This window comes from Megalobrama amblycephala, linkage group LG7 (genome assembly GCF_018812025.1).
Source record: "Megalobrama amblycephala isolate DHTTF-2021 linkage group LG7, ASM1881202v1, whole genome shotgun sequence".
Lineage (NCBI taxonomy): Eukaryota > Metazoa > Chordata > Actinopteri > Cypriniformes > Xenocyprididae > Megalobrama > Megalobrama amblycephala.
In genome coordinates, this window is record NC_063050.1 from 5,509,826 (window position 1) to 5,798,183 (window position 288,358).

Consider the following 288,358-nt stretch of genomic DNA (forward strand, 5'->3'; position numbering starts at 1 on the left):
TTGTTGTTTTTAACAGATTAAAGTCCCAGTGCCACTGCTGTTAGTTTTAAACAAAAATACTGTCTGTATATGAGGCTTAATGTCATGATATTGATTACAGCACAAAAGTGTAGCTTAATTTGACAGTTTTGTTCATTTATTTATTGTTATTATTTTAATTAGTATTATTAATTCACATTTAAGTCCCAGTGCAATGCACTTAAAAATTGTTTGAGTAATTACACATCAAATATAAACATTGTTATAAATCAAAATACAACCATGCACCATTTAGAAAAAAAGAGAAAGCTTAAATATCTAAATGCCAAACACTTGTGTGAACTTCCTGTTCCTGATTATTTTCAGACTGAACCCTGTCAGAGAGCTCGAAGAAGGAAACGTCTTTCAAACCGAAAGTAGACTGCGGTCAAGTGGGCCGCGCGTCGAAAATACACGGTCAAGCCAGCCGCACTTTTTTTTAGTTTGCGCGTCTATTCCTGCACTTACGGTATGGGTGCTGGAAACGGTCTAAATGCATTTAAAGACGGCAGTTTCCTTTATACTCTTGCAGTTAACCGTAAAAAGGGCAAGAACATAAAGAGACATCAGATAAGTTATGTATTGCTTTTTCCCCATCTTATTATGACTCAAATAATTTTTTATATAAAAAAAGTCTTTTATTTTCGAATATGTTCTTTGTATATTTGCTATACATCATATGTTAATGTTAATATTAATGGTAATTATTATGAATCATTTATTAATTTGATTTTTTAAATTATTTTTTATTATTTTAATGTTTTATATATATTATACATTAATTATTATACATTATGAATATTAATTAATGTTAATGAGTTTTATGCATAATTTGTTAATTTTATTACATTTTTGTTGGATTGTAATGTTTAATATTCGTTTATTGTTCTACATTATTAATGTAATCATTAATCTTAATAGTAATGGTAATTAATATTGATCATTAATTTTACTATTAAATTACAATTTTTGATTTTAATGTTTTATATATACAATAATTATTAAACATTATTTATGAATTTTAATGTTAATTATGATACAGGGTTAATGTAAATTGTTTTATTTTTATATATAAAACATACATACATACATCAAAAATAAAAATTGTAAAAAGTACCTTTATAGGTTTGCTCATTCTGTCAACTGATATTTTTTCAGGGTCACCCTAGATATTACTGTACTCATTGTCAAATCATTTTACTGTACAGTTTGGGAGAAAATTAGTCAAACTAACCCACAATATCCATATAAAAAACACACTCATAAAAATATTTTCTTTACAGGTTTGCTCATTCTGTCAACTGATATTTATTCAGGGTTAACCTGGCTATTACTGTACTCATTTTCATATCATTTTACTGTACAGTTTGGGAGAAAATTAAAGTCAAACTCACTCATAATATCAAAGTGCATTCAAGCACTTGCACTGTGGCCCATATTCAAACACTCATAAAAATATTTTCTTTATAGGTTAGCTAACTCCTTCAACTGGTTTTTATTCAGGGTTAACCTGACTGTTACTGTATTAATTTTCAAGTCATTTTACTGTACAGTTTGGGAGAAATTTAAAGTTAAACTCACATACAATATCAAAGTGCATTCAAGCACTTGCACTGTGGCTCATTTTCAAACACTCATAAAAATCTTTCCTTTATAGGTTTGCTCATTCTGTCAACTGATATTTATTAAGGGGCACCCTGGATATTACTGTACTCATTGTTGTATCATTTTACTGTACAGTTTGGGAGAAAATTAAAGTCAAACTCACCCATAATATCAAAGTGTATTCAAGCACTTGCACTGTGGCTCATTTTCAAACACTCATAAAAATCTTTTCTTTATAGGTTTGCTCATTCTGTCAACTGATATTTATTAAGGGGCACCCTGGATATTACTGTACTCATTGTCATATCATTTTACTGTACAGTTTGGGAGAAAATTGAAGTCAAACTCACCCACAATATCAAAGTGCATTCAAGCACTTGCACTGTGGCTCATTTTCAAACACTCATAAAAATCTTTCCTTTATAGGTTTGCTCATTCTGTCAACAGATATTTGTTCAGATTTACCCTGACTATTACTGTACTCATTGTCATATCATTTTACTGTACAGTTTGGGAGAAAATTAAAGGCAAACTCACCTTCAAACATCAAAGGTCATTCTAGCACTTACATCATGTCTTATTTTCAAACACTCATAAAAATCTTTTCTTTATAGGTTTGCTCATTCTGTCAACTGATATTTCTTCAGGGTCAACCTGACTATTACTGTACTTATTGTCATATATTTTTACTGTACAGTATGGGAGAAAACTAAAGGCAAATTCACCCTAAATATCAAAGTGCCATCTAGTACATCTAGTGCCAACGTATCCCATCAGATGGTTGATGTGCCAATTCATCAAGGGAGTCGCCCATGAGCTGAAGGCTATTCTGCAGTCACACAGGGCCCCAAACCCATCTTGGAGATGTCTGTCATGACCACTTTCCTTCTGGAAACAGAGCCCAGCATTATCCTGTTCTAATAAAAATGGGACGATTTCAAGGGGACCAAGAACACAGTGGTGGCGAACTCTAAGAAGGTGCAGGCCTGTGTGCCACTCACGAGGTGGAACATGTCTTTCAACCAATGCTGTAGTGGTTGCAAATGGCCTAGCAGCTTCTGAAATCTATTGAGGGGAAGAATAGACCCCAACTTGAAGGAGGCTGCCATGCTCCCGATTTTCTGTTCTGTTGCAGAAAAGAGAGGGCCGCATCTACACACTTCATAAAGTTATGCAGAGCTAGAGAGAGTCTGAATGGAAGGAATTTATATTCGTATATCACTCCCTCAAAGGCAAATCTCAAGAATGGCCTTTTGTGGGGGACTTTCTAGATATGAAAGTCACAGTCTTTCAGATAGACCAATATAAATTAATCTCATGAGGATCCGGTTCAGACGTCACAGATCAAGAATGGGCCTGAGACCGCCATCATTCTTGGGAACGAGGAAGTAGCAGCTGTAAAAGCCTGACTCTCTGGATTCTGAGGGAACTACCTCCGCATCGCCTTTTTCTAGCAGATACTGCACTTTGGATTGGAGTACATGAGACCTGTTGCCTGAGACTGAGGAGTAAATCATGCCCAAGAGGTGTGGTGGTCTGTGAGCGAAATGGAGCTAGTAGACTCGTTCTATTATTTCCAATATCCAGCTCGACAGCATGGGGATGGCCTGCCATGCCTGGAGTCGAGTGGTGAATTATTGAAGTGCTACTGGCTGTGTTTTGCACTGAAGAAAGTAAGAGGCACCTGTCACAGCATTGAGAGGAGGGGAATGCTATTTTCGTGAGAATGCAAAAATTTTGCTTGATGTGTTACAGGCTGCATCTCACGCTGGAGTGGGAGAGCGGCATCTGTTATAGCATTGAGAGAAGGAGGAATGTTCTTTTCAATGACATTTGTCTTTTTTGATGAACACAATCAGAGTTATATTAAAGGGTTAGTTCACCCAAAAATCACATTTGTTTCATGTCAAATTATGATATTTATGCAAAATCCAAGATGTTTTTTCATCCTCCATTGAAAGCAACAAAGTTGCAACATTCAAGGTCCAGAGAAGTAGTAATAGCATCAATTAAACTGTCAACATGACTACAGTGTTACATATCTGCTGTGTTGTGTTTCTTAGTTTGACTTAGTTTCTGTCAGTCTGTTAATTATGTAATTAGTTTCCTCCTGTGTTCATTTACTCCCTTATTAGTTCCTTTGTTTGACTTCACCACCAGTCCCACTCCAGTGCCAGAGGCCAGCCAACCACCACCAACGATGAACGATGTGACGGAGATGCTGTTTGAGCCCACCGCAGACAGTGGAGACCGGGCCCATACCAATGATAAGGACAGAGTGTTTTGTAGCCCAGACCACCTACAGAGTCTGACCAGGTGCGCAAGCTGGCAACACCATTCATCACTAAGTTAGTGATTGTGGAGTTTGAGGGCTGGGAAAAAAACCCCACTGCTGTGGAAATGTGTATGTCAAACTCTGGCAAATATTTTGATGAACTGAAGGATTTGTTGAAGTGATCTTGATAGACTTTTTCGGAGAGGTGATTCTACCCTGTATTTCCAGCGGGGCGCTATTCTGCCTCCCACCTGCAACTCCACCCTGGGGTCTCTTCCTCTCTGGTCTCTGGTGTACCATCTGGCTATATCTCCAGAGTCTCCTGTATCTCCAGCACCTGTATCTCCAGTGTCCCTTGTATTTCCTGAATTCCCGCCCAGCCTCCCTCTCACACCTCTTCATTCAGCCAGTTCCTCAGCCCCACCATCGTTGCTGTCCTGCAGCCTTCCACATCCTCCACGTGCCAGCAAGAGATGCCAAGTGTCTTCAGGCCACCAGCTCCTTCTTGCACAGAGGATCCCGTTTCCACCTCCAGCCTCTGTGCCCCATGCTCCACCTCGGTCCTTCGACACTTCAGATCCACCATCGGCCATACAGCTTCTCTGGGTTCCCTCATCCCTCAGGCTCCCCCTTGGTCAAGCATTGGTTCTACCTTCCCCCCAGCTCTGCCTCCATCCTCAGTCCCACCAGCTCAGACTCTGTCCTCAGGATTCCCGGCCACCTCGGTCACCAGGACAATCGGCTGCACGTGAGCTCATCAGCTCCATCTGGGTCTCCATCTTCGGTTGCATCTCTGTTGGTTGTCCTCAGGGTGTTGTCTGCCACCAAGTCGACTCCAACATGACTTTTCCAACTTGCGACTCCTGCAGGGGCTGCAAGAGTTAGAATGCACTTTGATATTGGAGTTTTGCCTTTAATTTGATCCAAAAATGTACAGTAAAATGACATGAAAATAATTACAGTAATAGCCATTGCTATTTTGAGCAAATATCTATTGACAGAATGAGAAAACCTCTAAAGAAAAGATTTTTATGAGTGTTTGAAATCAGGACATGATATGTGCTAGAATGAACTTTGATGTTTGGGGGTGAATTTAACTTTAATTTTCTCCCAAACTGTACAGTAAATTGATAAGACAATGAGTACAGTAATAGTCAGGTTAACCCTGAATAAAAATCAATTGAAGGAATTAGCTAACCTATAAAGAAAAGATTTTTATGAGTGTTTGAAAATGGGCCACAATGCAAGGGCTTGAATGCACTTTAATAGTGGAGGTGAGTTTGACTTTAATTTTCTCCCAAACTGTACAGTAAATTGATACAATAATGAGTACAGTAATAGCCAGTGTGACCCTGAATGAATATCAGTTGGCAGAATGAGCAAACCTATAAAGAAAAGATTTTCATGAGTGATGGAAAATGGGACATGGTGCAAGTAATAAAATGTACTTTGATATTGTGGGTGAGTTTGACTTTAATTTTTTCCCAAACTGTACAGTAAATTGATAAGACAATGAGTACAGTAATAGTCAGGTTCACCCTGAATAAAAATCAATTGAAGGAATTAGCAAACCTATAAAGGAAAGATTTTTATGAGTGTTTAAAAATGAGCCACAGTGCAAGTGCTTGAATGCACTTTGATATTGTGGGTGAGTTTGACTTTAATTTTCTCACAAACTGTACAGTAAAATGATATGAAAATGAGTACAGTAATATCCAGGGTGCCCCTTAATAAATATCAGTTGACAGAATGAGCTAACCTATAAAGAAAATATCTTTATGAGTGTTTGAATATGGGCCACAGTGCAAGTGCTTGAATGCACTTTGATATTATGAGTGAGTTTGACTTTAATTTTCTCCCAAACTGTACAGTAAAATGATATGAAAATGAGTACAGTAATATCCAGGGTGCCCCTTAATAAATATCAGTTGACAGAATGAGCAAACCTATAAAGGAAAGATTTTTATGAGTGTTTGAAAATGAGCCACAGTGCAAGTGCTTGAATGCACTTTGATATTATGAGTGAGTTTGACTTTAATTTTCTCCCAAACTGTACAGTAAAATGATACAACAATGAGTACAGTAATATCCAGGGTGCCCCTTAATAAATATCAGTTGACAGAATGAGCTAACCTATAAATAAAATATTTTTATGAGTGTTTGAATATGGGCCACAGTGCAAGTGCTTGAATGCACTTTGATATTATGAGTGAGTTTGACTTTAATTTTCTCCCAAACTGTACAGTAAAATGATATGAAAATGAGTACAGTAATATCCAGGGTGACCCTGAGTAAATATCAGTTGACAGAATAAGATAACCTATAAAGAAAAGATTTTTATGAGTGTTTGAAAATGAGCCACAGTGCAAGTGCTTGAATGGACTTTGATATTGTATGTGAGTTTAACTTTAAATTTCTCCCAAACTGTACAGTAAAATGACTTGAAAATGAGTACAGTAATAGCCAGGTTAACCCTGAATAAATATCAGTTGACAGAATGAGGAAACCTGTAAAGAAAATATTTTTATGAGTGTTTTTTTATATGGATATTGTGGGTTAGTTTGACTAATTTTCTCCCAAACTGTACAGTAAAATGATTTGATATCTAGGGTGACCCTGAAAAAAATATCAGTTGACAGAATGAGCAAACCTATAAAGGTACTTTTTACAATTTTTATTTTTGATGTATGTATGTATGTTTTATATATAAAAATAAAACAATTTACATTAACCCTGTATCATAATTAACATTAAAACTAATAAATAATGTTTAATAATTATTGTATATATAAAAACATTAAAATCAAAAATTTTTATTTAATAGTAAAATTAATGATCAATATTAATTACCATTACTATTAAGATTAATGATTACATTAATAATGTAGAACAATAAACGAATATTAAACATTACAATCCAACAAAAATGTAATAAAATTAACAAATTATGCATAAAACTCATTAACATTAATTAATATTCATAATGTATAATAATTAATGTATAATATATATAAAACATTAAAATAATAAAAAATAATTTAAAAAATCAAATTAATAAATGATTCATAATAATTACCATTAATATTAACATTAACATATGATGTATAGCAAATATACAAAGAACATATTCGAAAATAAAATACTTTTTTTATATAAAAAATTATTTGAGTCATAATAAGATGGGGAAAAAGCAATACATAACTTATCTGATGTCTCTTTATGTTCTTGCCCTTTTTACGGTTAACTGCAAGAGTATAAAGGAAACTGCCGTCTTTAAATGCATTTAGACCGTTTCCAGCACCCATACCGTAAGTGCAGGAATAGACGCGCAAACTAAAAAAAAGTGCGGCTGGCTTGACCGTGTATTTTCGACGCGCGGCCCACTTGACCGCAGTGAAAGACGACTCGATTCCGACGAGAAGAACATTTATACATTTCGAATTAAAACTGTAATCTGTCTTAAAAACCGGTCACAACCTTCACATCACGGTAAGTGCATTAATGGGCTTCTGATGTCATATTATTGTACAGTTTTCGTGTCGCTATCATGTTAAAACTCGATCTTTAAACTTCAGCGGACATTTTATGGAGTTGTGACACACTTAAAATTGAACAAAACAAAGTTCATCTTCAGGATTATAACAATATCGAGCTCCAAGGATTCTGCTTTTAGTTGAGATTAATGTAAGGATTCTTTACACTCTGAAGTTTACAGAGGTCCCAGCGAACAGAATTTTGTTATAAGAACGTTCTCTAAATATTCAGTGTTGGTTCTGGGAACGTTAAAAACGTCCAGTTTTCTTGACGTTATAGGAATGTTTTTATAAGGTATAACGTTCCTCAAACGTTCTTTCAACTTAATTTTGATCTAAAATTCAACATTGTAGGAATGTTGATTTGTAACATTCCAAGAACATGAAAATGTCCAGTTTCCGAAACTATACAAAAAGATTTGACAAAATGGGCAACACTAGTCATGGATTTAAGCTCAAGGATAGAGGTGATAAAAATGAATGTGTTACCTATTGCTTTATTTATTCATTTCACTGCCAGTTTGTATACCAAATACTCAATTTGATAAATGGGATAAAGTGAGTAGATTTATTTGGAAGGGGGCAAGACCAAGGGTTAAGCTCAAAACTCTACAACTAGAAAAAAAAAAAAAAGAGGAGGACTTGCTCTTCCAAATTTTAAAGAATATTTCCTAGCTGCCCAGCTGAGATATATAATTTTCTGGTGCTCATCAGAATATTACTCCAAATGGAAACACATTGAGCTTAACTACGGATCATGTCAGCCACAAGCAAGGTTGGGTGAGAAAACATTTAACCAACTTATAGAACCAAATCCTATACAACAATTAAGATCTGGTGGGATGTAATGAATAAATACAAAATGGAGGAGGATTGTAAATTGTTGATCTGGCCATTGTACTCTCCAAAATTCAGATGTGGTCAGATGGATAGCACATATACAAGATGGATTGACAAGGGAATCACTGCAGTGTGTACATTAACGGATGGAAAAAAGTTTAAATCTTTTGAAAACTTGAAAAGGGAATTTGACTTGGAAAACTCTGATTTATTTAGGTATTTCCAACTAAGACATGTTTACAAAATTGCAATAGGTTTGACTCACTATACATAAAACAGAAATGGGAAGCAGAACTGCAGCTTAAACTGTCAGAGAATGATTGCCATTCAATCTGTCTTTTACAACAAACTTCTACTAGCTCCAGACAATGGAGAGAATTTGGCTGGAAGAACTTGATGAGATACTTTATTACACCCCTCATTAAAAGCAAACAGTTAAAAAACCCCAACAGTGTTGGAGACTCTGCAGGGATGTCAATGTCAATCATTCTCATATATTTTGGTCATGTATAAAAATTCGCCCCTACTGGGAATCTGTATTTTATTAAAAACTTAAAAAAACAAAATCCCTCATAAAAAAATGGTAATTTTCTGGCAGCAGGGGCGCCAGAAAAATACCTTAAATTAACGGAAAATAAATGTCTTATTAAATGTCTTAAAATAACAGTTATTTTCCATTATTTTATGGTATTTTTCTGGCGCCCCTGCTGCCAGAAAATAATCTTTTTTTAACAGGATTTTCTTACTTAATTTTTAATAAAATACAGTTTATAACCATAATTTTACATTAAAAAGCTAAAGAAAATACAGAAGATTTTATGTAACAGTGTACAAAATATCGAATGACCCACAGACTCTGTATTTAGGCCTGTTAACTAAAGATGTTGTTAGAGGGGAAGACATTTATCTATTCAAAGTGATGCTGAAATCAAGTAAGAAAGTTATAATGAGGAATTGGTTGAAAAGTGAGCCTTTGAGTCTGGACCAATGGAAGAATATCATGGCGGAAATATTTGCAATGGAAAAAATGACCCACGACCTGAGATTGGAAGCACATAAATGTAAATAACGATGGTGGAAATGGACCAGCTATGTAACCCACTCAAATATATGAAACAAATGGAAGATCTGTATTTGTAGCACCCTACCAGTTGTTATCTTGTTCATTGTGAAAATTAAAAAATGCAAAAAAAAAAAAGTAAAAAAAAAAAGAAAAAAAGTCCAGTTTCCTTAATGTTAGTAGAATGTTATTTAAAGGTTAGTATGATGTTCCAGAAGCATTCTTTCAATCATTCAAACACCTGCTGTGAACAAACACTGAAAGAAAGAGAAATAAGAACACAAACTGCGTCTTTCTTCAGCCACAGCCTTAGAGCTCAAGAGCTCAACTAAAGCAAACACTGATCTCCATGATGGTGACCTCAAACTAAACATCTAAACCTCTGTTAATTCTCAATAAGAGCTTCTGTAGACGTATGACAGAAATAAAGTCAGTCTGGTTAGTAATAAGTGAAGCAGGTAATGCTGTTTGTGGAGTTGTTTAATCAGATCTTCAGAGATTTAATGTCTTTTATCTTCAGTTCATCTAAGGCTGTGGCTGAAGAAAGTTGTAGTTTGTGTTCTTATTTCTCTTTCTTTCAGTGTTTGTTCACAGCAGGTGTTTAAATGATTGAAAGAATGTTTCAGGAACATCATACTAACCTTTAAATAACATTCTACTAACATTAAGGAAACTGAACATTTTTATGTTCTTTGAATGTTACAAATCAACGTTCCTACGATGTTGAATTTTAGATCAAAATTAAGTTGAAAGAACGTTTGAGGAACATTATACCTTATAAAAACATTCCTGTAACGTCAAGAAAACTGGATGATTTTAATGTTCCCAGAACCAACACTGAATATTTAGAGAACGTTCTTATAACAAAATTCTGTTAGCTGGGGTGAAATGTAAACATTTAAAGTAGATACTTTAGATACTTCCGCGGTTCTGTAGGCGTCGATTCACAGACGATCAGCTTCAATGAGAAGATCGATTATGACACAGAGATGTATTTTTGATGGCTACAAAAACTCTATACACTCCTGTCAAAGTTTGTGATATTTAAAGGATGAAGCCTTTAATAATACCTCATGTGAAAAAATACTAATGTTTTTGACCCATAGTAAAGTATTTGAACTAATTTGTTGTGGTAATTGTATAGTTGCTGTAATACACTGTTAAACCTTGCTGTAAAAAAAGACCAAATTCTGACAGTAAACAATTTTCCATTAAAACACTAATGTAGAAAACAATGTATTCTTGGGAATATTTGACGTTTTCGAGAAAATAGCCTACAGGAATATACTGTGAGTTAACATCGCTCAAAGTCGACACTCAGAGGCTGTGTTCTAAATCACACCCTATACCCTCATTCACTATTCCCTACATTAGTTCACTAATAGAGTGAATGAAAACACGTGTGAATTCAGACACTGATGAACATCCCATAGAATATTGAATATATTATAGACTGATTAATAAAATAATTAGTCTATAATATTATTACAATAATCAGAGGAGCACCTGCACCTTTTTCACTTAAAAAAAAAAAGAAGAAAGAATGAATGTGTTTGAATAATATGATTAGGGGACTTTCTGTTTGTGTAAATCTAATTAGGGTTCAGAGAATTTATTTTGTTCCACATTAATTTCACACAAATATGTGGCTTTGTTTTATTAATATAGTGTATACTTTTTTCTTTATTTACCCTGAAAGAAGGGAAGTGAAATGTGACAACATGCCCCATAGGTAATAAAATATTTTGTCAATAAAAGACAATTATTATTTTTTTATTAAAATATTAGCATTTTTTAGAAATTCAAATTTAAATAACTTTGTAGTTTGACAATCACACAGCCTAGGTCAAAACAAACAGATGAAGAAACACATTCAGACATTTAGAAAAATACAGAGCTGAAGAAAACACTCCCACACATTTCTTGAAATATTTTGTAAATGTTCAGTCTTTATTGCCCTATTTTTCCTCCACATTTGTGGCTGTTAATTTTGTGGGGGTTATAACAGGTGCTTGCTATAGACCTTTGTCAGGATAGACACTATATTGTACTGTATGTGGATGAAAACAAAGCTGTGAGGGACAGACCGACAGTCTTTACAATGACGTGTGTGTATAATGGTCATAGATCGCATGTAAGTTTCAAAACTGTTTTATGGAGTTTTTGTCTACTGAAAGTTTTTTGGTTTTATGTATGATTTGTTTTGTTTGTCTGTTTCCATATGCAGGTTTAAAGTGATTTTCTCATTATGGGGAATGTAGGGAGCAGTGAGAGAGCTGTAGAACCTGACCATGTGTCTCTGAAGAGTGATCAATCCATAACTCCTCCTCCTAATTTCAATGATGATGTCAGGTGAGGATAAACATGTAGTGGGTAATTTAACATTGGGAGTCAAAAACACATTGAGTGCACACAGAGAGATAAGCTAGATGTTGTTTTTTTTTTTTAAATTTCTCATATCTGCGAACAAAAGAAAATTAACATTGACTTTTTTTACTTTTTGAGGCGGGAATCAAGATGGTGGGATCATTGTCCAGCTTAAGTAAATTCAGTATTGATTCATTCTGTTGTAAAAATCAAGAATTAGTTAATTTATCTATATATCAGCACTGGAGTGAACGGCGATGTCATCATCCAGCTCAGTTCTGTTCTCATTCAATAGTGTCAATGCAGACAGATCAAAACACTGCTGAATATCAAGTGTCCCCGACTAAGCAAGCCAGAGGCGACAGCAGCAAGAAGCCAAACTCCTTCAGGTGACAGAATGGAGCTCAGTCAGGGGCCAGTTCTCCTCTGGCCAACAACGAACAGTGCATGATTATGATTCAGGTCATAACCCATGTAGAAAGCAACGTTCTTGTGAACCTGAGCAATGTTCCCTAAAAGTCCTCTAAAGGTGATGAAAATTCAGAACCTTTACAGAACATTCAGGATAAAGTGCTGCAGTTTAAGGTTCCTTTAGGGGAACTTTCCATTTTGGTTATTTTATGGTCACATAAGAACATTACAAAGAGGACATTTGGGAAGTTAACAGAACGTCCTATAGTGATAGTCCCCTAAACATTCCCAGAACATCCTGAATGTTCCCTGAAGGTCCACCAAATAACGTCCCCCAACCCTTAAAAGAACTCCACATCGTGACCGTCTCTGATGTCAGGTGACATCCTTGACTCCATGCCCTTGTCAAACAATCCTAAAGGATTCCAGAAAGAAAGTTGTACAGGATTCTAATTAGAATTTCTATAATATTTTGGAACCATTCCTATATTATTCCTACTCAGGACTCATCTTATAGACATAAATATAATTTGTAGTGTTCAAAGGATTTGGTTCTTTTTCTGTTCATTTTCTTTGCTATATTTTTACTGACACAATGTACACTGTAAAAAATAAACTTTAAAAAAAGAGTGAAATGCATGACATTAAAGATCATTCAAAACATTAAAAAATGATAAATGACTGGGAAAAGGGGAAACCGAATATAAACTGTAAACTATGCTGATTCTTGATGTCTGTGTGTGCCTAAAAGAGAGATATTTTAATTATTATTTTTTTTTTATTCAGAACAACTTTTGCAAAATCCTTTGGATAGTATTGATAAAGCTGATCTTGTGCTGTAGAATCACAGTGCTGCTGTAATCAATAATGTAAATCTAACTCAGAGATTGGGCTCTAAATGAGTTCAGTGATTCAGATCAAATAATGATTATGTGAAAACATAACCATCAGCTGATCATCTTTTCTCTTCGCTTGACTGGCTGTTATAACTCAGTTACAGCAGCCAAACAAAATCTAATATTAAATAGTCAAGGGTCAAGAGCTCAACTAAAGCAAACCCTGATCTCCATGATGGTGACTTAAATTGTGATTTTCTCCTTTGGTGATTCTGCTTGTTATCATCAGGTGTCTTCAATAATGGTCAATCATCACTCAATTTATCACTTAATTATCTCATTAACTTTAACACTGCTTCAGTGGGTGGAATAAAAATTATGGCAGAACTTTTACTTTCTGAGCTCTGGACTTTATACCTCTGCCTGTAGGATATTTTTTTTATATGTAGGCACATCAGGAAACATTAAAAATGATAAAGTTAACGTCAGCCTGTAATGAGATTATTTGTATTTCAGTTGGTTTATCATCAGAATATGTAATGTAACTTCTCTGTTTCCACCTGTAGGTCCAACTTGATAAAAAATCCCAGAGCCAAAGGTGATTCACATAATTAAGTTTGTTCATTAAGTGTCACTATTTAATAAATGAATTTTTGCTTCAGCTAATGTCTCTTTTCTGATGTTATTATTAGATGGACTCCAAGGATGGGAGATTGTAAAGAATGGAGGTGACGGCTGGGTGACAGGAACCAATAATAAACCACATCCAGACGACACGGTCACCAACTGTTTTATAACATCTTACTGGTATGTTTAGATGCTTCAAGAAAGTTTTGAGCCCGTTTCTTTTCATGTAAAAATATGAAACTAAATCGGTCATCAAGCCAATCCACACATAAATCACACATTTGTCCTCAGTTTATGTTTGAAGCGACAGCTGATTGATTTGAAGAAAGAAGGCTACAGTGATGCTTTCATGGATCTTCGGCAACCTCGTATCAGAATATCAGACTGGTGAGTGTTCGCTGAAACTTCATTGCATCCTACAGTATCTTAGGTGGTGAACTTTTATAGTGCTGCACGATATTGGAAAAAGAAAATTATTGTGATATTTAGTTTTTCTGTGAAGAATGTTGCAATTATTAAAAACACAGGAATGTTCACCAGGTAATTTGAATATCATAGAATGATTGGGTGGTTTTGTAGGGGGTGTTACGAACTCTCCTGTTTAGGGTAGAGAAGAAAGTTCTAATATGAAAGCACACTGATCTGAAGTCTTATCTGCAGGTATGCTCCACGAGCTGATTGTGGGAGTGAGTATCAGATCTGTGTAGAGCTGCTTGATCAAAATAAAAAACCCATCAGATCCTTTAAGCCTAAGAAGATTGTGTTTCAGCAGTGGAATGATGAGCCGTGGCGTCGAGTGAGTCGAATAATACACACCGTCAAATTCTTCTTCTGCAATCAAACTTAGTCAAATCGCTGTTGTCCCTGTGTATGTTCTGCTTTATTTCAGGTGACCCATGTCTTCAAGGATTATGGTCCTGGTGTCCGGTTCATCCGTTTCACTCACGGTGGGAAGGATATGCAGTTCTGGAAGGGCTGGTATGGAGTACGGATCACTAACAGTAGTGTGAAGATCTGCAGAGAGGTAGAGTTTTCCAGCATGATTTTCTGATCAAAACAACAAAAATAAAATCTTTCTTTTAGGCACACACAGACATCAAGAATCAGTGTATGAATCTGAATAAATCAGCCGTATCCTGGTCATTCTGAGAGATTTGATGTTGTTCCTCAGGTTCTGTGTGGAGTTTGATGAGGTCATAGAGTTTGATGAGTGACATATAAAGGAATCAGCAGGAAAGAAGGGAGAAACTGTGTTTGGATCTACTGGAGTCTGTACTACACTGATAACAGATTCACTCTCTCTCACAATAAGAAACAAACTGTTATACCTGTCCCTTCAGCCCGCTGTAATAGAGTAGGAGTGTATGTGGACGTGTCGGCCGGCACTCTGTCCTTCTTCAGCGTCTCTGACACACACACACTCACACACTTACACACATTCAACACCACATTCACTGAACCCCTCTATTCTGGATTTAGACTTTAAATCCAGCATAAATGTAAATTTAAAACAAACTTTAAAACAAACTCCAAAAACAAATCAATTTTTCCTGTTTTGTTTTGTTTCTTTTAAAAAAGAATTGAAAATGTATGTTAACACTTTTTCATCCTCTGTAAATAGGAAAGCAAGAAAAACAACCTCAATTTGTAATGACTTTAATTTGTACACTCTAATTGATGTATAAATCAATGTCTTACCCTAATGTTCTTTTTTCTGTTTTATATCCTATTTTTCTTTTATCATCTTTCTTTTTTAACAAATAATTGTTAATTTTTTCTCCTATATGTTCAGATGATATTGAACATACTTATTGATACATTTTGTGTGTTGTATATAAAGTTGTATACCATTAATGTCATCTTTGTACTTTTTGAAATAATAATAATAAAAGACATAATAAAGCTCTCGTTCACTGATTCGCTCCCTTCTGTCTGCTCACATGCTCTGATAATAATAGCTTTTGTAGCACTATATTTTGATAATTGGTCAAAAATAAATCTGTTACATCAGATTGTGTTGCTTAGAACTGAATAAAAAATAATACAATATTTAACATTACTTTCATACAGGCCTATTTTCTGTCCAATTTTTCTGAGTTACTTTAAAAAAAAAAAGTGGTTATTTTATTTTATTGGCTTGTATTTTTAAATTCAGATTCAGAAAAATAGTATTTAATTAACAAGCCTAATAATAATACAACTATACAAAAAAGTAATTGTCGGTTTTCAGCCAAGCATATCCAGAATTTTTATTTCTGTTTCCAAGAGCAACTGTAAAGTGAGTATCAGTAGTGGCTCCTGGTCATACATTTAGGTAGGGCAGATTCTGGGTCTTGGTGCTAGTTTATGATAACCATTTTGTAAGCTTTATCCACCTGTTTCCGAGGGGCGCTAGTGTACACGTCCTGACCCTGTGTAACGGAGGCCAGCTAGTAGTTGTTGTTCGAGTAAACCTCACTCCTCTGATCTCAAAAGATGCTCTAGCAACTGACGGAAGAGGTTGCAACATTTAGCTTCGTTGTTAAAGTGTCTGAATCCTACGCCAGAGATCCAGGTTTGAGGCCCGTGCAGAGCGGTGCGAGTAGAATGCTTGAACATGTTGAAATTGCAGCTTTTCTTTTTGAAAAACAACTTAATCGTGCAGCATAGTTGTGTATCACGGCTACTTGCGCAAGTTATCAAGGTTGAGACCACAATCGAGCTGTTCAGTTATAAAGGTTTTACTGACACCAATAACGATTTTATGACAACTAATCTTTTGTCTAAATTACAATCTTTGTGGATGTGGTTGTAGTTATGGCTAATAACAAGAAGCTGTGAGTGAGACCTAGTAGTTACAGTTTAGCTGCTACCAGCAATTTTACATGAGTGGGAGAGGCAGAATTGCTCTTTCTTTTCAATATAACTTAAGTTGCACATGATTTCCAATCGGTTTGGTTTGTTAAAAACATCTTACATTATGATACAGGAATTTGCTGGCTTTATAGGAGAAGATGCCAGACTTTTGTGCAGCCTAGTAACATGTAATAATTCAAATTATTTTATAATAATAGTAATATTCATATTATAAAAGTGTGTATATATATATATATATATATATATATATATATATATATATATATATATATATATATATAATCATGTTGCCATTCTGTACACTGAGTTTTTAGATTTATTGATTTAACATAAATACCTTGTGCGTGTGTATGTTCATTGCACTTATCTGTTCTGTTCAATGTTATTTTTTATATGTAAGTCCATGGTTATAATTATTTATAAGTATGCAGTGTCATACGTACATCTCTGACGTTTATAACAAACCAAACAGTTTGACAATCGGTAGAAAACTGAGCAAGTTATGGTTATTTAAAAAGTACATGCACCATTAAAACACAATGTTACGAGTGAGCGAGCTGACTGTGACAAGATGGCCGCCAGGTGCGGACGTCGACCTCCATTGGCCAGCAGCGCGGACGAGACATCTAGCCTTTATCATGTATACCTATGAGTAATACACTTAGCAGCGTCTACACTGCTGGAATTTTAATAGAGAAGAAGAAGAGAGCTAGTTCAAGATGAGCATTTATGGTTAAAACTCATTTTAATTTTGTTTTAGAAAATTAGTGATGGTTTCTCTAGATAAGACTCTTATTCCTCGTCTGGTATCGTTTAAAGCTCTTTGAAGCTGCACTGAAACTGACATTTGGACCTTCAACCTGTTGAACCCCAGTGAAGTCCACTATATGGAGAATAATCCTGGAATGTTTCCATCAAAAACCTTCATTTCTTTTCGACTGAAGAAAGAAAGACATGAACATCTTGGATGACATGGAGGAGAGTAAATTATCAGGAAAATTTAATTTGAAAGTGAACTAATCCTTTAACGTTATCTCATTTCTGCTCGCCTTCAGCAAAATATATTTGATACAGATAGATGTAAGCAAGTGCCGTTAGTATTGAAGCCTTGGAAACAAAACAACTGTTCAAAAACAAAATTATAAAAGTGAGGAGAGCAATGAGCTAAACATCTGCTGGTTTGATGACGCAAACGAACCGCGGGTCGGACCCAAATAATATAATGTGAACACAGTCCAGTGGGGGAGCAATCGAACTCGGGTTCGGTCCAGGCAATCGAACCAAGTGTGAAAGCACCCTAAAAGTTGCATTATATCAAACTTCTTGGGCCCTATTTTAACGATCTAAACGCAAAGTGTAAAGCGCATGGCGCAGGTGCACTCAGGGCGTGTCCAAATCCACTTTTGCTATTTTAACGACGGAAAAACGGTCCGTGCGCCGGGGCGCATTTTTGAAATGGGTTGTCCCTATTCTCTTAATGAGTAATGGGCGTAACGTTCAATAAACCAATCAGAGTGTCATCTCCCATTCCCTTTAAGAGCGAGATGCGCTCGCGCCATGGCGGATTGCTATTTACATGGCGGAATTTGTTGGCGTAAAAGCTGAACGCTTTTCAAGCAGAGAAACCGATCTGCTCGTGCGCGAAGTTAAAGCGCGCGAGCAGATCATCTACGGGACAAGCAGGATATAACATTATATATATTATATAATTATATATTATATAACATATAACATTATAAAATACACTGACTTATTAAACACACCGATTCAACTGAGGAGTTCAACGAGTGATGTTTTGCTGAAATTAGGCTACCTGTTAAGTGGCCAGTCAATCTTTCAGTCGTCTGCGTTGGATGTAGGCTTTCAAATAGCTCAGCACGATGAGTCAGTTAATATGTGTGTGTATTGGCACGATTGTTCAATTAATTAGCCATCATTATAAGTAGTAATAGGCTGAATTGAAAATAGGTAGCCTAATTCTAATACACGCAATGACTATTCATCATTACATTTTTATATTTATGTAGCCTACACAATAATATTCTTTTACACTGTAATCCTTTTGTTTTTAATATTTGGCATGTTTGTGTGATGCGCATCCCTGTGTGTAATAAGGAAAGTCAACGCGCACTGTGGACGCGCCCAGAGGCGCAGTTTCTACCAACGCGCTCTAACAAAAAAATATTGCGCCATTGACTTTAGACTTTAGACCAGGTTTGAGTTGGTCTATGGCGCAGTCTATTTTCAGCTCCTTAAAATAGCAATGCGCCTGAACACACCTCTTTTTTAGACCAGCACGCCCATGGGCGCACTAACTGGCGCAAATGCATTTACTAATTTAAGGACGTGGCGCTGAACGGGAAAACGCGAACGGCGCCGGACGCAAACTAGCAAACACACTTGCGCTGCGCCTTGCGTCGCATTGCGCCGGGTGTATTATAGGGCCCATTATGTTTAAAGTGGTAAACTTTGGTTCCCCTGAATTATGATTTAATAATTTTAATACTTTAATCAATTTTCTTAACTAATCCAGTTTTATTTTCAAAGTTTTACAGTGAAACATTATTGCATTAGTCCTTTTATTAATGTTTTAGTAACTTTTTAAACACCAACTGGCATTTTAGAAAAATGAAATTAAAAAAAAAAATCTTGAACATTTAAAAAACTAAATCACAATTTTCCCTGAACAGATAACTAAACAAAATAACACGTAATTTAATAGCCTAGAGATACTGACAAAATAAATTGCTGCAGAGTATTTAAAAATGTTTAATTAATTTGAATGAATTATTTTTTTTTTTAAAAACAGTTTGAAAGAATGATTCAATGACTCATAAAGACTTCAGTTGTTTCATTAATAGATGAATCAGCGTTTTTGAACGAATCTCATGAATGAATGATTCAATGGCAAGTGCATTTTTAACATTGTCGCCACCTGGTGCCATAACGATGTCATTGATACAATCTTTATTTTTTAAAAGGTGATTTGCACTTTTGATGGCCACAGTAGTTTATATGCGAACTATAAATGTTTATCCCAGTACTTCTGTGATAATTTGAATATTTGTAAGGCAGAAATAACAATATGTGTGGCTAAAGGTTTAATACAGAGTTGTCATTAGAAATAAGATTGCGTGTGTGTTTGAATCGAGATCGCAATCTTTAAATGATTAATCAGAAATTAAACTGATCAGAAATTCAAACTTGGCAGGACGATTTTTCATAATTTAACTTGCATTTGTTTCCTCGGCCCTAGTTTTGGCGCTCAAATCTCCTCAGATCGCGATCATCGCATAATTTCGAGAAAAAAATTGTTTTAACAAAGTTTTTTTAATCTAAATTTAAAATATCATGCTCACTTTACGATTTAAAATAGTCTAGAAAATCAGAAAATATTTGTTGCAACATAATTTATTATGATTCTGTTTGGATGAATATTTTGGTTTGGTTCGGCTCCGGCTGGACAGAATTCCTTTATAACTCACCAGCATCTTTATTTATGCTATTTATATAATATATAACACAAAATATAATGTTATAATTGTACATTACAGTAAAAAAAAGAAGATTTTTTACCTTGTGAGACGAAGCGATGATGACGAGCGCGTCCTCCCGCCAGAAAGGGCGCCAGAGTGCTGCGCGCCGCCGCGGTCGGTGATGACGTGTATGCGCTCACGCGTCCCGGAAGTGAAGGTGTAGCTGGAAAGAGTTTGGAAACAAACTAGCGATCTTATGAGTTCATGTCAATCCTTTGACGGACAGGCTAATAGTTGACAGCGCAGTGATTGACAGACAGTGTGTGATGATGTATCGCTCCGTCGCCGCGTGCGCGCTGATGCTGTTGATCCTGACAGTGTCTGAGAGCGGCGCGAGGATCCACCAGCTCAAACTCAAGGTCTGTTTATCTGTTTAAATCACATTTCTGATGTGTCAGCCCGTGTAATCATGTGTTATTCATAGTCGTTTAATATTTGACCTCATTTATGTAGCTCATTTTACACATATTTGATGATTTGTCTTATTTACTTGACATATGTAAAGATTTATTCATTAAATTATCATTTATTTCACTTATTTCACTGATAGCACAAGTACATCTCGGAGACGTCTATTTGATGTGTGTGTTTACGTCTGGAAGACGTATTTTTTAGAGTGTTAGCTCATCTGCAATACGTCTATAGGAAGTTTCCTGTCAGATGTCAAATAGACGTTTAGAAGATGTCTTTAAGATGTTTATGACTTATGATGATGTATGTAAAATTGACATCTTAAAGATGCTTGTGAACAGCAGATGCTTTCCAGATGAAGTGATCTTTAACAGACGTCTTGCAGACGTACGTGTGCTATCTGGGTGTCACTTACTACTTTTAAACTCTCTTGTTCTCTCTCCCTCAGAATGAGACGCGGTTCGTCGTCCATTTGAACACGTTCGGTTATTTCGCTAACGGCACTCTGGACGTCCACCTGGTGTCTCTGACTCTTCCGCAGGTGAAGGGCAATCTCCCGGTAAGTGTCCGTCCGTCCGTCGGTCTCTGGTGTGTGTGTGTGTGTCACTCATCAGGGTTTCTCTGTGTTTCAGGTGGGCTTCAGTTTGGCTCGGTCTCGAGTGAACGGGATCCTGTCCTTCACCGTGAGTGTCTTCTCTCTTCTCTTTCTCTGTCTGACGGCCGGATCGTCCTTATGTTTGTGTGTTTGTCGTTCTTCAGGCTGAGGAGATGGAGGAGTGCCTGCTGATGAAGACCAAGAGTGAAGATGAACTCATCCTCTTCCTCATCGACACTGAGAAGCACAGGTGAGTCAGATCCGCTGATGAGGAGAAACTCTGGCTTGAGAATCGAACCCATGATCTCAGCATTGCTCTGCTGTTTGAGCAATTTTCCCTCTTGAATATTCAGCATGAGAAATTATTTTACTGTCCAGTTGGTTTAAATGTTGTTTTTCCAACACTGTCTGAATTATATGGAGCCCGTTTCTGCCACATGACGAAAAAACACCATGCTTTGGTAAATAATTATGACAAAAATTCAAAATTGACATACTAAATAGGTCAAAATTATCAGATAAAAACAAATAAAAAATTAAGACAAATTCAAAATGATGACATTCATAATTATTAGATTAAAAAGGCCAAATTAGGACATTTACTTTGTCATAACTGTACACATAATTTCGACTTTTTTGTCAAATTTCGACTTATCTCATAGTTTTGACTGTCATAATTTTAACTTTTTATGTCAGTTTTGACTTTAAATCATAATTTTGACTTTCATGTCATAATTTTCACTGTCATTTTATTTTTTTGTCATGATTTTGACTTTAAATCATAATTTTGACATTATCATAACTTAAATTTTTTTATGTCATAATTTCGGCCTTTCATCTTATTAGTATGACTTAGTATTTTGACTTTGTCAAAATTTTGACTTTTTGTGATAATTGTTACTTTTTAAGTCACAAATGTTGCCTTTTTGTCATAATTTCAACTTTTGTCATAATTAGTATTTAGTGTGTTATAATTTTGACTGTCACAATCTTGACTTTTTGTCACAATTATTACTTCTTAAATCACAATTTAAATGTCAATTTAAACTTTTTATGTTGTAATTTTAACTTTTCGTCTCATAATTATGACTTTTTTTGTCATTATGATTTGCAATAATGCGATTTTTCGTTTAATGCGTTGGAAATAGGCGTCTGTAGAATTAAGCGTGACACTTCCTGTGACATCTGTGATTGTGTGTGCAGTGTGCAGGTGAAGCACATGGGCTCTTCTGACCTTGTGCTGGTGTCCAGACTGAAGCTGGAGAAGAACACGGATGAAGTCAAAGGTAAAACAACCACGTGTCTGAAGTGTGTGTGTGTGTGTGTGTGTGTGTGTGTGTGTGTGTGTGTGTGACGGATGTTGATGATGTCTGTGTTGCTCAGCGAGGAGGAAAAGGGAAGAAGCACCAGTCGACGGAAAGCCAAAAGATGATGGGACAGAAAAACAGAAAGAAAATTCACAAGTTCAGGCCAAAGTGACGGCTCCTGTCAGCAGCGCCGTTAGCAAGCCGGTACGTCCCTGACAGTAGTGTCATCATTCTGCTCATTTTTCATACTTTCCATACAAGTTTGTTCTGTTCAGACAGACGGTATTGTTTGTATTTGTGCAGGTCTCAAAAAGTCTGGCATTTTATTTCTAAAATCTTGTTTTTGTCATTGATTCCTGAATCAGGTGGAGAGTTTGAACGGAAAGACGCTGGAGCTGGAGCAACAGGGAGAATCCTACAACTTCAGCGTGAGAAACCGCTCTCAACATCCTTTCAAGTACACAGGTCTGATATCAGGCAGCTCACGGTCTGCTTTCTCTCCCGCTCTCAGTTTCGTCTCGTCATGAGCGCGCGCTCACAGGGCCTGTACAATCTGGACTTCCAGAACTGCAACAACATGAGACAGAGGACGCCGAATCCATACTCTCTCCATGTAAGTACTGCAGTCCTGACAGAGCCGTGCGTCTGACGATCAGGATCAAACTGTGTGTGTGTGTGTTAGGTGGAGATCACGGAGAAGAATCCCAACGGTTATCTGTCTGCGTCTGATATTCCCCTGCCGCGCCTCTACATCTGCATGGCGGCAATCTTCTTCACCGCCGCTGTGGTGTGGACGTACACACTGCTCAAGTACAGGTACACACACACACTCACACACACAGTGGTATATTTATCTTGTTTAAAGGGTTAGTTCACCCAAAAATGAAAATAATGTCATTAATTACTCTCCCTCATGTCGTTCCACACCTGTAAGATCTTCAGAACACAAATTAAGATATTTTTGATGAAATCCGATGGCTCCGTGAGGCCTGAGCAATGACATTTCCTCTCTCAAGATCCATTAATGTACTAAAAACATATTTAAATCAGTTCATGTGAGTACAGTGGTTCAATATTAATATTATAAAGCGACGGGAATATTTTTGGAGCGCCAAAAAAACAAAATAACGACTTATTTAGTGATGGCCGATTTCAAAACACTGCTTCAGGAAGATTCGGAGCGTTATGAATCTTTTGTGTCGAATCATGATTCGGATCGCGTGTCAAACTGCTGAAATCACGTGACTTTGGCGCTCCGAACCGCTGATTCGACACACTTATTCATAACGCTCCGAAGCTTCCTGAAGCAGTGTTTTGAAATCGGCCATCACTAAATAAGTCGTCACATGAGAGCGGTTAATCAGGCGCGCCGGCGCCATCATGAGGTCGTATCATTTTCTTCTCCTAATAAGGTTATCATTGCTGTATTGTCAACATGTCTAATTGTAACGCTTGCTAACATTTTATTGTTCAAAATCGCGATTTCTCGATTTAAAAAATAATAAAATCGAGGCAAACATAAATTCGAATTAATTGAAAAAATCCGAAAAATCGCCCAGCCCTACGCTATATTGACTTTGTCAGCTAAATTGACTGTTAGATTGGATCGATTACACTAGCTATTCACTCCAAACATAGCATGCTGAGGACATCTGCTGGTTAAAGCTGTGTAAATGCAACAAACACTTTGAGATTAGAATAAAAAGACCGTTATCGGTCGATGGTGTGAACGTAAATATAGTTATCTTTATAGTTGAACGGGCCTTTTAGAATAGGGTTACTTGTGCTATTGTAGATACTTCTGACTAAGATCATCTGTGTGACGTAAATGACATTAATTACGTAATTGCTTAATGTGTGTGTGTGTGTGTGTGTGTGTTTGACAGGTACAGTGTGTTTAAGATCCACTGGCTGATGGCGGCGCTGGCCTACACTAAAGCCGTGTCTCTGCTGTTTCACAGTGTGAGTACAAACACTCAATCAGTCTTACTCTAGTGTCGCTGATATACTATCATAGTTTTTATTATTTTGAATTAAATTTTTAGATTTTCAGATCTGTTTTCAATTTATTTTTGTTGTTTTTGTTTTCTTTATAAGTTTTAGTTTTTAGTGTATATATATATATATAAACCTGCCTTATTTACTTTGTATTTAGAAATAAATATAAAATGGCAATATTTGATATTTTTGATATTGGATACACTGTATTTGTGTTGATGTTCTTGATTCTGAGTGTTCGCTTGTCTTCCTCTCAGATCAACTATCACTTCATCAACTCTGAGGGTCATCCTATCGAAGGCTGGGCCGTCATGTACTACATCACACACCTGTGCGTATCACACCTTACTTTCCTTTAGAAACACTGTATCAAAGCACATGATCTCAGAGTCGCAGTGTTGATCATCATGTGATGTTTGTGTCAGGCTGAAGGGGGCTCTTCTGTTCATCACGCTGGCTCTCATTGGCACCGGTTTTGCCTTTGTTAAATACATCCTGTCGGACAAAGAGAAGAAGATCTTCATGATTGTCATTCCTCTGCAGGTGTGTGTGTGTTTGAAGATGTTTTCCGCGTGTTTATGATTTGATGTCAGTGACTGATGTTGATTTTATTGATGGGTTGGTGCAGGTTCTGGCTAACGTGTCCTATATAATCATCGAGGAGACGGAGGAGGGAGCGAGTGAATACACTCTCTGGAGGGAGATCCTGTTCCTGGTGGATCTCATCTGCTGTGGAGCCGTCCTGTTCCCTGTCGTCTGGTGCGTATTTGTGCACGAGATTCGTGACGTGTTGCTATTTTGTGAAATTTGACGTGTTTTTATGATTCTGTGTCTAACAGGTCCATCCGGCATCTGCAGGAGGCTTCTAACACGGATGGAAAAGGTGTGTATGACAGGAACTGTGTGTGTGTGTTTGAACCCAAAACATAGTGTGTGTGATGGTCTGTTGACAACAAAAATGATAACTATAACTATATGAAGTTTCCACACCACAACTATAATGATAACGGTATCATTGGAAACACTGAACATTGACAGCCAATCAGAATCCATCTGAGTTCAAACATTTAAAGCAGCAGGTGACAAAACTGCAGTGCGCGCTTATGATAAACAGAATGTTATCGTTCACTGGAATGGATGCTAATAGTTATTGCTATAGTTATTATTATATTACAGTTATCTAAATAGTTAACATTATAGTTAATATAGTTATCAGTACAATTAACTTTTACAGTTATCGGTATAATTATCAGTATAGTTATTGCTAGTGTTATCTTTGTTACAGTTAACGCTACAGTTGTCAGTATAATTATCTGTACAGTATCAGTATATTTATATTTATAGTTATCAGTATAGTTATCGGTACGGTTATCAATGTAGTTAATGGTACATTTATTGGTATAGTTATCAGTACAGTTATTATTATCGGTACAGTTATCATTATTGGTGCAGTTATCCATATAGTTATCAATTTAGTTATCAGTATAGTTACCTGTACAGTTATCAATATAGTTATTGGTACAGTTATCAGTATAGTTATTGGTACAGTTATTATTATCGGTACAGTTATCCTAAATCTAAATTGATATAGTTATCAATTTAGTTATCAGTACAGTTATCTGTACAGTTATCAATATAGTTATCGGTACAGTTATCATTATTGGTGCAGTTATCAGTATAGTTATTGGTACAGTTATCATTATCGGTATAGTTATTGGTAAAGTTATTATTATCGGTACAGTTATTATTATTGGTGTAGTTATCCATATAGTTATCAATTTAGTTATCGGTACAGTTATTATCGGTAGTTATTATTATCAGTACAGTTATCAGTATAGTTATTGGTAAAGTTATTATTATCGGTACAGTTATTATTATCAGTACAGTTATCCATATAGTTATCAATTTAGTTATCGGTACAGTTATTATCGGTACAGTTATTATTATCAGTACAGTTATCAGTATAGTTATTTGTACAGTTATCATTATCGGTATAGTTATTGGTAAAGTTATTATTATCGGTACAGTTATTATTATTGGTGTAGTTATCCATATAGTTATCAATTTAGTTATCGGTACAGTTATTATCGGTAGTTATTATTATCAGTACAGTTATCAGTATAGTTATTGGTAAAGTTATTATTATCGGTACAGTTATTATTATCAGTACAGTTATCCATATAGTTATCAATTTAGTTATCGGTACAGTTATTATCGGTACAGTTATTATTATCAGTACAGTTATCAGTATAGTTATTTGTACAGTTATCATTATCGGTATAGTTATTGGTAAAGTTATTATTATCGGTACAGTTATTATTATTGGTGTAGTTATCCATATAGTTATCAATTTAGTTATCGGTACAGTTATTATCGGTACAGTTATTATTATCAGTACAGTTATCATTATCGGTACAGTTATCAGTATAGTTATTGGTACAGTTATTATTATCAGTATAGTTATCAATTTAGTTATCAGTATAGTTACCTGTACAGTTATCAATATAGTTATCGGTACATTTTAGTATCGGTACAGTTATTATTATCAGTACAGTTATCATTATTGGTGCAGTTATCAGTATAGTTATTGGTACAGTTATCATTATCGGCATAGTTATTGGTACTGTTATCGGTACAGTTATTATTATCGGTATAGTTAGCATTATCTGTACAGTTATCAGTATAGATATTGGTACAGTTATTATCGGTACAGTTATTCATATAGTTATCAGTTCAGTTATCGGTATAGTTATTATTATCGGTACAGTTATCAATATAGTTATCAGTACAGCTATCATTATCGGTAGTTATCAGTACAGTTATTGGCACAGTTTTCATTATCGGTACAGTTATCGGTATAGTTATCAATATAGTTATAATTATCGGTAGAGTTATCATTATCGGTACAGCTATCAGTATAGTTATTGGTACAGTTATCCATATAGTTATCGGTACAGTTATCATTATGGGTACAGTTATCAAGATAGCTATCATTATCGGTACAGTTATCGGTATAGTTACTGGTACAGTTATCATTATTGGTACAGTTATCTGTATAGTTTTTGGTACAGTTATCAGTATAGTTAGTATAGTTATTGGTACAGTCATCATTACGGTTATGATTATCGTAATCAGTATAGTTATCGGTATAGTAATCGGTATAGTTATCGGTATAATTATCGGTACAGTTATCATCATCTGTACAGTTATCAGTATAGATATGAGTATACTTAAAGTTCTAGTTATTGGTAAAGTTATTAATTATTATTGGGGTAGTCATCAGTATAATTATCTTTAAAGTTATCGGTGTAGTTATTGTTAATTGTTGTTGTTATAGTTATTATCGGTATCGGTTTTTAGTTAAAGTTGTTTGTATGCTATTTCTAAATACTCAGTGCTTGTGTGTGTATGTTCTCTTGTAGCTGCCATGAACCTGGAGAAGTTGAAGCTCTTTAGACATTATTATGTGATGGTGAGGCATTTCATCTGTACTCACATTTACTAACATTTATTCAGATCATTTAGCTAAAACCGGTTTCTGTCTGTCCTCAGATCGTGTGTTATATCTACTTCACGCGGATCATCGCTATACTGCTGAAGGTCACTGTGCCGTTCCAGTGGCAGTGGTGCCAAGAGGTAATCACGCTCAGGAATATTAATGTGAGCATTTGTGGCTCAAAAATAATTTTGACTCCTCCCTAACCAGAAGTTGATCCATCAAGGGCTGTTGAACCAGCACAAAAATGATGATTTGGGCCATTTTACAGCTCAGATAACATGGAGAATAGAAGAGTTAAAGTGCATTAGCAAAAGCGCAGGCTTCGCTTTTCTGCGTTTAAACTCTCTGAAGTGCATGGCCGCATTTAATGGAAGCTCGTTTCCTCAAGGGAATGACAAATTAAAAATATTTGCTTTTTTTAAGTAGAAAATATTCTGTGGAAATTCATTTATTGAACACTCCTTTAAACCTGATGTCATTTCATCTTGTGTTTGCAGTTTTTAGTGGAGGTTTCTACTCTGATCTTCTTTGTCTTGACGGGATTCAAGTTCCGTCCAGCATCAAATAACCCGTACCTCCAGCTGCCTCAGGACGAGGAGGACCTGGAGATGGATGAAGTGTAGGTCTCTTTCTCTTTCTCTGTCTCTGTGAGTTCAGTTCAGTGTTCAGTGTGTGATATTTCTTCTCTCCGCACACAGTGTAACAGAATCGGGAGCGCTGGAAGGCATCCACAAGGTGAAGAAAACGTCTAACGGCCGAGAGAGACAAAGAGAGGTTGCGTTGTGAGTTTCATATCGAAGAGGGTGGAGCCTGGACTTTAAACTCCTCCCCTTTCAAAGGTTGCTACCATGGTAACCACAGACTCGCTATGCAAGTGAAATAAGGACGGAATGGGGAAAAAAAAAAAACGTGTGAGGATAAAGTGCACCTGACGCGATTTCCGTCAGATCTCCATGAGAGAACGAGCTGATTTTCCCATACGGACTCTGGGACGGCGGTGATAGACCGGATCTTTTGCTTTGGTTTACAGTAATGATATGGTCACTCTGCTCTATCCGTTAATTTGTTCGCTAATTTTTTTCTTTCATTCCAAAGATTTACAATCATTATACTGGATGTGCTCAATTAATTTGATTTTAGCCTTCTTTTATTTCCTATTATTATTATTTAACCAATGCTGTTTTTTTTCTGAATTGATGCTAATGTTTGTATATCATGGTTTTGTGTAAAATATTTTATTAGACTGCTGGAGATTGTTGTTGTTGTTCATAAAACAGACACCATCAGTTATGCTGAAGATTTGGAGAAAGTTTTGCCTCAGATAGATGGAATAGGAGGATTTTCTGCCGTTAGACTGCAAAAAATGCAGTTCTTACTTAGAATTTTTTTCTTGTTTCCAGTCCAAATGTCTGAAAATTCTTAGATCAAGAAGCATTTTCTTGTTTTCAGGAAAAATAAGTCAAAATTAAGTGAGTTTTTCCTTAAAACAATCCAAACTGAAAACAATATTATTTATCTTATTTTTGGTTTGAAATGAGATTATTTTGCTTACCCCATTGGGAGATTATTTTGCTTGTTTTAAGGAAAAACTCACTTAATTTTGACTTATTTTTCCTGAAAACAAGAAAATAATTTTTACTTGTCAAGAAAATGCTTCTTGATTTAAGAACTTTAGGATATTTTGACTAGAAACAAGACAAAAACTCTAAATAAGAACAGCATTTTTTGCGTATTTCACCAGGTTCTGCGACTGTCAACATTTATATTCTATCCTTGATGAAGCCGAATGTTTCTGAGATGTGAAACAATTTTATCAGTCATGCGATAACGATTCGTACCAATAACGATTTGTCTTTTGCGTCTTTGGAGTAGGTTGTTTCCTAATATTTTTCTGATGGCTCCATCTATCCCATTTATATTACAGCTTGAAATGTATACTGTTATAAATGAAGGACTAACCACTGTTACACCGCGTATATACTGCGTGTGCGCATGTGCAACGGTCTACACTGAAAGCGCGCAAAGCTTCAGTTATTGTAATACCAGTCGCAGTATAGACGCGGTTAAAGGATTAGTTCACTTTCAAATTAAAATTTCCTGATTATTTACTCACCCCCATGTCATCCAAGATGTTCATGTCTTTCTTTCTTCAGTCAAAAAGAAATTAAGGTTTTTGAGGAAAACATTACAGGATTTTTCTCCATATAGTGGACTTCAATGGGCACCAAACTGTTGAAGGTCCAAATGTCAGTTTCAGTGCAGCTTCAAAGAGCTCTACATGATCCCAGACGAGGAATAAGAGTCTCATCTAGAGAAAACATCGGACATTTTCTAAAAAATTTTTTTTTTTTAAATTATACATTTTAATCATAAATGCTCATCTTGAACTAGCTCTCTTCTTCTTCTCTATTTGCATTCCAGCAGTGTAGACACTGCTAAGTGTATTACTGCCCTCCACAGGTCAAAGTTTGAACTAAATTGTCATATATAATATGCTAGTGCAAGTATATAACAATTAGTTCAAACTTTGACCTGTGGAGGGCAGTAATACACTTAGCAGTGTCTACACTGCTGGAATTCAAATAGAGAAGAAGAAGAGAGCTAGTTCAAGATGATCATTTATGGTTAAAATGTATAAAATTTTAATTATTTTTTTTAGTAAATGTCCGATGGTTTCTCTAGATTAGACTCTTATTCCTCGTCTGGGATCATGTAGAGCTCTTTGAAGCTGCACTGAAACTGACATTTGGACCTTCAACCGTTTGGGCTCCAGTGAAGTCCACTATATGGAGAAAAATCCTGGAATGTTTTCATCATAAACCTTCATTTCTTTTCGACTGAAGAAAGAAAGACATGAACATCTTGGATGGCATAGGGGTGAGTAAATTATCAGGAAATTTTAATTTGAAAGTGAACTAATCCTTTAAGACTTGAGAACTTCTCCAGAGCGTCACTTCAGATTTTAGCCAGTTTTTCCCTCCTCCTTCTTCAATGCTTTTAGTCTGGCTAATATTTCCATAAACTGTCAGAGAAATAAACTTCTCCTGCTTGATTTTGCTGGTTTATCATGTGAATTGTGTTCGAGTTTAAAATAAATCAAATAACTTAAACCTCGACTCGTTTCTTTGGCTTGTAAACATGTGAGGTAAAAGTTTACTTACCACTTCAGCGCGCGCCTCTCTCGTCCCGTGCACGAGCTCACGCACGCGCGCAGAGGTTCGTGAACGCGCTCCGGTGCTGATGTGATCCGCCCAGTTTCATCTCCGCCTCTGCTTCAGATAAGACACAATGTAAGTATAACATTGTTTGGTTTTGTAACACGTTAATGTTAAGCTTAGAGGATTGTTGTAATTCACTGAGTTTGAATGAGCAATTCTGCGATAAATGCCTGAAATCTGCCTTGATTTGGGCTGTGAGGGAGTAATCTGGACTTGATGATGTTTGAGATGAATAATAATATTTTATAAAAGATTTTTCACATCGCTAAAACGTGCATTTATAAACAGCTCAAATAAATGTTTAATGACAGGGATGTTGATGATTGATGAAGGTGTTTCGGGTTTAAGTTTCTCCGCAGTGCGGCAAGAAGAAACTTTCGTGTGTGTGTGTGTGTGTGAAAGTTTCTATTCTTGGCTTTTCTCAGGGACAATAAATGATACAGCAGAATTTTCTTTCTCTCACAATTCAATTAGTTTAATTATTAACAATGAATACTTTTTAGTGTTTCTTAATAATTTAGTTGAAAATGTCAATGAACTTTCTAGAAGCCCATTTCTGGACAAAAATAAATAAATTATGCTTTTGTAAATCATAATTATGAGATGAAAGGTCAACATGATTTTTAACAAAATCTTTATTAATATTATCCTTTTTACTCAGGCAAGGAAGCCATTCTTGTTCCACCCCGTCACGGACAATATGTAGGCCATTGGAGTAGTAAAAAACAAGAAATAGATTTTTAAAATCTAATGTTTTCCTAATGTCCCTTTTTTGGAAACCATCAATAGGAAGTCTGTAATTTAATATATATATTTTTTTTATTCATAGATTTTTAATCTTGAAATATGAATTTGACCTTTCAATGGCCTCATTGTTTGTACTGAAAAAATTAATTTACTTAAAAAATACAAATAAAGTTACATTTATCTGATCAGTCCACACAACAAGAACATCATTCAACATTCATTTATATTAATAAAAACTAATAAAATTAATAAAAAAAACAGTATCTATTTTGCGTGACGGGGTGGTAGGTTTGAGCCCTGCCTAACATGAAAAAGCAACAATGTAAAAAACAAAAATGTAGGTAGTTTCCTGCTTTTGTTGTTGGTGGCTATAAGGCTCAAATGATGTCACTTCGGCTTTGTGATGTCATTTAAAGCAACAGTGCATTATTTATAGATAAAACAAGTTAGTGTGACGGAAACTGAGGGGCGCGCACAAATCATAAAATTTTTAGAAAAAAATAAGGTTTATTGTGAATAAATATATCTTGTGTAAACAGGGACACATATAATCCTGAAAATAGTATATGTTATGTTAACTTATTTGGTAATATTTTAGATGCAAATGTCATGTTGGTTAACACAGATGTGAAATTGGCTATGTAATAATGAAAAATGATTAAAAATAGTATGTTTATCTTCAAAATCATATATCATGTTAAAAAGAACACTTGAATTAATAACTTTAAAGGTGCCCTAGATTAAAAAATTGAATTTATCTTGGCATAGTTAAATAATTAGAGTGCTGTACATGGAAATGACATACAGTGAGTCTCAAACTCCATTGTTTCCTCTTTCTTATGTAAATCTCATTTGTTTAAAAGACAGAAAGAATCTCAACATAACACCGACTGTTACGTAACAGTTGGGATCATTAATATGTACGCCCCCAATATTTGCATATGCCCGCCCATGTTCAAGGCATTAGACAAGGGCAGCCAGTATTAACGTCTGGATCTGTGCACAGCTGAATCATCAGACTAGGTAAGCAAGCAAGAACAATAGTGAAAAATGGCAGATGGAGCAATAATAACTGACATGATCCATGATAACATGATATTTTTAGTGATATTTGTAAATTGTCTTTCTAAATGTTTCGTTAGCATGTTGCTAATGTACTGTTAAATGTGGTTAAAGTTACCATCGTTTCTTACTGTATTCACGGAGACAAGAGCCGTCGCTATTTTCATTTTTAAACACTTGCAGTCTGTATAATTCATAAACACAACTTCATTCTTTATAAATCTCTCCAACAGTGTGTAATGTTAGCTTTAGCCACAGAGCACTATCAAACTCATTCAAAATCAAATGTAAACATCCAAATAAATGCAAAACTTACGCGATTAGACATGCTGCATGACGAACACTTTGTAAAGATCCATTTTGAGGGTTATATTAGCTGTGTGAACTTTGTTTATGCACTGTTTAAGACAAGCGCGAACTCTTGGGGGCGGGGAGCACAAGAATTAAAGGGGCCGCAGCCTGAATCGGTGCATAGTTAATGATGCCCCAAAATAGGCAGTAAAAAAAATTAATAAAAAAAATCTATGGGGTATTTTGAGCTGAAACTTCACAGACACATTCAGGGGACACCTTAGACTTATATTACATCTTTTAAAAACATGTTCTTTGGCACCTTTAAGCTTTGGAAACAGACTTTGGGAGATTTTTTGTGCCTTATGCATCTGATCAAACGTTGCGGCACCCGTTTCGTAGAATGACTGAAAAATTTGTAGTTTCAGCACATCGATACAGTAAACGCCTCACAGATGCACATTCTGCTGAAATCAGTCCATTTCAGTTATTTTTGTAATCTCGCATTATAAGACATACTTCTAACCTGTGATTTTTCTTTGAAAAAATGTTTGTTTCTGTTACAGTCACATGATTCGGCTAATTATTGATGAAATATTGAGCTTGACGAGGCGATATACTGATAGAGATCAGAAACTTTTGACAGAACGTCTATTCACTAATATTCAGATGGGAGACGCATTTCTAAATTGTTTTGTGTACATATTTAAAAGGACAGTTCACCTAAAAATGATCATCCAGTCATTTACGTGCAAAACCTGCATGACTTTCTTTCTTCTACACAAAAGAAGATTTATTCACAGAAAGTCTTCAAAATACCATCTTGTGTTCCACAGAAGAAAGTCATACAGGTGAGCGATATTAATGCACTATCAGACCGGGAACACCCACAAGAGCTGCAGTTCTGGAGATGCTCTGACCCAGTCGTCTAGCATCACAATCTGGACCTAGCATCAAATCCTTACGCTTGCCCATTTTTCCTGCTTCTAACATCAACTTTGAGAACAAAATGCTGCCTAATATATCTGTATGTCTGTGTGACAGAATGTTGTGTTTTTCCAGGGGTCTGTACGGTTTGGCGCTGCTGTCGCTGCTGTCGCTGGAGTCTCTGGCCGTCAGCAGCGTCGGGTCAGATATTTCACATCATTATTAACCCCTCTGTGGACGGCAGCGGTGCATTAACCTGTGTTTGTGTCTCTCTCAGCCCCAGTAACTCGTCCAGCAGTTTCTGCACCGAGTCTAGAGAGTGTCTTCAGTTTGATCTGATCTGCAGGACACGCGAGTACGAGGTCAGACGCTCTGATCCGTTACGTTACGAATCCATACGTGAGCTGAATCTGAACGCGTGTGTTTGTGCAGGTACGTCACTACTCGTCCTCGCGCTGGGTCTCTACGGACGCTGAGGCGTATTTCCTCGGTGTTGGCGCCGCCATGGCCTTCAGACGCCTCTATCATTACATATCTGGAGCCAATGAAGAGGGTTTGTGAGCGTTCATGTCATAACCGCGCTGACAGACGACGGCAGCGACTGACACAGCTCTGTGTATGTGTGTAGGTGTGAAGTTTGAGATGACGGCTCCGGTTCTTGTCGAAGTTCCGGAGGAAGTGAAGATGTGGGAACCGGCGATCTACACACTCAGCTTCCTGCTCCCGTCAGCCTATCAGGAGCATCCGCCCACTCCCACCAACGACAAGGTGACTCGCGCTGAGCAGAGCCGTGGGGGGAGCGTGAGGTCCGGCCCCCTTCTGGATGTGATGGGTGGAGCTAGAATGTCTGACCACACCCATAACCCCACAGAGGTCAAGCTCCACCCATGACGTCCAGACAAGGGGAACTGGGCGTCATTTGGCTCATCATGTGCTCACATGGTTATTTTCCACTGCAATATTTATTACAATAAAACATTTAGTTAAAAACTGCTGATTTCTAGTTCTATTGGTGGCATTTAGAACTGCGTAAGACTGAGTTCATTTGAACAAACTGATTAAGAGCAAACTTCTTTTGTGCCTTTTTATTTATATTTTAGTATTTATATTAATATTTACTGTTTTATGTTAGTATTTACTGTCAAATATTTTTATTTTAATATTTATGTTAGTATTTATAATAATATCTAAAATATTTGTTAGTACTTATTTTAATATGTAAAATATTTGTATTTTATTTAAAATAATATTAATATTTATGTTAACATTTCTATTGTAGTATTATATTCATATTTAATATTTTCATGTTAGTACTTATTTTAATATCTACAATATTTTTTAATATGTATAATAAGATTTAATATATTTACGTTAGTATTTATTTTAATGTTCAAAAATATTTATATCTTTGAACATTAAAATACAATATAAAAAAATTTTAAAAAACATTCATATTGTAATATTTATTTATCATATATCTTAAATATATATTTAATATTTTATAATAATTTATTGTATTATTTGTTAATATTTTTAATTTAGTATTACTGTTAGTATTTATTTCAATGTTTAAAGTACTTTTATGTTAATATGTAAAATATTTGTATTTTTTATTTAAAGAATATTTTAATATTTGTCAACCTTTTATTTTAGTATTTATATTAATATGTAATATTTTTATGCTAGTATTTATTTTAATATTTAAAACACTTTATTTCATATTTACATTAATATTTGTAACAGTATTTATAACAATAATTAATATATGTGTTAGTATTTATTTCAATGTTTAAAATATTTCTATTTTAATATGTAACGTATTTGTATCTTATTTACAAATATTCATTGTATTTTAGTATTTATATTAATGTTTAATATATGTTAGTGTTTCGTATTTTTATTTTAATATTTTATATTAATATGTAATATTTTTCATTTGAAACAAATGTATGTATAATATAAAATGTGTGTGTCAGCATGATTTGAGATCTTCCAGAGAGCATCTTGAGCTTCAGTTTGGGCGTCACATGATCAGTGACACTTATTTCATTACATTTGATTAATCACATAGAAAAAGAGCAAAACCTGAAAGACTTTATTTTGATTGTTCACATTTGTTTTTAATCCTAAAACATTATTTAAACTTTTAAACATTAGTTTCCAATAAAAAGCAGCAGATTTTCGGCGTGCTTTCAGGCGTTTGTAAGTCATGTGATAGTGATGCGTTCAGTGAGGTCATCAGTGTGTGTGTTTGTTTCAGCTGTATTTCACGGACATGCCGGACATGGATGTGTACGTGAGGAGTTACGGCGGCTGGATGCTGTCGATCACGTCTCGACTCCACGCTCACCTGCTGAACAGAGCGCTGACCAGAGCCGGCGCGCGCTACAACCACACATACCACTACGCCGTGGGCTACGACAGGTGTTCACACACACACACACACACACACACTGTCCTAAAGTCATCATGAAAGGGTCTTTTCTCCTCTATTGTGTCGTATATCGAGTGAAACGCTTCTCAAACAAGAACAAATGTAGGGCGGGGCTTGATTTTGTCAGTGGGGAATTGATTGGATGGTTGTGGTTTGCTATTGGTGGATCTCATGTGAGTGACAGGTTGCCCCGCCCTCATCATCAGAGAAGAGAAGAGATGCTGCAAGTGGAAGATTAGCAAGAACATGAATTTGACGCAATAATGATGTGCACTGATAAATCAATTACAATAAACACAGTACAAGCAATATTTCATCCATGATGATTTCATGGTGACTTTAATTCATGTTCCTGGTCTTGTTCTAAGTTTTTCTTAATAATTTTCTGGAATTTTTCAGTTCATCTCACAAGCCCAATAATTTCCATGTTGAATATGCCGTTTGTCTCAAAAATATATCAGATTACTGAAGTAAAATGTGTTTCATGACAACTTTTTCTTAGACTTACATTGTCAGCTTTATTTCTACAGCGCTTTATACAACACCGACTGATTCACAGCAGCTACGCAGTGATAAACAGAATCAATGATGCAAACTTCATCAAATATGAGACTAATTCTGCTGAAATCTGTTAACTTTTTTTTACCTACACAGCAACATACTGTCAGTCCAGATCTGGCCCACATCTGGGCCACGTGGAAGCCACATGTACCAGATCTGGGCCAACACTGTTGCTGTCTGGATATTTATTAAGATTTTTGACATATTAACCTACATGGTGCTATTTAATTTAACTGTGTGTGTGTGTGTGTGTGTGTGTGTGTGTGTGTGTGTGTGTGTGTGTGTGTGTCAGTCCTCTGAAGTTGTTGAACAGGCATAATGAGGTGTGGTACGTGGCTGAAGGAGAGCCGGTCTGCGGATCAGACCCGACCGACGCACCCTAAACAGGTGACACAAACACACACTCAGTGTGAAACTCCAGCCGGATGTGTCTCAATACTCTAACTGAATGTCCTTCTGTTTCTCTCACAGGAAGCAGATGAGCGTTCTCTGTATGAGTGTGAGAGTTTGTGACACAGATCTGCTGTAATATTATAATCCCATGAAACATCCAGACTGACCCTGCAATAATCTGCTTCAGCTCAATAACTCAGATGTTAGTGTCGTGTGCTCATAATAAACTTTTGCTGACTGCTTGTGTTTGTCTCTTTTTATTGGTCTGTAAAAATATTATTATCTGACTCAAGAATGTGATCAAAGAAACACTCAGAGTGGTTTGAGGGTTTGAGTTTATTGACGCAGACAGAAAACACACATCAGATTGTGATTGGTTGAGCGTCAATGACATGACTTGGCCCTCGAAGACCCTCCAGAGGACTTCATTTCTGCAAAAGACCAAACAGAGATCTCATCAGTCAAATCACACACAGTTCTTTCTCTTGTCTGTCGTGTGAACGTACAACCTTACAGCTTTCAGCCTCGTTCTCACCATACGACACTGACATCACATCAGTCACGTTATTTCATCATAATAATGCAATAAATGAGAAAACAAAGTAACTTAAGTTACTCATTTAAAAAAAATAACTCAGTTGTAAATTTAAAAGTAATGCATTACTTGTTACTTTAAAAAAGTAATCCAATTACATGACTCACATTACTTGTAATGTCTTACCCCCAAACACTGTCTGCAGGGTTATTATTATAATATATGCATACTACAAAATATTAAACTTATTTTATTTTAGCTAGTGGCCAAGGTTTCGTTTCTCATTTTCTTTTAGTTTAACTTTAAAAGATAAACTTTAAATATTTAACTTCAGAGAACTAAAAATAGAATAAAATTAAGAACTATATAGACTTAAAAAAAAAAACTAAAATGACAAAAACAAGAAAATTACTACATTTTTAACTAAACTAAAATGAAAGTCGAAAATATTAAAATAAAAAGCAAATTCAAAATATCACTAAAGCTATAACAGTATATGAGCGATAGTAAAACACCACTGGTCTGTAGTAACTGCAGCTCTTTGTACTTGATCTTCATTGACAGATCAGCTGAAGACCTCAAATCTACTTTAATTAGCAGCAGACAAACGTAAAATTACATCAGCGTTGTGAATATGATTTCATTCCGCAGTAACTTTCAACACATTTATAAGACATTTTCAGACACGAATGATCCAGATCTGATATAAACAGATGATGACGGGCAGATCGTACCTCATCTGCTGCATCTGCTATAGCCCCGCCCACTGCATCCACTGCATCTGCTGCTGCCCCGTCCACTGACACTTCTGACGTCACACTCGCGCTGGACTGCACGTCAGAAGAGATGAGGGCGGCGATTCCACCGACGGGACCTCAACCAATGACAGAACAAGGAAATGAGCCAATACTTCAGAGGCGGCATGTGATGTAACACATTTTCATATCAAGATAATCGCAAAAAAAATTTTATTTCGGTATTGAATTGAACTTTGAACTTTTGAATGCAATAAAACAATACACAAAGTAAACAACTGTTTTAAAAAGACTGAAGTGCAAATAAAAACAGATCTTTAAGTATTTGGCGTTTTCATCTCATTTATGACTTTAATTTGACTTTTTATCAAAATATGACTGAAAAAAAGTCAAATTGTTGAAAATTGACAATTCATAATTGATATGTCAATTTCTACTTTTCATCTCATAATTATGATTTAGCATGTCTAAATTTTTACTCATTTATTTTTTGTCAATTTCAACTGTTGAAGTCATAATTTTGACAGTGCAGTAGTCAACATTCGAAGAGGATCAAAACAGTTCATCAAAGTTTTCCAAAGAAGGTTTTGATCCTACTGTATATTCTATTTCAAACTTTTACACACAATTATGACTTTTTAGGTCACTATTTCTATTTTTTTCATCATTCTCAACTATTCATTTCATGATTATGACAGTAAATAATAATTTTGACTTTTTAAGTCATAATTTAGAAGTTTTTTGTCAGAACTTTTCATCTCATAATTATGACTTAGTATGTCATAATTTTCACTTTTTAAGTCATAATTTAGAAGTTTTTTGTCAGAACTTTTCATCTCATAATTATGACTTAGTATGTCATAATTTTCACTTTTTAAGTCATAATTTAGAAGTTTTTTGTCAGAACTTTTCATCTCATAATTATGACTTATATTGTCATAATTTTAAAAAAGTGAAAATTATGACATACTAAGTCAGAAATTCACAGTTTTTTGTCATTATTCCAAATTTTCTTATAATTATGACTGTCAGAATTTCTAAATTTTTTGTCAAGTTCAACTTTTCATCTCCTAATTATGACTTTGCATGTCAATTTCAACTTTTTGTCCATTTTAACTTGGAGTCAAAAGTTCGACCTTTTACGTCAATATTTTGACCTCATAATTATGACTTAAAAATTATGACTTTCAAAAGAACTACAATTTCCAATTTTAATTCCAACTTTTCATCTCATAATTTCGACTTTTTAATAAGTCATTATTTTGACTTACTTTTTATGTCAATGACTTGTCATAATTTTGAATTTTTTTGTCAAAATTCATCTAATAATTATGACTTAGTATGTCATAATTTGACTTTTTAAGTCATTTAAATTCTTTATCATAATTTCCACTTTTCATCTCATAATTATGACTTGGTATGTCAGAATTTTGACTTAACTCAGAATTTAACTTCTATCATAATTTCAACTTTTTAATGTCGTAATTATGACTTAGTGTGTGTCATAATTTTGACTTTTTAAAATGATGACATTTCAAGTCCGAATTTCAAAATTTTTTGTCAGTTTCAACTTCTCATCTGATAATTACGACTGTATGTCATAATTTTGACTTTTTAATCTCATAATTTTGATTTATAATTGAATTTAAGTCGTTATTTCAACTTGTCATAATTTCTACATTTTATGTCAATGACTTATAATTACATGTCATAAATCTCATAATTATGACTTAGTATATCATAATTTTGACTTTTTAAGTCATTTATTTTTTTTTTGTAACAATTCCAACTTTTCATCTCATAATTACTATTACTTTGTATGTCATCATTTTGACTTTGTTATTTTCAACTTGGTATGTCATAACTTCGACTTAAGTCATTTAAGTTTTTTTGTCATAATTCCAACATCTCATCTCATCTCATAATTATGACACAGTATATCATAACACTGCTCACCTGCAGGGGCCGACTTGAGCATGGGTGCGATAACGGTGATGCCGCTGAACTCTCCGGCGCCCTCCAGCAGAGCTTTATAGGTGCTGATCTCGCGCTCCAGCTGCACTTTGGTGCTCAGCAGCAGCTGGTAGTCGCGGCTCTGCTGCATTGCGTTCTCGCGCACCGACATCAGCTCTCCCTCCAGACTGCCGGCCAGCTGACTCAGAGAGAAGATCTGAGCCTGATACTGAGCCTGAACCTCCACCAAACGCTGCTCCACATTTGCTTTCTGCATTGGCACAAGCAGCAGCATTCAAACTCATGGCACAATCCAGATATCAGTGTGATACTTTAATAACTACAAAGAAGTTACTTTACATGACAATACTGTATAAGTTAAAGAAGTCTCTTCTGCTCATCAAAGCTGCATTTATTTGCATTTACAAATGCAAATGCATTGTTTTCTATGTGAATATATAGTAAAATATAATTTATTCCTGTGATCAAAGCTGAATTTCAGCATCATTCCTCCAGTCTTCAGTGTCACATGATCCTTCAGAAATCATTCTCCAAGAAAAATGTTTTCAAAAAATAGGACATTTTTAACATTCAGAAACAAAATTTTCATAACTTAAATGGAACGTATGGAAATCATCTCTAGAACATATTTTTTGTAAGCTGTGAAGGCAGTGCTGTTTTGAACGTTAGTTTCACAAACAAATGTTTTAATATTTTATTAAATATGTCAATTTTGACTTGTCATAATTTCAATTTCAACTTTTTATGTCAATTTAAACGTATAAACTTAACTTATTTAAACAGTATATCTAAATTTAGGCTTTTTAAGTCAATATTCCAACTTTTTAAGTTAATTTTTAAGTTTAAGACTTTTAAAGTTTAAGTTAATTTCCAAAGCATGTCTGAATTTCAACTTGTCAGTTTCGACGGCATGTGTGAACATTTTATTTTTTACAATTTCGAGTATGTCTGAATTTTGACTTGTGATGTCAATGTGTATGTCAATTTGAACTTTTTAAGCCAGAATTTTGGTGTTTTATGTCAATTTCCACTTCTAAGTCATATTTTGATTTAATATGTCAATTTCAAATTTTAAGTTGATTTCGATTTATCATGTCAGAATTTTGACTTAAAAGGAACATAAGCAAAACGTTGAACGTATTTTTGCTGAACATTTTTTTAACATTTTCTTACAAATAAATAAAATAACTAATTTTTTGTCATAGTTTTGACTTAATTTCATGTCTTAATTTTGGCTTAGTATATCACTAGGTTTTGAGTGTTTCACAAGCAAACGTTGGAACTATTCAAATGTGTCTACATTGCAGCATATTCTGGTAAAGTTGAACATGTTAACACACATAACATTAACTGGTGTGTGTGTGTGTGTGTGTGTGTGTCGCGTCTGCACCTTCATCAGTATGGAGTCCAGCTGTGTCTGCAGGCTCAGGCTCTGTTTGCGGTTTTCTGTGATTTCCGAGCTGCCACTGATAGTTATCTCTGTGATCTCAGTTCTCTCCTTCTGCTTCTTCTGCAACTGAACCACAGCATCAGCGTCAGTAAAACACGCTGGAGCTCCATGTGAGCATCTCACCTCACTGTGTTTGTACCTGTTTGGTGTACCAGCTCTCCAGCTCTCTGCGGTTCCTCTCGATGACCATCTCGTACTCCGAGCGGATCTCAGCCAGCACTCGGGACAGATCCGTGCTCTCGATCTCCTTAATATCCACCGTCACGGTGCCGGCCATGTGCCCGCGCAGGGAGATCATCTCCTGAACCCGAGGGCAAAGGTCACAGCACTCAGTCAGTTGACTTCACTTTACACATCCACAGAACTAGACAAATGCTTGTGGATGAAACTGTGTGTTTGCACTGAAGCGTGTCCTCACCTCCTGGTGAAGTTTTTTGAGAGCGGTGCACTCCTTGTCCAGGGCCGTGAGCTCCTGCTGTAACATAATGTTGGTGGATTCATACTCTTTCTTCAGTGTCTTCAGACCTGCGATATCACTCTCCACAGACTGACGCATGGCCAACTCTGTCTCAAACCTGCACGACACGGTCAAATGAAAATAAACCTGAGCTTATAGTAGCTTATAATAAACCTGTGTTTTACACTGACTGAAAACGGCTTTGAACGTGGCTCATCCAGTCAGAATCTAAATTGAGCAGCTGATGCTGCACAAACAACTCAAACTTACTTCATTCTGAAATCATCTGCAGTCAGTTTGGCGTTGTCCACGGCTAAAGAGATGCGCGTGTGCTCCTGAATGAGAAACAGAAGCTGGAGGAGAGAATGAGAAGATAATGATCAGATACTTAGCAGCTTATTTTAACCCTATTTTATCACTATTTGCTATTGTTATACTGTATATTTCTTTGTATTGCCATTACTTTGTGTTGCTATAGTTCTTTGGCAATATTGTGTGTAAGCCAACAATGTATTTTTAAAACTGAAATTGAAAGAAACATATGCTGAGCACCTTCTCCCGCAGCGGCTTTATCTGGATCTCGTAGGGCTCCAGGTTGAAGCTGGTCTGGACTCGATTGGCAGTGAACGCACGGAGCTTCTCGTTGAGCTCATGGTTTGTGGTCTCCAGGCGCTTGACCTTCTCCAGGTAGGTCGCGAGACGATCATTCAGAACCTGAAGCAGCTGTTTCTCATTGATAATGTTGGACATGGCTTCAGAGAATGAACCCGAGCCCGCCTTGAAACTTGCCCTGAAACCTCCACCTGCGGCTGAGAGAGCGCCCCCAACCGTCCTCAAACCACCCGAGAGAGAACCTCCACCCACCCCAAATCCAGACCCTAAACCTGCCCCAAAACCAGACCCCAAGCCCAACCCAGCGCCGGACCCCAAGCCCAACCCAACGCTGGATCCGAGGCCCAAACCAGCGCTGGATACGAAGCCTAACCCAGCCCCGCCCTGCAGGCCCCCGGCCGACTGACTTCCGAAGCTGGAGAAAGTAACAGGAGCCATTGAGTAACTGCTGGATGTGGAGTGAGACCTGCCGGAGAAGCGCTGAGCTCTGGTGAACGACATGTCAACGGTGAAGAGACGGTGATGATGTCAACAGAGGTGCTGGTGTGTGCAGTGCAGGACGGTGGTGAAGCCCGTGGTTTATATCTGCTCTTCATGTGCGCCACTCCCTCAGTGACGGGCCCCTGGGGACAGAACGGTTTCTAGAAATAATGACATGCAAATGTTAAAAGAGCTCTTTGATGAGGGACCATGAGAAAAGTGAGGAAACATCTCTGAGGAAGAGCTGAATTCATGTGTGCTCATCTAGGCCTGCTACATTTAGACACACAAAAACTACACAACAAAACTGTGCAAGAAAACACAGCAGATCCAGTGAAGTCACACTCACTGGTGCAGTGGCACACATTTCATTGATTTTTGAAAAGCTAGAAGACAAAAATTTCCATTGCAACTAAATTTAAGGTGCACTTACATTTACCACGCTGTGTGGCAAAATTTTGTGGGTGAAATCTAGTCATGTTAATAGGAATCCTTGTCTCTGTGTTTGGGACTTTCATGTGAGGACAAAAAAGTTACCAAATTCCCGGCGTTCACCAACAGAAATCTGCTTGTTTTGAAAGTGACATCGCTACACTACTGACAATCAACCTATTTTGGCAGCAAAATTTTGCTAAAATATCGCTACTGACCGAGTTATCTTTATAAAAGCTGAAATAATATCTCAATGTCTGAGAGAGTCTCATCACAGGCCATTCCACTGAACAGGTGATATTTTCTTGTTGTAACTCTTCAAAATTAAACTTTATTTTTTATCTTTTTTCAACACTGAATCCAATAATACACATATTCTAAGCAGAAGATGGATGCATGTTTTTTCAGTCCTGTTAACTAAACTAATGTGCCATTTAAAAAGCATGTTTAAAAGCATGTCAGTTAATTCCTTTGTTTTCCCCTCAACAAAGTGCTTATTTAAATAATAAAAAAAAAAGGTTGGTTATGTGTTTAAATAATTGGTATTTGTGACTAAAGAAATCACTATATATAAAGACATGGTGTATTTTAATAAAAAACACCCAGAAAGCCATTTGTTCACTTTAAAGAAGACCGAAGCCTCAATTTTATATATTTTTTTATAATTTAAACAATTGTATAAATGATGGACCAAACAAAACTGATAAAAATGGTGGTTTCACTTTATTTAAAAAAAATAGTAACAGGAACGAACACTGGGTAACTGGGATTAACATTTGGTAACAGGAACAAACACCAGGTAACGGGGATGAACACTTGGTAACAGGAACGAACACCGGGTAACGGGGATGAACACTTGGTAACAGGAATGAACACTGGGTAACGGGGATGAACACTGGGTAACAGGAATGAACACTGAGTAACTGGGATTAACATTTGGTAACAGGAACGAATACTGGGTAACAGGAATGAACACTGGATAACTGGGATTAACATTTGGTAACAGGAACGAACACTGGGTAGCGGGGATGAACACTTGGTAACAGGAACGAACACTGGGTAACGGGGATGAACACTTGGTAACAGGAACGAACACTGGGTAACGGGGATGAACACTTGGTAACAGGAACGAACACTGGGTAACGGGGATGAACACTTGTTACCCAGTGTTCGTTCCTGTTACCAAGTGTTCATCCCCGTTACCCAGTGTTCATTCCTGTTACCAGGAATGAACACTGAGTAACTGGGATTAACATTTGGTAACAGGAATGAACACTGGTTAGCGGGGATGAACACTTGGTATCAGGAACGAACACTGGTATCAGGAACGAACACTGGTATCAGGATGAACACTTGGTATCAGGAACGAACACCGGGTAACGGGGATGAACACTTGGTAACAGGAACGAACACTGGTTAGCGGGGATGAACACTTGGTAACAGGAACGAACACTGGGTAACAGGAACGAACACTGGGTAACGGGGATGAACACTTGGTAACAGGAACAAACACTGGGTGACAGGAATGAACACTGGGAAACAGGAATGATTGTGTGTGCATGTGTGTGAGATTTCTGTGTTGAAGGGATGTGCTGTGTGCTAGTAGCGAAGGAAGTGGAAAAAGAAAAGAGGAGAGAGAGGAGAAGAGAGAGGGAGGGAGAGAGAGAGATGTTGCGGGTGTGTTTCACTCAATCCCTTGCAGCATGCCGTGGGTGGTGTTTCTGTCAACTGCATAGTATAGGTTCACTCCATTCTTCTACAAAAGATAAGAAAGAAAAAGACAAAAAGATTAAGTCACTTCGTTGTGGACTAGCTCCCTGCAAGTATGGCATTCACACTGTAAAACAGGACTGAGAGTAAACCTGGGGACACAACTAAAATGTGTATTTTCATATAACATTTTTATATAACATATTATGGATTTCTTCCATATTATGGAAAAAAATAAAGTACAGATGGTATCATACCAAGTCACACGACAATGTAATAAAATAAGATTTCTGAAAGTGATTAATGATTAATAATTATATTACATGATAAAGTTTAGGTTTAGATAGCGGGGACATGTAACACTTTTTTTTTTTTGACTTAGATTTCAGATATATATTTATACATACAATGTCACCCATTGGGTGGAATGGACTCACAAAGCCTCGAGCACAAATGCTGGAGGTTCTTCTGTCTCATCTGTCTCACCTGTCTTCACAATGCTCATTAAACAAGCAAATTAATCATCGCTGTGAGGATTAAACAAAACTATGTAAACGCAAAGTGTGTGGGAACCACATCTGTCAGGATTCTCATCAGCATTGGGTACATTTTATATATATATATATATATATATATATATATATATATATATATATACTGTAAATAAACATATTTAATACTGTAATTATAAAAACACACTAATACCAAATATTAGACTTTAGGCCTATTGCATTCCTTATGCACAGCATTGTGGACATCTAGTCGAGATAAGTTGGTTCAGACACAACTGAACATTTACATTAAACATTATTTATAAGCAACATTCAGGAATTATACCTTTGTTGTCAGCCAGTTACAGGAACAGGAGTTGAAATGTTAGAAATGATTTTATTGATCTAAATGTTCATCACCACATAAAATCATCATCATCATCATCATGGATCAGGAAAACACACACAAACATGATGTCAAAACTCATATTAGAAAACATTCCAGCAGCCCTTCACACACACACACACACACACACACACACACACACACACACACACACACACACACACACACACACACACACACACCCGAAGGGAATCTCTACACACACAGCACACAAGCCACCAATGCTGTATGATTATGATGGAGGTTCAATGGCTTTTTAATACTGATCCAGGATCAGGTTCTCAGAGATGTGATCCACTGATCCATACTCAGCTCACAAACTCTGTGCAACAGAGTCCAGACACCAACTCCTATGGTGCCTCACAGTCTTTGGACGGCTGGACGTCTCTGGAGGACAGCGAGAGTCATTTACTCCACACAGATTCAGCACATGAGGAACGGAAAGGCTGATGCAATAATGTAAAAGAGAACAAGCAGCAGGAGATCTCTAAAATCATCTAGCCAGTCAGATGATTGACAGTGAAACTGATTCTCACTAAAACTACAGTAGACAGAGATTCAAAAATTTGTATCTATAAGAGCAGAGAATATAGAGCATAAAAATGGGAGACAAATGCTGCAAGTGCTTAGTTGGTGTGACTGTCAAGAGATATGTGGACTGAACCGAACATTCACATGCAGAAAGGATGTATGGTTTCTTCAGTCTTTAGTTGCGTGAAAACCTCAGGGCTTGTCTACGTCTTCATGCAGAGTCAGAAAACATGAGAAGGTCTTTCGGTGATCATAAAATTCATTACACAGATTGTTGTGTCATGTGTTTAGTGCTGGTAAGATGTTTATTTTTAGAGGAATGGCACTTATAGTAGGTGTGTCTGGGCCGGAGAGGTTTAAGGTTCGTTCACACCAACAACAATAACTATAACTATGATAACCATAATTCCAAAGTTTTTAATAATCGCTGTAACTCTATGAGAATAACAATGTCCACACCACAACTATAATGATAACTGCAGAGAGGAAAGATATCACCGGAATCACTTTCAGAGTGAATGTTTCCAGCTGATGAACAAAGAAAGATTGACAGCCAATCAGAATCCATCCTGCTTTAAAGAGACAGACGACAAAACTGCAGCGCGCTTATATAAAGAGAACGATATTGTCCGTTGGTGTGGACGTTAATATAGTTATCATTATAATTATCATTTTAGCTATTGTACATTCAAGTAGGTGCTTATATTGTTAAAATTATTGTTCTTGGTGCAAACAAGTCTTTATAATGGTGGGAGTGGCCTATTTGGGTGTGGCTACTTTTTTGGGCGTGCCGTGTTTCTTAGTGTGCCAGAGATGGGCGGGGATAGTGAAAGCGTCAACACTCATACTCAGGGTACGAGATGGAAGTGTATTGAACTGTTTCCTGTCAGAGCTGTATTTATAAATGGCCTCCACGGCCGACGAGGAAATGACACGCGGGCCGACGCCGCACAGTCGATGCAGCTCCTCCGACTGGCCGTCTAGGGTGTAGATGGCACGGAACTGACAGTTGGAATCACGCAGGAGAATAAGGAAGTGGCTGGCGGAGCTCTTCTCCATCTCCTAGAGAGAAAATGAACTGTCAGAATGTGAAAGGGCACGACTGAGTCAAGACTGTGGACAAAAAAAGATGAACAGTGACGCACCTCTACAATCTTGTTTTTCTGGGATTCGTTGACCTTGCCAGCGAGGCAGCAGCGTGAGAGCGCGTTGTGAATGATGAACTTGTTGGATTTAAAACTGGGTTCCTTAAATAATTTAGGACCTGAAACAGAAGATAAAACTGTGACTGTGAGTGAAAACCACACATATAAAGTTAGGAGCTGATTACAGCCTGCAGGTGGTGCTGTTTCTCAAATCAGGTCAAATCACGTGGTTTGTCTTCATGCTTACCTGTTCTACACAGTGCAGTTAAACCACTATGACTTCATATGATTATTAATTGGCTTGACAAAATCAACATACTTTAAACAGTACATAAAAACATTACTAGACCACATCTAGACTACATTCAGATTGCTCTGATGGTGTGTTCTACATCTTTCAACTGACCAGACTATAGAAACTACTAGGCAATCATTCAGGACAGCCTAAATACCTTCTAGAAACCATTCAGAAAACCTCAGCTAAGTCCCAGTAACCACCCAGAACATCCTAATCATCTAGGGTGTAGATGGCACAGAACTGAGGCTACGTTTACACGTGGGCGGCTATTTACATAAACTGACATTTCAACCTCTCCGGTTTCAAAAATAACATCGTGCACACATGTCAGTTTTCAGAAAAGTGTTCATTTACACGTACCCGTGCCGTGTATATATGACGTCAAGAGTGTAACGAGCAGCTCAAGCCCACGTAAGCCAATCAGAATCCCGAAAAAGAATCCCGAATTCCTCTTGAAGTGATTCGAAGTTGTTGCAAAATTGCTGATCTCCGAGCACTCATTCGTCTCTGCTCCTCGACATAATGGAGCAGCTGTATTTGCAAATGCAAACACACGAGAAGAGTTTGCACCAACATAAATGCGACTGCCACTCTGAACGCTTCCATGATCACATGTAAACATAGGTCGCAATTTGACATATGTGCGAGCTCTGGCGCATACTGTGACGTTGGCTGCCTAAACACCTGTTTGTTTCAGTTTACATGCAAACGTGCAAACGAAGATTTTCAAAATCTCCACTCTGGCCGGAGTTTTTAGAAAGACTCGTTTTCAGAGGCGAATTCTCCGTTTGCATGTAAACGAAGGGCGCAAACGAAGGGAAATGTCTCCGTTTTTCAAAATAACCATGTAAGTGTAAACGGGGCCTGACAGTAGGAATCACTCAGGAGAATAAGGAAGTGGCTGATCATCCTAATCATCCAATGCTTTGCAAGCATTCAGAACAACCTAGCAATCAGCTAGCAACACTCCCACAAACACTTTAGCAACCACTCAAAAAGCATTATTAACCACACAGCTACATCCCAGAAACCCCTCTGAACATCCTAGGAGGTTCTTAGCAATCATTCAAAACACCATAGCTACCATCTAGCAAGGTGCCCACATGCACTCAGAGCACTTTAGTAACAGCCTAGCACCACACAAAACATCCTAGCAACTTTGCAACAGCAACCACCTACAGAGCTGCAGATGACTTAAATTGCCTTCATATTTCAAACAGGTTCTTGTCAAGTATCAGCTCTTTACCTGTGTATTCTGGGAGTGAGGCTGGAGAGGAGGCATTGGAGGCTTGCTCCCAGTCTTTCTCTCCATTCTGATTTGCCAGTTTCCCTGATGACATCACCTTTGAGGGTGACTCTGAACGACTGAGTTGTTGGGTGAGAGAGAAAAGTGTGTAAGTAAGGACAGAGATGAATGGAAAGCAGAAGATAAGAACATGGCTAAGCAGCAGGGTACAGTACCTTGCTGGTTTTTCAGTTGGTAGAGATCTGCCATCTTTCTGGATAGCTACAGCTGTGTGAGAAAACACAACTTGTTTTAGGGAATGCTAGTGAAATCTTTAAAGCGGCACTGTGTGTAATTTCTGCACCACTAGCACTACCAAACAACTGCAAAAAATATTTTCAAACAACTTTCAAAGGCTACTCCCATCTGACTTTGCTCGGAAAACAGGTCAAAAGTCTTGCCCTAAACTCCATCCAATGGTTGAGCACATGTTGCAGTTTCATTCATTCAGGCAGATAGCAATTATGTTAGGTGACAAGATGCTTGTGATGTGTGTGGTTACCTGTTTTGTTCTTCCCTGGCGAGCGTGTGTGAGTGAGCTCATGGTTGTTGTGCGGTTTGTGTGTGTGCTGTTTTTTGCCACTGTGCTTTGCTGGTTTCTGTTTTAGAACCTTCTCTAGATCAGACATTATCTTCAGCTGCTGGCGCCTTTCATACTCTGCCCGTGTGAATGCGCCCCGACGCAAGGGTGTGCCTGGGGGCGTGGCCTTTGAAGGAGGGGGTGGGGTGTACGAGGTGGGTAGTGACTGTGAAAGCAGTGGAGTTTGAGAGGCTTGCAGGTCATCCACAGAAGCCTGTTGACTGTAGGAGAAAGGAGAGATCAGTGAGTCCTGAGTGCAGGTCCCAAATGAGAGGGTTTGGATATTTGGGTGTTCTTACCTGTTCTCAGGTTCTTGCCCGTATCTTGCCCGTTTCTTGATCTCTTGTGCACGTCTTTGCTGCCTCTCCAACAGCAGAGCCCTTTTCTGGGCCATCTCCTCCTCTGATAGACCCTCCTCCTGAACACCCACAAATACACACGTTACAAACACCTCAGACATGTATCATCGACAAATGCACATGCAGTTCTTCACACACCTTAAAGAACACATCAAGTCCCAGCCTGCTCTCATTCTCTGTTTGGTCACTCATGGAATCTGATGAGAATATTTCTGCACCCTGTTCCAGATCTGTGTCGTCTCCCACCGTCCCCGCACCCTCGGTTTCATCTTTCACCAGGGCGCTGCTGAGGAGCATGTCGCTTTCAAACGAGCACTCTGACGGGGCTCCCGAACTGCTCCCACCTCCTAACAGTTCAGCTGGGAGCGCAGACGGAGGTCCAGCCTCCAGCTCCAGGGTGAAGATTGGAGTGTTATGATCGCTGGACCCTGATTCTGATGTGCTCTCTTGAGGCTGAGCAGGTTGCAGTGGAGAGTCCTGAGGTGTACGTGGACCTCCAAATCGCAGTGAGGAGCAAGTCTGCACCTGACACTGGCTTGGAGAGACTCGCCGCAGATGAGGAAGCGTGTCCACATTCTGTGGGGGCGTTAGGACACGTGTGAGAGGCTGGAAGCCGAGGTCCGTGGGGCGGGAGGGACGTTGACGTTTGGGGCTCTTAGGAGCAGCTCCACGGGATCTGCGTGGGGCAGATGATGCTGAGCTTTTAGGGGATCTGGGTGTGTCCGAAGGTTGTCCGGAACGTGATGGAGATCCAGAGGGTGAAATGATACGGGTGGAGTCTCTAGAAAGATGAGGGGGTGTAGCAGGGGATTTAGGACCAGCTGGGATGACCCAGGCCTTACCGGAGGCTGGTGTTTTATTTGAGTTGTTTTTCGGAGAACTCAGAGTTTTCTTTCCCATGAGCCTTTGCTGCTGATCTGTAAGGCGCTGCATGTCTCTTTGTAGGGTCTGTAGGGTGGAGCTTAGCTTAGCTACTGCCTCATTATATTCCACCAACGGTGGCTCTTTCTCTACCTCTTTCTTTGTTTCAACAGAGAAGGTCACCTGTTTCTCCAGTTTAGGTGGGGATACATCATTGGTGCTCTTCTTCTGTTCCCCATCCTTTTCTTTCTTCTTTTCCTCCTCCAGTTTCTTCTTCTCCTCCTCCTTCTCTCTTTCCTCCTCTTGTTGAAGTTGCTGCTCCATTTGTGTCAGTCGTTCATCCAGGGTGAGGGACTGTCCGTCGTCTTCCACCTCTTCCCCCTGTTTCTTCTGGAGCTGAAGGAAGGCAGTTTTGCCCAGCCTTTGCCTGTGCTTGGTAAAGATGGCCTCAATCCGCCTCTTTTGAGCTTCAATTGATCTGCGTTTCTCCTCCAGACGTGCACCCAGCTCCTGCGCCTCCACTGCCCCAACAGGGCTCATCTCTGCAGGGCTGCACAATGACGCTACGTCCTGGGACCTGGAATTACTTGGGGATTCTGGTATCATCTTCCTGCGTTCAGCAAAGTTTGTCATGCGACCAGTCTTGGGTCCGTTGGCTGGACTGGAGGAGGTTTTGGGGGAGTTTTCTGGTGTGTCACACTCTACACTTCCATTGTGTTCTTGTGAACCTACCGGTTGCCGTTTTCGGTTCCCACTGCTATTAATCCCTCCTCCTATTGGTCGGTACATCATCCCTGTTCGGCAGGGGGCGGAGCTGCTTAGTCTGGCTCCACCCTCTTCAGGCGAGTGGAGGTAAAAGCCAGACGGCGCCCCCTCTGGCCGCATACGAGGCTCGTTGTGTACTGGACGGCCGGTATGAATGATCTGTAAAGCTTCTTCTATGGTAGGCAACTCTCCTAGAGGAGCCTGACCAATGAGCTTACTCAGATCCTCTGGGGGCGTGTAAGAGCCAGGGTTGGTCACCATGGTGAGGCTGTCCGTGCTGACAGAACGGAAGAGAGGGTTGCCCATAACAACATCAACATCACTGTCCAGTGGGAATGGGATGCTGAAGGTCACAGCTGAGAGCGGACGGCTGAGACAGAGAAAGTGAAAATTACTGAAGATTCCTAGTGCTTGATGAAGGGGCTCATGCCCAAATTTTTCAGAGTTAAATAAATTAAAAATATATAAATTATTTAGACTAATAAATCACAGAATTAGTATCATAAAAATTAAATTAGTTGTACTTTCTTGAACTGAAGGACAGACATACCTAATTTGCTTTTTGCTCCAGCCCCGTCCTTCTGCACAACAACAAATGTAAAAGTAATAATTCACTTACACAATGCTCATACACAATGAGCAACATTTCAAACATCAAACTACAAATCCCACAGAAAACATAGCCTGTAGTGTAAAACCCAAACTGAGAATTTAAAGTCCACATGCAAAACTTCACTTAAAACAAGACATTGGCACACACAAATTCACAGCAAGACCTACAAGTACCACAGATCTCACAGATTGGACAACACATCCCAGCATGCAGAAAGCTCTCACCGGACACAGAGGGGGACTGAGGCAGGAGCGACTGCTTCAGAAGGAAAGACGGGGAGCCACTGCGAGAAAAACATCAGATCCCATTATGCTTTTCAACATCTGCTAACATAATGTGAGTGTTTTGATAGAAGCGCTTACCTGTTGCCACTGATCGGACTCGTGCAGTCGACCAGATCAGATGCATCTGTAAGACAAGAGAGAGCTCAACTAGGATCTGAATGCACTGTGTGTTTTTGTGTTCACTCGTATATTTATGTATGTTTATTTCTACCTGTTAGGTCCAGTGTGTGCATGGGTTTGACGAAATCTGGTTTCTGCACTTCGAAGGTGGCAAACAGCTCCGAAAGGAAGCACATAATGTTCACCTTTGGGGTCAAAAGACAAAACTCTTATGTATTGCTTTTTTATTATAATTACATAATATATTTCATAATTCTCAATAACAAGAAGATGCACCTGCAAAGTAGGTGGGGCATATCTCACCTGTAAAGTGGGTGGGGCATTTCTCACCTGTAAAACGGGCGGGGCATACAGTAAATCCTCCAGCTGTAGGGGGCAGCAGATCTTCAGGTGACTTTCACAAAACTCTCTGATCAGCTGGAGGTTGTACATACTGTCTGCCGGGGACATGGTGTCCTTCAAACACACATCTACAGACAGAAGCAGAGACAAGTAAATTACATTTCTAAAAATGTGGGTAGTTTTACTTTATGGTTTCCGTTAGTCTTCTCCGTCGTGTTTTACCCTCCAGAGGCAGAATCTGAGGGCAGTAGAAGTGAAGCGCAGCAGCGATGGCGCAGCCGTTAGACAGATCCTTCACTCCCGACACCACCACGAACACCGGAGTCTGTTTAGACTGAACCTTATCTTTCCTGTAACGGATCTGAGACAGACAGACACACACACACACACAGAAAGCAGGAAAACAGTTCAGATGTGTTCAAAAGATAAAAGAAAGAAGATAAAAGAAAAAAAGAAAGACTGTTCAAGAAAACCAGGAAGGTAAACAGCAACACAAACAAACTGAATCAGATTCACTTTTATTCTGACTCATAGAATCAGTGATTCATTCACTGTTCATTTCATCACTATCAGTGAATGTGCAGCTGATTGAAAAGTGCATCAGAACTCACAGTCCTTCAGTGACTCAGATCATTGAGTGAATGTCAGCGTGCAGGAGTGTTCAGATCCACACACACACACACACACACACACACACATACACACACAAATATATATACATAATCACATGAAACATGTCTGGGTCACATTAAAAAAAATGATGTTGTATATTAAGGAAATGAAACCTATTTTTACTAGTAATAAAATGGTTTGCATTGTAATATTTTCACAACATAAGCACATTTTCCTCAAATTCCTGTTACTCTAAATGCAATAAATCTCATTATCATAATGTATCTGCATATTTGCAATTGTCATTTTTCTTAATAGTCAAGTCAGCTTTATTTCTACAGCACTTACAGTACAGATTGTTTCAAAGCAGCATCACAGTAATAAAGAGGAAAATAACAGAATCAATGATGCAAACTTCATCAAATGTGAGACAAATTCATTATTCAGCTCAGTTCAGTGCAATAGTGTCGATGTTGCAAAATTTGCCAATTATGAAACGAATTCAAATCAGCTTTAAAGCGTAAATTTAATTTGATATTGATTCTCATTAATGTAATATTGCACTTTTAATTATGGTATTGCATGTATAGTTTATTAATAAATGAAAGGTTGTACAACAAACACTTCTCACAGTTTTGGGGAGTTAACTGCCATAAAAACATCATTATGCAAATTTAAATTCTCCAAAAGTAGGTTAAAATATAGTTTTTTTACCATATGATTTTGGGATGAAATATGGGAAATGTTGACAGGTTTCATGAGATTCACACAGGCTCACAGGTGAAGGGGAAGAACAAAACACTGATGTGAGTGTGAATATATGTGGGTTTTGCTGGCTTCAGCGTGTTGCAGCGCCATCCAGAGTCCAGCCATGGAAATACAGCAGGTGACAGTGAGAAAACAAACCGTGTAAAACTGGAAGAAAAACTGAATTATATGCAAAAGAAAAGCGATAATACACTACAAAAAGCATGTGTTTCCTGCAGAGATCTGAGACAGGACAGTGATGACGTCATGCAGATGTGTGTGTGTGTGTGATGGAGACAGGAGGCGGGCGGATACGTTACCACAGGAGGCTTATTCCCCGACTCCTTCAAACAAAATGCGATGGCATGCTGGGTGCAGTATGGCAGAGAGAGCACACGGGTAAATGCCCAGGGGTCGTCGCTACAGCAACCAGATTCACACACAGTCACATGACAAACAGAAGTAAAAGGGGGCGGGGACAATGCTGAATCCCCACCCCCTGATTCCTATTGGCTGGACCTATATGAGCACACATGTCATTTAATGGAGAGAGTCGAAGGAGAAAGTGGATAAAAGGCCAAATATTGGTAAATATACACTACCGTTCAAAAGTCTGGGGTCAATATGATTTTTATTAAAAGAAATTAATACTTTAAATCAGCAAACTGATCAAAGGAGACAGTAAAAGCATATATAATGTTATAAAACATTTCTACCTCTAATAAATACTGTTCTTTTGAACTCTCTATTCATCATAGACTGTTTTCAGCATTGATGATGATCAGAAATGTTTCTCGAGCAGCAAATCAGCATAATAGAATCACGTGACACTAATGATATTCACATAGAAAACAGCTATTTTACATTGTAATGATATTTCACTGTTTTTACTGTATTTTTACCAACCCCAAACATTTGAATGCTACTGTACCCATCAGTCAAAACAATCGATCAGTCAGAATAAGGCACTTCTGTCGGGTACATCGGCATACAGACAGACACACTTGATAAATGGCTCCAACTCTGATTTAATATCCATGATCACATTCACAATGAGGAGTCACACGTCACTAAATGAGGCTCAGGCATCAGAGGTGTAATACTCACTGGAACCAGCTTCCAGTACCAGCGCTGTGGGCACTGCAGCAGAGAAACACACCGGAGAGAGAGAGACGGCCGTCAGCGTCAGTGTGTGTGTCAGTGAGTGTGTGTGTGTGTGTGTTCACTCACAGATGGCTGAGCCGGCTGCAGGTCAGTGCAGGGGTTTGACTTCGGATTATCTTCAACATTAGCACTTTCCCGCAACTTCTGATTCACCTGCACAAGAAATGTGAACAGAGCAGTGCTCTGATGTCACTGGATGTTTAGGAATCACATAGCGTTACTGACATTCATTGTGACATCAACACATCTAGACCTTCCGGTTACAAGTCCAACTCTAACCATTAGGCCACAACTGGATATTTTTACACAATATACCCAAAATTCACAATAAAATAGGTGGATGGAAACCCAGTTTAACCATGAACGCATCTATTCAGATCCTATCTGCCGCGTTCACACTGCAGTTGAATACGGTTTCACTCCACTTCTGACTGCAGTGTGTTTGTGGCCTGGTGCTTCTGCTGAGATCTAGGCCCTGTTTACACCTGGTGTTAAAGGATTAGTTCATTCAAATTATTATCACTCAAACTACTACGCAGTAAACACAGTGCAGCACTTCCGGGTTCTAAGTCAGAACACCAGCTCAGTATTCCTGGTCACGTGATCAGCACGATTCACGCGTGTGAAACTGACGCAGGAGCCGGCCAATAATGAGCCGGCGTTCTGACGAACAACATGGAAGCTCTGCACTGCGTTCACTGCATCAACAGTGTAGGAGACTGACAGGAGAGAGAAGAAATTGTTGAATAAAGTCGGCATTTTTGTTTTGTTTTTGCGCACAAAAAGTATTCTCGTCTCTTCATAACATTAAGGTTGAACCACTGCAGTCACATGACTGTTTTAACGATGTATTTAGTACCTTTCTGGACATTATGTTTGCAGTCTATCGGAGGTCAGAAAGCTCACGGATTTCATCAAAAATATCTTAATTTGTCTTCTGAATATGAACGAAGGTCTTACAGGTTTGGAGCGTACAGAAAAGTAATTAATGGCAGAATTTTTGGGTGAACTAACCCTTTAAGATGCCTTTTGGTCGATCGGATCACAAGTGGACGAAGGAGACACATACTCGTTTACACCTGGTGTATTAATCCGTCACTTTTGTCCACTTTCAACCACTTCTGTCCTGATTTCTTCAAAGGGAGGGTTCATACGCTGTGGCCGGACACTGTGAGTGTGTGTAAGAAAAATCAGGAATGGTGAGAGAACATTGTGCTTGTGTAACCTCTCCCGTTCGAACCGTCCGCTCTAAGCGGGACTCGAACCCGGGTCTGCCGGCATGGGAGTCGGGCGCTCTAACGAGGAGGCTAAAGACCGTATCATCTAACGTCAGTCCCTAGAGCGCTTCTTGAGATCAGAGGAGTGAGGTTTACATGCACAGCTCTCACCAGCCTATGACAGTTACATTCACCCCCCCCTTAACCTCACTTCCGTCCGGGTCACGGCACCAATGTAACCCCTAATGTTCGAACCGCCTGCTCTAAGCAGGACTCGAACCCGTGTCCGCCGGCATGGGAGTCGGGCGCTCTAATGAGGAGGCTAAAGTCCTCAGTAGGTGGAGAGTCTTTAGTGGCTGTTCGAATGAATTCGACCACATGAGCTTTTACACTATGAAAACAATCCGGTCAAATGCGTTTTCAACTACCTCTGGAAGTGGTCAAAAGTGGACAAACTCAAAACATTTTAGACCCCGTTTACACCTGTATTTAGTGTCGTCTACTTGTGATCCAATCGACCATAACGCATCTTAATACCAGGTGGAAACAGGGCCCTAGATTGGGCTCTCGCTTTAGGGTTCTAGATGGAGGAACCTTGTTGATCCAGAAGAGCAGAGCGTTCTCCCAGCTCCTGCCGGGCCCGAACTGATCCGTCTCCTTCGACATCTTGACCCGACCCACCGTTTCCATGGTGCTCAGCGACATCAGCGAATCAATCACGGCCAGATGGGCCCCCTGCGAACCAATCAGAGAAGAGCCAATCGAATCACATAACTGCCCGCAGTGTGAGTCTGTGTATCGTTCACTCACCATATCGATTGGTTTCTGGCTCAGCTGTGTCTCGTCGACCGGCTTCTGCAGGTCCGTGTGAAGCGGGATCAGGTCGTACCGGCCGAGGAGCTGCAGTAGGGAGCCGTGGTCTCTAGGAGGCGCTGTGATGCCGGCCAGAGCGTGTGAGGAAAAGACCCTGCAGTACAGATCTGCGGACAGCAGGAGGCGCTCTAGAGCGGGACAGATCCCTCCGTCCTGATTCAGCCCAGCAGGATCACTCTCTACAGGCACAGCATCAAACGCATGAGAATAAGGACTGAACGATCAGATGAACACACTGTACCGCAAATAACAACAACGGCAGGACTTATTAATATTATGAAATTGGTCGAACAGTAGAGCGTGGCACTAACAACACCAAGGTCCTGCGTTTGATTGTTGTATACGAGCCATTCTACAGATCTGTCTCAAAGTCAGTTGGAAACGTCTTGAAAAAAATGCCTTTTTCAACAAATTTTGTATCTATGCAAATTGTATAATATCAAAGCTACACATTTCTAGCAATTGTGCAGTTAACTCTCATATTGTATTTTCAGAAAGTTTTGGAATATTTTTCATCTCCCCAAATTTGTCACTACCGAAACACAATAATAAATCATTTAATAAGAAGAGTTACATTGACCTATTGAGATTTTGTTTACGTCTAGCTTGTAAATATATATTTTGCTATTTTTAAAAAAAAAAAGTTTTACTCATACTGATGAAGGATTCATTAGTTTGAATAAACATTGATCCAAACACTATAATAACATCTTAGTTGATCATTCAATATACTTTATTTTTGACCAATCATCCCATGTTTCGGTCGTGACAGTAATGTGTTGGTAGTGACCACATCACATGACACAATTTATCTCACATAAAACTCTAATGATTTGCATAACTGTACTAAAATTGTGTTTATTTCTCCCAAATAAATGATTATGTGTTTCCTTTTGTCACTACCAGAACAATGGTGACATGTTTCGGTAGTGACAATTTTCGACTCTTGAGCCACTCAAAGATGACGATCAGCACATGGTTAAGTTTTCTTAATTGCAGAAAAAGGTGTTTGTTAGTGACGTTCCTGAAAGCTCCACACAGATTTTCAGACTTCTGAACACATTTAACTCAGAATGATGATCTGCTGTGAAAGAGAGGCTGTGAGAGGAGGAACACAGGAATATTTCCTAAAGTGTGTTAAAATCAGTCTCATTCTTCAAAAACAACAATGGAAATTGCAAAAAATTATTTCAATATCATTTTCACAAGTTGAATTTAGGGGTCAGGGTTCAGGACAGACACCTCCCAATTGAAACTACCCAATAAATGATGATTTATATATATATTAATCTTACTGATATTTTAAATTATTGTGGGATTCAATAGATAATAGAAGGATCTTAGTAAACATGTAAGATTTGAATACTTAAATGCTTTTTAAATGTGTTTTTGGTTGTGGAACAGCAGTTAGAACGGCCCATATACATTTACATTTATTGGCATCAGAGGACAAATCACTGGACGTCCACTCAGAAACATCGATGCTGTATGTGTTCAACAGCACAACAAAGAACGGACTTGATCTGCACGAGTCTGACACAGGATCAGAGAGAGACAGAGTCATTCACAAGAGACACTTCATGATGAGCGTTTCTCTCACGCAAACCCTGACCCACATCCAGAGTCTGAACTGATCTGAGGTCAGCTCTCACTGAAACACAGCAGCTCACGCCAGCGCTTTCACTGATCTCAGCGCATTTACTGTCAGTCAAAGACAGATTTCTGGGTCATTCTGGGAAACGGTGACTTTACGTCATTATTACCACAAAACAAACCCTGACGAGAGATCGTTATCCTCCTGAAGGGGTTATCAGTGATGATGACTGTCTGAATGGACATTATCACACGGCTAGTTATTGAATAAATACATATATGGACATAAATATTGATCTGAGTCTAAATTATTTGAGAGAAGAAAGGGAGTGTGGAGCGAAACAAGACTGAATGCTGTGATTGACCAATGTATAATAATACATAAGCTATATTAATATTAACTATATATATATACACACACACATATATATATATATATATATATATATATATATATAAATATATTTCATTTTTAGGTGATATAATGAGTGTATTATAGAAATTGGCTTTAAAACTGTTTTTGGACACGCAGAAGGCACCGGCCCGCTTCAGACAATGAGTCTTGATCTCAAACTCCCGTGTCCTGTTATCATCGCGCGCGCACGTGCCCGTGAAAAACAAAGACATTCCCCCGTGTGTGTGTGTGTGTGTGTGTGTGTGTGTGTGTGTGTGCATTCATATTTTGGGTTCGTGGTGATTGTGTGATATTGAAGTGTGTAAAAGCTGCTGTTTCATCACTGTTATATGATCAGCCGCTGAATCAACGGATAGCCGCGGTGACGCCCTGCGCTCCGGGACACACACACACACACAGGGACACACACACACACACACACACACACACACACACACACACACACACACACACACACACACACACACACACACACACACACACACACACACACACTCGGGCCCTCTGTCTCTATTAAACCAGCTGCGGGAGCGCGCGCGCGGATGCTGAATGATGGTGCTGGTGCTGATGCTGCAGACACACACACACACACACACACACACACACACACGCAGGTGGTGGTTTACCTTCAGGTCCGCGGCTCCGGCTCAGCAGCCAGCTCACACTGGCTCGGGTCTTAGCTCGGGTGGAGTCGTACCGGTCCAGCGGGCAGATGTCCGGCACCGGCGCGCTTTTCTTCACCGCAGATGTGTCCATCGTGCGCGCGCGAGGACGCCGTTAGTGGAGACAAAATACGACGACGAACGAAAACGCGAATCTTACAGTGTCATCCTGCCGTTTGATGTCCGTCACCGAACGAACCGCATCCCGCTGCCGCGGAGCCGCCCATCCCCGTGTCCCCCGCGCGCATGGGCCTCCAGCACCGACCGTCAGGTGTCCTGCTGGAGCTGTCAATCAACCCACGGCCGTCCAATCACACGCGAGGATGGGCGGAGCGAAAGAAAGAAAGAAAGAACGAAAGAACGAAAGAAAGAAAGAAAGAAAGAAAGAAAGAAAGAAAGAAAGAAAGAAAGAAAGAGCGCAGTTTTTCTGGGCGATCACAGCACCACACACACTGCAGAACACGCACGAGCATCAGAGCAGTGAAACACTGACCCTCATTCCACACCTGCACTAACACGATTTATCCTGTAGAGGGCGCTACACACTAGAAAGCTACATTCCAGGGATCCAGTGGAGTATATATATATATATATATATATATATATATATATATATATATATATATATATATATATATACACACACTGAATGGTCAGAAATAATTAAGTTAATTTTGATTATTTTATTCATGTTTTAACACCTAAAAATAATAAAACAATAAAAGTGAGTTTATATATATAGATATATATAGATAGATAGATTTCTATGCATCTTGACTTCAGCTACTTACTTAAGTTTATACAAATAAATGTGAATTAAAATGACTGAAAATTAAATTTGAATTAAAAAATTCAAGGTTATGCATCCATCATTGAAAGTGTGTAGAAAAATATACAGTCAACTAATATATTCCAGATAATATAATTTTATTTATCTTCAGTAAAGACAAAATAGACAAAAAGGAGATTATTTAATTTAGCAAACAACATAATGAATACACTATTTATCTTTGGACATGAAAATCTACAGCTGTCTATATTCCTATATGTTCCTCACACATTTAGGGCCTTCGGCATCAAGAAATGTGAAAATCCTGATCTAGAATAAACTGTTATCTAGAGTTGACAATAACAGCAGGACTGTGAGCTCATGTTCAAGAGTTTACAGTGAACGTTCACAATCACACAAACTCACTGAAGAGACGCGAGAATTCAGCTGTAAAATGCAGCATAACCTGTTTCAGATTAAGTGAAACACACACAGTTCATCCCAGCTAACAGAGTTTTGTTATAAGAACGTTCTCTAAATATTCAATGTTGGTTCTGGGAACATTAAAAACATCCAGTTTTCTTGACGTTAGAGGAACGTTTTTATAAGGTATAATGTTCCTCAAACGTTCTTTCAACTTAATTTTAAGTTAATGCAGGAAACACATTCTGGTTGGTTAGTACAGCATGTGCTGATCTAGTAACTCAACTGAAACCACCTGTGTGTGTGTGTGTGTGTGTGTGTGTGTGTGTGTGTGTGTGTGTGTGTTCGCGTGTTCGCGTGCGCCACACTGACACATGCAAATATCTTCATGATTAACACACACACGCCTGCAGCAGTGAACGCTGCACATCTGTTAGCCAGAAACACAACCGCAACATTACAAAGACGTTAGATGAACATTCACAAATGTGTGCGTCATTCACACACACACACACACACACACACACACAGGATCGTTTAGTGAAAAGATAAAAACAGTGATGAACCAGCTCAGTGACTGTGCAGAAACTAGTGATGCAAAGTCCGATTCATTTCCTCAAACCGGATCTTTTCGGACAGTTCGGCTCAATGAATCGGTTCAAAAAGCAGATTTATAGGTTCCTGACGTCATCATGCTATGATGTCACTATGCATTTCTTTTCTAATGCACAAACGCAGATATGTTCTACATGTCTAAAGTATAGAACGAATAAACTCATTGATTTCACTTCACAACTTAAAATATAATCTGCATGTATAATAAGCCATAGTTAAATTTATTTACATCTCTTGATGTAATCTCTTGAGGTTTTTGCAGGGTTTAATGAAATGTTATTTAATAACAGTGGTCATAATAAGCACATTTCCAGTACGAGTCTCAGGCTTGCATGGTATCATCGACTCACTCATCAGACTCCTCGGTAATCCTCGACAGACTTCAACGGTCGGTTGTGCGTTTCACGTCATCAACCCGGAACTAAAGTTTGATTCAGTTCGATTAGTGAACCGGCTTGATCGGTTACTTCCTATGAACAAGTTTCAACCAGCCCAAAAGAAAGATTTGTTCAAAAACCGAACATCACTAGCAGAAAGGGCGACGCATGTAAAAACACTCTGAATCACATGATCTGCCACCCATACGAGCGGTTAGTGAGCGTTAGTGATGCACGGATCGGCTCAAACGTCACCCGAATCCACTTCTAAAAATTAGTCATCCGCCCGCCACCCACCCGCAACTATGATTTTCTCTGATTTAGATATTCGCACCCGATCGTCATATTACAGTAATTCAAATTTTCAGTGTTCAGCGTGAAGATTATGGTATTGCGCTGAACTCGGCTGCTTTTAAATGAACATTTAGCTATAAAAGTCTTCTTTGGCAACATTACATGTCTTTAATAGAGGGTTACTCCCTTAAAACTTCAACTGGAATGTCATTGTCAGTTGCGACTTTTTATCTTGCAATTCTGACTTTTATCACAAATGCACATTTATATTCCACAATTCTGACTTTTTTCCTGCAATTACGACTTTTTCTAACAATAGCGAGTTTATATCTGACAATTTTGAGTTTCTCGCAATTACGACTTTTTCTATCAATTCTGAGTTTCTCGCAATTATGACTTTTTCTAACAATTCTGAGTTTCTCGCAATTACGACTTTTTCTATCAATTCTGAGTTTCTCACAATTATGACTTTTTCTAACAATTCTGAGTTTCTCGCAATTACGTCTTTTTTTAACAATTCTGAGTTTCTCGCAATTACGACTTTTTCTATCAATTCTGAGTTTCTCGCAATTATGACTTTTTCTAACAATTCTGAGTTTCTCACAATTACGTCTTTTTTTAACAATTCTGAGTTTCTCGCAATTACGACTTTTTCTATCAATTCTGAGTTTCTCGCAATTACGACTTTTTCTAACAATTCTGAGTTTCTCGCAATTACGTCTTTTTTAACAATTTTGAGTTTCTCGCAATTACGACTTTTTTTAACAATTCTGAGTTTCTCGCAATTACGACTTTTTCTATCAATTCTGAGTTTCTCGCAATTACGACTTTTTCTAACAATTCTGAGTTTCTTGCAATTACGACTTTTTCTATCAATTCTGAGTTTCTCGCAATTATGACTTTTTCTAACAATTCTGAGTTTCTCGCAATTACGTCTTTTTTTAACAATTCTGAGTTTCTCGCAATTACGACTTTTTCTATCAATTCTGAGTTTCTCGCAATTACGACTTTTTCTAACAATTCTGAGTTTCTCGCAATTACGTCTTTTTTAAACAATTCTGAGTTTCTCGCAATTACGACTTTTTCTATCAATTCTGAGTTTCTCGCAATTCCGACTTTTTCTATCAATTCTGAGTTTCTCGCAATTATGACTTTTTCTAACAATTCTGAGTTTCTCGCAATTACGTCTTTTTTTAACAATTCTGAGTTTCTCGCAATTACGACTTTTTCTAACAATTCTGAGTTTCTCGCAATTACGTCTTTTTTTAACAATTCTGAGTTTCTCGCAATTACGACTTTTTCTATCAATTCTGAGTTTCTCGCAATTACGACTTTTTCTATCAATTCTGAGTTTCTCGCAATTACGACTTTTTCTAACAATTCTGAGTTTCTCGCAATTACGACATTTTCTATCAATTCTGAGTTTCTCGCAATTACGACTTTTTCTAACAATTCTGAGTTTCTCGCAATTACGACTTTTTCTATCAATTCTGAGTTTCTCGCAATTACGACTTTTTCTAACAATTCTGAGTTTCTTGCAATTACGACTTTTTTCTCACAATTGCAAGTTTATATCTCACAATTCTGACTTGTTTAGCAATTGCAACATTTTTCTAGCAAGTGCGAGGAAAAAAGTCAGAATTGCGATTATTTATTATTATTTTTTAATTTGTGGTGGAAACAAGTTTCCCTAGATATTTCTGTTTTAAGCACAAACTCACTTCATTTTAATACATTTTTCAGAAACATCCCAAGTCATTTTGCTTCTCCAGTAAATGAATCTTGATATAAGAATGTTTAGATATTTGTATTGGAAAACGAGAAAACGACTGCAGAAGAACTCTTTTTGGCGTGTTTATAGCGTCACATGAAAGCGTGTCTGTCGGACATGAGTTCTTGTGCTAAAATGGAGATTTGAGGGTGGGTTGTGGGTCCCGTCGCTCTCAGAGAGTACCTCTTGCTCGAGGGTATTAAAGCGGATGCCCGAGTATTCACCCTGTTGGGACCTCAGGCACGGGTAACAGAGGATGCGTTTGAAGGAGTCACACATGTCCTTCTCACGGTAGGAGTAGATGATGGGGTTCATGAAGGAGTTGCACTCGGCCAGCACCAGGAAGAACTTCTCGTACGTCAGGACGTTGCAGGTTTCACAGAGACCGTCCAGCAGAAGCAGAACCAGACCCGGCGTCCAACACACCACAAAACAATCTGCCAGAGAGAGCACAAGAGCGATGAACACACACTATAGAAAAAATTACATATTATGTGTAACACTCTAGTTTACACATTTTGTGTCAATATTGCATAAAAATGTGTTGGAAGAATTCAATTGTTTTACACATATTATGTGTAGTTTTAAAATGAACACAACCTGTGTATTTGTTCACAGCATCAACACAATCTGTGCAGCCAACAACACCTGTAATGTGTTAATATTACACATTTACACAACTTTGTGTTCATTTCAGAGGTGAAGATCAGACCTCCAAAACCAAGACCATTCAAGACCAGAGGTGTGGACGAGACCAGACCTTCCAAGACCAAAACAAGATCATTCAATGAATATTGAACATTAATTATGAGCACCTGCTGTTAACAAGCAGAATCACCAAAGGAGAAAACCACAATTTTAAGTTACCATCATAGAGATCAGGGTTTGTTTTAGTTGAGCTCTTGACACTTGACTTTATACTATTAAATTTAGTTTGGCTGCTGTAACTAAGTTATAACATCCAGACAAACAAAGTGAAAAGATGATCAGGTGGTGTTGGTTATGTTTTCACATAATCATTATTTGATCTGAATCACTGAACTCATTTAGAGCCCAATCTCTGAGTTAGATTTACATTATTGATTACAGCAGCACTGTGATTCTACAGCAGAAGATCTGCTTTATACAACAATATAATCTGAAGGATTTCACAAAAGTTGTTATGAATAAAAGAATCTTTGTTTTAGGCACACACAGACATCAAGAATCATCCTGTGAATCTCAACAGTGGTGACCATCATAAAGCATGTTGCAGTGCATTCTGGGAGCCACCAATCAAAATTCATCCATGGCTCCCATCATGCATTGCTGCATCAATAAATTATGAGCTGAATTGTCTTAGTAATTTCCTTTATTCTCACTATTTTATTTTGTTCTGTTTTATGTGACTTTTTAGTAGCTTGTTTTCTAATGTTCAGAGTTGATCTGTTGATCAGAATATGTTGCTTGTCACCGTCATTGAGATTCACAGGCTGATTCTTGATGTCTGTGTGTGCCTAAAATAAAGATTTTTATTTTTTTTTTTAAATCAGAACAGCTTTTGAGAAATCCTTCAGATTATATTGATAAAGCTGATCTTCTGCTGTAGAATCACAGTGCTGCTGTAATCAATAATGTAAATCTAACTCAGAGATTGGGCTCTAAATGAGTTCAGTGATTCAGGTCAAATAATGATTATGTGAAAACATAACCAACATCACCTGATCGTCTTTTCTCTTTGCTTGTCTGGCTCTTATAACTCAGTTACAGCAGCCCAAACACAATCTAATATTAAAAAGTCAAGGGTGAAGTGCTCAACTAAAGCAAACACTGATCTCCATTAAAAATTGTGATTTTCTTTGGTTCTGCTTGTTATCATCAGATCACCTTTCTGACACATTTACTGTGTTAAAATCATTACACAATAAATGTGTCAGAATTAACACAACAAGCGTTGTCCCTAAACTCACACACTGATGTGTAAGACTTTTCTTTTCTTTTCTTTTTTTCTTTCTTTGACTGGACTTGATAAAGAGATCATTGCAAATTTGGTCTTCATGTTCAGAAGTAGCACAGGTGTTTTATTTTGTTGTTGTTTTCCTCTTTCCTTCAGTGATTCTGTCTGTTAACAGCAGGTGTTCATCACTACTGCTTGAATTACTTAATTATCTCATTATCTCATTAATTATCTCATTATCATACCTCCATACATGGAGGGTCTGGTCTTGATTACACATCTGGTTAACCTTCCTAACACATTCACTGTGTTAAAATCATTGACTCAATGAATGTGTCAGAATTAACACAAGCGTTGTCCCTAAACTCACCCATTGATGTGTAAGAATTTAACACAGTTTGAGTCAGTTTTAACACATCTAACCATCTAAGAGTGCATAATCTGAAACATACAGTAGCTATGTTTGCATCCACCTATTTTTACGTGCATTTTGGGATATTGCATTTAAAAAAAAAAAAAAATCACTGAATGGAAATGCCAAGATGTGCATAAATTCTAAAAATGCACATGAAAATGTTGCACTCAACTGAGTCAGAGAAATTGCTTATGCAATATGAAAACATGCGCATATACGATGGAAACACTTTTACTGAATAAATTCCTTGATGCGCATCAAAAAAGATGGGATGACAGAACTGAAGCGATCTCGTTGCACAGCATCTGAAATGCTGTTTTTGGTCTTTCTGTAATGCCTGAGCAAAGTGTGTTTTATTCACAAACACCAGCATCTGAATGCAAGATAACATGACAGCTTTTATTGTGCTTCATCTGCAAGCTTTGAGGCACAAGCAAATGATTATACAGTGGCTTCTACAGCAGCACATTTTTCTTAATGATATTTAGCGCAGGTTTATCAGAAGTGATGATTTTGTTCTCTTCGACTTAATGGATGGAAACAGTGCTTTATTATTTAAATGTTTTATGTGATATTCCAAATTTACACACAAGTTAAATTCGCAAACTTTGGATGGCAACACAGCTATTGACTTGCAAAATAAATGTTTAGAATTTTGGCAAAATCTTCCAGGAATGTCCCATGTTTGTTGGGAGCGACAAAACATGAAAAGAAACGAGGCTGGGATCGTGAAAACATGCAGGTCCGGTTGGACAAGCCCGGACATTCCTTCCTCCCCCAGATCCTGTTTATGAATGTTGACTGTGCTGCTGTGTGTTTTTCTCCAGAAGGGGTGTTACCTGAACACATTCAGACTGTTCGCTCTTAGAGTTTAACTTCAGAGTAATTCTGAGGACTGTCTTCAGAGGAGCTCTGGATCTACAAAACAAACCTTGTGGTTTGTTTTGGACAGCGTTTCTTACCCAGACAGCGTTTCTAACCCGAGGCCTTCAAGACTCAATAACTATATAATTACAATGAAAACCATAAAGGATAACTATAATGATAACCATAACCATATAACTACAATTATAACCATAAATAATAATGATAACCATAATCATAACTATATAACAACAATTAGAACCATAAATGATAACTATAACGATAACCAATTCGGTCAGGACCATAAACAAAATTTTTAGTCAATTTTTATTGGCATATTTTGCTGAAGTTACATTTGGCGGTTGGCTCTGTTCTAAATTACCCATCCTTTTCATGAGCTCCATGAAAGCTAAGACCGGGAACAGCAGTAGCTTCTAGTGACACCCTCCCATTTTATTAGCAGCACAAAATTCCCCTATTGAGAACGGAGCATCCATCAATGACAACAGAACGACACTGATAATTATAATTAAAGATAATTATAACTATAATGAGGCAACGGGAAGTGGCGTCTCTGTTTGTCTCTGTTCTGAACGAGGGTTACATACGTTCAGTCACATTCAACATTACATGCGAAGGGAGCGTAGACTACCCTGATGATTGATGTGTGCAATGGCTGCATCATTGTCTGTCTGGACCAGGACATGCTTGTCTTTAAGCTGCAATTTGAAGTGGCACAGAGTAAGCCATACTGCTAGCAACTCAAGGTAATTGATGTGCCAATGCAGTTGAGGTCCTATCCAGGAGCCCATACTGCATGCCTGTTTCACATGGCACCCAGCCAATAGCAAAGCCATCTGTTCAGGGGAGACAACATCATGCCTGGACACTTGTACAAGGGAAACTCCTGCCCATGGAAAAGCAAGGTCTGAGCATAGGCTGAAGGTTTGGCAGCAGGATGAGGTGAATGTAACCTAGTGTGTGAATCAAGGCCATGCCCACCTCAGGACTTGAAAGCATAGCGTCCTTGAACCGTACCCCACGGACCGCTGGCAATAAGAGGGGATGAAAGTGGCAAAGCATAGCATCACGCACTACCATCTGCCCCTACTTGTTGACACAGAAATAGAGGAAACTGCTCCTTACTGCAGTAGCCGTAAAGTCAGTGGCGGAACAGAAATTTAACTCAAAATATACTCCACCCGGTCCTCCTCCGGGGGAAGAGCAAATCCCTCCATTTCCAGGCTGATCATCTCAGGCCGACCATTTGGAGGATTGAACGGCGGCTGAGACGGGCGTCGTCATCTTTCTGCAGCAACTCAATATCACAGTAAAGCTGACCAGCACAGTATTTTTTATTTTTTTGCAGGGGACGGATGCCCTTGGGCGATGAGCAGGGGCAGCCCACAATGCATGTCGGGGCACGCTCTTGACAGCCTCAGCCTGCTTCTGGACTGTGGAGAACAGCTGGGCACAGTCCTCGACAGTGTCGCCGAAAAGGCACCCTTGTGAGATGGGAACATCAAGAAAGTGCACTTTGATGACATCTCGCACCTCTGCAAGGTTTAGCCTGGGGGTTCTTCTGGACCACCAGGGTGGACACTGTCTAGCCAAGGGCCTGTGCTGTGACTTTCATCACGGTCAGTCACCATGCGCAAGTGTCTGCGTCAACACCGGCTCAGAACTACCCTTGTGGCTTTGTGAGTGCTTTGGCCTGGTAGACTTGCAGGCTGGCCATCGCATGCAGGGCAGAGGCGGCCTGTCCAGCAGCACTGTAAACCTTAGCAGCCAGAGCTGCTGTTATCTTACAGGTGCTGGACGGGAGTTGTGGATGACACCACCAGGTTGTAGCCCTTTGCGGGCATGCACCCCAACTGCACACTCCACCTGGGGAATCCTTACCCCCCGACAACCTGACCATTAAGGGTAGTGAGAGAGGAAAAACTTTTGGTGAAGATTTTGGCATGTTTGGCCTTCCATACGGGCACTAATTAGCCAAAATTTTTCATGCAACTCTGGGAAGAAAGGCACAGGGGTGGGGCAAGGCGATTTCAGCATCGCACTGATCCCCCAGAAACCAATCATCCAGTCATGATTTCTCAGAGTGAGTCCGAGCATGCAGCGACACGGGCAAGCATGGCTGCTAACTCTGAATCTGCAAAAGCAAACACTGCAGAAGTGGGAAGCTCAGCGTCATCTTCATCTCCAGAGCGCTGCGTCACATTAGGAGTATCCATCTTACCCAATATCATGACGACAGTCTTCATGAGGTTGACCACAGTCTCCTTGTGTTTGACCTGAGAGCTGTGCTGGCTCATCCGGTGGTTCTTGCGCAGAACATAGATGAAGATGTGTGTGTAGACGGCCACCATGACCGTGAAGGTCAGCAGGTTCAACACGGCCCAGAACACAAGGTAACTGCGGCTGTAGAGCGGCGCCATGGTGGAGCACTTCTGAATGTTGCACACGCAGTGCCATCCCATAGTGGGCACCAGACCCATCACTATGGCGATGAGCCAGATGCCGATGATGAGCAGCACGACCCTGTGGTTGGTCACTTTACTGTGCGGCTGCATGTTGAAGATGGTCTGGTGTCGCTCCAGAGCGATGGCCATCAGATTAATCACAGATGCTGTCAGACTGGTGACAATCAAACCCTAAAGAAGACACAAAGAATTTAGAGAGTGACTAGAGAGTACATCAGCTTCAGTTTGGATCCAGCCTCTTAAGAAGACCTCAGATGACCAACACCTATGAAGAGACGGCGCCAACTCCTGCGAGGACTTCAGAAGACGCAATCATCTGGATCAACATGCACACTGCCCAATTTCTATATATCCTAATTATTGTTAATGTTTCCAGGAGCTCATTGTTTCTACCTTCAATTAAACTGCTAACAGTGATTGTAAATTAAACTGCCTAAATTATTACATTATTTGCTAACTACATTCTTAAATTGCAATGTTGACATGCATTCTCTGTAAAGCTGCTTTGAAATGATATGTATCATGAAAAGTGCTATACAAATAAATGTGAATTGAATTTTTTTTCCATACAAATGTAATATTTCATATGCATGCTAATGGTGTTGTTGAGGTTTTTTGTTTTTTGTACAATCACTCTATAAATGTTTGAGGTCATATTGACCCCAAACACATTGAGTGTCAACAGAAAACTAGAACCATAAGAGGGTTAACAATTTCAACCATTTTTTCAAAATGTAATAAAATCTAAAAATTTTATCTTTTATCAAAATTTATAAAACTTAGTTTTTATACAAGTTACAATTTTATTATAAAGAGTAATATATTTATGTCATAATTTCCTCAAGTAAACCACACTTTTATTTTGGTGGTTTGTAATGAAGACTTTCTGTGTGTGTGAGTGAGTTTCTGTGTGTATTTTTTTAAATAGTTTTTATCCAATGAATTTCCATTTCTACATGATTCTCAACTAAGACAGCAGGTCTTCTCCCAGAATTCCTTACAGGAAATGGGAAGCACAGCATGTCCTGTTGCTCAACCACATTGATTTCAGATGTACTTACCTCGGGAATATTCAACAAATATAAACGCTTACTCCAACACAGCTTCATTGGTGTGTCAAACACCTGAATCTCTGTTCGGTTTCTATTGCTAAACCAGTCATGGTTACTCTATTCAGCACCAACATTACTCATTAAACACCAATCCCAGACACTCCCAAACCACAGCCTTACCTGTCGGACAAACCACTGATATATGGAGAGCTTGATGGTCCAGGGACCAGTGTGGAACATCAGGTACAAGTAGGAGATGCCGGAGAACAGATCCGCGGCTGCCAGGTTTCCCAGCAGATAGTATATGGGGTAATGAAACCTGCGGTCCATGAAGATGGGCATCATGACCAGGATGTTGGCGAAGATTGCAAAAAAACAAACGAGCAGTCCCATGGAAACCACCACAACGTCTTTCGTCCGCCACGTGTCACTGATGTTCTTCTTGCTGAGATTGTAGAAGAAAGTTATAGACTCGTTGTAGTAGCAAACCATCGTGGCGGACAGCGATTGGGCCGTGGAAGACAGCAAGAGCGGGTGATTGGATGAGATCTGATAGATGGGAGTGAAGGGGAGGGGCCTTCGAGTGTCAGAGGTCATTCATGGAGGCATGGAGCTGTGAACCTTCAGTCTGAAGAATCGGATCTACTGCAACAAAGGAAAAATACAAGGAGTGAATATTATTCAGGTTTTTAATCACCAACCCAGATAGCAACACTGTGTCAGCCCAGATTCGGCCAACATCTGGCACATGTGGCATGATGATCTGGCCCACATGCTGCAATGAGTTACGGTCCTTGTGTGGGCCGCTTCGGTTTGCCAGATCTGAGCCACAAGCAGGCCACAGCAATGCCACATGTCAGCCAAGAGCAAAGAAATAAACCTAAACTGGCCCTTATCTGAGCCACAAAATCTGTGTATATTAAATATAGAGTCATCTCAGCCTTAATAAGCCCGTTATCAAGCAGAATCTATGGTGGCCGAGAGAGCTCAATGCGCTGCAAATGAAGAAAACACACGCAAATAGAAAAAACACCAGCAAATAAAGAAAACATCTTCATCAGTTTGACAACACATGCGCTGCAAAAGTTCATAACATGTGCAAATACAGAAACACGCTGCAAATAGCACATACCAGGCCCGGTGACCTCAAGCCCCTTCTGCGATGATCTGAATGATGACGATGATGAAGATGATAATGATGATGATGATGATTGGGCTACTTTTAGAATTCAATTTATATTTTAATTTGCCCCGCAATAATTTATAGCGCATCACACATAACCGACGCGCTGTGATAAGATTAGCTAACTACTCATTTATATAAAAAAAAAACTATGTACGGGCCACAAGAGAAATATTAAGAGATAAATTAAGGTTCAATCGTGTTATCAGAACATGTTGAAGTAGAGCTCTCATCGCTGAGTTTTTAGTTTCACTTTCTGCAGTGAATAAATGACTGGGATTTGAGACATAAAATCAAGTAAATTATTAAAAAATATATTATTTATTATTAATAATATTTTTTATGCAAAATAATACCCCACAAATCATTTGTCCTGAGGCCGGGAGGGGCACAGACCACAACGAAAATGTTTACTCTTCAGTGGTGTGAACCTGAAAGGTGAGTTTGGTTTATCGTATGTGGATAGTGAGGAGGCCTATTTGCAGCGCGTTTCTGTATTTGCATGTGTTGTGACCTTTTGCAGCGGATTTGTTGTCAAACTGATGAAGATGTTTTCTTTATTTGCTGGTGTTTTTCTATCTGCATGTGTTTTCTTCATTTGCAGTGCGTTGAGCTCTCTCGGCCACTGTAAGAATCACTGAAGGAAAGAAGAGAACAGAAAAAGAGACGAGCAGAAACACAAGAACTACAACTGACTTCAGCCACAGCCTTAGATGAAATCAACTGAAGATAAAAGACATGAAATCTCTGAAGATCTGATTAAACTACTCCACAAACAGCATCACCAGCTTCACTTATTACTAACCAGACTGATTTTATTTATGTTAGAAATCTACAAAGGTTGTTATTGAGAATTAACAGCGATTTAACTCTAATGTGTTTCATTATGAAGTCACCGTAACAGTGATTACTGTTTCCACTAGCTGGGCTCTTCACTCTTATTATACTCATTTGTCTTTACTGTCTGCTGTGACAGTGTGTTTGTTAAACACATTTGCAGTAGTAAAGAAAGCTGAAGCAAAACAACATCTGATGATGATGATGATGATGATGATGATGATGATGATGATTGTCTGTTGATTGTTTTGTGGTCATCATGAAATGGCCTGATGTCATTTGAATCTAACAATTGTGTTGTGCTATTAATATATTTACATTATAAACCCTGTCTTACATCATCATGAGTTCCTGCAGCAATCAGAAGATTTTATCAGTCATGAGCACTAAAAATTAATATATGATGACAACAATGGTGACAATCAAAAGTGCCATGCTGCAATGCATGCTGGGTGTTTTGTAGTATTCTGGTACCCAGCATGCATTGCAGTAGGGCACTTTTGATTGTCACCATTGTTGAGATTTAAATGCTGATTCTTGATGTCTCAATAAAACTATGAGTATTTAACAACTCAAACTCATTTTAAACTGATCTCTTTTTTTGCTAAACTTTTTTTTGCTGCTTAAACACTCAGTTATGGTAGTTTTGCATAGAACAAAATTTTGGTCGTTTCCAGTTTTCATTTTCGTTCCTTGATCCGGTTCAGAGCCCTGCCAGAGATTATATTACATCTTGTGAAAGGAGCATTATAGGTCCCCTTTAAAGACAACTGTTTGTTTTTACGTTTTCTGAAATGTTAGATATGCAGATGAGGTTATCTAATTAAATATGCACTCATTTGTTGCTCATAAATTCACATATTTTATTATTTTTTTTACTTTTAATTTTTTTTGAAACTGAAGCACTATCAACTGCAGACAAAACTCAAGAAGTAAGCTAAACTTAAAACAGTCATTCAGAGTAAAACTACACAACACTCACCGTTTCCTCACGCCCCGCTGGTTATGATCCACTCAATCTGGTCCACTCGGGTCGAATCTCATGTCCTAATCAGGCGTGCACTCGCTTCACTGATGCCTCTCTGTGCGCGCAAACTCACCTGTACTGGGGGAGGGCGGGGCCAAACGAGCCCCTGAGGATGCAGCTGATTGGATGCAGGTGACATGACTGACAAATGAGGAGGAGAATATTTTTAACTTTGAAGCTTTTAAAATGTGTGTGTGTGTGTGTGTGTGTGTGTGTGTAGGGGTTTGATTTTGGATTATCTTCAACATTAGTGCTTTCCCGCAATGTCTGATTCACCTGCACGAGAAATCAAGCCGTGATTTGATGTCACTGGATTGGTTTCTGACAATCACTGCAACATCAACACATCTAGAGATGAACTTGATTTGATTATTTCGATTTGTTTAAAAGCTGATTTCACTATGTCTACAGAAGCAATAAGTTTGTCTATAGCTATGTTTCCATCCAAAGTTGTGCAAAGTTGGAATTTCGTATAAAACTGCAACTGCAGTTATCCAATTTTTTTAAACAAATTTATTCAGTATTTTTATCTTTCTGCTCTATAAACACGAACGCATCTATTCAGATCCTATTTGCCGTGTTCACACTGCAGTTAAATACGGATTCACTCCACTTCTGACTTTGCAGTGTGTTTGTGGCCTGGTGCTTCTGCTGAGATCTAGATTGGGCTCTCGCTTTAGGGTTCTAGATGGAGGAACCTTGTTGATCCAGAAGAGCGTTCTCCCAGCTCCTGCCGGGCCTGAACTGATCCGTCCCTTCGACATCTTGACCCGACCCACCGTTTCCATGGTGCTCAGCGACATCAGCGAATCAATCACGGCCAGATGGGCCCCCTGCAACCAATCAGAGAAGAGACACACATCTGTCTGATTTCACACTCAGGCCACGTTCAGACTGTCAGTCCAAATCCGATTTTTCACAAATCGGATCTGAACAGTTGCGATACACAATGTGGACGTCAATAATTTTGGATCATATTCCAATAGGATAGGACTGACATTGTGAACATAGCCAAAGAGGCGAGAATGAACGGACTTTGACTGTGAGATGATCTGCACGAGTCTGACACAGGATCAGAGAGAGACAGAGTCATTCACAAGAGACACTTCATGATGAGTGTTTCTCTCACGCAAACCCTGACCCACATCCAGAGTCTGAACTGATCTGAGGTCAGCTCTCACTGAAACACAGCAGCTCACGCCAGCGCTTTCACTGATCTCAGCGCATTTATTGTCAGTCAAAGACAGATTTCTTGGTCATTCTGGGAAACGGAGACTTCACGTCATTATTACCACAAAACAAACCCTGACAAGAGATCGTTATCCTCCTGAAGGGGTTATCAGTGATGATGACACGGCTAGTTATTGAATAAATAAATATATGGACATAAATATTGATCTGAGTCTAAATTATTTGAGAGAAGAAACACAGTGTGAATTGACTGAATGCTAAACGCTTTTTACTGCGGTATGAGCCACTGATGAGGTAGATTACAGTCGATTCATTGATGTTATCATTTACATTATCTGAATTATTTAACATGTTACAGCTTTCCACTAAGCCGCTGGTATTGATAACAGGAGTGAGAAAGTATTTGTCTCATTGTCTCATTACCCAGGTGCCCTTAATATACCATGCCAGAGCGCCACCCAATGGACAATTAATTGCATTAAAATGGCTCCTACATAACATATGAAGGCTGTTTGTAAGCTGCTCACATTCTATGTAAAAAAATTAAACATTATACAAATGCATTTATATTATTAAAAATTAAATGTAATTAAAACATTTCAAGGATATATAACTATCATTAACAGTAGGTAGAAAAATATACAGTCAACATAATAGTTAATATTTTAAATACTGAAGCACATGTTCCATGAATATGCAATAGCCTATAGTGCATATATTTAGCTAAATGCTCCTCTCGGAGTTCATTTTTGTAGCTGACTAATCAGTTTTTAGACTTTGGGATCCTCCTCAAAGACTCATCTGTTCGGATCCGGAGCTGACGTGAGATCTGTCATGTCCTGGGCGGGACTCCAGAGGGCGATCTCTCTGCAGAAGAAGAAGAGGAAGAAGAAGGGGTCCACGCTGCCTTTGGCTACGCTGTCGCTCGGCAACAGGAGAAGAGCATCTCTGTCTCCAAAGAGACTGTTGCTAGGCGACGGCAGGAGGATAGCAACGCTGCACAGACCGATCGGTGCATGACGTCAAAGTACCGCAAGCTTAAAGTTTGAAGGCAATACAGTTCATCAGAAAAAAAAAACAGAGAGATAATCTTGCTAAGGTGTTTTAATTTGTTGATAATATGTTTCTAGTTTGATTGACCACATTGCTGGCATGTTTTAAGATGTTGCTTACATGATTCTAACATGATTTAGTACGTTGTTAGCATTATTTAACATGTTTCTAACATAAATTAACACGTTTTTAATATGATATATAACACATTGAGTGCATTTACATGCACCCTCATAATACGATTATAATGGGATTTTGGCAATATTGCGACTTCACCTCATGTAAACGCAATACTTTGGTTAAAGTAATGCGATTAAGCTCATAATCATAGTAAGCATAATCGCATTAAACTAGGTGGTGTACGGCAGTTTTAATCGCAATAAACAGGCATGTAAACACCTTAATCGCTTTATTCCCGCTCTGACTAAAGTGCACATGTGCTCGGATGTACACGGATATCATGTTTTGTTCACACAACTTCATGTAGTGGAGAAAAGTCATCTCTTTCTTGCAAATGAAGATGAAGAGGCAGAGTTCCAGAAGTCAAAATAAGACTTTATTGAACAAAGCAACAAAGGCAAGACGCCTGCAGGACATCTGAATTCATCTCTGGCCAGGGCCATTCTTACACTTTTATCGTATCTACTAACCAAAATAGACTCAGGCAGTAAATTATATTTATCATGCAAATAAAAAAAATAATAATCAAACATCTTTCTTATCATCCCCTTAAATCTGCATTACCTCATAACATGGGCAATGACCTGCTTCTGACCCTCTTCGTCACCTTACTTTCACATATCTTAATTTGAGCAAATTCTTGATGAATATAAGGACATAATAAATGACGGGGTATATGCCAAAATAACAAACATAACACCCTCTAACTTTCTTCCTACACTACCCCAATTCTAATCATGCTAACTAATTTTAGAAGAAATGAAAAATACAATGAGCATACTGACTCCCTTACTATCAAAATACAATAAATTTGAAAATAAAGAGCAAAAATAAAAGGCACCCCTTCTCTAAAGGGGTTTTCTTCAGTCTCGTCCAGTTCATCCAGTCCATTGGATAGATCTCCTCACAGACACATTGACCAACCAGATCTACGTACACACCTTTTGTTTCGCATTGTTTGTGTTGCATTCGGCTCAAAAAACTCATCTACCATCAACTTTGGTTGTATTTTTCTAACCACTTCCCCCCTTTGTGCAATGGTCAAAACCATGTGCATCTAAAATTAAAATAGTAAAAAGTGTTGCTGGTGTAATCATATGTCCTTTTATCTCATTTGTCCATCAATCTAAAGTTGAAGTGTTTCGCCTAATAACTGACATCAATATGGCCTTATTTTTATGTTCAATTATCCATCCTAAATATCAAGGTGTGAATACCACAATAGTAACACAACTAATAATACAGCTGGCCGATGTCATTTGGCATGTGGTTGTGTTAAACACTGCTGTTGTAAACTCAAAGTTTTTCAATATATAATAGATATTTTTATTTTTGCTCTTTTTTGTTGCTCACAAGCTGCTCTTTTAACCCTTATATAAGGTTTGTGGGTCAGTTTGACCCGTTTCTATTTTTGAGTTAACTGAAATGCCGGTTAAACTTTTTTTTTTTTTTTTTTTTTTTGTCTTGAAATTTTGTGACATTTTCTCATTTAGGGTCATGAATATGCATGCAAAGTTTCAACATGCTGATGTGTTGTGAAATGTGCATACAGAAATTGTATACGTTATTACTCTTCGTGGGTCAATTTGACCCATATAGATAGCCTTTCAAAAGCAACTACAGACCCAAAATCAAAAACACTAGCTCTTCAACTCTATTACTGAAGTGCCAGTTTAACAACTTTTTATTTTCAAAGTTTGTGGCGTAGTGTAGAACGTCATGGCAGTGTGTACTATGTTTCAATTCTCTTCAGAAGGCCTTTATTAACCCCCTGGAGACGTATTGATTAATTTTTTAATGGATTTCAGAACCATTATAAACCTTGGAGGACTAAGGATATTTTTAAATATATCTCTGATTGTGTTCATCTGACAGAAGATAGTCATATACACATAGGATGGCTTGAGGGTGAGTAAATCATGGAATAATTTTCATTTTTGGGTGAACTGTCCCTTTAAGAAAATGTAAAATATGTATTTTACAAAACATGTTCAACTCTAAAACTTAAAAGGTAAATATCTGAACAAGTTCTGTGCCAATTTTGAAGTTGATATCTCCAAAACTTTTCAGTACGTTTTTTTTTTTGTGCGCAGTACCAAACCTTTTCACTAGATGACATTTGTAAGCTGTTTACACGACACAGTTTTCAACTAAAAACGGAAAGATTTTATGGCCATACATTTATATGACAACGGTGTTTTGGTGGCCTGAAAAGGCAAACTTTTGAAAACAGGTTTCAAAGTGCAAGTTTTTGAAAACGATACTGTTGTCATCTCCATGTAAACTGTGTAATCTGTGAATGTGCGAGACTTCCGATCTAATAGTGGCTTTGGAGTCATGGTGTGACAGTGGTTTGACTCTGGATGCTGTTGCCTCTGCCTCTGTTCAGTCTGACTTTTGATCAAGCTGTGGAGGAAGCTTTTTTTTATAATGACAACATGTTTTCTCAGTCATTTCTGCATTGACTCAGTCTTTGTCCATATCAGCCCCTCAGAAGTTTTCAACTTCCTCTTTCAGGGGCGATGAAGGCCCATCAACCAATGCCTCTTCTTCTCTCTGCAGACATGTCCTTCACTTGTTACACAGTCCAGTTTCTGTCGTTTGGTAGGTCAAGGCATCTGCCCCAGAAGTCATCTGGTGTCATCTGGAAATTAAACACTCAGAGATCTGCATTAATCAAATGTATCCTTTATAAATTCTACAATAATCTCTTTTAATTGTCTCTTAATTTCAGAAGTCTCATCTGATTGACAACAGCAGTTTCCCCATGCTATTTTAAAGGATTAGTCCACTTTTAGATCAACTTTTCCTGATAATTTACTCACCCCCATGTCATCCAAGATGTTCATGTCTTTCTTTCTTCAGTCGAAAAGAAATTAAGGTTTTTGATGAAAACATTCCAGGATTATTCTCCTTATAGTGGACTTCAATGGGCACCAAACGGTTGAAGGTCCAAATTACAGTTTCAGTGCAGCTTCAAAGAGCTTTAAACGATACCAGACGAGGAATAAGAGTCTAATCTAGCTAAACCATAGGTCATTTTTGAAAAAAAAAATACAACTGTATATGCTTTATAAACAAATGATCGGCTTGCATGTTCTTCTGCTTTCCGTATTCTTCAAAAAGCTTACACTGTATGTCTTACGCCTTCCCTATTCAACTTATGGAAAAAAATGGAACTGGCGCCGCGTTCCATTTTTAAGTTGAATAGGGAAGGTGTAGGACTTTATTTTTATTTTTTTCTAGAGTTCTAAATATGATCCTGCTATTTCTGTAAAGCTGCTTTGAAACAATTTGCATGGTAAAAAAAACGCTATATGATTAAAGGTGACTTGACTGTCTTTCCCAGAGACAAGAATCCTCCAAGTGACATATGTATTTCACACCCCTTAATAATGGACTTGGTCTTTCAAAGCCATCTGTTGTTTACTGGAAAACCCCTGACCTAGCAAAAAACTGCTCATTGGGCCACAAGACTTTCTCAGACACATCTGACCTATGTAATAATAATTTCATGTAGGCCATGAGGCCTTTAAAACACATCTGGCTTTTATAGTATTCAAAATATTTCTATAATTGTTTTCTTATAGAATAAATAAAATATTTCATCAACAGACAGACAGACAGATCCTTCTCGTTCCTCAGCTCTCAGAGGAGTCCAGCATCTTCTCTCCGTCCTTCAGCACCACCTGTCCTCCGTTAGCCTGTTCATCGCCTCCATCACGAGCCCTGCGAGCCTGAGACACAGAGAGCCGACAAAACACTGGGCTGCAAATAACTGTAAGATGAACTCACCCAGGAAGACCCATGAGAGAAGAAGTGCTTATAGTCACAGATCAGAGAGAATCAATCAATCAATCAATCAATCAAAAAGATGGGGGAAGATCCAGGGGGTCCTGTTATGGTTTTTCACTTTTTCAACTTTAGTTAGTGTGTAATGTTGCTGTTAGAGCACAAACAACATCTGCAAAGTTATGACACTCAAAGTTCACTCCAAAGGGAGATATTTTATTTAACAGAATCCACTTTCCAAGAACTACAACGAACAGTTTGGACAACAGCGCTTTTTCCCAGATCTTGTGAAGTCACAATGTTACTCATTTAAATAATCCCCGCCCACAGAATTCACAAAAAAGGGGACGAGGCCTGGTTGAGCTGCGCTAGAGAACTCTGTCCCAAGGAGGATGAACTTAGAGTGGTTAAAATTAATTTTAAACACTGTTCCATTATAACCCCAGCGTTTGTCTGTGCACTGCACATTTTACGGAGAACAGCTTCCAGAATGTAAGAGAGCACAATGCAGGCTACACACAAAAGCTTCTCCTGAAAGATGGAGCCGTTCCATTTTGTCAGGTCAATCTGTTTTTATGGATCACAACTTGTAAGTATGTTTTATTATTTGTAGTTGTATTCTCTATTAACAGTTCCAATTATAAATTTTATGTAGTTGCTATGATGTAAACAAAGGGCAAATCTGCTAGCCTGCTAACTAACTAAGCTCTCGGTTAACGTGCTGCGTAACACGAATGAACCTCATTGGTTCTTGAAAAAGCTCAAATGTGCTGCGTAACATGAGAATGAACCCCATTGGTTCAAAAGGTAACTGCAACTTTTTTCTCACAGTTGCAGTTTTTCTAGCAATTGTGATTTTTTATCTTGCAATTCTGACTTTCTTGCAATTGAGTTTATATCTCACAGTTCAGATTTTTTTTTCTAGCAATTACAAGAAAAAAAGTCATTATTTTACATTTTTAAATTCTATGGCATAAACAAGCTTCCATAAATATTTCTTATTTTAAGTACAAACTCACGTCATTTTAATCAGTTTTTCTGAAAACAAGACTTAAAAGGGTCTTGAGTACATATGGAGTAATATTGCATCCTTCATATCTCTGAAAAGTCTTTAGTTTTATCACATTTATAAAAGATAGATACGCTGTACCGAGTCTCTCCGAAAAAAGCCGAGCTCCTGGAGGCGTGCCGTGGGCAGAGCTAAAGAGTCACGAGCGTGCGCAGCTTTTGCAAAGAGATCGTCTGCTAGCTGCGACATCATTATAAATAAAAAGGGAACAAAAACGTTTGTGTTGTTTACATTATATGCACTTGCGCGCCGATTGCCAACAAAGCACAGCATCTGATGCAGCTTTACTCACTGCCCACGATCTGCAAATCCAGCGACGAACTGGGACTTGTTTACAAAGCATCACTGAAATCCCAGGAACAAACAAGCATATGTGCACAACTCCATTGCTGCCCTGGAAAAACAAACTTCATTCACTGTTCCCTTAATGCTGGGTTCTTTAGGAAGCTGAAAAAGGTAATCTTTCCCTCACAACCAAAAACACACTCCTTTGGTGACAGGAGCTGCATCTCATTTCAGAGGCTGCATCCTCCGGAGGTCTCATTTGAAGGCTGAATACATTTGAAGGCAAGGATGTCATATTTAAGAAAAGTAACTGTAATCAAATTGACTGATATTCATTGTGAGGTGTAAAATACTGTTATTTCTTTCTTACTTTGCAATCTAATGGTTATTTTTCTTAAATGAGACTGCCTCGATGATGTATGCAGCCTTCAAATGTGGCCTTCGAAGGGTGCAGCCCCTGAATTGGGACACAGCCACTGTTGAAAAATCTCTCGGCTTCCATATCCCGAACGAAGCGTGTTGATGGGCGTGCTCTTGCTCTGGGTGATGTGTGTGTGCACACTTATCAGGGAGAAGTGCCTATACAAGGAATTCCGCGCTTTATTACGTGATAAAGGACCATACTAAAAAAAAAATTGGCGAAACATGTCCACAACTGGAAGTAGTATATTTGGCACAGAAATACTCCGTCATACATCCAACTCGTATTTTGAAACTTTGGCCATGTTTAGCATGAGAATGTAACTATTTAACAGTGTAAATAAGTCAGAATGCATGAAATAGCACTACACCCCCCTTTAATATCCTAAGTAATTTTGCTTCTCCAGTAAATGTATGCTGATTTAAGATTGTTTAAATATTTGTACAAGAAAACAACAAAAAAAGATTTACCTCTTGGTAGAAGTACCTCTTGCTTGAGGGTGTTGAAGCGGATGCCCGAGTGCTCACCCGTCTGCTGGGACGTCCGGCACGGGTAGCAGAGGATGCGTTTGAAGGTGTCGCGCATGTCCTTGTCGCGGTAGGAGTAGATGATGGGATTTATGAAGGAGTTGCACTCGGCCAGCAGCAGGAAAAACTGGTCGTATGTCAGGACGTCACAGGATTCACAGAAGCTGTCCAGCAGAAGCAGAACCAGACCCGGCGTCCAACACACCACGAAACAACCTGCCAGAGAGAGCACAAGAGCGTTGAACACATAATCAGAAACACACAGTGACGTGTAAAATAAATGTTTAGGATTTTAGGACAATCGTTTGGAAATGTTGCATGTTTGTAGAGAGCGACAAAATGCATAAAGGAAAGGTTTGTGCAGAAAGCCCTGATATAGAGATGGATTGGGCGTGTTTTATGCAAACGGACTTAAATATACACAAATGTCTTTATTTAGAATACTCAAGTTATTGCTCTTGACTTTCTATAATTACTGCAGAAATTAATGCTGTATTGTGCAATTTATATTGGTGTATTGAAGGAAATTGTGTTGCTTTATTATTAGTACTCCTCCATATTATATTATTTTTGAGAAATGGTTGTACCCATGTGTATAAATTCTCATACGCGTTCTTGCGCTGTAAGAGTCCAAATGAGGGGGAGGGCGGGGGTTCTGGAGGAAGGTGAAGAGCATCCAAGAAATTACTTCCTCTTCCGGTGCGCTGCTCAGCTGTGCACTGTGTTTTCAGTATGGTTCGTCCATTGTTTTTGTTTTATTGTTTAATGTATTGAGCGTTTAAAACTGGAGGAGAGTACAATTACACCACAGGAGGTGGTCAAACTGAAACACAAGAAAAGAGAGGCGACATACAAACTCGTCTGCATCAGAGATTCAGTCGGCCGCCGTTGCCCTCCATCACCTTCGGTAACCTGCGCTCACAACAAAGTGGATACTATAAAGATCAAATACAAGGTACTGTAACGAATTTCGTGAGGCATCGTCATTATGCTTTACGAAAAGCTGGCTACAACCCTCAATGCCAGACTCTCTTTTTGAGCTACCTGGTTTCACTTTAATCTGAGCGGACAGGGGTAAGGATTCAGGGAAAACCAGAGAAGGTGGGACATGTGTGTATATAAACGAAAAGTGATGCCGGGCGCACTCAGTTAAATGCGAGATTTGTGATTTTAATGTAGAAATCCTTGGCATGACTTTAAGAACTTTTTACTTGCCAAGAGAATTTGGTTGCATCTTGCTGTTTGTAGTATATGTACCACCCAACGGCAAACCATCGCAGGCGGCTAGTCTAATTGCTGACCAGGTTCACGAACTGCAGCTCTGTTACCCTGATGCCCCTGTGATCATTCTTGGAGTTTTTAACCAGTGTAACTTGGAATATGTGCTGGAACTTGTAATTTGGAATACACCATAAGTCTGGTGGAAATCCAGAGTCCAGCCAAAATGATACCCCAAGGCGAAGTCGGGGGAGGGAGAAGCCATGGTGTAAAACTCCTCAACAAGGCCATGGAGATGAGAGATGGAGACAGAGCTGGTGGAGAAGGAGCCCAGAGTGCAGACAGAGGGCCGTTGACCAGGCACGATACCGCAGGCTTTGTCGGTGGCCATGACGGAAGCGTATCGACGATCCCCGAGGTGGATCAGGAGTACCAGATGTCTGAGGTGGAACCGGAGCGACTGAGGGCTGAGGCGGAGCCAGGGGGAGGGTGGAGCCAGACTGAGCCGTAGGGGTGGAGAGAGAGCACACAGCAGACGGCTTGCAAGTCCGTGGCCAAGGCGTGGTGACATCCGACCGAGGTGGAGCCGGAGGTTTGGGGGAGCCCGGTGTAGCCGAATTGCCGATGGTCCCAGGTGGAGCTGAGGGGGGGAGAGCCAGGGTGGAGGATTCTGGATGACGAGCCAAGGTGGAGCGACTGGATCAGAGGTAGAAGGTGAGCCCGAGATGGATCCACACCACAGAGGGCTGGTGGAAGAGGAACCAAGGGGCCGACGGGAGACAGCAGCGACTGGGCAGAGAAACTGGATGAAGTCTGAAGAGGAGGCGGGAGAGGGAGGCTGGGAGGGAACAATGGAATCACAGGAGGACTTTTGCTGGACGGAACCAGCAGAGACACAGGAGGAGTTTTGTTGGACGGAACCAGTGGGGGCAGAGAATCATCCTCTTCCATACAGTTCTCTTTAAAAAAAAAAATCATCCAGAGCTTGCTCACCCTCTGTGGTGGGAGTGTGGATGGGGCTTTGGAACTTTTTCATGTTTTCACACCTGTGAGCATCCTGAACTTTACTGGCTTGGGAGAAAACCAAATAAAAAGAAAAACTGGCATTTAACATCCTCCAATCATTCTTTAAAGAACTTTAGAAGGTATCCATAGTTGATCCCTGACACTCATATTTAAGTTTGCATCAGTGATTCTACGTCATTGATTTTCCTGTTTATTACTGTGAAGCTGCTTTGAAACAATCTCCATTGAATAAAGTGCTGTATAAATAAAGCTGACTTGACAAGAGAAAGTCAGAGGAGTGTTGTTAAAGTGAAACTAAAAACTTCTAAAAACAAGTTATCTTCATTTATATAGCACTTTTCACAATACAGATTGTTTCAAAGCAGCTTCACAGTGATAACAGGAAAATTAATGTAATAATTTATGGGATTAATTTATGGGATACTTCCAAGACTTCACATAGCTTGAGTTCCCAGGAAGTTGGGCAGAATGTGTGTGTCAACATTCCCTGTATGTGAGTGAGCGCGAGCGGGCGTGACGGATGGTCATTTGTTAGGACATGCACGTACTTGCCTCTCTCTCCCTCTGGGAGGATGAAGTGATGAGAGAAAAGCAGAGCAGAAATGAGGCTGAGACAGTGAAAGCACGCAGGTCCACTTAGACGAGCCCGAACAGGCCTTCATCCCCCAGATCCTCAGCGTGTTTATGAATGTCGACTGTGCTGCTGTGTGTTATTCTCCAGAAGGGGAGTTTACTGAACACATTCAGACCGCTGCAGGTCTGTTTGCTCTTTTATATGAGTGTAACTAAAACATGATGAAACGACTGACAAAGTGTCTTCAGAAGTGCTCTGGATCTATAAAAATCTGAGTCTAAATTTATGTGGAGATATAAACTGACTGGGCAGCATTGTTTTCAATCTTTCCAACCTGAGGCCTTCAAGACTCAAGTCCTCTTCACACCAAGAGTGATAACTATAACCAGATCCAGATCTATATAATAACTACAATTATAAGTAAACCTTATAAGTAAACGTTAAGTCGGTACTTCCCAAATTATACCAGCATGTTAAGTGCCAAACTAGGGGTGAAAACACACTTGACCAGGTATACACCAACATTAAACACGCGTACAGAGCTGCACCTCTTTCTCATCTAGGTCAGTCAGACCACCTTTTTCTGCTCCTTATTCCAGCTCAGGAGAAGACTAGACCACATAAGGTGACCGTTAGAACTTGGCCTAAGGATGCTCTTGATCAGCTACAGGACTGTTTTGCAAACACTGATTGGGGCTTATTTCAACATCAGGACTTGGGTACATACATAGACACAGCTCTATCCTACATTAAGTTCTGTTTTGATAGTGTCATTGTGGACAAATGCATATGGTTCTTCCCCAACCAGAAGGCCTGGATGAACAGTCAGGTCCGCACACTTCTCAAAGACCATAATGCTGCCTTCAGGTCAGGTGACAGAGCTCTGTACACTGCTTTGAGAGATAAGCTTCAGAGAGGGATCAAAGAAGCAAAGGGGGTCTACAAGAAGAAGATAGAAGATAATCTCTCAGGAAATGACTCAAGGCAGATGGCAAACAGACCATCACAAATTTCAGGGGCTTTAATACTATGTCAGGGATTAATTAATCTGCTCAAACTGGCAGCTACCTGAAGTCAGCTACAAGTGTGTTTTATTAATCGTTTGCTTTAGTTGAAACATGAGGACGTTTTATTGGTATATTTGTTTCTGCGTTTTAAGTCCACTATTGTAGTTACATTGTGGCTACCTTTTAGCCTACTTTTTCATTTCTTAGTATTTCAAATCATAGCTTCTTTACCACCAGCTCGGCTAGAGGCCGAGTCCCCGGCTGCACCTCAGGCCTCCAGGCCCACACCTCCACCTCGACCTGTCAGCCCATCGCATTAACCTTGATCCTTCATCGGCTCCATGGTCCATCTGCCCGGAAGCTCCGCTGGGATCGCTCAACACTCCAGGTTGGCCTTCGGCATTCGACGCCCAGCTGCAGCCACGGACTTCCGGGATTCGGGCTGTGTCCTCACCCTGCACCCCTTCGGCATCACTGGACTCCTCCCTTCCTCCAACCTCCCCGTCGGCCTCCCTTACCACACCATCACCCCACGTCATCACCTCATTCCCGCGAGTCAGTGGCTCAACTCCCATCTTCCAGTTCTGCGATGTCGCCACGGTCCATCAATCACTCTGTTCCGCCGGTTCCTCCACCACTCACCATGGTTCTGTCGTCGCCGATCGACTCCCGGTTGCCGCCCAGCCCGTCAGTCAAGGCTCCACCCTGGATCCTCCCACCTTCAGCGCCACCATGGTGCCTGTGGCCAACGTCCCCAGGATTCAGTCCGTCTCCAGCTCCTCGCCCTCCTCCAAAGCCTCTGCCCTCTTTCTTTGTGAACTTTTTTCTGTTATGGCGTGTGGTTGCGCCTTCTGGAGGGGGAGCTAATGTCATGTTTGTTCTGTTGTCTGTCATGTTCTCATTAGTTGCCATGGTGTCTGATTATGTTAATCCTTGCCCAGCTGCTCCTGTTTAATTCCCTCATTTACTCCTGTGTATATATTCTCGCCTGCTTATATTATTAAACTTGGTTTATTGTTATTCAGCCTTCATCTGCATTCATCTCGTGACAAGGTGATTGACTGTTCCGTTTTCTCATTGGTTCATCTTGATTGTGTTCACAGGTGTTCCTTGTTTTATCATTAGTCTTGTGTATTTAAGCTCCTTGCCTTGTTCCTTGTCTAGTATTGTCCCTGTAACCATTGTTGGTGAGTCCATGTTAGCAAAGCCAAGCCTAGACTTTGTTTCTTTTGTATTTCATTTATGTTCGGATTCATGTAATAAACTCCATCTGGGTTCTAACAACTTCAGTGGACTTCATTACAGTATCACATTTGCACTCATGCTGTTCTGGATGGAAAATTCAAACAGGGGCATTTGTTGCCCCATATCTTGAATGTCAGGAACATTAGCCTCTTTCACACAGCAATCCTGGTAAATTACTATAAAATTACCAGAATGACTTTACTGGTAAATACAAAAATATGCTGTTCACACTTTCTGGCTTTTTACCAGTAAGAGACCATTCACACAATAGCACCAAAATACCAGTAAATTCTGTGAAGTCAGTCATCGGAAATGATCTTTAAACACTGCGCATCTGTCTTCATTAGCCCGCATGAGGATAAGCGCTTTAGTTTCAGTTCAATATGACAACATTTTTTGACATCTGAGTGACAGGCATAACGAATGATCAAACAGAACACGTTTTTGCTCTTAAAAACACAAGCCATGCATAATAGTAACTGCAGAGCCGCAATGCTGATGAATGGAAAAGGAGGCTGGGTCTCGAGTGCGACAAACTGAAAAAGCTGTGAGATGTGGCACAACGGTCAAAGATGATCATCTTAGGGCATGTTTAAATAGAAGAACTATTAAAAAAGCTCACTGTAAACAGTGCTGAGTAATCACATCATCTCCATAAAAACTTTGGTTGGTCCAAAGCAGACTTCTTACATCAGCGCGTCCTGACTTTGTATGTGATCTTACCGGTAATCTTCATTCTGTGTTCACACAGAGCACATTACCAGTAATTTACTGGTAATGTTACAACTTGGCTCTGGCAATTTACTAGTATTTTTGAATAGGTCCTGTTCACACATGATCTCTTACCGGTAATTTACCGGTAAATTACCAGTAAAGACTGTACAGAGAAATATATAGTTAGAAATGCATTGCGTAAAATTAGGACACGTCATAAGTCAGAAACGAGTATCCATCTTACCCAATATCATGACAATGGTCTTTATGAGGTTGATCACCGTCTCCTTGTGTTGGACCTGAGAGCTGTGCTGGCTCATCTGTTGGTTCTTGCGCAGAACATAGATGAAGATGTGCGTGTAGATGGCCGCCATGGCCGTGAAGGTCAGCAGGTTCAACATGGCCCAGAACAAGAGGTAACTGCGGCTGTAGAGCGGCGCCATGGTGGAGCACTTCTGAATGTTGCACACACAGTTCCATCCCATAGTGGGTACCAAACCCATCACTATGGCGATAAGCCAGATGCCGATGATGAGCAGCACGACCCTGTGGTTGGTCATTTTACTGTGCAGCTGCATGGTGAAGATGGTCTGGTGTCGCTCCAGAGCAATGGCCATCAGATTAATCACAGACGCTGTCAGACTGGTGTCGATCAAACCCTAAAGGAGACACGCAAAGAATTTACACATGAGAGTCACGATAAATATGACCGATGTGAAGACGTTCATCCATAGTCCATCACCAAACTACTGGAGAACCTCAGAAAAGTCTTAAGAGGAACTCAACAGTTGTGCTCTACATGACGTACTATACACTACACACTTACACTATAACAATAATTATAATGACATCTATAACTATATATTGATTACTATAACAAGAACAACAATTCTAACTTTAATGAGAACAATACTGGTAACTAACAATAAATACAACAATTACGATAACTGCAGCGATAACTATAGTGAAAATACCAACAGTAACTATAAAAATAAAAATATCTACTGGAACAACAACTACAGCGAGTTGTTAATAATAGTAACTAACGATAACTATAATAAGAACAATAATGGTAACTATAACAACTATAACGAGAATGTAAAAACAAGTATTACAGTAACTAATGATAACTATAATAAGAACAAATATAGCTTCAAGCAGCGATGATGGGCCCAAGACCCGCCGCCACCACGGTGGCTTTAGGGAAACGGTGCACGATGGGCAATATGCATTTAAAACAAGTAAATAAAAAAGGACTATGTCAAAGTCATATCAATATACCACATTTACTGCCGCAGCTGGTGCATTTATAACCGCGAACCAAAACAGCCACATCTATGAGATCATTTATATTTAGATAAAATTTCATATCATAGGATATTATAGGTCAGTTTCAAATGAGTAGTTATCCAGCGTGAAATGTACTGAATACAAACAAATAATTTTCTACAGAGACTTTCACATAGTTGAAAAAACCCACTAGCATTAACATCCTTTGGAAGGTAATGTTATTTTTAGCCCGGTCATCATATGGGATTTTCTCCTTCTCATGTCACTATTCACTAACGTGCCAGTGGGCAGGGTCAAAGACGTGATGATAGAAGTAGCCATTGATTTTCTTCTGCAAAGACAATCTTTTGCAGCACTATGATGTCAAATTCTACACTTTTAAGATCCTGTCATTGTCTGGCCTTTGTTTCAATAAAAGCTGTTTTTGGAATAACAAGAAAGTTTTGAATTCTCAGTTCATGACCCCTTTAAAGGGGGCATATTATGCAAAATTCGCTTTTGCATGGTGTTTGGCTATAAATGTGTGTTGGCAGTGTGTGTACACAACCACCCTATAATGATAACCCTAACACTAACCCCTTTTTTTAATCCCCATAAATCATAACCAGTGTCTCAGAACAAGCCATTTCCAGATCCCTGGCAATGTGACATCACATTAGCCACAGGCCCCACCCACAAATGTTGACAGACACTGCCATTTTAACATAGAACCGCCCTGAGTGAGTTCATAGTGAGTTGTACAGTCTGCCATTGCTGCACTGAAAAGAATGTCTCCCAAGCGTTTTAGGGTGTTCTGTAGCTGGATGGATTAATCCACATAGCTCTTTCCATTTACTCCCTAAATCTGAGCTGATGAAGATGAGGTGGATTAATTTTGTTTTCGAAGAAAATGCTCCCTCAACTCTACCGAAATTCGTTTATGTCTGAGTGAATCATTTCACACCGGACTGCTTTGTGAAGGAATGTCAATACAAAGGGACAATACAAAACAGAGGTTGTGCTAAATATGTGTTACTCAAGGACAGATCAGTACTGTTCGTGATCCAGCTTACAGCCTCCAGAGTGATACTGGATACGGCAGTAATGAAGGTGAGAGCACTTTATTATAGCTCATCAGAGTTGATTTACGGATATAAAGTTTATCAGTTTATTAAGTACCACCCGAAAAGGCATAAGGTCTTTATATATTTTTATATACGTTTTATATTTATTGTTGGTTGTAACAAGTGTTTCTGTGTAATTCGCTGTGTATGTTGATGATAATGCAAGGGAGAGAGAGTCAAAAGGGAAATGTAGTTTTTCCCTGTTTTCTTCTGTTCCTCCCTGTCTTCTTGCAGGAGCCTAATTGATGCCGCCTGTTCCTCAGTTGAGTTGTGGAAAGCAGTGTTGCATATTTAGGGATTTTGTCACTAGATTCAGTGACTTCCCCTCCCCTTTTGAGACATTTTTCAAAAGTTTAGGGACAAATCTAGAAACTTCTTGGACAAACCTTATCTGGATTATTATTTTGCCCACTGATTTCTATTCATATTTATATAGATCAATGAATTTGCCATTATGATGTCATATAGTGACATTTAGCTACCAGTTTTAGCTACTTTCAATTGAAAGCAGTTGGCAACTCTGGTGGAGACGAGCTTGCATTTACAGAGGGAACTTGTAACGGTCACTTAGAAGCATTTACAATAATTTGAGGTAGAATGTGAACTGCGTATGTGCATTGTGTGCACGCGTCTGTAAGAGAATGCGAACGGTGAGCAGGAGAAGAGATAACCGCTCTATCGACTTTGTACTCTTTTCCCTTTTATTTTCCTTTTTCTATTTGTGACTAATGTTTTTTTGTATCCTTTTCTCTCACTCATCCCCATGTATGCGGACAAGTGTGATGATGTATAAGTAATTTTATTAAACCCAGGGAAAATAAGCCAGCTCTCGCCTCACGTGCATCATTTCCTCGAGCTTTAAGTTTGTCTTTAACACATTTGTTTTTCTGGGCAACAACATTTCAACTCTATGTTAAAAAGTGGCGCCCGAACAGTTTCTATCTACCAACGTTGTCTCATTCTCTCCTGCTGGTTACGGAATGTTGATGGACGTGTTCATGGTTCGATGGGTTTTCCAGGCAAGACAACTAACGTTAGCTTGCTAACCACGGAGAGCGCGTGAAATTCAGTTGATGGACGTGCGACCGCGTTTCGCGGATTTTCTGCTGTTCTTTAAAGACTCGTACGAGATAGACTGGAGCTGCAAATAGTGCAGGTGAGATTTATGTTGTTTTGTTTCGTCTAGTTGGTCATATTTTTCAACGGGACGAACAGTTTATTGTTCTTTGAATTCAGAACTTTGTTTGAAGAGACTTAAGAAAAAAGAAAACACTTGGAATAATTATTTTGAATTTGTTTCTTCTTTCTCTTTGAAAAACGGACATTTTTTTCTGTTTTTGCCGGATTGGACATTTTTTTGAGGCAACTACACAAGACTTTACTGTTCGATGTCACGTTTTTTTCTTCTTCATCACTTCGCCTGGCCTGACACTGTCTGAAAAAAACTGCTATTGGTTTTTATCTAAGTTTGTATTGTATTTTGTGCATCTTCTCTGAGTTAAATTGTTTATAGTGTTTTAACAGAGACTGTACAGGTGCACATTACTATTTCTTCAGCAGACAAACAGGTTTGATGTACTGTATTGTGCTTATTTCCTGATTGAATCATTGTAGACTTTGCATCTGCATATAATATTTTGTTTTACATTTCAGAATATTTCTGTAATTTGCTGTTATGTCATAGATTATACAAGATGGCTGAAAATCGTGACCTACTTGATTTACTGACATGTTCTGACTATTTACCAAGACAGACTACATCTCGGAGAGAGGATGGAGACTTACGGTCTCAGGTTCAGTTCCTACAGGACGAGGTCGCTGTACTGCAATGCTGTCTCCGTGACTCGTTGGACCTGCAAAAGAGTGTGATTGACTGCATGAGTCCAGATGATGGTAAAGTTCCTATTGTGTCATGCCCGGAATCTTGTACTTTAGCCGCTTCTACTCCATATGTTCGAGGACAGGCTCTGATGGGTGATTCAAGGTCAGTTTTTCATAATGCGCCTCATGTATGTACACCTGCAGTGTCTCAACCAGTTTTGGCTGATTTGTCTGCTACGTCCAGGGTCATGGCCTCTGTCCTCCATCAGTCACATCTTGAACCTGTAATATTTGACAGTGAAGGAAATGATGATTGGCTTCAGTCTGTCGACATATACAGGACTTCGTTAGATCTTACTGATTCCCAGATGTCACTGGAGCTTCCCCGTTTTCTCTCCAAAGAGCCAAAGAAGTAGTTTCCTGAGTTCTCATGTTTCCACATGGGCCCAGTTTTGCGATCTGTTTAGGAAGGTTTTTCTGCCGTCTGATAATCAGGAGCACATTATAAGAGGTATCCTGGACTGAGTTCAGATGCCAGACGAGCCTTTTCCTACATTTGTCGCCCACATGCTGAGTGAATTTCGAAAATTGAGAACTCCGCCTCCTCAACTGGAGCAAATCGAGTTAATATGCAAGCATGCTGTTGAGAAATACAGGGTAGCGCTCTATGGTACTGCAGTAACATCCATGATGGACCTTCTTTTACATGTGCATGAGCTACATGCAGTCTTGGGTCCGTGTGGTTCTTATGCGCCCCAAGTCCCGCAGTCGGTTCCTGTCACGAGAGAACTTTATTGCTTCAAGTGTTTGACGCCGGGGTTTACTTCCCATAACTGTCCATCTTGTAGACTCCAGTAGTCCAAATGTATGCTCAGGAGGTTCGCCCAGTTGGCACACTAAACAGACTATGGAGATGCAAAGTTCAGAACGTCAAAGTAACTTGTCGCGTACAGTGGTTGCGGATGCGGGTGCCTCAGTTAGGCCCAGGTCGGGAAACTTCGGGGGGGGGGGCGTTTCAGAGAGGCAACCCTCCCCCGAGACAGTAATTGAGCCTCGCTTATCTGACTCATCTAAGTCCACTCAGCTTGCTCTTGGTCATGTTGAAGACGTCACATCTTCATCTTCCTGGAACACACCTTTCCTTGTTCAGGTCAATTTTCACGGCCAGGTGCTTGAAGCTACCCTGGATACGGGTGCTTCCATTTCAGCAGTGCGAGTGGATGTTTCAAAAATGGTTCCTGGGGGGACTTTTAAGACAACAGTTTGGTCTGCATCTCCTTTATACCTTGCAGATGGGGCACTGTGTTGTCCTTTGGGTTTAGCTTGGCTACAGTTTGGTTTCATGGGCCAGCACTTTTACCATCGTTTTGCAGTCATCGAAAACCTTTCAGCGCCGCTCGTCTTGGGCATGGATTTTATGATGAGAGCTTCTGTCGTGATTCAGGTTCCTTCCAGAATGGTTGTTCTGGGTGATGTGCCAGAGGCCTCAGAAGAGCTGGAGGGAGTTGACTTGATGTCACCAAGTCACAGTATACTTGGTTTAACGTCCAGTTCTTCTAGTTTGGCTACAAAAGTGGACGAGGCTGCTATAAATGATAGTGAAAAAATTAAGCTAGCTGAGTTGTTAAGATCTTTTTCTGATTTATTTGATGGACATCTAGGCCATACATGCCTAGTTAAGTACAAAATTGACACAGGTCAGGCCAGACCTGTCCATCTTGCTCCATACCGTACCTCACCTGCGAAAAAAGAACTGATTGACAGGCAAATCGACATGATGCTAGCAGAAGGTATTGTGGAACCAGCATCAGGGCATTGGGCTGCACCAGTTGTTATCGTTCAAAAGCTTTCCGGTGAACTAGTGTTGTCAAAATTACCGGTACTTCGGTACCAAGTCGGTACTGAAATTTTGAAAATGTGACGATACCCGCATTTCTGTAGTACCGGTAGTACCGAGAATCCGGGTATATTCGGTACCCACTGTTAGGACTGTGGCAGTAGGCTATTTACGTGAATATGACACGAGTGAAGCACAAAGCTTTGTTTACAGAAGAAATAATAGGTTAGCAATTAAATGTGACTTCGCAGCCATGGAAACATTTTGGTTAATGCCGAATGAGTGAGGTACGCGAGTCCATACATTTAAGCTTCGTATTCTGTTTTCCGAATCGCAATCTGGTCACCCGATTAGCAGAGAATTTAACAATATTCCATTAGTTATTCCACCGAACATCTGTTTCTTTTCCCAAATCTTTACTCACGCAGCGGATTATAAACGTTTCTTTCGTTCGCATTTAGGCCTATTATAGGCTATTCGCATTATTTACTGTGGTAAAGTAGAAAAAACACCGTAGGACAAAACCTTTTTGCTTGCACGTCAGTTTCTATTTAACACAGTTTGTGCTTGTTATTAGACTTTAAGGCACGTCAAGTTTATTTGTATAGCGCATTTCACACACCAGTGATTTTTACTTTCTTTTTCTCTGGCAGCGCTAAATCAAACATAGCCTGAATGGCTTGCCCCTGCGGAGGATAAAACTCGCTCTTCAGACCTTTTACAACAAGTGTACGTTGTTTGTAACATCAGGAGATAACGAAGATATTATTAAAGATAAATCTTGCTCGTGTCCCACATCCCTCTCAAAGCGCAAAGCGGCTATATCAAAGTAATAACGGGACTTTGGCTATATGACGCGTCTTTGTGTGGAAATAAAAAACGAATGCTTTTTGAAATAATATTTAACTTTCTTATTATTTAGGTTACCATTATTTACCGATATTTATTTCATAGTTTTACAGGCTGTAGTGTGTTGTTTCTCTGACGGAATAGCTAAAATAAACACGCACGACTGTTACCCCTGTTGAAAAAACGTGCATATGCTGGTAAAGTAGGTTTTGAAGCTGGTATGCTGGTTTGAGCTGGTTTATGCTGGTCCAGGACCATCTTAGGACTAGCATGGACCAGTAGGACCAGTTTAGGACCAGCATTTGACCAGCATACAGCTTCAAAACCTACCTTACCAGCATATGCTGGTTTTTTCAACAGTACACAATGGATGTTTGAGCATTTTTTTTTCATTTTCCAAAATGTATTTATTTGAGGTAGCCTATATATACACACAAACACACACACACTCTAAATCATATTTAATGTTTTTAAAATAGGCTATATAAAATAGTAAAATAGTTCCAATAGATTTTGCTGTGGTACCGAAATTGGTACCGAGAACCGTAACATTTTCATGGTGTCGGTACCGACTATTGGAATTTTTGTACCGTGACAACACTACGGTGAACCAAGGTTTTGTGTAGATTATCGAGGGCTGAACCGTTTTACGGTGAAAGACCCACTTCCAAGAATAGACAAGTCCCTTGATTTTCTAGCGAGAGGAAATTTTGTGTCCACAATCGATCTAGCCAGGGGCTATTGGCAGGTGGCTGTGGAGGAATCATCAAGGCCTAAGACTGCTTTTATTTCTCACCGTTGGTTGTATCAGTTCCGTGTTCTTCCTTTCGGCCATTGTAACACCCCAGCCACTTTTCAGAGGCTTATGAACACGGTTCTGGCAGGCCTTATCTACAAGTCGTGCACAGTTTACCTTGATGATATTGTGGTTGCCTCGACCACGTTTGAACAAAACCTGATAGACCCTGAGGAGGTCCTGGCTAGGCTTAAGTCTGCTGGTCTCTCAATCAAGTTGGAGAAGTGTCAGTTCTGTAGGAAGGAGCTTACCTTCTTTGGGTATCGGATCACAAAGGACAGCATCCTACCCAATAAGGAAAAGGTGAAGGCAGTTGTTCATTTTGTTACTCCAGTAAACCCCAGACAGGTGAGACAGTTCTTAGGTCTGACAAGTTACTATCAGTGATTCTTTCACGTGTATGCACGACATGCTGAACCTCTTTTTGCTCTTACGAGGGCCAGTGTACTTTTTCTGTGGACCCAAGACTGTCAAAATGCTATGGATTTCCTCAAAAGTAAATTGACATCTGTGCCCATCTTGAGATTTCCACAGTTTTCACTTCCATTCTTCATTCACGTTGATGCGTGTGATGTCGGTCTGGGAGCTGCTTTGATGCAGAGGGATGAGGAAGGAAAAGACTGTGCAATTGCTTAAGCCAGCCGTGCTTTGCACAAATCTGAACGCCTTTACTGCTGGAAGTCTAGGAATTCTCTGTCATCCACGATATATATACATAACTCACCACGAGTCCCCGATGAGTATCCACTGCTTCAAGCCTGATGATCTTCCATGCATCTGGTCTAACTATAGGATATCGTCCAAGTCTACCTTACCACCGCTGGCTAATCTATCTGCCGCTCTCTGATTTATCTCACTGGTGACGAACAATGTACTACCTCATCGTCTGATTTGAATACCCTCACATTGTCACTTTGCTCTTCTGAACTATCGATCCATCTCGGATAAAGCCCCTTATCTCAATTAATTTATCAATGATAACAAACTTGACATTTTTCTTCTTACTGAAACATGGCAAGTTCCTGATGATTTTTTGCAGTTAAATCTACTCAAACCGGATGAATGTAAGTACTTATATCTAGACTACAACTGCATGGTAAAGGGGGTGATCTCGCTGTCATCTATCGAGATAACTTCAGACTCTCACAATTTGATTTTGATGACACTACCACATTTCAATATATGGCTTTAAAGGCTGACTCTCATGGCTCTCTCATAATTATTCTACTCTACCGTTCTCCTAAGACCTTGTCTAACTTTTTTTCCAAACTCAGTGAACTGTTGACCCTTGCCTGTTCCTTGACATCTCCTGTTCTCCTGCTTTGGTTAGGGTTAGGTTAGCTAACCCTAACCCTAACTCCACTTCAATGTTCATGTTGATACTGTCTGTTCTAACACAACTCAACTACTGTCAGTTTTAGTCATGGAACTAGTCATGTTCATTTTCCTACTCATACTCAAGTGATATTCTTGATCTATTATGTACATCAGGGGTTGAAATCTCTTCTTTCTCCCCTTTTCACATTGGTATTTCTGATCATAAACGTATTGATTTAATTGATTTTTTGCCTGTGCATAAGAAATGCCCTAAGGAAGTAATATCATATCGCAACCTTAAATCTGTTGATATTGCATAATTTTGTGCCTCTATTGTTTCCTCTACTATTTCTGAAATCTTTGATATCACTTCTCTCTCACTTATACTCTCTAAATACTACTCCATCATCTCTGAAATCTTGCACGAGCATGCTTCTGTTAAGATCAGATCCGTCCCTTCCACCTACTCTTCCCCTTGGTACACTCCTGAGCTACGCGTCTTAAAGGCTACCAGTAGACGTCTCAAGCATTTTTTCAGGAAAACAGGCCTCACTGTTCATTATTTAGCTTTTCTCACTTCAAAAATTAAAAAAAAAAAAAAAAACTCTGCTCATTCTGGTTTTGTCTCTGCTATGATTACCAAATCAAGCAACAGGCCAAAAGCATTATTTAACACAATAAACAAGCTCACCAAACCGCCATCTCATGATGCTCTAGTTTCAGATGAATTTTGCTGTTCCTAATTGAATAATTTACAGGAAAAGACAGATGCTGGTGTTTTTCTGGTGAGACGACTGAGTTTAGCTTCATGCCTAATCTCTCTGGCCAGTCATTGACTATCTTTTCTTTGACTAATCCATCTTTTGTTTCTGAGTTAATCTTGAAATCCAGCTCTTCATCCTATCGACTTGACTCTGCCCTTATTTCTCTCCTGAAATTATGCCACTCTTTCATTTCTGCACCTATTTCTCACTTCATTAATACATCTATTACCACTGCCTCATTCCCTCTGCCACTCAAAACTGCCGCAGTTACCCCAGTTCTCAAGAAACCCAACCTCGACCCCTCAGTTCTATCTAATTATAGTCCAATTTCAAACCTACCATTTATTGCCAAATTACTGGAAAAAACTGTTGCCTCTCAGCTTTAGTCTTTCCTAGTTGAAAATAAGCTCTTTGATCCCTTTCAGTCTGGTTTTCACCCATTCCATAGTACCGAAACTACACTTTTCAAGGTAGTGAATGAACTACTACTCACTGGTGACTCTGTCTCTCTCTCAATACTTCTGTTACTCAACCTTAGTTCCGCCTTTGATACTGTCTGTCGTGACTTACTTATTTCACACCTATCAGATATGGGTATTTCCGGTATTGCTCTTTCTTGGCTTTCCTCCTATCTCTCTAATAGACAATCTTACATTTCAATGCAGGATTTTAGATTTTTGACTGTCCCCTGAAGCAAGGTGTCCCTAAGGGATCTGTTCTTGGTCCACTGCTATTCATCATTTACATAATATCTCTGGGTCAGATTTTACATCGTCATGGCTTTAATTATCATATCCACGCTGATGACATCCAAATATATATGCGAAATGTACGTTTGCTCTACTTACTCAAATTGATAAAATTGCCACCTGTGTGAATGAAATAAAAGAATGGCTCAACTCCAATTTTCTGAAATTAAACATGGACAAGATGGAAATCAGTATTACTGGAACCCCATTGCTTATTAACAAAATTCACACTGACTCTGCCTGTGATATTGCTGGTACTCTCATCAAACCATCCACTACTGGTAAAAATCTTGGTGTCATTTTTGATTCCTCTTTCAGCTTTGAGGCTCATATCAATTCTGTCACTAAATCTGCATTTTTTCACCTACGTCGAATTGCCAAGCTCTGTCCATTACACTTTCATTGGTTTTAAAGATGCTGAAACGGTTATCCATGCTTTCATTTCATCCCGTCTTGACTACTGTAATGCCCTTTTCATTGGTTTACCTGCTAGCTCCATCGCCAGACTGCAATATATTCAAAACAGTGCTGCAAGAATACTCACCCACACCAAGCATTATGCCCATATCACCCCTATTCTCTTTGCTCTCCACTGGCTTCCAGTGACCTATCATATCAAGTACAAAATACTCCTGCTCACTTTCAAATCATTGCATGTCTTGGCTCTTAGTTATCTCTGTAATCTGCTTCTTCCCTACACCCCGACCCGATCACTTCGGTCATCTGAATCTGGCCTTCTCACAGTCCCTCAGTGTCGCCTCTCTTCTATGGGAGGCAAATCATTTTGGTGTTATTGCACCCAAACTCTGGAATTCCCTCCCCAGGTCACTCTGTTGTACTATTAATATTTCAGAATTCAAATCCCTTCTCAAAACCCATTTGTTCTCTGAATGTTACCACTCATAATTTGTGTTCTGTTTTCCTCTGTTTGTGATTAATGGCCCCTTTTACTGTCTTTGTACTATCCTTGTTTAATCTTCTATTATTGTCTGTCTTTATTACCTGTTGTCTGTGATTATTACCTATTCTTTGTATCTCCTTTGTAAAGCGTCCTTGAGCAATGGAAAGGCGCTATATAAATAAAACTTTTATTATTATTATTACTAACGCAGAAACACACATTTGATTGGTTTGCAGAAATCGACCTGAAGGACTCATACTTCCATGTCTTGACTGTCCCTCAACACAGACCGTTCCTACGCTTTGCGTACATGGGACGGGCATACTAGTACAAAGTCCTCCCCTTTGGGCTGTCCCTGCCGCTCCATGCTTTCACAAAAGCTGTGCCCTTGCCCCACTAAGAATAGCAAGGGTTCGCATTCTCAACTACCTCGACGACTGGCTCATCCTGGGCAACTCATGAGCTCAGTTATGTGATCACAGGCTCTCAGGCACTTCAGCAGCTGGGGCTTCAGGTCAACTGGTAAAAGAGCAAACTCTCCCCTGTGCAGAGGATCTCTTTTCTTGGTATGGAGTTGGACTTAGTCAACGTGACAGCTCATCTCACGAACAAGGCTGTGGATGCCATATGCCCCAGGAGCCTCTAATACAGTTTCAGTGGAACCGCAGTTCTGCCTCTGAATTAATTCAAGCTGTTCAGCACTGACTGGGACCTATCGTTTATGAGACGAGCCGTCATGTTAACCGAGTCCAACTCCATACAGAGAAAAGGGATCCTTTGCAAATTAATCCGATATTAATCATCCAGCCTTGAGCGTTTGGAACATGGCGGAGGGTTCTACTCAAGCCAGACACTTGTGGCGGCCCGGGAAAACATGGCCGTCAGCTCTGGGTCAGACTCGAACAATGCTACTCTCCCCGAAGGGGGCAAAGCAGCCAAATCTTCACCCCCGGAGGACTCTAGCCCACCCTTCAATGCAAAGATCAACAACCGGTCCTTTGACAGCTTCTAATTAAACCAAACTTTTATTTTGGTGGTTTGGCATGAAGACTTTTGAGTTTCTGTGTGAATTTTTTTTATAGTTTTTATCCAATGAATTTCCATTTTTACAGGATTCTCAACTAAGGCAGCAAGTGTTCTCTCAGAATTCCTTACAGGAAACGGGAAGCACAGCATGTCCTGTTGCTCAACCACACTGATTTCAGATGTACTTACCTCAGGAATATTCAACAAATATAAACGCTTACTCCAACACACCTTTGTTGGTTTGTCAAACACCTGAATCTCTGTGCGGTTTCTATTGCTAAGCCAGTCATGGTTACTCTATTCAGCACCAACATTACTCATTAAATCCCAGACACTCCCAAACCACAGCCTTACCTGTCGGACAAACCACTGATATATGGTGAGCCCTCTGGTCCAGGGACCAGTGCGGAATATCAGGTAAAAGTAGGAGATGCCGGCGAACAGATCCGCGGCTGCCAGGTTTCCCAGCAGGTAGTATATGGGGTAATGAAACCTGCGGTTCGTGAAGATGGCCATCATGACCAGCATGTTGGCGAAGATCGCAAAAACACAAACGAGCAGTCCCAGGGAAATCACAGAAGCTTCCATCGGCCCCCACTGGACGCTGATTTCCTTATTGTTGATGGAGTAGAAGAAAGCTATAGTCTCGTTGTAGTAGCAAACCATCGTGGCAGACTGCGAATGGGCCATCGGAGACAGCAGAGCGGGTGATTGGCTGGGATCTGATAGTTGGGAGTGAAGGGGAGGGGCCTTCGACTGTCAGAGGTCGTTCATGAAGGCATGGAGCTGTGAACGTTCAGTCTGAAGAATCGGATCTACTGCAACAGAGGAAAAATACATGGAGTGAATATTATTCATGTTTTTAAATCACCAATCATGACATATATCAGGTTGGGTGAAGTGATTCACAGTCAAATCAACAAACAGAAATGTCCAGGTAGCCTTTTAGGCCAAAAATCGAAAGAAATTTATGCAATTATAATTTATAATTTCAATGAATTTTTAAAACAATGAATACTGTTACATGACCATTAGAATTTGTGACATTTTCCTGACAAATAAACACATTTTAACACAGATTATGGATATATCTTTACTTTTGCATTACAGTAATGGGTAAAAAATGTTTAAATGTCATGAAAATTATTTTGTATTTGACTTTTACATTTCCCGACAGTTTTGTTAGATTCACTGAGCCTCAAAACAGCACAAGTCACTCATAACTAGCAACATACCGTAAATGAATGTTTAAATAAATTTAACACAAAACCACACTAGAGATCATCCGTCCATCCAACACTCTCTCACCAGAGTAACCCGACCGCCGCACAAAACCAGAAAAACATTTCCCACTGAGATGGACAGAGAGCGGCCCAACTGCACCTCAACCAATCACAGCCTGTGTATCAGCTCAAAAGCATGCTGATTGGATGCTACGGCTGTCAATCATGTGCCTGAGCAGAAGGTTTCCAGTAACTCACCGTTATCATCTCAGAAAACCTCAGATTCAACCCACACAAGGACAAAACACAGTTTTATGTGTGTAAATATATATGTACCAGTCTTATAAACGTTAACTAAAACTATTAAAAATATTTCTGTTCATTGAAATAAAGCTGAAATAAACTATAAATATTTGTTGGAAAACTAAATGAAAATTAGAAATGTTGCCTTTACAATAAACTGAAAAAGCTTAAGTTGAAGCACTAAAATTATTAACAGAAAATTAATAAAAACTATAACTAAAACTGGAATAAACCCAAATAGCAACATTTTAAAGAAAAAAACTAATAAAATGACAAAAGTTTAATAAAACTATGAGTATTTTCAAATAACCTGAAATAACTTTAAACTGCTGCTTAATATTTGACATGGTTATGGTAGTTTTGCAGGGTCAAACATAATAATAATAATAATAATAATAATAATAATAAATTTTATTTGTACTGCACTTTACATTTGAAACAAATTTCAAAGTGCTACAATTAAGATCATTTAAAGAGGACATCACTCAGATGTTTTTCAGAAAGTATGAAGATCTAACAGTTGTAGTTCAGCTTGTGTTTTGTGAAGCACTGAAGGAAGTTTCATCATCAACCATAAAAGCCTAGTCAAACATTCCTGTAAAAACGAAAAGAGGAACTGAGAGGAAAACAAGAGTGTGTGTTTGAGAGACAGACTTTCACACTGACATCTGATTCAGTATCCATCTCAAGTGTGTGTGTGTGTGTGTGTGTGTGTGTGTGTGTGTGTGAGTGTGTTTGTGTGTGTGTGTGTGTGTGTGTGTGTGTGTGTGTGTGTGTGTGTGTGTGTGTTGTGTGTGTGTGTGTGTTTGTGTGTGTGTGTGTGTGTGTGTGTGTGTGTGTGTGTGTGTGTGTGTGTGTGTGTGTGGAGTGAACTGAACTGAACTGAACCGTAACAACCCTCTTATGAACTTAAACCTGTTATATTTTGACGACCTAGACAAAATCCCTATTGATCCCCACTACCAAACAAGATCATTTAAGATTACTTACAAAATAATATAAAACTGATTATGTAAACTCTCTTAAATAGTAAGGTGTTGTGTGGCATTTGGATACATTTTTATATATTATCAATGACTACTTTTGATCAACGTTTGGGCGTTTGTTTGTTTTTTGTTTTTGTTTTTTTGAAATGTTGATTTCAAGTGTCCGTTTTTGCATTATTATTATAACTACAGTCAAACTTATAAAAAATTCCTTTGTTATTCCTTTGTTACTCATTGATGCATGAACCTCCCCTTTAAATAACGCAACACTATGCCCTCTATGTCTATAGTGTTGCTCACATTAAGCTCTGTTAGAATTGAATGAATTGATTCAGTATTTCAAAACCATCTGTAAAGATCTGTTAAATTTGACAAAACGGTTGACATCACTAATCCTAAAATTTACATAAATTTGCTGTGGAGTTGATTCAGCTCATCGACTAGAATGTTCCGTCATGTTCATCTTTTGTGTTGAATTGACCCTCGTTTGTGAAGCAGTCCGGCGTAAAATGACGGCATGTCAACAACACTCTACTACAACAACTCTTCCTCTTCTCTAAACATGCTAGTGGATGAGATGAATCAACACCATAGCAACTACATCAATTTATCCACTAACCATTCAGAAACGTCTAAAAGTTGTAACTTCTTCCTGAGTCTCTCCATCAGTGTCGACTCCGGTTTGAACAATGTAAGGCTGAACACCGTTACTGACAATCCTCATTTTGGCTGCGTGAGATTCTCCAGCTTTGTTATTTTTGAGCTGTTAAAGCGCCGCCCTCTTCTGGAAAAGGGGCGGGGAGCAGCAGCTCATTTGCATTTAAATTGACCAGGGGTGTTTTCTCCGAGGAGGCAAGGGAGGCAGTGCCTCCTCAAAAAAAAAATAGGATGAGAAAATAATCCATATTACATATAAAACAACACAAATATTACAAATTATGATGTTAAAAAGAGCGCAAGTCACTCGTATTTCTTAAGGAACACTGCCCAACAGTGACACCCGCAGGTAGTTTCAGCAGGAGTCATGCCTCCCTTTGCTCTCATAGAAAATCACAGAAAACCATTAGACCCCCGGCGTGTGGTGGGTTTTGTGGGGGTAATTGAGAATGAATGGGGGAAAGGAGGCAATGTCTCCATCATGCTATGATTGGACGTAATTGGTTATGACTGGATATGATTGGGTTGTGCGTTAAATCCCGCCTCTTGTTGATGTGCACGTTCCGTGCGTCAGATTGAATTAACAAATCATGGCATCAATCGGAAGACTAATTGAAAAGTAAGTAAACAGATCACCCAGTTAGATATCACTGCTTTATGTCACATCAAAATCAAACTTGAAATGGACTGAAAACATGATGACTGCAGGGGTTTTAATGCAATCAGCTTGGTGAAATTAAAAATACAATTCGTGTTTGTGACAGACGGTGTTTACGGAGCATGACTGATGATCCACAATAGCCTAAGATGACAATTAAAAAGAAAAACAGCAATACACAAATAAAATATGTTGTTTAAATTATTATTGCCTTTAGATATTATTTTGGAATGAATGTAGAAATGCTTAAAACACTAACTTGATGAGATTGACTTTGTTTTGATAAATAGAACATTACATCGTTAATGTAAAATCACAAAATAGAATTGTATTTGGTTTCTTTTTTGATGTAATGTAAAGTAATGTTCATTTAACAACGTTAAGAGTAATGCATGAATTTAAAAAATGTTCCTCCTCATTTCAGAACACCACTGCACGCCACTGAAAGGGACACACACAAACACTGCTTGTTTTGTGCTCACACCCAAATATTTAACAAGCTATAATAAATGATCTGTGGGGTATTTTGAGCTGAAACTTCACAGACACATTCTGGAGACACCGGAGACTTATTTTACATCTTGTGAAAGGAGCATTATAGGTCCCTTTTAAAGACAACTGTTTTGTTTTACGTTTTCTGAAATGTTATGATTAGATATGCAAATTAGGTTATCTAATTAAATATGCACTCAAATGTATACACCCCCCCCGAAAAAATGTTAATTTTTTTTTTTTTTTTTTTTTTTTGAAACTGAAGAAGTGAGCTAAACTTTGTTTTACACAGTAAAACATCAGTCATTCAGAGTAAAACTATGCAACACTCACCGTCTGCTCACGCCCCGCTGCATATGATCCACTCAATCTGGTCCGCTCGGGTCGAAGCTCATGTCCTAATCAGGCGTGCACTCGCTTCACTGCTGCCTGCCTGTGCGCGCAAACTCACCTGTACTGGGGGAGGGTGTGGGTGAGGGTGGGGCCAAATGAGCCCCTGAGGATGCAGCTGATTGGATGCAGGTGATATGACTGACAAATGAGGAGAATATTTTTAACTTTGGAGCTTTTAAAATGTGTGTGTGTGTGAGAGAGTGATTGACTCCTTTGACATTGTGTGTGTGTGTGTGTGAGAGAGTGATTGACTCCTTTGACATTGTGTGTGTGTGTGTGAGAGAGTGATTGACTCCTTTGACATTGTGTGTGTGTGTGTGAGAGTGAGTGTGTTTTTGTGTGACTATGTTCGTGTGAGTCTGTGTGTGTGTGTGTGTGTGTTTGATTATTTCGATTTCTTTAAAAGCTGCTTTCAGTATGTCTACAGAAGCAATACGTTTGTCTATAGCTATGTTTCCATCCAAAGTTGTGTATTTAACAAAATTGGAATTTCTCATTAAACATTTGTGAATTGCGATTCAGTGCGACCTTATATTGTACACCTTTAACCCTAGTATTATTCAAGTAGGGTAAGGTTGGTCAAATCTAGCCTAATCCATAAAGTGCTCACCCACCAGCAGGTTGTAGTTCTTCAGGAATGATGTAGAAGATGTAGATATGGTTGTACTTTTTTGAGGCTCAGTTTGTAATTTTACTTCTGTATTCAACTTATGAAGAAAGTGTAACGCCTCTCGCAGTTCAAAACACTTACGCTACGTCCTACGCCTTTCCCATTCAACTTATGGAAAATGGTCTTATAACTTGTTAAATATGGATATTTTTCTTACACAAATGCATCGCTTCGCTTCAGAAGGCCTTTATTAACCCCCCAGAGCCGTGTGGAGTAGGACTGCACAATTTATTGTGATTAAAGGTGCTAAAGAGGATGTTTTGTTTTATACATTTTTGCAATATTACTTGAAACTGTCTTTGCTAACTGATAAAAGACTATTTATTAGGTGCACTGAAAGGAATAATATTAATATACATCATCTGTGCACGAGGTAGGGCCTTAAAAACATCAGCCAATCGTTTACGCGATCATTTTTGGTCTTGGGACGCGGACAGGTTGCAATCACTGCTGTCTTATCAATTTGGGGACGCACCTGTCCATGTCCCAAGTGGAAGCCCAGATACCTTACTTCCACGCGCCCAATCGCACACTTCTTCAGGTTGGCCGTGAGCCCGGTCCCCCTCAGCGATCTCAGGACGGCCCTCAAATGCTGCATATGCCGCTGCCAGTCATTACTGAAGATAATAATATCATCCAGATAGGCAGCAGCATATGCACCATGGGGCTGCAAAATTTTATCCATGAGACGCTGAAAGGTGGCCGGTGCCCCAAACGGAAGTGTAACGAATTGGTGTAATCCGAACGGCGTTGTGAAAGCTGTCTTTTCTTTGGATAATGGTGACAAGGGGATCTGCCAATATCCCTTTGTTAAGTCCAGTGTCGAATAAAATCGAGCTGGTCAAGCAATTCGTCCACCCGTGGCATTGGATACGCGTTGAATTTCGACACTGCGTTCACCTTGCGATAATCCACATTGAGCCATCTGTTTTGGGAATCAAAACTATCGGGCTCGCCCAGTTACTGCTGGATTCTTCTATTACTCCCATTTCAAGCATTGTCCCTAATTCTGCCTGAACTACCTTTTTCTTGTGTTCAGGCAATCTATATGGCCAGCTGCGAATCACCACGCCCGGCTCTGTCTCGATGTGGTGAATGAGGTCGGTACGGCCCGGTAGGGGAGAAAACATGTCAGCAAACTCTGCTTGTAATCTAGTCAAATCAGTGAGCTGGGAGGGTGAGAGGTGATCTCCCCCTGGGGCCAGAGCGAGGGATTGTTTTTTGACATTCACCTCTGGCCCGAGATCATCCTCTCTGCTAATCACCGTCGCCAGCATCACTGATTCTGCCTCGCGGGGTATCGCGTTGCATAATCCACAATGACTAATGCAAAGCGATGCCCTCTTGCTGATTGCTCTAATGGCCCGATGAGGTCCATACCAATTCTTTCGAAGGGGACCTGCATTAATGGGAGGGGGCGCAAAGGCGCTTTTGGGGTGGCTGGTGGATTTACCAACTGACATTCACGACAAGACGCGCACCACCTGCGCACGTTCTCGTGAATGCCCAGCCAAAAGAATCGGGTCATGAGGCGATTTAGTGTTGCTGTTTGTCCCAAATGCCCAGCCATTGGATTAGAATGTGCCGCTTGGAAAAGCATTTCCCTGCGGCTCTTTGGAACTAACAATTGGGTTGTATCTTCCTTTGTCTGAGTGTCTTGGGTCACTCGATACAACCTATCCTTTATGATCGCAAAATATGGATAAGAAAGCGGACGTCCAGGCTGGAGAGGCTGACCGTCGATGGTACTGACCTTTTCAAACGCATGTTTTAGCGTCTCGTCCTGAGACGCGGTCCGAAATAAGTCTTCCGATTTCGCTCTGTTCCCCTGAAGCTGAACTCACTGGTCCCCGGTCAGTCTCTCTCACCAGCACTCGCGCATCCTTATCCAGCATCTTTTCCCCCCAAGAGGCATCCGAGCATAAACAACCCAATAATTTATTAAATGCTGGCCAATTCATTCCCAGAATTATCAGATGCCGGAGGTGCGGATTAACTGCCACCTCAACGCTATGCTTTTGACCCCTGAATTAAATAATGACTGGCACTATAGGATATTTCACCACATCCCTGTGCACACACCGCACCCTAACCATGCGGCTTGTATCCAATGCCCCGGCCAAAATCAGGCTTTGATGAACAGAGGTTTGGTTACATCCTGAGTCCACCAAAGCCTGGTAAGTACCCCCATTGATACTCACAGGTATTTGGTACCAGCCAGCTTGACCAGGGGCAGCCTGCGGGTCGTCCGGGACCCGGATCATCGTCCCCACCTCCATGACAGGACACCTATCCACAAAATGCTCTGGGTCCCCGCAACGCCAACAGGCCGGCCCAGACCTGCCCGCTGCTCTTGTGGCAGAGAGTGGGTTAAATGGTTGGCGTGGAGAAAGGGGAGAAACAGAAGTGGGGTCCGGCCCAGCAGCAGTCAGTCCCGCCCCCCTGGGCGGGGCTCTAGGTCTGGAGAACTGTCCCTGTTCAGTTCCCGAGGCGTGCCGGGTGGACGAGACCTGGGGAGAGGGACAGGTCTAGAGAGAGAGAGGGGAAGAGAGGGAGAGAGAGAGGTAGATGGTAGGGGTTCGCCGACCCCTTGGCACGCCATCATGTGGTCCTCCGCCAGGTGGATGGCTGAGTCCAGCGACGTGGGGCGGAGGCACTGGACCCTCTCGGACGTTCTTTTCGGGAGCCGAGTGATGAACTGCTCCAGTACCACACGATCGACGACCTGGTCCATGTCGCTTCCCTCAGCCAATAGCCATTTGTGGCATGAGTCCCGGAGCTGTTGGGCCATCACGAAGGGCCGGCCAGACTCGCCTAATTCCAGGGAGTGGAAACGCTGGCGATGTTGCTCTGGGGTCTGACCGACCCGCTGGATGATGGCCCGCCAAAGGTCGTCAAACACCAGGAGGTTCTGCACTGGCAGCTGCTGTGCCGCCACCTACACCTCCCCCGAAAGCAGTGGGACCAACCTCATGGACCATTGGTCCCGCGGCCATCCGCACGCCTCGGCAGATTTAATAAACAGGACCAAGAAGGCTTTGGGGTCGTCTTGAGGACTCATTTCATTTAGGGGCAGGTGGGTGGGCACAGCCGGCTGTGCGATGGACTCCGTACGAACCTCCCGGTCGATCCAGCTCCGGAACCTCTCGCGGCCCTCCTGCTGGGTCTGGATGATAGCTTGGAACCGGCGCTCTTGGCCGGTTCTTAGATCCAGCAGGGCCTGATGTTGTTCCTGATGCAGGACCGCGAGGGAGGCGATGACATCCGCAAACGGCGTGGAGGACGATGATTGCATGGCGGCGGCAGCCCGTCTTCCTTCCCGGGTTTCGGCACCAGTGTAATATGATTCAGTTCAAGTTCATAGGGAAGGAAGAGGACAGGGTCGGCTTTGACTACTGACTGAGCTTATATTTCATAAAACAAGTTTCCAATAAAAAGTCTGTGCAACGCACAACAAATAATCCACATCCTTAGAATGGCTTCACTCCAGTAATGATCTCCCGATCAGTCCACAGGTTCTCAGTCAGTAGTCCCTCTCTCTCTCACACACTCCTGCTTCTCCTGGCATTTTATCCTGTCTCTGCGCCAATTACTGGAATGAGAAACAGGTGTTCGTGATTTACATTTAACCCACTCACTCACCACGCGTCTCCCGACGCTCTCTCCCATTGCACGCCCACCCTTGTCACAATCATATTCCAATTGGATACACAAATAATTAGTATCAAATGATTTGGACTGACATTGTGAACATAGCCAAAGAGGCGAGAATGAACGGACTTTGACTGTGAGATGATCTGCACGAGTCTGACACAGGATCAGAGAGAGACAGAGTCATTCACAAGAGACACTTCATGATGAGCGTTTCTCTCACGCAAACCCTGACCCACATCCAGAGTCTGAACTGATCTGAGGTCAGCTCTCACTGAAACACAGCAGCTCACGCCAGCGCTTTCACTGATCTCAGCGCATTTACTGTCAGTCAAAGACAGATCTGGACAGATTTCTTTGTCATTCTGGGAAACGGTGACTTTACGTCATTATTACCACAAAACAAACCCTGACAAGAGATCGTTATCCTCCTGAAGGGGTTATCAGTGATGATGACACGGCTAGTTATTGAATAAATAAATATATGGACATAAATATTGATCTGAGTCTAAATTATTTGAGAGAAGAAAGGGAGTGTGAATTGACTGAATGCTTGACTGACCCTTTTTACTGCGGTATGAGCCACTGATGTTATCATTTACATTATCTGAATTATTTAACATGTTACAGCTTTCCACTAAGCCGCTGGTATTGATAACAGGAGTGAGAAAGTATTTGTCTCATTGTCTCATTACCCAGGTGCCCTTAATATACCATGCCAGAGCGCCACCCAATGGACAAATAATTGCATTAAAATGGCTCCTACATAACATATGAAGGCTGTTTGTAAAGCTAGCTGAAGTGAAAATATCCTGCTTTTCCTCTCACTTTTCGGTCTGGAATGCTCAACTTGCAGTCGGCGATACGAGATTGTAGCTGAGAAGAGGGACTCATTGCAGGAGGGACACCTGCACTAACACAATTCATCCTGTAGAGGGCGCTTCACACTAGAAAACTACAGTCCAGGGAATATAGACTTTCTATGCAACTTTAGCTGCTCACTGGGGGTTTTATGGCAACATTCTATGTAAAAAAAAAAAAAAAAATTTAACTTTATACAAATGCATTTGAATTAAAATTATTAAAAATTGAAAAATTTAACAAAACATTTCAAGGATATATAACTATCATTGACAGTAGGTAGAAAAATATACAGTCAACATAATATTTTCAGTTAATATCTTCAGTAAAGTGGCGATACAAAAGCAAATTTTTTAATTTAGCAAACAGCATACTTGAATACACTATTTATCATCGCAATGGGTCTTTGGACATGAAAATCTACAGCTGTCTATATTCCACTAGCGTAATCACATTTTTGTGATTTTAACATGTAAACAAAGCATTCTAGTGCACTCTGAAAATAAAATAAATGGAAAAGACAAAATTTGCTTCAAGTAAAAAAACAAAAACAATACAAAAAAACATTTATTGACACTATAGAGCTGGGCACTGACACAAATTTGATTTGATTTCGATTTGATAACCTTCAATTCATTATTGATTCATTTGGGGCCTATCAGGTACAGTATGGAAAATTTCCTCAAAGAAAAAAATCTCAACGCTGTAAACGGGGAACCACAGCTGTAGGCATTATTAGTATAATATTAAAGGTTAATATTAATTTATTTGTAAGCTACTTACATATAAATTACACATTTGTGTTTATACTTATTTTTATATAGGCCTAAACATTTCAATGGTGGCTGTCATAAAACGGATTTATACAATCAATACTGAAGCACACGTTACATGAATATGCAATAGCCTATAGTGCATATATTTAGCTAAAAGCTCCTCTCTGAGTTCATTTTTGTAGCTGACTAATCAGTTTTTAGACATTGAAGGGCTTTTCTGAGGTAAATGTGACATTTTTACAAGCTGTTTTATTGACGCCTTTCCGAGGTTGAAACACTGATTGATCGATTACATGACATGATATGGATTTTGGTAAGTTGTACTGTATCTTTCAACATACCTTCAGATGTTCATTCATGTTTATTTCATGTTGTAACTGGTATGATGATGGGTTCATGTGTGCTCTGCATGAACTGAAGCGCTACAGCGATCTGTCACACCACAGATCGAAATACCTTGAGGGACATCTCTGGTCTCACTCCAGTCTATGAGAAAGTAGCCCATTTTCGAATCTTGCGACATTTATAGTGCTTTCAGTTTCACCCGGACCTATTTTTAGGTGTGCCAGCTGCCAATGTGGGTGGCACACCCGTGGCTACGCCAGTGCAATATTCTTATATGTTCCTCACACATTTAGGGCCTTTGGCATCAAGAAATGTGAAAATCCCTGATCTAGAATAAACTGTTATCTAGAGTTGACAATAACAGCAGGACTGTGAGCTCATGTTCAAGAGTTTACAGTGAACGTTCACAATCACACAAACTCACTGGAAGTGATGCAAGAATTCAGCTGTAAAATGCAGCATAACCTGTTCCAGATGAAGTAAAACACACACACAGCTCTCATTAGTCGGCAGTCGTTACTTTTACTGATAATCAGAGACACTATCAGTAAGAGTTTAGATTAGCTCTGGTGTTTCGCCGTTATTGGTTATTTACTCAGAGAAACTGACACACGGACACCGGGACGGAGGGTACAGGACACTCACACACAAACAGTGAAGAAACGCTTGTTTAATCATCTATTCTAGCCGTTGTTCTGAATGATGATCTAGTGAAGCTGTATTCAAGTGCTGTTCCTCATGTTTTAGTTTCAGAAGACGTTTATCATGTGTGTTTACGTGTTGTGTAACCCTGTGTTTGTGTGTCTGTCTTCTCCTCAGAGTCAGTCCGGCTGGAATGGGCGGATCCTCCTCAAAGACTCATCTGTTCGGATCCGGAGCTGACGTGAGATCCGTCATGTCCTGGGCGGGACTCCAGAGGGCGATCTCTCTGCAGAAGAAGAAGAGGAAGAAGAAGAAGAGGAAGAAAAAGGGGTCCACGCTGCCTTTGGCTATGCTGTCGCTCGGCAACAGGAGAAGAGCATCTCTGTCTCCAAAGAGACTGTTGCTAGGCGACGGCAGGAGGATGTCAGCGCTGCAGAAGAGATTCTCCACGAGTTGAAAGCATCATCAAAGCGTGCGCAGCAAAACATCCAGTGTCACCCGGTGTTTATATAATCTGGTGTGGATTATATAAACACTGACAATGTTAATTTAACACTAAGAGTGTTCATTTAACACTGGATGTTTCAAAGATTATTTTACTTCCACAGCTAACAAATTTATGTTCTAAAAAGGTTGAGGGAACAGTGATTCACAATGTTTCTAAGACGATAAAATGGGCTGTTGTCGTGATTACAACATTAATGTTAATGTTAATACGGTATGGTGGAAGCTAGATATTTTCCTTTCTAACTTGTTAAATATGGATTTTTTTTTTTAACACACATTATAAAGCTTGGATGTGTCAGGATATTTATTAATATTTCTCTGAAAGTCTAGGATGGCTTGAGGGTGAGTAAAGCTTGGGCTAATTTTCATTTGAAAGTGAACTAATCCTTTAACCCTTTCACTCATGGAGGTCAGAACAGTGGAGAGTTATTAGAAAGCCATTTTCTTGCGTATGCATGGGTTTTTTTTGTGATGGCATAGTCGCACATCAACCTCTACAGTGGACTGTAGTGCATCATCCCATACACTGGCAAGCTGTTGTATGTGGAATATTTTTCTCTCCAAACCAAGATCAGCAATGCCAAGTTGCTCCGGAATATCCATCCATTCCTTCTATCCTAAGAGACTCTTGCAGGTAAAAAATGTTGCAGCATCAATTAACACCTAATCATTGTTAATTTTTTTTTTTTTTTTGTAAGTCATATTGATTTTACATTGGAAGCAAATTGTGATTAATCATCTCACCACTAAATTGGACGTCATGCATCACTAGCTATATTTCAGCTGCAATTCATACTATTACTGTGACTGTTGTTCTTGAAAATACTTCATCTGCAGAAACTTTGAATGTATTTGTGTTATCAGAATGTAATTTGAAGTTCAAAAAAGTAATCTGATTAAGTAATGCATGTTACCTGTGTCAAGAGATATGGAGTGTTTTCTTCCAAACAATTTGATAAAGATTTTAATTGTAAGATATAATAAAAAGCAGAACACTTGGGTCATGAAGTTTACATGAGGTTTCAAACTCACATCCTGTGGGCTCAAGTGTAGTGTATACCACATCCTGTGAAGATGGGGGACAGAAGCGCTGTCGTGCGTAACAGCCAAAAATGATGACAGTTAGGAAATGAAGACAGTTAGAAATCTGATAAAAATGTACAGTAAAAAATGTGTGTATTGCTAAAGCCATTGACGCAAACAGGAAATGGACTGAAGCAAGTAAATAAGGTGATAGACGTTAACCCAAGTAGTAGCAACATGTACGTAAATGAAGAGATAATGTGCATCAAAAGTGAAAACAGGGGCCTTTAGAGCTCTCTAGTGTGTAGAAGATCTGATGAAGAAAGAGAACAAGCAAGCAGCAAGCGGAAGCCATCTCCAGACCACAACCTTCAAAGCAGACACCTGATTTTCTTAGAGAAGAACATATACTGAATAGAGAAGAGGGTAGGCTTTAAAATGTAATTGTTTATTCTGGACCATGGATCTTCCAGCTTAGCTGCATAGAGAGGTGTATTTAGCTTTTGCCTTTGCAAGAAATAATAAAATGAGAACGAGGACTCAAACTCTGATAGGATTGCCTCAGTCTGTTTGTTGTTGTAGAGTGAGAATCCATTTGGGGTATCAGAAGTGACTGTCTGAAAAAAGAGATTTTTATTAAGATATAAGATTTAAGTCGACTAAGTCTACAGTAAAATCTAATTCAGTTAAATTGTAATGCAATAAGCATTTCTCTAACAACACACAGATCTTATACACTGTGATATTCCCCAAATTGTTTATGTTCACCCAACTGTACTTTGTTCGCCAAAGCAGACGGTTTTTGACCGTTCAAGTGCAAAAACACACGAAAGAGCAAAATTCAGTACTTTTGAGGGATCGACACACTTATCATTGAGGTAGGCTACTATTATAGTTTTCATTTAAAATTTTTATTAGATTTGATTTTTAGTTTTTCTGCTTCATTGCAATTTTAGTTAAAAGTTTTAGTAATTTTTTTGTGTTTATGTCTTTTAGAATCGAGAAAAAGCTATCAATCTGTCAATCCTTTCTGTGTCCGGGCCGGGTGAGGTTTCCCGTGTTGAGTCAAATTAAGCCGCAGGCTCCACTCCTGGTTTTAGTGTTTATGTCTTTTAGTTTTAATGTGTCAAATAATGTTCTTAGTCTTTCCTTCCTGTGACAGGAGATACAGTAGTTTACTATGCATTAAATAGAAATTAAATTAAATACAGTTTGTGTAAACAAAATAACAATAATGACCAGGAAAAAATAATAATTATAAACCATCCCGAAATACACCGTGACTCTTATTCTGAAATGTCTGCAGTATGCACTGTAGCAGGCTTCTCATGAGGGAGATAAATATGCATTCATACAACCGCCTAAAACATACTACCATATAAACATCATGTAGTAAACATTGTCATAATTCATCAACATTAGCTTATCAGCAATCGCTTGGCATAAATGTACACTATTTATTAATTGCGAAGCAGTCTGAAGTGCTGCTGATGAGCCTGTAGAGGGCGCAACAGCGCCGCGTTTCCCGCGGTTAGATCAGCACGTTACACTTCAAATGTGCGCATCTTCCACACAGGACCGCAGTCCTGACTGGATATCTTCCCAAATCATCCCTCCCTTTCATTTTCGTCTCGTTTTTATTAGTTGACGAAAATTAGAGTAGATTTTAGTCATAGTTTTAGTCATTCAAAATGCATTTTTATTTAGTCATCGTCTCGTTTTCGTCCGTTAAAAAATATCTGATTATGTAATGCATGTTACTTGCAATGCATTACTTGTATCAAAAAAGTAATCTGATTATGTAATGCGTTGCTTGTTACATCAAAAAGTAATTTGATTACGTAATGATGTTGCTTGTAATACATTGCTTTACTTATTACATCAATAATCTGATTACATAATACATGTTATTTGTAATGCATTACTTGTATCAAAAAGTAATCCGATTATGTAATGCATGTTACTTGTATTGAAAAATAACCCAATTATGTAATGCGTTACTTGTATCAAAAAAGTAATCCAATTATGTAATGCATGTTACTTGTATCAAAAAAGTAACCCATTATGTAATGCATGTTACTTGTATCAAAAAAGTAACCCTTTATGTAATGCATGTTACTTGCATCAAAAAGTAATCCGATTATGTAATGCATGTTACTTGTATCAAAAAAGTAACCCATTATGTAATGCATGTTACTTGTATCAAAAAAGTAATCCGATTATGTAATGCATGTTACTTGCATCAAAAAGTAATCCGATTATGTAATGCATGTTACTTGTATCAAAAAAGTAACCCATTATGTAATGCATGTTACTTGCATCAAAAAGTAATCCGATTATGTAATGCATGTTACTTGCATCAAAAAAGTAACCCATTATGTAATGCATGTTACTTGTATCAAAAAAGTAATCCGATTATGTAATGCATGTTACTTGCATCAAAAAGTAATCCGATTATGTAATGCATGTTACTTGTATCAAAAAAGTAATCCGATTATGTAATGCATGTTACTTGTATCAAAAAAGTAACCCATTATGTAATGCATGTTACTTGTATCAAAAAAGTAACCCATTATGTAATGCATGTTACTTGCATCAAAAAGTAATCCGATTATGTAATGCATGTTACTTGCATCAAAAAAGTAACCCATTATGTAATGCATGTTACTTGCATCAAAAAAGTAATCCGATTATGTAATGCATGTTACTTGCATCAAAAAAGTAATCCGATTATGTAATGCATGTTACTTGCATCAAAAAGTAATCCGATTATGTAATGCATGTTACTTGCATCAAAAAGTAATCCGATTATGTAATGCATGTTACTTGCATCAAAAAAGTAATCCGATTATGTAATGCATGTTACTTTTATCAAAAAGTAATCCGATTATGTAATGCATGTTACTTTTACCAAAAAGTAATCCGATTATGTAATGCATGTTACTTTTATCAAAAAGTAATCCGATTATGTAATGCATGTTACTTGCATCAAAAAGTAATCCGATTATGTAATGCATGTTACTTGCATCAAAAAGTAATCCGATTATGTAATGCATGTTACTTTTATCAAAAAGTAATCCGATTATGTAATGCATGTTACTTTTACCAAAAAGTAATCCGATTATGTAATGCATGTTACTTTTATCAAAAAGTAATCCGATTATGTAATGCATGTTACTTTTATCAAAAAGTAATCCGATTATGTAATGCATGTTACTTTTATCAAAAAGTAATCCGATTATGTAATGCATGTTACTTTTATCAAAAAGCAATCCGATTATGTAATGCATGTTACTTTTATCAAAAAGTAATCCGATTATGTAATGCATGTTACTTTTATCAAAAAGCAATCCGATTATGTAATGCATGTTACTTGCATCAAAAAGTAATCCGATTATGTAATGCATGTTACTTTTACCAAAAAGTAATCCGATTATGTAATGCATGTTACTTGCATCAAAAAGTAATCCGATTATGTAATGCATGTTACTTGCATCAAAAAGTAATCCGATTATGTAATGCATGTTACTTTTATCAAAAAGTAATCCGATTATGTAATGCATGTTACTTGCATCAAAAAGTAATCCGATTATGTAATGCATGTTACTTGCATCAAAAAGTAATCCGATTATGTAATGCATGTTACTTTTATCAAAAAGTAATCCGATTATGTAATGCATGTTACTTTTACCAAAAAGTAATCCGATTATGTAATGCATGTTACTTTTACCAAAAAGTAATCCGATTATGTAATGCATGTTACTTTTATCAAAAAAGTAATCCGATTATGTAATGCATGTTACTTGTATCAAAAAGTAATCCGATTAAGTAATGCATGTTACTTGTATCAAAAAGTAATCCGATTAAGTAATGCATGTTACTTGTATCAAAAAGTAATCCGATTATGTAATGCATGTTACTTTTATCAAAAAGTAATCTGATTTTGTAATGCATGTTACTTGCAATGCATTACTTGTGTCAAAAAATTAATCCAATTATGTAATGCGCTGCTTGTTACATCAAAAAGTAATTTGATTACATAATGATGTTTCGATGTTACGAATCTGATTATGTTACTTGTAATGCATTGTTTTAGTTTTCACGTTATATGATTTATAACATAAAAAATATATTCAATTATTTATATTCAATTATTCATAATAAAATCATATTTTGATTTTATTAATTGTTTTATTAAATACACACAGTATTACTGTGTTATAACTGTATTGTGTTTAATACAGTATATTCTCAGTTAAAAGCAAAAATGCATACTGTCCAATCAATGGGACATCTGAAAATGTCTGAAAGTGTGTAAATGTGTAAAAGAAAAAAGGTCAATTTATGCATGAAAGGTTTAATGTTTAGGTTAAAAGAACGTTCTATAAATTATATTCTAAGAACATTTTAACATTTAGATAACTTTTACAAAACGTTTCCCGTTAGCTGGGTCGGACCAATGAGATTGACTGTGGGCGGGGCAAGGTGTAAGTCACTTCAAATGGGAGCATCTGAGAAATTACTGATCTTTTTAATGATTTATTTGAAACGAGTCCTGTGAGGGAGGATCTGGAAGTTCGTTCTGCTCTCCACATGCTCTGAGCCAGTGCAGAAACAGCAGGAGTCGAGTAATTAATGTTTCACTGCAGTAAATTACTCCTACTGTCCTACTACAAACATGATATTAATAACTTGGACTAAATAAAACAGTGATAACGTCATCTTCCGATAGCGAATGTGGGTCAGACAGATACACGCATCTGCAGCGCCTGTTCTGTTTTATTTCTACCTCACAGAGTCCAGCTCCTACATGAAAGTTCAGTTCAACACACTCATTCTGGCATCGTTCACTTTTCCTCAATCATGTCAGTCCACTTTCTTCAGTGGAACACAAAAGACTGAAATGAGAGAGCAGTTGAGGAGCAGCTGCAGGAGTGTGTGGAAATGACAGCATGTTCGTTTTTGGCTGAACTGTCCCTTTAAGAGTGTGAAATCAGCTGTTTACCTCATTCCTGAACACTCTGATATCATCAGCTTCTCCACCCAGATCCAGAGGAGCTCCAGCTGAACCTGCTCAACGCGTCTCATGACTGCTGTACTGAAATACTGAACATTCATGCATTTAACTTTGACTCATCTTCATTAGATCTGATAGCACAACCTGCACTGACACTCCTGCAGGTATTGGAAATTGGTTTTGGTACACAATTAATGTTCAAATTCAGTCACACATTTTAAAAAATCAAAGACAAAAACATGCATAAACTCCACCAGTAAGACTTTAATTAAATAAAAACTATATTTACACTCATTCATTCACAGTTTGTTCTCAAACACACACAGTCTCTTCATCTGATCGGCAGCTCATTCAGCAGGACGGATCGGTTCTTCTCGTTCCTCAGCTCTCAGAGGAGTCCAGCATCTTCTCTCCTTCCTTCAGCACCACCTGTCCTCCGTTAGCCTGTTCGTCTCCTCCATCACGAGCCCTGCGAGCCTGAGACACAGAGAGCCGACAAAACACTGGGCTGCAAATAACTGTAAGATGACCTCACCCAAGAAGACCCGTGAGAGAAGAAGTGCTTATAGTCACAGATCAGAGAGAATCAATCAATCAATCAATCCCAGACTGCTTTAAAGAGTAAGAATCAACCAATCAGAGATGAGCCGCCAGTCTAAACGCAGGAGACGCTCCGACTGAACATCAAGCAGATCACAGACAGAAGCTGCTTCAGGAAGCACGTTTATTAATCAAACCCATTTACGTACAACATCAGGAGACATTATCAGTGTTGAGGATCAGTAGACGGAGTGAGCGAGGACACACGGACACTTCCAGCGTCTGTTTGGATTATTATCTGTCCAACATCAGAAACAGAACGCAAGACCAAGATATCCGTGTGTGCGTCTCATTGGTCGATTACAAACAGATGATCAAATCAGAACACACGACTGACAGAAACAAAACTCTTAAAATACAACCGATGAAACCTTAGAAAAGACCCTCTTTAAAAAAAGGAACATTTTGAATGTTGTTTGAGAGTTAATGCAGGAAACACATTCTGGTTGGTTAGTACAGCATGTGCTGATCTAGTAACTCAACTGAAACCACCTGTGTGTGTGTGCGTGTGTGTGTCACATTGACACATGCAGATATCTTCATAATTAACACACACACACGCCCACAGCAGTGAACGCTGCACATCTGTTGGCCATAAACACAACCGCAACATTACAAAGACGTTAGATGAACATTCACAAATGTGCGCGTCATTCACACACACACACACACACACATACACACACACACACACACACACACACAGGATCGTTTAGTGAGAAGACAAAAACAGTGATGAAGAAAAACCCCAACCAGCTCAGAAAGTGTGACGCCTGTAAATCACATGATCTGACCGATTAGTGAGTGTTAGTTTTTTCCGACGGATGGAGAATCTCAGAGCAAATCAGCTGGTTAAGATGTTAGCGATCAAGTGATTATGGAGCAAGCAAATCTACATACGACCCACGACTCCTGCAGCACACGCCGTCTCCGCTGCACACAACAGACAAGAGAAGACCATTAGACACACATCAACACACACACACACACACACACACACCCACCCCATCAGAAAGTACCTAGTTTAAATGAGCACTGATTTCCTGTCACTAACCAGCTGGGACGGACACAGACTGCGCGACTGCCGTGTTTCTAGCTCGCAGGCACGTGAGGTTTAGTTTGTTAGGCGTAGAGCGATTCAATTAGAATTTTATCTCTAAGTGGTTAAACTACTTTATGTTAGTTAGCTTCTCTATTGGCAGTTAGTGAATGAGTTTGTACAAATGACAAAGCAAAGCTAGAATGCCCCTTTGCAAGGAAAATACACACAAACATTGAATAGCAACACTACAATATTTTTTACATATTTCACTGCAAAGCAGAAATTATTTTATTAGTAATTTTATGTTACAAACATCTAAATGTTCTTAAATCAAGATTTATTTACTGGAGAAGCAAAATGACAGTCATGTTTTTAAATTTATTAAAATGAAGTGAGTTTTTGCTTAAAACAAGAACAAATATCTGTCAGTGGGGTCTGAAAAATAAATCCGTCTTTGAATTCATTTTATTTTTTTCGAACCCCGATGACATTTATGGAAGCTTGTTTAAAAGATAATTGTGACTTTTTCTCACAATTCTGACTTTTTTCTCACAATTGCAAGTTTACATCTAACAATTCTGAGTTTCTCGCAATTGCAACTTTTTTCTAGGAAAAAAAGTCAGAATTGCAATTATTTATTATTATTTATTTTGTGGCGGAAACAAGTTTCCATAGATATTTCTGTTTTAAGCACAAACTCACTTCATTTTAATACATTTTTCAGAAACATCCCAAGTCATATCTCTTCTCCAGTAAACGTTTAGATATTTGTACTGGAAAACGACAAAACGACTGCAGAAGAACTCTTTTTGTCACGTTTATAGCGTAACCGCTGTGTAATTCACTCCGTCGCATGAAAGCGTGTCTGTCGGACATGAGTTCTCGTGCTAAAGCGGCCGCTTGAGTGGCGGTTTGACGCTGGCGTGGTGATTGCTGTTGTGGGTCCCGTCGCTCTCAGAGAGTACCTCTTGCTCGAGGGTGTTGAAGCGGACGCCCGAGTGTTCGCCCGTCTGCTGGGACCTCCGGCACGGGTAACAGAGGATGCGTTTGAAGGTGTCACGCATGTCCTTGTCGCGGTAGGAGTAGATGATGGGGTTCATGAAGGAGTTGCACTCGGCCAGCACCAGGAAGAACTTCTCGTACGTCAGGACATCGCAGGATTCACAGAGACCGTCCAGCAGAAGCAGAACCAGACCCGGCGTCCAACACACCACGAAACAACCTGCCAGAGAGAGCACAAGGGAACTCGTTTATGTTTGCTGAGAGCGACAAAATGCAAAAGGATAGGATTGTGCGGAACGCCCTTATATGGAGATGCATTGGGCGTGTTTTATGCAAATTGACTATTTAAATCTACACAAATTTCTTTATTTGGAGTACTCAATTCATTAACATGAGAACAAGGATGCACATTTGTTTGTGTTCTACAGTGCATATAAATATAATAATAGAATTATTAATAAAATAAACCAGTATTTCTGCAATTTAGTACGGTGAAACGTTTTTCATTTCTAGGTGATGCAAATGTAAGTCTTTTGACAGCTGCTTTACAGCAGAATCTGAATTAGTCTCATATTTGATGAAGTTTGCATGAAGTGATGAAGTGATTGTTATTTTCCTGTTTATCACTGTGAAACTGCTTTGAATCCATCTGTATTGAATAAAGTGCTGTAGAAATAAAGCTGACTTGACAATAGACGGCCAGAGGAGTGCTGTTGAAACTAAAACTTTACTTCTATCTCTTCCACATTGTCGCAATAAATCTAAAGATGATCAGGCTTTCTGTAGCCAGGTGAAAACATTGGATCAATTTATGTTGTTTAAATGTGCTTTATAAATAAAAGCTCTGTTATGATGTTAGTGTTCAACAACAGCATTTAGATACTAATGCAACACAATTTACATTCAGGAAGTGTCTAAAGTGTGTGTTTATGGGATACTTCCAAGACGAGTTTTGAGTTTCCAGGAAGTTGGGCAGAATGTGTGTCAACATTCCCTGTATGTGAGCACGAGCGGGCGTGACGGACGGTCATTTGTCAGAACATGCACGTACTCGCCTCTCTCTCTCCCTCTGGGAGGGTGAAGTGACGAGAGAAAAGCAGAGCAGAAATGAGGCTGAGATAGTGAAAACATGCAGGTCCGGTTAGACGAGCCTGAACAGGCCTTCCTCCCCCAGATCCTCAGCGTGTTTATGAAAGTCGACCGTGCTGCTGTGTGTTATTCTCCAGAAGGGGAGTTTACTGAACACATTCAGACTGTAAAGTATAAAGTGTATAAAGTGTCTTCAGAGGTACTCTGGATCTACAGCACCACGACAAAACAAAACATGTTATCTTGTTAGTCTAAATTCATGTGACAATATAATCTGACTGGGCAGCAGTGTTTTCAATCTTTCCAACCTGAGGCCTTCAAGACTCAAGGCCTCTTCACACCAAGAGCGATAACTATAACCAGAACCAGATCTATTAAATAACTACAATTATAACGAAAAGTATAATATATATATAGATCAGAACCAGATCTATATATATATATATATATATATATACATACATATTTGTGTAGTAAGTCAGAAACGAGTATCCGTCTTACCCAATATCATGACGACAGTCTTCATGAGGTTGAACACAGTCTCCTTGTGTTTGACCTGAGAGGTGTGCTGGCTCATCCGGTGGTTCTTGCGCCGGACGTAGATGAAGATGCGTGTGTAGACGGCCACCATGACCGTGAAGGTCAGCAGGTTCAACACAGCCCAGAACACCAGGTAACTGCGGCTGTAGAGCGGCGCCATGTTGGAGCACTTCCGAATGTTGCACACGCAGTGCCATCCCATAGTCGGCACCAAACCCATCACTATGGCGATGAGCCAGATGCCGATGATGAGCAGCACGACCCTGTGGTTGGTCATTTTACTGTGCAGCTGCATGGTGAAGATGGTCTGGTGTCGCTCCAGAGCGATGGCCATCAGATTAATCACTGACGCTGTCAGACTGGTGTCGATCAAACCCTAAAGGAGACACGCAAAGAATTTACACATGAGAGTCACGACAAATTCGACCGACGTGAAGACGTTCATCCATAGTCCATCACCAAACTACTGGAGAACCTCAGAAATGTCTTAAGAGGAACTCAATAGTTGTGCTCCAAATGACCAACTATACACTACACTTATTAATTATAATGATCTCTATAACTATATTGATTACTAGAACGAGAACAATAATTATAACTATAATGAGAACAATACTGGTAACTAAAGATAAATATAACAATTACGATAACTGCAGCGATAACTATAGTGATAATACCAACAGTAACTATAACAATAACAATAACTGACTGTAAAAACAAATACAACAAGAACGATAATAATTAAATAACAGTTGTCTTCAGAGGGGTCATAGTAAAACAATCATACTGTCACATTTAAGTAGGCAGTTTGAAGCACCCAGTAATATTTGTGTTCAGCTCATTCGCATCCCTATAATACCACACAGGCTGTCCTTCAGCGTCCGACACAAACTGTCTCCCAAGTCGGAGAGAAAAGGATTACAGATTTTGTGAAACTGAAATGGCTTGTTTTTAAGGAAAGAACTCAGAGCTTCCAATGGCATAATATATGTCTACATATACTCTTTGTCCATTGCATCTTTGTTGGCGGCATCTCAAAAATCCACTGCAGCCGTATGCAGTGTCTGGCAGTAAACAATAAGATTTTAAGCAGCTGAATCTGGGAAGAGTTCCAGGTGTTATATGGAAGAATCCCTAAAATACAGACCAATGGGTCCAGGTCCAGGGAGATTCGTAATATTTTATTAATTTCTTGAACAACATCTGACCAGAATACCTTGATGACATGAATCCTTTTGGAGACCATCGAAAAGGTTGAAAGCTAGTGGGTGTCCAGTTACTCGGACAGTTGAGAGCCATTACCTCAGGCTTTGTGTAGTTTATTCTGAAACCTGAGAAGCTGCCAAATTTATTAATTATTTGAATAATTCTATCAATGGAAAACTCAGGATTACTTAAATATAGTAGTATATTATCAGCACACAATGATATCTTGTGATTCTTTGAACCCACATCAATCCTTTCTATAGCAGCGTCTTCTTTAATGGCCTGAGCTAGAGGCTCAATCGCCAAAGCAAATAACTGCGGGGACATAGGGCAACCCTGCCTTGTTCCTCGGTTGAAAGGAAAGAATGGAGAGTGAATACCATTGGACAATATAGAGGCTTGCGGTGATGCATAGAGCAGCGTCACCCATCTTACAATATTGTTACCCAAATTAAATTTGTCTAAAACCCAGAAGAGATCAGGCCACTCTACCCTGTCAAATGCCTTCTCAGCATCGAGAGACACTACCAATGATCCACTTTCAGAATTAATGATATAGTAGCCTCTAACATTGATTGTGGCAAACTACCCGTCGAAAGAGTAAGACAGCATTTTAAGTAAAGGGGGAACTAGAAGATCTTCAAAATTCTTTATAAAATTCTAATGTGAGCCCATCAGGCCCAGGTGCCCTATTGTTTCGCAAGGCTTTGATAGCAGATTTAATTTCTTCCTCAGTTCCTCAAAAAACTCTCCATATCAGATTCAAATAAAGAGTCTACCTCCGAACTGTACAGCTTCTCATAGAACAACTGGAAAGTTGTATTAATCTCCTTATTACTGTATACTATTTATCCGGAAGAGTTTTTCACATGTGGAATGACCTGAGAATTTGCTTTATGTCTCATCAAGTTAGCCAAGTATCTGCTTGGCTTATTGCCAAAATAAAGACAATGTTTAGCATACATGAGGGATTTCTCTGCATTGCCCAAAAGAATTGACTCAAGGGCTACTTTGACAGTGGCAATTCTAATCTGTAAAGCCTCAGATGGTTGGCATCATGCTCTTTTTGTAGTTTATTCAGTTCCTTTTCTAGATTTAATTGGACTTTCCTTTGTTCTTTTTTTTTTTTTTTTTGCAGCGACATATGAAATGATAATACCATGGGTATAAGCCTTAGCTGTATCCCAGAGGAGACCTAGAGACACATCTGTTTTATCATTGTCATTTAGAAACAGTCTGAACTGTTCTATAGAAAAATTCTTGAAATGAGGGTCCTTAATCAAATACTTATTAAATCGCCAATATCTTGGCTGTTGACTCTCACTACTAAGAAATTCAAGATATACTGGAGCATGGTCTGAGTGAAAGTGAAACGTGAGTGAAAGAGAGGTTCCACTACCAGGAGGGGCAGACATTCAAACAGGAAACTTGTTCTCCATATAAAACACCCTTAATCATTACATACCTCCCTGCATTGTCTCTTTTAATTTCGACCTGCAATAAAGGTAAAATGCTTACTCCTCTGCTCCTACTACTAAAGGAAGCATGAAAAACCTGACCTACCCAGTCCCGCTGTAACTTCAGATGTTCTAATTCCTTTAAGTGTGTCTCTTGGAGGAAGGCTGAATGAACTTTTTCTTTTTTTTTTTAAATGATAAAATTTGTTTTCGTTTTATGGGACTATGGATGCCATGCACATTCCATGAACACATTTTTATAGATGAAGAATTGTGAACTGTTTCACAATGGAAATCACATCCTCTGGAATGCTTTTTGGAGCATTTGACAGGGCATTGAAGGCCTCTGTTGTCATGTCATCTCCAGTCCAGGTATCCCCTGCTGTCTTCTTGCCCCTGGTTGCAAATGTAGATGTTATATCAGAGCCGGTGAAGGCACAGAACACAGGAAGGGCCTTGGATTTGTCAGGACCCAGAGACTTGACAGTCTATGGGAAGGTATGTAGTGTAATGGCTAGGACCACGACATCTGTGTCCTCAGTGCACAGGGTGATCTTTTTACATCCTTTTCTTGCAGAATCTGCCACATGGAGTAGCATTCTTGTATCTGCCTCTTCATGTATGCAAGAGGCAATCTTATTTGATTCTTGTGCAAGCCATAGCAGAAACTGAGGACTTTCTTGCAGTCTCATGGTAAACCAGTTGTCAATGGTGACAAGCAGATTAGCAGACAGTCTTGATTCAGTGTACTGGTTGTAGGCCCATGTCATCAGGATGTGGAGACTACTGGCAGTTACAAATCCAAGGCCCTTCCTGTGTTCTATGCCTTCACTGGCTGTGACACAGAATCTGCATTTGCAACCAGGTGCAAGAATATAGCATGGGATACCAGGAATCCAGATGACATGACAACAGAGGCCTAATCCCCCAACTAAGGATGTACTGGTGCAGCACCTCAAAAGAGCAGGGTACCAAGGAGAACACTGTTGAGGACAAGCACTTGAGGTGGCAACAGATTGGGGTTGGTTGGACCCAAGCATTTGGAGACCACTGTGGTTAACTCTTCCACAGCCAAGCCAGACCATCCTTGAACTTTTAAGCTGTGGCTGCAAGAAAGGCTGTCGGTCGTCACTGCAAATGTAAAAAAGCTTCCTTACAGTGCACAGCTCTGTGTCAGTGTGGAGGAGACTGTGAAGAAGACTGAAGAATAGGTTCAACAACAAAATAATCAAACAAATGTGTTTTTTGAAGTAAATCTTTGTTTGATATTTTTTTTAAGCTATGTTGCTATGGTCATATTGAATATTCTACTCTTTACAGTGTTATGATGAACTATATGTCTTTCTCCACTGATGTTCTGAGTTGTTCAAAGCGTTTCTAAGGATGCAGATTGTTAAAAAGCAGCTGTCCGACTCGGATACAACGAACAGGAACATGTAATATTAGCAACACATTATCAGCTGTCTGATAATGTAGTCAAGCAAAAGGCTAATCTTATTAATTACCATTAAGTGTCTGACGTTGTAAAGAGCAATACCACTGTGCCACGTTCACCTCAGTAAGTTGAGTAAAAGTTGACCGAGCTGGTGTGAGTAAGTGGAGGCGGTGCTAATTTGCATATTCATGGGTCCACAGATACTAAATGAGGCAAGGGTGTCGAGTTACATTCAAGGAGAAAAAAAAAAAAAAAAAAAAAAAAAAAAAAAACAACATTAAATGTGTCACTTTTAAGGGATAAAATGGTTGACTACAGGGGGGACTTTAATAATTTGAACAATTGTTTCAAAATGTAATCAAATCAAAATATAACAATTCCTTTACAAACTACAATATCCATTCAACAATTATAAATGCTTCCTCTTACACAGCTTCATTGGTGTGTCAAACAACTTAATCTCTGTGCAGTTTCTATTGCTAAACCAGTCATGGTTACTCTATTCAGCACCAACATTACTCATTAAACACCAATCCCAGACACTCCCAAACCACAGCCTTACCTGTCGGACAAACCACTGATATATGGACAGCTTGATGGTCCAGGGACCAGTGTGGAACATCAGGTACAAGTAGGAGATGCCGGAGAACAGATCCGCGGCTGCCAGGTTTCCCAGCAGGTAGTATATGGGGTAATGAAACCTGCGGTTCATGAAGATGGCCATCATGACCAGGATGTTGGCGAAGATCACAAAAAAACAAACGAGCAGTCCCAGGGAAACCACCACAACGTCTTTCGTCCGCCACGTGTCACTGATGTTCTTCTTGCTGAGATTGTAGAAGAAAGATATATTCTCGTTGTAGTGGCAATCCATCGTGGCGGACAGCGATTGGGCCGTGGAAGACAGCAAAGCGGGTGATTGGCTGGGATCTGATATTTGGGAGTGAAGGGGAGGGGCCTTCGTGTGTCAGAGGTCATTCATGGAGGCATGGAGCTGTGAACCTTCAGTCTGAAGAATTGGATCTACTGCGACAGAGGAAAAATACAAGGAATAAATATTATTCATGTTTTTAAATCACCAATCACTTCATATATCAGGTTGAGTGAAGACAAACAAATGTCAGGTCACCATTCATGCTAAAACTTACATGAAAAGATATGAAATTATAATATGCATGAAGGCAATGAATATTGTTTTAAATGGATTATGCAACTGGATGTTTTACCTACGAGTTGTTGTTTTCTTTGATTAGTCTACTGTAATACAATGATTTATTTTTACTTTATCATTTAAATCTGCATAAATTAAAGAAAAAAAAAATCCCTAATTCTTTTTCTTCATATTAATGAGATTTTTTGGTATTAAAAGAAAATGAAGTTGAACAGTTTTTTATTAACATTATTTTCATTTTCAAGCCAGATTATGCACCTGGATGTTTTAGTGTTGAGTTAATGATGATTTAACCATAATACAAAAATATTTATTTTTACTTTATTATATACCTTTAATTAAAAGTCAGCACAATACAATTATGATATTCATGAACAATTTTATCTTTACAATTTTACATTATAACAGAATTTTATAGTATAATTTGCATCACGAAAATTTGTTATTAAAAAATATTATGTATTTGAATTAGAGCTGCACGATTCTGGATAAAATGAGAATCACGATTTTTTGGTTTCAAATAGAGATCACGATTCTGAATATACAACCAAACAAAATAACATGTAATTTACTAGAGGTTCTGATGAAACATAACTTGCTGACTCTAATTGCTGGAAAATGTTTGAATGAATCATTTAAAAAATGGCTTTGAATGAATTCAATGACTCATTAATAAATACTTGTTTCATTGCTGGATGAATCAGCTTTTTTGAACAAATCTTTTGAATGAACAATTTAATGACAAATTAATTTAAAGGTGCCATCGAATGAAACATTGAATTTACCTTGGCATAGTTGAATAACAAGAGTTCAGTACATGGAAATGACATAGGGCTGCACAACGATTAATCGCGATTAATCGTTTGCAAAATAAAAGTCTGTGTTTACATAATATATGTGTGTGTTCTGTGTATAATAATTATGTATATATAAATACATGCACATACATGTATAAATTTAAGAAATATATACATGTATAAATAAATATACATATTTATATATATTTTATATTACATATAAATATAAATATTTTATATATATAAATATAATTTTTTTCTTAAATATATACACATGTATGTGCATATTTGTAACGGAAATAACTAATGTGCGATTCAAAACTGCTCTTTCTGGCTCTGTCAGCACAAACACAGATTTGAACGTTCCTGGTATGATTTTGCCAAAGGTTTAATAGACGCAGGAGAATCGTTGTCATTAATAAAGTAGGATGCTTGAATCGAGATTGCGATCTTTTTACGATTAATCGTGCATCTCTAATTTGAATCATTTTATTATAATTTGTAAGAAGAAAAAGAACAGTTTTATGAACATTAAGATTTTATTTGACATTTTCGTGACAAATTAACACATTTGTGAGTCAGATTGCCATAACGCATCTGGATGGTTTAATGCACTACATTAAAACCATGATATATGTCTTTACTTGAAATAAGATCTTCACGTTACAGTAATGAGAATGAACTTTTTGAACTACAGTAAATTTCATGAAAACTCTAATATATGTTTTTCTATTTGACTTTTACATTTCCTGACAGTTTTGTTAGATTCACTGAGCCTCAAAACTGCACGTCACACACAACTAGCAACAAATAAATGTAATAAACTGAACACAAAACCACACTAGAGATCATCCGTCCATCCAACACTCTCTCACCAGAGTAACCCGACCGCCGCACAAAACAAGAAAAACATTTCCCACTGAGATGGACAGAGAGCAGCCAGACTGCACTTCAACAAATCACAGCCTGTGTATCAGCTCAAACGCGTGCTGATTGGATGCCGTGGCTGTCAATCATGTGCCCGAGCAGAAGGTTTCCAGTAACTCACCGTTATTATCTCACAAACCTCCAAATCAACTCACACAAGGACAAACATCCTCCTCATCGCGTGTAAAACTGTGGTCAGATGAAACCAACTGTCCCCGTGTATTTTCCGTCAGCTCAGGAAATATACTACAAACAGATTAAACTGAAAAAAAAAGCTGATTTTATCACACAGAAGTCACTAATCGCTACTATGTAACCCTATTAACATCCAGGACACTAAGCCAAATGTTAAAGACAACGTTTCGCAACTGTACATTCATATCTTAAAAATGAATGTATCAAAAGACGAATTCCACAGCGAGGACACAGAACCACCATTTCATTCAGTGAGCAGGTCTTAGGAAAGGCAAGGCAAGTTTATTTATACAGCACATTTCACACATTGATAATTCAAAGTGATTTACATAGAAAGGGAATTAAAACAATCATAAAATAATTACAACAGATGCATAAGAAAAAAAATAACGATAAAAGCAGAGAATAAAAACGATTAATTAAAATGAACTAAAAGAATAAAAAAGATTATACATAGATAAGATGAAATGCAATCCGTCAGACATACAGTGGCACAGGGCTCAGTACACAGCTAAACAGATGTGTTTTGAGTCTGGATTTAAATGTGAATCACTTCTTAAAAGAACCAGTTTTTTCTTAGTATGAACATCCGTTTTTAAAAACCTAAAGAAACCTTTTCTGCTGTAAAGAAGCTTTTTGTGCAATGGAAAAGCAAGTAACACATTTCTTATAAAACATACTACAACTTTGTTTTATTTACAACTTAGTGTATGTCACTATCATGGGAACAGGTCAAAGGTCGAGTCTTGGCAGTAAAGAGTTATTTTCTGGGTTATTTTAGATACAATATATACCAGCGTTATTATCGTTAACTAAAACTATTAAAAACATTTCTGTTCGCTGAAATAAAAATCACGCAGTCTGCGACAGACAGATCGTTAACGGCAGGAAATCCAAACATTCGCCTTTCATCATTCAACATCTTGACGCATTCAAGTATTAGCAACTTCCCAAGTCCGCTCGCTCTAATGTTAATCTTTTGTTTTGAATCAGTGGTTCGGCACCAAAGTTTGGCAGTTTGATACTCGCTCTAAACCACTGATTCAAAACAAAAGATTCGTAAAGCTTCATGAAGCAGTGTTTTGAAATTGCTCACCACTAGATATTGTTCAATAAAGTCACTATTTTGTTTTTTTGGTGCACAAAAAGTATTCTTGTCGCTTCATAACATTAAAGTTGAACCATAAAGTTGTTTTAAATATGTCTTTAGTAGCTTTCTGGGAATCTGAAAGTGTGAATTAACTTGCTATCGATGGAGGCCTCACTGAGCCATCGGATTTCATCAAAAATATCTTAATTTGTGTTCTGAAGATGAATGAAGGTCTTACGGGTGTGGAACGACATGAGGGTGAGTAATTAATGACAGAATTTTCATTTTTTGGTGAACTAACCCTTTAAAATGGAAATAGTTTGCTTTTATTTCTTTAAACTCACAATAAAAACAAAACGTTGTGCTTTTGTAAAACAATGAAAACAAACAGGATGCACTTCCTGCCGTCTCGATCTCTGTGAACTTGAGTGCGTCATAAAAAAGAACTGAAACTGAGCATATACTTTCCTCAGAGACATGAGAAAAATATTTATGGAAAGCTTGAAATGTCTACTTTTAAAATGAACTGATTCAAATCTAAACCAAATATTCTCAGATTGTCATCCATATGTAACATGCATATAGGTGCGTCCAATACCGCGGAGAAGACGAGACAGCAACGTCGACTTCATCTCCGCAGCCCAAAACACTCATTTATCAATAAAATATTTAAAATGATCAGTCTCCTTCTGTTTTTTAACGCCACATTCATAATCACTGCGTCTGCCGGTGCGTTGTGGCAAACTTTATGCGTGCGTTTGAGTGCTGATTATGTTATGTATTATATATAGGCAATTAAACGGTTCATTATTATGATTTAAATGGTTTATTAATGTAAACGCATGATTAGTCAATCAATCGCTTAGAAACATCTTTAGTCAAGGGCCTCCCTAATAAAAACTAAAACTGAAATAAACCTAAATAGCAACATTTTAAACAAAAAACTAATGAAATGTCAAAAGTTTAATAAAATGATGCATATTTTAAATAACCTGAAATAACTTTAAACTGCTGCTTTAACTTTTGCATGGTCAAATGCCACTCAGATGTTTTTCAGAAAGTATAAAGATCTAACAGTTTGTGTTTTGTGAAGCACTGAACCATGATTGTCATAAAATCTCAAACAACTGTGAAGTAAGTTTCACCATCAATAAAAACCAAGTGAAATATTCCTGTACAAACGAAAGAAGAACTGAGAGGGAAACAAGAGTGTGTGTGTTTAAGAGACACAGACCGACATCCGATTCAGCATAATATCCATCTCAAGCTTGTGTGTGTGTGTGTGTGTGTGTGTGTGTGTGTGTGTGTGTGTGTGTGTGTCTAGTGAACTGAACCGTAACAACCCTTTTATGAACTTAAACCTTTTATTACAGAATCAGACACACCCTTCAGCAGCCCGTCGCTCTCTCTGTCTATCTTTCTCTCTGGGAACTTTAAGCCATTTCACACTGTAGTATCTGCAAAGGTACGCATGTCAAAGTTTCCGGCCGCCTGTCATTCATACACACACACAGACGGAACTGACGTGTGCTGCTAAACCCACAAACACTTCAGACAAGAAAAACCTCTGCAAACTGAGTAACAACTCTACTCCATACAGACATGAAGAGTCCCAGTGCGAGTGAGTTTTATCACACACATAAATCAAAAACTTTTTTATCTGTTATAAAAGCTCTTATATGATTCTTTCATTCAGCAGAACTGCCCTTCACTTACAATCATTCATTTTTTATTATTACCATTTCAGCATTTTACATTGGTCTTCAAAATGTGGCAAGTCTTTCATTTCCTCAATATGCACAATAAACACCAACCAAAAGCCTGGACCCACTTGAATAAATTTATGTTGAATTTCTTGTCAAAACTATTTCTATAAACATTATTATAATTCTAAAGTGTAAAATAAGTCAATGTGAAAACTGGCCATTTTTATGTTTTAAGATGTTGCTGCTGTAAACACTGACACATCTTTTATGGAATGTTTAAAGGGTTAGTTCACCCAAAAATTAAAATTCTGTCATTAATTACTCACCCTCATGTCGTTCCACACCCGTAAGACCTTCATTCATCTTCGGAACACAAATTAAGATATTTTTGATGAAATCCGATGGCTCAGTGAGGCCTGCATAGCCAGCAATGACATTTCCTCTGTCAAGATCCATTATAAAGCCACGAGAATATTTTTGGTGCGCCAAAAAAACAACATAACGACTTATTTAGTGATGGTCGATTTCAAAACGCTGCTTCAGGAAGATTCGGAGCGTTATGAAACAGTTTGGATCACGTGTCAAACTGCTGAAATCACGTGACTTTGGCGCTCCGAACCGCTGAGTCGACACAAAAGATTCATAACGCTCTGAAGCTTCATGAAGCAGTGTTTTGAAATCGGCCATCACTAAATAAGTCGTTATTTCGGTTTTTTGGTACACCAAAAATATTCTCGTGGCTTTATAATATTAATATTGAACCACTGTACTCACATGAACTGATTTAAATATGTTTTTAGTACATTAATGGATCTTGAGAGAGGAAATGTCATTGCTGGCTATGCAGGCCTCACTGAGCCATCGGATTTCATCAAAAATATCTTAATTTGTGTTCTGAAGATGAATGAAGGTCTTACGGGTGTGGAACGACATGAAGGCGAGTAATAAATAACAGAATTTTCATTTTTGGGTGAACTAACCCTTTAAATGTAAATTTTACGTTGACTTTAAAGCAAGACACTAAAGGTAAATAGGGTAAAAATTTAACCAACAGACTTTCCACAGTTGATTTATCATAGTACATTAAAGACAACTTTTTTTTTTCAAGTTTTCTGAAATATTATCATGTTTAGATATTAAATGGGATTATTTAATTAAATATGTACTCATTTGTATACATTTCCAAAAAAGAAATGTGTTCAAAATTTTTGTTTGATTTTGTTGACATATTAGAGTTAAAGTTTTTTATAGAGGGGATTTTGGATTTTTCCTTTTATCGTTCCATAAATCAGAAAATACTGTCAACAGACAGAAAAAAATATTTTTCACCATATTTTTAGGAATAAAGTGTTGTATAAAATCATGTGAATGTTATATGAAAAAACCCCTCAGTAAAAACCTTCAGAATATAGATCAGAATAAAACTGTAAATTTCAGTGCATGTAAGTTCTGCTGAAGTGCAGAAAAAAACTCATTTAGAGGAAGCGACCATTAAAAAAATATGTATTGTAACTGCAATCTACAGACCCAAAATGACAAAGTGCAATAAAATAATCACTCAAACATATTTTGGATGTTTTATTTCGACTAGTATGGAAGGAAAATTGCCTAAAATCTCAAAATTGACCAGTGCATTGACAGAGAGAGAAAAAAGAAAAAGAAAAAAATGGTTTGTCTTGAGTAAATGTATTTTAAAACGCTATTATTATTACAACTCATGAGCTTTGTATTAATTTTAGCAGTTAACAACAGCAAAAAAAAACACAAAAACAAAAACAAAACAAAAAAGGTCACAATGAATGTGATAAAACAGAAAACTCGAGCTGTTTTTATGATCATAGGTGTGATTTGTCTCTTCACGAGTCAGTGTGTGAAACACTTGAGTGTGTTTGTGGGTGCGTCGCATATTTTAACTACACACAACACACACACACAACATACAAAAACTTGAGTTATTCCTCAAAAACCTTCATGAATTATCTAATAAGGGCTGAGTCATAAAACCGCAAAACAAAGACTGAAAGTCCAGTGAAACTGAAGCACTATCATCTTCAGAGAAGAAGTGATAAACTAAGTAAAGCACCACACTCACCGTCTCCTCGCGTTGCAGCGGTTGTAATCTGCTCAATCTGCTCCGCTCGGGTCGAATCTCATGTCTCGGTTCGGCTCGTGCTCTTGACCGCAACGATCAGGCGCGCGCTCGCTTCGCAGTTGCCTGTGCGCGCGCACTCACCTGTGCTCGGCAGCTGCTGGGGGGGGGAGGGTGTAGCTGTAGGCGGAGCCAAACGCGCCCCTGATGACGCAGCTGATTTATTAACTGACTAATGAGGAGCGGAGAAGATTTTTTTTTTTTTTTTTTTTTTTTAACTTTGAACATTTTAAAATGTGTGCGAGTGTTAGGTCATTTATTATTCATGTTTGTTTTTTCTGCTGGAGAACATTATTAATGATCATTATTGAGACCCGAGAGAAAAAAAGACATTAAAGTGTGTGTGTTGATGGTTGATGTCATATGGAGCTGTTTACTATCATCTGGTACAGATTTGAGGAGGACTCTGCTGAAATATCACCCCACCCACACACACACACACACACACACACACACACACACAAGTTGTTCTTGGATCTTTGAGCATTTCTGCCCATGAGAAATTATGTCATTCACTCTGAATGTCGGAGAAACACACACACACACACAAATTTAACATGATATGCACATTCAAAACATCCTGAAAACTAGAGTCACAACACACACACACGCAAATACGTTTAAGATCATTATCAATTTAAATGAGACACTTTCACACCTCCCCTGTCTCTCACACTCACACACACACACACACACACACACACACATTAGCATGATCTGTGTTTGAGATGTAAATGTCTCCCTCTGCTGCTGGAAACCTTCATTTACATGTGACTAAAACTCATATTAAAGGATTAGTTCACTTTTAAATTAAACATTTCTTGATCATTTACTCTCCTCCATGTCATCCAAGATGTTCATGTCTTTCTCTCTTCAGTCGAAAAGAAATGAAGGTTTTTGATGAAAACATTCCAGGATTTTTCTCCATAAAATAGAGAAGAAGAAGAGAGCTACTTCAAGATGAGCATTTATGGTTAAAATGTATAATTTTTTTTTTTTTTTTTTTTTTTAGAAAATGAGCGATGGTTTCTCTAGATAAGACTCTTATTCCTCGTCTGGTATCGTTTAAAGCTCTTTGAAGCTGCACTGAAACTGACATGTTGACCTTCAACTGTTTGGGCTCCAGTGAAGTCCACTATAAGGAGAAAAATCCTGCAATGTTTTCATCAAAAACCTTCATTTCTTTTCGACTGAAGAAAGAAACACATGAACATCTTGGATGACATGAGGGTGAGTAAATTATCAGGAAATTTTAATTTGAAAGTGAACTAATCCTTTAAAGTCACGGACTCTATTGTTATGCGTGGCGAATCTCGTCAGAATGATTCCTGTGCAAAAGAACGAAAGCAACAATAATGCATACATAATTTAAGTTGGGCATTTCTTCACAATGCACATTCTAATATTGAAACACAACATTTATTTTCTGAATGTGATTATGCAAATGATTTTTGGAAAGAAGTAGCCTGGCTTATTTTCTCTGCTTATATTCAATTCAATTCAATTTAAAATTGCTTTATTGGCATGACTGTAAATCATACAATGTTGCCAAAGCATACATAAAATACTAATAAAAAACATCTGTATAATAGAAGAAAATAATATCAAATATTATAACATAACTTAAACTTAGATTAACAGTGTAACAAATCAGAACATGTCTGAACATTTGGTACCACAGTGGTTAAACAAATATATATACACACACGTACTGAGGGTCACTGTGGTGGACAATATATATAGCAAACTTTTTATTTTTGATGTGGGAAACAGGGTCAAAGGAGATGGACACTGTGTTAAAATTGCTAACTATATGTGACCTATTTCATCTTCATAAATGTAAAGTTACTGACTGTAAGCCCAACATTACGCTTTTCTGTATTGATCTAAAACTATTTTGTGACTCTTTGTTCATCATTCAACAAGAAAGCTGCTAAAACTGCTTAACAAAATTATGATTTCATTAAAATACCTCCTGTGTATTTCCTGAAAATGAAAGTTTTTTTATTATTATATATTTATTTATATTTGCTTGCTTGTTTATACATCTTTTTTGTATTTTGTTTCAGTCTATTTCATGTATCCCCTGTATGTTGTTTAATAATTAATAAAAAAATGTTGAAATAAATAAATGTATAAATAAATATAAGTATTCAGAAACACTGACAATTTTTTTAACACCAAGATTTATGCTCATGTTTGCCGACTTCATCTATAAATATAAAATTATATGAATTAAAATGAACTTAATTTGTCTCTTTGTAAAGAACATGCTGTTCTCAAAGTCCCCCGTAGTTTTTTCCGTTTTCATGCCTTAAAATAGCGTGAATGTAATTCGACACCCTTGCCTCATTATTACCCGCGGATCGATTAATATGCTAATTAGCCCCGCCTCCACTCACTCGCACGAGATGAGATCCACTCGATCAGTTTACTGAGGTAAACGCTGCAACATCGGACACTTAACGGTAATTAATATGATTAAAGTTTGCTTGACTGTGTTATCAAATAGCTAATAATGTGTTGCTAATTTTACACAAACCGTGTTCACATTTAAACGCTTTAACAACTCAGTGGAGAAATATAGTTCATCACAACATCATAATATACAGCAGACATACCACAAAATCTACACGATTTTTCATATTAAAAAAATATAGCGGAATAACCTGGCTTCTCTCCAGACTCCTGGTTCGCTGTTAATGATATGCTAAAGCCCGCCCCTATGTTGACGTCAACACTGGGTTTGAGACTTTTATTTTCACTGCAGTTTTAAAGAGAAAATACTCAGCAATGATGTTGACTTATTCATTTGCACATGGTTTGTCTGAAAGCATATTAAAAAAAAAAAACAACAAAAAAAACCAGACATATAAACAACATTAAAAAGTTGATTTTCACCATGGTTGGTCTTTAATAAAGAATGACTACAAAAAAAGCAAAATATCCTGTTAATGTTGTATTTTTACAGCAGAACATCGACATTCGCTCAGAAACCACCATCACACACAAATGACTTTACAAACATTTATTTCCTCAACACAAGAGAAAAAACAATGAGTGGAAACTGCAAAATTAAACCATTTAATTTCTACAGGCCACATCCATGAAACCAAATGATATAAACGAGCGAAAACGACAAAATAAAAATCAAAAGAAGGAAATTAAACGTTTTACTTCAGCGTGTAAAGACATGACAAACTGAAATCTCAAGAGGCACATCAACAGTCACATGACGCACGCGCGTATCTAATCGGACCAAACGGCACAGGCGTATAAGGGCGGAGCAATCCTGTGATTGGATGAACACAAGACGACTGGTCTATTCTGATTGGTCCTCAGGCTGCAGAGTGCATTCTGGGATTTCTGCCCTGGCCCAGGGTCAGATTTCATATAAAGTTCAAAGGAATAGGATGTAGAACTGATTCTTCAAACAAACACTAATCAGCTGTTTAGTTTACGGCTACTCGACGGGCGCGGCGTCAGCGTCTCCCGTCGCTCCTGCGTCTATGCTGACCGCGAGCTCCGCCGCCTCCTCCTCGCCCACCTCCACGCCCTCCACGCCCTCCTCCACCTCCACGCCCTCCTCCTCCTCCGCCTCCTCTGCTGCTCCGCCAGTCTCCATCTTCATTTCCTCATCATGCCCCTCCCCGTTTCCCACAGCTTCTGCTGCAGGCTCCGCCCCTTCTGCCTGAGGCCCCTCCTCTTCCTGTTTGACCTCATTCAGGCTCTCATTGGTGAGATCGGCCTCCGACACCTCCATCACCATGGAGTCCTCGGGATCCTGGTCGTCCTGGCTGCCGTTGAACGGGTTTTCTCCCTGTGAAATGACAAATGAATCGAGCATTATTGAACGTTACGCGTATATCGAGCGCAGTTGACCAAGACGCAAAACTGACACTCACCAAACACTACAGTACAATACATTATTAAAATCAAGAGTAGTATTTGCTCACATTAATGTACTGTGAACTAACTGCTGTATTTTTATTAAAACTGCAGTCCGTAAGGTTTGCCTCTTTGTCGCCACCTCTGTTTGAAACCTGCAATTGCAGTTATTTGTGGAATTATCATCTTTACATGGATTGTGCATCGGCACGGCTCCGGAAACAGCCTGCATCGGTGGAAAAAACTACATGTGCTGTTCTCTTTTAAAAAACACTTCTGAAACTAACACGAAGGAAGTGAGGCGCAAGTGCAAATGTGTTTGTCTAGATAGACAGTACAATTGGGCACTTTTTCTATTTCTTCTGATCCTTATATGGTAAAATGTGTTATGATTGGTTTGAGACAACAATAAACAAGAAGGGTATACAAGACTTCCCCGTTCTTCTCTCTAGAGCTCTGTATCTGCATTGAAGAACCTTCAACAAAAGGTTTGTGTTGTTTTTATATGCTAAGGAGTTTACTAAAAATAACTATAACCACCGTCTGGTAAGTATCCTTGAAATTGGCATCTTAAAGATAAATGCTTATATTAAAGATTAAAGCTACACCAATAGATTCCCAATTTTAAGATGCAGTGTCAAGTTAAAACAAATGACTGTTTCATGGCTGACAGAAAGTAATTGTAAGTACGCTGCCTTGTACGAGAGCGCGGTCACAAACCTTCAGGTAGCTCTCCAGCTTCTTGCCGATGACCTTGTGGTTGAGGATGCTGCGCGCCACGGACAGACTCGCCCTCTTGGACTGCTCCATCATGCCCTGACACGCACAGGTCAGAAGGTCAGACCAGCATTTCACGAGGAGATCGAAAGCTTCGATTTGACGCATGTTTGTACCTTGCGGTTGTAGTTGTGGTCCGGTGACTTGAGGTGCTTCTGGATCAGCATGTACTGCATGGGGATGAAGACGTCACACGCCGAGCAGTGAGCGGCTTCCACCTTCTTCATGAAGTGCTCCATGCCGATATCTACAGACAGGAAACGACACCATGAGAGACGTGACGAGGTTCTAGCCGCTTGAGAGAAACTCCAGAAACGGCAGCGTACCTCGCGTCAGATCCTGCTCTTTGAACACCTGACAGATGGTGGCGCTGTGATTTTCTATCTGACTCACTCGCTGCTCCGTCTTCTTGAACTTATTATTCAGATACTCCTACAAAACAAACACAGAACGGCCGTCAGGGACGGCACACTGGGCTCCACGCCTCAGTTCACTTATAAAGGAAGCGTACGCACCTGCAGGAAGTCGGTGGTGGGCTTTGACAGCTGATTGGACAGAAACTTGAAGTGATCCTTGTGGAACTTGCTCTCCAGATGGGCGTGCATGTCCTCGCTGTAGAACGAGCGGAACTTGCAGACGGAGCAGGCGAAGATCACCCTGGAAAGGACGGGAGAGAGACGCCCCCAGGTGAGTCACAGACGCCCTAGAGTACACGCACTGAACATGGACCGCAAAGAACCTGACCTGTGAGCTGACACTTTGACCCCTGACCTTTCAAAGAAGCCCCTCCTCTTCCTGATTTTGGATGCAGGGGGTGGAGTCTGTTTCGCCTTGGCCTGAGCACCCTCGTCCTGATTGGATGTAGCTGGAGAGAGACAGACAAACACGCGTCTTTGGCAGCTGCATCACATCCGAACATTGTTTTTTCAGCATCTCACGCCATGAGCGCTACAGTGTCTCGATGTTTTGACTACACTAAAACGTGTTTTGTTTTTTGACAGCATCTTAGGAGAGCAGGGCAGCCACACAATTTAGGCACTGAAATGTATATTTATTTGACATAATATTTACTTAAAAGTGAAACTCACCAGCACTCTCTCCTCCATCTTCTGGTCTGTTGTCCTGAAGAGCGAAGAGAGAGAGAGAAACATTATTGGTTTTAATTTATAATTGGCATTTAATTTCTTGACAGACGACAGAAATGAATGTGGACCTACAGCAGCGGCGGCGGCGGCGGCGTTCGCCTCCTCTGACTCCTGCTTCTGTTCCTCAGCGGCTGCATCTGAAACACAACACACTTATGAACACACGGGCGGAGAAAGCAGGAGATCAGAAGGGATTGTCGGACACACGTGTGCTCGTACCGGAGGCCCTCTTTTCTCTTGCGGTCTCAGTCTTGCCCATCTTGGACTCGGGCTCGTCGGTGGCGCTCAGAGTCTGTTTCCTCTTCTTCTGTCCGTCGCGCTGACCCTTCACCTGCTGCCGTGACATTACACATGCAAATGAGATCCGAGGACACGTCCTTTAGTGTAGTCATGAAGGTGAGTCAATGATGAGGACTTACAGCAGGTGTGTTCGACTTCACGCGGCGCATGCTGGTTAGAAATTGTGTCTAACGTAAGGCACTGTGACTATCAAAGTACAGCGAGAGCAGTCAGCTGGTGCGTCATTTATCAAACTGATTACACTTTTTTGGTATTTAAGTCGTACAGGCTTATGTTGAACTGTTCTATTATTACTAAATCTTAAACAAACGCTGTATTACGCAATAAATTTAGCATTGAATGAAAAACGGTAACGCTCGCCAAAGTCGAACACACCTAGCGCTACGTGAACTATCCCTTTAACACACCCATCATATTACTGGCCAGTAATCATGTGACACTTTACAATTATCCTCGTGCTGTTTGTCAGTGTCTAACTGTAAGAGGTCAAAGGTCAAATGGGGGCAGACTGGGGTTGCTGCTCCTCGAGGGGTTGGTGGGATGAATGCGCTTGACTGGACTCTACGTGCAGGGGCGAGCGCTGATCTCTCAGCTCCGCCCCCCGCAGGGAGTGGGAGGTACTTACTCGGTTCAGGGGTCTCTTGCGGCCGCGCTGCCGGTTGGCCCTCGGGCCCCCTCCGAAGCTCCGGAAGTCCTGGGGCCCGCGCTGAGACTGGAAGGCCCCGCTGTCGGGGTACATGCGATTGGAGAGCAGCGAGGGCAGCTTTCCTCGCCCGGCGGGGGAGTGGCCTTGGCCTCCGCCCCGCCCACTTCTGCCCCCCATGCCAGCGGAGGAGGAGGAGTCCTGCCTGCGGTTGAAGCCGCGGCCCCCGGAAGCTCCGCCCCTGCGCGGGGATCTCTGCCCCGCCCCCCAGCCGGAGCCCGAGAAGGCGGAGTCTCGATTCGACCGCATTTTGGCAGATCCGAAGCCATCAAAGCCGGACCCGCCCCCTCCAGCTCCGCCCATGACCCCAAAGCCCACGCCTCCGCGCTGGGCCATCATGTCGCCCCGGGAGTCGCTGTAACCAAAGCTACCGGATCTGTAGAGATCTCGGGGGCCGAGGGAGGCGGAGCGCGAGTCGAAAGACTCGTATTGGTCAAACCTGCAGAGGGAGGGAGGCGCAGAGCAAAGGTCAAGCGGGGACCATGGGCTGCATTTTCATCATGTCTCAGATGACCGTTTCATTATGCAAACAAACTCATCATTCAGCGCTCATTCGTTCAAGCCCTTCCACAGCCCCGTTTCTCAGGTGCATTGTGGGAAGAGACAGGCTGTGGAAAAGCTTCAGAATGACGGTTGCACAGATGGACATATAAGGCAACGAGGTGGAAACAGTGAGATTCGAGGGACTTCTGGGGTCTGTTAGCATTATCTGGGCCGTCGGAAGATGAAACGTGTTTTTGTGTGTTCAAATGGTCAGGGGTGCGTTTAAAAGAGTCACTACATACTAACACAAACATGGCGACTGCTTAAAGTGTGTAAACTTACAAGAACAGTATGATCGAAAACAGCTTACTCAGGGCAGACACCACATTCAGCTTTTTAGAAATGTAAAAGTCGTGAGGAGATGATGGATACTACCCTTCAAAAGTCTCTTCATCTCATCAAGTCTGCATTTATTTGATCAAGAATACAGTAAAAACTATTTTGAACAGCTGAATATATAGTAAAGTGTAATTATTCCTGTGATCAAAGCATCATGTGATCCTTCAGAAATCATTCTAATATGATGATTTGATGCTCAAGAAACATTATCAGAGTTGAAAACAGTTCATATTTTTGTGGAAACTGAGTTTATTTTACAAGATCCCTTGATGAATTGAAAGTTCAAAAGAACAGCATTTAGGGCTGGGTAAAAAAAAAAAAAAAAATTGATTTCTCGATTTTAATCGATTCTCATTTTTACGAAACGATATCGATTCTTAAATCCCAAGAATCGATTAGTCTGTTTTCAGTTGATGAATGAGCAGAATATGTAGCTCCTCCCATCCAATAAATCACAATAATCTTTGTTACTTTTGATATGAAGCAAAATCTCAGATTTCAAATGACGTCCATCTTATTATGAGATTCAAAAAATAAATAGCGTTTTGGCGCTGTTTAATGTGGCGTGACAGATCGCTTTAGCGCCTCAGTTAAAGAGAAGCATGTGATCATCCTCTCCTCCGCTTTAATACCAGTTACAGCGAAATAAACATGAACATCTGAAGGTATGTTAAAATATACAGTACAACTTACTGAAATCCGTATCGTGTCTCGTGTAATCGCTCAATCAGTGCTTCAACCTCGGAAAGACTCAATAAAACAGCTTCAATGTCACGTAACGTCACATTTACCTCAGAAAAACACATTCAGTGACCATAAACTCATTAGTCAGCTAGAAAAGTGAACTCTAGAAAGATAAATATAGCTATGCACCGTCACATATTCATTATCATTTTTAATGTTCTTCAATATTTAATGCATGTTTGAATAAATCAGCCGCGATTTAAATGTTTATATTTCAAAAAAACGAATTGGAGTAGAAATATGATTATGTAATTCTGAACTTTATTTATAATAAAACATCATTGAGTGTAATTTAAGTTTGTATATTAAGTTAATTTAACCGTCAGTATTATTATAGTAGTACCAGCCTGACTCTAATGTGTAGTTTACAGCATTAGTTGAGAGATTTTTCCTCTAGAAAATTTACCATGTGCTGAAACTGAAACACTACATCCAAAAATAATCAATACCGAATCAAAAGCATGTGAACAGTAATCGAATCGTGAAAATTGTGTCAATACCCAGCCCTTAAAAACGTGAACAGTAATGTAAGTCTGACACAACATTCAAAATGCATTTTCACAACAATTTCTGGAACGTCTTTCCCTCACTCACAATATGATTCAATATGGTGTCTACCCTGACTAGTCTACAAGACGACATCTTAGAGGAACATGCGTCGCAGGGACAAATTTGAGCAGATCTAGAAAGTCTTAAAACCATCAAATTACAGCAGGTGAAAAGATCTGAAGGGAGAGATAACATTAGCAGACCTGCACAATCACGAACTGAAACACTTCTGATGTTAGCTCATACTTTGAACCCCTATCTAGACAGGATCTTGTCTTACAGTCTATTATCAGCAAATAAACTAGTGCTACATGCGAGAAAACAGAAATGAACTCTAGACTATTTCGAGTGTAATTGTGCAGACATTAGTAGACAGGATAGGTTAGGTCTGAAGTGTGTGTTGATGAACACAGCCGCTCATTCGAGTGTGTGTGTGCGTTACCTGTCACCGCGAGCGCTGCTCTTCATGCCTCCCTCCAGCTGCGTCAGCATGTCCAGCCGCTGGTTGATTTTAGCGATGACGGCGTCTGCGGTCGCACCGGAGGAGAGCAGAGATCCTCCCGACAGACCTCTCTTCATCCGCTCGTTTGACCCGTAACCGCTCCCTCCGAACCCGCCGCCGGACATCGAGTCTTTATAGCCGTACAGGTCGTAACTGCCCGAGCCTGAGGTCAGAACGGAGCACATGTTCATCAGGACGAGATAACAAGGATTAAAGGACGTAAATCACGTCAAAGATGAAGAACGTCTCACCTCTGGATGATCCTCCTCCTCCTCCACCGGATCCTCCCCATCCAGAGAAACCTGACAAGATCATTAACAATTCAGCTGATAACTCAAACCCTAGGCAGATACAGAGTGGCGACTTTTATATATCAGGGCTCGACAGTAAGGACTGACCGACGGCCCGGGGCCAGTGTGAACGACACTCGATTGCCCGATCGGGCCAGTGCTGTAGGGTGTGCGATATATATCGTCTATGATATCGTAATTTTTGATTTAACGATCTGATATTATCGAGGATGGCCCTCACTTTACAAAAACAAAAACACACCCATTGAGTGCACGCAATGTAGTAGGTTAGCCTAGTGCACGCGCATATTTAAAGTGTACGCTTTCACTGCATGATTTAATCTTAAAATGCATTTAGAATGACCCAGAATTCAAGATAAGGGGCAAAAATGACCCTGTATATCTTTCATATTTATATAATTTAATATAGTTAACCAAAGAGCGCCGTTTTTCTCCAAATATTAGCATGATTACTAATGTAATATTGATTTTATACAGCATACAGTTTAATGAAGAACCTAATATCAAGCGACTTACATTTTAGTGTCTGTTTCGCTGTATTTCGCCTACGAAAATAGTTCCAGAATTGTTTTCCGTCTCTGAACAACACTTCCTGAACGAATCAGCCGTTTGAATGAATCGGTTGAATCTGAATGATTCGCTCATTAACAGTGATTCGCTGCCATCTACTGGCGGGTTTAATTTCACATTTAAAGTGTCTTTGTTTTTTTAATAATTCCACAGTATTTAACGTTTTATATTTTCGACATTAAAAACATTTTTATGCATCTGTAAACTGATTAACTTTAATAAAGTTTAATCTACATTAAATTACAATTTCTGTACCTGAAAATCTGTTTAAACCTACTTGAAAAACACCATTTATTTCATTTATCTGTTTGTTCTGTTGTATTTATTTGTGCTATTACTTCTTCTTAATTTTACTTGTTACTATATTATTACTTACTATTTGTCTTACAATATTTAAAATATAAGTTAATCTAGTAGCTTTTGGTGTCATAACCCTATTTTTATTGAGGTTAAATGTAACAAAGACAACGAAAACAATAACTATGCTTATTTTATAGGCCCATTTTCTTGTCTTTTACTTTTATTAATTTTTTGTTATGGGGCAAGTGAAAATTTGAAAAAAAGTTAAAATTTTTACTTGCCCCGCCAAAATTTTCACTTGCCCCACAACAAAAAAATTAATGGATGTTCTGGAAAAATCCTTAACATTGAGTATAAGTGTGTGTGTGTGTGTGTATATATATATATATATATATATATATATATATATATATATATATATATATACTCTCCCCTGACCTGTATAAGTATCTGCTATACTGTTATAAAGATCTTATTGATGTTCAATACAAGTTTCACCTTATTTATATGAACAGAAATAAAAATAATCAGAATAGCCAGTCAGATATAATAAGGGGCGGGGCATTCTCACTCAAAAGAACATTTGATTGGACAGAAAGGCCCTACAGACATGTTAACTATAATTCAGTCTGTTTTCCTGAAAGAGAGAGAGAGATCAATCCACAACAGTTCAATAGCATGAGCTCCTTTAAGAGGACTACATTCAAAGATCCTGTAGATTATCACTGATATCAGCTGTATTGTTGGGTTTTATTCAATCGTGGCGATTAATCGAACAATAGAGCAGCAGAATGAACACGGCAGCCATTTTACAACAACACAAAACGCCTCCATTTCACTCAGTGTCTGTTTAATGCAAGAAATTATGGTGATTCTTCGCCATTTTAGACGACAAACGGCAGAATTGATCGAAGCGCGCGAACAGGCCTCGTGTACAACATTCACAGCACAAACTATCACTCAAAAACGGAAGAATACAGATTATTAGTTTGATATGATGTTGATTAAAGCATCAATACGATAATGGTTTGTGTTTTTCTAAAAGCGCGTTCGTGTGCGCACTTCCGCCAGCAGACAATAACAATGAGATCCACTGTGATCTCGATGAAATTACACTTTAAAATGAAAATACTTATACTAAAGGACACTAATTCACTAATAGAGTCTGCATTAATGATTAAAACGAGTTTACGCCTCATTTTGACCTGCGCCATTTCACGAATCATCGAACTGCGTAGCATCAAATAGAGAGTAAAACATGATTCCAGCATACTGATGATTACATTAAATACACACAGATGCTTATATGAGATAAAGAAAGAGTAAAAAAAACTCACCTGAAGAATATCCTCGGTCCATGCTGCAGCAGTGTTCAGTGTCGGTGTGATGATGATGAACGCGCAGCGATCAGGTCACTATCAGGCCGCGCAGACTCCGCCCACCAGAGGGGCGTGGCTAGATGATTGACGTGTGAACGACCCAATGATGGACTTTCGGCGGAAAAACACGATTTACGTTCAGTATTTCAAAACAAAAGTGTGTATTTCATTGTCTGGGATAAGTCGAATTTACAACATGTACTAGTCAGCATGTATTTACAATTAAAACGAAAAATAATTCACAGCCCATGTGACATTTTTACAGAAATTTACTTAAAGGGTTAGTTCACCCAAAAATGAAAATAATGTCATTTATTACTCACCCTCATGCCGTTCCACACCTGTAAGACCTTCGTTAATCTTCAGAACACAAATTAAGATATTTTTGTTGAAATCCGATGGCTCAGCCAGCAATGACATTTCCTCTCTCAAGATCCTAATGCACTAAAAACTTATTTAAATCAGTTCATGTGAGTATGTGGTTCAATATTAATATTATAAAGCCACGAGAATATTTTTGCTTCGCCAAAAAAAAACAAAATAACGACTTATTTAGCGATGTCCGATTTCAAAACACTGCTTCATGAAGCTTCGGAGCGTTATGAATCAGCGTGTCAAATCATGATTCGGATCGTGAGTCAAACCGCCAAACTGCTGAAATCACGTGACTTTGGCGCTTTGAACCGCTGATTCGACACAAAAGATTCATAACGCTCCGAAGCTTCCTGAAGCACTGTTTTGAAATCGGCCATCACTATATAAGCCGTTATTTTGTTTTTTTGGCGCACCAAAAATATTCTCGTGGCTTTATAATATTAATATTGAACCACTGTACTCACATGAACTGATTTAAATATGTTTTTAGTACATTAATGGATCTTGAGAGAGGAAATGTCATTGCTGGCTATGCTGGCCTCACTGAGCCATTGGATTTCATCAAAAATATCTTAATTTGTGCTCAGAAGATCAACGAAGGTCTTACGGGTGTGGAACGACATGAGGGAGAGTAATTAATGACATTATTTTCATTTTTGGGTGAACTAACCCTTTAAATTTTCATTTGCTTTGTGTATCTGCAAATATATTCAGTCAAAATCTGATTTAAAAAATCATTTTTATTAAAATTCCACAAAAAGACATCATTTTAGCAGAGTACAAAGACGATCTCACAGAGCACCATAGTATGATATATGTAAGAGTATAAACAGAGAATACAAGAACATTTTTGGTCCCCACATTTGTAACCGTACAAACATATTTTATAAGATAAATAGTAGTGTAAACACACTGTTTAAATACCAACTACAGCTCAAAAACATTTTGGCCTTTTAAAATAACATAACATACATATCTCTGTCGAGAAGCACTTAGATTCGCCTGTCAGTGTTTCGTAGAAACACGTGAAGCTGTAATATATATATATAAACACATGTACATAATGTGTTTGGATGCAGAAAATCCTTCATGTTCAACAAACCCAGACAAGAAACAGAGAGAGAGAGAGAGAGAGAGAGAGAGAGAGAGAGCAGCCAGAACCAGTGTGAGAAAGATCTAATACATGATCATAACACCAGAATCATCATTTCAAGGTGTGATTTCACAGATCATTGGAAGAAAACCACTATGATCTGATGAAAGAAAGAGCTTTCAGGAGAGCGACGGACGGATTCTCTTCGCTGCCAGTTCTTCCACTGCAAACGTGTAGTTATACTGCAGAGAAACAATCTGTCATTCAAATCTGCTCAACCACACAGAAATACAGTGATACAAAAGCACATTTCAAAATAAAAGTCACCCACATTGTTTCAAAATCATGTCTTACAACTGTACAGCAATACTAATTTCTCATACAGTAAGAATCAGAATGAAAACAGCAATAAAGTGTCTGAACTGAACGGATCTCACCTCATTCTCAATGTCCTGCACGGATTTGATCCGGATGTCACTCAATGTGCTAGCAGACACCTGATGGACACACATCACAGGTCACTGCCACTGAACACTTCATTGTGATTGGTTAATGGTTGATTTTGAAGATTAACTAGCAACTTTGAAGCCTCTCTTTCTCCTCACATAATAAAATAATTTACACTCATATCAATATTTCATCAGATGTACTTCACACCCTGATCGCCCTGTCATAATGGCCAGATGAATGCATGTTAATGAGTGATGCAGTGACCTCTGACCTTTGTGTTTGACTGAGAATCAAACTTGGGGTGTAGAGTGAAAGGAACACCATCCATTGCTGAGAAGAAACATAAACAACAGCGAGTCACATGTTTGTACTCATATCACACGTGAAGAGGTCATGTGTCAGTCTTCTGTTTACATAATTATTTACAAATGATGATAACCAACATTATGAGTGACATGATAGAATTATGTGTATATGATGGTATATACAGGACAGAGATGAAATGATGATGAGGTTAGTTTGTCTGCTGCTGTACCTGTGATACCATAGATGTTGCTATGGTTACCGCTGTCATACACTCCCTCCGTCTGGTTGGTCACGTCAAGCTTACTGCGCCGACGGCTGAATTTCGGTGGGATATCGGGAGGGTTGCTATGGAAACAGACAGTCAGAAGGAGAAAACAACAAAGAAATGCTCTAGCTGCAACCCCAAACACCCTAAAACCTACATAGTAACACCCTAGCAACCACCCAGAACACCTCAGAAATCCATAAATCAATGCCCTAGCTGCAACTTCAAACACCCTAAAACCCACATAGCAACACCCTAGCAACCACCTGGAATAGCTTAGAAATCCATAAATCAATGCCCTAGCCACAACCTTAAATATCCTAAAACCCACATAGCAACACCCTAGCAACCACCCGGAACACCTTAGCAACCATAAATCAATGCCCTAGCCACAACCCTAAACATCTTAAAACCCACATAGCAACACCCTAGCAACCACCTGGAATAGCTTAGAAATCCATAAATCAATGCCCTAGCCACAACCCTAAATATCCTAAAACCCACATAGCAACACCCTAGCAACCACCCGGAACACCATAGAAACCATAAATCAATGCCCTAGCTGCAACCTCAAACACCCTAAAACCCACATAGCAACAACCTAGCAACCACCTGGAATAGCTTATAAATCCATAAATCAATGCCCTAGCCACAACCCTAAATATCCTAAAACCCACATAGCAATACCCTAGCAACCACCCAGAACACCTTAGAAATCCATAAATCAATGCCCTAGCTGCAACCTCAAACACCCTAAAACCCACATAGCAACACCCTAGCAACCACCTGGAATAGCTTAGAAATCCATAAATCAATGCCCTAGCCACAACCTTAAATATCCTAAAACCCACATAGCAACACCCTAGCAACCACCCGGAACACCTTAGCAACCATAAATCAATGCCCTAGCCACAACCCTAAACATCTTAAAACCCACATAGCAACACCCTAGCAACCACCCGGAACACCATAGAAACCATAAATCAATGCCCTAGCTGCAACCTCAAACACCCTAAAACCCACATAGCAACAACCTAGCAACCACCTGGAATAGCTTATAAATCCATAAATCAATGCCCTAGCCACAACCCTAAATATCCTAAAACCCACATAGCAACACCCTAGCAACCACCCGGAACACCTTAGCAACCATAAATCAATGCCCTAGCCACAACCCTAAACATCTTAAAACCCACATAGCAACACCCTAGCAACCACCCGGAACACCATAGAAACCATAAATCAATGCCCTAGCTGCAACCTCAAACACCCTAAAACCCACATAGCAACAACCTAGCAACCACCTGGAATAGCTTATAAATCCATAAATCAATGCCCTAGCCACAACCCTAAATATCCTAAAACCCACATAGCAATACCCTAGCAACCACCCAGAACACCTTAGAAATCCATAAATCAATGCCCTAGCTGCAACCCTAAATATCCTAAAACCCACATAGCAATACCCTAGCAACCACCCAGAACACCTTAGAAATCCATAAATCAATGCCCTAGCTGCAACCTCAAACACCCTAAAACCCACATAGCAACACCCTAGCAACCACCCAGAACACCTTAGAAATCCATAAATCAATGCCCTAGCTGCAACTTCAAACACCCTAAAACCCACATAGCAACACCCTAGCAACCACCTGGAACACCTTAGAAATCCATAAATCAATGCCCTAGCCACAACCCTAAATATCCTAAAACCCACATAGCAACACCCTAGCAACCACCCAGAACACCTTAGAAATCCATAAATCAATGCCCTAGCTGCAACCTCAGACACCCTAAAACCCACATAGCAACACCCTAGCAACCACATGGAACACCTTAGAAATCCATAAATCAATGCCCTAGCCACAACCCTAAATATCCTAAAACCCACATAGCAACACCCCAGCAACCACCCGGAACACCTTAGAAATCCATAAATCAATGCCCTAGCTGCAACCTCAAACACCCTAAAACGCACATAGCAACACCTTAGCAACCACCTGGAACACCTTAGAAATCCATAAATCAATGCCCTAGCTGCAACCTCAAACACCCTAAAACGCACATAGCAACACCCTAGCAACCACCTGGAACACCTTAGAAATCCATAAATCAATGCCCTAGCCACAACCCTAAATATCCTAAAACCCACATAGCAACACCCCAGCAACCACCCGGAACACCTTAGAAATCCATAAATCAATGCCCTAGCTGCAACCTCAAACACCCTAAAACGCACATAGCAACACCCTAGCAACCACCTGGAACACCTTAGAACAGTGGTTCTCAACTCCAGTCCTCGGGACCCACTGCTCTGCACATTTTGTATGTCTCTCTTATATGACACACTCAATTCAGTTCATGCAGACTCTCCTAATGAGCTGATGATCTAAATCAGGTGTGTTAAATAAGGGATACATACAAAATGTGCAGAGCAGTGGGTCCCGAGGACTGGAGTTGAGAAACACTGCCTTAGAAATCCATAAATCAATACCCTAGCCACAACCCTAAATATCCTAAAACCCACATAGCAACACCCTAGCAACCACCCAGAACACCTTAGAAATCCATAAATCAATGCCCTAGCCACAACCCTAAATATCCTAAAACCCACATAGCAACACCCTAGCAACCACCCAGAACACCTTAGAAATCCATAAATCAATGCCCTAGCTGCAACCTCAAACACCCTAAAACGCACATAGCAACACCTTAGCAACCACCTGGAACACCTTAGAAATCCATAAATCAATGCCCTAGCCACAACCCTAAATATCCTAAAACCCACATAGCAACACTCTAGCAACCACCCGGAACACCTTAGAAACCATAAATCAATGCCCTAGCCACAACCCTAAACATCTTAAAACCCACATAACAACACCCTAGCAACCACCCGGAGCACCTCAGAAATCCATAAATCAATGCCCTAGCCACAACGCTAAATTTCCTAAAACCCACATAGCAACACCCTAGCAACCACCCGGAACACCTTAGAAACCATAAATCAATGCCCTAGCCACAACCCTAAACATCTTAAAACCCACATAACAACACCCTAGCAACCACCCGGAACACCTCAGAAATCCATAAATCAATGCCCTAGCTGCAACCCTAAATTTCCTAAAACCCACATAGCAACACCCTAGCAACCACCCGGAACACCTTAGAAACCATAAATCAATGCCCTAGCCACAACCCTAAACATCTTAAAACCCACATAACAACACCCTAGCAACCACCCGGAACACCTCAGAAATCCATAAATCAATGCCCTAGCTGCAACCCTAAATTTCCTAAAACCCACATAGCAACACCCTAGCAACCACCCGGAACACCTTAGAAACCATAAATCAATGCCCTAGCCACAACCCTAAACATCTTAAAACCCACATAACAACACCCTAGCAACCACCCGGAACACCTCAGAAATCCATAAATCAATGCCCTAGCTGCAACTTCAAACACCCTAAAACCCACATAGCAACACACTAGCAACCACCCAAAATACTCTAGAAACCACATAGCAACGTTCTATCAATCACCCCAAACAAACCCACATAGCAACACCCCATCAACCATCTGGAACACCTTAGAAACCACATATCAATGCCCTAGCCACTACAATAAATATCCTAAAACCCAAATATCACAAAACCCACAACACCCTAACAACCACCTGGAACCCCCCCAAGGCTTGCAGGTTGTCAGTCAGCACTAGTCTGCAGCGAGATCAAACACTGAAGCGCTGAAGGTGCTGTAAAGCTGCCAATCCAGTGATGTTTTGACTGAACACGCTGCTCTCGATTTACAGCTGATTTGCATCAGTCTAATTTAGCAGTCAAATGATCCAAACGCTGGAGTCTGTTTGTGACGCGTGAGACTGTAGATTTGGCTTCAGTGTTCTCACAATCTGCTCCCATCATGCTAATGCTGTGTGAGGACGTACCTGGGTTTGAGAGGCAGCGGGGGTCCGACTCCATCCAGAGACAGACTGCGCATGTCCAGACTGATACTGCGAGGCTTGGCCTGAGGCGCCGGGGTGGAGAACGGGCCCTTCAGACACCACACCACGAAGCCATTCATGTCCCTGTGACACAGACACTGCAGATGAACACAGCCCAGAACCTCTGACTCCAGAACCAGAGCGCAAGAACCAGTGTACAGAGCGTCTGACTCCAGAACCAGAGCACTGACTGGAGAAACGCTGAACAGTGTGGCGTAGAGGTGTTAAGCCGACTACATAAATAATGCAGGCTCTTTTTACTGGTAAAATGAAACATTTGGCATTATCAGGACCCACAAATATTCACCATTGCATTATTACACATTATATTCAACATTATATGTAATGGACGTAGGCCAGTAAGAGCTGTGCATGTAAACCTCACTCCCCTGACCTCAAGAGGCGCTCTAGCGACTGACGATAGACGATGCGGTCTTGTTAGAGGGCCCGCCTACTATGCCAGCGTACCCGGGTTCGAGTCCCACTTAGAGCGGGCGGTTCGAACAGGAGGGGTTACATTTAAAGTAGTTTAATGTAGTAATGTCACTGAAACTCCATAAACCTTCATTCGCTGGATCTGTCATAGTGACTGTGAATGGTTACTCCCTCGCGTGTTGTTTTCGCGTCACACAAGCATGTGAATGTCCATGTCTACTACAGTATGGAGTAAATCTGGTCAGCCGTCGTGTCTTCTCAGAAGACTTGGATTTGGCTTATTAAACTGCTCGATTAATCTCATTAATCATATCATTTATATCAGCGATACATATCATTTTTATATCTCGATATGACGATGTGTCGTCTCACCCCAGGCAGGTGTACTGCTGCACCATGGTCTTGTTCTTGGCCGTCAGTTTGAGATCCAGAACAGCCATCGTGACGCTTCCCACTGGAACGATCCGCACACAGATGCGCTTCTTCTTCCCGACAGACGCCTCTGTACACACACACACACACACACACACTGTTTACAGAGCCTGTCAGAAGAGACATACACACATATCTGTCACATGAACTGTCTTACTGGGCTCCAGGTATTCTGGGATGTAGCAGTATCCATGAGGAATCGTCTCTTTATCCGAAATCAACTGCACATCCGCCACAACCATCCCACCGGACAGATCCTGAGAGAGAGAGAGAGTGAGTGTGATGCTGATGGACAGACGGGCGAGTGAATTAACCCTTTAACACGTGCGTCTCACCTTACTGTAACACAGGAACAATCCTACTGACTTGATCGCAAACCCTCGGATGAAGTTAGCGGAGGCTCCATCTTCAGTCAGACTGATCTAAACATACGCACACATGGTTAATGACATCATATGGGCACCAGAGGCGGATCTGACCATGTGACCTCAGGTGTGGGTGTTTACCAGCGTGAAATGGCTGGGGCAGGTGGTGGCGTTAGACGCCCAGGCCACTGCAGTGATGGCCCTGCTGGAGGCGCTAGAGGACTCGAACGCAGACATCTACAGACAGACAGACAGACACATCATTACTGATGATGATGAGCTCCTTCATCACACTCCTCACCGATCACGTGATGTCAAACCGTCAACACAAACTCTCCATGATCAGAGAGAGAGAAAGAAAGAATATATCTCACGTCTGTCAGTCAGTGACACTGTTAATATGTGTAATATTGATGGTTTGCCAGATGTTTATCAGCTCGACGCAGCGCAGATCCTCTTATTGTTTAATTAGTTTCAAACTCACGATTTAATCAGCATTAACATCCGCATTTAAACTTTAACCTGGTTATAAGTAACTTTACTGAATAAATAAGGCGGAACTCAGTACTTACAGGCTGTTGGGTATGAAGTTTTTCTCGATTCAAAACAGTGAAACTGAACTCAACTCACTCCCGCAGTCAAAGAACAGGAAGAACCCAACGACTACAACTCCCGTGATGCACCGCTGTGACGTCACTGCGGACCGCGCATGCTCAGCTCAGGGGAGGGAATGTTTTTACATTTAACAAACCAGCAGACTTCCTCAAGATGACTTAAAATGATTTGAAACGAGCACTGAAACAACTAATAATCAAGATATTTCTTAATTTAATTCAGATTTGTTCCTTTGAAGAATTAAAATTGTTGTATAAACCTGGAAAAGTCATGTAAATTAATAAAATCTTTTATACATTTTCTGAATATATTTTTTCTAGTTATGCAAGTTCTAAAATATTTCAGATGAAATGAAACGTGAAATACAACCTAAAATCTAATTTAAAATATTTAAATACCTATAAGATTATCGCAATGATACTAAAATAACAATAAATTAAATGTAAAATATTTTTATATTAAATATATTATAAAAAATAAATATACAATAAATATTTTTTTGCTTTACAAATTGTCTGTTTCATTTAATAAATATGTAAGTTATCATAATTCAGTTTTTGTATATAAACACAAAAAACAAGAACATTTTTTTTATTTGTTTGATAAAGGTGAATAAAGGTGACTTGACTAGATAGATAGATAGATAGATAGATATAGAAAGATAGATATAGAAAGATAGATAGATAGATAGATAGATAGATAGATAGATAGATATAGAATGATAGATAGATAGATAGATAGATAGATAGATAGATAGATAGATAGATAGATAGATAGATAGATAAATAGATAGAGAATGATAGATAGATAGATAGACATAGATATAGCATAATAGATAGATAGATAGATAGAGAATGATAGATAGATAGATATAGAATGATAGATAGATAGATATAGCATAGTAGATAGATAGATAGATAGATAGATAGATAGATAGATAGATAGATAGATCTTAATATTCTTAATATCTTAATATTCTAGTTTCATGTTGGTGGATTTTTGCTTTACAAATTGTCTGTTTCATTTAATAAATATGTAAATTACCATAATAATTCACAGTTTTTTGTGTATAAATACAAAAAAAAAAAAAAAAACGACAACACCTGATACATGTATTTTTTTTATTTGTTCGGTTTTTACAGACATGAACATACACAACTCATAACATTTGTTAGTTTTTTTTTCCTCACAATGGACCTTTCAGAACCTGAAGACGCATTTTTCCACTTCTTTTAGCAGAGGAAATCAGATCAATAAGACGGCTTCACATGCATCAGTCATGCAGAATCATCAGTCACATGATCTCTCTCTGTGTCTGAGGTTAGTCAGTGTGTGGTGTTTCCGCGTCCCAGGCGTCGTCGGCCGTCCTGATGAAGTGCAGCAGCGTGAGGTCGTACAGCACCTGGTGTCCGTTGTTCCAGGTGTACAGCGCCCTCGTGCGCGGGTTGTAGTCCAGCATGGAGATGTGCGAGTACTGGTTATGGAAGGCGATGTCCGTGTACTCGTACGACGCCGTGGCCGTGTGGAAGGTGTAGTGGACTTTAGCGCCGGCCAGGTGCGAGTTGGTGACGTAAAGCGTGCCGCAGATCAGGAAGGACTCGCCGGCGCTGCGCTTGGGGAAGCCCGTGTCCCAGGAGCGCTCCACCTCCAGGGTGTCGGGATGGAGGCGGCTGAGCACCATGTTCCCACCGTGGGCGATAGAGGTGTAGACGGCCCACAGGCCCATCTCGTCGGCCATGAGGTCGATGTCGGACGAGCCGCCCCACGAGTACGGGAAGGTGTTGTTGAATCCGGCGTGATGGAGCGACCGCTGCTGCTGCACGCCGCCGGACGCCAGGTGATAGCGGACCAACACGTTACTGTGGTGTTTGTTGTAGTACAGAGAGCCGTTATACACCACGTGACCCGTACCTGAGAGACACACACACACTTCACTGAAGGAATTACAGCATAAAACAGATTTCATCTCATAGATCAGGACTTTTATTCGCAAGACAGACAGTTCAGTGTGGAGTACCTCAAGGCTCAGTACTGGGACCACTGCTGTTCACTGTACATGAATAAAGGTGACTTTAGAAAGATAGATAGATAGATAGATAGATAGATAGATAGATAGATAGATAGATAGATAGATAGATAGATATTCAGATAGATAGATAGATAGATAGATAGATAGACAGATAGATAGATAGATAGATAGATAGATAGATAGATAGATAGATAGATAGATAGATAGATATAGAACGATAGATAGATATTCAGATAGATAGATAGATAGATTCCTTCATACCTGCCCACGGGTGAGGAAGATGATGGACGATAAAGTTCTGTCCACTAGCGAAGTCACCGAGCGACTGATACTCCACCAGACGCCTGCCCTTCAAATACCCATCCATCACCCACACCTACACACACACACACACAAGGGTGTGGCCTTTATAATAAGCTAAACAGGTAAAAATCAAGATCTTTCTTCGTGAATATGAAGAACCAGGATTCTTACAACTTTGGAAAACCTGGATTTATGAGGAAACCTCATTTTAAAAGTGTTTCTAGACATGTGTGTGTCTGATCAGATCTTTTACATACACGATTGTCTGAGCTGTCAATCACAGTGTCCATCATCCATGATCCGAAGCGTGAGCCTGAAGATCTGACGGTGAGCGGAGCGCTGATACCCGTCAACCTGCCACAACCTGACAACACACACACACACACACACACACACTGTAACAGTGGAGCAGGGTCATGGGTTCGATTCCCAGGTGAATTAATGTAAGCTGCTTCAGATGAAAGCGTGTGTCGTGTGCTCAAGCGTTCAGCAGATACCCAGCTGGCTGGAGCAGGTGTGCAGGTGCTGCTGCAGGACTGACGCGCGCTGCTGCAGACGCTGATAGTGACGGAGAGTGAAGTGTTCCTGCAGGACGGACAGAGAGTACTTGAGTTTCTCCAGCTCCTCCTTCAGAGACTCCAGCTGCCCCGCATCCGCCCGCAACCGACCCAGCAGCACCCGCAGGGGGCGACACTGAGACACGCTCCAGCGCAGCTCCTGTGGAGATTACAAATTAATCAATATCGAATCTAAACTTGTGCCGATATTCGGTAATGCGATATATCACGATAATGAATATGCACGATATTGTTATCGTGGGCACTTCAAAATACCGTAAATAATAATTTATTATTAAAATTGTTATAATGCATAAAAGAATACTTTCCCCATCAACCGTATAAAATGCACAACACCGCTGTATTCTGAGAAGTACATGGCGGAGCGAGTGAAGGAGACGCGCTGAATGAAAGTGCACGTTCACTCTCTGACAGCAGATGGAACAGCAGAAATGCAGCGGTTACCCCAGAAACCGCAATCTTAGTTAATGCATTAAATAATGAGACCTTATTGTAAAGAGTTTCCTGTTGTTCCTTATAGTCTAATTATTTTGCACTTTAATCTGTTTGAAAATTTTACTTTATATATTTGTGTATTATTGTATTTAAACATTCAGAGTTATTTTTGTTATTACAAAAAGAGTTCTTAAACCTGTTATAGTATGACAACACTTTTTTGCAACTTATTTCAATACCGTGATAATACCGTGATAAAAGCTTCAGCAATTAATCGCAACATGAAAATTTGATACCGTCACATGTCTAATTGAATCGAATCAAATCTGTGCGTCGCCACACGTTCAAAAGTGATGTTTGTCTTTAAATCTAATGATGTTCGTGTGAGGGTTGGTTTAGGGGTCAGAGGTCGAGTGTGTGTCACCTGCAGGCTCTTGGTGGTCACGCTGTGAGGATCGTCATGGGCTGTTTTTAATCTGGTCTCCAGCGCGTCCAGCAGCGTCTCCGAGTCTCTCAGCTGCTGAAGATCTTGAGCCGTGCGCTGGTTCAGGAGCTCCATGTACTGAGAGACGTTCAGCACCTGCCACACACACACACACAGATGATGGGGTGACGTGTGTCAGTGTGTGTAACGCTCTGAACCCTGTCTGATCCTCACGTGATCGGAGAGCTGCTGCAGACGGCAGTGTCGAGGGTCTCCGTCGCAGGCGCCCTGAGCGGGAGTCATGATGGAGCAGACGCACTTGCCCCGCACGGAGCCGTACACCTGCCAGCCCTCGTCCTCGCCGGGATACGACACCTGACGGGACCAGAGAACAACACACAACCAGTGTCACTTCTTCAGCCTCGGGTCAATAGCTCTATCCTACAGCATCAAAACACCACAGAGCAGCACTGCAAACGGTCAGGTATTTGCGCTACTGGGTTTATAATTACAACAATACATTAAAATAATGATAAATAAGGATGATTTGATAACAAGTGTCAGTTTGCATTATAAAGCATCATAATGGACTTCATTTTTGTACACAGCAAAATCCCCAGAGTTAACCCTTAATGGGGCCTTGTGGTCAATCTGACCTCGCTGACAGTTTCCTTCATTTTTAAAAAGTGTTCCCTTCATCTCAGATGAAATGAGACTCTGTGACTTCTGCTAAATAATCTATCTAAACATGCACACAAAATCTGGGCTTGATTTGGATGTTCTAAAGGTGTAAAAAAAGAAATCGCAGATTTAGTCCCTCGGGGTCAGATTGACCCCACATTGAAAATGAATGGGAAAATTAAAAAATTTACTTTTCTTTTCATTTCATTTGTCAAAAAAATCAAAAAAATAAATCCAGAATAAATCTGAATACACTCACACACATAAACACAAACATATAGTCTCTATTGACCTCTATTGGATATATGTGGTCATTGCACTTTCTTTACTATAACTACTAATTCCTAAAGTTTCCCACAAACCTCTAGATGGTAGTATTCTATCCCTAACACATAGATCAATGTCCAAATACAATTTAGATTTAATTAAGTTCATCATTAAAGTGATTTTTTTACTGATTAATTAAAAATCAATTTTTCATAAGCCAATTTATGATATGGTGAAGTAATTGTGCAGTAAATAGGTAAAAAAACAAAAAACAAAATATCCACAAAAACACAGCATAAATGCATAGAAGTAAATAATAATAATAAAAAAACAATATATAGTTTATCATATAAAAAAATGTATGTTTCCTTATGCGATCGCTCTGTAAAAGTTTGGGATCAATCTGACCCCAAGGGACTAAATCGTCAATACAATCGACTCTTCTCAGAGTACATCTGGTCCCTCTCTATATAGTGTTAAAGTAACACTGAAGCAGAGTTAATGAGATAATTAAGTGATTAGTTAAGTGATGATTGAGCATTAGTGATGAACACCTGCTGTTAACAAGCAGAATCACTGAAGAAAAACACAAGAACTACAGCTGACTTCCAGCCACAGCCTAAGATGAACTCAACTGAAGGAAAAAGACATTAAATCTCTTAAGATCTGATTAAACAACTCCACGAACAGCATATTATCTCATTAACTTTAACTCTGCTTCAGTGTTACTTTAACTCTATGTAGAGAGGGACCATATGTTCTCTGAGCAGAGCTGATTTAACTCTGGGGATTTTGCTGTGTACTGCTGAAGTTAATGACAACGGAAGCCTTGTGCATTCAAGTCACTCTTCTCTTATGTAAAAATAAGCTGGATAAAAGAGAAAAGATTCACTTTCTAATGCTTAAACAACATTTTAAACCGGCCTCAGCTGGTTTTGCTGGTCTAACAGTCTGGTCAGGGTTTTGGGCACAGACTAGGAGACCATCTTAAACCAGCAATGACCAGCAAACCAGCTTGTATTAAGATGTGTTTTGGTCGATTGGATCACAAATGGACGAGGGAGACACATACCCATGTCCACATTGAGCTTGGTACGTTTTTCATCTTCAAACTAAACTTGGGTCTGACAAAGTTTAAATCACGTCTGGCTAGAGAGGTCAGTAGGAGAAGAGTAGGGGCTCTTTTAGTGGCTGTCCGAACACATTTGACCACATGATCGTCTGCACTATGAAAGCAATCCGTTCGAATGTGTTTTCAACTACCTCTGGAAGTGGTCTAAAGTGGACAAATTCAAAACATTTTACTCTCCGTTTACACCTGTATTTAGTGTCGTCCACTTGTGATTCAATCGACCAAAACGCATCTTAACACCAGGTGGAAACAGAGCCCTAGACGGGTTCAGCAGGTGAATCAGGTGCCCTGAAGTTTCAGAGATCAAATGAGAAGCACTTGTGAAAAATAACACCACTTGTGTACAAAACACACACACACACACACACACACACGCTCTCTGCTGGGCTCTTTAATTAGACGAGCCGTTTCCATCTGTTCTGATCCGGTTACTGCGAGTCTCCATGTGTGTGTCACAGCGGCGTATGAAACACAAACACACTCCCACACAGAGAGGACCAACATCACGCTGACACACACACACACACTCCTCTGATGCTGTGCGTTTGACCTTCAGTGTTAAAGATCTTCACACCATAATTCATTCAGCACAGTTAATCATGTTCAGATCTGTTTAAAGTTCAGAATCACTGTAGTTTAATTCCTGAAGAGAGAAAGAGTCTTCTGATTGATTCAACTGCCCAACAATATCTGACTCAGCCAATCATGTGAATTTGGGGCGGGGCTAATTGACTGACTGACCAATGACGGACAGGGAAACCTGTCTGAAAACACTCATTCTGAAGACTGCGCCCTCCAGAGGTTGCATTTGTCATCGAGGTTGTCTCATTTCAGAAAAGCAGCTTGTGTTTCATTCTTATAATGTAATATAAATGGCTTTCCTGCCTCGATGACGACCTCCTGAGGACTCAGTCTTTGAAATGAATGAGACACGGAGAGGAACTGACACGCCTTGCTTCTGGCTGTGCTGTAGCGTACGTCTGATATGCGCTGATTGGTGCAGAGTTTGTGTGTTCTGCTGCCTCTGATTGGCTGGCTGGTGCTGTGAGGTTTCCGTGGTGATGCCAGGCCCTGGCCAACGGTGAGTGGCAGATCTCCAGTTCTCAGAGGAAGTGTCACACTGTGTGTGTGGGAGTGTTTGTGTGTCAGCGAGTTTGTCTCTGTTCCCGGTTCAAAACTATACTTCATGTTTAAAGACCAACACACACACACACACACACACACACACACACACTCAAACTCTAAAAGACAGTAAAGCACAAACACAAAGTCACAAATACAGTAATCTTTGTACATACGCTGATGATTTTCTCCGAGGTTCCGGGTCGTGCGAAGTGTTGATCGAGTCCCACCAGCGCCGGCAGCTTCTGGGACATCCAGTTAGTGATCATGATCATGGTGCTCAACACCGCACCGACCTTCAGCAGAGGAACACTCATGTCCTGCCGATCAAACCCACGGGAATGACAGAGAATCCCGAATACGGTCCTGCTGTTAGTCCTGACGTCAAAGAAGAAAGTTTGTAAAAATCAGCTGTGGAAGCAAAAACGACAGGTGGATCCGAGACTCTCAAACTCTGACAGATTATAAATGAAATAAGATGAGTCGAGTCCAAACCACCGGATTCACTGCTGACCAGAACAGAACAACAGAGAGAGACAGAGAGAGAGAGAGGGAGAGAGAGGGTGGAGACCAGGAGAGGTGGGAAAGGATCTCCCGCAATCATTCCTGTAATGAAAATAAATAAATAAAGCAAATAAATGAATTGCAGTGGTAGAATCTATTTTTCTGGCCTGAAATGTGACCTGGACATGTTTTCCTGATAATCCTTAATAAATTGTGTGTTGCCGAGGGTTTATATTTACACAAAACACAGTATGTTATTGTTTCTATCAGATGAATCACACAGGCTGAGATGAGAGCTGATTGGTGTATGTAAATCACATGTCCTAAACCAGTGCGTTTATTAAGTAATAGTTTTATTTAAAAATCTCTCCTCAAAACATATTTATCAAAACGACAGTCAGAGAATCTCATCCATATTAAACACTAAAAACAAGCGGTCCAGACGTCCTCTCGACCCGCCGGATGGAGCTGCTGCGGGGTCTTTTCCCAGAATGCACTGCCAGTTTCACATAGCGCTCATTACATCATGTAAACAAGGTCAAATATGGCCTCATGTAGCACCAAGATTAAGAAACATTCAAACAAACAAATACAAAAATACATCAACATCTCTCAAACAACAGTACAACATAAATGTGAATCTCTGTGAGGTCTGATCTCAGTAAACAGCCGAACACGAGAGCGTCTGGATGTGTGTAATAATGTCACATGATCTCCCTTCAAGCACGACTTCCTGTTATCAGACAAACGCAAGCACCTGAAGGACTGATGTATAAATATATACGCTGTGAAAGTCTTTTCTCGACTAGCCGTTGAAGCAAACCTTCCCCACGCTGAAACCGAACTTTTGTTTCGAGCTCCCGAAATCCGTCACTGCCACGTCCACGAGTGGCAGAACTTCCGACTGCGGAGAGTCCACCTCCAGAATGGTCCGGTCCTGCCCCGAACGCGACTACAGACAGAAACAACACGGAGATTCAGGATTCACTGAGTCATTCACATGCATTGATTCAGGATTCACAGAGTCATCTATGTAAACTGATTCAGGGTTCACTGAGTCACTTATGCAAACTGATTCAGGATTCACTAAGTCATTCATATGCATTGATTCAGGATTCACAGAGTCATCTATGTAAACTGATTCAGGGTTCACTGAGTCACTTATGCAAACTGATTCAGGATTCACTGAGTCCTTCATATGGATTGATTCAGGATTCACAGAGTCATCTATGTAAACTGATTCAGGGTTCAATAAGTGATTTGTTTGAACTGATTCGGGATTCACTGAATCACTTATGTAAACTGATTCAGGATTCACTGAGTCATTCATATGGATTGACTCAGGATTCACTGAGTCATTCATATGGATTGACTCAGGATTCACTGAGTGACTTATATGAATTGATTCAGGATTAACTGATTCATTCACTTGAATTGATTCAGGATTCACTGAGTCATCTATGTAAACTTATTCAGGATTCACTGAGTCACTTATGTAAACTGATTCAGGGTTCACTGAGTGATTTCTGTGAACTAATTCAGGATTCAGTGAGTCACTTATGTAAACTGATTCAGGATTCACTGAGTCATTCATATGGATTGACTCAGGATTCACTGAGTGACTTATGTGAATTGATTTAGGATTAACTGAGTCACTTATGTAAACTGATTCAGGGTTCACTGAGTCATTCATAAGTATTGACTCAGGATTCACTAAGTGATTTATGTGAATTGATTCAGGATTAACTGAGTCACTTATGTAAACTGATTCAGGGTTCACTGAGTGATTTGTGTGAACTGATTCAGGATTCACTGAGTCACTTATGTGAACTGATTCAGGGTTCAATAAGTGATTTGTTTGAACTGATTCATGATTCACTGAATCACTTATGTAAACTGATTTAGGATTCACTAAGTCATTCAAATGGATTGACTCATAATTCAGGATTAACTGATTCGTTCAGTTGAATTGATCCACTGAGTCACTTATGTAAACTGATTCAGGATTCACTGAGTCATTCATATGGATTGACTCAGGATTCACTGAGTGACTTATGTGAATTGATTCAGGATTAACTGAGTCATCTATGTAAACTGATTCAGGGTTCAATAAGTGATTTGTTTAAACTGATTCAGAATTAACTGAATCACTTATGTAAACTGATTCAGGATTCACTGAGTCATTCATATGGATTGACTCAGGATTCACTGAGTGACTTATGTGAACTGATTCAGGATTAACAGATTTGTTCACTTGAATTGATTCAGGATTCACTCAGTCATCTATGTAAACTTATTCAGGATTCACTGAGTCATCTATGTAAACTGATTCAGGATTCACTGAGTCACTTATGTAAACTGATTCAGGGTTCACTGAGTGATTTCTGTGAAGTAATTCAGGATTCACTGAGTCACTTATGTAAACTGATTCAGGATTCACTGAGTCACTCATATGGGTTGATTCTGAGTCATTCACAGTGAGACGAGGCGAGCGTGTACCTGACAGCCGTCGTGCGTGGGTTGGATGTAATGTGTGTTCTGCTGTGTCAGCTCCTCTCCGTTGCTGCCTCTGAAGCGCAGCGCGTGTCTGTAGCTGAGGGAGGCGCTGTCGAGCCAGCCGGCCGAGTTCTGACACACGTATGTGAAGCTCTGGCGGGCCATTGCGCTCAGGAGCTTCAGGAAACCCAGCTGCACTATATGAATGGGGTTTCCATCCACATCAACATACGAAAACTACAAAACAGACATACAGAATGTGAATGAGAGGACAGAGGCTAAAGTTAACACAATAATGACAGCAATGAATGACCTGTGAGCCCTTCTTGAACTGGCTGAACCAGGTTCCTGGTTTCTCTTTGCTCCACGAAGCCATTCGGACCTGTGACAATAAACATCATTCACACATCAGTTTCCTCTAATGTTTACATCATAACTTCATGCCAACACTGTTCATTTCCAGGTGTAGTGTGACTGAAGTTCTCACCGACTGTATGCTGCTGTGCGGCTGGAGACACGTTTCACCTTCTGCTGTGAAGTTACAGAACACCTTAAACGCATCTCGATGGCAACCCTGGTTGGGATCAATCCAGTAAACGCCTGAGGTCGAAGGTCATACAGAGAAAACAGAAATCGAACATGAAAAAGTGAAAGTAGATATTCTCAAAAACGAGATGAATGGATCTCCGTACCGTCGGGATACTCAGGGTGGCACATCCAGAGCTCTTTGCAGGTGCGGGCGGGACTGTGGTAGGTGCCCAGCGGAGTTCTGAGTCCCTCCACGTCTGTCCTCATGGACGCCAGAGACGCAAACACCTCCTCCATGTCCTTCTCCTCTTCCTGAGCCTCCTCGTCCTGCATCTGTCCGTCCTCCACGGCCGCTCCGTCCACTTCCGAATGTCTCCTTCTCTTCCCGCGGCCATCCAGTGCTGGAGGAGCCACCATTCCCACTGCAGGAGAGCCCTGGACAGAGATGTTTTGTTCAATCACTTGTTCTGTTCCATTTATTAGTCTAAAAATGTGTTCATCGGTGACTATAGACTTACTGGAGGTCCGGGCGGTCCAGCAGGACCAGTATCTCCTCTGGGTCCAATAGGGCCCTTAAATAAACACATGGGTTATTCAGTATTGCTAATGTTCATGAGCTCACAGACTGATTTCCAGACCCTTCACCCTCTCTGATCCTCTGTGGTGGAATGAGCTCTATGACAAATTCTAAGTTCCTCTATTGTAAGTCGCTTTGAATAAAAGCATCTGTTAAATGCATAAATGTAAATGGGAACACATGACGGAGAACTCAAGCGCTGGCTAATACATGTGATCTCAAATAATCTGTGCAAAATCTCGTTGTGTGTGTCACCTGGTTTCCTTTAGATCCTTTTTGTCCCATGGATCCCTGAAACACACCGATACAGACAGAAGCTGTGACACCAGAACAAACCCAAACTGAACTGAAGATTAAAGTGTCGTGAGACTCACAGACAGTCCCGGTGGTCCTGGTGGTCCATTGAGTCCTGGAGGTCCAACTGGACCCTGTCAGCAGAGACACAGTTAAATCATCTTCTATAAGAGTTTGTGTAGTTTAATTAGTTTGTGCATGCACCTCCTCTCCTTTGGCTCCCTGCGGTCCCTGGTTTCCCGGCAGTCCTCGATCACCTTTCTCTCCGAACTCACCCGGTGGCCCGATCAAACCAATCAGACCGCCATGACCCTGAATCACACACAGACACACACAGATATAGTCATGTGTATTTCCAGTGTGTGTTTGTGTATGAGATGACGTACCTTCTCTCCTTTCTTGCCCGGATCTCCCTTCAGTCCTGCCAGTCCAGCGGGTCCCTGCACACGTGTGATGAGATCATCAGTCTGACATCATATTACTGATCAGAGCATGAGGAGTGATTATTAAAGCGTTACCATCGGCCCCGGGGGTCCCGATTGACCTGGGGGTCCGTTCAGCCCTTGTTCTCCCTACAGCAGAGAGAGAATGTGACGTTCACCTTTATTTCATCAACATTCACAAGTATCTGACAGGAGACATCAGCTCCAGGCCAGCAGGGGGCGTCAGTCAGTGTCAGATTCAGCTGAGCACATGATTTCACTCTTGAGTTCTACATTTGGATCTTTTTATCGTGTGTTCGGATCTGTGTGACAGGATTTCATTCAGATCGACCTTAAGAGGGAAGTTTTTTCCAGGCGTTTTTGTAAAAGTGTCGTAAAAGCACTGAAGTGTATGCAGATGAGCGTGAGTTTGCAGGGGCAGGGCTTAATCACACTAAATGACTGGAGAATCCTGCATACGTCACCAGAGAGAAGACTTACGCTTCACTGGAAGATCCAGTTATGACATTTTGATTAAACATTATGAGGTCTGAACATTTTTTTTTAAAATAACATGCATTTAGAAAATTGTTATTTTAAGCCAACTTTAAGGATATTAATAGATTATAAGGCTAGTTATAAACTCAGATTCTACTTATATGTTCCTCATATAACTGTTGTGCAGAGTCACATGGGTAGAGAAAGTTTAATCTGCGTCTGAAGAAAAAAATTAATAAATGGAGGAACGGAGCTCACCGCTGGTCCAGGGATTCCTGGAAGCCCCTGAGGTCCGGCCTTCCCCGGGTTCCCCTGACCGCCCACCGGCCCTGGCTTTCCCATGATGCCCTCGTATCCTGGAGCTCCCTTAACACAGACAGAGATCCAGTGTCAGCAATTCAAGTGAACGAGAAGGACAACAACAGGACGATTAGTTCCTAGAACATCCTCTCAGAACTCATTCAGGAGTTTGGAGGAAGTGTTTGTTTCAGTTTGCCGTGTCACTGTTTTCTCGCCACTGGATATTGGACCAATGAGATCTCACTGTGGGCGGGACTTAGCCAGCATGACAGAAGCTGTGAATGAAGCCTTAGTGATTTATCATCGGTGTGTCTGTGTTATCAAATGATTATATCACCTTGTCTCCTTTCAGGCCCGGCCGCCCCTCTTTCCCAGCAGGACCCAAGTGACCCTAAACGAAGAAACACCCTCATATAATCACACAAAGCTCCACAAGTACACACAGAGTTGAATCATGTAGTTCTTGAGCTGTTTCATCACAAACACACACTCACCCTGCGTCCAGGTCTTCCTGGAGGTCCTGGTTCTCCAGATGGTCCCGGAGGGCCCTAATGACCAGAGTACCGAGTTGAAACTTGAGCTATTATCATTAACTAAAACTTATTTGACATAAATATAGAACAGACTTACAGATTTCCCTGGATCTCCGTTGTCTCCTTTAGATCCAGGACTGCCGTCGATCCCCTGAGAGGACAGACGAGATGTTTCATCATCACTGATCACAGCGTCTTTGACTGACGTCACTGAAGATACTCACGTTAATACCCGGCTCTCCAGGAGCACCCATATCTCCAGGAAAACCAATAGGACCCTGTGGAGAAACACAAATTCCTCAGAATTCACTGCAAAAATGAGTATCTTACTCAGTGTTTGTGTCCCCATGAAATCAAAATGGACAGTTCTTATTTTTTTATGGAATATTGCAGAGTTTATTATAAATGATTTATCTGTGCACATCATTATTGTTTTAAATTCATGTTCTTGGTAATCTTGAATCAGAATATCTTCTCCTCCCTCTTGCAGTATCTCTTCTCTGATAATGGGGCGGAGCAACCTGTCACTCACATGAGATCCACCAATAGCAAACCACAACCATCCAATCAATTCCCCACTGACAAAATCAAGCCCCGCCCTACATTTGTTCTTGTTTGAGAAGCTTTTCACTCAGATTTACGACACAATAGGGAAGAAAAGATGAGCACAACTTCACTGAATTAAGTTTATTTACTAGCAGATATTTGTTCTTGTTTTAGTCATAAACTCCCTTAATTTTGATGCATTAAACAAGACTTCATATCTTCAATCATTTTGCTTCTCCAATAAATGTATCTTAATTTAAGAATGTTTAGATATTTGAGCTGGAAAATGAGAGAAAAACACTGAGGAAGAACACACAGACACACACTGACCGCATTTCCTTTCGCTCCGTCTTCTCCAGGCGCTCCTCTGGCTCCTGGTGAACCTGCCGCTCCGGGTAATCCCGTGTCTCCTTTCTCTCCCTGCTCGCCCTTCTCTCCCTGACAACACACACACAAGTGTTACTGCGGCGATACAGGAAGTGATGCGCGTCACACAGGATATTCAGAGGAGAGATGGACTCACTGCGCTGCCGGGAACACCAACAGCTCCGGGATCACCTGACTCGCCATCTTCACCCTGCCAATCATCATCATCATCATCATAATCATCAGCTCATATTTAACATGCCGAACAACAGCAGTAGCGTCTGGATGATGACGTACCTTCTCGCCCACTCCACCAGGCTGACCACGGACTCCAGGACGACCAGGAGGACCCTGAGACACACAAGAGCTGTAGATCAGCGATTCACAAACGTTTTTCAGCTGAACCTCTTTGATACTGACCTGAATTCCCCCTGAGATTCAATAATTTAACAACACATTCACATGCTCAAGATCCTCTGATGTCAGTTAATGGTCACATCTTTTTTTATAAGGGTTTTAGTTTGATTATTTTGATTTGTGATTTCATTAATGTTAGTAAATATTTTATTAGGGGTCAAGCCCTGAAGTCGTTAGTTTTCTTATTATTCTTCCGCTCTTGAGTCTATGGCAGCCCATAGAACTGTATGGTAAAAAGTTATGAAATTTGGCACACAGATAGAGGACAGTCTGATATATTACCATAGCAAATTTGGAGTCTCTACCTCAAACCCTCTAGCGCCACCAACAGTTCAAAGATTCACTCATGTTTATGCTCATAACTTTTGATGCGTCAAATGAAGTCAAAAAGTTAGAAACAAAATTCTTTCCTCTGATTCCATCGCTCATGCTGTTTCGAATTCCCTATAACATCATTTCCTTCATGAAAATTTTTCAGCCATTTTGAATTTTCCGAAAAACATACTTTTTCGAACTTTTTCGAACTCTTACAGCATTTGTCCATTTTGCATGAAATTTGGTATGTAGTATCTACTCAGTCTCCAGGCAAAAGGTTAAAAGATTTTTGATCGGCTAATCTGTTCTCGTATAGCGAGTCAACGAATTTGACGGCAAACATGCAAAATTGGTTTTGATGCTTTGATCTTTGCAATGATTTGGTGTATCGACACCAAACTTGGTATATGTCATTACAGGCATAACTTGGGTTTACATGTAGAATATCGTCACAGCGCCACCTACTGGTGCTGAGAAATGGCTATTTTTGCTTTGAACTTTTGAATGCCTTGTCCTAAGATCATGAGGATGGTCTCCTTAGATTCCTTGAGGCATGCTGAGTTGAACAATATCCAATTTTCTTTGGTACACCATTTTGTGTGTCGGCTATTTTGAATTTTGTCATAACATGCTGTGTTTTACGAAAGCATGAATGTATCGTTAGAAAACTCGGTATGATTCATCGAGGCCATGTTCTGAGAGAACCTGTAAAGTTTTAGTGGTCAAGAGATATAATGAAATTTATCAAAATGTTTATAACATATGAAAATGTCATTTAACTTACATCATTAGATTTATTGGCTTATGCCGAGTCCTATGATAACAAATTTGCCATATTCTACCAAACTTACTGTCCGCCATATTGAATTTTATTCAAAACCTACTTTTTCGAACTCCTCCTTACAAAATTTGTCCGATTTGTACGGAATTTGGTATGTAGCATCTACAGACACTCATGACAAAAAGTTAAAGTTTTTTGATAGACCCAACCATTGCTTTATTTCGCGTCAACAAATTTGACTGCGAGCACACCAAAATGGATATGCGGCTGTATCTTTGCAAAAGTTTTGTGTATTGACACGAAACTTGGTACATGTCATCACAGGCATGACTTGAGGGTGCATGCAGTGTTCATAGCGCCACCTACTGCTCAGAAGTTATAAACCACGTTATTATGTTATAAGTGCTTTAACTGATGTAAATTAAACAGCTTTATCCTAACCTCATGATCACAGATGTCCACAAATATTTCCTTATCTGCCCTTATTCGGCTTGACCCTGTAATTGCTGCTTCAAGCTATATTTTTAATTGATTTTATTTTAAATTCCCTTATTTTATTGTACATTTTTATGATTTGATTAGTTATCAGCTTTTCATAAAATAATCAGGTTCAGAAAGTGAAGGTGTGTGTGTGTACCTGTCCACCAGAGGGCCCTTGAGCTCCTCTGGGCCCGAACTGACCAGGAGGACCCTGGAAACACACAAACACACACACACTGAATCACATTACATAGAGATCAATAAACATGATCATAACTGACAGATGAATCAAAGAGCTCACCAGCAGACCAGAGTTCCCGCTCTCTCCTTTCTCTCCGGGAGGACCGGGCATTCCCTACTCACACACACACACACACACACACACACACACACACACACACACACTGTATTATATGATTATCTCATGATGTTTCATTGAAATGGAGCAGGGATGGTTGATGATCAGGTACCTGCAGCCCCACAGGGCCCCTGGAGCCCTTGAATCCTCTCAGGCCCTCATCTCCCTTCTGTCCATACATGCCCTGCTGTCCTGGAGGACCGGTCTCGCCATCCACACCCTGACACACACACATACACACACTCAATCACACACACACTCTCTGAACACATCAATGGCGTTCCTCCTCGAACACACTCACCGGTGCTCCCGGCTGACCCTCGGGCCCCTGAGTGCCGGCTGGACCTGCGGGTCCCTGAGAGCAGAACAGAGCTGGTCATTGGTAGAAGTGTGACACGTGTGTGTGTGTGTTTCAGTATTTCAGTCACTCACTGATTCTCCTTTGTCTCCTTTACTGCCTTTCTGTCCTGGAGCTCCTGTTTCCCCCTGACAAACACACACAAAAGTTAAACCATCAAGCAACGATTAATTCTAGATTTCAAAAAAGTAAGCACTGAAAACACTATCAGCTTCATCACTATCATCACTAGTACTAGTTGATAAAAAAAACCCAACAAAAAGTGCATTACAGTTGACAAATATCATCTCTACTAATCACACAAGAACATATGCCCTCATCACCTTATCTCCATCCTCCCCCGGGGGTCCTGGAGGGCCAGCGGCTCCTGGTAATCCCACCGGCCCCTGCTCACCATCCTGTCCCGCGGGTCCGATCAGACCCTTCTCTCCCTGTACACAAATACACAGTTACACACACACACCTGTCACTGGCTGTGATTAATCATCACGTGAGTGTGTGGGGGCGTGTCTTACTGGTTCTCCCTTCTCTCCCATTGGTCCAGACCCACCGACGGTTCCAGGTCGACCAGGCTGACCAATGGCACCAGCCAGTCCAGGGGGGCCCCGTTCACCAGTGGGCCCCTGGGAAGAAATATATATTTGTGAATTAATATGTTAATTTACTTTATACATATATATAACAGAGTGTGAAAACAGTCATCTCCAAAAATAAAATAATAAGAAATTATGTATTTGCATAAAGAAAATGAAGACATTTTAGGGTGAAATGTGTCCTCGACGTGTTTTGTGGGATTACTGGATGAGACCACTTACAGCAGGTCCAGGGGGCCCGATTGGCCCCGCCCCTCCCTTTAATCCAACCGGCCCCTAAACAAGAGAACACAGATCACTTGACAACAATCAGAAGCAGTCGGATGTGTAACAACATAAAGATTCTCTTGCAACAATCATAAAACAGCCGGATACAGTATTCAACATGTTACCATGGCACCTGGTGCTCCACGACTACCACGGAAACCCTTCAGACCTGCTGGACCGTTCTTGCCTGAAGTACCTGGACCTCCAGGGTCGCCCTGATGACCAAACACATGTGATGATGATCAAAATAAAAGTACAACACCAGAAAATAAAAGACAGAGCAGACAGAAGGAAGTGCTATCATTGACGAGGATGATTTTCTTACCTTTGCACCCTCCTTCCCAGCGGCTCCAGGTAAACCTTGCTCTCCAGCAGGTCCTGCGGAGCCCGGGTGTCCTCTCTCTCCCATCGGTCCAGTTTCTCCTGTATTACCCTAGAAACAAAGTCACAGAACAACAGCTGTGTTAGTTTAAATATATATAATTTATATATTTATATATAACTAAATCTGGCCTCACTTCTTTAAATCTTTTCTCATGAATCGATTGAATAGAAAGAGTCTTAGACCTAGAAGAGTTGAAGTCATCACAGTCCAGTAAAATACACTTCAAAGATACTGGAGTCTGGCATAAAGGAGGATCCAGCCAGTTATGAAGGATTCTTAAAAGATCCCTGAAGCGATGGACTCACCTGTGGCCCAACGACACCAGATGGTCCTGGAGGACCCGTCTTGCCTTGGAAACCCTGTCAGAAACCAAAACGTCAAACACCAGATGAACAACAGACCATCAACATTGAAAATCAGTTCCAATTCTGGAATCAGATCCTTAAGGTTAGGAATCAGATATTTGTTATAAAATATTGATTTCTGTGTGCACATTTTAATGTGGTTTTAAACCATTCAAGCGCAAGAAGAGGTGAAAGAGAACTCAATTTGGCACTCGAGCGCTGTTTTCTGTGCTGGGCATATCCAGAGCATGCACACAAAAAGCTAACTCTCATATAGTGCACGAATACTGAATCGAGTTCTCTTCTGCATCTTCTTGCACTTGAACAGATGTCAAAATACCCTCGTAAACTCAGTCAGATTTGTCCTAAGTAAACATAAACAGTTGAGAAAGAAAACAGTATATTGGATCCTGAATTAGGTCTTAAAGTGACAGCAGCCTAATAAACATTCTGTCGTCTGTGTCATTACTGTTAATCAAAGAACAAAAGACAATCACTCACTGCTCTTGACTGAATACTGTTGCAACTTTAACAAAGATTAATCTATTTTGTTTATAAAAAGAAAACTATGCAGTGTTATTTTACATTTGATTTCAATTTCTGAACTTTGTTCAGTTGTATTTATTTGTGCTATTACTAATTTGCTTATTTGTTCTTACTGACTGTATACTTGTCTTTAATCATTAATCATTAGTCTAGTTTATTAGATGTTCTTTAGGCTGTTGATGTTTATGGTATTCAGCTACAACAAAATATTTTGCAAAAAGACATAATATATACGTTTGATATCTAAACATCTTTTTTTTTTTACCCTATTGGAATCGAAACTGGTAATTGATAAGAATTCAACAATTCAAACAATACCCAACCCAAATCAAAACACTCCACAAACATAAATCACAAACAAATAGCAAACAGTCATGTACATTTTCATTAACACATGAGTATATTGCTGATTTTTGCAAAACATTTAGTATTTGATCAACTTAAATGAAAGATTATAGATCTCAGCTTCATTCAGCTGAAGTTTTCTGGTTCAATGGAACAAAATTTAATTTATCTTCATTTGTGAAGATTATCATGATGAACAAAACATGTAAGAATCATAAACTTTTCACAAAGCATATTTCTGCAATGATCCAAGGGCCAATGTAAAAATCCATTTAGGTTTTTTGTTGGGGGAACAAGGGTGATGCTAACTTATGGGTTGGTCTACAACAGGGATGTCCAACCCTGCTCCTGGAGAGCTACCATCCAGCAGATTTCAGCTCCAACCCCAATCAAACACACCTGCAGCAGCTAATCAAGGTGTTCAGGGTTGCTTGATAATTACAGACAGGTGTGTTGGAGCAGGGTCGGAACTGAAGTCTGCAGGACGGTAGCTCTCCAGGACCAGGGTTGGACACCCCTGGTCTACAAAAATACATACATCATCACTTCTATAGTTTCCACAAGCCTGTGTGCAGACTCACCGGCTCCCCCCGCTGTCCTGGATGACCCGGGAGACCATCCTTCCCAGCAGGCCCCTGCAAACAGCAAAGTGTTGAGAATTCTGTCTGTGTTGTATTATCATATGACGTGAAGATGAGGGTCACTCACGTTGGGTCCTTTGGGGCCCATCTCACCTAAACGCCCCTGAGGTCCTTGTGGTCCCTGCGGTATTTGAGCACATGCATTAATCAAAATAACTAACATTAAGTCACATGATCAATGACACTTGTTTACTTACATTTGATAAGTCACACAGTCTGGAATATTTATGATTCATTTTACATCAACTTTTTGAAATCCTAACTGTGTTTATTTCCTGGTATGTGTGTGACCCTCTCTTACTCTCTCTCCTGTGGGCCCTGGGGGGCCGTCATGTCCTGAAGACCCCTAGAACAGAGACGGGTCATCCCTTTACAGTCATTTCAACACAATAATATGAGCAGAGAGCTTCAGAATAGACTCACAATCATAATGAATGACAGTAACACAACTTCAGCTCATTCATTGTATTATGTGTGTTGAAGAGCTGATATGACCTCTGACCTTGTCTCCTGATTTCCCAGTGGGTCCTCTCGCACCTCTCCCTCCTCTCGCACCCTGACAACACAAACACACATTGGTGATGTTGGATGTGACTCAAGTTGGACGCTGATAATCACCAGTGTTGACGGAGACACTCACATTGGGTCCCCTCTGACCCGCGGCCCCTGCAGGACCTGGTGGACCCTGAGAAACACATTATACTCACATGAGTGCACATTTACATACTTATTTGTTTGCACACTTTCAGTGTCTTTATGACAGTTTGGCCCTTTGGTGTTGTGCAATGATGTTTTCAGCAACCTTCTTCCCTTTTTCTCCTGGAACCCCAACAGGACCAGGAAAACCATCAGCACCCTGAGAAGAAACCACCACAGGACCAGCAGTTATTCTCCTACCCAAGTGAAATGTTCATCTATTCATCATCTGCTCGTGTTCCTTTCACCTTCAGGCCCTGACGTCCCGGGTAACCTGGTAAACCTGGAACACCCAGTTTTCCCTGAGAAGAGAGGCACATGAGGGATAAAATAAGAAGGAAAAGATGGAAGATTCTTTCTATTACAACTGATATTGTTGATGATGTCATAGCAGACTATTTCACCTTTTCTCCAGCGATGCCCGAGGATCCGGCTTCACCCAAGGGGCCACTCTGCCCTTTGGGGCCCTCAGGACCGTCCTCACCACGCATCCCTGGAGCACCGGAGTCTCCCTGACAGACACAGATGGGGTAACAGCATATTTTAGTGTGTATGTGCGTGAGTTTGTGTGTTTCATTAGTGTGTTTGTGTTGTGTGTCATTACAGTGTCTCCTTTAGCACCCATTTCTCCTTTTGCTCCTGGGAAACCATCTTCACCCTGGACACAACACACATACATAACAATCCATCAGCATGTAATAAAAGGCATGAGTTCCCTCCATGTGTTCACTTCACATGCTTCAGAAACCTCTGAAAAACATCTGATCACATCTAGACGTGAACATGGTGGAGATGTTATGATATCTCAAAATGTCTGGAAATGTGATATGTGAAGATGTGCTGAATTCTGGGGACGTGAGGATTCTTTGAGTTGTGATGATGTTGGTGTTATGTCTCAAGATGTCTGGAGATGTAACATATGAAGATGTTCTGAAGTCTGGGAATGTCATGATATCTGGACATGTGATGATTCTTGCAGATGTGATGATGTTGGAGAAATTATAATGCCTCACAATGTCTGGAGATGAGATATCTCAAAATGTGCTGAAGTCTGTGGATGTTATGATATCTGGTCATGTGATGATCATTGAAGATGTGGTGATATTGCAATGTCTCTGTCTGGAAATGTGATATCTGAAGATCTCATAATAACTGGACATGTTATGATGCTGAGGATGTTATGATGTTTCACAATGTCTGGAGATGTGATACATGAAAATGTGCTTAAGTCTGGGGATGTTATGATATCTTGAAATGTTATGATCGTTGGAGATATGGTGATATGATGTTACAAAATGTCTGGAAATGTGATATCTGAAGATGTTATGATAACTGGACATGTTATGATATTGGGGATGTTATGATTTCTCAATGTCTGGAGATGTGATACATCAAGATGTGCTTAAGTCTGGGGATGTTATGATATTTGGACATGATGATTCTTGGAGATGATGATTATTATGCCTCACAATGTCCGGAGATGTGATGATGTTGGAGATGTTATGATGTCTGGAAATGTGATATTTGAATATCTGCTGGTCTTTGAGGATGTTATGAAATCTGGACATGTTATGATCACTGGAGATGTGATGATGTTGATGTTATGATGTCTCAAGATTCCTGGAGATATAATATCTGAAAATGTTCTTAAGTCTGGTGATGTTATGATATTTGGACATGTGATGATCATTGTAGATGTGGTGATGTTGGTGATATTATGATGTCTGGAAATGTGATAACTGAATATGTTATGATATCTGGACACGTTATGATGTTTAAGATGTTATTTTTTTCTCAAAAATGTCTAGATGTAATATCTGAAGATGTGCTGAAGTCTGGGGATGTTAAGATATCAGGACATGTGATGAACATTGGAGATGTGGTGATGTTATGATGTCTGGTATCTGAAGATGTTATGATTTCTGGATATGTTATGATGTTGGGAATGTTATGTTGTCTGAAGATGTGCTGAAATTGGGGTACATTATGATATATGAATATGTGATGATTCTTGAAGATGTGATGAAGTTGATGTTATGATGTCTCAATATGTCTGGAGATGTAATATCTGAAGATGTTCTTAAGCCTGGGGATGTTATGATAGCTGGACGTGATAATCGTTGGAGATGTGGTGATGTTGGTGATATGATGTCTCAAAATGCCTGGAAATGTTATGATAACTGGACATGTTATGATGCTGAGAATGTTATGATGTTTCACAATGTCTGGAGATGTAATACATGAAGATGTGCTGAAGTCTGTGGATGTTATGATATCTGGTCATGTGATGATCGTTGAAGATGTGGTGATATTACGATGTCTCACAATGTCTGGTAATGTGATACCTGTAGATGTTATGATAACTGGACATGTTAAGATACTGAGGATGTTATGATGTCTCACAATGTCTGGAGATGTGATACATGAAGATGTGCTTAAGTCTGGGGATGTTATAATATTTGGGGAAGATGATTCTTGGAGATGATGATTATTACGCCTCACAATATCCAGGGATGTGATGATGTTGGAGATGTTATGATGTCTCACAATGTCTGGAAATGTGATATTTGAAGATATGCTGGTCTTTGAGGATGTTATGAAATCTGGACACGTGGTGATCATTGGAGATATTGGGATGTTCATCACAATGTCAGACTGAAATTATGAATTATGATGACTGATGTGTAAGTGATGATCTCACCTTCTCTCCTTTACTGCCCTTTAGTCCCCTGAGTCCATCAGCACCCTAAAAACACACACACGTACAGTCAATACAAACACACACACACCGAGCTGTGATAGAGAAAAACATCAGTACTTTGACTCCTCTGGGTCCAGGATATCCCACAGGCCCCTGAACCCCTGCTGCACCCTTCAGAAAACACAGACAATAACAATTAATGCCGTGAACACAAGGACACTAAGATGACATCAAACACACTCTTTCACATGTGTCTCTCACCGGCAGGCCTTTCTCTCCAGGTGGCCCCTCTCGTCCTGGATGACCCTGTGTGCAGTGGCATCATGAGGAACAGCAGAGGGCAGCACAGATCAATAACCACATGTGTTCAACACTCACCGGTGGGCCGTCGACACCAGGTAAACCCTTCATTCCCTTCTTCCCCTGAGGACCCTAAATCATACAAAAACACCTGTTAAAGTCTGCTCCACCCGAAGAGTATTCAGAGCAGGAACTGCCTCACTTTACACTGACAGTTCACCTTCATATATGTTTAAGAGCTGATCAATTTAGTCCTATTAGGAGCTGTTTTGTTGGTGTGTTTCAGTCTGCTGGTTTGGTAAGGGCTCGTCTGGCATATTTTCAGTAAGTTTTTCCCCAAAAACTGCCCACAGTAGTCAGTATCAGTACATGATTTACAGTAACAAATAGAGCGGCACCTTTTCTCCTGGTAATCCGATTGCTCCCTGAGGTCCAGGAAAACCCTGCAGAACAGAAGAGAGAGTATCAGGAGTGTGTGTGTAAGAGAGAGAGAGAAACTCTGTGTAAGTGTATGTATGTGTGTGTGTGTGTGTGTGTGTGTGTGTGTGTGTGTGTGTGTACCTGGAATCCGGGGTTTCCCTGCTGTCCTGGAGCTCCGGGTTCTCCAGGCGGCCCCTGTGTTAAGATAAGAAGAGGGTGTGATGTCATGATGATGTCATCAGCACATTCCCAACATGACCTGCAGCTCTAGTGTTTTCAAACGCTTCTCAGATCAGCGTGTACTCACCAGATTTCCCTTTGAGCCCTGAACTCCATCAATCCCACGAATACCCTGGCAAACACACACACATCATCTACATGCTGCTACATGACATAATTATTATTTTAAATAACACTAAAGAGTCACGTGACCTCCCATTGACTGAAGAGGTCTCAGTCGTATCATAAACAATACAATAATGAAATACACACAGAATGAGGGGAATCATCCACTCACCTGCTGACCTGGAGGACCAGGAAGACCCCTCTGACCTGTCAATCCCGCCATACCCTGACACACACACACGCACACACACACACACACACACACACACAGAGCACATCACTGAGGAATATCTGTTAACACAGAACTGACACTGTCAATCAATCACTGACATAACATATCAGAGGATCACTGAAGATGATGATCAACTCTTCACAAAGGTGATTAAAGGAGTGAACACATACTGGCTCTCCTGGCTGACCTCTCGGCCCCGGCTGACCATCTGAACCCTGGGAAAGAATCAAATAATCACTGAGAACTGCAGAGATAGATAGATAGATAGATAGATAGATAGATAGATAGATAGATAGATAGATAGATAGATAGATATGGGTGGTTGATCGGGTGTTGCTATGCAGTTGATCAGGTGTTGCTATGCAGTTGATAGGATGTTCTAGATGGTTGTTATGGTGTTGCTATGCAGCTGATAGGATGTTCTGGGTGGTTGATCGGGTGTTGCTATGCAGTTGATAGGATGTTCTGGGTGGTTGTTAGGGTGTTGCTATGCAGTTGATAGGCTTGTCCTGAGTGGTTGATCGGGTGTTTCTATGGAGTTGCTTGGATGTTCTGGGTGGTTGATCAGGTGTTGCTATGCAGTTGATAGGCTTGTCCTGGGTGGTTGATCGGGTGTTGTGTGGAGTTCATCGGGTGTTGCTACGCAGTTGATAGCATGTTCTGGGTGGTTGATCGGGTGTTGCTATGCAGATGATGGGATGTTCTGGGTGGTTTTTAGGGTGTTGTTATGCAGTTGCTTGGATGTCCTGACTGGTTGATCGAGTGGTGCTATGCAGTTGATGTGATGTTCTGAGTGGTTGTTAGGGTGTTGCTATGCAGTTGATAGACTTGTCCTGGGTGGTTGATAGGTTGTTTCAATGCACTAAGTACGGTATTCTGGGTGGTTGACTGGGTGTTGCTATGCAGCTGCTTAGATGTTCTGGGTGGTTGTTAGGGTGTTGCCATGCAGTTAATAGGCTTGTTTTGGGTGGTTGATAGGTTGTTCAATGCACTAACTATGGTATTCTGGGTGGTTGATTGGGTGTTGCTATGCAGCTGCTTAGAAGTTCTGGGTGGTTGTTAGGGTGTTGCTATGCAGTTGATAGGCTTGTCCTGGGTGGTTGATAGGTTGTTTTAATGCACTAACTATGGTATTCTGCGTGGTTGATAGAGTGTTGATATGTAGTTGATAGTATGTTCTGGGTGGTTGATTGGGTGTTGCTATGCAGTTGCTAGGGCGTTCTGGGTGGTTTATAGGTGATGTAATGCAGTTTTTAAAAAAAAATGTTCACTCACTTTTTCTCCAGGGGCTCCTGGAGGACCGACTGGCCCTTTCTTTCCTGGATCTCCCTGTGCACACACACACACACACACACACACACACACACAGATATATTTCTGACCTTCATGAACATTCATTCATATTGAGGTTCATGTGTGTAAATGGAGAGTGTTTTACCCGGTGACCCTTGTTTCCAGGCAGACCAGGTAAGCCATCAAACCCTCTGTCACCCTGATAATGATACACACGTTTGTTTTTGTGAATTGTGGGGACATTCCATAGGTGTAACGGTTTTTATACTGTACAAACTGTATTTTCTCTCCCCCTACACTACCCCTAACCCTAAACCTACCCATCACAGGAAACTGTGCACACTTTTACTTTCTCACAAAAACTCATTCTGTATGATTTATAAGCCTTTCTGAAAAAAGGGGACATGGAGTAATGTCCTCATAAGTCACCCTCTCCTTGTAATACCCATGTCATTATACACATTTGTGTCCTGATATGTTACAAACACACACACACACACACACACACACACACACACACACACACACACACACACACACACACACAGAAATCACACAGGCTCACACATGAGACCAAATGAGATCATTTACTGTGCCTTCATCCTCTGACCTTCATCAGCACATTCATCTTCATATTCAATGTCTCATTCGTCTCCTCTAACATCTCATGTTTAAATCATTATTAGGTACAGTGTGTGTTTGATGGGTCAGAAAATATTATAGATAATGTTAATGATAATGGATTTTGACAGATAATGTCTGTCAAAATCCATCTGCATGAGGTCAAACCCATTTCAAGATAAAGCATCATTCATACATGACAGAATAACTTACTTTAGTTCCTGTTTCTCCTGGTTCACCTCTGCTTCCGTCAATCCCACCACGACCCTGAACACACACACACACACACACTGGTGTATTTCAGGTGTTCAGGCAGGTGTCTGCTGGTGAGTTTTGTGTGCAGATGAGACTTACCCTCTTGCCTGGTTTACCATTGAGTCCCGGAGCCCCCGGAAGCCCACGAGGACCCTGAACACACACACACACACACACACACACACACACACACACACACACACACACACACACACACACAGATCAGCTCCATCTTCACAGACACAAAACATCACAGAAGCAGTACAACTGTTTTCAACATTGATAATAATCATAAATGTTTCTTGAGCATCAAATCATCATATCAGAATGATTTCTGAAGGATCATGTGACACTGAAGACTGGAGTAATGATGCTGAAAATTCAGCTTTGATCACAGGAATAAATTACACTTTACTATATATTCACATAAAAAACAGTTACTTTAAACTGTAATATTATTTCACTGTTTGGTGAGCAGAAGTGACTCAAAAACATAAAAAAATCATAATTATTCCAAACTTAGGTATTGTGTGTACATATGTAGAGTGAATATGAATATCTGATGAATGTCATAATCTCGTACCGGTGGTCCTGTGAATCCATGATCACCCTTCAGACCCCGCGGCCCTGGAGAACCCTGACAAACACAAAACACACAGTTACAAACATACACTTCTTCACTCAGTTAAAAGTCATTTATAACCAATAAAGCTGAAATTAAACTGAAAGTAAACTGAGATGGTAAGACTGACACTCAGTCTGATCATTTGAGCCATGCTGATTTGGTCTTTATTTGTTCTTTTGTTTTTATATTTGTTCATTTGTTTGTGGAATTGTCCAGATGAGGGTAAAACTGTAAATGATGAACCCTGATGATACGCACAATCTCAGCTGACTGTATAATACAGAGCATAAACACACAGGAGCACTAGAGGGCGCCACACACACACACACACACACACACACACACACACACACACACACACACACACACACACTGACGTCACCTCATGACAAACATCTAAATATGGATTTTCCATAGACTACTTGATTTTATATAGAGGTTTTTACAGCTAATACAGACTAGCTTAAGACTGACCTTAATAGAAAACGTGCAACATTTTTACAAAAAAAAAAATAAAAATAAAAATTAAGATCATAATGTTTGATCACCATGTATTCCTTGTTCAGACACACTCACCAATGGTCCCGGGCGTCCGGTGAGTCCTAACGGTCCCGGCGGTCCTTTCAGAGACAGCTGAGACACAAACATCAGGGCGAATGTTCATCAATGTGATGTGAATCATGTTAAAAGTGCATAAGGAAAACTCTGAATTATAAGCACATGAGTTTGAATTAGCATTAATGTAGTTACTAGCAGTGCATTACAAGTAACATGCATTACGTAATCAGATGACTTTTTTGATGTAACAGTAATGTAACGTAATACTTTATACATTTACACATTAATATTTTAGTTACTTTGCACATTTCTTTTCAGTCTATTTCGCTTAAACATTTTTTAAACAACTGTAATAAAAATCTCTCTATCCTCCATAATGTAGTCACTTATACATGCACACTTATGCACGTGCAAGAACAGACAAAAGTGCAAAAAGTAACATTACGTACAACTTTCAATTAAAAGAGTTGTACAGTAGGTAATATGACCCATAATGTTAAGAGATCTTTTGTGTGACGCACATCTCTAAAGAGATCAGGAAATATTCTAAGTGTTCAGAATATAATAATATTTTATATGTGTGTGTGTTACATAGGGTATGTGTTTGAATACATTACTGCATTAAACACTTGGAATCAAGAATTTGCAAGGCCTGAAACAGATCAAATTTTAGCCAGGTAAGAAAAGGTAACACAAACGTAATATAATAGCTAACTTTCCATAAAAAGTAACTATGTAACGCAAGTAGATACTTTTTAGGGAATAAACCAATATTGTAATGGATTATTTCCATAAAAAGTAACTATAATGCAAGTAGTTACTTTTTTTAGGAAGTAACACAATATTGTAATGGTTTACTTTCCATAAAAAGTAACTATGAAATGCAAGTAGTTACTTTTTATAGGGAGTAACACAATATTGTAATGGATTACTTTCCATAAAAAGTAACTATGAAATGCAAGTTTGTTTGTTTTTTAGGGAATAAACCAATATAGTAATGGATTACTTTCCATAAAAAGTAACCATGTAACGCAAGTAGATACTTTTTAGGGAATAAACCAATATTGTAATGGATTATTTCCATAAAAAGTAACTATGATGCAAGTAGCTACTTTTATAGGAAGTAACACAATATTGTAATGGATTACTTTCCATAAAAAGTAACAATGATGCAAGTAGTTACTTTTATAGGAAGTAACACAATATTGTAATGGATTACTTTCCATAAAAAGTAACAATGATGCAAGTAGTTACTTTTTTTAGGGAGTAACACAATATTGTAATGAATTACTTTCCATAAAAAGTAACTATGTAATGCAAGTAGTTACTTTTTTAGGGAGTAACACAATATTGTAATGGATTACTTGTCATAAAAATTAACTATGTAGCGCAATTAGTTACTTTTTTAGGGAGTAACACAATATTGTAATGGATTACTTTCCATAAAAAGTAACTATGTAATGCAAGTAGTTACTTTTTTAGGAAGTAACACAATATTGTAATGGATTACTTGTCATAAAAATTAACTATGTAACGCAATTAGTTACTTTTTTATGGAGTAAAAGGGAGTTTTGATACTGATTAATTTAAAAAAAAAATAACTGGTAACACTTTAGAATAACTCACGCTATGAAGCATTAGTTAAGCATTAGTAAATAGTCAATTCATCATTTATAAAACATTAATAAACATTAGTAAGCCATTTATAAATACAGATATAAATGCTTTGTTCTTGATTTATAAGCATATCTATAATGAGTTTAATAATTGTATTTTCATACTTTATTAATGATCAATTTATCATTTCTAAATTATGTATTACATTATTCACAAACCAGTTATTTAGGAGTTGTCAGTGGTTCATAAGATCATTTAGGAAGTGTAAGTAAATGATTAATAAAATATTTAAATGTACATTTATGCATCTTATTATTTAGACATATAGTATTAGTTACTTAGTGTGTTATTAAATGCTTTATTAATACATATTCCCAGTGTCAAAACTACCTCGGTACTAACTTTAAAACATTAGAGAACAGCAGTGCAGAACATCACTGAACCTTTAAATCTCATTTATAAAAGCTTTACAAAGCATAAATAGTCCTCACTTTAGATGAGCTCACAAAAATAGTTAACTGACCACTTCTAAATGTTTTATAATTATCTGAATTAATCATGAATTACAGTAGGAATATGTGTTAATAAAACATTTACTAACACACTAAGTAACTATTACTATGTGTCTAAATAATAAGATGTATAAATGAATGTTTAAATAGTTTATTAATCATTTACTTACACTTCCTAAATGAACTACTGACAACTCCTAAATAACTGGTTTGTAAATAATGTAATACTTAATTTAGAAATGAAAAATTTGATAATTAATAAAGTATGAAAATACAATTATTAAACACATTATAGATATGCTTATAAATCAAGAATAAAGCAATTATAGCTGTATTTATAAACAACTTACTAATGTCTATTAATGCTTTATAAGTGATTAATTAACTATTAACTAATGCTTCATAGTGTGCAGTTATTATAAAGTGTTACCAAATAACTTTTCCCAACACTGGTTACTAAGGCATCAGAATCAAGAGTTGGCATTCTGACGTAGAACCTGGGAGTGCTGAAAGTAAACAGCATATGAGAATGACAGGGGAAAGACGAATTTGTTGAATAAAGTTGTTATTTTTGTTTTGTTTTTGCACAAAAAGTATTCTCGTCTCTTCATAACATTAAGGCTGAACCACTGCAGTCACATGACTGTTTTAACGATGTCTTTAGTACCTTTCTGGACCTTGAATGTGGTAATTTCTATAAGAGATAAAAAACCTCTCAGATTTCATCAAAAATGTCCTAATTTGTGTTCTGAAGATGAATGAAGTTCTTTCGGGTGAGGAACGACATGAGGGTGAGTAATTAATGACTATTCATTTTTGGGTGAACTAACCCTTTAAAATTTAGCAAATCATCTTCAGGGGAAAAATACTGCCTCCAAATAATCAAAAACACTTCTGAAACTGGTCTAGACTTATTCAAACATCAGGTAGAGTTAGTGTAGAGTTAGTGTCTGACCTTGGTGTGCTGCAGGATGGCTTGAGCTTGAGCTTCTTGAGCCGATATGACGGGACCGAGACGAGCATCACCACCAGACTGAAACTAACACACACACACACACAAATACACATGATCCGGACCAGACTCACATATGAACCGATTGATTTATAGCTCATTTAACTTTTAAACAACAGTGTATTTGTCAATTCAAATGAAGTTCCAAAACAAATGTGACACACACCGGTAACATCAGCAGGTTGCCCGGAGGTCCAGGTATCCCATCAGCCCCTGCAAGTCCTTGACGGCCCTCAGGACCCTAATGAGAGATGGACAGTGTAATATTGTGTTATATCAGTCATGAACCTGACGATCATGAGGAGTGTGTGTCCGTGTGTCTCACCGGGTCTCCTGGATCTCCGATCGGTCCCGGGGGTCCCATTGGACCGTGTTCACCTGGCGGCCCCTGCGGGAAACAACCCAAACACACCGTCTGTCACTGACACACACATGAAACATGGTACACACAGTCATGTGATGTCTCGGGTGAGGTTACCTCAGCACCAGGCAGGCCCGGGGGTCCCATAATCAGAGTCCCCTCTCCCAACACCGCCGGCTCTCCCTTCTCTCCTTTCTCTGGGCCGAGTGACGACTGAATGAAAGAGTCTTCATATTGTCAGAATTTATTTAGTCTTAGTCTAGTGCAAATTTACACTGCAAAGGCGGCACAGAAGCGCTTCAGAAGTGGCATTTTACGCAGACTGTTTATTGCTGATCAGGGGAGGCATGAATGCATTTACACTTTAACTGCATACTGTTAAACCAGGAGCTGATGAGCGTCACAGCAGGAATAGTTCAGGCTGGTTTTTGTGCTGCATTGCATCAATACACAAAATTTTGAGCAGGCACAGAGCAGCCTTAACTCTGCAGTGTAAAGATGCCTTTAGTCCTGTGCCAAATATCCCTTTAATTTGTGTCATATTTAGTCAACCTATCCTGTTTTTTGTTTAGTCAAGCTTTAGTTGACTGAAAGTCTGGGAATTTTAGTCTAGTTTTTGTCAATTAAAAGTTAGTCATATTTTAGTCATGCAGCATAATGGTTAAACTGATAATCGCAATGATTTTGCTCGAAATTGTGATCTTGATTACTGGAATTTCTTTCACCTATAATCATGAATCAAAAAATGATGAATCATGGGTTATTTGACTCAACTAGTTTCCTATTTATAATATTATCATATAAATGAACACACTCTCTACATTATGTAAGTTTCTCTCAAAAGCTAAAACAGTGAAATTTCTAATGTAAATCTGATATTTGTAAATTCTAAATTTCGTTATATTTTTTTCTATTAAAACATCAATAAAAAATACTTTGTGTTGTCACACAGAGGTTGCATGAGTGCATTTATTCCGTAACCTCAATCATAAACAAAAAAGTTTAGATTTATGTTTGGATTTATTACAGTTTTACATTTTTTTCACCTTAGTTTGTCTTTTTTGTCAACAATATTGCATGTTAATATACTGTAGTCACATAGTGTTTAATGATGTCGATGTTGTAATAGTTATAGAAAAAAGTTGTTAACATTTTTCATCATAGTTTTGGTTAATGAAATTAAGACTAGAATGAAGAGGACAGATGAAGGAGAGACAGATGGGTACCTGTCCGTTGAAGAACTGCTCCTGTCTCTCTGCCGGCCGGAAGTCGTACTCGTCATACTCGTGATACTCAGTGTACTCCTTAAAATACTCCGTCTCGTTCTCAGAGTCCTCGTACTCCACCACCTAACACACACACACACACACACACACACACACACACACACACACACACACACAAAAGAACTGTAAAAGAACTGAGAAATTGTGCTTAAGTTCAAGTACAGATACTCTGTCAAAACCTTTACTTTCCATTAAAAGTCTAAGAATACTTGAGTGAATATTTGAAAAGTATTCACATTTAAATTTACTGAAGTATTTAAGTATTGTACATAGGGTTGCAAAATTCCGGGAATTTCCAAAGCTGGAAACTTTACATGGGAATTAACGGGATTATATGGGAATTAACGAGAATTAATGGGAATAAACAAGGAATTTGCAAAATTGCAGGTTAGCCTACAACAGGGCACTTAAATGTAGTTGAAAAAACATCTTGCAGCATAATTTTGGTTAAAACAACCAGATTTAATGCAATTTTAGTTTAATTTTTACCCCGCACATTCCTCACACAGCACACTACTTACTGCAGGGCTAATATTGTGAAGTATAACCACAATTTAAAATAATGGTTTTCTATTTTGATATACATAAAAATAAAATTTATTCCTGTGATCAAAGCTGAATTTTCAGCATCATTTCTCCAGTCTTTAGTGTCACATGATCCTTCAGAAATTATCTCAATTATCACTGTTGGAAAGAGTTGTGCTGCTTAATATTTTATATAAGCTGTGATACATTTTTCAGGATTCTCTGATGAATAAAAAGTTAAAGAACAACATTTTTTTAAAATAGCAATCTTTTGTAACAATATACACAACTGTTCAAAATTTTGGGGTCAGTAATTTATTTCTTTCTTTTTTTTAGAAATTTAAGAAATTAATTATTTTATTCAGCAAGGATGTGTGAATTTGATAAAAAAAGTGATATTAAATTGATATTGCTAGAAAAGATTTCTATTTTGAATAAATTCTGTTCTTTTTAACTTTTTATTAATCAGTGAATCCTGAAAAATAGTGTTACAGGTTCCAAAAAATATTCAGCAACACAACTGTTTCCAACATTGATAATAACTGAGTGTCAAATCATCATATTAGAATGATTTCTGAAGGATCATGTGACGCTGAAATAAATAACACACAACAATTGCTGCGATAAAAATATATTTATTTTACATATTTACTAAATTAGAATTAATTGAATGCGAAAAATAAATAACTGTTATTTCAACAAAATGTTTATATTTGTTTTTATGATATATTTTATATAAATATTATAAATGTATATAAATTTCCCAAAAATTTCCAATTAATTCCCATAAATTCCTGTTAAGTTTCCAAATTGGAATATTTCCAAAATTCCCCAGGTTAAGTTCCCGTGGAAAGTTTCCGGAAATTTACCGGAAACTTTCCACCCCTTTGCAACCCTAATTGTACACAAGTACTTAAATATATAAAAGTAAACAGTAAACTTAAAAGTGGACCATTTAAAAGAGAAAGAATTTTTCCAATTTTAGTATTTTTGATCTAAAATCTCAAGAAACCTGTCAAATATAACTGTTTTCTTATTGTTGGAGTTTCTCATTGACATTGGGAAAATTATGAAATTGATCTTTTAGTGAACTATTCTTCTAATTCTGTGGTGATCTATTCCTCTAAATGCTGCTTTATCTGTATTTAATTACGCTAAAATAATTAGTGAATCTTCAGATTTGGTGAACTCTTCTAACTAACTACTCTACTCTGGTGGTATTTATTCACTACTAACACTTTTAGTAGTAGTACTAATAACATTTCATTGGCTGTTCAAATAAAATACCTCGTACTCGGTGACATTGTCTCCTGCAGTCGAGAAAGACAGGTCACTGTAAAGGTCATTGTAAAGGTCATCGTCAAACTCCTCTTCGATTGGCTTCCTCGGCGGCTTCTTGACCTGCATCACCATGACAACAGACACCACAGAAACACACAATATCAACAACACAAAACTGTCATGTTGGAGCGCATTTTTATACAGCTTTTCTCCATTCATTTTTCTCATAAAAAGTCCTTGTTAAAGCGCAAAACACCATGAAACAAACCAACCAGCTACGAGGAGAATCACAACATTACAAACTTTGATTTAAAGCAAAAAAGTGTTTGAAACTTTTAAAGATACAAGACTGTGAAACTAAACGACTATATATTTTACATTTATTACAAAACATGCATATACATATATACAAATATTTAAATAAATTTGAGACTATTATGTCATTTGCAGTGGATTTGCATGTCTTTGGCAGGATTTGCTTGTTGGGTTTTTCTGACTGGTGGAGATTTCTCTGCAGAATCATGGGTAATGTAATTTTTCACCAGGAATTCTGCAGTTAAATGTGATTATTTAAAACATAAGTATAAATAACGTGGATTAATGGCTTCAACAAAAGCAAATACCATCGATTAACAACCTCATAGCTCACAGCAGATCTGTGTTTTTAATGGTTTATGAGTTTATTGTGGAGAAGATAACTCTGTCTCAGTGTTTGTCTCGTCTCTCTGCTGCGGCTGTAAATCAGACTCACAGTATCTGGCTCGAGTCCTGAACAACATGTTTAACACTGAGCTCCAAACAGAGCCAACGAACAGACATGAATATTAATGAGACACACAGAGCTGCAGCTGTTTCAAACTCATTATCTATGCAGAAACTGTGGGCGGGGCTACCTCCACGGGGTCCAGTGATAGGCTGTTGTACATGAGGGCGGAGTCACAGTCAGGAATGTGGGTGTGGCAGTAATCGGCAGCAGCTCTGGGATCTGGAGCGATTAACAGCTGCTGAATCTCACCCTGAAACACACACATTTCTTCTTGACGTTTTGTGATTTTCTTTCTCATTTAGGGTCATGAATATGCATGCAAAATATTGACACATAAATGTCGTGTCATTCAGTCTCTGCTCTTCAGAGCTGTGAACTCTGACCCCGTCTGTAATCAATCCTCGCTCACTCTCTCTCACCTCAAACACTTCTTCATCCAGAAGTCTCGTCCCGAACACCGTCACTCCGTCCGTACTGACCCTAGGCTCCGGCCCTCGAGGGAGGTCAAGGGTCGCCACCTTCTGACAGTCCAGGTAAAGCGTGACCTTCTGACCTTCCACACTGTAGGCCACTCTGTGCCACCTGTACATTCACAGTGAGGATAATCTCACATCTCCATCCATCAGCACACGCTCAGACCCAACCAACAACATCTGCAGGCTGACGTATGGCTTTTAAAGGGTCCAAAATGATCATCATTTACTCAAACCTGCATGACTTCTGTTGAAACGCAACCCATTTTTTAAAGAAGCAAATGAGCAATAGGGCTGTTCAATCCCAAAATAATGTCCATGTGACTCATATTTCAGATCTTCTGAAGTCACATGATGGTTTGTGTGTTTATTCATTCATGATCTTCTGCTCCAGTGAACTCAAACACCAGTTCAATTCACGAACGAATCAAACAGAACAATCCATTCATGAATCAGACACTGAACAACTCTCATGAATGTTTGATTCAGTTTCACTGAATCAACACCGATCTGAATAATGACTTGTTTCATTTGTAATTCATTTGAACACTGTTATTTTACTGTTTATTTCTGTGAAGTTGCTTTGAATGAATCTGTATCGTATAAAGCGCTGTAGAAATAAAGCTGGCTTGACTCTAGAGAGACATTCACAGATGTCAGTTTGGGTTTGTGCCACACAAAGCATCATATCAATCAAGTCTCTTCAGAAAATTTGGACTAAACCACTAGATTCATGTGGATTCTCTTGTGTTTCGTAGATGAAAGAAAGTCTTACAGGTTTGGAACAACACAAGGATGAGTAAATGATGACAGAAGAATCCCTCACTATCCCTTTAAGTGTTTTTTCTGAAAAACTGAATGAAGTGAGTTTATTTATTCTGTTTGATGACAGGAGGGCTACTGAGATACAGCTGGTCATGTGACCTCAAGATGGACCTTCGATGATGTCAGCAGTGTCTGGTGATGTCACTCACTTGCCATCCGCCAAATTGACCTTTTTGAATATGGGGTAGAGGTCCGGCGTGGGCTGGCCGTTCTGGTCCTCGTAGAGGAAGACGGGCGAGCGTCCGAGCTCAACGCCCAACTGCTGCACTCCCTCACTGTCATACATCGACAGCAGGAAACACTGAGCGCCACGCCGCGCCCGCACCGTCACCAGCACCGAGAAATCCACCGGGAACACAGAGTCTGGATCACACACGTTCAGACGTTTGTGTTAATGTTTCTGAAAGAAGACTTTTCTGCTCACCAAGACTGCATTTACTTGATCACAAATACAGTAAAAACTAAAAAATAGTGAAATATTTTTACAATGTAAATCAGCTGTTTTCTATGTGAATATATAGTAAAGTGTAATTTATATCCTGTGATCAAAGCTGGATTTTCAGCATCATTACTCCAGTCTTCAGTGTCACATGATCCTTCAGAAATCATTCTAATATGATGACTTGATGCTCAAGAAACATTTATGATTATTATCAATGTTGAAAACAGTTCATATTTTTGTGGAAACCGTCATACATTTTATTTTTCAGGATTCTTTGATGAATAGAAACAGTGTTTATTTGAAACTGAATCTTTTTTAACATATTATAAATGTCTTTATTGTAACTTTTGATCAATTTAATGAATCCTTGCTGAATGTTAGTGTACTTAATCATATTCTAGGGACTGGAATTGAGCTAAATCTGACAAAACCTCCTGTTTAAGACATCCTTATTTGTAAAAATGATGAATAAATATAGTTTTTATTGCAAATTGTAAAAAAAAACAATCTGTACGGGTTATAGTATGTGAGTTACACACCTGGAAAGAGCTGACTGGTCGGAACACTGACTTGGATTTTCTTCTCGATCTTATAAGCGAGATCCGCCTCCTCTGTGCCCCGCCTACTGGTGCACAGCCCCGCCTCCAAGGACACGCCCTCCATGGAATCTGATAGGTCCAGGATCTTCAGCACATCGATGGGATCGGCTGCAGGAGACGACACTTACAGTTACTAAAGTCTAATGAACAGACTTCACATCTGTCTGTTTGTGTGAAAACACACCGATGACTGACGGCAGACGATCGCGACTGCATGTGTGTGTGTGTGTCTGTGAAGGGTTCAGCATGCAGGTCTGGACTGGTCATGTGTCTCATCTGCAGCACACACACACACTTCTCATTAAAGTTCTCAGCATATCTAGCATGTCTTTAACACATACAGAAAAATCTCTCATCTCTCAGAAGAAAAAAATAACTCATTTGGAAAGACTTTCACAACAACCTACAGATCAAAGACACAACAGCAGCTGCAGGGGAGTGTGTGTGTGTGTGTGTGTGTGTGTGTGTGTGTGTGTGTGTGTGTGTGTGTTTGTCTGGGAGCCAGATGTGAATGACGACATGAGGGTGAATTAAAAAATGCAGTCCAGACTCTCAGACATTTTACTTTTGTGTTTTTATGAAGGGCTTCTTTCACACACACACACCTCATGATGACACAACATCACTAACGGATGTGAGACAGGTGTCTGCACACTCCTCTGACCCCGCTGACCTTCACCTTTGACCTTTCACTTTCATTCTTTATTCAGTTTCAGACTTTCTTTGTTCAGGCACTTTCAGAGTCACAGATATTTCACACTTCTTGTGCTCTTACTGATTAGGTGAACGTTACTTTTGAATGTTCTCTGAATGTTCTGAAACAAGATGTTAGAGGAACCTTTCAGAAAAAACTTCCATAATGTTTTCATGATAAACATTATTAAAGACCAGATCACTTTGAATGAACGTTTTGTCAACATTACTGGAAGAAAGTGAGAAAAAGCTAAAAACCTGTATATTAGGCAGCAAGTGAACATTTTGTCTTCAAAGGAAGCAGGAAAAAATGGGCAAGCGTAAGGATTTGAGCGAGTTTGACAAGGACCAGATTGTGATGCTAGACGACTGGGTCAGAGCATCTCCAAAACTGCAGCTCTTGTGGGGTGTTCCCGGTCTGCAGTGGTCAGTATCTATCAAAAGTGCTCCAAGGAAGGAACAGTGGTGAACCGGCGACAGGGTCATGGGCGGACGAGGCTCAGCGAAGGCTGGCCCGTGTGGTCCGATCCAACAGACGAGCTCCTGTAGCTCAAACTGCTCCAGAAGTTAATGCTGGTTCTGATAGAAAGGTGTCAGAATACACAGAGCATCAGTTTGTTGCGTATGGAGCTGCAGACCAGCCCATGCTGACCCCTGTCCACCACCAAAAGCAGATAATGCTCCTGCCACAAAGCAGGAATGGTTTGAGGAGCACAACAACGAGTTTGAGCCTTCAAATTCCCCAGATCTCAATCCAATCGAGCATCTGTGGGATGTGCTGAACAAACAAGTTCATCTTTGGGTGAACTCACCCTTTAACCTCGGCACGAAAGGCTTAAAGAGGTCTTGAGCCTTTCATTCTGACCTTTGAAGATCTACAAGAGGTCAAGATCTCAGGAAACTGAAGGGAGCTCAGACGAAAGCTTTATCCTGCAGTCAGATCAACAACCGGCTCTCGAGGAAAATTACAAACCATCCGCTCACCTGAGGAGACATCCAGAAGCACATCCTGAGGAACTCCTGAGGAACATGCCGATGCTTGTGCATCACACCATCAAATCAACTGCCGTCTGGATGCTTGACAATGCTTAACAAGAAACCAAAATGCTGATCTGAAGAACCTAATAAAAACATCAAGGACTATTCTCCAAAGTAATAAGAGCCAAACATCAGTCTCGATGAGAAGAGGGCCCTGTAAAGAAGCTGTAGCTCAAGACCGAACCGTTTCTGATTGGTTTTATGGGTTTGGGGGGGGGTTAATCATTCAGTAGGTTAAATAAAGCTAAAGTTTGCCAAAAAATGATTCACTCATCCTCATGTTGTTGAACATAAAAGAAGATATTTTGAAAAACACTGAGAACCGATTTTATTGTGTGGACAAATATCTTCTTTTGTGTTCCACTGGAGAAAGAAAGTCATTCAGGTTTGGGATGTCATGATGAGAAGACTTTAATTTTTGGTTGGACTATCCATTTTCTAACATTCTTCATCTTCATGCTGGGTTAAAAACAACCCAAGTTGGGTTAAAAATGGACAAACCCAGCGATTGGGTTGTTTTAACCCAGTGGTTGGGTTAAATGTTTGACCCAACCTGCTGGGTAGTTTTATTTAACTCAACTATTGTTTAAAAATTACTATATTGCTTAATTAAAATTAACCCAAAGTATGTTGGAAATTAACATTTATTAATGTTCAATGAATAATTATTAAACAATAAACATTTATTAAATTGCTTAATTATTAATAAATTTATATTAATAAACTATTAAACTATTAAATTTATATTAATAAAATATTAAAGCTTATTAATAAACATTCACCTTTTGTCTATTATTGTTGCCTCTAATTGCATCTGGTTTTTAATTTCCCAACTATTTTGGGTTCATTTTAAGCTAGCCATATAGCAATTTTTAAACAATAGTTGAGTTAAATAAAACTACCCAGCAGGTTGGGCAAACATTTAACCCAACCGCTGGGTTAGTCCATTTTCAACCCAACTTGGGTTGTTTTTAACCCAGCATTTTTTAGAGTGATATTATTCTGGAATACACTCTTATTTATTACGAGATGCCAAACAACTAGATTAAAATAATCTGAAGTTCTTCAGAAGTTAAAACCATTGCAGTAACATGGTGCTTGGACCCAATAATCTTCTTCAAAAGATGCAACCTGATTAAATAAATTATTGCAAACACAAACTTCTATCACATTACATTCAGCAGAAAACAGTCATGCAATGCTTTTACCAACACTGTAGCTGAACCGGGCGTGAGTTCAAGCTCAAATCAAATCAAATATTATCAGAAAGCTGATATAAGAGTGACGCTTCATGTTATGATTGTGATTATGACATCACCCATGACATCATCACTCGGCTGAACTCAAAACTCTTCACCTGCACACAGAAAAACGTGTTTAATGACTAAAACATCCAGATGCCTGCTGCATTTGCACACCACACGGAACAGCAGAGAGCGTTTATTCGGAGCACACTGGAACGCCGGACAGTTTCAGACGTGTTGGGAATGTGTGGAAAATGCCCTGCGCTCTCGTTTTTCTTCTGAAAGTCTTTCAGTTCATTAATACCCACCTGATGGCCCTGAGTAACTTCAGCTGCGGTTCTGAGGAGGATCCAGACACTACTGAGAGCCTCAGGGAACTGCTTCCCTATGGAAAATTAACTGTTTTTTTTTTTTGGTGTATTGACTAGCATTTGTGTAAACCATATAGTTAAACTGTGGTTTTTGTAGCAAAACCATGGTTAGTTCATGGTTACCATGTTTTATAACGATGGTTCGTTTTCGCAAGGGTTTTTCAGAGAAAATGCCAGCACAGAAACAGCACGCTCTCACGGCATTGTAACGCTCAATAAAGAAGCTATACTAGAGTTTCTGTAAAGACCCATTACTTCAAAAAGACACAACACAGGCCTGAAAAGATCCCGTCAGAGAGACAGTGAATGAGAAACAGCTGCTGCTGGATGATCAGTTCCAGAACAGTCTAGACCCGACAAACTTACAAAACCTCTCAAGAACCGTCATATTCCTGATGAACGAAGACCATGAGCATACTATAATTATTGGGGATTTCTACCTACTCGGCTACTTCTCTGTCTATCTATCTAAAAATTAATTTCAGTAACCAAATCAGTCATATTACAAGTTCATCAGAGTGTTTTACAGATGCATGATCGGGTTCACCTGAATGTCGGGCGGAACATCGACAAAACATGACAGGCAATCTGTTTATTAATTATCACTTAGTTATTTATTCACTTATCATCACAAATATATCACAAAATATTGTGTTATTGTGTGAAGAACAGACTGAGTCTCGACAGTTACTGACACACTGCAAAAAATGCTCTTGTTTCCAGTGTAAAAACTCTCAAATCCACACGCTTTTGAGTAAAATTATATATTTTTCGAAATTATCTGCCAATGAAGTAAAATAATCTTGTTTCTGTTTGAAATCTTGTTTCTGTCCCAAACAGAAACAATATTATTTTTCTTATGTCATTTTACTCAAAAGCATCTGAGTTAAAACAAGATAAAACGTTTTTTTTCAGTGCAGAAGCTCCTTCAGAAGCTCGAGTGATTGAATAATCCGCCCACTGATCGATCCGATCATTTGACTGGATCATTTCATCATCCATAAGCATTTTAGAGGTAACTATCCCTCGCGTTGAGGACAATCACCTTCATCTTCCAGATTAAACTGATTTCAGAAGAGCTGAAGAAGTGTGTGAATGTACCTGCTCGTGTCGCGTGCAGCAGGAATACAACGACCAACGGCGCGACTCCGGCAATCCGTGAACTCTTCATCATCTTCATCTTCAGCCCGTCAGCTGCACCGGACCGGCGCTCGTGAGGGGTGTGTGTGTGTGTGTGTCGCACCTGGACCTGAAGATCCCGACAAAAACACCCGGAGGAGAAAAATCCTGCAGGAACCTTCACCACCGACCGACAGACAGACTGCTGGAGTTTATCTGTTCTGTCTCACCTCATCCCTCCATCTGTGTCTCTCTCTCTCTTTCTCTCACTTCTGCAGGTTTTCAGTCATGTTCAGGAGGACACAAACTGATATATCTGATCAAGTAAAACATGAACGTTTGATAACTATAAATCACAACTGAGTAAACTGTTTGAATGTTTAAGACTCTTCGCGATCGGGTGTGAGGTTTGTTTTGTTTTTGCCTTGTTTTACTAAATGTGTTGACCATAAAATCTGAATAAATTTCACTTTTTAACAGAAGTGATGCTGTCTACACAGATAAACACAAAAAAACCCCACAAGATTAATTACATTCACTATGTGCAATTAAATCATTTTGTTTGCCAATTATCATATTTTTAGGATCATTCATTTTTCTTTCATTCTGACATGATTTTAATGCCAATAAAGTGCATTTCCACCCATATTCCCATTATTGCACACTGCAAAAAATGCTGTTCTTACTTAAGAGTTTTTGTCTTGTTTCCAGTCCAAATACCTAAAGATTCTTAGATCAAGAAGCATTTTAAAAGCAGTAAAAATTATTTTCTTGTTTTTAGGAAAAATAAGTCAAAATTAAGTGAGTTTTCTCTTAAAACAAGCAAAATAATCTTAATCCAAACTGAAAACATGTTTATATATTAAGTTTATAGATCATTTTGCTTACCCCATTGGCAGATTATTTTGCTTGTTTTAAGGAAAAACTCACTTAATTTTGAATAATTTTTCCTAAAAGCAAGAAAATAATTTTTACTTGTCAAGAAAATGCTTCTTGATTTAAAAACTTTAAGATATTTTGACTAGAAACAAGACTAAAACTCTAAGTAAGAACCGCATTTTTTGCAGCAAAGCAGTCTAATTTTTGTTAGTTTTTGTTTTAATTAGCATCATAAAATAATTTCAGTAGAACAACACTATGGTGTAAAATGAACTTTTTAAAATGAATTATTTTGTTGTTGTTTTTTGCATTACATTATTTTATTATTTTAAAGGGAAAAATGTGCATAATTATCATGAAAATAAAGTCACGATGCAAAAATCATAACAGCCCTAAAAGACTCTTTCTTTACACATTTTTTAATGAAACTGTCTGTTGTTTTATTTTGGGATCACATGTTCATGTCATGTTCCTGACAGTTTGTTGATGTTTTCCGATGAGATCAGAGATATGCAGCGCTCAAACAATGGCTCATAATTAAGAAATGATCCATTTTACAGGATTCAGTGAAACATATTAACTTTAAGACTCCCAACCGCACCCCACAGGATCACACACACACACACACACACACTCATAAACATGCTCGAACAAGATGTTGAGCTGCCCAACTAATAAAATAAAATGTGCTCCGGCAGATTCCAAATTCCTGCTTGAACTGAGCCTAAGGGTCCACACACACACACACACACACACACTCATTCATGTTGGTGATGAATCGCTCTTTTGCAAATCTTTGACTATTTTCTCCAAGAAATGCCAAAAGTGTGTCATTCTGTAAAGATGGGGTCAAAGGTCAAACCCTGCAGCGGTCCCTGACCTTGACCTCTGATAACTGAAATCAAGCTGTCACAGCATCAGCCACTAGATAAAAGACAGAGAAAGCGGTTATTGATGTGAATGAATTATATCGTCCTGTATAAACCTTTATTCGTGCTTGAGTGACATCAGCATGTCCCAGCGCCTCCGTCTGTCTGTCAACGGATTCCTGGCGTAGTTTCACAAGTCCCGCCTTCTCATGCTCATGTTTGAAAGAGTTTCCATGTTCGTCTGTAGCTGTCTCTAAGACCCAACTATGATCTTAAAAACTCGCTCTTCAAATAAAGCAGGCTGTATAAACATGATCTTGTACAGTGAGGCACAGATTTGTCATTTTAAAGTCGGCATGAAAGTTACATTGAGCTCGTCTTTTCTTCTCTATTGTGTCGTATATAGAGTGAAACGCTTCTCAAATGAGAATAAATGTAGGGCTTGATTTTGTCTGTGGGGAATTGATTGGATGGTTGTGGTTTGCTATTGGTGGATCTCATGTGAGTGACAGGTTGCCCCGCCCTCATCATCAGAGAAGAGAGGAAGATATTCTGATTCAAGATTACCAGAACATGAATATAACACAATAATGATGTGCATTATACATAATACACAATGAAAACATGATGTATTTAATATTAGTGAAGCACTTTTGATGGTCAGTACAGTGATTTGACCGCTGGGTGGCGCTAGAGACGGCTGTCAGTCTGACTCTGATGGAAAGTAGGACAATTACAGGTATTAACACAGTTTCGTTTTTACCTGTCGAACTTGTTCAATAAGTGTCCTCTCTACGGCTCTAATATGACAGCTTCAGTTCGTTATGCGTGTTCACACTTATTCAAGTCGAAGTGCTTTATAAAGGAGCTGTGAGCAGACAGAATCAAGCGCGCTCGCATGAATTTACCTTGCGCGTGCTCGCGTGCTCCTGATCTCTGAGAGCGCGCTCAGGAGACTCGCTGAAGCCATGGCGACGGAAGGACAGAAAGTGGTGCTGATCACCGGCTGCTCGTCCGGGATCGGGCTGGGCATCGCCGTGATGCTCGCGAGGGACGAGATGAAGCGCTACTACGGTAAGACACGAACCGAACCTGAGATTAATGACAGATAAAAGTTTCTTCCCAAACGTTGTTACTTGCTTCTTTGCTTGTATTGTCACTTCAGTCAGTGTGTCAAGCAATACAGAAATAAGATGCAAGAATAAATATTAAATAAATATTAAAAATGTAATTTAAATTTATTTATTTTTTAAAAACTAAAACTAATGAAAACTACAAAAAATTAAAATGTAAATTAAAACTGAAAATATAAAAATGAAATCTTATTTTAAATAGTAATAAATACTGTATGACTATATAAATAATAGCATAGCCCTGTGATTTTACACCAGTAAGTGTAGTATGCTTGATTACCATGGTTAATGAAGAATGTACTGATCTGCCCTCTGTCCCTGCTTAGCCTTCAGTGCTTTAATGGCATGACAGTACTGATCTCGGGTTTTACTAATCTTCACCCTGATATTCCTAATTCTTCTTTTTCATGTTTTATATTTCCCTTTCTTTAAAAAAAAGCATACATTCAGGAAGTGTGAAACTGCACACACAGACCAGTCACGAGTCAGGTGGCAATAATCACATGGAAAACTGATGTTTTTTAAGCCTGGATATACTGAAATCATTTAACTTTTGAGGAGTATTTTAGCAACTGCATATCAGATCAACTCCTGACAAACACATGAATTATAATTCGAATTATCACTTAACCCTGTGAATTTGGGATGCTTTTTTTCTTTCAAACATTTTTATTATAATTTTCCTTATTTTAAAATGATTTGGTAACACTTTATTTTAAGGTGACGTAGTTACACGTTACTACATGTACTACAGTAATAACAATGGACTATGCATAATTACAAGTAACTAACCCTAAACCAAAACCAAACCCTAACTGTATCTCTATAGTAAGTACATGTAGTTACAGTTCTTCAGAATTGATAAAACACTAAAACACATTCACTGAACCACATTCTCAATAGCCTAAACCAATAGGTTGATTAATTCACTCATTCTGTAAAACAGTAAACAAGTTCAGACACTGTTTGCAAATCTCATGTGCTCTTTTTTTGGAAACTCTCATTCTCATGCACTAAAACACATCTCAGGCTGTGATGTACTTGTGTTTCAAAACGCTAAACAAAGGCAGGCAAAAGCTAAACACAATGACTCAAAACTGTACGCACTCATTTCTAATGATGTGATCAAACCAACTGTACGAAATAAGCCAGCTCAAAGTGCACAGGTGACCTGAATCATGATACCAACAATAGATGGAAACAATCCGAGAGGGAGAGTATGTGTCCGATTTTCATAAAAGTTGACATGCTTCTTTAGAGTCATAAGCTGCATAAGTGCTTTTGAGTATATTTTGCCACGCCCATTTTCTAAATTAACCTGTTATAGCGACCCAAAGAGTAAAGTTTAACTTTTTTTGACAATTATTGATCTAGAGATCTTGTTCTGCACTGGTTTCATTCCGATTGGGTGAAAAACCTAGGACTAGTTTGCAAAAGTAGGTTTTTCACATATTTGTGAATAATTAATGAACGATTTGATTGACAGCATTAGTTCTTGAGGCAAAGTTGTTCAGCATGAGGAGATCTATCAAATGATATGCATATTGTGAAACACCATGTGATTACTGAGGTGTAAAACTCGTTAGCACCAACTAGTGGCTGATTTCTTTCAAAATTATTTCAGATCTCTAGGACCACGAGTCGAACATGCCCTTGAGTTTCATTCCAATCGGCCTCCGTTAACCTTGTCTAATAGGTGCTCAAACTTCATTGGCCAATGGCGGCCATGTTTTTTGAGATACGCCACTGTCCTCATAGATCATCATGCCCTCTTGGACCAAGACACTGCATGCCAAATTTCAAGTCAATCGGACTAACAGTTGCATAGTTACAGCTTTTTTCAAGTTATAGCGCCACCTAGTGTCCAATCAATGTTATGTTTTTGACATGACCAAAGATTGAGCCCATACACATGTGTACCAAGTTTGGTGCAAATATCTCATTTCTTTCTTGAGTTATAGCCATTTTACTAAAAGTGGCTCCGCCCTCATTGTACGTTTTGGTGCCCCTTAGCGACCGTGAATCAAAACTGCAATATGATATACAGACTCCAGAGAACATTTCTGCACTGGTTTGGTTCTGACTGGGTCAAAAACCTATGACTAGTTCGCTAAAGTAGGTTTTTCAAAAAACCTTAAAAAAAAACCCTAAAAATTTGGAGCCAAGGATTCCAACGATATAAGACACTTGAGTCTACGCCTAATGGTTCAGGAGTTATGAGCCATTTTCTACTTTTGACTGCTGTAGCGTCCCCATCAGGCCGATCGGGGCGAGACTTAGTGTCGTTGTAGACGGTGTGAGTACTACAAGACCTCAAAGTTTCAAGTCTCTACGACTTACAGTTTGGTCTGCCCGCTCACTTTTAGGGGAGAATGCTGATCCTTGGAAAATTGAACAATTACAATAGAGTTTCAGCGCTATGCTTGTAAACTCCTAATAACAGTAATAATAATATGTTTAATTTATATAGCACCTTTCCCAAGATCAAGGATGCTTCACAATAGCAGTAAGGAACAAACAATCCTTTCACACACAATTACTTAAAGGACAGTAGACATTTGCCCAGTCCAAGACATGATCGATTGCACTTACATATCGCAATACGGACAAAAAACAAACAGAAACCATAACATTGTATTACAGACAGCATAGAAAGGTGGACAGTTGAAGCATAAGTCCGGTGCATGTGACTAATGGTACTCAAGGAGGCATTATGACTGGAATACAGAGTTTTGGAAAAAGTTTAACACATTATGAACGGTACTATTGGTTAAACAAATAGGTTTTGAGTTTAGACTTAAATGGTCCCACTTTACATTAGGTGGCCTTAACTACTATGTACTTTCATCTAAAAATAAGTAAAATGTGCTTATTGTGTTCATATTTTATTGTAAAACACTTTTGCTGCTAATGAGGTGGATACGGGTAAGGTTAGGGAAAGCTTTGGTGGTATGGGTACGGTCAACAGTGTAATTAAAAATGTAATTACAGAAATTTAGTACAGATGTAACTACATGCAGGTTTTTTTATAAAATATAAGTACAATGTAAAAACATGTGTGTACACAATAAGTGCATTGTATCAAATGATTGGTTAAAATGTAAGTACATAGTAATTAAGGCCACTTAATATAAAGTGGCACCACTTAAATTAATGCAGTGTGGTTAATGTCCTAAGGGTCAGGGGCAAAGAATTCCACCCATCGACGATAGAAATCTTGGCACACATAGAAGTTCAATGCCAGAAGGATCGGAGAGGTCGAGAGGGAATATAAGGAGAAAGTAAATCAGAGAGATAGGAAGGAGCAAGTCCATTGAGTGACTTAAAGGTAAGCTAAAGAATTTTGTAAACAACATGAGAAGACACAGGCAACCAATAACAATACTATACTTGCAGCATATACAATACACAATTTATTCACCTCACTACTATAAGTTGTTATTTAATTTTTTACGTAACTGCAAAATTAATTTACTGTGTCACAATATACTTTTTTTGTCTGTAACTGCGTGCTCTGGATTCTCTGTTCTCCATTTTTTGATGCAGTGTCTAATGAATGATCTCCAGTGCTTATATTTTGACTGTCTGAAAGCAGTGCTTGATTCTGAGCACAGATAAATTGTTTGATTTTGCCAGAAGAGTCAGATGTTCTCTGTATGTAGTTTGTCTTTAAGGTTTTTATGAAAGTGTGTGATGGTTTCGAGAAATGTGTTTTAGCAATTTTAGCAAAAAACTGTAATATTACTCCATACTTATTTGAGTAAGTACAATGTAACTATGTTGCCTTAAAATAAAGTGTAGCGATTATTTATTTTAATTTTAGCTTTTCATTAAACTCAAACTCCCTGCAGTTCCTTCATGAACCCCGGTCTGGGAAACCATGACGTAATGTAATGTTTAATGCACCTGACAACAAAGAATGGAATATATTTACTTTCTCTTCATATTTTATATCAATATGGTACAATATTATCCTATTCAATTCAGGTCAAAAGTAATCTAAAAGTATTCAGATTACATAACCTTAAATGTGTAATATATGGATTACCTGCAATTTTTGTGATGTAATTGGGAATCAGTAATGGATTACAAGTTATAAGCACCGCACACTCACACACACATATGTTACACCATGTCATTGGAGTGATAATGAGCTTTATGAATCATCAGTGACAGATGGATATGAGTTGCGTGTCTAAATCTCTTCAGTCATTGGATGACTAATTCTCTCTGTTCTCTGCACTCTCTCACAGTCATAGCTACAATGCGGGATCTGAAGCGGAAGGATAAGTTGGTTGAAGCGGCTGGAGACGCGTACGGTCGAACTCTGTCTCTGCTAACGCTGGACGTCTGCAGCGACGAATCTGTCAAACAGTGTGTCGACAGCATCAAAGATCGACATATAGACATACTCAGTGAGTACAAACACACACACACTGAGCCGCGTCTCAAGTGGATTGTGTTCATCCGTGCTTAGGTTTAGATGACCGATTTAGACTAAGCAGATAAAATTAGTCTTTAGGTTCAGAGTTAATCTGAGCATCAGTTTCTATTTTCAACCTTGAGCCTCATCCAGTGTTCATCTGTCTGTTACATAATTACACATAACTGTCTGTAACTGAACAGATATACTGTTACTAACGAATCCTGAATCATCAGTGATGCAGCGCTCATGTTTTACAGTGATCAGCAAACAGATCTCATGAATCTGTAACTCACAGTTATGTCTCTGTGAGAAATACAGCTGGAAGAGAACAAGTAAAATAGAGAAAATAAAGGGATGAAACATAAATCAAGTAATTAATAAGAATGATGTGACAATGACAAACCAATTTAAAGGCCTGTTCACACCAAGATTAATTTTTGTTGCAATAAACATTTTAATTTGAATGGCCATCACTTAGTGTATCTGTTTAGACTGAACAGTTTGATAAACATCATCTGAAAACATGTAAATGCTGTTTAACTTTGTTTCTTCTCGGTTTTAGAAATGGAAAGTTTGTGTGTTGTGTGTGTATAGGACAGTGAAAGCATAATTACAACATACAACAAACATAGAAATATTAACAAAAAATAGTGTATATCAGCACATTGATAATGCTTTTCCATAAGCGCCACCTACTGTCAGAGAGTGAAATTGTATTTTCATTCAGCCCGTCTTCCATCTTTCTCGCTTAAGTCTGAACAGAGAAATCTATGAAAACATGTTTCAGCTACTGAATAAAAAAAAAAAAGGTAATTGTGACTTTTTATTCTCACAATTCTGACTTTCCTTCCGAGTTTATATCTCACAGTTCGGACTTTATTTTGTAATTGCGAGAGATAAATTCAGAATTGCGAGAAAAAGAGTCAGAATTGTGAGATAAAAAGTCGCAAATACCTATTTCATTTTTTATTCTGTAGCAGAAGCTTAGAACATTTGTGTTGGTGTTAACAGGCCTTAAATCCATTCACAGCAGTAGTGAAGTGCCTTTGATCTGTGTTTGTAGTCAATAACGCTGGCGTCGGTCTGGTGGGGCCGGTGGAGGGTCTCAGTATGGAAGACATGAAGCAGGTGTTCGAGACCAATTTCTTTGGTGCGGTGCGCATGATTAAAGAGGTCATGCCCGACATGAAGAGGAGACGCTCTGGACACATCGTCGTCATCAGCAGCGTGATGGGACTGCAGGGTAAACACTGACCATTTATTCACTTCACCGTGAGCATTTCTTGTGTTTAAGGATTCTTCCTAAGGTACTTCCTCTACTTGAGGATTGCCGTCCTGATCAGTTAGACACACATATGTTTCTTCTTGAAGAACAGAAGAAGTTCTCTTACCTTTCATGTGGATGAAGACAGAAGATCTGCTGAATGACAAACATGTGGAAACATCAGTGTACAGAAACATTCACAACTCAAAAGTTATAAAACCATGGTAAGATACATACCTCTGTGTCGTGGGTTGGTCTTCACAGGTGTGACGTTTAATGATGTCTACTCCGCGTCAAAGTTCGCCATAGAGGGATTCTGTGAGAGTCTGGCCATCCAGCTGCTCAAGTTTAATGTCACGTGAGTCTCACTCCACTCTAAATACCTATTACTATTAAGCTAATTTATAGTAGAGGATGATTTTCTTTTCTTCAGTGATTCTGCTTGTTAACAGCAGGTGTTCATCACTAATGCTCATTCATCACTTAATTAATCACTTAATTATCTCATTAACTTTAACTCTGCTTCAGTGTTGCTTTAACACTATTTAGAGAGGGACCATATGTACTCTGAGCAGAGTTGATTTAACTCTGTGGATTTTGCTGTATAGTGGTACTCCAGCAAGGGCCACAAGATTACTAAAAATTACTTAAAATTAGTAAAAACAAAGCATTTAAATTAGCTAAAGCAACTAGAAATCAAGATATAAGCTGACCAACAGTTTCATTTGTCCCTCAAAAAACACAAAACAAAAAACAAAACAAAAAATTAATTGAAGAACCAGGATTCCCATGCAAACTTGGATGAGAGGACATTTTAAAAGCATGATTTCTAGACCAGGAAATTCATAAAAATATGAATTATATCAAGCTCTGTAATTGTAATCACAAATGACATGGAAAGTCATTGAAAATTCATTAGCCATAAAGAGTGTGAACACTGATTACTTAATTACCTATAATTATTTAATTTTACATTGTCACTCAATGTCTTAACCTTCACAGAGTTGAGAACGGCTGTTCTTGAAAATCATCTTCAGAGCAGCAGTTCTAGATCCTGTTATATGTTCCCAATTTCTTGTTTGGACTTTTGTGTTACTTCCTGTCCCGAGTGCCATGTTTGAAGTTCTTTCTAGTTTTCTTGTTGATTAGTCTTGATTGTTCCCATGTGTGTATTGTTAGCATGTTTTTCCTCCTGTGTCTCATTGTGTGTCAATGTTTGCTGTAGTGGGTGCATATCCCTACTGTGTGGTGTTTCATGTTTCTTGTGTTTCCTGGTTTCTTGTTTATGTTTGTTTGTAAAATAAAGCCCTTGCATGTAGATCCGCATCTCTGCCTGCAATCTCTTCAGCTCCTGCTTCATTACAGAACAACTGACCGCAAATCATTCTGGCAGTGGTTCAGCTCATCTTTCTGTGCAAGGGAGAGAGCTCCCTCAAGGACCACACCTTTGAACTCCTTTGAATTGGATTTAGCCTACCGTACTCAGTTTCTGAACAATGTATCTTTAAGATCACATCTTTTCTGTGTTGGTCCTTTAGGGACATTTTGTGGTGTTAGCACTTTGACTGAGTGGATCCTCCTTCATATTGGGGGGTTGGGGGGGGGGCGGTGTGCCTCAAGCACCAGTAGCTCTGGGCTGCACATACTTCCCCTGAAGTGGCTCACTCTGAACCTTCTGTGTCCTCTGACACCATTGTTATGGCCATGGAGGCTGACTCTGAACTCCATGTGCCTCCTGTCAGATCCGCTATGGCCCCTGTGTTCATTTTCATGGCCATGGAGACCCCCATAGTCTTCTGTTTCACTATGGTGCCAAGCTCCGTCGGCTCCTACGCAGTGGTCTCCAGCTTTGCTGGCTCCTCTGTGGTGGTCCCCTGCTTTGCTGGCTCTTTGTGGTGGTTCCTTAGTGGTGGTCTCCAGCTCAGTTGGCTCCACTGTGATGGTTTCTAGCTTGGCCCTGGATCCAACTCAGCCTGCTCCACCCTGCTCTGCCTGCTCCGCCATGACCCCTTGCCACGCCTCAGTCTCCAGACCCCTTCCACATCACGGGCCTGGCCCTATATCCCAACCTCTGCTCTGCCTCCGCTCCACCACCCACTTGGACTTTTGTGTTTTGTTTGTTGGACTGTTTTGAAGTTTTTGAAATCCGCTCATAAGGTGGGGTCTTTGTAGTTTTCTTGTTGATCTGTCTTGATTGTTCCCAGGTGTGTCTTGTTAGCTTGTTACCCCTTGTGTGTATACAGTCCTTGTGTTTCCCTTGTTCCTTGTCAGTCGATGTTTGCTGTCAATTGTAGATGGTGCATATCCCTGCTCTTTGGTTCATGTTTCTTGTGTTTCCTGGTTTCTCGTTTATGTTTGTTTCTTTGTTTAATAAAACCCCTGCACCTAGATCCACATTTCTGCCTGCCATCTATTTAGCTTCGGCTTCATTACAGATCCATGGTGACGCTTGATAGAGTGTATTTGAGTATATTTGTGTGTATTTGATTTCCCATCTCTCCGTCTGTTTGTCTGTCAGTTTGTCGATGATCGAGCCCGGGCCTGTACACACTGAGTTTGAGATGAAGATGATCGCAGACGTTTCTAAGAAAGAGTTTGCTGGAACTGATGCCGAGACACTTCAACATTTTAGGACCTACTACCTGCCCAGCGCAGTGAACATCTTTCAAGGCCTGGGCCAAAGACCCAAGGACATTGCCAAGGTCAGAACACATGTGAATTAAGGCCTGTTCACACCAAGGACAATAACTATAACGATAACTATAACCATAAAGTTTTAAAGGTGCCCTAGAATTTAAAATTTAATTTACCTTGGCATAGTTAAATAATTAGAGTTCTGTACATGGAAATCACATACAGTGAGTCTCAAACACCATTGTTTCCTCCTTCTTATGTAAATTTGATTTGTGCAAAAGACATCTGAAGAACAGGCCAATCTCAACATAACACCGACTGTGATGCAACACATCCCTTCGCTTCAGAAGGCCTTTATTAACCCCCCGGAGCCGTGTGGAGTATGTTTATTATGGATGGATGTGGATGGAGACACTTTCTTCAGCTCATACTCGTGACCCCTGTTTACTGCCATTATAAAGCTTGGATGCATCAGGATATTTTTTTATTATATCTCCGATTGTGTTCATCAGAAAGAAGAAAGTCATATACACCTAAGATGGCTTGAGGGTGAGTAAAGGTTGGGCTAATTTTCATTTGAAAGTGAACTAATCCTTTAAAGCATCAGACGATGGAGTAAAAAATATGTACACTTAGACTAAACAGAACATTATCGTCCATTATAAGTTACTGTTTTAATTATCCTTATAGTTATTATAGATACAATTAGAGTTATGATATAGTTATCATTATTATAGATATAGTCATCATTATTATAGTTATTGTTCTTGGTGTGAAATTTAATAAAAGAACAATGTCACCGCATGAGTTCTCTTTAACAAGGTAACGAGGATTTAAATGAAAGGACTCACTCTCTCCGTCTCTTAAGGTCACTAAGAAGGTGATTGAGTCGCCTCGTCCTCAATTCCATAACCTGACGAATCCTCTGTACACTCCGATTGTGGCGCTGAAGTATGCGGATGACACGGGCAACCTGTCTGTTCACACCTTCTATCACATGCTGTATAACCTGGGAGGAGTCATGGATGTTAGTGTGAGACTCATGAAGTACCTGACCTGCGGATGCTTACGGAGACAAACCATCTCACCAGTCTAACACACACATCTCCTGAGAATACTTACAAAGATCAATCATCTCGTCTAACAGATGCACACAAACATGCAGTAACGTACCTGTGTGTGAACACTGTGCTTCTCTATTCACTGGACAGCATCTATTTTTTGCCATACTGCATTTACACCTAAAGTGTCCAGTGAATCACTCCAAAATACACACAAACACTCTCTCTCAAACTCATGCACACTAAAAAAGATGATGTTTGTTTTGAACTCTAAAATCTTTTATTTATTTTTTTGTCTTTGTACAGATTAAACTCTAGACAAGTATTGATTTCTTGTAACCTAAACCTTTTAGAGTAACTCACATATGCTGTTATATTTTTGTAATTATTTATAATTTAAGACAGCATATTAAGCAGCATTTTAGTGTATATTTTTGAGGATAGGAAACTTTGTTAGTGGGGCAAAACACTAATAAAGGACAGAAGACAATCATTTCAAACGAAGAGATGTTGATGAAGATGTTCTAGTGATGAAGGCAGCAGATTGAGCTCTGAAGCTCCTGAAAGACTGGAATCACACCGTGATCAACTATGTTCAGCAGTGATGAAAAGTGTGAAAAAAATAAATCACACTATCAGAAAACGTGATTTATTTTTGATTACATATCTCCTACAATTTGATGTGTCTATTTAAATGTTTTAAACCTTGTATGTTATGATACATGAATGAGTGTAAACTCTATGAATGAAATGACCTGAACTCGGGTCATCTGAAGCGTAAGCACGTTGGAATATTGCCTATGAGGCTATCTGCTCTGATAATTAAAAGGTATTTAAAGAAATGTTATCATTTTAATAAAAAAGGCATATTTGTTAAATGAAAACTATGAAGGGAACATAATTGCATTTAATATGGGATTTTCATGGATTGGCTGGCAGCTCCCTTCACGCAGACCTGTCATCATCTTAAGGTCTGTAATATGCACAGTATTACAAACTCAGCAGTATTGTCACTGTTGCAACATTAATGCAAAGACTGGTAGTTGTGTACAGTGTGATTTCAGAATTTATGTCTTGGTTTGATCATTTTAATCGGTCAGGATTAGTTATAACATATGCTTGAATGCGGGATGCCATGAGATTAAAATGCTCCTCATAGAATTCGTAATTAGCATTCTGGGACTCTGTTCGATTGCTCCTGTCTGCCTCGCTGCCGGTGGTTTGCGTCTCCGTATAGCTTTGTTTTCTCTTACTTTTATTGAATCTCTTTTATTCATTGTTGCTTATATTATTATTATTATTGCTTACCACATTAATCTGACGTCGCTAGCTTGTAATCTTTGAATCTAAATCGCTGTTACAACGCGTTTGCATCTCGCTAGCTTGTTAACTTGTCATCAGTCTCGCACGCTCCTCTTCAACGTGTTCATCAAACAGCTGTGGTAACTCGGATCAGTCTACAAACACGGTGAGTCATTGTCATGATCATGAGTTGGAGTGCCCTGTTTAGCCAGCAGAGGGCACTCCAACATGGACTCTTGTTTCACTGTTTTGGACTTCATTACCCATACTCACCTCCTGGACTCATTATCCCATTCATTTCACCCAGCTGTTTTGTGTTTCCTCGTCAGTGTCTGTCTATTTATACTCAGTTGTTTCTGTCCTTTGTTGTGGTTTGTTATGTTTATGTTACGTGCACTTTTGTTTCTCTGGCTTTCTGTTATTGGACTGTTTTGTGGAGTTTAACTTTTGCCTGTGTTCTGGATTACGTGCTTGGAGTTTCCTGTAATAAACATCGCTGCACTTGGATCTTACCATCTTGTTCTTGTGTGCACCGTGACAGTCATGTCATCCTCTCCCAGTGTTATTTCGTGTTCAGTTTGGAACGTTCAGCATAGCCCTCTCTGTCAGCGATGAGGGATTTACATGTCATAAATGTAGGGAAATAGTCAGGCTGATAGAGAGAATCTCAGAATTTGAGACACACATTCAAGCTTTAATCGAGGATAGTAAGAATGCAGGGGCTTCAGATACTGTTTTGGATGCGACTAGCTTAGTGAACTCTGTACATTGTTCGGTTCCAGCTGTAGAGCCCGCGCAGCAGGGCACTTGGGTACCAGTGAGGCGGCCTAGCCGCGGAAAACACCACTCTTCCGTTCCATTAAGAACATCAAACAGGTTCTCCCCACTCAGTGACACACCCACTGAGAATCCTGTTGAAAGTGCCCTAGTTATTGGCGATTCTATTACACGGAACGTGAAAATAGAGACACCAGCCACTATAGTCACATGTTTGCCGGGAGCCAGAGCACCTGACATCAAAGCAAATTTAAAAGTGCTGGCTAATGCTAATCGTAAATACTCTAAAATTATTATTCACAAATTATGTTTGGCACAAATGATGTTCGACTTCGCCAGTTGGAGATCACTAAAATTAACATTAAAGAGGTACGTGAACTCGCAAGTACAATGTCAGGAGAAGTAATTTGCTCTGGCCCTCTTCCTGTTCGTTGGAGTGATGAGATAGTTAGCAGATTATCATCTCTCAATGGCTGGCTGTCTAAGTGGTGTCCGCAGAATAATATAGGTTTCATAGACAATTGGAAAAGTTTTTGGGTCAGACCTGACCTGTTGAAAAGAGATGGTATTCATCCGTCCCGGGATGGTGCTGCTCTTCTCTCTAGTAATATGGCACATAGTCTTAGAGCTGAAACATGACAAACTGGGGCCCAGGACAGGAAAAAGCAGCAGACAGACTGGCTAAACCGACCGTCTGCTAGCTGCCTCACGTTACAGAAGTCAGATAAATCCCAACACATAGAAACTCTTACACCTAGATATTATCACATAGAGACTGTGTCTGTACCCCGAATTAGTAAAAACAAAAAACTTCCAAACCCATTAAATGGTAAAAATTTAATTGATGTTCAACAAATAAAAAATAGAGATAATAATGATAAACAAAAGATAAAGCTTGGGTTGTTAAATATTAGATCACTTTCTTCAAAAACACTTATTGTAAACAGTATCACAGACAATAATCTAGATGTGCTGTGTTTGACAGAAACCTGGCTATTACACTACTAATATGGTAGAACCATCACTTCTACCACTAAATATCACTTTATAAATAATCTTCCTGATCAGTTTCATCACCTTAGCATAACAGACATCTTAGAAGACCTTGATGTTGCAACAGAAACTATTGCCTCTGTCTTTTCCAGCACATTAGACTCAGTTGCTCCTTTGCGTTTAAAAAAGATTAAGGAAATTAATCCAACGCCATGGTACAATGAGCACACTCGGGCCCTAAAAACAGCAGCTAGAAAAATGGAGTGCAGCTGGAAGAAAACAAAACTGGAAGTATTTCGCATTTCATGGAGAGAGAGAATGATTGAGTACAGAAAGGCCTTAAAAACTGCTAGATCTGCCTATTTTTCAAAACTTTTAGAAGAAAATACAACCCTAGGTATTTATTTGATACAGTGGCAACCGTCTACTACAGTATTGTGTCAGACAGTGCATTGTAGTGTCCCTGAAGAAAAATTCAATTCATTTACTGCTTTAGGAGAGGAAAAATTGTCTAAACTTGTTAAATCATCAAAATCAACAACATGTATGCTAGACCCTATATCGACTAAGCTATTGAAAGAGATGCTTCCGGAGGTCATAGATCCTCTTCTTAATATTGTTCATTCATCTTTATCACTAGGATACGTACCAAAAACTTTTAAGCTGGCTGTTATTAAACCTCTTATTAAAAAAACACAACTTGATCCTAGAGAATTAGTCAATTACAGGCCGATTTCAAATCTCACTTTTCTGTCAAAAATACTAGAAAAGGCAGTTTCATCACAACTATGTTCCTTTTTAGAAAGAAATAGTATCTGTGAGGATTTCCAGTCAGGATTTAGACCGTATCATAGTATTGAGACTGCTCTCATTAGAGTTACTAATGATTTGCTCTTATCATCAGATCGTGGTTGTATCTCTCTATTAGTGTTACTGGATCTTAGTGCTGCATTTGACACTATTGATCACAATATTCTTCTAAATAGACTCAAAAACTATGTTGGCATTAGTGGAATTGCATTGGCATGGTTCAAATCATACTTATCTGACCGTTATCAGTTTGTAGTAGTAAACGATGAGATGTCATATCAATCACAAGTTAAATATGTACCACAAGGCTCAGTACTAGGACCATTGCTTTTCACTCTGTACATGCTACCCTTGGGAGATATCATTAGGAAGCATGGCGTTAGTTTTCATTGTTACGCTGATGATACTCAGCTCTATATTTCTTCACGCCCTGACGAAACTTACCAATTCGCTAAATTAACAGAATGTATAGCTGATATAAAAAACTGGATGACCAGTAATTTCCTACTACTAAATTCAGAAGAAACAGAGATTCTAATTTTTGGACCAAAAACTACTTCACGCAATAACCTAGAATACTGTCTAACACTTGATGGCTGCTCTGTTAAGTCTTTGTCATCAGTTAGGAATCGTTCATTTGACGGCCATGTTACTAGCATCTGCAAAACCGCATTCTTCCATCTTAAAAATATATCTAAACTACGACATATGCTCTCAATGACAAATGCAGAACAGTTAGTTCATGCATTCATGACCTCAAGGCTAGATTTGTCACGGGAAATAAAGATAGTTGCAATAGCAAGTGGTAATATCTCATTTATTGAGCTTCACTCCAGAAAGTCAGAGAAACATGTGACACAAGCAGGAGAGCGGTGACACAGGGACTTAGATGAGCCGTGACGTGGAGATGATGAAAATCGAGCTGTAGTCCGGGTGAGAGGTGATCGTGTCGGAGTCCAGGGGATCTGTAGTCGTGAAACATCCAACGAGGAACACAAGATCGGGAACACTGAGACGAAGAACTCCAACGAATGCACACACGAGGAACGAGGAACAAAACAGGGAACTCCAACAACGATCTGACAAACATGAAACGAAAGACAAGGCATTACATAGGCTGGTAGAGATTAGAAACAGCTGCCGCTGATCAGACAATCAGCGGCGACGCCCACATGAAACAATTAACGTGACAGCACAACGTAAACACAGACAACAGAGTGAGACAGCGGATCCACAACCGTGACAGTACCCCCCCTCCTAGGAACGCCTCTCGGCGTTCCCAGGAGCACCTACCTGTCGATTGTAATCATCGATAAGGGAGTGATCCAGGATGTCCCTGGCAGGAACCCAACTTCTCTCCTCTGGACCGTAACCTTCCCAGTCCACCAAGTACTGAAATCCGCGTCCCCTCCTTCTCGAGTCCAGAATGCGGTTAACCGAATAAGTGGGTTCCCCGTCTACGAGACGCGGCGGTGGAGGAACCGGGGTAGGCGGATTAATGTGTGAATGAAACACAGGCTTGATTTTAGACACATGGAAGGCGGGATGAATTCTCCTGTACGCTGGAGGAAGTTTGAGTCGGACTGCCACCGGACTAATGATCTTGGTGACAGGGAACGGGCCTATGAATTTAGGAGCAAGCTTATTGGAAACGGAACGGAGAGGAATGTTCTTAGTAGAAAGCCACACTTTTTGACCTACGACGTATACGGGAGGCTTCGACCGGTGGCGATCAGTCTTAGCCTTGGTGCGCGCCCCCACTTGGAGAAGAGTCTCGCGGGCTCTAGTCCAAGTGCGGTGACACCTCTGGATGAAGGCGTGAGCGGAGGGGACCGCAACTTCGGATTCCAGACTGGGAAAGATAGGTGGCTGGTACCCTAAACTACATTCGAACGGTGAGAGGCCCGTGGAAGACACTGGTAACGAATTATGTGCGTACTCAATCATAGAGAGTTGCTGGCTCCAGGAGCAAGGATTCTTGGAAACCACACATCGCAACATTCTTTCCAAATCCTGGTTGGCTCTCTCGGTTTGACCATTGCTCTGGGGATGGAACCCAGACGAAAGACTAACGGTCGCCCCCAGCAACTTACAAAACTCTCGCCAAAATTTGGACACAAATTGGGGCCCCCTGTCGGAAACCACGTCCACCGGGAGGCCATGTAACCGAAAGACGTGGTCCACGACAGTTACCGCTGTCTCCTTAGCAGAGGGTAATTTAGGCAAAGGAATAAAATGAGCCGCCTTCGAGAACCGGTCCACTACGGTCAAAACAACCGTGTTACCCTGGGAGGGTGGGAGGGCGGTGACGAAATCTAGCGCGATGTGGGACCAGGGTCTCGAAGGGACAGACAGCGGTCGGAGTAACCCATCTGGGGGTCGATTGGAAGTCTTACCAGTGGCACAAACCGAGCAAGCCAAAACAAAACTGCGAATGTCACGAGCCATGGCAGGCCACCAGAACCGTTGTTTGACCAAAAAACTGGTGCGATTAACCCCTGGATGACAGGCCACGTTGGAACAATGACCCCACTTGATGACATTGGACCTTAACCTCTCCGGCACAAACAATCGATTCGGTGGGCACCCGGGCGGAGGCGTTACCCCTTCTAAGGCCGACTTGACCTTCGATTCGACCTCCCATGTCAGAGTGGAGACCACTAATGTCTCGGGAAGAATACACTCGGGAGTAACCGGGCGTTCGGAAGGATCAAAAATACGAGAAAGGGAATCGGGTTTGATGTTCTTAGAACCCGGGCGGTACGAAAGAGAAAAATCAAAACGTCCGAAAAAAAGTGCCCACCGAGCCTGCCTGGAGTTAAGTCTTTTAGCCGTTCTGATATATTCTAGATTCTTGTGATCAGTCCAAACGATGAAAGGTACCCCCGACCCTTCCAACCAATGACGCCACTCCTCCAACGCTAACTTGACTGCCAGCAACTCTCTGTTACCAATGTCATAATTGCGTTCGGCTGGAGATAAACGATGAGAAAAAAACGCGCAGGGGTGAACCTTATCGTCTGCGGGAGAACGCTGGGATAGAACTGCACCTACCCCCACCTCTGACGCATCGACCTCCACCACGAACTGACATGAAGGATCAGGGGCTATGAGGATGGGAGCCGAAACAAAGCGGCTTTTAAGTTTGGCGAATGCAGCCTCAGCTGCATCGGACCACCTGAACGTCGTTCTGGGGGAGGTCAAGGCGGTCAGAGGCGAGGCTAGTTGGCTGAAATTGCGAATAAACCGCCGGTAAAAATTGGCGAATCCCAGAAACCTCTGTAGGGCCTTACGGGAATCTGGACTTGGCCAATCCACCACAGCCTTAACCTTGTCAGGATCCATGCGAACTCCCTCAGACGAGACGATGTACCCTAGGAAAGAAACAGACTGTGCATGAAAATCGCATTTCTCCGCCTTGACAAAAAGCCCATTCTCTAGCAGACGCTGAAGCACTCGCCTGACGTGTTGAACATGTTCCTGGAGAGATGAGGAGAAAATCAATATGTCGTCCAGGTAGACATATATGAACTGGTCAACCATATCTCTCAACACGTCATTGACGAGTGCCTGGAAGACCGCCGGGGAGTTGGACAGCCCGAAGGGCATGACCAAGTATTCAAAGTGCCCCCTAGGGGTGTTAAAGGCAGTCTTCCACTCATCCCCCTTCCTAATGCGGACCAAATGATAAGCGTTCCTCAAATCCAATTTAGTGAAAATGGATGCTCCCTGCAACCTCTCGAAAGCTGAAGACATCAACGGCAAAGGATAGGTATTCTTTACCGTGATGTTATTCAACCCTCGGTAATCAATGCAAGGTCGCAAGGAGCCATCCTTCTTTCCAACAAAAAAGAACCCCGCCCCCGCTGGAGAAGAGGAAGGGCGAATGAACTTAGCTGCTAGAGAATCAGAAATATATTTCTCCATGGCCTCCCTCTCGGGAACGGACAAAGAGTACAACTTGCCTTTAGGCGGAGACTTACCGGGAACTAAATCTATAGCACAGTCATAGGGACGGTGCGGAGGAAGAGAAGCAGCCCGGGACTTACTGAACACTTCCTTCAGGTCTAGATACTCCGCGGGCACGTTTGACAGATCCGCTGCCTTCTCCTGTAACACAGAAACAGACACAGAAGAACAAGCAGACACAAGACAAGACTCATGACACTGAGTGCTCCATTCCAGGACGGTGTGAAGTCGCCAGTCCACCCTGGGATTGTGCTGTGTGAGCCAGGGGTGCCCGAGTACGATGGGAGCCAGAGGTGAGTCCATGAGAAGGAACTGGATAGATTCAGAGTGATTGCCAGAAGTGACGAGAGTGACAAAGTTGGTGGTGAGAGTGATGTTCGGTAGATTCTGGCCATTGAGAGCGTTGACGGAGATCTGTCTGTTGAGGGGAATGATGGGTAATAGAAACTTCTGTGCAAAATGAGTGTCAATGAAGTTACCTTCAGCTCCTGAGTCCAGTAAGGCTTGACAGGTGAGTGTGTGATTGGCCCATCTCAGTCTTACCGGAAGGAGAGTGGATGTTGAGGACTTCTCAGCGGAGATCCCACCCGATAGTAGCCTCAAACGTACTACCGGGCTCGATCTTTTACTGGACAGGCATTAAGGAAATGGCCCGCCCCTCCGCAGTAAAGGCATAGTCCTTGGGATCTCCGCCGTTCTCTCTCCTCCCGGGAAAGCCGAGCTCTCCCCACCTGCATGGGTTCAGGATCGAAAGAGGGACCGACCGTGTCCCTTGCGTTGACCCCTCGAGCCTCTGCGCCCCGAAATCCCAGGCCTGGTCGAGGGAGATTCTCCAGCTGATTAATACGGGTATCCACCCGCAGGGCCAGGTCAATAAGTCCATTAAGACTCTGTGGTAAATCCAAAACGTAGATTTCTCTTTGGACACGGTCGGCCAACCCATGCAGGAAGACGTCCCACTGCGCCTCCTCGTTCCACTTGCACTCCGCCGCCAGAGTCCGGAACTCAATAGAATAATCCGCCACCGTGCGATCTCCTTGCTTCAACGCCGTCAATCTGCGGGCTGCATCTCTTCCAGAGACCGCACGGTCAAATACTCTTCTCATCTCGGCGGCGAGTGCCAGGAACGAGGAGCAGCATGGATCGCGACCTTCCCACACCGCCGTTCCCCACAATGCCGCCTGTCCGGTGAGCAGAGTCAGCACAAACGCCACCTTGGCCTCCTCTGCTTCAAAGGTGCGTGGCTGGAGAGAAAAGTATAATGAGCACTTGTTCAGAAAAGCTCGACAGAAACTTGGCTCACCGGCATAAGTCTGTGGTGTAGGTAGACGTGGTTCAGGCTGATCCGTCAGCGATGGTAGTGGGGGAGGAACGGGCGGCGTGGGTGGCGCAGCGGGACTACGCAGTTCTTGTAGCTGTTGGGAGAGCTCGGACACCTGTGTCACCAACGCCTGTACGGCGCGACCGGTAGATGAAATGCTCTCCTGCTGTTGATCCATCCGCGCCATGCTGTGGTTGATGAACTCCGTTAATGCTGCGGAACTTGCTGCATCCATAATGTTGGTCAGATCGTTCTGTCACGGGAAATAAAGATAGATGCAATAGCAAGTGGTAATATCTCATTTATTGAGCTTCACTCCAGAAAGTCAGAGAAACATGTGACACAAGCAGGAGAGCGGTGACACAGGGACTTAGATGAGCCGTGACGTGGAGATGATGAAAATCGAGCTGTAGTCCGGGTGAGAGGTGATCGTGTCGGAGTCCAGGGGATCTGTAGTCGTGAAACATCCAACGAGGAACACAAGATCGGGAACACTGAGACGAAGAACTCCAACGAATGCACACACGAGGAACGAGGAACAAAACAGGGAACTCCAACAACGATCTGACAAACATGAAACGAAAGACAAGGCATTACATAGGCTGGTAGAGATTAGAAACAGCTGCCGCTGATCAGACAATCAGCGGCGACGCCCACATGAAACAATTAACGTGACAGCACAACGTAAACACAGACAACAGAGTGAGACAGCGGATCCACAACCGTGACAAGATTACTGTAACGCTCTACTGGGTGGTTGTTCCTCCCGCTTGATAAATAAACTACAATTCGTACAAAATGCAGCAGCTAGAGTTCTTACTAGAACTAGGAAGTATGACCATATTAGCCCAGTTCTGTCATCACTGCATTGGCTTCCTGTTAAACATCGTATAGATTTTAAAATCTTGCTAATTACTTACAAAGCACTAAATGGTTTAGCTCCCCAGTACCTGAGCGAGCTCTTAAATCATTATAATCATTCGTGTTTATTGCGATCTTAGAATTCAGGCCAGCTGATAATACCTAGAATATCAAACTCAAACGCAGGCGGTAGATCCTTCTCCTATTTGGCACCCAAACTCTGGAACAATCTTCCTAGCATTGTTCGGGATGCAGACACACTCTGTCAGTTTAAAGGTGACTTGACTTGACTTAAAATGTTAGTTCACCTAAAAATGAAAATTCTGTCATTTATTACTCTCCTTCATGTCATTCCACACCCGTAAGACCTTCGTTAATCTTCAGAACACAAATTAAGATATTTTAGTTGAAATCCGATGGCTCAGTGAGGCCTGAGCAATGACATTTCCTCTCTCAAGATCCATTAATGTACTTAAAACATATTTAAATCTGTTCATGTGAGTACAGTGGTTCAATATTAATATTATAAAGTGACGAGAATATTTTTGGTTCGCCAAAAAAAAAAAAAAAACGACTTATATAGTGATGGCCGATTTCAAAACACTGCTTCAGGAAGCTTTGGAGCGTTATGAATCTTTTGTGTCGAATCATGATTCGGATCGTGTGTCAAATTGCCAACGGCTGAAATCTTGTGACTTTGGCGCTCCGAACCGCTGATTCGACACAAAAGATTCATAACGCTCCGAAGCTTCCTGAAGCAGTGTTTTAAAATCGGCCATCACTTTATAAGTCATTATTTTGTTTTGTTTTTTTGCCGCACCAAAAATATTCTCCTGGCTTTATAATATTAATATTGAACCACTGTACTCAAAGTAACTGATTTAAATATGCTTTTAGTACATTAATGGATCTTGAGAGAGGAAATGCCATTGCTGGCGATGCAGGCCTCACTGAGCTATCGGATTTCAACAAAAATATCCTAATTTGTGTTCTGAAGATGAACGAAGGTCTTATGGGTGTGGAACGACATGAGGGTGAGTAATTAATGACAGAATTTTTGGGTGAACTAACCCTTTAATACATGCTATATTTTTAAAACATATTAAACTCACGACAATATTATGTATCTCTCACGACTTTATATCCCATACTGATGAAAAAGTTATATAAATAATGTTTGTCTTATGGTGATACAAGCAGGGGGTTTGCTGAATGAGTAGCTGTGTAGACTATATTGTGACATCTGGTGAAATAAAACCACCCGCCGGTAAACTGAGCAACGGTCTGAGTGGCCATATAAGCTACAAACAAGTAGAAAATAATTTCTTTGTAGATTATACAACAGCAACTTGGAAAACAGACAAAACAGAAAAGGTAAGAAGCGATATTTGAGAAATAAGCTAATAAATAGACTCATAGCGGAACTAACTTTAACGCGCGTCACGTGATTTCAGATTCTTGTGAAAAGGCTAATTGATTTGACATTTGTTAAGTCTTTAAAATGTCATCTTCTCATCTATTATGTGTAAGCAGTCTTTATTACATAATTAACTAAAGGCGTTTATCCAGTTATATCACGTGACAAACAATGAAGTTCACTTATTCTTATTCTGCGTCACTCACGATGCGTTCCAAACGGGATCGCCCTCCAAAGGGCACTTCGGAGTGAAAACGCCATATTGAAGGGTTGTTCCAAACCGAAGTGCTCAAAACTGGCCACTTCAAAGGGCACTTCTGAATGAAGGATTTCGAAGGGTACAACTGATGGACACTTCGGGCCCCCATGATCCTTTGCACAGGGAAGTTGTTTGACGTCACAGAATGGGTACAGGAGGCTCGGAGTTCGATTTTACCTATAAATGTATGTAGGATGATTTCACGTTGATTGGGACACTTTTTCCAATTCATCTCAATGGCAAAAGGTGTCCCAATCACCCTGAATTCACCCTATAGTATTTTCTACTGTAATATTTATACAAGTTAGATTTGGTATATTATTATGGTCAAAATTACATTGTACTTCAACAAAAATACTTTACAGCTCAGACACAATATACATCATATTTAAGGTAAAAGTCCGGCAGTAGCTGTTAATGTTAACAGTAAATGAATGCGTATTAATACAAAGAGTAAACCAGGGGGGAAAAAGACGAAGGCATCTCCTTGATTGTCTCAAGATGACGCAGAAGTGCGTTCCAAAAAAAGAGTTTTTTGACCCCTAGACCATCCCTTTGAACCTCTCACTCCGGAGGGTTAACACTTTGAAGGGATTAGGGCATAGGGATCAGCCCTTCCTAATGGAACGCAATGTCAGACGGAAGTGTCCTCTTCATACTCGCGTTTTCTTGTTTCTACGGAGAATTAAAGGTAAAAAAGAACGATTTAAAATTGGTCTTAGATTAAAACATTATGTTTATATTCAAATATTCGAACCTTTATCGTGTGTTAAACAGGACTAGACCAGCGTGAGCGAATATATAGAATGTAAATCTGAGTAATCTTCACATTAGCAGTGTTTCACTCTTATTTTTGTATTCGTCTACACCTAAATGTGATGACATGACTGTCTTATTTAACTTGATAAAGTTAGTTGTTGTGAAGTAAAAGCAAATACCGTGTGGTAAAAAAATTACCTCAGAATAGCTCCTGTCAATCAGACTCCCTTTGCGCGCGCTCTGTGATTGACGTTTAACGGTTTTTGCATTAGGGAGAATCTTGTCTCGTGCGCCCGTTCAAAACATACTCTTCCATTCACAAAATATTATAATTAATCGTGGATATACGAAATATATGCAAGTAAAATGTTTATACTATTTTTAAGATTTGTTTTTTTCTAAACGGCGCGTGGTTGTATTTTGGTTAATAATAAAAAATAAAATAAATAACGGGCATTTTTATTATAAAAACCGGGACTTTAATATAACTACAACCTGTATGGTTGTGCTTTGTATAGGCGATCGATCTTTATCTGCTGAATCACTATCAATCTGTGCATTTTATAAATCCCGCAGACAGTCTGAGTAATCCGGGCTCGCCCACGTGGGCTGATCTGCTGAGGGAGCGCTGAAGAGACTCGCGCGCAGCTCGCGCTCCGTTACTCAGTTGAAGCCATGGCAACAGAAGGGCAGAAAGTGGTGCTGATCACCGGCTGCTCGTCCGGGATCGGGATGGGCATCGCCGTGATGCTCGCGAGAGACGAGATGAAGCGCTACTACGGTAAGACACGAATCAATGATAATGAAATTGAATTAAATTAATGAAATGAAATGAAATACACTTTATTGCATTTATTTATTGAAATACACTAAATTTGTGTTGGACTCAAGGTGTTTACATTGACATAATCATTAAAAACAAACAACAAATTCAACAATACAAAAATAATAAAATAAAATAATAACGCTCAATTCATCATTTAACATTTTAATTGAGATAAAATTGAGACTTCTTAAAAATTGAGACTTCTTAAAAAAAATCACACACATAAATCACACATAATACAGATCAATACACAATTAATCAAAATTTACGCTGAAATACCACAGTTCACTTATTGCTACTTTAGTTTGCCAAACAAAATTTTAAAGGAACAACTAATAAATCTATCCCAAATGAGTCAAACAAGAACTGAATGGATAAATGTCATTGTTCAGAAGAAACGCCTTGTTCAGTAGGATCTTATGGGATTCCGTGACTATGAGGAATGTTATTCGGGATGATGAACATTCCCATAGGATTTTTTTGTCAGATCTGCTATTATTAGGGATCAGACAAGTCAAATCTGCTTTATTTTATTGTGCTTCATACAACAGTGATTGTTTTAAAGTAGCTTCACTGAATAAAGCTTCAACTGAATAAATGATGTAAACTTCATCAGATTAGATAATAGTGTCATTATTCAGCTCAGTGCAGTTAATTCAGTTCAGTTCAATTACTGTGTAAAGATATTTCATTTTCAGTTCAGTTCAGCTATAAACAGCTGTACTGAAGACAGTAGCGTCAATGTTGATTCAGTTCGGTTCATGAAAAAGTGCTGATGTTGCAAAAACGACAATTGAAAAGAGTTTTAATGAGCTGTCAGATTACTGTGATTAGCATGGTAATGAGTAATGAACTCATTGACTCATAATAGTCTCATAATAGACTTCAGAGGATTGTTTCTGTGAGTCAGCAGCTCACTGGCTGTTTGGAAGCTGCTGGGTTTGTTTCTGATATTAATCTGATGTTAGTTTGAGTAATGATGAAAGAAACTCACTGCAGCCAATAGAAATCGGATCTGATTAATTAAAAACTCAATCAATCCCTCATATTTTACACTACCTGGCCAAAAAAACATTCCATCCAGAGTTGCATTTATTTTTGTACACACTCTGTGTAGTCATTCTTGTGTGTGTGTGTTCAGTCATAGCTACGATGCGGGATCTGAAGCGGAAGGATAAGTTGGTTGAAGTGGCTGGAGATGCGTACGGTCGAACTCTGTCTCTGCTCACGCTGGACGTCTGCAGCGACGAATCTGTCAAACAGTGTGTCGACAGCATCAAAGATCGACATATAGACATACTCAGTGAGTACAAACACACACACACACATATGGATCTCCGCTGGCTTCTGCTCATCCGTGCTCAGGTTAAGATGATGAATGAGTTTCTCTTCCAAGGCTTCAGCTTCAGCCAGAGTTCATCTGTGTGTTTGTAGTCAATAACGCTGGCGTCGGTCTGGTGGGGCCCATTGAGGCTCTCAGTATGGATGACATGAAGCGGGTGTTCGAGACCAATTTCTACGGTGCGGTGCGCATGATTAAAGAGGTCATGCCCGACATGAAGAGGAGACGCTCTGGACACATCGTCGTCATCAGCAGCGTGCTGGGCCTGCATGGTAAGAACAGTAGAAGAGCTTGTAGCTTTCATGAGGATCTGCTGAATGACACACATGTGGAGACATCAGTGTACAGAATCATGAATCAGATTTGTGTTGCTCTTCACAGGTGTGGCATTTAATGACATCTACTCTGCGTCAAAGTTTGCCACGGAGGGATTGTGTGAGGGTCTCGCCCTCCAGCTGCTCAAGTTTAACGTTTCGTGAGTTTCAGCGTTTGCCACTTTGCATTCCTGCATTTCCTCTTCCTGTCATGTGATTTTTTTAGTATGATTAGTCACTTGACTTCTATAGGTCTTTCCCTGCGTCCATCCTAAATAGCATGTGAGATAAGAGTATGTAAAAAGTGTGGATCTGTGCACACTATAATGGCTAATATTGCCCACAACCCATTGCGCTTTGGAGGAGGATTTGGTTCAGAACTACAAACATGAATAAAAAGTGTTAAAAAACTACAAACATACACAGCAAAATCCCCAGAGTTAAATCAACTCTGCTCAGAGTACATATGGTCCCTCTCTAAACAGTGGTAAAATAACACTAAAGCAGAGTGAAGGTGCGTTCACACCGGACGCGAATGAAGCGGTAAGCGCGAGTGATTTACATGGTAAGTCAATGCAAAGACGCGAATTGACATCCTGCGGCGCGATTCGCGTGAATGACGCAGCGCGAATTGAGCGATTCGGGCATTTGCGCTTAAGAAAAATAGAAAAATCTGAACTTTGGCGAATTTCCGCGCCGCGTTAACCAATCAGGACTCTAGTAGTGACGCGACGTAGCGAGCTGAGGCAGAAATTCGAAACAACAATGGAGGACAAAATCATCGTCGCTGTACATCTTCATACATTTATAGAAACAGAAATAAAAAGGATCGTGTTTGAAATAAAGTGAGTGAGGAGGTCGGACAATCTGATAAGTTGTAAAAAACGGTCTTTACTCAATTTGAGCTATGTATATATATATATACATATTAAGACTACAAGCCAACTAAAGATGACCAATTGAGCTTATTCGCTGTAATTTACAATTATTTCCCCACTGACAGCTGTTGTGTTTATTCAGAGGAAGTGTGCAGAAAGCAGTGGGAGAGTCTGGGACACATAAAGGAGCGGGAGAGCTCCCAAATTCGCGTCTGTTGTGAAGGGATTTTCACGCGCGAAAGAAGCGAATGTCACGCGTGAATGAAGCGAGTAAACTCAAAATGTTCAAGCGTCCAACTACGCGCGAATAGTGCGATTTATTCGCGCAAGACGCGTCCGGTGTGAACGCACCATTAAAGTTAATGAGATAATTAAGCAATTAATTAAGTGATGATTGTGCATTAGTGATGAACACCTGCTGTTAACAAGCAGAATCACTGAAGAAAAGAGAAACACAAGAACTACAACTGACTTCAGTCACAGCCTTATTAATTGCTTAATTATCTCATTAACTTTAACTCTGCTTCAGTGTTACTTTAACACTATTTAGAGAGGGACCATAGGTACTCTGAGCAGAGCTGATTTAACTCTGGGGATTTTACAGTGTAGCAGATGTGCATGACCAATGGTTAAGTAGAGAGGTTTAGATAAAGGTGGATAAAGGATTGACTAATAATCAATATTTAACCTGATAAAATAATATATTTATTTAATGTTATTAGTGTTATATTTCATCTGCAACAAAAGTCTTACGGTTGTGGAATGACTTGAGTAATTAATAACAGAATTTTCATTTTTGGGTAAACTAACCCCTTTACATGATCAGGAACTAAGTGAAGTTCTAGAGCAATGCTTTTAGCCAGTGGCTTCAAGATGACTTAAAATGATTTAATATAAAACAAAAAAAGCATTAAAATAAATTAAATGAAAACCAATAGATAAGCTGACCAACATTTGTATTTGTTTCCTTCTTCATTGAAGAACCAGGATTGTCATGCAAGCTAACATCATTTGTATGTCAAGGAACCAGGATTCATAGTCTTGGAAAACCTGGATAAATGAGTACATTTTAAATGTGCAATTTCTAGATGAAAAAAAAATCTTGAAAAGTGTAAAAAATAATAATAAAAAAAATGTATGTTATCACAAATGACATAACATAAAAATATAAATGCTATTTATGCAGAAATGTATAATTTTTATTGTTATTATTGAAATGCTTATCATTAACATTAACGAATGACTAGCATACTTCATGTTGTTGTCTTTCCTGGTGCACATGGAAAATAGTAAATAATTCTGAAAAAATTTCAAATCTCTGTTCCATACCAGGAAGTTTAATATCACTAAAGTTCAATACCTACCATTAAATCACGCAAACAATTCGTCTGGGCTGACAGAAGGATATGGAATATGTAAATTTACTATAATCCATTCTTCATATATATTTACGTTGCAACGGGCCGGCCCACATTGTCCACCGGCCCACTAGGAAAACTCCCAGTTCTCCCAATGGCCAGTCCGCCCCTGGTTAATTATTTATAATTATTTTATTGAATTATTTGAATATATATTCTATAACTAAAAGAGCAGATTTGCCATTAGAGCAAAAGCATCATAAATATCTTCCCTACACATGGGCTTGATTCTAGAGGGTTCTAGATCTGTGCTGAAGCGACTCACTGCACTCTGATGTACATCCCCATCTCTGTCTGTCTGTCAGTGTGTCGATGATCGAGCCCGGGCCTGTAAACACTGAGTTTGAGATGAAGTTGATGGCAGACGTTTCTAAGAAAGAGTTCATCGGTGCTGACGCCGAGACGCTCTATCACTTCAGGAACTGCTACCTGCCCACCCAAGTGAACCTCTTTCAAGGCCTGGGACAAACACCTGAAGACATTGCCAAGGTTAGAACACACATGAATTCATACCTATTCACATCAAGAACCATAACTAGAAACAAAGCTTTAATAATCATTCCAACTCTTAAGAGAATAGCAAAGTCCACACTATTACTGAAATGATACCGAGGAACGATATTGCTGGAATCACTTTCAGAACATTTTTCTTCCAGCGGATGAATGATTAAAACATTGGCATCCAATCAAAATCCACCTGACTTTAAAGAGCTCAAGCATTTATTTAGTGTGGAGGCCAAAATTATAGTTATCGTTCTCTGGTATGGATGTGAATATAGTTATTGTGACAGGTATTATTGTAGTTATCTTCCACTAGTTTGGACACTTCATATGAAGGACCTATTATGTGAAATTGAATAAAATGACTAAATAATGACTAAGTCATGGACTTAAACTCACTCACTCACTTACTCTCTCTGTCTCTTAAGGTCACTAAGAAGGTAATTGAGTCGCCTTGTCCTCCGTTCCGTAACCTGACGAATCCTCTGTACACTCCGATTGTGGCGCTGAAGTATGCGGACGAGACGCGCAGCCTGTCTATTCACACCTTCTATCACATGCTGTATAACCTGGGAGGAGTCATGGATGTGAGCGTGAGACTCATGAAGTACCTGACCCCTGGATGGTTACGGAGACGAACCATCTCACCAGTTTAACACACACATCTCCTGTGAATACTTACAAAGATCAATCATCTCGTCTAACAGATGCATACAAACACTCTATGGCACTCTATGTCACCATTGGCTAGTAATTTCTTTATTTTACTCCCAGACTTTTACGTAGACTGCAAGAACAATGCATTCCACATAAAAAGTATAATATAAAATAGAAATGTAAAAAATAAATTTCAAATATTATTAAATACAAATAAACAGTCTGTAATAAATAAAAAAAAAAATTCTACGGGGCTATTGAATGCTCAAATCTGATTGGTTGACCAGCGTACCAAACGCATGGCTAAAGTAGTTCTAGCCTGTTCTAGCAGGTCTTGACTGCATTATTTTCTAAGAATTCAATGGCCCGTCATCAGTTATTCCTTACATAATCAAACTACAAGTAAACAAATAAACACAATTGAAAAAAGATTTAAATGAAATACAGTGCTTTTCAGGTTTGATACAGATTCAGGTTAGATATAGATTAGGTAGATTAGGTACAGAAACTGAATAAAGTCATCAAATGTAAAATAACACTGCATAGACTTCATTGATTAAATATAAATCAATCCTTATTAAAGTTATAAAAGATTTGAGGCAAGAGCAGTGAGTAATTGTTCACTGTGAGTCTTTTGTTGTTTGATACAAAACATTCTTCAAAATAATTAACATATCAACAATGTATAAAATAATAATGAAATATCCGATCCAAATTATATATAAAAAAAGAAATTGACAAACAAACTTACTTAACACTTCCTATAGAAAGGATTCAAAGGACATATTTGGTTGTCCACACAAACACCATACCAATTCAAAGAAACAAAGGAAGGAAGTGAGATTTACTTATAGACCTGGACCAGAGGTGTATGGGTAATGTAGTGCACTAACTATTCAGTATATCAGTATTAGTGTTTGACATACTTGAGTGTCTGCAGTGTGTTCCAACAGTTTGGATCCTTCAGTTTGTAAGCTTGAATCCTGAACTTTCCTCTGTCTGTACATTCAGACAACCTACAGAGAGATATGTATAATGTTACCTCAGAATTACACATATACATTCAAAGATGTAAACAAAAGATGTGTTCATTCAGTAATGTGACTACTGTTGGAGCACATCTGATCTCTTCAGGAAGCTGGTTCCATAATAGCTAAACGCAGACTGAGTGCATCTGAGTGATCTGTTAGGCTTATTCAGTGAGCATATCTGTAATGTATTGAGGTCCTAGGCCATTAAGTGATTTATAAACAAGTAATAGTACTTTAAAACCAATTCTAAATGTAATGACTGGTGTGACTGCTCAGAATCTTGGCAGCAGCATTCCATGTTTCTAATGTGTGTGTGTGGTGTGTTTTTTTTTAATCCACCCTGCTTGTGATAAACGTATAAGTAAATTTATCTATGTCTTGACTGGAAACATCTAATTGTTGCAATATTTGATAATGAAAATATGCTGATTTAGTTTGACATGACTACTGAATCGGCCTGATTGGATTTTTTATGTATTTTTTACCCTATAGATTCAAGGTATGCGTTCAACTTGAAAATTACATCTTTGTTTCCAAATGCCATGACTTCAGTTTTGTCTTTGTTTAACTGAATAAAGTTTTGGCACATCCAACTGTTAATTTCATCAGTGCATTGGCACAGGGAATTAATGAGGCTTCAGTCCTTAGGTGATAGGGCTAATTAGATCTGGGTGTCATCTGCATAGCTGTGGTAAGCAATTTGGTTCTTTCTTATTTGGATCAGTGGGACCATATACAAGTTGAACAGGAGTGGTGCGGGAATTGAACTTTCTGTGACTCCTCTCCTGGAAGTCAACTTAAGGCTTATGTTTGCCTATAATTACATAGAAATCCCTCTCTTCTAAGTATGACCTGAACCATTTGAGGACTGTCCCAGAAAGCCCTACCCAGTTTTCCAGTCTGTGTGGAAACAACAGAAGCAATTGTAGCAAATTAACTCAAAACAAATATGAATAATTAATCATAACTAGTTATAATTTATTATAAATATTTGGATCAATTAATAAAAATAAAATTAATATTACAATCAATTAACTTTAACTTTACGTGTGACATGAACAAGATGTTATTAACTAGACTAAACACTTAAACTACTCTAACATTCACACACATACATGCATACAGTTTACCAATGGAAAGAGAGAGCTGAAGCAGAATACAGGAAAGCAAGAATTTACAGCATTGTTTGAAATTCAGCAGATCAACAGCCTTGAGCAAACCATCAGTTTAGTTCTAACATGCCCTTCTTTAAAAGGGGTAAGGATTCTCAATGTATCAGATAATAAGACTAAGTTTGATACTTGCATGTCTCGCCAATTTGAATTAACTGTCCTGATGGAATTTGTTGAGGCTCCCGTTGATCTTTGCTGATGTTGTCTCAATGAAAGAGAACCAGCTGGATTCAGAGGATCTTTGGCGAATGGAGAGTCTAAACTGGAGCCTGGCACAAGCTTGGAGTTTCTTAGAAGCTTCTAGCACAGCATCACCTTCACATCAGAGTTTTTCAGTAAAGGAAAAAGGGAGAGTGATCTTGTGATCAGTGATTTTAAAGTGTGAAGTTGCCACACCCTCTGGAGGTGACTGAGCCAATAAGGAGTTGTTCCTTTAGAGGCACTTTTATGAGTTTTGTTCTCTAGAAGTATATTAGCATAATACATTGGATTGGATGCATGATAGAAGAACCTTCTAGATTCTATTGTGTCACAGAGTGATTTTAGTTAACCGTAATATGCAACTCTGAAACATTGGTAACACTTTATAATAACTGCACGCTATGAAGCATTAGTTAAGCATTAGTAAATAGTTAATTCATCACTTATAAAGCATTAATAGACAAATACTAAGTGTAACAGTTCGTAAGTATGGGAAGAAGGAGGCGGGAACCGGCGAACGTTCAACAAAACTTTAATTCAAAATAAACAAATACAAAACAAAAGTAATGCCGGCAGACCCTCGCGGATGTCTGCCGGCCACACAAACATAATAAAACATAAAATAAAGTCCAGGTCTGGTCCTCTCTCATCCTTCACTGTTGTCGCTCCTCCTTTTATGCTTCCGGAGCTCCTCCGTGAGAGACTCAAGGCTGGTGCGCCTCACAGGTGGAGCTCATTATCTTTCGCGTCACCGGCTCTCGCCCGCCCTGCTCGCCACACTAAGCAGTTTAGAAATACAGCTATAATTGCTTCATTCTTGATTTATAAGCATATCTATATTGTGTTTAATAATTGTATTTTCAAACTTTATTAATAATCAATTTATCATTTCTAAATTAAGTATTACATTATTTACAAACCAGTTATTTAGAAGCATTTATTAACACACTAAGTAACTAATACTATATGTCTAAATAATAGGATGCATAAATGTGCATTTAAATATTTTATTAATCATTTACTTACACTTCCTAAATGATCTTATGAACCACTGACAACTCCTATATAACTGTTTGTGAATAATGTAATACATAATTTAGAACTGACAAATTGATCATAAATAAAGTATGAAAATGCAATTATTAAACTCATTATAGATATGCTTATAAATCAATAACAAAGCATTTACAGCTGTATTTATAAACGGCTTACTAATGTCTATTAATGTTTAATAAATGAAAAAGATCATATCGGTCACAAGTTCAACATAGAGTACCACAAGGCTCAGTACTAGGACCGTTGCTTTTCAGTCTGTACATGCTACCCTTGGGAGATATCATTAGGAAGCATGCCGTTAGTTTTCATTGTTACGCTGATGATACTCAGCTCTATATTTCTTCGCGCCTTGACGAAACTTACCAATTCACAAAATTAACGGAATGCATAGCTGATATAAAAAATTGGATGACCAGTAATTTCCTACTACTAAATTCAGAAAAACAGAGATTCTAATTTTTGGACCAAAAACTTCTTCAGGTAATAACCTAGAATGCTGTCTAACACTTGATGGCTGCTCTGTTAAGTCTTCGTCATCAGTTAGGAACCTGGCTGTGCTCTTTGATACCAATCTTTAATTTGAAGGCCATGTTACTAGCATCTAAAGCACTAAATGGTTTAGCTCCCCAGTACCTGAGCGAACTCTTAAAGCATTATAGTCCTTCACGTCTATTGCGATCTCAGAATTCAGGCCAGCTGATAATACCTAGAATATCAAAATCAACCGCAGGCGGTATTTAATAAAAGTATAAAATAAAATTTAATAAAAGAACAATGTCACCGCAAGTTCTCTTTAACAAGATAACGAGGATTTAAATGAAAGGACTCACTCTCTCTGTCTCTGAAGGTCACTAAGAAGGTGATTGAGTCGCATTGTCCTCAATTCCATAACCTGACGAATCCTCTGTGCACTCCGATTGTGGCGTTGAAGTATGCGGACGACACGGGCAACCTGTCTGTTCACACCTTCTATCACATGCTGTATAACCTGGGAGGAGTCATGGATGTTAGTGTGAGACTCATGAAGTGCCTGACCTGTGGATGCTTACAGAGACAAACCATCTCACCAGACTAACACACACATCTCCTGAGAATACTTACAAAGATCAATCATCTCGTCTAACAGATGCACACAAACATGCAGTAACGTACCTGTGTGTGAACACTGTGCTTCTCTATTCACTGGACAGCATCTATTTTTTGCCATACTGTATTTACACCTAAAGTGTCCAGTGAATCACTCCAAAACACACACAAACACTCTCTCTCAAACTCATGCACACTAAAAAAGATGATGTTTGTTTTTAACTCTAAAATCTTTTATTTATTTATTTTTTTGTACAGATTAAACTTGTTACAACACAGAAGGGTCAGAGACAGGAATTCACAAACAGGAATGTTTATTGATACCAGCAGAGTGAAACAGCAGTGCAGGTGAATATAACTCAAAGCAATGATGATTAATGAAGTGCAGATAAGTGATACTTATGAAAGTCCTTTTGTGGTTGTAGAAGTGGAGATCTTGAATGACGCTGAAGGAACTAGACGTTGGAGACGGAGAACACTCACACACAGATGGGAATTCACACGAGGAGAACAGGAGATGCTGGAGACAGGTAAATAGATCACTAGGAGTCCTTGAGGTAAGCATACAGGTAAGTCTAGATGCAAACGAGACCGAATGCTGACTCTGTGTGAGTGTGAGTCCTTTATAGTGCCGGTGACTGGCGTGCTGATGAAGTGCAGGTTTCGGTGATCAGTGATGGTGACTGGGTGCGTTGTGATTGGCTGATGGTGGAGCCTGGCGTGTCTGTGACAGTACTCCCCCTCCCACGGCCTGCTCCTGAGGGCCGAGGACCCTGGCGTTGTGGTGGTCGTCCTCTTCCACGTGGGGCAGGTCTGTCGGGATGGCTGGCGTGTAATGTTTGAAGAAGATTGGGATCGAGGATGTCATTTCTGGGGACCCAAGAGCGCTCCTCGGGACCGTAGCCTTCCCAGTCCACCAGATATTCTAGTTGACCACTACGGCGCCGGGAGTCCAAGATCTCACGAACCTCGTAGGCTGCACCGTCGTCCAGGATGAGTGGAAGGGGGGGTTTGGCGGCTGCCACTTCAGGCTCTGTGGAGACAGAAACAGAAGGGTGGTGAGGCTTTAAAAGTGAGACATGGAAAGTGGGGTGAATTCAATATTGTGGAGGAAGTTGGAGTTGATACGTGACAGGGTTGATCTGCTTGGTGATGGTGAACGGGCCAATGAACCTGGGACTCAGCTTCTTGCAGGGCTGACGCAGTCTGATGTCCTGTGTTGACAGCCAGACCTTCTGTCCCGGTTGGTAGGAGGGAGCGTTGGAGCGACGACATTTGACTTGACATTTGATATTCAACAGTATTCTTGACATTTATTCAACAGTGCTTCTGATCTGCCTGCATTGACACTATTCTTTAAGAGCTGCTGTGCAGCCAAAATTATGTACCAGTTATCAATGTAAAGCTGCTTTGACACAATCTGCATTGTAAAAAGCGCTATATAAATAAAGGTGACTTGACTTGACGAAGGTCCGCTGTCATCCTGCGTCTGCGCAGGGCTCGCTGCAGCTGGTGGTGAGCTGAGTCCCAGACCAGTACTTGACTGCTGGAACGTTCAATGGTTCCCCGGTCCAGGGGAACAGTGGGGATTGGTAACCGAGTACGCACTGGAAGGTTGGCGCAGAGAGTTGTGTGTGTACTCGGCCCAACCCAGGTACTGGTTCCAAGAGTCCTGATGGCCGTGACAGAAGGTACGAAGGAAGCGACCGATCTCCTGGATCTTCCTTTCCGTCTGCTCGTTCGACTGAGGATGGTAGCCGGAAGAGAGACTGATGGTCACACCTAGGAGGGATAGGAAAGCCTTCCACACCCGGGAGATGAACTGAGGTCCTCTGTCTGAGACGATGTCTTCGGGAATACCATAGTATCTGAATATGTGATTAAACATGAGTTCGGGAGAAGAAGGCGCATGGATGGAGCCTACTTGGTGTCCCCTGCTGCTGAGATAAAACCGCTCCCACTCCTGTGGTGGAGGCGTCCACCTCCACTACGAAGGGCAGGTCTGGATTGGGGTGGACGAGGAGGGGAGCGGTGGTGAAGGCTTCCTTGAGGGCCTTGAAGGCGTTGGTGGCAGCTGGAGTCCAGAACAGAGACTTGGGCTGGTTCCGGAGCAGGTTGGTGAGTGGATGAACAATGGAGCTGTAATTCTTGATGAAGCGATGGTAGAAGTTTGCGAAGCCAAGGATGTGTTGGAGTTCTTTTATGATGGCTTCCACCTTCCCCTCGTCCATCCGGATGCCACTGTGATCGATGATGTATCCCAGGAAGTGTACAGAGGGTTGGTGGAATGAACATTTTTCTGCCTTCAGGAAGAGATGGAACTGTCTCAGGCATTGGAGGACCTCCGCAACGTGGTGGCAATGTTCGGCCAGGCTCCGGGAGTAGATCAAGATGTCATCGATGTAGACCAGGACAAATTTGTGGAGAAACTCCCAGAGCACCTCATGGATGAAATCCTGGAATACGGAGGGGGCACTGACCAGGCCATATGGCATTACAAGATATTCATAGTGGCCGGTGGGCGTGACGAAGGTGGTCTTCCACTCGTGATGTATTTTTGTTTGATGTATTCCTCCATGGCCTTCTCCTCCGGTACGGACAGGGGGTAGGTTCTTCCCCTGGCACAGTCCCATGACCGGTGTGGAGGCAGCTTGGAGGCTCTTTGCAGGCAGAAGATGTCACTGAAGGGGGTGTAACAAGATGGAATGTCCACGGAGCGTTTCTCAACCGGGCTTTCGATGGAGGTGGTGCAGATGGAGATATCTTTGGAACGCGGAGACTTAGGAACTGGAAACTCAGAGAAACAATTAGAGAAACAATTATCGCCCCACTTCAGGATCTCACCAGTACTCCACAAGATGGTAGGGTTATGCTGCTACAAACATGGGCGCCCTAGAACCACGTCAGAGGTGGATTCCTCCAGAACCAGCAGGTGAATTTCTTCAAGATGTAATACTCCAATTCTTAATTGGAGGGGGCCAACACAGCGACTGACATGTCTTCGACTCAGGGGTTTGCCCGTGATTGAGTTGATCTGGTAGATGGTCGGAGAGGGCGAGGTCTTGAGCTTGAGTTGTCGACAGAGGGCGCCGGAGATGAAGTTTCCTGCTGACCCTGAATCGAAGAGCGCCACCACTGGAATAGATACATTAGCAGCAGTAAGATTTACAACAGTAGTGAGTGGTTTCATCTTCTTAATGGAGGGAATGATGGCACTCACCATGGGCCGAGCAGGACGAATTGGGCATGCAAATATGACATGCCCAGGAGCACCACAATAAAGACATAGATTCAGGGTCAGCAGTCTCTGACGTTCAGCAGATGAGAAACTTGAGTTTTCAACTTGCATGGGTTCGCTGGCTGGTTCTGGAGGGCTGACGGGTTCGGACCAACAGAAGAGGGTGTTGAACAGTGGCTGGCCCTGGTGTTCTTCGATACACGACTGCATACGAGAGCCAAAGCGGATGGACAGCTGAATGAAACGCTCAAGGCCGATGGAATCCTCGTATGCAGCGAGATGCAACCGCACCCTGGGATCCAGACCCTGCCGATAGTTGGTGATGAGCGCTTGTTCCTTCCATCCACTGGAGGCAGCTAGCGTTTTAAATTGCAAAGCATATTCATTGACAGACATTAAACCTTGTTTTAAATTGTAGAGTTTTTCACCAATGGAAGAGTCAGTGATTGGTTTGCCAAAAACTTCCCGGAAGTGGGTGACGAAGGAGGTATAGGATTGAACAACAGGACCTTTCTGTGACCTGAGAGAGTCTGCCCATTGTAGAGCTTTGCCTTGGAGTTGAGAAATGATGAACGCTATTTTAGAAGTGTCAGTGGGGTAGAGGTGCGGTTGCATCTCCAGGACCAGCACACATTGCAGGAGGAAACCGCTGCAATCCTCCGCCGATCCTAAGTAGGGTGCTGGTTTGGCCATGGGACTGGTGTGAATGGTAGATGAAGGAGTGAGGACGGTGTTTGCGGAAGTCACTGCTGGTGCCGGTGAAGATGGACGGGGAGTGAGTGCTTTGCGCAAAGTGTCCACAAGCTCCTGGAACGGATCCATGTGACTCATGCTGGTATCTGGCTGTTATGGTCCGGTCTTCTGTTACAACACAGAAGGGTCGAAGACAGGAATTCACAAACAGGGATGTTTATTGATACCAGCAGAGTGAAACAGCAGTGCAGGTGAATATAACTCAAAGCAATGATGATGAATGAAGTGCAGATAAGTGATACTGTCCTTTTGTGGTTGTAGAAGTGGAGATCTTGAATGACGCTGGAGGAACTAGACGTTGGAGACGGGGAACACTCACACACAGATGGGAATTCACACGAGGAGAACAGGAGACGCTGGAGACAGGTAAGTAGATCGCTAGGAGTCCTTGAGGTAAGCATACAGGTAAGTCTAGATGCAAATGAGACTGGACGCTGACTGTGTGTGAGTGTGAGTCCTTTATAGTCCCGGTGATTGGCATGCTGATGAGGTGCAGGTGTCGGTGATCAGTACTCTGGTGACTGGGTGCGTTGTGATTGGCTGATGGTGGAGCCTGGCGTGTCTGTGACAAAACTCTAGACAATTATTGATTTCTTGTAACCTAAACGTTTTAGAGTAATTCACATAAGCTGTTAAGATTTCATTTTATAATTTAAGACAGTATATTAAGCAGTAATTTAGTGTATATTTTTGAGGATTGGAAACTTTGTTAGTGGGGCAGAACACTAATAAAGGACAGAAGACAGTGATTTCAAAAGAAGAGATGTTGATGAAGATGTTCTAGTGATGAAGGCAGCAGATTGAGCTCTGAAGCTCCTGAAAGACTTGAATCACACCGTGATCAACTGTGTTCAGCAGTGATACTGTGAATGTTCGTACCGTCGCCTGATCTGCAGAATTCAGTTAGTGAATCACTGCTAAATCAGCGCAGACAGAGTGTGACAAAATAAATCACACTATCAGGAGACGTGATTTATTTTTGATTACATATCTTTACTATTTGATGTGTCTATTTAAGTGTTTTAAACCTTGTGACCGGCTGGCAGCTCCCTTCACGCAGACCTGTCATCATATTAAAGTCTGTAATATGCACAGTATTACAAACCCATAGCAGTATTGTCACTGTTGCAACATTAATGCAAAGACTGGTAGTTGTGTACATTCTGTGGTTTCAGAATTTATGTCTTGGTTTGATCATTTTAATCGGTCAGGATTAGTTATAACATATGCTTGAATGCGGGATGCCATGAGATTAAAGGGTTAGTGCACCCAAAAATGAAAATTATGTCATTAATGACTCACCCTCATGTCGTTTCAAACCCGTAAGACCTCCGTTCATCTTCGGAACACAGTTTAAGATATTTTACATTTAGTCCGAGAGCTTTCTGTCCCTCCATTGAAAATATATGTATGGTATACTGTCCATGTATAGAAAGGTAATAAAAACATCACCAAAGTAGTCCATGTGACATCAGAGGGTCAGTTAGAATTTGTTGAAGCATTGAAAATACATTTTGGTCCAAAAATAACAAAAACTACGATTTTATTCAGCATTGTCTTCTCTTCCGGAATCCTTTCCATTGAATTGATTCCATTGAATTGATTCCATTGAATCCTTTCATCTGTCGGCGTTGGTAATGCACTTTTACGTCGCCGTGGTTGTGTTTGGCGATTAGGACATCCGAAGCGATATTTGAGAAAAAAAGCTAGATTTACACACAGTGCCGTAGCCAGGATTTTTAAAATACCGAGGTCAATTCTAAACTTGTGTAACAATGGCACCATAACTGACTGTGTTACTCAGCTACCTAATATTTACAGCCATATTTACATTGTAACTAACATAACACATGGCAATAGAAAGCCAACAACTGCTGTATTCTTTTAATATGAACCCTTAAAATGTTGGCTTGGCATATATCAATGTGTCTGTGTGTGTTTGTGTGTTTTAGAAAGAGAGTGAGTGTGTGTGTGTGTGTGTGTGTGTGTGTGTGTGTGTGTGTATTAGGCCATTTGTGGGTGTATGTGGAGAGACATACAGTAGGCCTAGAGAGAGTGTGAACTGATGACTTGCAACCAAACTATTCTGTGTGTGTATGCCTCTGTGAAAGGTATGTTTTAATAAAGGCAAAGTGTGTGAGATTGTAAAATTTGTACAGTATATGCATGTGTCTGTAGTTGTGTCTATGTGTCTATGTGTGTGAGAATAAGAGAGAGAATAATCTGGCCTCTTGTCTTGTGGTGGAGATCAATCCATCCATCCAGTGTTCACATCATTAACTGTAATGACATAATGAATAGAAAAAAAAACAATTAATATATCAGTATTCCTCCCCTTTCCTCCTATTAATACAGCACCAACTGTAGTACATGCAACACATGTCATAATAGTTAGTTCATATTGTTAGATTACACTAAGTCTCACCTCTTGTCAAAGCAAGTAACAATTCTCCTGTGGCCAGAAGCATCCCATCTCTGGAGCACTCGATGGGGGTCAATTTCAATGTTCTGGTGGACATGCATGAGAGCTAGACTAGATAGCCTCTCATCACCCATGGTAGAGCGAAGCCATGTTTTGAGTCGACGTAATGCAGAAAAAGACCTTTCACATGAGCAAGTGGTGACTGGCAATGTCAAGAAAAGCAAAAGCATGCACTTAACATTTGGGTAAAACTCCAAAATTCCATTCTGCAATGTTTCCATTGCAGTAGCAGGGAGAGGCCCAGTGTGATTCTGGAATTGATGCTTCCATCTGTGTATTTCCTGCTCTGCAGTGTCAGGATAAGGCAAGTCCTCTTTATACCATGCCAACAGACGGTTCTCTCTTTCCTCACTGAGCTGTGGCAAAGCCTCGGGCACTAAGTAGGCTGCAAGCAGGGCTGGTTCAGTGGACTTTGCAAGCCGGGTTCTCAATTCGTTTGTAACATGATCGATGAAGGGAATGAATAAATTCAACCTGTAATGCTCTGCAATTGATTGGGCAGGTACATTGCCCCTGTGTTGCTGTTTCACCACTATTCTTTTCTTCACAGGTGTAACATCAATGATGTTGCCAGCTGCACTGCTTGTTGATATATTTTGCAGAATCTTTCCTCATCATTGCGAAGGCTCTCAATGACTTCTGCCACTTGTCTTCCTTCTTTGTAGGCACTTGAAAGGTCTACATTTGGTGACTGCAGTTTAAGGGTCAGTGGCCATATATATCCCAGAACATTTTGGGTTACAACTGATGTGATGATCGTGTCAAAGGATTCGATTGAGTTGCGCAACCTGCTGGCTTTTTCAGAGTTATGGGTGCAGTCACTTTCAATTTCTTGCAGTGCACTGTGAGTTGGCTCAAGCTTGGATATAAAGGCACTCACTGTTTTTATCCTGGACCCCCATCTAGTATCAGACATCAGTGGGATTCCTCTGGGTCCATCATCACTTCCCTGTTCTTGCAAAATGTCTTGCAGCTTGTGTTTCCTGGTGCCTGCTGAGAAAAACACAGCCACCTTTTCAATTAAGGTCATAGTGTTCCTCACTATTGGGACATCTGTACATCCATGGACCACAACGAGATTCAAGGCATGACTACGGCAATGAGTATAAAGGGCTCGTGGTTGAACCTCTTGGATTCTCTTCTGAACTCCACTCAGCCTTCCACTCATGTTGCTGGCACCATCATACCCTTGGCCACGCAGTAAAGAGACATGAAGCCCCCATTTGGATAACTGTTCAATGATGGCTTTTGTGATGGATTCAGAATCCTGCTTAAGAAGTGGACAGAATCCAAGAAAATCCTCGTGTATCTCAAAATTCTCAGATTCAGATACATAACGAATGCAGATTGACAACTGCTCCGTGCCACTAATATCAACTGTCTCATCAGCCAATACAGAGAAGTACTTTGATTTCTGAATTCTTCGAACAATAAAATCTCTGATTTCATCACCACAACAGGAAATCATCTCATTCTGAATAATTGGTGACAAGTACTTTGCATTGCCAGGTGCAGTCTCCAGGTGTTGGCTCAGTACATCATCAAAATGAGATTTCCATTGAATGAAGTGAATGAAATTGCCATCTTCACTGTCACCTTTCCAGTTGCCACGGAATGCAACATTTCTTTGCCCAAGATTGATAACAACATCGAGTACTGACAACAAAGTCTTACGATTTTTCTCAACTTTGTCAGAATATGTCTTGCTGATCACTGACTGTATGTTTTCCATTTGTCCTTTTGTTACAGAGAGGAAATTTTCTGCTAGAGTCGAAGCTGTCATATGTCCTGGTGTCTTTTCGTGGTTCGAGATTATTCCCCGTTTTTCACCGACAGCATTTTTCCAGTCCCTGAATCCTTCTGTTTGGAATGTCATGTTTGTCCCCTTCTGTTTATTGAACAATATGCACACACAGCAATATGCAGCCTAATTGAATGGTAGCCTAATTGCAATAGCCTACTGCTGTTATCCCTTGATTGACAACATGCAAAAATATGTAAGCTATTGAGAGGGACACTTTTCACATTATTCATTACTAATGAATAATGTGAAAAGTGTCCCTCTCAATAGCTTACTTATTTTTGCATGTTGTCATTTTTGCATGAATCATTAGCCTATGGTTATGGTTATTTTTATGATTAGGTTATCGGCTGTTATCACAATATTTGTAAAAAGGCCTATTGATTATTGAATGATATGTTTTTGAACTGGCAGTAGTCTATCTCATAGATGGATAAGGTAAGTGATTCTGTATCTTTAGAGCCTCCTGAATATGGGCAATCTAGGCTACTTCAATCACAACGAGGCCATCAGGAACCATGGCATAGCCTAGCCTACTGCTAGTTCACAGTAAAATATCACAGTCAGATGAGCAGGCTGCGCATATCTGACTAAACGGGCTCGTCGAATGGCTGGCTGTGACTGTGAGTGGGACTTTTTTCATTGAGCAAAAGTCACTATTGCTGATGTTGCTTAGCTGACCGTCTAACGGATAAAGTACTATCAATCTACTTAGCCAGCAAACTCGAACAAGCCTGTTTAGTCAGTCCTGTTTAGTCCTGTGACAACGTAGTTTTGTGTGTTTCTCGAGATTCTAATGACAAATGAAACTTAGCGCACACAGCGCTGAACAGTCTGCCACTGACACACACAGGCTCACCTTCTCTCCTACTCTTTCCCTGCCCTTCTGTTGTTGGCTTTTTAAAACTTAATTTAGTTTGATGCAAGTTCTTCTTCATGTCTGCATTTCGCTCAAGACCACACTACGATGTATTAGCTTACGTGAAAAAACATACAATCAGCCTGCCGGCTTTCCCGACTCTCTGAATCTGTAGCCTAGGTAACGTGTCACGTGCCACTGCCTGCAAAGACAGATAGAGGCGGAGATTTCACTTGAGATTAGACGGAGAATGTGAATTTAATTGGGAGAAAATACAGACGACATATGGATTCGGACACGGACCGGGTTCTGTGTTTGGCATTGATCATCACTGCTGGATTTCAGCTTTGACTAATTTGAAATTTAGGGAAAAAATACCGAGGACATGACCTCGGTGTCCTCAATGGTAGATACGGCCATGTTTACACAAACTGAGAAAGTCAAAAAGCGTTAGGTTGTGCCCCGCTCTCCCTTAGTATTTTTCTATAGTAGGCCTACTTCAATATTTGCTTAGATTTGGGACATTATTATGGTCAAAATTACATTGTATTTCAACAAAAATACTTTACAGCTCCCTTTATCTGTCCATTCAAATGTTTCAAATACATAAACACAATATACATTATATTTAATGCAAAAGACCGGCAGTAGCTTATAATGTTACTACAGTAGATGAATGCATATTAATAAGAGTAAACCAGGGGAAAAAAGACGAAGGCACCTCCTTGATTGTCTCATTAATATGAAGCTGAGTTTTTTTGACCCCTACACCCTTCATCCCTTCGAAACTCTCACTCCGGAGGGTAAACCCTCTGAAGGGATTAGGGCATAGGGATCAGCCCTTCCAAATGGAACGCAGGGTCAGACGGAAGTGTCCTCTTCATACACGCGTTTTCTTGTTTCTACAGAGAATTAAAGGTGAAAGAACGATTTAAAATTTGTCTTAGATTAAAACAGTTTGTTCACATTCAAATGCAAACCTGTGTCATGTGTTAAACAGGACTAGACCAGCGTGAGCTCATATAGAATATGTAAATTTGAGTAATCTGCACATTAGCAGTGTTTTACTCTTACTTTTGTATTCGTCTACATCTAAATGTGATGACATGACTGTCTTATTTAACTTAATAAAGTCACTTGTTGTTGAGTTAAAAGCAAATACCGTGTGGTAAAAAAAATTACCTCAGAATAGCTCCTGTCAATCAGACTCCCTTTGCGCGCGCTCTGTGATTGACGTTTAACGGTTTTTGCATAAGGGAGAATCTTGTCTCGCGCCTGTTCAAAACATACTTTTCCATTCACAAAATATTATAATTAATCGTGGATATACGAAATATATGCAAGTTAAATGTTTATACTATTTTTTTTTTTCCCCTAAACGGTGCGTGGTTGTATTTGGTTATTAATAAAAAAACTAAATAAATAAATAAATAAATAAGAAAAGTTTTTTTTTTTTTTTTTTTACTTTTTATTATAAAAACCGGGACTTTAATATAACTGCAAACAAAATGTATGGTTGGTTGTGCTTTATATAGGCGATCGATCTTTATCTGCTGAATCACTATCAATCTGTGCATTTTATAAATCCCGCAGACTGTTTGAGTAATCCGGGCTCGCCCACGTGGGCTGATCTGCTGAGGGAGCGCTGAAGAGACTCGCGCGCAGCTCGCGCTTCGTTACTCAGCTGAAGCCATGGCAACAGAAGGGCAGAAAGTGGTGCTGATCACCGGCTGCTCGTCCGGGATCGGGATGGCCATCGCCGTGATGCTGGCGAGAGACGAGATGAAGCGCTACTACGGTAAGACACGAATCAATGATAATGAAATTGAATTTAATTTAATTTAAATTAAATTAAATTAAATTAAATTAAATTAATGAAATGAAATGAAATGAAATGAAATGAATTGAAATGAATTGAAATGAAATGAAATACACTTTATTGTCCCCAAAGGGGAAATTTGTGTTGGACTCAAGGTGTTTACATTGTCATTAAAAACATAATCATTAAAAACAAACAACAGATTCAACAATACAAAAATAATAAAATAAAATAATAACGCTCAATTCATCATTTAACATTTTAATTGAGATAAAACTGAGACTTAAAAATTGAGACTTCTTAAAAAAAAAATCACACACAAAAATCACACATAATACAGATCAATACACAATTAATCAAAATTTACGCTGAAATACCACAGTTCACTTATTGCTACTTCAGTTTGCCAAACAAAATTTTAAAGGAACAACTAATGAATCTATCCCAAACGAGTCAAACAAGAACTGAATGGATAAATGTCATTGTTCAGAAGAAACGCCTTGTTCAGTAGGATCTTATGGGATTCCGTGACTATGAGGAATGTTATTTGGGATGATGAACATTCCCATAGGATTTTTTTGTCAGATCTGCTATTATTAGGGATCAGACAAGTCAAATCTGCTTTATTTTATTGTGCTTCATACAACAGTGATTGTTTTAAAGTAGCTTCACTGAATAAAGCTTCAACTGAATAAATGATGTAAACTTCATCAAATTAGACAATAGTGTCATTATTCAGCTCAGTGCAGTTAATTCAGTTCAGTTCAATTACTGTGTAAAGATATTTCATTTTCAGTTCAGTTCAGCTATAAACAGCTGTACTGAAGACAATAGCATCAATGTTGATTCAGTTTGGTTCATGAAAAAGTGCTGATGTTGCAAAAATGACAATTAAAAAGAGTTTTAATGAGCTGTCAGATTACTGTGATTAGCATGGTAATGAGTAATGAACTCATTGACTCATAATAGTCTCATAATAGACTTCAGAGGATTGTTTCTGTGAGTCAGCAGCTCACTGGCTGTTTGGAAGCTGTTGGGTTTGTTTCTGATATTAATCTGATGTTAGTTTGAGTAATGATGAAAGAAACTCACTGCAGCCAATAGAAATCGGATCTGATTAATTAAAAACTCAATCAATCCCTCATATTTTACACTACCTGGCCAAAAAAACATTCCATCAAGAGTTGCATTTATTTTTGTACGCACTCTGTGAAGTCATTCTTGTGTGTGTGTTCAGTCATAGCTACGATGCGGGATCTGAAGCGGAAGGATAAGTTGGTTGAAGCGGCTGGAGATGCGTACGGTCGAACTCTGTCTCTGCTCACGCTGGACGTCTGCAGCGACGAATCTGTCAAACAGGGTGTCGACATATATCGACATATAGACATACTCAGTGAGTACAAACACACACACACACACACACACAGATCTGTCTCCGCTGGCTTCTGCTCATCCGTGCTCAGGTTAAGATGATGAATGAGTTTCTCTTCCAAGGCTTCAGCTTCAGCCAGAGTTCATCTGTGTGTTTGTAGTCAATAACGCTGGCGTCGGTCTGGTGGGGCCCATTGAGGCTCTCAGTATGGATGACATGAAGCGGGTGTTCGAGACCAATTTCTACGGTGCGGTGCGCATGATTAAAGAGGTCATGCCCGACATGAAGAGGAGACGATCTGGACACATCGTCGTCATCAGCAGCGTGCTGGGCCTGCATGGTAAGAACAGTAGAAGAGCTCGTAGCTTTCATGAGGATCTACTGAATGACACATATGTGGAGACATCAGTGTACAGAATCATGAATCAGATTTGTGTTGCTCTTCACAGGTGTGGCATTTAATGACATCTACTCTGCGTCAAAGTTCGCCACGGAGGGATTGTGTGAGGGTCTCGCCCTCCAGCTGCTCAAGTTTAATGTCTTGTGAGTGTCAGCGTTTGCCACTGAATACACACTCCTGCATTTCCTCTTCCTGTCATGTGATTTTCAGTATGATTAGTCACGTGACTTCTATAGGTCTTTCCCTGCGTCCAAATGTACATACAAACCCGATTCCAAAAAAGTTGTGACACTGTACAAATTGTGAATAAAAAAGGAATGCAATAATTTACAAATCTCATAAACTTATATTTTATTCACAATAGAATATAGATAACATATCAAATGTTGAAAGTGAGACATTTTGAAATGTCATGCCAAATATTGGCTCATTTTGGATTTGATGAGAGCTACACATTCCAAAAAAGTTGGGACAGGTAGCAATAAGAGGCCAGAAAAGTTAAGTGTACATATAAGGAACAGCTGGAGGACCAATTTGCAACTTATTAGGTCAATTGGAAACATGATTGGGTATAAAAAGAGCCTCTCAGAGTGGCAGTGTCTCTCAGAAGTCAAGATGGGCAGAGGATCACCAATTCCCCCAATGCTGCAGTGAAAAATAGTGGAGCAATATCAGAAAGGAGCTTCTCAGAGAAAAATTGCAAAGAGTTTGAAGTTATCATCATCTACAGTGCATAATATCATCCAAAGATTCAGAGAATCTGGAACAATCTCTGTGTGTAAGGGTCAAGGCCGGAAAACCATACCGAATGCCCGTGATCTTCGGGCCCTTAGACGGCACTGCATCACATACAGGAATGCTCTACTATAATGGAATTCACAACATGGGCTCAGGAATACTTCCAGAAAACATTGTCGGTGAACACAATCCACCGTGCCATTCGCTGTTGCCGGCTAAAACTCTGTAGGTCAAAAAAGAAGCCATATCTAAACATGATCCAGAAGCGCAGGCGTTTTCTCTGGGCCAAGGCTCATTTAAAATGGACTGTGGCAAAGTGGAAAACTTTTCTGTAGTCAGACAAATCAAAATTTGAAGTTCTTTTTGGAAAACTGGGACGCCATGTCTTCCGGACTAAAGAAGACAAGGACAACCCAAGTTGTTATCAGCGCTCAGTTCAGAAGCCTGCATCTCTGATGGTATGGGGTTGCATGAATGCGTGTGGCATGGGCAGCTTACACATCTGGAAAGGCACCATCAATGCTGAAAGGTATATCCAAGTTCTAGAACAACATATGCTCCCATCCAGACGTTGTCTCTTTCAGGGAAGACCTTGCATTTTCCAACATGACAATGCCAGACAACATACTGCATCAATTACAACATCATGGCTGCGTAGAAGAAGGATCCGGGTACTGAAATGGCCAGCCTGCAGTCCAGATCTTTCACCCATAGAAAACATTTGGCGCATCATAAAGAGGAAGATGCGACAAAGAAGACCTAAGACAGTTGAGCAACTAGAAGCCTGTATTAGATAAGAATGGTACAACATTCCTATTCCTAAACTTGAGCAACTCGTCTCCTCAGTCCCCAGACGTTTGCAGACTGTTATAAAAAGAAGAGGGGATGCCACACAGTGGTAAACATGGCCTTGTCCCAACTTTTTTGAGATGTGTTGATGCCATGAAATTTAAAATCAACTTATTTTTCCCTTAAAATGATAAATTTTCTCAGTTTAAATATTTGATATGTCATCTATGTTGTATTCTGAATAAAATATTGAAATTTGAAACTTCCACATCATTGCATTCTGTTTTTATTCACAATTTGTACAGTGTCCCAACTGTTTTGGGATCGGGTTTGTACTATCCATCCTAAATAGCATGTGAGATAAGAGTATGTAAAAAGTGTGGATCTGTGCACACTATAATGGCTAATATTGCCCACAACCCATTGCGCTTTGGAGGAGGATTTGGTTCAGAACTACAAACATGAATAAAAAGTGTTAAAAAACTACAAACATACACAGCAAAATCCCCAGAGTTAAATCAACTCTGCTCAGAGTACATATGATCCATCTCTAAATAGTGTTAAAATAACACTAAAGCAGAGTTAAAGTTAATGAGATAATTAAGCAATTAATTAAGTGATGACTGTGCATTAGTGATGAACACCTGCTGTTAACAAGCAGAATCACTGAAGAAAAAAGAAACACAAGAAATACAACTGACTTCAGAATCAGAATCAGAATCAGAAAGAGCTTTATTGCCAGGTATGTTGTTTACACATACTAGGAATTTGTTTTAGTGATAGAAGCTCCACAGTACAACAGAGTAACAGCGACAAGACAAGACACATAATAAAAAGAATAAAATAATAATATACAAATTTACAAGATAGACAAAGTGCAAAAAAAGCAAAAGCAATATATAATATAGACAATTTGTATGTACAGTTATGTGTGCAAATTTGAGATATAAAAAAGTGTTTTAAGTAAATAATGTGTAATAGTGTTGTGTGTTCCGTGTTTGTCAAGTGTTCATGAGATGGATTGCTTGAGGGAAGAAACTGTTCCTGTGTCTGGTCGTTCTGGTGCTCAGGGCTCTGTAGTGTCGACCAGATGGCAACAGTTCAAAGAGGGAGTGTGCTGGATGTGAGGGGTCCAAGGTACACAGTCACAGTCAGTCACAGCCTTATTAATTGCTTAATTATCTCATTAACTTTAACTCTGCTTCAGTGTTACTTTAACACTATTTAGAGAGGGACCATAGGTACTCTGTGCAGAGCTGATTTATCTCTGGAGATTTTACAGTGTAGCAGATGTGCATGACCGATGGTTAAGTAGAGAGGTTTAGATAAAGGTGGATAAAGGATTGACTAATAATCAATATTTAACCTGATAAAATAATACATTTATTTAATGTTATTAGTGTTATATTTCATCTGCAACAAAATTCTTATGGTTGTGCAATGACATGAGTAATTAATGACAGAATTTTCATTTTTGGGTAAACTAACCCCTTTACATGATCAGGAACTAAGCAAAGTTCTAGAGCAATGCTTTTAGCCAGTGGCTTCAAGATGACTTAAAATGACTTAATATAAAACAAAACAAGCATTAAAATAAATTAAATGAAAACCAATAGATAAGCTGACCAACATTTGTATTTGTTTCCTTCTTCATTGAAGAACCAGGATTGTCATGCAAGCTAACATCATTTTTATGTCAAGGAACCAGGATTCATAGTCTTGGAAAACCTGGATATATGAGTACATTTTAATTGTGCAATTTCTAGATGGAAAAAAAATCTTGAAAAGTGTAAAAAAAAAAAAAAAAAAAAAAAAATGTATGTTATCACAAATGACATAACATAAAAATATAAATGCTATTTATGCAGAAATGTATAATTTTTATTGTTATTATTGAAATGCTTATTAACATTAATGAATGACTAGCATACTTCATGTTGTTGTCTTTCCTGGTGCACATGGAAAATAGTAAATAAATCTGAAAAAAATTCAAATCTCTGTTCCATACCAGGAAGTTTAATATCACTAAAGTTCAATACCTACCATTAAATCACGCAAACAATTCGTCTGGGCTGACGGAAGGATATGGACTATGTAAATTTACTATAATTCATTCTTCATATATATTTACGTTGCAACGGGCCGGCCCACATTGTCCACCGGCCCACTAGGAAAACTCCCAGTTTTCCCGATGACCAGTCCGCCCCTGGTTAATTATTTATAATTATTTTATTGAATTATTTGAAAATATATTCTATAACTAAAAGAGCAGATTTGCCATTAGAGCAAAAGCATCATAAATATCTTCCCTACACATGGGCTTGATTCTAGAGGGTTCTAGATCTGTGCTGAAGTGACTCACTGCACTCTGATGTACTTCCCCATCTCTGTCTGTCTGTCAGTGTGTCGATGATCGAGCCCGGGCCTGTAAACACTGAGTTTGAGATGAAGTTGATGGCAGACATTTCTAAGAAAGAGTTCATCGGTGCTGACGCCGAGACGCTCTATCACTTCAGGAACTGCTACCTGCCCACCCAAGTGAACCTCTTTCAAGGCCTGGGACAAACACCTGAAGACATTGCCAAGGTCAGAACACACATGAATTCATACCTATTCACATCAAGAACCATAACTAGAAACAAAGCTTTAATAATCATTCCAACTCTTAAGAGAATAGCAAAGTCTACACTATTACTGAAATGATACTGAGGAACGATATTGCTGGAATCACTTTCAGAACATTTTTCTTCCAGCTGATGAATGATTAAAACATTGGCATCCAATCAAAATCCACCTGACTTTAAAGAGCTCAAGTATTTATTTAGTGTGGAGGCCAAAATTATAGTTATCTTTATAGTTATCATCCGTTGGTATAGATGTGAATTTAGTTATCATTATAGTTATCGTCCTCTGGTATGGATGTAAATATAGTTATTGTGACAGGTTTTATTGTAGTTATTTTCCACTGGTTTGGACACTTCGTATGAAAGGCCTATTATGTAAAATTGAATAAAATAATGACTAAGTCACTTGAGTTCATCTTGAACAGGCTAAGAAGGACTGAAACTCACTCACTCACTTACTCTCTCTGTCTCTTAAGGTCACTAAGAAGGTAATTGAGTCGCCTTGTCCTCCGTTCCGTAACCTGACGAATCCTCTGTACACTCCGATTGTGGCGCTGAAGTATGCGGACGAGACGCGCAGCCTGTCTATTCACACCTTCTATCACATGCTGTATAACCTGGGAGGAGTCATGGATGTGAGCGTGAGACTCATGAAGTACCTGACCCCTGGATGGTTACGGAGACGAACCATCTCACCAGTCTAACACACACATCTCCTGAGAATACTTACAAAGATCAATCATCTCGTCTAACAGATGCATACAAACACTCTATGGACACACTAAAGCTCAAGTCACCATTGGCTAGTAATTTCTTTATTTTACTACCAGACTTTTACGTAGACTGCAAGAACAATGCATTCCACATAAAAAGTATAATATAAAATAGAAATATAAAAAATAAATTTCAAGTCTGTAATAAATAAATCATTTATTCTACGGGGCTATTGAATGCTCGAATCTGATTGGTTGACCAGCGTACCAAACGCATGGCTAAAGTAGTTCTAGCAGGTCTTGACTGCATTATTTTCTAAGAATTCAATGGCCCGTCATCAGTTATTCCTTACATAATCAAACTACAAGTAAACAAATAAACACAATCGAAAAAAGATTTAAATGAAATACAGTGCTTTTCAGGTTTGATACAGACTCAGGTTAGATACAGATTAGGTAGATTAGGTACAGAAACTGAATAAAGTCATCAAATGTAAAATAACTGCATAGACTTCACTGTATAAATTAAATATAAATGAATCCTTATTAAAGTTATAAAAAATTTGAGGCAAGAACAGTGAGTAATTGTTTTCTGCGAGTCTTTTCTTGTTTGATACAAAACATTCTTCAAAATAATTAACATATCAACAATGTATAAAATAATAATGAAATATCCAATTAAATTATAAAAAAAAAAAGAAGAAGAAATTGACAAACAAACTTACTTAACACTTCCTATAGAAAGGATTCAAAGGACATATTTGGTTGTCCACACAAACACCATACCAATTCAAAGAAACAAAGGAAGGAAGTGAGATTTACTTATAGACCTGAACCAGAGGTGTATGGGTAATGTAGTGCACTAACTAAAAACAAAAGATTAGATCCACAACAATTCAGTTTCATTATATCAGTATTAGTGTTTGACATACTTGAGTGTCTGCAGTGTGTTCCAACAGTTTGGATCCTTCAGTTTGTAAGCTTGAATCCTGAACTTTCCTCTGTCTGTACAGCCAGAGAACCTACAGAGAGATATGTATAATGTTACCTTAGAATTACACATATGCATTCAAAGATGTAAACAAAAGATGTGTTCATTCAGTAATGTGACTACTGTTGGAGCACATCTGATCTCTTCAGGAAGCTGGTTCCATAATAGCTAAACGCAGACTGAGTGCATCTGAGTGATCTGTTAGGCTTATTCAGTGAGCATATCTGTAATGTATTGAGGTCCTAGGCCATTAAGTGATTTATAAACAAGTAATAGTACTTTAAAACCAATTCTAAATGTAATGACTGGTGTGACTGCTCAGAATCTTGGCAGCAGCATTCTATGTATGGCCTGACTGGATTTTTAATGTATTTTTGACCCTATAGAGTCAAGGTATGCGTTCAACTTGAAAATTACATCTTTGTTTCCAAATGCCACGACTTCAGTTTTGTCTTTGTTTAACTGAATAAAGTTGTGGCACATCCAACTGTTAGTTTCATCAATGCATTGGCACAGGGAATTAATAAGGCTTCAGTCCTTAGGTGATAGGGCTAAGTAGATCTGGGTGTCATCTGCATAGCTGTGGTAAGCAATTTGGTTCTTTCTTATTTGGATCAGTGGGACCATATACAAGTTGAACAGGAGTGGTGCGGGAATTGAACTTTCTGTGACTCCTCTCCTGGAAGTCAACTTAAGGCTTATGTTTGCCTATAATACAGAACTTGTGAGGGAGAGTTTTCTGGATTATTCATCAAATATAATGAATAATTGTGTGTCTGATTGGTCCAGACGCTACATGATGCAGAAGGGACATAATATAGGAAATAAAATATAAAAATGTAAAAATTTCAGCTAGTTCCCAAGGAAACATTTCTCATATTTATGTAGTTTAACTTGATGTATAAAACTTGTGTAAAAGCATGTACAAGTATGAATGTAACATGTGGGTGCTATACTAATTGCACGAAGAAGAGGAATTCAAAGAAACAGGTTTTGATTGGATAATCTCAATAACGAGGGTAACACATCCACAATTCAGGTATAACACCAGACAAAGAACAGAACCAAACAGGGAGTATAAATACACAGGAACTAATCAGATTATTAACAGAACAGGTGAACAAAATCAATAATCAGACACACTGTGAAATTGGGCCAAATGACAAGCACAGGGAGAACAGAACCAAAAAACATTGAACAAAACATAACTGACAATAACTTTGACATGTTTAGACAAATATAAATTTTGATTTAAATTTGCTTTGACATTGAACTAATTTACCTGCCATGTAGAACAGACATGCAAAAAATGTAAGTAATGACATTATTTTTACTATCACTTTTGCTGACCAAGTATATTTTGATAATGGAATATTTTTCCAATATCATCACTAAAGAGGTCTTGGGTTTATCAGATGTTGCTGTTTTACAGCAGTTTTGAGCCCAGAGTGTGAATCAGACCAATGTTCAAAAGTGGTAAAGCTTCTCTTCCTGAAGAACTGAGATGAATTTAGCTTTCACATCATCTCTGTGCTTGCGTATAATGTCACATATCTTTCTCATGCTCTCCTGACTGGTTAAACTCTGTGTGATTTCTGAGTATTGTTCCTTGTGAATCAGTTGCTGCTGACACAGTTTATCTGCAATGATCTTAACATTTTCGACTTTCTGAATGAGATTTGACCAGTGGTTATCGAAATATCTTGCTTTATCTTCCTCACTATTCAGACGTGGCTCGTCTCTCTTAGGATTTATCAGATCAAGTTCATCTTTCTCAAATACTGCAGTCCAGACCTCCTCCTCATCCTCCTTTCTGATAAGAGTCATTTGAAGATCATTCTCCAGACGTGTCTTGATCTTGAAGAAGTTTGGGTCAGTTTCTCTTCTGAGTGTGATCCCTTCTTTGGGATGAATAGAGGCACCAGGAACATCAAGAATGTGTGGCGTTTTCATCCGAAATGGCCTGTCAGGTCTGGGATGCTTGATTGGGTAACTTGACTTTTCATTCTTCTCAATTTTTTCTTTTGCACAATCATCAACTGGAAAAAAATAAACATGTAGAATGAGAGGAACTTTAAAACACATGTAGAGAAGAAGATCACAGTGTTCATCCACTCGCATTATCAAACTTATAATGAATGTTTTAAGAGAGAAGGATGGTTGGACAATCTTGGCATGGAATCGGGTCAACTGCACAGGTTCTGTGGTTATTCCCTCGTCTTTTATGCTGAGGACTTTCACAGCATCTCTGAGAGAGGGGTCAGACTCTCCTAAACAGGCGTAATGGGGCAGATGAACTTCCTCCAGTTTCCCTGAGATCACCGTCACGTCAATCACTGGACCGATCCGGTTGCACTGCAGCCTCTCCAGCTCTGTGTTGAGGAAGTGTCCGTCTACGGTACAGTACTGAAGGGTGACGTCACAGTCACAGACCGATCGCATTCTGGTCCGGACACACTCGTAACGGCCTGGGTCAGTGCTGACCCTGAACTTTGACCCTCCTTCATCTGTACAGGCCGACGGCTCAATCTGAACCCACTGATCAGAATCAGCTATATGGACACAAGACTGACAGTTCAACAGTGGGTGAATATTGAGCCCAGAAGGTTTGGAGTCAGAGAACCTGGGAAGAACCAGAAGAAGGAGGAATGAAAGAGTCAGATGGTTTTTATGCACAATGTACAAAATTCATTGTTGAATAAAGGAATAAATAGGGGTGTGACGAGACAGGTATCTCACGAGACGAGACGAGACTCGAGACTGAGTTCACGAGACGAGACAAGATTTTTACACACTATTTTTAAGAAATCCTCAATGGTGAAAATAAATCATGACTAGAAAAAATATTCTGCAGGTGTATTTGAAATGTTTTAACTAATCATCTTGTAATGAATGTCATTTCAGTTCTACTTTCTGAGTGTGAATTATCATATGCAGTAAAAGACAACAATACTCAAGCTAGGGCTGGGCGATGCGCATGCGATTGTCACGCGCATTTCGTCAGTAAAGCCGGTTCCCTGATTGCCGCTAAATCGCCATCACCTGCTTTCAGATGGAGCCGCATTTAATAGACAGAGCCGTAGATCACTGTTAAGCCACGCAATATCGCATTCATATCGCAGATGAATCGCCTTCGATAATGAACGCGATATTGCGTGGCTTATCAGTGATCTACGGCTCTGTCTATTAAATGCCGCTCCATCCGAAAGCAGGTGATGGCGATTTAGCGGCAATCAGGGAACCGGCTTTACTGACGAAATGCGCGTGACAATCGCATGCGATATATCGCCCAGTCCTAACTCAAGCACTATAAAAGGTTTTGCTACTAACTCAACTGACTTCTCTTCTGTATGATTTCAGTCTCTTCAGACCTTACTGTACATGATTTATGAGCTTCTACAACTTTAGACCTCCTAACTGAACTCCTTTCCACAAACTGATCATAGAAATAAAAACAGCATAAATAAAAATGTTAACACTTTACAATAAGGTCTCATTTATTAACATTAATGTATTAACCAACATCAACTAACAATGAGCAATATATTTGCTACAGTATTTATTAATCTTTGTTTATGTTAGTTAATAAAAATAGTCATTCATTGTTAGTTCATAGTTTAGCTACAGTGCATTAACTAATGTTAACAAATGAAACCTTATTGTTTGTGCTTAATAAGATTAAGAGAAAACTGTTATTCGTTTTCATGGTAACACTTTTTACAATAAGTGCAACCATAATCACACTCTCTCAATATTCAAAGTGCAAATAAGACCAATTTTTCTCTGATACAGAGCTAAGAGATGGTTACAACTACACTGCCCAGCCTAAAATAGCTTTCATATTGAGAGATATCTGTATTCATCAGGGAGCCGCTTTCAAAATGCGGGTATTGAGATCGCGTTTGAATGCGCGCTCCTGTTTACTTTCACTTTCACAATCGCGCGTAACTCTGTGAATGTGGAGCGGCGGCGTCCGTTATCCAACTGAATTAAATATTTTTTATTTAAATACAAAGCAAAACGACAGTGGAGGCATAATGTAAATGTAGTGGTGGCATATTCTTTCCTAATCATCCTAACACTCTGTCATGGCAACATCACGAGACTACTTTTCGCCTCGACGAGAAATCTCGGAGTGGCTACAGAAATTGAAATCTACAGGTAATGCTAATACACACTAAATACACAGTCATGCAATGGTGATGTTGTTAATATTAACAATTTGAGAACAAAGTATAACAATAATAATAATTTGCATGTTATGATGTGATATGAGCTAAGCTAAGCGATTGTTAGATTTAATCACCATTGGCAGCACAATTTATTGTAGGCCTAATGCTTTTTCCCTCAGTTTGTCAGAAAGAAAGTGGCAGACATGATACTTACATGTTCAGATGGCATTTTCTGGTGAAAATTCCTACTTTGGTCATATTTCAAGACTACAATCTGTGATTCTGAAGTACAGTATCCACACTGGTGTGGTGACTGAGAGCAAATATTAGATTAATCCGCACTGACGAGCTGTGCCGACGCACAACGCACGTAAAGATAATAATTCCACATATAACTGCAATTGCCGGTTTCAAACAGATGGCGACTAAGAGGCAAATCTTACGGACAGCAGCTTTAATTTCAACGTTTATTAATATATTATTAAAATCAAAAGTTGTATCATATTATTATTTAATGGACCTGAACTTACATCAGTTGAATTTCTAACATTAACAAAGATGAATACCTCAACAAGTGTGTTGCTCACTGTTAGTTAATGCATAATACAGTCTACTGTAAAAAAAAAAAAAAAAAAAAAAAAAAAAAACCTAAAGAGTAAATCTGTCACAATTCACAAACCTTCTAACAACTGTTGTCTTTGTGGAAAAGGTACCATCAAAAAAATTTGGACAATAAACAAATTGGTCGAGGATTTACTTTAAAACATTTTTCACTTAAAAATTGCTGGTAAATTTCACAAATAATTACAAAAAATGACAAATAACACATTCAACTTTGAAGTAGAAAGACTGTAATAATAATTTTTTAGAGTGTAGAATAGCTGTTGTTTTTGTGTTATTAAAAACATAATAACATTGTGACAGGCAGTTTAACAGAGAAAGTATAAAGCTAATGTATGACACCCGTGATATCCTTCTGATATCAAAAATATATTTATGAATAATCATACATTATAAATAATAGCCAATAATCAACGCATAAATTATGCCTATGCTTCACTAAGACACAAGATATTTCACTCACCCAGTTGTGTGTGTATCACTGTTATTTCTCGCTGGAGGCTGTTTAATGTCACACAGAGACACTGAAGAATGAGAATAAACTGTAAATCCAGCATAGAGGGGTTCAGTGAATGTGGTGTTGAGTGTGTATAAGTGTGTGAGTTTGTGTGTGTCAGAGACGCTGAAGAAGGACAGAGTGCCAGCCGACACGTCCACATACACTCCTACTCTATTAGAGGATGAATGAATGTCAGGTATATCAGTCCTGTAATTATTGTGACGGAAAGAGAATCTGTCATTATAGCAGATCAGAGAGGATTTGTCATTTAATCCAAAAATACAGTCATCGGTCTCTCCTTTCCTGCTGATACCCTTATATGTTACTGATATTTCCACCCATCCACTCCGTTTAGCCTCCCAGTAACAGCGTCCAGTGAGACTCTCTCCACACAGAACCTGAGGAATATCATCAAATCTCTCTGGATGATCAGGATACGACTGATGCTGAAACACACATGTGATCTTCCTGTTCTCCTCAGACAGAATGAGACGAGTGTTTGCTGTGTTTGGATCCAGTGTGAGATCACAGGCATCTGAACACAAAAGAGTAAAACATTTAAAAAATGAGACAAAACCAACAGCAAAACACTAAATGAGTGTGTGTAAACCTACATTTTTGTAGTCCTGCTTTAATTCTGAACTCTCCACAATGATCCACACTATAAAACACAAACATGATTCATATTAATTTTCTAAATGTCAGACAAAAAAGAAAAATAAACACAGACATGCAATCTGTTCTGTGACAAACTTGGTTCACCCAAAAATGATCAATCATTTAGTCTGATGTTGTTCCAAACCTGTATGACTAACTTTCTTCTCTGGAACATAAAAGACAATATGACATATTTTTTGTAAGATTGCATCATGGTTCTCTTGACAAAAAAGCAATCTTTGCTTTGATTTTTTTTCCATTGGCTTTTGGATTATTGGTGAAATAAAGCTCTGTGACCAACAAAAGCTTACGATTCTTGTATGTTTTGTCCATCAATGTCACCATAATCTTCAAACAACTCTTTCAGTCTTTCAGTCTTTATTTAAAAACATTTTCCCTGAAAGTTTGAGTTAGAAGAGTTTTCAAAAGCACAATTATAAACACAACAAGGCTGTGAAAGTGACTAGTGAGTAGGGATTAAATGACCTCAGATTTTTGTCGACTTAAAGTGATCAAAGTCGAGTTGATGTCGACTAGTCACTGATGATGTCATTAATAAAACCACAAAGGATGGGAATGTTTTCAAACATGCCACAATATGCAATTTATTAGCAGAAAATTATACAGATGCTGACAGACAGCTTACAACATGTTGCAACTTAATGGTAACAATGCAACATGCAGCATAGAATAATGCGACCTCCTCGTAATTCTCTATGCAGAAAAAACACTGATATCTGTTTGTGCAAGTATAAGATCTGAAAAGTTACAAAGCTCATAGTCTGCCACAAAAGGATTTTTTAATATCTAACAGAGAACACTGATCCAGACCTGCCTAAAATGCCTTGATCCAAGTCCAGATATTATTTCGCCGAAATATTATATTAAATAATAATAATATTAAATATTATTATTTACATATGCCGCCCAAAGGCACATGCAAAAAAGAAGGTGAGGCTTCAGTGAATTGTAGTGTTGCAACTAATGATTATTTTGATAATTGATTAGTTGGCCAAAAAGCTTAAATTAATTTTTTTATTTTATTAAAAACCCACACTATTCAACATCCTCCTCAATGCTGTCCTTCAAGCAAACGTGCCAAATGAATGCTATGAATATATATATAGTGAATATATCTATATCTATATTATATGCAAAAGAGCTGTAAAGCAAAAGGACAGTTTAAATACCTACATTAAACATGAAGATAATAATAAAGATAGTGAAGAAAAAGAAAAACACAAACTCAGCGTTAACAGATAATAGGAATGTTCTGCGGGAACACACAAATTCACTCTGGACACAGTAATCTGTTACTGCCATTTCTTTATCCTGTAGATGTAAGAAACATGTTACTTTTATATTACACGTTGTTATCTCTTTAAAGCTACCACTCTCATAAAATGTTTGTTGACTTTTAAACCTTAATTTAATGTTTAACAACAGATATTTCAGCAAAATTTATATTTTCTCAATTATCCCATCTTTTTGTTGTGTATGCGTGCACTAGGGCTCATTCAGTAAAGTCTGAAGTTTAATGCAGACTGTCAGGACAAGCGTTCATGCGAAATGGAAATACTCGCATGAATTTGTAACACTTACGGATAAGGATATAAACGTAAAATGAAAGTTTTGCGCTGAGGAAACAGCAGAGGCTCACTCTGTTTCTTCCACTATTTTAGATGCATTTTGTCCATAGAAATGTGTTATTTGGTGCTGTAATTTGATGCAACTGGCGGACGTTTTCTGTGCAAGGTGGGGAGACACGACTAATCAATCATGACATTCGTTATCAATGATTTTCATGAACCATTATTATCTATTTTATTTTTATTAATTTTGTGATGCTGATGAGATGCTGTGTTTTTGGATGCAAAAGAAAAAACACTTTGTTTAGCCTTGCAAAAATGGATGAATTTAGGAATAAGGGGTTAAGATTTATTTATAACACACTTCCTGAGCAGTACAACCCAAAAGTTGTCTTGTGTCCAGAGCATTTTATGGAGCTGGAGCACATTTCTTCCCAGCTTCCTGAACCTAAGAGAGTACAATGATGGCTATACACTCCTAAATAAATTATAAATATACACTTCAAGATGTTTTTAAACTGCATTTTATGTTGTCACTTCGGGACAGTGAAGAAAACAAATTAAACCTATTCTATTACACTCAATAAACAAAATAATAAACTTTTTAAAAATCATCATATGAACACTTTCACAATAACTACATCCAAATGAGAATAGCCAACTTGTGATCTGATCACCTGAGACAAATCTTAATACCAGGTGTAAAGACCTCTTTTTGCCCCACATACTTGAGTATTTGCAGTGAGCAGTTTGGATCCTTCAGTTTGTCTGAGAGCAGCTTCACTCCTGAAACGCCAGGGTGATTGTAGTTCAGGTCCAGCTCTCTCAGGTGTGAGGGGTTTGAACTCAGAGCTGAAGACACATAACCACATCCTTCCTCTGTCACCATACAGCCAGACAACCTTCAGACACACACATTTAGATCATCTACAGACACGCATCAACATTATTACAGGCAGACTGTAAATAATCTCTCATATGTTCCTAATACCTCAGTATCTGCAGCTGACAGTTTGGGTTTTTTAGTCCTTCAGAAATAATCTTCACTCCTGAATCCTGTAGGTCATTGTTACTCAGGTCCAGCTCCCTCAGGTGTGAGGGGTTTGATCTCAGAGCTATAGACACATAACCACAGCCTTCCTCTGTCAACATACAGCCAGACAATCTACAGAATAAAGCAGAGCATTGTATAATATAAACACACAAACAAACATTACTGTAGTTATGCATCATGCACACACACATTCGGTATATCATTATTAGTGTTTGACATACTTGAGTATTTGCAATGAACAGTTTGGGTCTGTCAGTTTGTCAGAGAGCTGCTTGACTCCTGAATTGCCAGAGTGATTGTAGCTTAGGTCCAGCTCTCTCAGGTTTGAGGCATTTGAACTCAGAGCTGAAGACACATAACCACAGCCTTCCTCTGTCACCTTACAGCCAGACAACCTACAGACACACAGTCAGTTCATCTACAGACACACATCAACATTATGTGTCCGGCAGACTGTAAATCTCTCATGTATTTTAATACCTCAGTATCTGCAGCTGGCAGTTTGGACTCTTTAGTCCACAAGAGAGCAGCTTCACTCCGAAATCCTGTATGTCATTATTACTCAAGTCCAGCTCTCTCAAGATACAGTTTGGTGATTTAAGAGCTGTTGACACAATTTCACAATGCTGACCAGTGAGATTACAGCCAGAAAGACTAGAAGATATGAAATATAGCACAATAAGTTCAGGTTCAGGGTGGTTTTCTTTAAAGGGGCAGCATTGGTTCCTTAAAATTTAAAAAAAAAAAAAAAATTATATCAGTAAATAATAGTCAAATAGAATATAATCCACAATTTGAAAACAGCATTTGCATTTCAAATGTTGCAGTTCACACTAGCATTCTCCAAAAACTGTTAGTCCACACTAAATCATCTTAAATGCTTAAATCCCATTACAGCGTGAGCTGGATCACATCAGAGGATTATGTGTTTGTTTGGAGCATTTGACTGCAGATTGTTTTTTTTGTTTTTTTGTTTTTTTTTACATGAGGCACAGTGTGAAGGAGCAGCTGCTAAATATTCTAATAAATGCATAAGCAGTTTAATAATTTTTTTGTCTGTAAAATAATGTTTTGTACGGGTCTTTTTTTTTTTGTAAAAAACAAAGAGAAATTGATACTTTTTCCTATGCAATAGGAAAACTGCTCTTTCTAAAAACCTCTACTTTCCCTAGCTCCACCTGTATAGATCTGCTCAGTGTTGCCAACTATGTTCAAAGGAAAGTAGCTAAAGCCTACTTCAAATGTCGCTAAAGGTCGCTAGATGACGTCATGCATATATTCGTGACATCATCACATAATTACCATATTCGTGACATCACCACGTCGTACTTGCATTCTGCCTGCCTAATGTTTTTTTTTCTCCTAATCTGTGCTAACAGACTGGATTTTGATATAATTATATAATTGATATAATTTATGTCCAATAAAACTGTTCTCATTTCCAATATATATATATATATATATATATATATATATATATTTTTTTTTTTTTTTTTTTGTCAGACAACAGAATGAGTATATGATATGGTGAATAACTACATATTATTGTATACATGTAAATTATCTCAACTCAATGAGGTTAGAAACTTGATGCTCTGTGATATAGTGAGCAGTTATAAGCACAAGAGAAGAATGGAAATCAAAACTGTCAAACTAAATTCTTTAAATGTAAAACAAAGAAGAAGCAGATAAATGAACACTGTGCTCATGTGTAGATCGCTCATTCATGTCAGATGCCGTGCGGTCAATGGAATGTGCTGCTGCTCCTCTCAGCCACTCACTGAACAGAGTAGACGCAGAGAGAGGTGCGACTGCAGCGGGGAAAGCAAGACCTCGTGCTCACACAGTACTGGCGACTTTTGGTAACAGAGGTTTGTCCAAAAACTCACTTGATTTGTCGCTAGTCACTTTTTTGAAAATAAGTCTCTAAGGGGGTCTGAAAAGTCGCTAAATCTAGAGACAAAATCACTAAGTTGGCAACACTGGATCTGCTGTGGGTAATTATATATATGCTATTTGTGCAGCAGCATGATGTCTTACATACTTACATCAAATCCATGTCATGAGCCCTTTAAAGATATTACATGATTATGAAAAATGATTCTATATTATTAAAATTAACACTCACAGAGCTTTTCTGCAGTTTATCACAGCTGGTATCAGTCTTCTTCTACCCTCATCTGATGTGATTTCATGGGGTTCAGTTCATCCAGCACCTCCTCTGACATCTGAAGCATGTAGGCGATTGTTGAGCAGTGAGCAGGAGATAGTTTCTCCTCTGAATGTTTGTCTGATTTCACAAACTCTTGAAAGACTAGAAGATATGAAATATAGCACAATAAGTTCAGGTTCAGGGTGGTTTTCTTTAAAGGGGCAGCATTGGTTCCTTAAAATTAAAAAAAAAAAAAAATTATATCAGTAAATAATAGTCAAATAGAATATAATCCACAATTTGAAAACAGCATTTGCATTTCAAATGTTGCAGTTCACACTAGCATTCTCCAAAAACTGTTAGTCCACACTAAATCATCTTAAATGCTTAAATCCCATTACAGCGTGAGCTGGATCACATCAGAGGATTATGTGTTTGTTTGGAGCATTTGACTGCAGATTGTTTTTTTTTGTTTTTTTGTTTTTTTTTACATGAGGCACAGTGTGAAGGAGCAGCTGCTAAATATTCTAATAAATGCATAAGCAGTTTAATAATTTTTTTGTCTGTAAAATAATGTTTTGTACGGGTCTTTTTTTTTTTGTAAAAAACAAAGAGAAATTGATACTTTTTCCTATGCAATAGGAAAACTGCTCTTTCTAAAAACCTCTACTTTCCCTAGCTCCACCTGTATAGATCTGCTCAGTGTTGCCAACTATGTTCAAAGGAAAGTAGCTAAAGCCTACTTCAAATGTCGCTAAAGGTCGCTAGATGACGTCATGCATATATTCGTGACATCATCACATAATTACCATATTCGTGACATCACCACGTCGTACTTGCATTCTGCCTGCCTAATGTTTTTTTCTCTCCTAATCTGTGCTAACAGACTGGATTTTGATATAATTATATAATTGATATAATTTATGTCCAATAAAACTGTTCTCATTTCCAATATATATATATATATATATATATATATATATATATATATATTTTTTTTTTTTTTTTTTTTTTTTTTTTTTGTCAGACAACAGAATGAGTATATGATATGGTGAATAACTACATATTATTGTATACATGTAAATTATCTCAACTCAATGAGGTTAGAAACTTGATGCTCTGTGATATAGTGAGCAGTTATAAGCACAAGAGAAGAATGGAAATCAAAACTGTCAAACTAAATTCTTTAAATGTAAAACAAAGAAGAAGCAGATAAATGAACACTGTGCTCATGTGTAGATCGCTCATTCATGTCAGATGCCGTGCGGTCAATGGAATGTGCTGCTGCTCCTCTCAGCCACTCACTGAACAGAGTAGACGCAGAGAGAGGTGCGACTGCAGCGGGGAAAGCAAGACCTCGTGCTCACACAGTACTGGCGACTTTTGGTAACAGAGGTTTGTCCAAAAACTCACTTGATTTGTCGCTAGTCACTTTTTTGAAAATAAGTCTCTAAGGGGGTCTGAAAAGTCGCTAAATCTAGAGACAAAATCACTAAGTTGGCAACACTGGATCTGCTGTGGGTAATTATATATATGCTATTTGTGCAGCAGCATGATGTCTTACATACTTACATCAAATCCATGTCATGAGCCCTTTAAAGATATTACATGATTATGAAAAATGATTCTATATTATTAAAATTAACACTCACAGAGCTTTTCTGCAGTTTATCACAGCTGGTATCAGTCTTCTTCTACCCTCATCTGATGTGATTTCATGGGGTTCAGTTCATCCAGCACCTCCTCTGACATCTGAAGCATGTAGGCGATTGTTGAGCAGTGAGCAGGAGATAGTTTCTCCTCTGAATGTTTGTCTGATTTTACAAACTCTTGAATCTCTCTGGGCAGAGTCTGATCTTTCACTTCCAGCAGACAGAGGAACAGATTGATGGATTGACCAGCTGAGAGATGATAATATTCATATTGATCTTTGATCTTCTCTTTGATGTCCAGTGTGGTATCACTGATGCTCTCTGAGCTGTTCTCTGTGTGTGTCAGTAGATCCTGTAAGAGTCTCTGATTGGACTCCAGTGAGACGCCCAGCAGGAACCGCAGGAACAGATCCAGCTGTCCATTCTCACTCTCAAGGGCTTTATTTACTGCTGATGTTAGTAGATCATACAGAGAGACATTCTCATATCCGTATAACTTGATTTCAAGCAGTGGTTCCTTGTTCTTGATCACGTGTGAATAAAACACATAGAAAGCAGCGAGAAACTCCTGAATGCTCAGATGAATGAAGCTGTAGACTTTCCTCTGATGAATCACAGATTCCTCCTTAAAGATCTCAGTGCAAATCCCAGAATACACTGAGGCATCAGTGTCGCTATGCCGCTCTCTCTCAGGTCCTCTCAGAACATCACATTGCCCTTCATCAGCTGCTTGAAAGCCACTTCTGCAAGTTTCGCAATTACTTCCCTGTTGGACTGCAGCAGTTTCTCTGGATCTCTCTCTTCATACTTCTGATTCCTCATGTTGATCTGAATAAGCAGGAAGTGGATGTACATGTCAGTCAGAGTTTGAGGGATTTCTGCACTCAGATCTTCTTTCAGGAGCTTCTGAAGCACAGTGGATGAGATCCAGCAGAAGACGGGTATGTGGCACATGATGTGGAGACTTCTTGCTCTTCTGATGTGTGAGATGATTCTGCTGGCTTGATGCTCGTCACTGATTCTCTTCCTGAAATATTCCTCCTTCTGAGGCTCATTGAATCCCTGAATCTCTGTCAGACGGTTGATGTATTTGGAGGGGATCTGATTGGCTGCTGCTGGTCTGGAGGTGATCCAGATGAGAGCAGAGGGAAGCAGTTCTCCTTTCATGAGCTTTGACATCAACATACCCACTGATGAAATCTCTGTCACATCAGAAACTTCTGAAAACATCAGTGTCATTCTGCTTTCATCCAGACCATCAAAGATGAACACAACTTTACATTCCTCATAAATCTTTGTGTCCAGATCTTGAAGTCCAGCAGAAGTTTTTGAAGACTGTACTGATGATCTTGGATCAAGTTCAGCTCTCGAAATGGAAGAACAAACATGAAATCTACATCTTGATTGGCTTTTCCCTCAGCCCAGTCCAGAATGAACTTCTGCACAGAGACGGTTTTTCCAATTCCAGCGATGCCTTTAGTTAGAACAGTCTTGATTTGGTCTTTCTCCTCACATCCTGGTTCAGGTGAGGCTTTAAATATGTCATTGCAGTAGATTGGAGTGTCTTGTGAGTGTTGTGTTCTGGTTGTTTTCTCTATCTGTAAAACCTCATGTTCTTCATTCACTCCTTCTCTGTCTCCCTCTATGATGTAGAGATGTGTGTAGATCCTGTTCAGGAGGGTTTCATTCTCTTGGAGTTTCATTCCCTCAAATAATCTCTCATACTTTTTCTTCATGCTGGTTTTGAGTTGTTTTTTGACTCTCTGTAGTTCATCATTCACCGGTTGATCGTGCCTATTCAGGGATGCAGTAGCGTTTGTGTTGTTCAGACAGAAGTCTGAGGCGGCCCCTCTATATATGCTTCAGTAATAACAACAAAATGTCATGTAAAAATCATGTAAAATAAAGGATTTAAATGTATGAAGAAAACCTAACTGTAATTAACATAGTAAATCCAAAGAGATGGCAATCTTATAAGTCATTAATTATACAGAAAATACATTTCAATTTAGGTTAGGTTAAACTTCAAAGTTAATGTTCAAAATAAAAAATAAAGTTAAGTAAAGTCAAAGTTAATTTCATCACTGAACTTTTGTCCACAGATTTGAAGTAAGTGTGTGTGCGTGTGTGTCATAAATTAATTCTGTGTTTTTGACTCTATATCACAGTTAAATCAGCCACTACACATTTACACTCACCTGGGGTCAGAGGTCAATGGTCCATCACTGAAGTTAGGAGACTGAGGTATTGATCTGTCACTCTTTAGAGACACACAGCTTGGTTCTGGAGATGAAGATGTTTTCCTCTTCCTCTTCCCTTTGTTCTCCATAATGAGAAACTGACTTCAGAACTGCATATGCAAACACTGAAAAGAAATCATACATTACATTTTGACTATTCCAGGTAGCCCAATGAAAAAAATCCCAATACTACACATACAACAACATTCTAGGGAATTCTGTGTTTCAGATTTTGTTGCAGCATTTTGTGGAGGATCTTTTTCTCCATAAAGTCCATAAAGTACTGGTTTACTAACTGGAAGAACTGGTCTGACCACACAAAGCCTAGATCTGGACCTCTGAGATGAACTGGATCAGTGATTCATACTCCATTACTCACCGTCGGTGTCTGACCTTACTGATGCTTTTGTGTCTCATTTAACTTCCACAGAATGAGAAAGCCTGAATCTCTCCCTGTTCAGAGGTTCATGTGTTTCTGCTGCTGTAAAGTCTCCAAAGTCTCTCGATTTTGCTCTGTTCCCCTGAGGCAGTACCCAGTGGTCCCGGTTCAGTCTCTCCTGCCTGCACGCTCGCGTTCCCCTCCGGTGCATTTTTTCCCCAAGAGGCATCCGTACATAAAGCCCCCAATAATTCTGTAAATGCTGGCCAATTGGTTCCCAAAATTAACGGATACCGGAGGTGCGGGTTAACTGCCACCCCAACACTATGCTTTTGGCCCCGGAATTGGATAATGACTGGCACAATAGGATAATCCACCACATCCCCGTGCACACACCGCACCTTAACCATGTGGCTCGTATCCAATGCCCCAGATTGTATCAGACTTTGATGAATCGAGGTTTGGCTACATCCTGAATCCACCAATGCCTGATAGGTACCCCCCCTAATACTCACAGGTATTTGGTACCACCCAGCCTGACCGGGGGCAGCCTGTGGGACATCCGGGACCCGGATCATTGTCCCCACCTCCATAACCGGGCACCTGTCCACAAAATGGTCCAGGTCCCCGCAACGCCAGCAGGCCGGCCCAGACCTCCCCGCCGCTCCAGTGGCAGAGAGTGGATCAAGCGGCTGACGTGGGGAGAGCGGAGAAACAGGGGCGGGGTCCAACCTGGCCGGTGCCAGTCCCGCACCGAATAAGGAATCTGGCCATTGAGGAGGGCCGGGCGGACGGGACCTAGGTAAAGGGACAGGTCGAGAGAGAGAAGGAGGTGGAAAAGATGGAGAGAGAGAAGCGGATGGGTTCGCCGACCCCGGGGCACGCCACCATATGATCCTCCGCGAGATGGATAGCCGACTCCAGCGACATGGGGCAGTGGCACTGGACCCACTCGGCCGTTCTTCTTGGAAGCCGAGTGATAAATTGTTCCAGTACCACTCGGTCGATGATCATCTCCACGTCGCTTCCGTCGGCCAGCAACCATTTGCGGCAGGAGTCCCGGAGCTGTCGGGCCATCACGAAGGGTCCGCCAGACTCGCCTAGCTCCAGGGAGCGGAAGCGCTGGCGGTGTTGTTCAGGACTCCGACCGACCCGCTGGATGATGGCCCTCTTCAGGTCGTCGAAGACCAGGAGATTCTGCACCGGAAGCTGCTGTGCCGCTACCTGGGACTCCCCGGAGAGCAGTGGGACCAGGCGCATCGGTCACTGGTCCCGCGACCACCCATAGACCTCCGCTGACTTCTCAAAAAGATCTAGGAACACCTCAGGGTCGTCCTTAGGCCCCATCCTGTTGAGTGGGAGATGGGCGGGCACAGCTCGTTGGACCATGGCTTCCGGCCAAACCTCCCAGTCCATCCAGCTCTGGAACCTCTCGCGGCCTTCCTGCTGGGCTTGGAGGACAGCCTGGAACCGCCTCTCCTGATCTTTTCGCAAGTCCAGCAGGGCCTGGTGTTGATCATGTTGCATGATGTAATCATCTCCGCAAATTGTGCATCGGAGGACGCTGGCATGGCGGCGGAATCCATCTTTCCTCTCGGGTTTCGGCACCAGTGTAACAAAGTTCGTAATGTAGGAGGAAAGATGACAGGGTCGCCTTTGACTACTGGCTGCTTTTATTCAACTCAAAATAAGAGGTGTGCAGACAGGCACAAAACAGTCAAAAATCAACATCAAGTCACTCCAAATAAACACAACAGAAATCCAGGAGTGTGGCAGCCAGTAGTCCTTCTCTCTCTCGCTCACTCCTGCTTCTCCTGGTGTTTTATACTCTCTCCACGCCAATTACTGAAACAAGAGACAGGTATTTGTTATTTGATCTTAATCCACTCACTCACCGCGCGTCTCCTGCCTCTCCCTCCCGCTGCAGACTTCGCTGAACCACGCCCCCCTTGCCACAATCACATTTGGTGAATAACTCTCTGAAAGCTTTGACATGGAGTCTGTTACACTTTGCTAATTATTAAAGGTGATGTAAGTTATTGACTGTACTTAAGCATAAAAATACCATAATGTGTTTGCAGATAATTAAGAAACATGCTGAGCTCACATACTCATTTCTCTGAAGATCGATGCTACAGCCAGTTACTCGACTTTGAAATGTGTGTTCTGTGTCAGAATGTCTGTTTTTGTATTGGTCTGTGCGATACGCACGTTGCCAATTTATCCAAAAGTACTTTGCTACCACAGGTTGCTAGTTGGTGGAAAACAGCATATTTCATCCATGGAAGCCAGCGAACAAACTGGGTCAGAGATCACAGATACTTCCTGACCTAAAAAGCATCAGCACCCATCTAAAAATCTCTATGAATGAAAGCATATTAAAATTCAAAATAAACTCATCATAAATCAATAAATCAACTCATCCACTTACACTGTGTAAGTCTGCTCACCTTCCATTATCAATTGTGCTCATTCCTGTAGTGTGTCCTCAAACTGGCAACCCACGTGAGCTTTTAGACTGTAGAGGAGGGGGTGGGGCAAACAACTTAATTCAAAAAAATATTTTGAATTTGGACTGCAGTACCCATTTCAACCGTTAGCTGTCAATCCTACATACTGCATCTTTAATAGTTGTTCTCCCTCCACAATAATGAGTTTCAGTGTATTCAAGTGATGCAGTTAAACAACCAGATACAAAAACAACAACTACAACAACAGGGTCCGATAAAATCCATTTTATTTTTTCCAAAATGGGAAAACAGAAAAAGCATAGTGCCAGATAACAGTCCGAACAAATACTCATACATACAGTATGGTGTACTGGTGGTGCGAAGATCCAAAGATAACTCCAAGATCAAAAAACATGAAAGATCAGAATAAAGTCAAAAAAGCTCAAACAAATTTATTTTCCAGAGGCCTCTGGAGGATCGAGTTTAATATGATAGCGACGCAAAAGAGAAAATATTGTGACAATAATATGTCATGATATAAGTAACTGAATAAACCTACCGTGAGGTGATGTTTATGACTGTTTCTAGACTTCTGAAGGTGAATTTACATTTCCTAAAGATCTTCTTTTTATTTCGGTTTTGACACAAAGGTGTTTTCTCAGAAAGCGCATGTGCAGAGGGCTCAGGTATCAACTAAAAATAAACCTCGCCCATCTCTCTTCTTTTAGTTTTTCTAACGGGTTTAATTCTATCATGAAGGATGTTTAGCTCCACCTGCTGAATATTAGAGAGTGTGACATCATGACTTCCTCAATCTCTAGGCATTGCTTTTATCTGTTATACTTTATTTCTGTGAATTCCTTTCCACTTCCTTCCATTTTGACTTATAATTTCTTTCAATTTATTTAATTCTCAAAAAAAATTTGTAAGTAATTTACACCACATCTCTTTTATTATGCATCACATTTATCTATATTTATTTAGATCAGATGGGGGAACTGTGCCAAGACATGACCACAACGCAACCCTGAAGTGTCAGCAGAGATTGCATCAACTAGATCATACCCTGTGAAGGCCTCACAACAGCCAGTGGCACAGATTCCCAAAAAAACATTTCCATACCGGCGTGATTCAGCTAGATTGCACTGGATTAAATATTTTGACTGTTCCAAACCCAATCTGATTTATGACACGTAATGCTGCCTGAATCATAATCGTGCAATGTTTGTTGTTTGCCAGAAAAGAATTGGCCCCCCAACTGAGCCTGGTTTTTCCCAAGGTTTTTTCTCTATTTTGTCAGCTGATGGAGTTCCTTTCCGCTGTTGCCTCATACTTGCTTAGTTAGGGACACTTTATATTCAACAATGTTTTTGATCTGCCTGCATTGACACCATTGTATGAGAACTGAACTGAGGTGGACGATGACATCACTGTTTTCTCCAGAGCTGCTGTATACATAAATGAACAAAAAAAAAATAACTATTGAACTAAATGAATCAATAATGAACTTACTTAATAAACAACTGAATACAAATGACAAACCAACATTTCACTTAGTTGATTATAATATTTCAGCTTTGTGAATGGAGACACATTTATTTGCTAAAAAAACATTAAAGCAGCACGAGTGTAAAGAGAGTCTGACAGGAGCTTCTCTGAGGTAAACTTTATCACAAACTCTGTGCTTTTACTTCACAACATCTGACTTTAAACTTTTAATCACTAATAAACGTGATAGTCATCATTTTAGGTGTAGGTCGATAAAATAAGACCAACACCCAGGTCACCAACTCTTTGAACTATTATATCGTGAACATTTCATCTTCAGGTTTCATCTTCTGTCTCATTACAGCAGCTGCTTTTACATCAAAGTCCATTTAAGACAAGTCGTTTCACTCAGCGGCCATATTTGAAACACCTCTCAGGCTTAGGTGGGAGGCGCACACGCGATATCCATAAGTTATTAAAGGATGGTTTAGTAGGTTATTATTATATTTATTCATTTAATATAAACGTGCGACTAAACTATTAATGGCCTAAATGAACGACTACTAGAAAAATCTTTAGTCGGGGGCAGCTCTTGGCACAAGGAACCGCTCCACTTTAAAATAAAATGCTACGACATTACGAAAAGTGCAGTAGCTGCAAATCATGTCATGCATGCGTAATGAGTCTTTTTTTTATATATATTTGTTCATTTTATTATTAGCTTTTTTATTAAATAAAACACACAACTTGTATATAATTGTTGAAAAAATTTGTAGGGGTGCTATGGGGGTGCTTTGGTATGTCTTGGGGGTGCTGAAGCATGCCAATTGGTGCTTGGCTCTTATTTAGAAGGCAGAACTTATTCCGTCATATTGAGCGTTGCACATTCTCCCATTCAAAACAATATGAGTGACGTATCTTGCGTTATTCTATAGTCTTTGTTTTACATCCTGTGAAAACATAATCAAGTGATATGACGTTTTTGATCTGCTTGCATTGAAACCATTGTATGCAAACTACATTAATAACTATTGATTTTTACAATAGAATGAATCCATATCGAATTTATTTAAGCTGGACAATGACACATATTTTCTGCTCTTTGTTGAAATGATTTATTCACTCCAGCTGAATAATGTTGAATCTGACAGATGTTGTCGAGGCTTCATTCAGGTGGCCTGATGTTGGAGGAAGACTGAGACTGTTGTAGAGACATGAAGCTCAGAGAACATCTTCTTCACTGCTAAATATCTGTGCTTCAGCATTATTATACAACAAATCAGCTGTCTTCTATCAGGAGAAATAAAGGAAAGGATCATAAGGACACAGAAATAGTACTAATCACATAGAAGTGGCACAACTTACCCAACATTAGGTGTAAAGTATGTTGTCACTGGGGAATTTGAATTTAGAATAAATTAATAAAATATTAGTTTTTTGTGCATTATCTTACTAGAACCAGAAAGTATGACCATATTAGCCCAGTTCTGTCAACATTACATTGGCTCCCTATTAAACATCGTATAGATTTTAAAATCTTGCTACTTACTTATAAAGCTCTAAATGGTTTAGCTCCCCAATATCTAAGCGAGCTCTTGGTGCATTATAGTCCTTCACGTCTATTGTGATCTCAGAATTCAGGCCAGTTGATAATACCCAGAATATCAAAATCAACTGAAGGCGGCAGATCCTTTTCCTATTTAGCCGGAACCGAGAACATTTCCTATAACACTAGATATACCTGTACATCAGAATAAGAATGGCATCTACGCTAATATCAGTCTCTCTGCTTATTCTGAGTTTTGCCGGGTGCTGGATCCAGGCCGTATCCAGATCAGATGGAGAACCTATGTCTGGACCTGACTACAACGTAGCCCAGGAGACAATGGGCCTACAGATCCAGTTCTGGCTGCACCTATAATTCAGATTTTTAATCTCCATATCCGCTTACATATATTTATATATAATCTATTTTTAATCTCTATAATAAAAATGTATAATTCAGATTTTGATCTCCATATCCATTTACATATATTATATATATCTTCCAAGGGTTTTTTTCCCTCCTAGGACTTTTTTCCCAGTGTTAGCATGCTGGGTTTTTCTCCTAGGGGTTTTTTTCCACCCCTGGGAGTCAGCCGACATTGGCTTAATGTAGCACCATCTTGTATATGTTACATATTACCACGCTTGCTTGTACAGCTTATTTTTAACCACTTCTCTTTTTTCTGTGCTTCTAATATGTAAAGCTGCTTTGAAACAATTACCAATTGTAAAAAGCGCTATATAAATAAATTTGACTTGACTTGACTGATACGCCCTTATATAGACAAACCTAGATCACATGATCCCACATGACAAAAAAAAGGGCAACAAACAAATCACATAACTAGAATAAAAGTGAAAACATAAATTAACTGAAAACAAATATATACATATCAAGAAATACCTGACTGCAAAAAAATTTCAATTAGAAAATGGCTGACTGCAAGAAAACAAAAGAAAATACCAACAACATAAGGAACATAATGCAATAAATCCACACATACAGATCAATAACATAATTAAAGCAAAGGCTGAATATCAAATTCTTCATTGAGACCATTAGTTTTTGTGTTTTGGAATTTTTATATTCCATTTGATAAAAATCATATTAAAACCATAATAAAATCAGGTTAGTATAAAGGTAGTGTATAATGCTGTGACTGATGCTTGTTATGTCTGTCACTAATAACAAACATTTACTTATAAACAATCATGCATTTTCTAAATAAAAACTATATAGTTTTATATATAGTACAATAGTTTAAAAACAAATATAGTTTAATGATATTTAAATCTATATGCTCAGTGTTTTGCCTGCCTGCTGTCTGACCTACGCTCGAAGCTTCGTGGAGTTTATCCTAAATCTTTCTCTTTATTCCTATTCACATAATATAACTTTCTTATTTTTCACTAGATTACTTAACCTATTGCATAGTATTACTAAACGGAACGATTTATTACTAGTAATCTACCAGCGTAATCACCTAGTGTTAGCCATAGCCCGCTAGCCTGCTAGCTACCGTCTATTTTTTTCCTCTAAACTAACCTTCCTTGTCGATCTAATGGCGGATTTATCCGATGTATGTTATTCTGATCTGTCCTCGCCAGATCGGGAAGCTGTGGAGACTTTGCTGCCCGGCATTCATCGATCCACCGCGAGGTACAGCGTCCCGCACATCACCCTTGCCCCAGGCACCGGCAAGCGACCGAGACATCCAGCTAGCGAGTCCCGTGTGCGATGCAGCTTTTCGGACGGCGTACAAAAACACGGTCAGTCATGTCCGACGATTATCATGTGTATTAACTGCAACATGTACAGCTTAGCTCTTTCTGTTAGCAGTGAGACTTACACATGTGATAAATGCAGGGATATTGTCAGGCTGACAGAGAGAATCTCAGAATTAGAGACACGCATCCAAACTTTAATTGAGGATAGTGAGAATGAAAGGGCCTTAGATACTGCTTTGGATGCGACTAGCCTAGTAAACACTGCACATTCGGTTCCGGTTGTAGAAGCCACGCAGCAGGCTAACTGGGTGACTGTGAGGCGGCATAGTGGCAAGAACAAACACCACTCTTCCGTTCCGATTAGAACATCAAACAGGTTCTCCCCACTCAGTGACGCACCCACTGAGAATCCTGTTGAAAGTGCCCTAGTTATTGGCAATTCTATTACACGGAACGTGAAAATAGAGACACCAGCCACCATAGTCACATGTTTGCCGGGGGCCAGAGCACCTGACATCAAAGCAAATTTAAAAGTGCTGGCTAATGCTAAACGTAAATATTCTAAAATCATTATCCACGTCGGCACAAATGATGTTCGACTTCGCCAGTCGGAGATCACTAAAATTAACATTAAAGAGGTGTGTGAACTCGCAAATTCAATGTCAGCAGAAGTAATTTGTTCTGGCCCTCTTCCTGTTCGTCGGAGTGATGAGATAGTTAGCAGGTTATCATCACTCAATGGCTGGCTGTCTAAGTGGTGTCCGCAGAATAATATAGGTTTCATAGACAATTGGAAAAGCTTTTGGGGCAGACCTGATCTGTTGAAAAGAGATGGTATTCATCCCTCCCGGGATGGTGCTGCTCTTCTATCTAGAAATTTGGCAAATAGTCTTAGAGCTAAACCATGACAAACCAGGGCCCAGATCAGGACGCAGACAAACTGGCTAAACCGACCGTCTGCTAGCTGCCTCACGTCACAGAACTCAAATAATTCACAGCACATAGAAACTCTTTCACCTAGATATTATCACATAGAGACTGTGTCTGTACCTCGAACTAGTAAATACAAAAAACTTCCGAAACCTTTTAAGGGTAAAAATGTAATTGATGTTCAAAAAATGAAAATCACAGATAAATTAGATAAACAAATGATAAAGCTTGGGTTACTGAATATTAGATCTATTTCTTCAAAAGCACTTATTGTAAATGAAATTATCACAGAAAATAAACTAGACTTGCTGTGTTTGACAGAAACCTGGCTAAAACCAGACGATTACATTATTTTAAATGAGTCTAGTCCTCAAGGTTATGACTATCGACACAATCCTCGACAGAAAGGCAAAGGGGGAGGTGTTGCTGTAATTTATAGTAATATATTCAGAATCATTCAAAAGAATTTCAAATATAACTCCTTTGAAGTGATGGTGCTTTATGTAACATTATGTAAGTTGACATTTGTGCTGGCTACTGTATACAGGCCACCAGGGCACCATACTGACTTTATCAAAGAATTTGCTGATTTTCTATCAGAGTTAGTACTGGCTGCGGATAAAGTCCTTGTTGTTGGTGATTTTAATATCCATGTAGATAATAATAATAAAGACGCATTTGGATTGGCATTTGCAGACATTTTAAACTCTATTGGAGTTAGACAACACGTGTCAGGACCCACTCATTGTCGTAATCATACCTTAGATCTAATACTGTCGCATGGAATTGATATTGATGCTGTTGAAATTCTACAGCAGAGCGATGATATATCAGATCATTATTTAGTCTCGTGTATAATACAGTTAGCCAAGGCTACAAAACCACCACCCAGCCATAAATATGGTAGAACCATCACTTCTACCACTAAAGATTGCTTTATAAATAATCTCCCCGAGCAGTTTCATCGCCTTAATATACCTGACAACTTAGAAGAACTCGATGCTGCAACAGAAACTATTGGCTCTCTCTTTTCCAGCACATTAGATGCAGTCGCTCCTTTACGTCTAAAGAAGATTAAGGAAACTAATCCAACGCCGTGGTATGATGAGCACACTCGGGCTCTAAAACGAGCTGTGAGAAAAGCTGAACGTAGTTGGAAGAAAACAAAACTAGAAGTTTTTCGCCTTTCGTGGAAAGAAAAAATGATTGAGTACAGAACGGCTATAAGAAATGCTAGATCTACTTATTTTTCAAATCTCTTAATAGAAAACAAACATAATCCTAGGTACTTAATTGACACAGTGGCTAAATTAACTAGAAACAGAGATTCAACTGCTGACGTTTCCAAAGAGCACAGCAGTAATGACTTTATGAACTTCTTTACTTGCAAGATTGACAATATTAGAGAGAAAATTATAAACATGCAACCGTCTACAGTTTCGCTTCAGACAGTGCACTGTAGTGTCCCTGAGGTAAAACTAGAATCATTCGCCGCTATAGGAGAGGAAGAATTATCTAAACTTATCAAATCATCAAAATCAACAACATGTATGTTAGACCCAATGCCGACTAAACTACTGAAAGAAATGCTTCCAGAGGTCGTAGGTCCACTTCTTGATATAATTAATTCATCGTTAACACTAGGATACGTGCCAAAAACTTTTAAGCAGGCTATTATTAAACCTCTTATTAAAAAACCTCAGCTAGATCCGAGAGATTTAGTAAATTACAGGCCAATCTCGAATCTACCTTTTCTGTCAAAGATACTAGAAAAGGCAGTTTCAAAACAACTGTGCTCCTTTTTAGAAAGAAATGGAATCTGTGAGGATTTCCAGTCAGGATTTAGACCATACCATAGTACTGAGACTGCTCTCGTTAGAGTTACAAACGATCTACTCTTATCATCCGATCGTGGCTGTATTTCTCTATTAGTGTTATTAGATCTCAGTGCTGCTTTTGACACTATCGATCACAACATTCTTTTAAAAAGACTTGAAAACTATATTGGCATTAGTGGAACTGCTTTGGCATGGTTCAAATCGTACTTATCTGACCGTTATCAGTCTGTAGTAGTTAATGAAGAGATGTCGTATCGATCACAAGTTCAATATGGAGTACCACAAGGCTCAGTACTAGGACCGTTGCTTTTCACTCTGTACATGCTGCCCTTAGGACAGATAATTAGGAAGCATGGTGTTAGTTTTCACTGCTACGCTGACGATACTCAGCTCTATATTTCCTCGCGCCCTGACGAAACCTACAAATTCACAAAACTAACAGAATGCATAGGTGACATTACAAACTGGATGACAAGAAATTTCTTATTATTAAATTCAGAAAAAACTGATATCCTAATCTTTGGACCAAAAACTTCCTCACGAAAAAACCTTGAATACTCTCTAACACTTGACGGGTGCTCCATTAAACCTTCGTCCTCAGTTAGGAACCTGGGTGTGCTCTTTGATACCAATCTTTCATTTGAAAGTCATGTTTCTAGTATCTGTAAAACCGCATTCTTCCATCTAAAAAATATATCTAAATTACGACATATGCTCTCAATGACAAATGCGGAACAGTTGGTTCATGCATTCATGACCTCAAGACTAGATTATTGTAACGCTCTACTGGGTGGTTGTTCTGCTCGGCTATTAAACAGACTACAGTTGGTCCAAAATGCGGCAGCTAGAGTTCTTACTAGAACCAGAAAGTATGACCATATTAGCCCAGTTCTGTCAACATTACATTGGCTCCCTATTAAACATCGTATAGATTTTAAAATCTTGCTACTTACTTATAAAGCTTTAAATGGTTTAGTTCCCCAGTACCTAAGCGAGCTCTTAATGCATTATAGTCCTTCACGTTTATTGCGATCTCAGAATTCAGGCCAGTTGATAATACCCAGAATATCAAAATCAACTGAAGGCGGCAGATCCTTTTCCTATTTAGCACCTAAACTCTGGAACAATCTCCCTAGCATTGTTCGGGAAGCAGACACACTCTGTCAGTTTAAATCTAGACTAAAAACACATCTCTTTGCTCTTGCATACACATAACACATTATCAATACATTAACATTTTTCAAATCCGTTAAAGGATTGTTACGCTGCAATAATTAGGTCGGCCGGAACCGAGAACATTTCCTATAACACTAGATATACCTGTACATCAGAATAAGAATGGCATCTACGCTAATATCTGTCTCTCTGCTTATCCTGAGGTTTGCCGGGTGCTGGATCCAGGCCGTATCCAGATCAGATGGAGAACCTGTGTCTGGACCTGCCTACAACGTAGCCCAGGAGACAATGGGCCTACAGATCCAGTTCTGGCTGCATCTATAATTCTGATTTTTAATCCCCGTATCCGCTTACATATATTTATATATAATCTATTTTTAATCTCTATAATAAAAATGTATAATTCAGATTTTGATCTCCATATCCATTTACATATATTATATATATCTTCCAAGGGGTTTTTTCCCTCCTAGGACTTTTTTCCCAGTGTTAGCACGCTGGGTTTTTCTCCTAGGGGGTTTTTTCCACCCCTGGGAGTCAGCCGACATTGGCTTAATGTAGCACCATCTTGTATATGTTACATATTACCACGCTTGTTTGTACAGCTTATTTTTAACCACTTCCCTTTTTTCTGTGCTTCTAATATGTAAAGCTGCTTTGAAACAATTACCAATTGTAAAAGCGCTATATAAATAAATTTGACTTGACTTGACTTGACTAATGAGGGTTTAAGTAATTTTTTTTATGTAGGCTCTAAGTTTAACTAGTCTGCATGAAATTGATGTGTAAATGAACACTAAATATGTTATGTATAGCCTTTTATAAGTAGCTAATTGCCACACCTGCTTATCATTTATAACGTAAACATCTTTATTGATATGAAAATACCCCAAATCAAAAGAAAAAACACACAAATCATATACTATTGTAATCGTGTGTTTATTAGCTTCTTGTTTCACATGTAGAAATCTTTCCTCGTTTTGTTTTTCATGGAGCTCAGAATGAGGAAGTGTGTGTAATGGCGTCATGCAGTAATATGGTCATGCAATATGATTGACAGCTCCAGACCGAATGAGCGCTCACTGTCATAATTCATGCAAACCCGGAACAGGAAGGAAAAATATATATTTATTGGTGTTGTATAAAAATATATTGAAAAATATCATATCATGCATCACTAGTGTTTAGTGATGAATAAAGAACAGAGAATTGAACTATTAATCACAGTCTGGAAAAATCCTTCACTAAGACACAGTATATTTCACTCACCCGGTTGTGTGTGTATCACTGTTGTTTCTCACAGGAGGTTGTTTAATGTCACACAGACACACTGAGGAGTTACACTCATAAACACCTAATCCAGCATAGAGAGATTCAGTGAATGTGGTGTTGAATGTGTGTAAGTGTGTGAGTGTATATATGTCAGAGACGCTGTAGAAGGACAAAGTGCCGGCCGACACGTCCAAATACACTCGTACTCTATTAGAAGATGAACGGATCGCAGGTATCTTAGTCCTGTTCTTATTGTGACACACAGAGAATCCATTATCAGTGCAGTTCAGACTCCAGGATTTGTCATTGTAACCAAACACACAGTCTTCACTCCATCCTTTCCTGCTGATTCCTTTATATGTCACTGATATTTCAGCATGTCCACTCCATTCAGCCTCCCAGTAACAGAGTCCAGGCAGACTCTCTTCACACAGAACCTGACACCACTTCTCAAATCTCTCTATATGATCAGGATACGACTGATTCTTTAACACACACGTCACCTTCCTGTTCTCCTCAGACAGAATGAGATAAGTGTTTGCTGTGTTTGGATCCAGTGTGAGATCACAGGCATCTGAACACAAGAAGAGAGAAAGATTTCACGAAATGAGACAAATCAACATCAAATCACTAAATGATTGTGTGTGGAGACCTACATTTTTGTGGTCCTGCTGTAATTCTGCACTCTCCACAATGATCCACACTATAAAACAAAAACATGTCATTAATTTTCTAAAGGTAATACAAAAAAGAAAAAGAAACATTCACAATATGTTGTGTGACGCAAACTTAGTTCACCAAAAAATGACTGATCGTTTAGCCTGATGTTGTTCCAAACCTGTATGACTTACTTTCTTCTGGGGAACATAAAAGAGACATTTCTCAAAATTTCTCCTTTATCTTTATTAGTGTTACTGGATCTTAAGTGCTGCATTTGACACTATAAACCACAACATTCTTATATATATATCTATACTACGACATATGCTCTCAATGACAAATGCAGAACAGTTAGTTCATGCGTTCATGGCCTCAAGGCTAGATTACTGGAACGCTCTACTGGGTGGTTGCCCTACACGCTTAATAAACAAACTCTAGCTGGTACAAAATGCAGCAGCTAGAGTTCTTACTAGAACTAGGAAGTATGACCATATTAGCCCAGTTCTGTCAACACTGCATTGGCTTCCTGTTAAACCTCATATAGATTTTAAAATCTTGCTAATTACTTACAAAGCACTAAATGGTTTAGCTCCCCAGTACTTGAAAAAGCTCTTAACGCATTATAGTCAGGGGTGCACATACATGTTTTGGTCTGGTTCTCGAGGGAGCACCTGAAAATGCTGCATAGTACATACATATGCTACAAGCTGCCTAAATGTAAACTAACACTATTTGTTCACTGTAGAAATTAAATATAGGTTCATTGTTGTTAAAGCTGTATTGTTTTTATTATATTAATATTAACGGCATGGATGACAGCAGGAATATTAGGCTGCTGTCACTTTAAGACCAAATGCACGGACTGAATATACTGACACACATCTGGTTTCTTTCTCACTGAGCAGCAGTGGACTACAGTAAAATAACACACCTTCAAGGTGTGTATAATTTACACTACTTTATTAAATGAGTCCTAACTGATTGGCACTAACAGTAGGTAATGCTCTTCTGCACTTTTCCTGAAACTCTAACCTTCATTAAAGCACCAGGTGAAGGGTTGCCAGATATCACAAAAAACCTAAACAAGCCCTTAAAATGTAATATTGCAAAGCTATCAGCGGAACGAATATAAACAATATAACTAGTATTACATCCTACAAATTTAAAAGGCAGGAAATGTAGTTTATTACAAATAGAACAGTTCAATATAAGATGTTCACATATTATAAACTGATTGAGGATGAGATTGAAAAATAATAATTCAACAAAACTTTACATTTTGATTATAAATTGTATTTAATATCAACAAGGGCACAGGATTTCTTACACATGGGGGTGGGGCGAGAATCGATTTTGAGTCAAATTATGACCCCAAGAATCAATATGAATTGAATAGTGAGATTCCAAAAGATTTCCACCTATATGAATGTTTTCACAATAACTAACAATGCAAACGTGATGTAAATACAGCAAGAGATTCATTGTGTAGTATAAGAGCATCACTGATTATAACGGGAGTTTTGCCAAGTGTCCAGATAAACTCATGCTGTGTGATTGACAGCTTCAGCCATTATAAAGAGAAATTCTTTGAAGTAAAAATACAAGGATAATTCATTATGAATTTAACTGTCATTACCGGTCTAAAAATTAACTACGTTACTAACAGTTTGTGGGCTCCTTGCTGGTTCCAGAACAGTTGGTACAACCTGATCTTTGAGCAAAAGTTTTTGGGCAAAGACAGTATCGTATTGCGACTTGTTCTCAAAACAGTTGCTGGAAAAATGTACGGTACAAACACACAAGTCAGCATTAACGTTCATTATAAAAAAAACTGTATCCATTTTTCTCTGACATCGGGATCTTTTGACAGCTTATTCAATGATGATGTTTTTTCCACAGCCAGGAACAATACAACGTCTGCGCGGCATTACAATCTAGTTATTATCACAATCTTATCGTAAACAACTACTTTAGATCTATGTGCTGCTGCTCGACTGAACACCAGTGGGTGGGGCCAGTGATGCGATGATGTAAAAGTAGGCATTGTTGTCTTGCTCCAGAGGCAGTCGTATGCAAATGATTGTGCCCCTGTGACGTCACATGCCACCTCTGCTCCAAATTAAGCCTTTTTACAGCTTGATTATATAAATGATTTTTTATTGATGATGAGGGTGTTTTAAGTTATGGAACTTGCAGGATGTAATAATGATACAAAGACTTCTTATATGCCAAAAGACCAAGATAATTTTGATTTCTTATGTCATGACCCCTTTAAAAGTGCTTGTTTACCAACAGGTGTCACAAATAGTCTACTATGTGTGGCACATTTTCCACGTTATCTCTGTGAATGAAAATGAGAAATGTAGATCTTTAAATTGAATTTTACTTAAATTTAATGTTGATGTGAGGTTGAATTGTAAATGGATGTTGTTTGGATTGTAGTCAGAGATATTGGGCTATATAAACAAAATTTACAATGTTAAGCAATAAGTGTTAAGTTCCTGCAGTTTGTCAATTTTCTTGTTAAGGGTTGGATTTTGCGTGACCTGTATGAGACATATCAGTAGTTTTGACAGTCATCTGCCTGTTTAAGTGAAGAACTGCACTACTTGTGGATTTTTTATTAAATGTAATATACGTATTAACTACAATTGTGCTGACCTGTGGCACAAAACTTTCAACCTCTGTAGCACCAGTGCTACGTGCAAAAAAAGTTAACGTACAGCCCTGCTTCGAGATGTGTTTTTCTCATTCGTATTTCTAACTTTAGCACATTTCCATTTTGCATAACCTGACAACATGATCATTCATAAATAAAATATACATTCTGAATAAAATATTTCATATTAGAAATAAAGTGTAGGTTTAAAGTTCTGCATGTAACACAAGTAATCATATTTTTATGAAAGCAGGGATACTGTTGGAATAGCCTATTAATGCAATATAATGACTGCGTTCAGATGAGTGTTTCTCATAGCCTATCTTGTGCTTTTGTTCTTGTTTATTATCATTTTTATTTAGTCATTTCAAATTCTGATTTAAAATGGTAAGCAGTCAGTTGTTGTTGTTTTTTTTTTTTTTGGTTTAGAACGTAATGTTTGTATTTTAACCCTTTCTTTGCACAATGTACAGCATAGTCTAAAGATTTGTTTTCATAGCCTTTATATTACAGATTGTTTGGAGAACAACATTGGGCAGGATGTGGAATAATAATTAAAAAAATAAATAATGGATTGAAATTAAATTTTGTCTAACTAATCAAAAAAGTAATCGACAAATTAATCAATTATCAAAATAATTCTTTATTGTGGCCCTATAAAAAAAAAAAAAAAAATCTCATCTCTCTGTGTGAATTCAGTGTTTTTGACTCCCATAGTCTGCCACTACAGGTTTACACCTACCTGGGGTCAGAGGTCACTGATTTAACACTGAGTTTAGGAGGATCGTACATGAATCGGTCACTCTTCAGAGACACACAGTGTTTTGTAGGTGTAGATTTTCTCTTTCTCTTCTCCATAATGACAAACTGACTTCAGACCTGCATATGGAAACACAGTTAACAGCAGTTTGTGGAGGATCATTTTCTTCTGAAGTCCATAAAGTACTGGTTTACTGACTGTGGAAGAACTGGTCTGACTGCACAAAGCCCAGGGGCCAGATTTACTAACAGCCTGGGCTAGCGCAAATCCTCTTTTGCCACTAAAAACTACTGTCAGGATTTACTAAAGACACGCAGTGTAAAATCAGCGCTGAAAAGGTGTGGACTGAGTTGTTTTTGCGGCTGACCTTATTGCATATGCATTTGTAGGAGTTTCCCTTTCCGACGCAAAATTTATGGGAGGAGAGTATTTAAATGATTCACGCAACGTGATTTACTAATGTTTCGCTCATCAGTTTACTGCTATTTGCGCTATTATTTAATGCCCAAAAAAAGCATGTCTTAACCCATTTTGCGACATGGCTGCAGTTGTTGCTGCTGGGAGGAGACAACACAGAGAACAGAGAGCGTGTGGTAGAAGGGAGACAATATTTTCCACTCGTTTTCATTTCTTTGGAATACCAGAGGAAGACGTTATCCGAACATATCATTTGCCAAGCCATGTTAGTCTATAGATGTGTGCGTGTTTGTCAGATTACATGTAAGAAGTGGCGCCTGTGTTGACCCGCACCTGATGGGAGCATCAGCTCTGCTTATTTGCATCCCAACTCTCATTTGCACTGCTCTTGTTAGATTGCGTTGGAGCCTGTTACACTTTTCTAATGCTTAATAGCTGTTCTCCCTCCACAATAATGAGTTCCAGTGTATTCAATTGATGCAGTTAAACAATCAGATACAAAAACAACAACTATGAATCCCATCAGCTCAAATTTGACTGTCATCATATGATTCCAACAGATTTATTATCATTTGTAGTCAAGTCATCTTCATTTACGTATATAGCACTTTTTACAATACAGATTGTTTTAAAGCAGCTTCACATTATTAATAGGAAAATTTCTTTCTTTACAAATTAACATTGCCAATTTACCTGTCTGGCCCACATAATACAGAATTATTAGTCGTTTCCATGGATCTATGTGAACTGTAATAATTTTGATAACGTTTTATCTATACATAGGGAAAGGGAAGGGAAGGAGGCCTTTGCAGGAGATAGTTTAGTTGACGCAAAAAAAGATGGCAAGCACGTATGGCAGGTCAACAGGCTAGCGAAATGCTAGTGTGTTGTGCTAGTGATAATGATTTAGATTAAAGCTAGTGATTTCAGATTAATGTGATATTAGACAATATCTGATACTATGGTGATGAGTAAGTTATACTTAACAATACAAACAAGAATGAATGATAGTATATAGAGAAAGCTAAACGGAGCTTACAGACACAAAAAAAATGTGCCATACACATAGCACATTATCTGCTTCTATAATTCAATTCATGTAAATTGTTAGGCTGCATAGATCAGGTCAGCGGGAACCGGGAACACTTCCCATTACACCTGATGTACTCGCTACATCATAAGAAGAATGGCGTCTACACTAATATTAGTCTCTCTGTTTATCCCGAGGTTTACCGCAGCCTGCCAGATCCAGGTCGTATCCAGATGAGATGAAGGACCTGCATCTAGACATGATGGTAACATCATGAAGTGTCAACTAATCTATCCCCTGTGAAGGCCCATTTCCCTTTCCTTTTCCTATGTATTGATAAAACATTATCAAAATTATTCCAGTTATTCCAGCATGGATCCATGGAAACGACTAATTTTTCTGTATTATGCGGACCAGACAAGTAATTTGGCAATGTCACTTTGTAAAAAGCATCTGCGCACATACACATTCAGACGCACCTATAGGCTAAACACGTTAATGAATGGCAAGAACGCATTTAAAGTCTTCTGTTTTTAGTTAAAAGGTGTCATTTAAGCGGCCTCTAAGTTAATAATTAACGATTTTTACAACTGAACTGATTCAATCAACAACCAACTTTAGCTTGATAATAACTTTTTCCTAGAGCTGCTGTAGAGCCAAAACAATCTCTGTCCATTAATTTTCCTATTATCACTGTGAAGTTGCTTTGAAATAATCTGTATTGTAAAAAGCGTTATATAAATGAAGATGACTTGACTTGACTTGATTTGGCAAAACACTCAGCAGCGAGACAGGAAAGTGTGTGGTGTGTGGTCTCTGTCTCTGACATCCTGCAACTCTTTCCATCTCTCTTAAATACTTCAGATGAAGAAGAATTTCATCTTCCAGACAGATAAAGACCCTAAGGACAAATTTCCAAATCAACAACAGAATGGCTTCAGAAGAAGATGATCATCAATGTTTTGGATTGACCCAGTCAGAGCTCAGATCTGAACCCAATCAAAAAACTTGTGCAATGACTTGAAAAAGGCTATTAAGGTCCAATGAAACCAGTTTTACACAAACCAGCCATCAAAAATACATCAGTATGTCATAATCAATCGTCTCACTAAAGCTGAAAGTCTGTGAATTGACGCCTAGAAGTATTTAGTATTTACTGTAAATGTTTACTTTCCACCTTTGTATATTTCAGATCGTAAAGAACCCACAAATTAATCACAAGTAAAAGCAGAATCCCTAGAGCTCGATATCGTTATAATCCTAAAGATGAACTTGAGCACTTTTACAAGTGTCACAACTCCATAAAATAAACTGTTAATATTTGAAGATCGTGTTTAATATGATAGCAATGCAAATGCGAAAATATTGTACAATAATATGACATGATAACAGAAGCGGATAAATGAACTTACGGTAATGTGATATTTATGTCTGTTTCAAAACTTCTGAAGGCGAATTTCCATTTCCTTTACTTCTTTACTTTCGGTTTCTGCGCAAAGGTGTTTCCCCAGAATGCACATGCACAGAGGCCTCAGCTATCAACAACCAATAAACCGCACCCATCACTCTGCTTCTTTTAGTTTTCACTGCATGAAAAGAGGTGTATCCAGACTAGCAAACTCCTGTATACACCACTGATTTCTGGAAGTATCCACAAGTATACCATCCTGACCATTTATATTAAGTTCCACCCATCCAGATACTTGTAATGATACATGCTATAGCCATTTGTAATCCCCATGGCAAATGATCCCCTCAAGGATTTTGTCCGGGGACATTTTCACACTTAAACCAGACAGATATTGGGCCCTATAATACACCCGGCGCAATGCGACGCAAGGCGCAGCGCAAGTGTGTTTGCTAGTTTGCGTCCGGCGCCGTTCGCGTTTTCCCGTTCAGCGCCACGTCCTTAAATTAGTAAATGCATTTGCGCCAGTTAGTGCGCCCATGGGCGTGCTGGTCTAAAAAAGAGGTGTGTTCAGGCGCATTGCCGGCGCATTGCTATTTTAAGGAGCTGAAAATAGACTGCGCCATAGACCAACTCAAACCTGGTCTAAAGTCTAAAGTCAATGGCGCAATATTTTTTTGTTAGAGCGCGTTGGTAGAAACTGCGCCTCTGTCCACAGTGCGCGTTGACTTTGCTTATTACACACAGGCATGCGCATCACACAAACATGCCAAATATTAAAAACAAATGGATTACAGTGTAAAAGAATATTATTGTGTAGGCTACATAAATATAAAAATGTAATGATGAATAGTCATTGCATATATTAGAATTAGGCTACCTATTTTCAATTCAGCCTATTACTACTTATAATGATGAACGAAATTGACTAATTAATTGAACAATCGTGCCAATACACACACATATATATTAACTGACTCATCGCGTGTACGCCATGTAAATAGCAATCCGCCATGGCGCGAGCGCATCTCGCTCTTAAAGGGAATGGAAGATGACACTCTGATTGGTTTATTGAATGTTACGCCCATTACTCATTAAGAGAATAGGGACAACCCATTTCAAAAATGCGCC

General features: G+C 39.5%; 16 protein-coding genes, 1 long non-coding RNA gene and 2 pseudogenes across 41 annotated transcripts in view; 7 read left to right on the top strand and 12 right to left on the bottom strand.

The window, feature by feature from the left end:
- The first annotated feature begins 343 nt into the window (after positions 1-343).
- LOC125271148 (F-box only protein 6-like) lies at positions 344-15,495 on the top strand. Of its 4 annotated transcripts, XM_048195139.1 has the most exons (9): positions 344-398; positions 7,301-7,387; positions 11,559-11,683; positions 13,512-13,543; positions 13,638-13,752; positions 13,864-13,959; positions 14,233-14,368; positions 14,462-14,596; positions 14,744-15,490. In XM_048195139.1, exons 3-9 carry the CDS (start codon positions 11,580-11,582, stop codon positions 14,759-14,761), a joined length of 636 nt encoding a protein of 211 aa, XP_048051096.1. In that variant the 5' UTR covers positions 344-398; positions 7,301-7,387; positions 11,559-11,579; the 3' UTR covers positions 14,762-15,490. The 4 variants fall into 4 exon arrangements, with proteins under 4 accessions (XP_048051096.1, XP_048051093.1, XP_048051097.1 ...); XM_048195136.1 differs by lacking the exon at positions 344-398 and having other exon boundaries at positions 7,218-7,387; positions 14,744-15,489; XM_048195140.1 differs by lacking the exons at positions 344-398; positions 13,512-13,543 and having other exon boundaries at positions 7,218-7,387; positions 14,744-15,491.
- Positions 15,496-20,070: 4,575 nt separating this feature from the next.
- On the top strand, positions 20,071-29,119 carry LOC125271117 (protein GPR108). The gene is made up of 18 exons (XM_048195098.1): positions 20,071-20,323; positions 20,824-20,934; positions 21,008-21,058; positions 21,135-21,220; positions 22,174-22,256; positions 22,354-22,481; positions 22,643-22,705; positions 22,789-22,890; positions 22,960-23,093; positions 24,164-24,239; positions 24,533-24,606; positions 24,701-24,818; positions 24,904-25,034; positions 25,115-25,158; positions 27,698-27,747; positions 27,828-27,911; positions 28,272-28,393; positions 28,473-29,119. The coding sequence occupies exons 1-18, from the start codon at positions 20,231-20,233 to the stop codon at positions 28,558-28,560; spliced, it is 1,638 nt and encodes a 545-aa protein (XP_048051055.1). The 5' UTR covers positions 20,071-20,230; the 3' UTR covers positions 28,561-29,119.
- A 1,470-nt stretch (positions 29,120-30,589) lies between these two features.
- On the top strand, positions 30,590-37,649 carry soul5l (heme-binding protein soul5, like). The gene is made up of 8 exons (XM_048195679.1): positions 30,590-31,064; positions 34,155-34,220; positions 34,297-34,381; positions 34,452-34,572; positions 34,648-34,787; positions 36,280-36,443; positions 37,307-37,401; positions 37,486-37,649. Coding segments are annotated over exons 1-7 (669 nt in total). The 5' UTR covers positions 30,590-31,062; the 3' UTR covers positions 37,398-37,401; positions 37,486-37,649.
- A 76-nt stretch (positions 37,650-37,725) lies between these two features.
- On the bottom strand, positions 37,726-43,759 carry wu:fk65c09 (keratin, type I cytoskeletal 47 kDa). Of its 2 annotated transcripts, none has more exons than XM_048195666.1 (8): positions 43,131-43,759; positions 42,849-42,931; positions 42,540-42,696; positions 42,261-42,422; positions 42,062-42,181; positions 40,654-40,921; positions 38,677-38,816; positions 37,726-37,838 (listed from the first exon to the last, which is right to left on the bottom strand). In XM_048195666.1, exons 1-8 carry the CDS (start codon positions 43,689-43,691, stop codon positions 37,833-37,835), a joined length of 1,497 nt encoding a protein of 498 aa, XP_048051623.1. In that variant the 5' UTR covers positions 43,692-43,759; the 3' UTR covers positions 37,726-37,832. The 2 variants fall into 2 exon arrangements, with proteins under 2 accessions (XP_048051623.1, XP_048051622.1); XM_048195665.1 differs by having other exon boundaries at positions 42,062-42,187; positions 43,131-43,758.
- A 2,921-nt stretch (positions 43,760-46,680) lies between these two features.
- On the bottom strand, positions 46,681-58,363 carry LOC125271580 (calmodulin-regulated spectrin-associated protein 3). Of its 3 annotated transcripts, XM_048195661.1 has the most exons (17): positions 58,227-58,363; positions 56,482-56,568; positions 56,359-56,391; positions 55,572-55,671; positions 54,115-54,253; positions 53,881-54,020; positions 53,642-53,735; positions 53,509-53,554; positions 53,371-53,429; positions 53,084-53,114; positions 51,046-52,903; positions 50,848-50,966; positions 50,471-50,769; positions 50,145-50,196; positions 49,930-50,048; positions 48,386-48,504; positions 46,681-48,302 (listed from the first exon to the last, which is right to left on the bottom strand). In XM_048195661.1, the coding sequence occupies exons 2-17, from the start codon at positions 56,538-56,540 to the stop codon at positions 48,000-48,002; spliced, it is 3,570 nt and encodes a 1,189-aa protein (XP_048051618.1). In that variant the 5' UTR covers positions 56,541-56,568; positions 58,227-58,363; the 3' UTR covers positions 46,681-47,999. The 3 variants fall into 3 exon arrangements, with proteins under 3 accessions (XP_048051618.1, XP_048051620.1, XP_048051621.1); XM_048195663.1 differs by lacking the exons at positions 56,359-56,391; positions 56,482-56,568; positions 58,227-58,363 and adding an exon at positions 55,219-55,340 and having other exon boundaries at positions 55,572-56,011; XM_048195664.1 differs by lacking the exons at positions 55,572-55,671; positions 56,359-56,391; positions 56,482-56,568; positions 58,227-58,363 and adding an exon at positions 54,504-55,424.
- Positions 58,364-58,520: 157 nt separating this feature from the next.
- On the bottom strand, positions 58,521-136,661 carry LOC125271582 (lysophosphatidic acid receptor 1-A-like). 4 transcript variants are annotated; one of them, XM_048195670.1, is made up of 5 exons: positions 136,533-136,661; positions 72,358-72,819; positions 70,882-71,296; positions 65,608-65,861; positions 58,521-58,684 (listed from the first exon to the last, which is right to left on the bottom strand). In XM_048195670.1, exons 2-5 carry the CDS (start codon positions 72,772-72,774, stop codon positions 58,664-58,666), a joined length of 1,107 nt encoding a protein of 368 aa, XP_048051627.1. In that variant the 5' UTR covers positions 72,775-72,819; positions 136,533-136,661; the 3' UTR covers positions 58,521-58,663. The 4 variants fall into 4 exon arrangements, with proteins under 4 accessions (XP_048051627.1, XP_048051624.1, XP_048051626.1 ...); XM_048195667.1 differs by lacking the exon at positions 58,521-58,684 and having other exon boundaries at positions 64,921-65,861; XM_048195669.1 differs by lacking the exons at positions 58,521-58,684; positions 136,533-136,661 and adding an exon at positions 75,180-75,304 and having other exon boundaries at positions 64,921-65,861.
- On the bottom strand, positions 80,768-136,665 carry LOC125271585 (lysophosphatidic acid receptor 1-A-like). Of its 3 annotated transcripts, none has more exons than XM_048195675.1 (5): positions 136,533-136,665; positions 102,334-102,794; positions 89,771-90,185; positions 83,686-83,958; positions 80,768-81,385 (listed from the first exon to the last, which is right to left on the bottom strand). In XM_048195675.1, the coding sequence occupies exons 2-5, from the start codon at positions 102,667-102,669 to the stop codon at positions 81,369-81,371; spliced, it is 1,041 nt and encodes a 346-aa protein (XP_048051632.1). In that variant the 5' UTR covers positions 102,670-102,794; positions 136,533-136,665; the 3' UTR covers positions 80,768-81,368. The 3 variants fall into 3 exon arrangements, with proteins under 3 accessions (XP_048051632.1, XP_048051635.1, XP_048051634.1); XM_048195678.1 differs by lacking the exon at positions 136,533-136,665 and adding an exon at positions 106,632-108,208; XM_048195677.1 differs by lacking the exon at positions 136,533-136,665 and adding an exon at positions 106,632-108,208 and having other exon boundaries at positions 102,334-102,797.
- On the bottom strand, positions 120,428-136,671 carry LOC125271583 (lysophosphatidic acid receptor 2-like). 4 transcript variants are annotated; one of them, XM_048195672.1, is made up of 6 exons: positions 136,533-136,671; positions 129,117-129,577; positions 124,418-124,832; positions 122,791-123,047; positions 121,684-121,716; positions 120,428-120,660 (listed from the first exon to the last, which is right to left on the bottom strand). In XM_048195672.1, exons 2-6 carry the CDS (start codon positions 129,426-129,428, stop codon positions 120,565-120,567), a joined length of 1,113 nt encoding a protein of 370 aa, XP_048051629.1. In that variant the 5' UTR covers positions 129,429-129,577; positions 136,533-136,671; the 3' UTR covers positions 120,428-120,564. The 4 variants fall into 4 exon arrangements, with proteins under 4 accessions (XP_048051629.1, XP_048051628.1, XP_048051630.1 ...); XM_048195671.1 differs by having other exon boundaries at positions 129,117-129,580; positions 136,533-136,670; XM_048195673.1 differs by lacking the exon at positions 136,533-136,671 and adding an exon at positions 134,767-134,785 and having other exon boundaries at positions 129,117-129,580.
- A 2,931-nt stretch (positions 136,672-139,602) lies between these two features.
- Positions 139,603-148,733, bottom strand: akap8l (A kinase (PRKA) anchor protein 8-like). Of its 2 annotated transcripts, none has more exons than XM_048195680.1 (13): positions 148,598-148,733; positions 146,331-146,381; positions 146,020-146,242; positions 143,325-143,841; positions 142,619-142,733; positions 142,472-142,536; positions 142,343-142,376; positions 141,999-142,119; positions 141,770-141,911; positions 141,581-141,686; positions 141,371-141,501; positions 141,198-141,293; positions 139,603-140,409 (listed from the first exon to the last, which is right to left on the bottom strand). In XM_048195680.1, the coding sequence occupies exons 1-13, from the start codon at positions 148,617-148,619 to the stop codon at positions 140,053-140,055; spliced, it is 1,980 nt and encodes a 659-aa protein (XP_048051637.1). In that variant the 5' UTR covers positions 148,620-148,733; the 3' UTR covers positions 139,603-140,052. The 2 variants fall into 2 exon arrangements, with proteins under 2 accessions (XP_048051637.1, XP_048051638.1); XM_048195681.1 differs by having other exon boundaries at positions 142,026-142,119; positions 148,598-148,732.
- A 1,003-nt stretch (positions 148,734-149,736) lies between these two features.
- Positions 149,737-157,095, bottom strand: mvb12a (multivesicular body subunit 12A). Of its 2 annotated transcripts, none has more exons than XM_048195682.1 (10): positions 156,939-157,095; positions 156,508-156,603; positions 156,337-156,423; positions 156,159-156,258; positions 155,942-156,071; positions 155,078-155,218; positions 151,093-151,208; positions 150,829-150,887; positions 150,545-150,604; positions 149,737-150,349 (listed from the first exon to the last, which is right to left on the bottom strand). In XM_048195682.1, the coding sequence occupies exons 2-10, from the start codon at positions 156,601-156,603 to the stop codon at positions 150,287-150,289; spliced, it is 852 nt and encodes a 283-aa protein (XP_048051639.1). In that variant the 5' UTR covers positions 156,939-157,095; the 3' UTR covers positions 149,737-150,286. The 2 variants fall into 2 exon arrangements, with proteins under 2 accessions (XP_048051639.1, XP_048051640.1); XM_048195683.1 differs by lacking the exon at positions 156,939-157,095 and adding an exon at positions 156,741-156,909.
- A 993-nt stretch (positions 157,096-158,088) lies between these two features.
- On the bottom strand, positions 158,089-164,658 carry olfm2b (olfactomedin 2b). The gene is made up of 7 exons (XM_048195685.1): positions 164,129-164,658; positions 160,985-161,125; positions 160,751-160,906; positions 159,811-160,030; positions 159,571-159,677; positions 159,272-159,386; positions 158,089-158,892 (listed from the first exon to the last, which is right to left on the bottom strand). Exons 1-7 carry the CDS (start codon positions 164,267-164,269, stop codon positions 158,303-158,305), a joined length of 1,470 nt encoding a protein of 489 aa, XP_048051642.1. The 5' UTR covers positions 164,270-164,658; the 3' UTR covers positions 158,089-158,302.
- A 133-nt stretch (positions 164,659-164,791) lies between these two features.
- Positions 164,792-199,320, bottom strand: col5a3b (collagen, type V, alpha 3b). Its single transcript, XM_048195684.1, has 65 exons — positions 199,039-199,320; positions 194,532-194,699; positions 193,700-193,913; positions 192,672-192,834; positions 192,380-192,502; positions 191,493-191,606; positions 189,621-189,743; positions 188,512-188,607; positions 188,359-188,421; positions 188,200-188,274; positions 187,977-188,060; positions 184,911-184,967; positions 184,293-184,346; positions 183,809-183,862; positions 183,668-183,721; positions 182,979-183,032; positions 182,816-182,869; positions 181,711-181,755; positions 181,481-181,534; positions 181,271-181,315; positions 181,105-181,158; positions 180,942-180,986; positions 180,622-180,675; positions 180,505-180,549; positions 180,361-180,414; positions 180,244-180,288; positions 178,147-178,200; positions 177,947-178,054; positions 177,791-177,844; positions 177,649-177,702; positions 177,487-177,531; positions 177,349-177,402; positions 177,148-177,192; positions 176,914-176,967; positions 176,787-176,840; positions 175,276-175,329; positions 174,911-175,018; positions 174,711-174,800; positions 174,541-174,594; positions 174,241-174,348; positions 174,049-174,156; positions 173,800-173,853; positions 173,669-173,722; positions 173,480-173,587; positions 173,311-173,364; positions 173,167-173,220; positions 171,314-171,367; positions 171,174-171,227; positions 170,981-171,088; positions 170,329-170,382; positions 170,202-170,255; positions 170,066-170,119; positions 169,909-169,962; positions 169,530-169,637; positions 168,870-168,923; positions 168,738-168,791; positions 168,556-168,663; positions 168,432-168,485; positions 168,313-168,348; positions 167,999-168,052; positions 167,645-167,915; positions 167,440-167,552; positions 167,266-167,334; positions 166,956-167,189; positions 164,792-165,408 (listed from the first exon to the last, which is right to left on the bottom strand). The coding sequence occupies exons 1-65, from the start codon at positions 199,115-199,117 to the stop codon at positions 165,262-165,264; spliced, it is 5,172 nt and encodes a 1,723-aa protein (XP_048051641.1). The 5' UTR covers positions 199,118-199,320; the 3' UTR covers positions 164,792-165,261.
- Positions 199,321-201,521: 2,201 nt separating this feature from the next.
- rdh8b (retinol dehydrogenase 8b) lies at positions 201,522-212,531 on the top strand. 2 transcript variants are annotated; one of them, XM_048195710.1, is made up of 7 exons: positions 201,778-201,878; positions 205,115-205,265; positions 206,191-206,352; positions 207,427-207,606; positions 207,892-207,985; positions 210,146-210,329; positions 211,130-212,531. In XM_048195710.1, the coding sequence occupies exons 3-7, from the start codon at positions 206,202-206,204 to the stop codon at positions 211,355-211,357; spliced, it is 837 nt and encodes a 278-aa protein (XP_048051667.1). In that variant the 5' UTR covers positions 201,778-201,878; positions 205,115-205,265; positions 206,191-206,201; the 3' UTR covers positions 211,358-212,531. The 2 variants fall into 2 exon arrangements, with proteins under 2 accessions (XP_048051666.1, XP_048051667.1); XM_048195709.1 differs by lacking the exon at positions 205,115-205,265 and having other exon boundaries at positions 201,522-201,878; positions 211,130-212,529.
- LOC125271607 lies at positions 207,477-207,993 on the bottom strand. Its single transcript, XR_007185665.1, has 3 exons — positions 207,865-207,993; positions 207,755-207,783; positions 207,477-207,599 (listed from the first exon to the last, which is right to left on the bottom strand). It is a non-coding gene; the product is annotated as an uncharacterized LOC125271607 (long non-coding RNA).
- Positions 212,532-215,543: 3,012 nt separating the features above from the next.
- On the top strand, positions 215,544-221,612 carry LOC125271603 (annotated as a pseudogene).
- Positions 221,613-223,346: 1,734 nt separating this feature from the next.
- Positions 223,347-234,261, top strand: LOC125271598 (retinol dehydrogenase 8-like). 2 transcript variants are annotated; one of them, XM_048195708.1, is made up of 6 exons: positions 223,347-224,571; positions 225,758-225,919; positions 226,051-226,230; positions 226,340-226,433; positions 228,874-229,057; positions 234,034-234,261. In XM_048195708.1, exons 1-6 carry the CDS (start codon positions 224,466-224,468, stop codon positions 234,259-234,261), a joined length of 954 nt encoding a protein of 317 aa, XP_048051665.1. In that variant the 5' UTR covers positions 223,347-224,465. The 2 variants fall into 2 exon arrangements, with proteins under 2 accessions (XP_048051665.1, XP_048051664.1); XM_048195707.1 differs by lacking the exon at positions 234,034-234,261 and adding an exon at positions 229,498-231,549 and having other exon boundaries at positions 223,600-224,571.
- A 10,586-nt stretch (positions 234,262-244,847) lies between these two features.
- Positions 244,848-252,263, top strand: LOC125271601 (retinol dehydrogenase 8-like). Its single transcript, XM_048195711.1, has 6 exons — positions 244,848-245,203; positions 246,462-246,617; positions 246,757-246,936; positions 247,046-247,139; positions 250,926-251,109; positions 251,624-252,263. The coding sequence occupies exons 1-6, from the start codon at positions 245,098-245,100 to the stop codon at positions 251,849-251,851; spliced, it is 948 nt and encodes a 315-aa protein (XP_048051668.1). The 5' UTR covers positions 244,848-245,097; the 3' UTR covers positions 251,852-252,263.
- Positions 251,709-288,358, bottom strand: part of LOC125271592 (NACHT, LRR and PYD domains-containing protein 12-like) — a 296,158-nt gene continuing 259,508 nt past the window's right edge. For 4 of the 7 annotated variants that reach the window (XM_048195687.1, XM_048195690.1, XM_048195686.1 and 1 more), the window contains 3 exons: positions 280,950-280,996; positions 280,291-280,867; positions 252,793-255,474 (listed from right to left, as the gene is read on the bottom strand). In XM_048195687.1, the coding sequence (XP_048051644.1) occupies positions 254,319-255,474; positions 280,291-280,867; positions 280,950-280,996 (1,780 nt within the window). In that variant the 3' untranslated portion in view covers positions 252,793-254,318. Of the gene's footprint in view, positions 251,765-252,792; positions 255,475-280,290; positions 280,868-280,949; positions 280,997-288,358 lie in introns of those variants that run through there. The other 3 variants (XM_048195699.1, XM_048195692.1, XM_048195691.1) reach the window with 1 other exon arrangement.
- On the bottom strand, positions 265,229-269,142 carry LOC125271597 (annotated as a pseudogene).

What these genes read in the sequence shown, in the direction of transcription:
- LOC125271148 (XM_048195135.1), top strand. Translation starts at nt 11,849, where the DNA reads ATGGTGGGATCATTGTCCAGCTTAAGTAAATTCAGTATTGATTCATTC. An exon ending in AAAAAATCCCAGAGCCAAAG is followed by an intron (nt 13,544 to 13,637) that starts GTGATTCACATA and finishes TGTTATTATTAG; the next exon opens with ATGGACTCCAAGGATGGGAG. An exon ending in CGTATCAGAATATCAGACTG is followed by an intron (nt 13,960 to 14,232) that starts GTGAGTGTTCGC and finishes TCTTATCTGCAG; the next exon opens with GTATGCTCCACGAGCTGATT.
- LOC125271117 (XM_048195098.1), top strand. Translation starts at nt 20,231, where the DNA reads ATGATGTATCGCTCCGTCGCCGCGTGCGCGCTGATGCTGTTGATCCTG. An exon ending in AGGTGAAGGGCAATCTCCCG is followed by an intron (nt 20,935 to 21,007) that starts GTAAGTGTCCGT and finishes TCTGTGTTTCAG; the next exon opens with GTGGGCTTCAGTTTGGCTCG. An exon ending in GTCCTGTTCCCTGTCGTCTG is followed by an intron (nt 25,035 to 25,114) that starts GTGCGTATTTGT and finishes TGTGTCTAACAG; the next exon opens with GTCCATCCGGCATCTGCAGG.
- soul5l (XM_048195679.1), top strand. An exon ending in CTGGCCGTCAGCAGCGTCGG is followed by an intron (nt 34,221 to 34,296) that starts GTCAGATATTTC and finishes TGTCTCTCTCAG; the next exon opens with CCCCAGTAACTCGTCCAGCA. An exon ending in GCAGGACACGCGAGTACGAG is followed by an intron (nt 34,382 to 34,451) that starts GTCAGACGCTCT and finishes GTGTTTGTGCAG; the next exon opens with GTACGTCACTACTCGTCCTC.
- wu:fk65c09 (XM_048195665.1), bottom strand. Translation starts at nt 43,691, where the DNA reads ATGTCGTTCACCAGAGCTCAGCGCTTCTCCGGCAGGTCTCACTCCACA. An exon ending in AGAGCTGGTACACCAAACAG is followed by an intron (nt 42,188 to 42,260) that starts GTACAAACACAG and finishes GCTGTGGTTCAG; the next exon opens with TTGCAGAAGAAGCAGAAGGA. An exon ending in TGGACTCCATACTGATGAAG is followed by an intron (nt 40,922 to 42,061) that starts GTGCAGACGCGA and finishes GTGCCAATGCAG; the next exon opens with AAAGCAAATGTGGAGCAGCG.
- LOC125271580 (XM_048195661.1), bottom strand. Translation starts at nt 56,540, where the DNA reads ATGTTGAAGATAATCCGAAGTCAAACCCCTGCACTGACCTGCAGCCGG. An exon ending in GCACACACTGGACCTAACAG is followed by an intron (nt 53,555 to 53,641) that starts GTAGAAATAAAC and finishes CTTGTCTTACAG; the next exon opens with ATGCATCTGATCTGGTCGAC. An exon ending in TGGAGCAAAAAGCAAATTAG is followed by an intron (nt 52,904 to 53,083) that starts GTATGTCTGTCC and finishes TCTCTGTCTCAG; the next exon opens with CCGTCCGCTCTCAGCTGTGA.
- LOC125271582 (XM_048195667.1), bottom strand. Translation starts at nt 72,774, where the DNA reads ATGACCTCTGACACTCGAAGGCCCCTCCCCTTCACTCCCATCTATCAG. An exon ending in ATCAGTGGTTTGTCCGACAG is followed by an intron (nt 71,297 to 72,357) that starts GTAAGGCTGTGG and finishes TGTCTTCTTTAG; the next exon opens with GGTTTGATTGTCACCAGTCT. An exon ending in GACTGTCGTCATGATATTGG is followed by an intron (nt 65,862 to 70,881) that starts GTAAGATGGATA and finishes TCTCTCTGGCAG; the next exon opens with ATTGTTTTGTGGTGTGTTGG.
- LOC125271585 (XM_048195675.1), bottom strand. Translation starts at nt 102,669, where the DNA reads ATGGCCCATTCGCAGTCTGCCACGATGGTTTGCTACTACAACGAGACT. An exon ending in ATCAGTGGTTTGTCCGACAG is followed by an intron (nt 90,186 to 102,333) that starts GTAAGGCTGTGG and finishes TGTCTCCTTTAG; the next exon opens with GGTTTGATCGACACCAGTCT. An exon ending in GACCATTGTCATGATATTGG is followed by an intron (nt 83,959 to 89,770) that starts GTAAGATGGATA and finishes TCTCTCTGGCAG; the next exon opens with GTTGTTTCGTGGTGTGTTGG.
- LOC125271583 (XM_048195672.1), bottom strand. Translation starts at nt 129,428, where the DNA reads ATGGATTGCCACTACAACGAGAATATATCTTTCTTCTACAATCTCAGC. An exon ending in GACTGTCGTCATGATATTGG is followed by an intron (nt 123,048 to 124,417) that starts GTAAGACGGATA and finishes TCTCTCTGGCAG; the next exon opens with GTTGTTTCGTGGTGTGTTGG. An exon ending in TCAACACCCTCGAGCAAGAG is followed by an intron (nt 121,717 to 122,790) that starts GTACTCTCTGAG and finishes TGTTGTGTGCAG; the next exon opens with CGGAGACGGCGTGTGCTGCA.
- akap8l (XM_048195680.1), bottom strand. Translation starts at nt 148,619, where the DNA reads ATGGACCGAGGATATTCTTCAG. An exon ending in GGACCGAGGATATTCTTCAG is followed by an intron (nt 146,382 to 148,597) that starts GTGAGTTTTTTT and finishes TGATCTTGTCAG; the next exon opens with GTTTCTCTGGATGGGGAGGA. An exon ending in CCACCACCGACTTCCTGCAG is followed by an intron (nt 141,687 to 141,769) that starts GTGCGTACGCTT and finishes TTTGTTTTGTAG; the next exon opens with GAGTATCTGAATAATAAGTT.
- mvb12a (XM_048195682.1), bottom strand. Translation starts at nt 156,603, where the DNA reads ATGTCTGCGTTCGAGTCCTCTAGCGCCTCCAGCAGGGCCATCACTGCA. An exon ending in CCCAGAATACCTGGAGCCCA is followed by an intron (nt 156,072 to 156,158) that starts GTAAGACAGTTC and finishes GTGTGTGTACAG; the next exon opens with AGGCGTCTGTCGGGAAGAAG. An exon ending in ATTCTCAGTCAAACACAAAG is followed by an intron (nt 150,605 to 150,828) that starts GTCAGAGGTCAC and finishes TGTGTCCATCAG; the next exon opens with GTGTCTGCTAGCACATTGAG.
- olfm2b (XM_048195685.1), bottom strand. Translation starts at nt 164,269, where the DNA reads ATGAGTGTTCCTCTGCTGAAGGTCGGTGCGGTGTTGAGCACCATGATC. An exon ending in CACCTGCTCCAGCCAGCTGG is followed by an intron (nt 159,678 to 159,810) that starts GTATCTGCTGAA and finishes GTGTGTTGTCAG; the next exon opens with GTTGTGGCAGGTTGACGGGT. An exon ending in TCTTCCTCACCCGTGGGCAG is followed by an intron (nt 158,893 to 159,271) that starts GTATGAAGGAAT and finishes TGTGTCTCTCAG; the next exon opens with GTACGGGTCACGTGGTGTAT.
- col5a3b (XM_048195684.1), bottom strand. Translation starts at nt 199,117, where the DNA reads ATGAAGATGATGAAGAGTTCACGGATTGCCGGAGTCGCGCCGTTGGTC. An exon ending in AGCAGTTCTTCAACGGACAG is followed by an intron (nt 188,608 to 189,620) that starts GTACCCATCTGT and finishes TCTTTCATTCAG; the next exon opens with TCGTCACTCGGCCCAGAGAA. An exon ending in CAGGACCACCGGGACTGTCT is followed by an intron (nt 168,349 to 168,431) that starts GTGAGTCTCACG and finishes GGTGTGTTTCAG; the next exon opens with GGATCCATGGGACAAAAAGG.
- rdh8b (XM_048195709.1), top strand. Translation starts at nt 201,773, where the DNA reads ATGGCGACGGAAGGACAGAAAGTGGTGCTGATCACCGGCTGCTCGTCC. An exon ending in CGAGATGAAGCGCTACTACG is followed by an intron (nt 201,879 to 206,190) that starts GTAAGACACGAA and finishes ACTCTCTCACAG; the next exon opens with TCATAGCTACAATGCGGGAT. An exon ending in GACCCAAGGACATTGCCAAG is followed by an intron (nt 210,330 to 211,129) that starts GTCAGAACACAT and finishes CCGTCTCTTAAG; the next exon opens with GTCACTAAGAAGGTGATTGA.
- LOC125271598 (XM_048195708.1), top strand. Translation starts at nt 224,466, where the DNA reads ATGGCAACAGAAGGGCAGAAAGTGGTGCTGATCACCGGCTGCTCGTCC. An exon ending in CAGCGTGCTGGGCCTGCATG is followed by an intron (nt 226,231 to 226,339) that starts GTAAGAACAGTA and finishes TGCTCTTCACAG; the next exon opens with GTGTGGCATTTAATGACATC. An exon ending in CTGCTCAAGTTTAACGTTTC is followed by an intron (nt 226,434 to 228,873) that starts GTGAGTTTCAGC and finishes TCTGTCTGTCAG; the next exon opens with TGTGTCGATGATCGAGCCCG.
- LOC125271601 (XM_048195711.1), top strand. Translation starts at nt 245,098, where the DNA reads ATGGCAACAGAAGGGCAGAAAGTGGTGCTGATCACCGGCTGCTCGTCC. An exon ending in TCGACATATAGACATACTCA is followed by an intron (nt 246,618 to 246,756) that starts GTGAGTACAAAC and finishes GTGTGTTTGTAG; the next exon opens with TCAATAACGCTGGCGTCGGT. An exon ending in CACCTGAAGACATTGCCAAG is followed by an intron (nt 251,110 to 251,623) that starts GTCAGAACACAC and finishes CTGTCTCTTAAG; the next exon opens with GTCACTAAGAAGGTAATTGA.